We start from the raw sequence: 288,358 nt of genomic DNA on the forward strand, positions 1-288,358 counted from the left end.
TCACGCCTTTGATTGTCGGTATCCTGCGCAGAATATTGACCTCTGTTCATAGTATAATATCCCTGGTAGGCTACATGGTAATCTTTCTTATTCGCGAATTTATTATTTCTCGGGTCGTGAGATTATTTCTTCGCGCATGTTTGCTGTGTTTTTTGAACAGTAGAAGAAAAAGTGATAAGTGTTGTTGAAACATTTATTTAGTCTAATAACAAAAAGCATAAGCAACAAACTTGTGCTAATGATTCTAATTGGAGAAGTCTTTCGGCACAAGGTGAAAAACAATTTATAATGCAGGAAAGGTGTTCTACCTTAGAAAACAAGACCGTAGGAAATGGGAAATCCCGCGAAGCAGACTGGTTACGGCCGCTCATACAGTAGATGTAACGAACACACAAGAGAATTCAATGATCAGGCTTACAATTTTCTTGTTGTTGTTGTATAAGTTACGCCGGCGATGAAGCGGCAACAACCTATCCGGAGCTTCTTCCTTAGTTTGAAAACGTCGAATTAAGACCAAAGTGTAAAACCGTGCGACGCTTCCACTAGTGCATCTGAGTGTAGTTTCCCGCCAGAAGGCCCGGCACCAACCACCGAAAAGTGCTCTCAGCCGAAAGAACATTTCCGGTGTTCATCGGTCACGAGATTCTCCTTCATTGAGGCTACCAGGGACGGCTACTGGTGCAAAATTTGCAAAATGGCATATAATGAAGGGAACCTTCTTGTTGACGGAAAAACGGGCGGTGCATGGATCATCACGCTAGTCAGCAAGTCCAAGGCATCCAAGCTTGGTGAAAAGGCCGCGAAGCAAGACGCATCCAGGACACCACAAACTTACTGTAAATATTTTGAGCCAGTCGCAGACAATTTCAGAGGTCATAAATGAGGCTGCAAAAAGTGCTGACGATCAAACTAAGGTTATGAGAAAGAGCAGGGCCTGCGGGGGCCGTATAGTGGTATAGTCTCCTGCCTATCGTTTCCGATGGCATTTGATTTTCTTTAGATCATGAGAAGGAAATTTACAGAAGATTAAAATTGGGTTCGAGTGCATATGGCAGGCATTGCCAAATCCTGACTTGGAGCTTACCGCTGTTGTTGAAAAGAAAAGTGTACAATCATTGCACTCTACCGGTGCTAACATATGGGGTGGAAACTTGTAGGTTAACAAAGAAGCTCGAGAACAAGTTAAGGACCGCACAAAGAGCGATGGAACGAAAAATGTTAGGCCTAACGTTAAGAGACAGGAAAAGAGAGGCGTGGATCAGAGAACAAACGGGGATAGCCAATATTCTAACTGACATTAAGAGAAAAAAATGGAGCTGGGCAGGCAATGTAATGCGTAGGATGGATAACTGGTGGACCGTTAACGTTACAGAATGGGCACCAAGAGAAGGGAAGTGCAGTCGAGGACGGCAGAAAACTAGGCGGGGTGATGAAGCTAGGAAATTTGCAGGCGCAAGTTGGAATCACGTAGCGCAAGACAGGGGTAATTGGAGATCGCAGGGAGAGGCCTTCGTCCTGCAGTGGACATAAATATAGGCTGATGGTGATGATGATGAATGCCACGTCACACGATGCAGCACATCTCGTCTCTCCTATATCCTCAGCACAGCTGTGCAGTGATGCCAACCGCCTATATTCAGCATCTGAAGATTATCGCAGCATACCATTTCCCTTTCTTTTGAACGACTGCATGCCTTCGTCTTCACGTAGGTTTCTTTGCCATCTGTGATTATCTCGTAGACCGCGAGGTACAGACGTAAGTGCCTAATGACCTTATTTGCTCTCGTCCTTTCTTCAAGTCGTGAAGGCGCAGGCTGTTGGAACGACAAATTCCGGTTATGAATTGACCGGTTATGAAACGGTTAAGGTGGTTATTTTCACGTCATTCATGGTATTTTGATACGACAGGTGCTAAAAGAAACTATACACCGTGAGGAGGACAACTAGGTGCCGATGGGCTTTTGGTACCAGCCGGTGTTCGTCTTGGTCTCTGGCGAGTCTGATCTAGGAAATACACTTTTACAGTCTCCATCCTTGTATTTATCTACACGCAACATTTTGGTGGAGGCATGGATAGAGGTGGAGGTCTCCACACGTACTAATATTTTTCTCTCTTACTACGACGCCGTATTACGTTGCACGGACATCATGATCATTTCGTGTTGCACCACCTACCCGAACTGTCATTCCAGCTGTGAGTTATAGGTGCTATTAATATTTGCTGGTAAAAAATATTGGATAGTGAAAAAAGAAAGAAAGAATAGAAACAGGAGGACAGTAGGCACGATGTTTGTCATATGAAACATGTTACAAACTTTCTTCCCAACAGACACAAGCACGCGTTGTCGTTGTAAAGGTGGAGTGGATGGGCCTGCCGGAGAAAATTGGCTGGTTGGGAGGCCGAACAACACCCGATATGCAAATATTCAGGTCTTTATTCGCTGATCGAAAAACTCTTTCGACATACCATCTCATAATGGATTCCCCTCATGACGTTCTTTTCATTTTGTCCCATTTGACAGACATTCAATTTTCTTAACTTGTCGCACCCAGCGACGCTCGTGGCCAGACGTGCCATACCCTTGCGCGAGTACAAAGAAAATTTGAATCGTAACACGCGCAGCAGCTTTGTTTTCAGGGTGAATCGAAACATTCGTTTTTCGCCCTGGGGCGAGAGCGCTTTTATCTAGCACGAGGGTGGGTTAAAATCGAAAGTGATATTGGAACAACTCAGGTGCAATAAAAAAGTCATATGCGGCGCAATATGTTCTAACGGAATGAACTTGCAGAAAAGAAACAGAAAAAAAAATAAAAACTGGAAAAGAAGCCGGGGCACAGCCTCCGGGGTCCGTGTAGTCGGTGTAGGCTCCTGCCCCTCGTTTTCAAGACATTCGATTTTCGTTAGCGGCAGACGCTGACGGCAATTGTCATTTCCTGCTCGAGTGACAACGAAGTGTCCCAACCTCGACCTGTCATGCAATAGCTAGATGTCGGGCCTCCGTAGATGTGCGCTGCTCTTTGGCGTTGCTTCACAGGTTTCTTCGCATTGTGCTGTTGAGGCTCATTTTGTTTCCGGTGTTATTTTTATGGCCGATCATTCTTTGTTATCAATGCAATAATGATGGTGCGCTTCTTGCTGACGGCTAAGGCGTAAATTGTCGGCATACTTTTGCCCCGCACAGAGTGCAATTTATCGGCTCGAGACCGAGTTTCTTGCGTCCTGCGGAATACTTGAAAGTGCATTGATTCACGTAATTCAAAAGAAGAATATAATCGCGCAGATAGCTACTTGCGACTGACAATTTATTCTCATGTTAGCGGAATAGATACAAGACAATTATATGTGATAAAACAAAAAAGTTGCAGTTTCGGCCGAAAGGCGAAGCATCGGTTGCGACAGCAAATTAGTAGACAGCTATACGAAGTATGGATAGTACTTTAAGGCCGTATCGACTTGTAAACATTCGTCTGCTAACTAAATTAACAAGTATAGTGTCAACGCGCACAGCAAACATTAATACATCATACTCGATGACCACGGACACTCGCTGCCAAAACACTGGCGTGAGGAAACGTGGCGGCAGCGAGCAAAGTTACCTTCGTGCTGTTGTCTATCGCTTCAACGCAAACTGAGCACCGAGAACACACAGCACGCACAAAGCTACGAGCCGCCGACGAACCTAGACGGCGCCCCCAACGCAGATCGCTCTCAAGATACGGCCGCGCGACCTCGCGCAGCCGCCACATACGCAGCTGCAGTCGGAATAAAATGCCCGGAAAGACGGCGCACTTCCTGCCCGCTTTCCTGCCTTTCGCGCGGGCGAGATTGGGCCGCCAGCGTCGGCTCCCCTCGCACGCTATCACTTGCACATACAGCGTAGGGCGCGCGGCGAAGGTGCTATCGCCCTTGGACTTTATACGGACTCTCACGGCGACGACGACGACGGCGACGGCAGAAATTCGCCTAGAGTATCTATATATTTGATACCGCAATAAAAAAATGTCGCAGTTTCACCCGAAACGCGAAGCATCAATTGCGAGAGCAAGAGAGAGAGAAACGAAGAGGGAAAGGTAGGGAGGTTAACCAAGGACGTGCCCGGTTGGCTACCCTACACTTGGGGAGGGGGAAAGGGGAAGAATAGATAAGGAGAGAAAAGAAAAAAAATAGAGTCAGTCATTCGCAGAGACAGTCACAGAAGAATCTCCGCTGTCACAGGCGTTCGTACAATCCAGTACTCTTCACGAACTGCAGAAGGGCTTTTGTGGCCTTTTGCATGCAAGAATCCATAGGCCATGGCCCAAGAATCTTTTCTTCCGAGAGCGTTCTGTTATCTACCAGGTTGAGTTTAGCTTGGAGAATAAGTCCTTGAGTGTCAAAAGATGGGCAGTGACACAGAAGGTGCTCAAGAGTCTCGTAACACTCGCACAAGTTGCACGCCGCACTGTTGGTCATCCCTATTAGGAACGAATAGGCGTTGGTAAATGTGACACCCAACCACATGCGGCACAGTAAAGTTGTTTCGCGACGGGAGAGTCCAGGTGGTAGCCGAAGTCGAAAGTTAGGGTCAAGAGAGTGCAAACGTGACTTGGTGAAACCCGGTGAATTCCATCGCAGAAATGTGATGTGGCGAGCAATCGATTGAAGTTGCCGCGCAGCATCCGTTGTTGAGAGTGGTATAGGAACCAGCTGATGCTTGTGATGAGCCGAGCATGCTGCTTCATCTGCGTTGTCGTTGCCGACAATTCCGCAATGGCTTGGCATCCATTGAAATACAATGTCATGTCCGTCTTCGAGCGCGCGATGATGAGTGTGCCTAATTTCGTGCACTAGCTGCTCGTGTAACGCTTGTCGTAGGGAAAACTGTAGAGTTTGTAGGGCTGCTTTGGAATCACTGAAGATGGCCCAACGATTTGGCGGCTGCTGAAGCACGTAATTGGGTGCACCTTGAAGACCCGCAAGTTCTGCTGTTGTAGACGTGGTATTGTGCGAGTATTTAAATTGCAAAGTGACGGCGTCCGATGGAACAACTACTGCTCCGATAGAGCTGTTGGAAATGGTGGAACCATCCGTGTAAATGTGTATGCGGTCAGAATAATACTCGTTGATGACAAGCAGAGACAATTGCTTCAGGGCTAGTGTTGAGAAGTCTGCCTTTTTGCTAATCCCAGGAATTGAGAGGCACACGTGAGTTTGCCGGAGACACCACAATGCCGATGTTGGGCGTTTCGCAGGCTTGAAGCCAGATAGTATTGAGGCATTGTGTCTTGTCACAATACTACAGAATGTAGCCTGTGGTCTTCGCACTGGTAAATCGGCTAAATGATGGGATGGTAGTCGTGAAATGTGTCGAATGTGCGCTCTTAGCGTCTCACCGACGATATGAGTGGTGATGGGGTGCTCCTGTGCAATGACAATCGTTGCAGCTGTTGATGAACATCTCGGGAGGCCAATACATGTCCGAAGTGCTTAGGGCTTGTACGTTCTGTAGGGCAAGGATATTAGCCTTACATGTGTTAGACAAGACAGCAAGACTGTATCGCAGGAATCCGAGAAAAAGAGCCGTGTATAGCTGTAACATGGAGTGCATGGATGGTCCCCACGATTTTCCAGCTACGAATTTAAACATATTCTGAATACAAATGAGTTTTTTCTTCATGTGGGAGACATGGGAGCTCCAAGTGAGGTCGCGATCCACAATAACGCCTAAGAACCTGTGAGTTTTCTTGTACTCAATTGACTGGCCCTCGATACACACCGGGTAGAAATACATCGGTTTTCGTGTAAATGCCACTAGTGCACATTTTTCTGTGGATATCGTCAGGCCTTGTCGGCGAAGGTATACCGCTGTCAAGGTTGCCGCTTTCTGTACTCTGGCGCGCACTTGCGGCCTTGTCACGCCGGACGCCCAGATGCAAATATCGTCTGCGTAGAGCAAGACATTATCCGTCTGTGGTAGCGTTTCGGCGAGCCCCACTAGAACAAGATTTAAAAGAGTAAGGCTCAACACTCCGCCTTGTGGGATACCACGACTGGAGATATATCTATTTGTCGGCCCATCTTCAGTTAGTACAAACACAGATCTCCGTGATAGATAACTCCTAATCCACCTAAAGACGTGGCCTCCAAGTTCTGCAGCCTCAAGAGCTTGGAGGATGACTTCGTGGGTTACGTTGTCGTAGGCACCTTTTACATCTAAGAAGAGTGCCGCAGAGAGGCACTTCAGAGCTTTTTGTTGTTGCACGGAGGTTACAAGATCAATGACGCTGTCAGTTGAAGACCGTCCGCGTCGAAAGCCAGCCATAGCCTCAGGGTAAATGGCATAGTACTCGAGGTACCATTCCATACGCGTTAGTAACATCCTCTCCATGACCTTACCTATGCAACTCGATCGCAAGTGCAATCGGGCGGTACGATGTAAGGTTCAGCGGAGACTTCCCAGGCTTCAGTAGAGGCACCAGTCGGCTACACTTCCAATCGTCGGGGACTATGTCGTCATGCCAAGATTGATTAAATATATCCAGAAGATAGCATTGTGCTGTTGAACCTAGGTGCCTTAAAGCAGCGTACGTCACCCCATCGGGACCGGGTGATGACGACCGCCTGCACGCATCCAAGGCCGCTTGCAGTTCCACACAGAAAGGCACTTCCATGCTTTGATCTCTCGCGACGGGAACGTCATGTTGCGAGGAGTCAGCCAGTAGAGCGAAGTTGCCAGCAACATTCGCACAAAAATCTTCCGCGACCTCAAGCTCTAGATGACCTTGATGTAGAGCCAGCGCTGTGAAGGGACGACGCTGTTGTGGAAGCGAGCGGAGGCCCTGGAGAGTTCTCCCCACCGGTGATAACGGCTTGCGAGGCTCCAGCGATTCGCAAAAGGTCTTCCATCGTTGGCTCTGAACATCATTTGACGATGAACTTTCTTCTGAATGCGTCGGGCTTCCCTCAAGTCATAAATGGACTTAGTACGTCTATATCGTCTCTCGGCCCGCGGGCGGATCGCCCGAAGTCTCTCCAATTCTTGGTCGAAATCTGTGCGTCTTGTGGATCTTGTATACGTCCGCGTAGAAGCATGTAGCGTTTGTATGATCATGTCTTCAAGGGGCTCGGGATGTTCATGTCTGCACTTGTCCTCGATCGAAATGCGGCACGCTTGCCAGTCTATCTGTCTTGAGAGCACATGGGAAATAGAGTTGTCTAGGCCTCTGATGGTCATGTACGTAGGTATATGGTCGCTGCCGTGAGTTTCAATGTCTGTGAACCATTGAACCTTTGAACTTAAACTATGCGACACTAATGTCAAGTCCAAGCAGCTGCTGTAAGTCACTACTCGGAGATAAGTCGGGCTGCCGTCGTTAAAAACTCTCAGTCCATGCTCGGCAGCGAGATCCACTAGACTCGTAACTCGTTGATTTGTCCTGAAGCTTCCCCAGAGTGGATGGTGGGCGTTAAAGTCACCCTGATTATCAAGGGCCTGGAGTGTTGTGACTATGTCGTTTAGTATTTGTTGATTAAGTCGACGTGATGGGCATATGTAGGCGCCTATGAGTGTAAATGAAACTTTCTTCTTTTTAACACGGAGACACACGTATTGATTGTCGTCGTGAGGCTGCACTATTTGGTGAACATACGTGAGCTCCTTGCGGATATGCACAGCAACTTGACTGCGTTCAATGCATGACGAAGAAACAAATGATTCGTAGCCCGACAGTCGAACTGTCTTTGAAAAATGAGGTTCACAAATTATGAGAATGGGGAACTTGTTCTCAAAAACAAATTGACGAAATTCTGACATCCGTAACTGCAGACCTCTGGCGTTCCATTGAAGTATGGAAGCGCACTTGACTTTCGCCCGGAATGTCCGCAGTGGTTGTGGATGGCAAGCCATCTTCTTACTGTAGACCCGCGAATACTGGTTCAAGGGAATCCAACACTTGCAGTGCGCATTTAGCGGATGGCATTTGCATATTATTCAGGAGTGTGCGGATAACACTCACCAACGACCTCAGTAATGCAACGACCTGCACATCTTGAGCAGCTTGTTTATCTGTGGTCGAAGTAGTGCTTGGCGGTAGTCGATGCTGTCGCTCCGCGGGGAAGTGTGCCTGTGGTAGTGCAGGCCAAGCAGCGTCAGATTCTCTTTTCTTAGCCTCGGTATTATTCTCTCCATGTAGGCGTATGGTGCTTGACGGTGGTGGCGGTGGCGGTGGCGGCGGCGTGATGGAACGCTCTGGAGGTGAAACAGCACTTTTTTCCTTCTTGGATGCGCGCCGTCGACGAGAACGTCGTGTTCTAACAGTCGTTATCGCTTCCTTCCGTGATGAGCCGTCCTTCACAATTTGTCTCAAGATTCTCTCCTCCTTCTTGATTAGTGGGCAGTTTTTTGAAGATGCATCATGATCTCCATTGCAGTTGCTGCATTTCAAGGTGGTCGCCTTGCAAGACTCTGCTGTGTGCGGTTCGGCACAGCGCGGGCAAGCTAACTTGTTGTTACATACGCCACTCACGTGGCCCATTCTCAGACACTTGTGGCATTGAAGAGGCCTGGGAATATAGGCTCGAACGACATGTCGAAACAGACCAACCTTCACATGTGAAGGAAGACAGTCGCCTTTGAAGATCACCTCGAGGCAACGGGAGTTCCCTATATTCGGCAAACTTGCAATATGTCCGTGGCGTCAATAGCTGGCTTGACCAGGATAGGAAGGTCAGCATTCGGTATACAGGCGTCGACATCATATATGACGCCCGTTATCGTGCCTCGGTCCTGCGGGATGTAAGCGTGGACTCTGATGCCGCCAAGATCCGTAACGGTTCGCAGCGTATGTAAAGCTGCCGGGTGCTCGACGTCTATGGCCAGGACGTTCATGCGTGGGTTAATTCGAATGTACTTTATCTCATTCGGCAGGAGGGATTCAAGTCGTGCCGAGATGAGTTGCCGATTCATGCTCCTCAGGATGTCCGAAGGATCAACGGGAACAAATAGTATAGTCTGGCGTGGCAGACCACAGGAAGTCTTCAATGTTGAAGTACTTCCTAGCGAAGACCCACCGAGGATCCTCCTCTTCGCCTTGCGCTTCGCCACAGGGACGAAGTCGTCGCTGTCATCGCTACTCGCCGTATACAGTTCAGTGCTGTCACTGGCGGTGTCATCATCTCGGCTGTTCCGCTTCCTTGAGGCCGACGTCGAAGGCCATGCCAGGTCGGAACTACGTACAACGGGGTCAGGATCCATCGCCGCCCGCAGGAGAGCGATGATCCCCGAAATACACAAACAAAATCGCAAACTCAGGAGACAGAACGAGCAACGTTCCACAGGAGAAACACTTCGTAGTCTTCTCGATAATTGCGATAGCAAATTTCTCTCTACTACTAAAGCTCTCTACTAAATTGCGATAGCAAACTAGTTGAGAGCTATTCGGAGTAGGGATAGTAGTTTTATCGGCTGCATAAACTTGGACACATTCACTTTCTAACTAAATTAACAAGCGTGGTGTCAGCGTGCACAAGAAAACATGAATAGATCACACTCAATGACCACAGACAACGACTGTCAGAACGTTGGCAGCAAGCGCAGCCGCCGCAGCGAGCGAAGGTTCGTGCGGCCTATCGCTTCAACGGAAACTGAGCGGCGAATGCACAGCGCATACAAAGGTCAGAGTGGTGTGGATATCGCTTTTAAGAGACGGTGCGGGCGACCGCCACAGCCGGGCAGAGTACAAGTTCAGTTGTTGGCAGAGTAGAAGCTGCTCCCCCCCCCCCCTTCCTCCCGCGCTGTCTTCCCGCTTTCTTGCTTTCCGCGTGGGAGATTGAGTGGCCAGTTCCCATTGCGCCCGGTTGCACGATACGCATTTGGTGCCACAGCATAGCGTCGCCCCGCCTCCCTCCCTCCCATACTCCCACGACCTTACGCGCGACGAAGGTCGCGTTTGCTTTCCGCCGTGCGCTCGCTCTCCGTGATAGCGCGCGGACTCGCGCATATATCGCCCTTGGACTCTACACGGAACCTCACGGCAACGGCGACGGCGACGCCGACGGCAGAAATCCAGTTGAAATGTCCATATAATTGATATCGCAATAAAAAGATTGCCTGTCGATGCAAAGCCGGCCGTGTCAAATGACCCTTCGGCTGCACGCGACACACCAGAAGAACGGAAAACGCCTCCGTAGGACGAAACTTAGCAAGGTTCGTCCTATACGGATGCGTTTTCGCGACGCGAGTGTTGGTCGTACAGCCATGGCCTCGTGGTTATCTGGATTGGCTGGCCATGGTACACTTCCAGGTACGAATACGCCGGTAGAAAATTCAAAATGAGCGCTTGTTCTTTGAAGTTTGAAGTTGATTGAATACTTAGTGCAGATACAAAAGTATAGATATTTGATTGCCGAAAAATTTTGTCTCGAGTAAAGTAAACACTGATATTTTTTTAGGAGCCGGAGATCTATGGTGTTTTTCTTGACCTTGATAAGAGCGGGATGACTTAAACTTGGTTGATTTTAAGATAACCACAATTATTGCTAGGACCGAGGGGTCTTATTATTTTCCGTACACGCCAGCGACAAATGCACTTGCGTGAACGTGGCGACTTGGAGAAATGTCCAGAAGTCTACGGCCGAAACGCCATATATACGTTGTACTGCCAATATACGGCGTCTGTCTTGCCTGGCAGACGCCGTATGCAATCGTGCGGCATCCAAGTCACCACACTCCATCGCCGATTTCATTTGAAGAGCCCAGATTATCGAGACAATCGCCGCGCAGTCCAATTAGGAGTTCCGCAGCTCCCTGAAGCGCTTACACCCGCAAAGTGTAAGTTTTTGCTGCAGTTTGCTGAATATTTTATCTACATTTCATACAGTCTGTAAACGGTATTATCGTCATTTTCACAGTCATCATATTTCCTTGGCAGAAAAATGTCGCCAGAAATGAAAACAGTTTGTTTTCACCCATGATCAAATCGCACGTCCGCGACGAGCTAGCCGCCATGCCGTCTGCATACCGCCGTTGTCGATGTTTCATTATTGTGTCATGTACGGTGGTTATCAAAAAGTTTCGAGACTGGCTGTGCTTTGCAAAAAAAAAAAAAGCAATTTATTTATGTGGATTCAAAGACTCTCATCTTCGAAATAGTCCCCTTGCAGAGCAATTCCTGCCAAATTGCGGATAGGTCCTGGAAGTTTCCTTTCCTGAACGATTCGAACACCCTTCTGCGATCTAAGCTTTATTTAAGAAATCGTGTTGAAGTAGTGATCTTTCAGCTGAGTGTTTCCTTTCTGAAAGAGATGGAAATAAGCGGAAGCGAATCCGGCCTTACGAATGACCTGTCACTGTGCGTGTGTGTTTGTGTGTGTGTGTGTGGGGGGGGGGGGAGTGTTTGAGAGAGAGAGAGAATCACAGGCGGTCAAAATGGGGCTATTGCCGGCAGCCGCGGCCGGCAATTGAACGCGCGCCCATATGCTGTATTTTCGAAAAGTGAACTCCATAATTTATCCCGGCCACGGGGGCCGCATTTAGATGGGGGCGGAATGGGAAAACACTCGTGTACTTTGATTTAGGTGGACGTTAAAGAACCCCTGGTGGTCAAAATTATTCCGGAGCCTCCCCACTACGCCCTGCCTCATAATGAGATCGTGGTTTTGGCACGCAAAACTCCGTAATTTCAACTCCATAATTTAATTCAGAAATAGAAAGTTAAATGTCACGTCACTGTCATTACCCAGCAAGGAAAGAAAAAGGCATAATCGCATAACAATAACGACCATGTTTCCTATACATAAAATCACTAAATATGCGCAGCTTCCGTGAATGGTCGTACTAGCATGCGACAGAGATATGGCCAAATCTTCCTTATTTAACAATCCATTCGGTAGTAACTACCGAGCATTCTTCAATGGCGCGTGAGCGAGGTTGGCTCTCAATATGCTTCCTTTTAGAAGTACAAGCACGCTTAGCAGAATTACTTAGAATAAGTTCTTACTTTTGTCGTCAAGGAAAGCAACCGAATTGATGTACAAGAAACAGGCTGGCCCCTATATGCACGCGTGTATAACGATGTGGCTTGCCTTTCAAAAAAAAAAAATAATAATAATAAACAGGAATGGTGTCACGTATTCATCTAGCCCGTAGAATGTTTCTATGCGTCCCACTCCGCCGTCTATTCTGATGATTCTTGCGAGCTGTGAGCGTTGACTTTTGCATTTCATAAACGGCTTGTTAAAAAGTCTCGTTACGGAGTACTTTCGTGGCCGAACGTGTCTCCTTGTTTCGACCGTCGCCGATACCCGAATGTAGAGCCCGGGGCGAAGGCTTGACAAGTGAACAGTTTTCTTTCTACGTCACGACGGGTTCCCACGTTGCTTCGAATACGAGGCCACCTCAAGTCCCACGAGTCGTGTGGTTCGCGTTCAGACCAGCGATAGTAAAGACACTTTTTAAGAAGCCTGCCCCGTAGGTGCCAAGTTTTTGGCAACTGTTTTCCCACTGTACGTATATCTGTGTGGTATTTTCTGGCGCGTGTAGGCCGGTCGGGCGCAGAGCGGACGCTCTAAGCAAACTTAAGAAGCTACAAACGGCATTTAAGATGTTGTGGTATAGCAGACAGCACGTGTTGTTTCCGCGAGAAGCCGATCCAATTGTTCGTAGAATAAGAAATACAGAGAAATACGGAGCCCTCCACTACGGCGTGCCTCATAACCAGAACTGGTTTTGGCACGTAAAGCCCCGGAAAGACGAAGAAAAACGTGCAATGAAATAAGAGTTCATTTGCCATCTGAGCGGTCACTGTAACATAGATGTTTGTTTTTCTCCGTCATTAAGTCGCGTTCGCACTTCTTGACAAACATCGCTGCTGCTCCACTAGCTGCAGCAGTCCAGTGCTAGAATTAATGGCAGCTGGCTGATTTCTGTCCAAGCTGTTTGACATGCAATGACTCCAAAAGGGCGTCGACCAGGGTTAATCAAACCCGGAACCGCGTGTGACAAGATTACTGAACTAAAGCAGGGCTGCCTTTCTGTTCGGAGTATGCCGGGGCCAGCGTATTGCTTAGAAAAGGCGGGAACCCAGAACTCGACAGAATGTAAGCATGGCAAGCTTGCTGGCGATGCAATTGTATGTTTGTTGTGGCTTTTCTAGAAGCGCCCTTATTTGGCTTTAATATACTTAGATACGTATCATGCGGCAACTGAATAAGTAATTGGAAAACCTCTTTTCCGAGGTAACGATCAAGACGGCTCATTAGCATCCTTACAGGACGCCACTATTAAGGACGCCTCGCACGCACGTTAATAAGCACTTCATTGCGAAGGAGTGCACCTCTTTTTGTACGCAATAATTCTCCATGTGAGTACTGCTCTGAAAGCCGTATGTTCTTGCAAGTCATCTTTGTTTGTTTGTTTCTTTCTTTCTTTCGTGTCAATTGCCTCATTAAACAGACCACTACGAATGAAGTTTGATTGCAGCCATCCCAAGTCATGTTCTTCGCCATTAGTTTGTGTGCATGCATTTGGGTAATAACTTAATCTTATTGAACAATAATTAAAACTCAGATCCAATACTGAAGGTGATGCAGACATCAATGCACCCTCACAGAGATACCTGCAGAAGCAACTCTGAACCGTCCAGGTGATTGATTGAGCTTTGGGGTTCTGCCTGATTTTAGAAACATTATGACATTGAAAAAATAATACCGGTGCTACACGGCTACTTTCGATCGCGATTGAGCCCGATTCGGATCAAAATTCTAGACCGTGATTGGCTTCCTCCCGTAGCTTGCGCAAAGAAGCCAATCGCTACCGAGAAATTCGATCCCGATCGTATTCGACCCTGATCGAAAGTACGCCGTAGGACACTCGCATAGCTTTCCAGAAAATAGGACTACAAATACTTGTAAAAAATTGCATAGCCGTTTTGAAACTGTCAGACATTCCGCAAAAAAAAAAGGTCCATATAACAACTTAGCCCATACCGAAATGCGCTTATAAAGGGCGCAGAAAATATACCTACATCTCGTTAACAGCGTTCTGAAGCAAGGCAAGTTTTTTTAAGACGTTACACAATCATTTTTATACTGCATGGTATAAGCGCGACGATGTCGTGAGGCTTAATCTCCTAATAGCGGTGTACTGCGCCGTATGTGCAATTATCCAGATTCATCTCGGCAGTCATGACCATGCTTGATGTATTACACAAGCGCTGAATCGCTGCTGCAGCTCAATCATTAACCTGGATTTAAGCGCTTTGAGTATACAAGATAAGCTGCCCGGCCATGGAAAGCTTTCAGCTCGAACTGTACCAAAAAGGAAGCTTTTGTAAGAGTTTTGTTATAAAATATAGACACGCCATTGAACCGAAAGTGATACGTTGCACAGGTTGCTCCAAGAAGCTTTCGCGGCAAGCGCGATTCCGAATGCCTAGTTGCCACGCCGGTAAGTCACAAACTGCCAGCGTGTATGGTTGCTTGAAAAAAAAAATAGTTCAGAGATGGTATTTAGAAAGCTCTTACGTAATTGTACTTCGTTATTGGCCCTCTTACGGGCGCCCACCAGTCATGATGGCGATCGCAGTGAGAAAGCGATAGATCGCTGACTTACGGTACTTACGCAACATATGTTGGGGAAATATGGCCCAATTATTGGGGTTAGCCACCTGGATGGCAATTGGACCATATGGCTAGTAGTATTAGTAAAATGTGAATTTTAAGTGGTGATCGTTAGGTTGATTGTATTCAGGACCGCAGAACGAGAACTGGAACGAAAAATGACAGGCTAAGATATTACAGTGTGCAATCTCCGTGCCTTATGTTTTAGTGGATTAGAAAGGTGTACAGTATTGGTTATTCTAGTTAGCCTTAATACACCGGAATGGAGTTGGAACAGGGGCTCCGGGGACGAGAGAAAATCGGGGGCACGCGCCCTCCGAGATTTTGGAGCAGGGCGGCAGTGCCCCCCCCCCCCCCCCCCTCTCCATGGGCACACACAATTTTTGTTGCGCTGCAAAAAAAAAAAAAAAAAAAAAAAATTGAATGGTGATAAAGATGGCGACGACCAAGGCCCTTTTACCGCTCGGAACTTTGCGCAGGCGTTTCAAGTGTAAGGCTGTAATTGGAATTCGTATTGCGTAACTTATTGAGAATAGGCGTAGTCGGGGTAGCTGCATTTAAAGAAAATCAGTTCTTGCAATTTTAAGAGGGTTTTATTTACACTAATCACAATATTTTCGGCAAGTTGTCTGCATATTGGAGGCGTCACCTAGCACACTAGTCATGGCCTTAATCGTGTACAAAAATGAATGTGATTGTTTTCTGAAAAAAAAAAAGCCTGTTGTCAGAACTGAAGCAACGCAGAGTAACGCTGTTTAAAGCTGTTTCACAAAGATCGTGTGTGCAGGTTTTGCTTTATGCATACGTTCTCTTCAACTAATTTCTTATGAAAGTCTTGTGCATCCATTAGCCTGCGTTATTCACCAAATTCACTTGAGGCGCGATCGGAAATCTTTGTTCTGTTCAGCTGCTGTAACGTCACAAAGTGTCAGCATTCACGATTTTTTTGAGAACGGGAGGGAGAGAGCAGCCTATCGGCAAGCGGTAAAACATTCCGTAGCCGCAGCCGCCGTTGCAATCCAATCCAATCCAATCCAATCTACGAGTGGTGCCATGCTAAGCCGGTCTCGTAGCGAGCGGATGATCGCTCAAACTTCACATCTCTCGTCGCGTTCTGCTCCTAGTAGACGACGCGCTCGTAATCAAAATGATTGACAGGAGCGTGTCGTCATGTTGAAGTCACCAAAAACGATGAACTACCCGGACATTTGACGTCCGGGAAGTTCACCGCTAGCCCATTGGCTGCTCTCTCGCTGCCATTGTCACAAAGTTTGCATTCTGCCACTTTGTGACGTTGCCGCAACTGAATAGGCCGCGAAACGAACAAAGATCTCCCATTGTGCCCTTGGTGTGTGCTTGGATCAGCAGCTGCGCAAAATATAAACACCAACAATTAAAGTACTATAAAGAGAAGCAAAGCTCCAAGCAAAATTTATTTTAAAGAGCCTAGGCTTCGTAGCCCGAACGCCTCCTTCTTCAGGGGTGAGATGGTGTGAGGCTTATAGGCGTTTTTGGCGCTTTGACAGGTGCGCAGACAATTTTCGTAGCCCTTGAGAGCAAAGGCCTACGAGGTGTACATTAAAAAAAAAAAAAGATTCGGTGGAGTTGTCATAATCTTTAATTCAGTTGTCCGCAAAGAGGCAGATATCTGCCTGGTTGCGGACAACTGAATTGTTTACATGAAATGAAATGAAATGAAATGAAATGTTTGTCCTTTTACACGAAATGTTTATCTTTAACATTTAAAGTACTTTCTCAAAATTCTAAAGCATAATGCGGATAATGAACGTAACACAGCAGAGATTAAAAACGTTTTGCAGTACAATATGGAACGTTGAAAAACAACTTGTAAGTTGATGTTGAACATTTAAGGCGAACGTTCCCAAAGGGGACGACGAATACTTCACTTCGGTTACATCTGCTTATTAGGAAGAAAAAAAAAGAAAAAAAAAAACATACGTTCTCCAACACTTGCTCAGGACACACTGGTCGCCACATACTGACATGAAGCAACACATTCACTCGGTGATGCAGATATGTACAAAATGTTTCGAGCATTCAACGGCGAAGGCTGGGAGTAGTAGGTGTTGCGAAGTCGTCCATATATGAGGTTCCTAGTTTGCTCATTTAGCTTTATAGACGCTGACTTGCAGTAGGCAAGTTGTGATTATTCCGAACCAGTGTAGATCCTATATTTAACCGTTACCAATACCGAGTTAACTTCTTTCACCACCCTCTCCAACATACTTGTTTGCTAAGGAAGGCAAGCGAAGACGAAAAAAGTATTTATTTTCTTATTTTTATTAAAATCGCATCGCATGAAAGTATCTCGCTTCTGTGCGCAGAGAGTTATAGCACAAAGAAAAAAAGAGAGAACAAAACAGGATAGAAGGAGGATCTCTGGGAAGCAAGGAAGCGATCGCTAACATTAAACATGCCGTAAGTGTGCAACTTGTTAAAGAACAGTCCCGTGGGTGATTTATCCAGAGAGTGCGGAGCGGGATTAGGACAGCGTTGTTTCCAATGAACGTAACCTCCATCGTCTTGCGGGAAGCAAGACCAGACTTCGGCTATATATAAGTGCTTGTGCAAAGGCTCAACCAGTAATCTCTTGCACGCCTTGGAGGCCTTTCGTGATTTCGATGTCTACCAACTGCACTGGGGTTTGACTCGGCCGTGCCTGTACTGACGAGGGTGCGCCGTCGCCTTAATATAGTGGTTTAATCCTCGTGTAGCAAGAACTTTTCTCCTTTCTAAATAACTAGATCTTCAATGAAGTTTAACACTGTAAGAAAAGCTTACACTCTTTGACGCTTATCCTGTTCCCAAACAATAATCGTCATCGGACTTGCGTGCTTTGATACTAACAAAATTGTACCCTTAAGGGTGTTAATTCTTCTTGTGTCTGCAACTTATTCTCTTATACCGACATGAAAACGTGATTTTTTGGGATTCGACCCTTCCCTCAATGTTTGCGTTGCCGAAATCCTCACTACGTTTTATTTGTGCGGCGATATCCTTTATTACCCTCATATTTCGGATGTGCGCCAAAGTAATCTCGAAGGGCTTACCGAGGCTTTCATAAAAAATAACCGCGACAAAAGCCGCGCAGCCTGGATTCGAACTGCGGACCTGTATTTTGCCAGCCTGAAGTGTTACCTCTCGTCCACTGCAACTTTTTCACGCCGCTGAGCAAACTCGAGACATCGAACGCAAGCGACAATTGCGGACTGCGGTCGAACGACGTCACCATCAGTGACGTCGTTCTCTCCATCGCGGCTGAACGTGTGTGTAACCTCATAATTGAGAAATACTTTAATGAACCCTAGAGATTAACCCAGTGATAAAAAGCGGGGCCCCGCACGTTTCAGCTCCGCTGGTTAACCATCTTCACAGAGTGGAAGGGCCGACAATTTTTTTTTTTTCATTTGACGTGAAACATCTTTCGTTCGACCACTCCGCCGAAACAACTACCGGGAACAATACAGCACTTTAAGAGCGCAATAGTGCCTCTAGCTGCTTGATAGGCTGACGCCACATTTTTCAGTGTTTCAGTTTATTAAGGCGAAAGCCTTCAATAGCTCATACCACCCGGTGGCCTTGACGAAAAAAAAAAAAAAACGCGTCGTCTGGTCCAGTGGTTGTAAAAAATTGCCATTATCAGCAATGGCTAATACCCCCCTAAGCAAGCAAGAATGCATGGCTCATCCCTCTGGTAATGCAGCGGCTACACGCCATAAGCAAAGTGAAGCGTGCAGTGCATACAATTATTGGAATCACGCATACAATGTACAGAAACACGGCGTCTAGTCGAGTGGTAAAAAAAAAAAACAAAACACGTAACCTCAATTGCTCATACCCCCGTAAGCAAGCAAAAAATGCCATGGCACATAGACCCGTAAGCCTGAAGCTACAAGCGCTTAGCAAAGTGAAGCGAACAGTGCATATATACTTTCATTGAAGTCACCCATACAACACACAGTACAGCCTACGTTTCAATCTCCTGCTGAGAGGATGTAATTTAAAGTCGAAGAGAAATGTCGTTGGCGCGAGTCTGACCTCGCTACACGAGCGCGCGAAGCCGCAGCTAAGCGTCGAAAACGAGCCGAAGATGCCGAACTGCGAAAGCAGCAACGCGACGATGCGAGACGGCGCATTACCAAGTGTGCAGCTGGCTTTCGGCTTCACATGTTACAGGAGTGTAATATACTGCCGAACGTGTTTATAAATCAGCACCACGGTGAAATAATTTAGGTGACGCTAGCACTAAGATGGGAAAAGCTGGAAGGCGAGACGAGGACTTTACGACTGGAGCGCGTCACTTCCACAATAAATGCTGTGGTATAATTGGTAGAATACTTCTCCGCATGCACCTGCGAATGTTTATTCCAACCGATACTTTATGGAACTGTGCATAATATTTCGCCGGCCCAGATGCTACGCTAGAAAGAACATGTGCTTGAAGAACTATGATTGACTGACGCGCTATGATTCACTGACGATTGGCAGCTGATCGATAAAACAACTTCGAGTTGAAACAACTTAAACGAAGCCAGTGGTAAAAAGTGATAGACCGGGTAGGAAATCACAGAAAAAGCTATGTCTTTCTACTATACTACCGATGACGCCATGCGCATGTATATATATCCACAGTCCTGCCATGTGACGTGCTCGAACACTGACTTGGCGCAAACCGCTGGGAAATGAACACTAATGACTTTTCACTTTGAAGTGCCTGAGCACCCTTAAATTCTGCAAAATGTATGTTTTGCTAGCGAATGCACCCCTTCTCGAGAATTTCAGAGAAATTAAGGGTGTAATAGAGGTGTTTCGACGTCCAATCGACCCTCGAGATTGCTATTTTCCTTGAGTGGGTTCCTTTTTTTTTTTTTTACTCTACGCGCCAAGAACTTAAAGGTCGCGCACAGAACGCGCCTTATCAGGGTGACACATAGTATTCTTCAAAGGAAAATAGCGAGCGCAGTGTTTCCGAGAGAGAAAACGCAAGCAAGACAGGTGACTATTATTGTTCGGGGACAAGATACGCCACAATTAGTGCGGAAACATTTTTTCAGAGGGAAGGGTACCAACAGACAACTGGTATATTTTTATAACTTTCGTTGCAAGAGTGTATGCAGGATTCACAATGAACCCTGACAATGCGCCGCTGACGTCTCCTAAGCACAGAACTCCTGTGGTTCTTTCGCTCGTATACTGCCTTCCTTCGACAGAGTTCGAATGTATCTTTTACATGCAAGAAGCTTATAGCCCGCTCACGCATGCTCTGTAGTGCTGGTGCAGCAGCGATAACCCACTTTTGTCAGCGATGCGGCGAACGTGGCCATCAGGGCTTGTAAGGCCAGAATTTCCTCACTGATAGTGCTTCCGCGAGTTACAAGACGAGAGTTCGCACCACTCGCATACCGCTCACGCGGTCACTCTCTCGTATTTCGCGTGCGTTCTTAACCTTCCTGCTCATTCCCATTCACTTGTTGGGGTAAGATATGCAGTCCTGCCAAAGGAATGCGACTTTGTGCAATGGGAACAGGCTATCTGAGGGAGGGCCACTCTGCTTTAAGTAAATGTACATACGATACATTCGGCCTGCTTTTATTTGGGATCTGTCTGTCAGCGCACTGGACAGCTAAGCTGTGGACTATCGAAAAGAATGCAGGGTTGTGCATTCATTTTCATACTGCGTACGCGGCCCACAATGTTATCTAGACAACCTTTGTGCGCCGACTGCGTGCACTATCAACATGGCGTGATGCGACTGTCCTTCAGTGCCAGACGTATCAGACCATGGCTTTCGGGGACGTGGTATTTCTATAGAGTGACTGGAGGACGTCAAGTGCCGTAACTCGGTTTGACGAGGACCAACGCACTTAAAAAAAAATCAGAGCAATGATGACCTAACGACATTTCGACCAACTTCAGCATTCTCATATAGCTTTCGAGTACTGCTCAACGAATAATCGGGACGAAAATAAAGTTTGAAGACCTATGCAGCGATGCCTGTCGTGTTCAGCTGTCAGTCGACTGTAATGGAGCGTATGAACAAAGTATGACACTGTTGTGTGTGCCACTACCTACTGGCTTGTAAGAATGGCACTAGCTTGCTCGTATAGTACAGGAATAAAAACATGTACAAGAGCCGGCACTTATTTGTCACCTTTCGTGTACACTAAACTATCTTACGAGAATGGAAGCCTTAGCACGAAGCTGTCTAACGGACTGGCTTTCACCGGATGAAGAACTTCAATGCAGTTTCTAAAAATGGAACTGTTTGGCGTTTTTTACTTGAGATCCTGATCCTGGAGTTTGTCTGGTATTTCTTGTGCACCACGTTGCTTGGCAAAACCAAGGAGTAAAACAGAGTGCTGGAGTTTGCGAAGGAGCATTTCTTCTCATTAACTGACTTGCATGAGTTTGCTTTGCAGGGATTAAAAGTGAGCAGCCACGTGAAGGCACGGGCAGAAAAACGAAATACTAGGCGTCGCGCTTCTCGCATTAATTGGGAATGCCTCCTCGAATGAGCAAAGCCGGATTTATTCTTGCTTGGTTTTCCTGTCCGAATTAAGTCAGTTTCTGTTTTTTTTATTAAGGAATGTAAGATTAGAAAACCAATCTTCACCCTGCTGGCCGGGGAATGAAAATTCAACGAGTTCGATCCTCAGCCGTGGAAGGCTGCAAGGAATCATGACAGAACATGAAGTATATCAGTGGAGTCTTGAAACACTTATTCGTGACTTTCGAACTTCAGAAAATAATTTTGTGTTCCTGAAGCCGTTGCAGAATTGTAATCTTACAGTGATCTTGATTTTTACCCCACCGCGATTTTGTTAATAAGATTTCGCGCTGACTAAAGACACCGCTGAAACTAGAAATAAACAGAAATAAATATGGTAGATCGCAGTTCTAGGTTTAGAGAAAGTATTTTACTAAGCTTTGAAAATATTAGAAATCCGGATTAAACAATCGAAAAAATGCACACTATATGCCAGGACATCTACGAAGAAACTTTCAAGTACGTGCAGTAATTGCGGCGGAACACACGAAATTAAGAAATTTCTGAATGGTGCACTTATACGCCCGGTAAAATAGTGATTAAAAATTACTGCCCCTCTAAATAAGCGAGTGAAGATATCATGTTAGAAGTCTGCACATAGTATATAGCTGAATCTCTCTGCGAAGCAATGTAGACATAAAACATTGTTTGACAAAATTGTAAATATTTAATAAAACGCATCATTGAGAGCGGTGTATCTTAAGCCGTGGCAGGGGCAAGGAGGAACAGTCCCGTGAGTAGCGTGCCTCGCGGGAACAAAAATGCGCTGTGCGTCATTGGTGGTGTGTGTGGGAAAACTTTTTATTTACAGAAGTCCCGAGGCTCGACTTTTTCAAGCCGATGCGGGCCGCACCCACGATGGCACCGTTAGGCCCAGCCCTTCAGCGACATCGCGGGCCCTCTGGACACCCGATAGCTGATCTTGAAACGATGAACTCGATAGCATCTTCTTCTAATGGTAGCATCTTCTTTCAAGCAAAGGAGCCATTCTTCTGCATGGTTGGTGAGAGTCGCGGGGCATCCCGCAAGCATGCAATGATGTCATGCATGCATTGATGGCATGCAAAGACGTCATGCGGGCAATGATGCCATTGCACGCATGACAATCTTTCTTAATTTCCCTTTCTGGATGAATTTTATCAAGGTGGTACGGCGTGGGATAAGTTCCTGTTTGCAATAGTCGCAGAGAAACTGCCTGAGCCCTGTTCAGTTTTGAATGTGGCAATGGATATTGTCTGCATCCTAGATAGTAGTGTTTAGTAATCTTGTTATAGGTTAATAAATTATCTCTAAATTCGCCGGCCTGGTGGTGGACGGCTGGACGGACCCGGGTGGACGGACCCGGGTCCGTCCACCCGGGTCCCAGAAGTGGACGGACCCGGGTCTCGTCCACTTCTTCCATATGCGCAAATTTTTTTTTACCAATCAATACCGATTAAAATTATTTACTTTCTGAGGTTATGCGTGCCAGAAACACGATCTGATTATGAGGCACAACGTAGTGGGGAGGGGGGGGGGGGGGCTCTAGACTAATTTTGACCACCTGGGGGTCTGTAACGTGTACCAAATACACAGTACACGAGCGTTGTTTCATTCCGCTTCCATTGGTATGCGGTAGCCGCGGCCGGAATTGAACCCACGGCCTCGAGGTTAGCAGGTAACGTCAGAGCCCCTGGAATAACACGGTGGGTACGAATACGCATTGTCGCCGTTGAATCTTTATAGACAATTGCTACGATATTCATATATGCTTCCTGTTAAAACGAGATCGCGGGAACGAATCCCGGCCGCAGGCGGCCGCATTTCGATGGGGGCCGAACTGCAAAAACGCCAGTGTACCAGTGCATTGGGTGCATTTTAATGTACCCCAGGTGGTAAAAATTAATTCGGAGTCTCCCACTACGGCGTGCCTCATAACAAGATCGTGGTTTTGGCACGTAAAAGTCCAGAAGTTAATTTTCATTTTCCTTGTTTGCATTGGCTACGCAGTATCAAGGAGTACAGGAAGCGTACGTTAATATGTTTGCAAATGGCTGTAAGAAAAAACTGGAGGAGAACTTAGGAAGAGCGCAACGAGCAGTGAAAAAAAAAGAATATATATATATATATATATATATATATATATATATATATATATATATACGCGTAACGTCGAGACACATGAAGAAGGAAGTGTAGATAGAGAGGAGACGGGGGTAGTCGATATTATAAGCACAATAAATGGAGCTGGACAGGCCGTGTAATGCGTAGGACAGATAACCGGTGTATCATTATAGTCATACAATGAGTGCAAAGGCAAGAAAATCGTAGTCGAGAACGGCAGAAAATGCAGTGATGTGATGAAAATACGAAATACGTAGGCATGAGATGGGCTCAACAGGCGCAAAACAGAGAGAATTGGAGATCACTGCGAGATACCTTCGTCCTGCAGTGGACATAAGTAGGCAGAAGATGATGAAGACGATGACGACGTAATGCCGCATATATTTGTGCTGGGTGTACTGGGTAAGGCGCACCGCAGTGAGTTTAGGAGATTAAGTATTTCATATATCTCGATGACTTCTTCTTTTTCTTCTTCTTCTTCTTATTATCCTTGGAACAGTCTTTGACGCTCAAAAATTTTGTGGATGCTTTTATCGAGCTCAAGCTTTTATCGAGCTGTTACACTGGGCAAATAATCGAGTATTGAAAGCTATCCTAGAGAAAGACGAACTTGGGAAGAAACGATGTTGAAAGCATCTAGAAGACGAAGCTTTGAAGAGTCTTTACCGAAACGCACGAAACAATGCTACAGCAATGATGCGCTGTTCCAAGAGAAGCTATTTTAGCGGTGAATTTCCTTTTTCACGTAATAAACCAGCAAAGGTGTGGCCTCTACTGAATGAGATTAGGGAACAAGTCCTACTTAGATCCGGTACTAAAATATTTCGGTACTCCACCGCAAGCGGTGGCTAATTGTTTCAACGACTGATTTTCTTCAGTGGCGACAGATATGGGAACGGTCTTTAATCTAACGAGCCTTATCGCAGCTAGCAGTTCAGCATCCGATTCGGCGCTTCTGCCCACGATGGTGGAAGACGGCTTGTTTAGATTATATCAAAACAAGCCGTTGTATAACAAACTGTTGTACAAACAAACGTTGTATAACAAACTGTACGTTGTATGCGGTATCACGCATACAACGTTAACCGTTGTATGCATTTGTTGCAGCACAGCATTCGTTGCAATAAAGAACAAGCAGAAAGCGAGCATCCAAACCACATCATTGATAGTATGGCGCTCCTGATAACAATGTGAAGCATTTAGCTCTCCCCGCATACGTTTCCCGGTAAAGAATACTGTGGCGCAAGCTGCCGCGGAGACGGCAACTTGCGACGTGGGGAGTGACGTCACTAGCCTGTCATATGTGAAAGAACCAGTCTAGCAACTAATTTAGCTATTGTTGCAGCACCGCTATGGGTAGGCAATGTATAGGTAGGACTTCCGCGGAGCAGCGTGAATACGAGGAGCTGCAAACGGTAAGAAAACTGCAATACGACCAGCGGTGGCGTGCTGCCAAAGTTGCCATTAATCCAATTACTACCATTACTCTAAATTACCCCTAGTAGCATTTCTCTAAAGCAATATAGCATTGTCTACCCCCTTCAGCAGTTGTAGCCGTGATTTTCAACAACTTAGCTGGACATACACTTTTGCAGGGCCTGGATGGCGAGTCACTTTTTTTTTATGCCTATTCGCGTGGTTTAACATCCAACAGCAACACTGAGAAGCGCCCCGTTTTGGGTTCCAGATTAATTTTTACCTGACGTTCTTTTACATGCAACGGAGGAGGAGGAGGGATACACGCTTATTAAAGCTCAGGAATTTCGGGTGGTGGGCGGTGTCCTGAGTCCAGGATCCCGGTGGATTTTGCTGCCGTCGTCGCCCGGTGGCTGGTCCTCAGGACGAGAGCTGGTCAGCTCTCTCTATCTCTCGCACTGCTCGTCAGAGGGATTAAGAAATACATCTAGGTTGGGGGTTACGCTGGAAGACCAGTCTCATGGGGTGGAGCGCGGTGGGCTCTCCACAGATGAGGGCACAGGAAAGTGTAGAGAGTACGGAATATGATGTAGCCAGGTTGGAAGTGGACAAGTGTTAGTCTGAAGCTGCTTCGTGATCGTCTCTTGCGCTTTGATGAGGGAACTGTGTCCCGAGAGGTATGTTTTACGAGATTGTCTGTGGTGCTGGGCGATTTGGTAAGTGACTATCAGTTGGTCAAACCTCTGCAGGTCGCCCCACGGTACCCGGCCGCGGCTAACTCTCGGGCACTCCTGCAAACTACGAGGTGACGTTCTTTCTTTCTTGTCCTTTCTTCCTTTTCCTTTCGTTCTTTTCCTTTCGTTCTCTTTCTTTTTCTTCTATCTATCTATCTATCTATCTATCTATCTATCTATCTATCTATCTATCTATCTATCTATCTATCTATCTATCTATCTATCTATCTATCTATCTATCTATCTATCTATCTATCTATCTATCTATCTATCTATCTATCTATCTATCTATCTATCTATCTATCTATCTATCTATCTATCTATCTCTATCTAGCCGCCTACGTCTTGGTGCTCTCATGGTCGTGTTGTTAACTTAGTAGGTACCAAAATTGGCATAGTATGACAGGAGTGTATGGCGAACATAAATGATAGGTCATGACATAAATGTCATGACATGCATGTCATGTAGGTCATGACAATGACAGCGAATAAGATTAACACTCAAAAGCCATTGAAATAGGTTCGGACATGGGTACTAAGTGAAGGAAACACTAAAGGATGCTTGTAGAAGTCATAGTCATGAGCATGACTCAGCAAAAATGACAATGTCCCAGCGGAAAAAGATTAACACTCAAAAACCACTGAAATAAGTTCGGACGTGGGCACTAAGTAAAGGAAACACTAAAGGATGATGGTAGAGGTCATAATCATGACCATGACTCAGAAAAAATGAGAATAACTCAGCGAAAAAAAGATTAGGACTCAAAAAACCAATGCAGTGGGTTCGGACGTGGGCACTAAGTGAAGCAAACACAAAGTAATTGTGGTAGAAGTCATAGTCATGAGCATGACTAAGGCTTTCGCCTTAAGGTCTCTTAGGTGTAGCTAAAGGGACATCTGAGGACTGAATGTCATGACATGCGCGTCATGTAGGTCATGAAAGAGCCGCCTACGTCTTGGTGCTCTCATGCTCGTTTCGTTAACTTGGTAGGCTCCCCCCGCACACTGCTTCGCAAAACATTGATTCCCACAGGGCGTGGGATCTGCCGGCTTTTTTAAACAGTGTTACCACTGTACAGTTGCCGCCCCCGCCAGGTACTATTGCCGCCCCCGCCATTGCTAATCCATGCGCGTGCTTCATACGGCGTCTGATCGGGGCTTTACCAGTAATGGCACAACAATAATGAGACGTTAAAGCGTCCTATACTGCGCATGCACCGAATGAATTAGATAGCATGCACACACTGGCAACCGCTGGTTGCTGGACACCAAGGAAAAAGTGTGCGATGCAGACAGGCCATGCATTGTTTAGCTAATAGGGCGATTGTCATGGTAAAATAAAGGTTATCATTGGCTTCTTCTTATTGCTTATCGCAAATGTCTCGAAGGTTTTCTTTAAGACAACCCGGGAACTAGCACAGGGCAAAATGCTAACTTCTGAAAGTCGTCGTCCATTACATTCCGACAGACGACCAGCAAAGCGTTGTACTAAAACCAGCGCTTTCTTTTTTTTTATCCATGCGGGAGGAAAATAGAGGCAATTTAAAATCTCGAGTAGTCTATACAACTTGGATAAATGAAACCGTGCAAGCAGCAACTCTAGGAGTCTTCATAACATACGTCGCAGGTGATGCCCACTGACACATGCGCCACCACGAACACATCGATCATCGTATACAATACTATGCTATATTTGTTCGTCTCTTTTGACCTCACCATCTCAGGCACACACTCGAATCACTTCGACTTTACGATGCACGCGAATTGTTTGTTTGTCATCTACTGCACCTTCTGTCGCGCGCCACTTGTTTAACCCCAAGTCTTGCCCGGCTCTTCCGTGTAGTTTGGCCAGGCGTCATCGTCATCGCCAATGTTTTCTTCATAAGCTCCACGTCTTGTTTGGTATTAGGGGTTGCTGTGTTAGAGCTCACGGTCGTCTTGGCGCACTCGACCGTCGTGGTACGCGGAAGGCTACACATCGCCAGCAATGAGCCGAAGAGCAACAACGCCGGTAGAGCGAATGCGATATCATAACGTCCCTCGAGGTTGAGCAGAAGAACCATGGCGGCACTGGCGGCACCGAATACACCGCAGCCGAAGCCGCAGCACGTGGTCAAGCCGCGCACGGCGGTCGGGAAGAGTTCCAGGGAGTAGCAAGGAACAATGATGGCGGTGACTACGTATAAAACCTTTGTCACCACCAACAGAACCTTGCTGACGATCACCGGCGCACCTACGATTGCGATGCTTAGTAGGCAATGGAGTCCAAATAGCAGCCCGAACAGTCCGGCGATTGTTGATAGCATGGTTACCTTCCTGATCAGAACATTTGTAGCGGCGTACGCCAACACAGCCGCCCCGAATGCGAACCAGTGAAGCGCCGGATCGTCTTCCCAGATCGGTGAAATAATTGTGCTGTAGTAACCGAAGAGCGTTGTAAAAGTGCAGGTAAATATAATCACCGCGTGCTTTCGGATGGCCGATTTGCCCAGCATGGCTGCCTCGGCCGACGTAGGCTCCCCAAAGGGGCCGTCGATGTCTGCCTTCAGTCTCTCCAGCAGGCACATCGTGTTCGAGAGAGGAAAGTGGTTGACCTCGGCGGCTGCCAGCATGATGTTTTTCGCTTCGGGGAGCTTGGACTTCGCCACAAGCCAGCGCGGTGACTCATCAATGAAGCAGAACGCTGGCAGCACCAACAGCGCTGGCAGGAGGAAGAGCGCTAATCTGAGCTGCCAGTCTAGCTCGGCTCGCTCCAGGATTGCCATCGACAGATCGGAAGAGAGGACACCGAACGTTGAGGCAAAGACGTTCAACAGAGGCCTGTTTGCGTGAGTGGATACCTCGAAGAGGATCAAGGAGGCGACGGTCATAGCGACGGCATTGGAGCCCGCTGCGAAGAATAACGTCGCTGCGAACACGGGGTAAGCAGTGGAAACGCACAAAATGACAGTCGACAGCAGCATGACCACCAGCGACGGCATCACTACAGACTTCCGACCAATGCGGTCTGCAAGGTATCCGGCTACAGTCACACACAAAGCGGTTCCAAAGTTCTGTACCACGATCATCACGGCGATGAGCGACTGCCTCGAGCAGACCATGTTCCACGTGGTCACGGCACTCTCCCTGGGCCAGCGCTCTTCGTACTCCCAGTCCAGGCAAAGCACAGTCGTCGCGTTGTCGGGCTGCTCGGGATTTTCGTACATGCTACATTGGCTTGGCTTTCCAGACGCGTCCAAAGGAATAGCCGCATTCCTCCAGTCAGCCTGGGACACGTTGGAATGCGGCGGCCTCTTGCACCAGTGTCCGACGTCGGTCGAGATTAACGGCACGATGTGTATGTTGACCGCCGCGATGTACACACAAATGGCGGCGATGAACAACATCCGCTTCTGCACCATGCCATTTCCAATCGCGTCGAAACAATCAAAAGACTCGCTCACGTATAAATACTTGGTTGTGAGGTTCTGCGGGAAAAGAATACCCATGCTTCTTCTTTCCTCCTGGTTCTCTTCTTCTTCACCCACTCCTCGTGGATCGTCCCGCAAGAGGCCGAATTTGTCAAGCAAATACATCGCGAACAAAAATGAAACCTTCTTTTTATTACTACCGTGGGCTGGAGAAAAAGGAAGTTCGCATCAACAAAACTGACGCTACCGCTGTACCATTGAAAAGAGGGCACGTTATAGGGTCAGCCGAGCGTATGCGCAATGATATTTTAAGGGTGGAGCACTTTAGGGGCCCGAGCTGTCAGCGTCATCGTCTACCGCGTGATCACGCTCAAAAGAAGTGCTCAAAACAGGGTCAAAACATATACAGAATTTATCAAAACCGGTTCAAACTAACATGATTCAGAATAATTTAGAAGACGGGAATAATCAAGCATTATGCGCATTAACTAACAGAAATTCGTTAAGATCACTTCTATCATCGTCAAAGCTTTGGCTCCATGTGCGTGGCGGTTACCCACCTCCTCCGTCTCTACACCAACACGGTATTGTGCCCGGTCATACTCAGACACTTTAACCCGGCATTCTCCGGGGCCTGCCCACACTGTGACCATCCGTTCGCGGACCCATTCCACATGGTGTGGGCCTGCCCATCAAACCCGGCGGTCCCGCCACACCGCTTCCCATTCCCTCCTACCCGAGAGAGCTGGGAGGCTGCCCTGCTCGGCTGCTCGCCCCTGGAGGATCACCGCGCCCTAGTGGCCCGAGCGCGTGCTGCAGCAGAAGCCACAGGGGTTCCGGATTAGGGACCCCTCCTAGATTTTGTGAGAGGCCGGCCCTTAAGGCCGTCCCAAACTCTCTCCTGTCATCACTCAATAAAGTTTTTCACCACCACCACCCCCACTATCCACCAGTTGTACCTTAGCACAGGTGTCGAAACGGATGATGGATTGCTGAACACAAGATAAACAGGATAAAACAAGATAAATACAACGAAAATACAAAGAAAACAGCGGCGAATCACTGCTCCGGCTCCGCACTTCCCCAGCTTTCACGTTGAGTGGAACTGCATTACCGCCGAGTTTACCATTTATAACAGTTCCGCTTCAGCAATATATATAAAATTTGTAAAAATATTTTATTACGATAGCAATTATATGGACACTTCAAGCAGATTTCTGCCATCGGCGTCGCCGTCACCGTGAGGTTTCGCATAAAGTCCAAGGGCGATAAAATCGTCGCCGCGCGCCGTATGTGCGAGTGAAAGCGCGCGTGGTGCGCGAGCTATCACGGAGAGCGAACGTACGGCGGAAAGCAAACGCGACTTACGTCACGCGAAAGGCCGTGAGGGTATGGGAGGGAGGGAGGGGGGGGGGCTGATGCTGTGCTGCGGCATGAAATGCGTATCTTGGAACCGGGCGCAAGGGGAACTGTCGACTCAGTCTCGCACTCGAAAGGAGGAAAGCGGGAAAGCAGCGCGGGAGGGAGGGGGAGGCAGATCTACTCTGCCAAGAAATGTGCTTGTACTTTGCCCGGCTGCGGCAGTTGCCCACACCGTATCTTGTAAGCGATCTGCACACGGCTCTGACCTTTGTATGTGCTGTGCATTCGCCGCTCGGTCTCCGTTGAAGTGATAGACCGCACGAACCTTCGCTCGCTGCGGCGGCTGCGCTTGCTTCCAGCGTTTTCACAGTGGTTGTCTGCGGTAATCGAGTGTGATCTATTCCGTTTGCTTGTGCGCGCTGACACCACGCTTGTTAATTCAGGTAGTAAGCCAATGTGTGCAAGTTTATGCAGTCGGTAAAACTACTATCCCTACTCCGAATAGCTCTCTACTAATTTGCTATCGCAATTGATGCTTTGCCTTTCGGGTGAAACTGCGACATTTTTTAACAGTATTCTAGACACGTTTGTTGTATCCGATGAAATGATGAAGAGAGAACGTGTTATTCCGATATTTAAAGTAGGAGTTGCGTGAAAACCATTAACCTACCGCCCTATATCCATATTTCGTTTCTTAGCACACGTGCTGGAAAGGAATGTTCTTGACGTTAAGGACAGCTTTGTTCTTAAGCGCAACATTTGATCACTTTCCAGTACGGCCTTGTTCTAGGCATACGGAAGAACTTTTTAAAGCTTTGTGACATTTCTTCCACGAAACATACGAACGATACCAAGAGGCCTGTGGACTCTTTTTGGATGTATCAAAGGCATTTTATTTAGTTAACCATCGTATTCTATGCGGTAAACTGTACAAGTACGGTTTTCGGGAAATTTTCTAGATTTTTGCAGCATAGCTGTTAGAACGTCGTTATAATGATCATTCCGTCGTCCGCAGCTTCGCCGAGATGGGGGAGAGCGAAGCTTAGCGAATGCGAGGTGGAGAGGAGGAGTCAATCAGGTGGTATTGGAATTTGGACTGTTTAAATCTTGACTGTTCCCCAATAGAAAATGTAGACAGTGGTGAATATCTAGGCGTTCACTCTGACAATGATTTAACATGGAACATACATGGCTTCCATTTATGCAAAAATTTGACGAGCTGCGTGTTTACTTTATCCCGTTCGGAGCTATGCTCCTATTAAAATAAAGAAAATGATCTTGCGTGCACTAGCTTATTCCCTTTAAAGATATGGTATCTGCTGTTTTTTTAATTGTAGCAGCTTTTAAAAAGTCAAAGTAAACATTTTCATTACCGAATATTATTAAAATTCAGAGCCCTTCCCCTGTCGAGGAAATGGGGGTAAGCGATGCTTCTGGCAAGACGACGCTGTCGCAGGCGTTCCGCTTCGTTTGCCCTAAACTCAGTGTGGACGGCTCTTCGCTGACGTTTGGCCTCAACATCGTGCTCTCGCCACTCGGGGTCCACGGCTCTTCGTTGACGTTTCGCCTGGGCTTCGGAAGCCCTCAATCTAGAATCGGCACGTCGATGACGAGCCCTTTCCCGAGCGGGTTCGCGGCGCCGTTGATCACACGCAGCGTGCTCCTCGGCGGAACGCACTACGCGCGGCCTTCCCATCTGGACGCCGAAACTGATTTGAGGCAGGGGTTGGGCGAAGAGGGCGCGAACCCTCTCTCTTTCCCTTTGCCTCCCCGCGACACACAAACGACCCTGATTGGTCACGCGCGTCACGTGATACGGCGCCGGGCAGCTTCCCCGCACCTGCTGTTTCTTTCCTTCTTTTTTTGTTTCTTTATTTATTTCTTGTCCATGGCTCATATACACGCTTATCCCTGGCTCATACACGCATATCCAATGCGGGTTTGCACCACACGTGACTTTTTGCATGACTACGCCGCCACCGAAATCTGTAGCGCAATACAAGTTTCGCTTGAAAAGTGTAGCCTACAATACAAACATTGATATGGATAACCCATTCAGGTCTCTGAAAATGCCAAACTTTGATTCAGTGCTTCTTTCTGCTGTTGTGCCGCGATATTTCTGGAATGAAAATTTTCAGGTACCCGCTATAAAGCATATGAATCTACGCAATCTCCCCAGATATGTTGGTACTACCACAAGAATTATTTATGGCAAAGGGCAGAGACAATATTATATTCCGAATTTGTTTTAATGAACTCCCCACTTCAGTACTGGATCAACGAAGTTTATCCGGGTTAAAGAACGCCTTAAAAGAAGGGATATACAAAAAAATATAACTCGTATTAAGGTGACCTTTATTTTGGTTGCGGTTGGTTTTAACATTCTACCTATGTCTATTTCACTTGTTTTCTTTAGTACAATTGTTAATTAGGGCGCTTATTCATGTACTAGTGGGACGCGTTTTGTTTGACGATTACGTGTAGCACCTTTGCTGCTCTTTTCTGTGCGTTATGTCTAGTGGTTCAGTCCACCTTCAAGGTCGTTGAGCGAAAACCGTGTCGTCGAAGCAAAATCGTACACGATGGCGACTCGGAGTAGTAATTCACTTACTCCACCTACCCGGCATCATCATGTCTTACCTATGAGCAAACGCCCACGCAACCATTCTGATGGTGTGCGGGTCAAGCACGCAAAGCTACCGCAACAATTTTGATGGTGCGTATAGTTCACCGTCGTCATCGTGTTAATTAAGATAGAGTTAATTCAGGCACTAGAACCCACCATCTTCGGTGGGAGTCGAACGCTCGAGCTTATGTGAGAGTCGAACCCACCGTCTTTGGCATTACAGCGAAGTTAATTAAGGCACAGTTAATTAATATAGAGTTAATTAACGCACTCTAACCGGTGAGATTTTATGTTAATTAGGGCAAGAATAATTAAGGCACAGTTAATTAAGGCACTCGAAAACGTCACCTTTGATCGGAAAAAAGTAATAAAAAAAAAGCCGGCAGATCCCACGCCCTGTGGGAATCGATGTTATGCGAAGCAGAGTGTGGGCAGCCTACCAAGTTAACGAAATGACCTTGAGAGCACCAAGACGTAGGCGGATGTTTCATGTCCTACATGACACGCATATCATGACATTCATGTCATGACCTATCATTTATGTTCGAATCCATTACGGTGGTTTTTGAGTGTTATAACCTTCTTTCGCTGATTCATTGTCATTTTGCGTAGTCATGCTCATGACTATGACTTCTCTGCATCCTTTAGTGTTTCCTTCACTTAATGCCCACGTCCGAACCCATTCCAGTGGTTTTTCAGTGTTAATCATTTTTCGCTGAGTCATTGTCAATTTTGCTGAGTGATGCTCATGACTATGACTTCTACCATCATCCTCTAGTGTTTCCTTCCCTCAGTGCCCACGTCCGAACCCATTCCAGTAGTTTTTGAGTGGTTTTGAGTGTTCGCTGAGTCATTGTCATTTTTGCTGAGTCATGATCATGAACATGACTTCCAATATCATCCTTTAGTGTTTGCTTCACTTAGTGCCCACGTCCGAACCCATTCCAGGGGTTTTTGAGTGGGCCTCTTCCATTATCTGTCCCTGACAGTCCCGGACTGCCGGAAGCGGTGCTTTCAGCCAATGAGTGTTGCGCGTGCAGCTTCTCGGACAGCCCGGGACTGTCACAGACGGATAATCGAAGAGGCCCGGTGTTAATCTTTTTTCGCTGAGTCATTGCAATTTTTGCTGAGTCATGCTCATGAGTGTGACTTCTTACATCATGCTTTAGTGCTTCCTTCACTTAGTACCCACGTTCGAACCCATTTCAGTGGTTTTTGAGTGTTATACTTTTTTTCGCAGGGTCATTGTCACTTTAGGCGGCTGTTTCATAACCTACATGACACGCATGTGATGACATTTATATCATGACATCATTCATATTCGTCATACACTCTTGGCACACTATGCCAATTTTGGTACCTACCTATTTGAGGAAACGACTATGAGAAGACCAAGACGTAGGCGGCTGTTTCATGACCTACATGACACGCATGTCATAACATTCATGTCATGACCTATGATTTATGTTCGCCATACACTCTTGTCATACTACGCCAATTTCGGTACATATCAAGTTAACGAAACGACCATGAGAGCACCAAAACGTAGGCGGCTAGATAGATAGATACACATAGAGATAGATAGATAGATAGATAGATAGATAGATAGATAGATAGATAGATAGATAGATAGATAGATAGATAGATAGATAGATACTGTCAAAGTAACAAATGTTCGCCGCATTTCTTCGCGAAGTAATTTAATGAATGTCTCGAGCGCGCAGGCTTTCACCTTCATCCTCTTTGGCGTATGCTAAAGTGACTGTCAATTTTTGTACGTGTTATTGAAAATGTTGAAGAGGTTTAGTTAATATTTTGGAGCATTAGTTATGCTCGAGAACCTGTCCATGATTTTGCCGCGACTGTCGGGTCTCTGCCATACAAGTTCTCCGAAGGCTTCGACAAATCTGGCAAGAAATGCATGTACCTAAGAACTCGCAATAACAGCTATTATTATTATTATTATTATTATTATTATTATTATTATTATTATTATTATTATTATTATTATTATTATTATTATTATTATTATTGTTATTAACGTGATAGTGTTAAGGGCCCCGTGTCGCCGAAAATCCGGCGTAGGTGTCGGCATGCGGCGTCGGCGGCCAAGACAATCATCCCGAACCACCCCTACCTCGCAGGCCCTCCGCGTGGCGCAGAGGCGCTGGCTAAATAATTAAATTTCTCAATAAAAATTATTATTATTATTATTATTATTATTATAATTATTATTATTATTATTATTATTATTATTATTATTATTATTATTATTATTATTATTATTATTATTATTATTATTATTTTGCTAAAAGATGCTTGGTTGCAACAATCGTTAAATTTGAATCGGCCCTGCAACCAACTGTGTTTAGAAGGACGTCGCTCTCGTGGCACGAATTACTTTGGTTGTGTGGCCTCTGTTTTATTTTACAACGATACTTTAATTGCAGTTAGAAGCGGCGTAGAAGTTCCCGCTCCAAATTTACATCGACGAATATTTATTGACAGACCCATAAAATCTAACGGAATCATATTTCTAGGGGATTTTGGTCACGTGAGGTTTAATATATGGGTAATATACCTCAAAGGTCCCAAGTACTGGGACTATATATATGAGAGGTGGTCACAGAGAGAATTGGTGCGTCTGGTTAGTTGGCGTGACTTGACAGACGGTCTTCTTCATAGCAGTCTTGAACCGAGAAATGATGGTAGATAAAAGAGATCCGACGATCAAGGAATGTTATTCCATTCTCGGGCTGAGTGTACACACACACACAAAAAAAAGGAAGAAGAAGAACGTTGGTATGTATATGACATGTTACGATATGTTGATATATGTAATTGAGATTTGGCACGCGGCATTCAACAGGGCGTCGTTTCAGAGCTATCAGCCACAGCAAGATTAAAATTGGGCGGCGTAAAGTTTTTCTTGAGTAAAGAAAAAAAAAAAAAGAGAAAACAGGCGATTTGGAGGCGCCATAGGTTATTATCAAACGTGTGCTGATAGGAGTTTATTCTACTGAAACGCTTTCTGTTGCAGGGTACATGTGTGTCAAAAAATTTATATCAGTAAAATGCAAGTTAAGGGAATCATTCTGGAGAAATTTCAAATTTGTTTAGGTGTATTGATGGCACCGTAGAAAGTTTACGAAATGCCATTGAAGTCGTTATCGCGAAATGCCCGAGGTGTAAACAAAGGATTGCACAATATTTTATTCTACGTCTTGTCGGAGTTCTTTCTTCCTTTCCGTTCACGGTCTCGGTCTCTGTTTATCGGTAATCCGAATCAGCAGTATACTTATGATGCCTTCTCCGGGGAGTGAAATAATTGTTTGAATTTTCGCCTGTAAGCAAAGAGGCAAAATACGTCTGAATGCAAAATTTTACACGTATACCCGAGACTCTGTACGCTTTGAATTAGCGTACCTTTCCTTGTTCAGAAGGGTAAACGTAAGAACGGTAGTCATGAGCGGTTGTGCGTTGAACGCCTACAGCACTGGCGCAACAGCTGCAGTTCAGGGCAACACCCGATGTCTGTGACGACGATACGTTACCATGGTCTTTATTTTAATTTTACGCACCCGTGTGATCTTAATTCTTCCCTGTGTCACCGTGGGATATACCGATTCTGGGGCGTTGGCCAAGAATGAGCACATACGCAGCGGCGGCTCATACGCACTGACCCGAGAATGGGGTGGGCCAAAATAAGAAATTTGAAGGAAACGGTCGAGTATCGTGAGCTAGTCTATTAAAGGGTATGCGTGCTTTAGATATACCTATGACGCGGCATTATATGTACAGCTTTTATGTCGTTTTGAATTGTTTGGTGACATTGGCACTATTTTGGAGGTCAACATGCAGTGCTGATATAGGCCGGTGCGCATATAACCTTGACGTACGCACCACGTCCCTGCACGGCACGCACACGCCCACGCACGTACAATATATATATATATATATATATATATATATATATACAGCGTCTGTGCACGTAAATTACGTGACCACAATATACCGCGAGGCGCGTTCTGAAGCTCGAAACTAACAGCAAAAGGAAATAGGAAGCTGGTAGTGTATATATATATATATATATATATATATATATATATATATATATATATGGCGCACGCAATACCTGCAGACGCGAAACCATGGTGAGCTAGGGGCAAAGAAACTATCGCTTAAAACACAATTATTATTTCACGTGTGCTACCTTTAAACGAACGTTTCCGGGAGCCCCAACTAACATTTTCTGCTCGCACGTTGATTTTTTTTTCATGTTTCTATAGAGTCTGCGCGTTAAAATTACTATGTTATTCGGTAAATGAAGTCCTACGGACACGTAATGGCTGCTTTTGTTACTGCATACTTTCGATCATCGTATACTGACTGCACCATACCAATGGAATTCAAGTCAGGCAGCTCATTCATTTCTAGACGCGGGACACGAAGTGCGCCCAAAACGTGACTGCAATACGGGGGACAAATCCTTTCGTAGATTTGAGGCTGCTGTGGATTCCGCTACACTTTATTTGCTCCTGTCGTGGCAGTCTCAGAGTCCTCCTGCCAGATATTGAATTTTGAATGATTCCACGGGGTGTTCTCTTGTCGCTAACAGTATCTGATTTAGAGCAGATAAAGGATCCCCCTCCAAGACTGCCGCTATGTCGCCTTTCTTGGGCGAGCGGCCCATAAAATCAGGACATGGCGATTGATGTCGCAGTTTTTCCAATGACAAAATGTTGCGGCCTTTCCGGGAAAATCGTGAGTTGCATGCGTAGCGACGCGCCGCAGGGCTATGACGTTGAGCTGCAGAGCACGGGCTCGCGGGCTTAGTTCGCGGCCGTGCGGGGCGCATTCCGATAGTGTATCGTACTTAGGCTTAGGCTCACGTTATACAACTACAAGGTCCACACCGGCCAATCTATGAACTTTAGAATTCGTAAAAATCCCGCGGACGCGACGAAGAGGGTATGGAGCGAGGATAGCATGCATTTAAATTTGATGTGAGCACGTACTTTGATTGGTAGCCGCATGTTCCGTCAGAGGTGAAAATTTGACTTTCTCGTGGTTTCCGCGTTCTGCAATCTTACGTCACGTCGGCGTGTGCATCGGTATTGTACACAGCGAATTCAGGTATAATGAGGCCGCAGCTGAGGTGAAGCAGTGGACTACCATCGTCTAATAAAGACAGCCATTTTACGAATCACATACGGGAATTCGCGTAGTGCCTTCTTTCAGTTGGCGGATCGGAAAGCCTGTTATATATATAAAAAAGAAAAAAAAATGTCGTGTGCGCCGCGCCAGCTACAATATAACGCCCCAGTATACGATGTTGTTGACCGTGCAAGTTGGCGACACTTTTTGCAGCACACGGAGTTTTTTTCCTTCTCATGCTGCACATTGCATTTTCCCCTTTCCTTAGCTCCTGTAATAAGAAAAATTGAATGATACAATTGTTACAAAAAATTGGCAGCTTGGCCCAAAGGCGAGCATTGAAAGCGATCGCAATGTTCAGCGTCACGGTGAAGGCGTCTGGGAACCGCTGACGTAATAAGGATCACCGCCAACGGCGTTGCAGGCGTCGCATTTCGATGGTGCACGGGATCAGACCGAAGGTTCGTTCTAAAAAAAATGGCGCTCGATTCTGATTAAATAGTTCACCAAGGTGCGGAAAATTGAACTAGCGCAATTTAATGCGCATGCATGCCAAGCTTTGTAACAACCTGCCCCACGCCTGCTTTCTACTGCAATTAAGCGGTATAAGCTAGAAAATGGGCTGAGAAAGCCTGTCTCTGGCTGAGCAGAATTTTTGGGTTGCGCAGGTTGATGCGCAGTTGGAAGGAAAGAGCTTGGGCACGGCGGGGGTCAAGGTTTACCTTGGCGGGGGTGATGCTATACATAAGTATAAACGCTTTGCGTCACGCCTCGCTATCAGTGATGTCTGCCGGCACGGGAAAAGTAGAGACGCTTGCATCTTAACGTAGGACGGAGAGCCTTAGGCAGGCCTTTTGCATCGACTGAAGAAGAACCGGAAAGGCAGTAGCCCGAAAAAAATTAGCCCTGGATCAGGTGCGTGCTCTTCGATAACGTCAGGCAGACTATTGTATAAAAGCTCGAAAATAAGTGGCCCAGTAAAGGAAAATATCCACAAGCGAACGACAAGCAGAACAAACCACCACCAGCAGCAACACAGATCGAAGGTTGTCCGCAGCGGACGCCTACTTCAAGGGGCGCTTCACAAACAACTTTGGAACCACCTGCCATGTGTGCCACGCTTGTGGTTTCGAAACAGTTCGAGGTCTTCGCCTGCGGCGTGTATGAACATTTACTCGTGCAACTGTTTCCCAATGAGGACTTAAGCGCTTTCCGCGTGTGTATACCTCATGCCGGATGCCACTGCGGAGAACAAGGCACCAAAGTTATCCTGGACCTTTGGATACGTGTACCTTCCAAGGCCGGAGCAGTTTGCCGCAGCTCAACATGGTAAGTGAAAGGCCAATTGCCCTTCGATTACCCCCCCTTGTACCCCTTATACCCTTGCGGAGACTAATGCACAGAAGCGTTGGCCAGTATATGAGCGTATACGCCGCGGACGCTATATAAGACGACGTGGGCACTTATGTGCAGCTCAAGAGAAGCGTGGTTGCAAAGTATAGTTACCTGGATGCCGCGTTGCAAAAGTGACCACTCTCAGCTTTTCTGAACAAATCCACGCTTTACCGCTTGTACCACATCAAAGTGACCAGAATCCGAGGTGGGCAGCGGTAAGTACGTACTTCGGGAAACGTTGTCACCACTAACCAGCCGGGGACCGTGTGTGATCTATGTGGTGGCACGTAGTTACATAACAGCGTGGGGACCGGTTCCAACAATGTGTTCTCAAAGTTACTTAGGATGCTCTGAACGTATTAACAAGTAAGAGGTCATAACTTTTCTCTGTGGTTAAGGAAATCAGATCTACTGTATTCTGCAGGTGTTTTTTTTTCTACGGATCCTTAATCCAATCTCCCAGATACAATCGCGGTGACGGCGTGAATTCTAGAACAGGCCATAAGCAAGCACCAGTGTGCGCGTCAACAGTCAGATATGAAGCTGTGAATTACAGCGCACACCGGGACAAGAACAGGAAACCACGAAAACAGGCGCTGTTCTTTTCTTTTGGGTAGGGCCCGATAAACTACAGATGAACTGCTACAAGGTTTGAGACCGGGCTAGTTGGTGTTAGAATAGTGCAAGGGAAAGCAACTTCTCTCTCAGCAGAAGTGATATCAGTCATTGCGCGAAAACGTCGCAGTTTCGCCCGAAAGGCGAAGCATCAATTGCGATAGCAAATTAGTAGAGAGCTATACGGAGTAGGGATAGTAGATTTATCGGCTGCGTAACTCAGACACATTCGCTTACTACGTGAATTCAGAAAGCATGGTGTCAGCGCGCACAAGCAAACATTAATAGATCACACTTGATGACAGCAGACAACAGCTGTCAAAACGCTGAAGTTAGCAAGCGCGGCAGCAGCACCGAGCGAAGGTTCGTGCGGTCGGTCTATTGGTTCAACGGAAACTGAGCGGCGAAAGCACAGGGCGTACAAAGCTCGGAGCCGTGTGCAGATCGCTTTCAAGATACGGTGCGCGCGACCGCCCGCAGCCGCGCAAAGTACAAGTACGCAGTTGCTGGCAGAGTAGAAGGCGCCCCCCTCCTTTCCGCGCTGCCTTCCCGCTTTCCTCCTTTCGCGCGAGATTGAGTCGCTAGTATCTCTTGCGCCCAGTCGCAAGATACGCAGTTAGTGCCGCAGCACAAAGTCGCCTCCCCTTCCTCCCATCCCCCCACATCCTTTCGCAAGACGGAAGACGTCGCGTTTGCTCTCCGCCGTACGTTCGCTCTCCGTGAAAGCGCGCGTCCCTCGCGCGCTTTCCCTCGCACATGCATCATAGGGCACGCGGCCACGATTTTATCGCCCTTGGACGCGGAATGGAACCTTACAGCGACAGCGATGAAGACGCGAGCGGCAGAAATCAGCTTGGAATGTCCATATAATTGCTATCGCAATAAAAGAGAAGCGCGTGGGCATACTTATTACATAACAGAATATGGGCGTGTTCTCAAAATTCTGCGAGAAATTCCGGCCATATAAGCTGCTGGAGGGTCCTGCCGCCTTTTCACTGCAATAACAGAAAATACAGAACGATACAGAGACGAATGTATGTACCAAAATACATTTATTCGGAAACCGTGTTGAGTTCAGTGGGTGTGACGTTTCTGGTGGGGGTGTGCTTGGATGATTTGGTTTCCCAGCTCAACATTTCTGTTTTAGAGATGAGGGTGAAGAACACAGTGAACACTAACTTGCCACACCAGTAAAACTCTTTTCAGTTGCTGTCATTGTTCTTTAGAGAAAGGACTAAGAACGCCAAATGTGAAGCGAGGTGTTGTTTCTTGCATTAATGTAACGGGAAGGAGGGGGGGGGGGGGTGTTAAAACCGTACACTTGCAATGTTTGTGCGAAAGTCATTACCACGCTCCACACAGTGACTAGAAAATACAGAGAAGGTGTATCAGTTCATGTGGAAGAAGATTTCAACTACGTGCACTCAGTCGAACAAAGCAAAAAAACCAAACATTAGCAACACTGTGTGCCGCTTATATGTACTTCTCCTGTGCGATGGTTGGTACACTCTACGAAATAGCTAATTCTTTCTTTGAGTTTGGTACTGCTCACACGCGCAGCTTTCTAAAATTGCTTGTAGAGCGCGTGGCAGTGGTTTCAGACCGCACGCTCAGGTGTTCGCATTTCTCTTCCCCAACACAATTGAGTATTGTTAACATGAATAATAAACCAGTATGTCAGTAATTTCACAGTCATGAATTGAATAAATTAAGCGGCACAGCTGAAGATGTATGGAGGATTCGAGTTTAACTTAACATTGTCACAAATTATGGAGGCTTGAGCAGATTGAGTAGACTACTACGCCCAAGCCGAACACACGGAGAAAGGGCGTTTGTTTTCCCTTTGCCGCGTACACTTGTACAGGTATTTAGTAACTGAAAAGGGCTATGAAATGTTTCAATGAAGGTGTTACTCTCTCAATCAATAACACATGAAGAACCGCCTTTCTCAAAAGAACACTTTCGCTGAGTTACTCGAGCACAAACAAGACAGAAAAAAGAAACTGACATAGTACACACCGACAAAACAGCGATGTACAACATCCGCTTCTTTAATAGTGTCACGTACTTTCGATTTGCTTCGAACACATAGGAGCACAATGAAAACAGTTGTCAAACTCTCGCCAGGAGGAGGAAACGGTGGCCTTTCCGTGGGCAGAAAATGATTCATCCTCAGTACTAAAGTGCCGATGATCCCGTGCGGAGAAAAAGGAATTTGTTCAGGTAACTCACTCACTCACTCACTTTCTTTTTTTTTTTGCCATCAACAACTCCTAAAACATCTATGACCAACGACAGACCATCTAGGGCCGATGAATTTATCTACACTGCGCTATTTATAAAACAGTCTTCTATATAAAATCTCTGCCTCTCCGAGACATCTGCTCCGGTAAGTATCTTTTTTTTTTCTTCTTCTGGAACTACAACAGCTGGCGACGACAACAGTTCGACAGAAAAATACTCTGACATATAGCGCTACATACAACGTATGCATATACAACTTTCTGCATATAATTTACACAAGTCTGTCAAACAAGTTTTTTTTTTTTTGTTGCTTTCACATTTTGCTGGCTACCGGTGCACGCAGCGCAGAACACCGAAAACACTCGCACAAAAAGAAAGGTGTGGTAGCTTGATGTTCTTTTTTCCCTTTTTCGCAGCTATAGTCAGGCGAATTTCTGTGCCTGACAGGTCCTTTCACGCCAACCAGGGCTGCTGCTGATCCTTCGTCAGGCAGGCGCGGTGCGCTATTGCTGAAACTTCGACGTGTTACTTTGCGTAGGCTTGTGTGTTTGGCACACGTAACATCGGTCAAAGAAAGCAAGGCGGAAGATGTAACCTTACGTAGCACTCTCGACATCAAAAAAAAAAAAAACAGTTTTTCACAAAGTATGCCACTTTCGCGATTTTTTTTATGCCACGCAACAACAGGAAGATGAATACGCGCACTAAGAATGTAAGGTTTGCACGGAAATTCGGAGGAAGTTTGCGATTCTTGATTGAGTAATTTATTTTATGATATTGTAAATGATTGCGACTACTCACTAACACAAAGCACCTTTACGCTTGTATGTCCAATAAGTAATTTTCGAATGGTTATGTCTGCATCAGTATGAATTTCAGTAGAAGGCTTTCACGGTGATAAAAAAATCGATACGGTTATAATACACTAGAGCAGATGCTGAACTGGATTAGCTGATGTTTGTGTTTCGAAAGTTCTAGCCTGGCGTGCTCACATCACCACTGCAGTATTGGTGAGATGCAGAAGATAGGGATAGCATCGTTGGCGACGCTTGGAAAAGCTGTTTCCTTAAGGATTGTGGGCAGAAACCTTACTAAAATGTGGGCCTGTCTTTTACATTTATTAGCCAGCTACAGTGATTTAACAATAGAAATTTGTCCTTGAAAAAAATTACTACGCTTCCTTGCATCACAACGATTGTTAGGAAGTTTTTTTTTGTGTGTGTTTTTCTGTACATTTTCTAGGCATATTTTTCCGTACCTGCGCAAAATAATTCAGAAAGAGACGCAACTTCCTATGGAGATTGCAATTTGTATGATAATAATTTTGAAAGATCTGAACGCCAAGTATTGCCTGCTTCTATCGCACCATGATAAAAAAGGAGAGCGCTGAGTACTGTCGGTAAGGGTCAGGTGCGGTAACCAAGGGCGGCTATAAAAGTAGACGTAGCAGGCACAAGAAAAATACGCCGTGTTCTTCTACTTCGCGTTCATGTACTACATCATTCATTGCGCAGGCTGCCAATATGATATATATATATATATATATATATATATATATATATATATATATATATAAACATTTCAGACTGCGTTACGTGCATTAAATTTAGAGCTTAAAATAAATAGGCTTTGACTTTTCTCATACACTGTACATATAGCCCTGCTTCCACTGTGTGTTGATTTTTCAATTTCTCATTTTGTGTGCCATACTGTGAAAACGAGCACGAATTATTGCATATGCGACACTTATACACCTACGTTCATTTACAATTAGTAAGTACTGCACCGTGCCTGCATTTCGTGTTATTACAGAAACTGTTAGTTGAATTTGAGCCTTTCGCCGATGGAGCCGTTAAAAAAAATCAATTTTCGACAAGATCACATTTCTGTTACATTCAGTGTTCTGTGCTGCGGCACTTATTTGCGGGAGGGAAATGTAGGGTTTCGTGCATCATAACATGTGTATATTTCTTTTTTTTTCTCTTGAGCTTGTGGCAGTAGTGTAGGAAAAAAAAAAAACCAAAACCACACATTTGCTCTGTTTCTGCGACCTTGATAGGCACGTGTAACATACGACATGAAAGTGCAGTGCTCGGTGGATGTCAACGCATCAGCCTTGGTAAAGTCTGTTCAACCTTTTCGGTTATGCTTTTACTGGAGGACATCACAATAATCTAGGCAGCACAGAGAGGCATCACCATATAGGCTGCTGCAGTATCATCTCTTGCTCCAGATTATGCGGCTTATCGGAGGAGGATACCTGTGGCAACCGTGTATTACTTTTTTTTTTACTGCACAATGCATCAGTGAAAAAAAAATTGCATAAGCACGTTCGAGCACGACAACCAGTGCGTCAAATGGTGCCAGCAGGAAGTTCCCCAAATTGTTCACTGCAGCGCTTGTAAATCTGAGCAACCAATAATATGATACAAGTTCTATAGGAGAAGCGGCTTCAAGGTAAGATGCGATTTCTCGCTGACTTTAAACGATAAGCGCCTCCTGAAAGTGGGCGTGATGTACGCTCGGCTTACGCACATCCAATGCACGCGTGAGAATGAGTGGAAACAGAGGGGTTCGAAATTTGTTAGCTACGGCGACGTGACGCCATCAGACAACGAAGTCAGGGTGTGCATAGAGGAACTCAATTGCTGCCTTTCTTTTTTTTTAAACGAGCTGTAGAAATAATAAGGCAAACAGAAGTGGACGATAAGACCACTTCTAGCAGGTGGGAACCAAACCCACGCCTTTCGGATCACGCGTGCGATGCGCTACCGTCGAGCTACCACGGCGGGCATGCTCCTGTCCACATTATCGTACTATAGATCTAGCCTTGGGAGTGTTAGCCAGCTACACTCACAGCCCCATGCTTTAAACATTAGTGCTTGAAAGCTGCACCGTCGAAGCCGCGCCGCGAGAGCGCGGGTGCGATCGTCTGCTGTGGTGGCCGGAGTTTGGACCGGGGCTGAGCGCAAGAACACTCTAGGTCCGTGCTTTGGGTGTGCGTTTGGAGAACGCCAGGTGGTCGAGATTTATCCGGAGCCCTCCAATACGGCTTCCCTCAATGCCCACGCGCAGCTTCGGAAACCTGAGAAATTAATTCGTATGTTAGTGCCCGGGAACATTACTAGTGAAGTGCCGGCGTTCGGGTTCAGCAGGAAAAGAGGTGTCGGGAACAAAAAACTGCGCCCTAAGACGCCGTCAAATAATGCCGTAAGTGCGCCGAGAGGCGGAACCAGCATTGATGATGATGATGATTTATTGGCATCCCAGTTGAAACGGGGCGGCGACAAATAGTCACCTAGCCTGCTTGATTTAATCAGGTATACTATACATGTTTTTTTTTTTTATCATGTGTCCTGCCTGCGGCGCTATCTGGTGGTTGAAAATGCACAATTCGCTAGTGCGCTGCAAGCTTGCTTTCTGCGGTACAAAACGTCAACCACAGTTGCTTCCGCGGTATTTTCCCATGCTTTTATTCGTGTAATTGTATCGATTTCCCGATGCGTGATTTTCAGAATTCGTCCTGTCGTCCTTGCTCTGAGAAAATACTCTCAACTCTTGAAGATTTTTGATCGGTGGTTTGCAACTATACCAACTGTCTGCTGGAATATCTCGCTGGTCACGTGAACTGCTGCCATCTATTTGGTCATATATGCCTCAAGCATGATAGCTGTTTAGAATGAGTCACCAAATTCCTGAACCAGCGGCCACTGTCCGTCCTTGACCATTTTTTTATACTTTCGGAAAGAGGAGGTAGAGCGCCATGAATTTTCTGAAAAGTCGCATCAAGCTCTCATGCGCATGCTCCTGACCGTCAGCTCGTCGCCTACCTCTATAAGATTTCCCAAGTGCTGTCTCGTCGCTATACCAGAAAATGCTTTGGTTGGTACAAAGATAATAGCGTGCAGATTCAGACCTTTCTGGCAGTAGAAAATGCTTTGTTCAGTCTAAGCAAATTACACTTGTGTTACTGTATCACTGCTCCGATTGAGCTAAGACCTTATGTTCAGGATCTTGCCACCACTAAACGATGCTAGAAATCCTTACCATTAAATCGCGCACGGTTGCCTTGAGTGTACTCCTCCGAATTCAATGTTTACTTAAGTGAATTTTCACCAGCTATCGTTACAGAAACAGCAATTCTAGTTTTCGTTTGACCTTCAAACAGGAACACCAAGCTTCCTACTAGCTAGGAGGGCTGTTTTGTTCATATTCGGGGCGTAAGCCCATTCGCCGCATCTTAGAAACCAACAAATTGGCGTCAAAGGCAGCTTAATAAGGTACCCAATTGTCGAATGCACTGGAGAAAAAGGAGATTCTCTTCAACGCCAAACACAACATGCTACGACGCATGGGCTGATTTTCGTGAACAAGCGAGTAACAAGCTGACGATGTCTGACTTGCCCGGAAACAGTGATGACTCGCCGTGCGTGTGTACATCCACCAAGGCACGAATGATCCGTGTGAGGCACGTTCGGTGGAGCAAACAACACTAACGTGTCCGCTTCTTCACTATTTCCAGTATCGCCGCTAAGACAACTTTTGTTCGTTCTTTTTTTTATCGAACCGGCATGCAGGAGCGAACAGTTATACAATGAATAGGGTAACATTTAGTGCCTAGAAACATGTGCACAAAACACAGCAGCCCCGAGGCGTTCACTAGTTTGACACAGTGTCTACAAGTGTGTGCGGAAGAACTTGCATACGACACAACACTGCAATTATCGTATGAGGTCACACTTGTGCTTATGTTTAAGGGTACTCTCCCATTTCGCTTCGGCGCCGGTCAAAGCGAAGGTCATTGGCGAAACTTGCGCAGTCGTCGTCGCCAGATACAAAATATGTTGCCTTGTGCTCTAGAAGTATATATCTCGTAATACTTTAACATTTTCTTAGGGGGCAAGTAACTGACTAAAGGAGCTCCCTTGAGGCTTCGCGTGTCCTATATTATAAAAGCAAGGAGAATGGCAACAAACTAGTTCATAAGCAAAACAAGGCCTGTGCTTTGCTTCTGTTCAGTCTTCAGGAAAACGACATATAGGTCCTTTTCATTGGTCGCCAGGGTGACTGAGACGGCCTTATAATTGTAATTAAGGGGGATATATACAAGTAGCACAGATGTCTTATTCTGTTCAACAATACAAAAATGCCTTTAATGCGTTTAATGCTAATGATTCAACGGGTCTCATCTGCCCAAAAAATATTATTCTGCAAGATTACACTAGCTTTAGCGAAGCCAGTGGTCTCGGCTCACTAGTCGACGCACGATTTGATCTCAGTGACGCGTTCTGGCCTTTACTAAGTTCAAAGCGGTTAAAATAAGTGATGTAATACAAAAGTGATGTTTTTTTCTTGCTTTATGGTATTTGGTCCATGAAGTGCTTGTCGGCGCACTTAAGTCAGTTTTTGTTTCTATTTTTAACCACAACCTTACGTTTACACCCACTCTAACTGCCTGAATTTATTCTTAAGGTAAGCCCAGAAGTATGCTAGAATCTGTAACTTGGAATGGCCAGATTATAAAATAAACTAAATTGCTCTTGCACTTGCGCTGGCATGCTCGTCGACGTTAAGATCTTAACTGCACAACGCCTGCACATCAACGTGAGCCATGCAAATATAGTACGTCAGTATGCCATTCGGGAACTCTTGAGAGTGCACTTCGGTATTCGCTACGCTATGTGTGCCCAACAATACTTTCGTATACGTTCCTCATGGCATGCACATCTATACACTTATGAACAACTTGTATTACACACTCAGTGTCTTCTGAACAATACATGTTAATATCATGCTGACGTCGAACGGTCTATATACATGACGTTTTTACATGTCACAATCAAGAAACATGTCACCAGAAAGTGAGCACGGACACTCCTCCTGCAATTGTTATTGTTCCCGCTCTTGCTTGCACTGTTGATGGTACTATAAAGCGTACGCAGATCTACCTCCGCTCTTAAATGCCAGAATGCGGCTTTCGCACAAAATAAGGCGATCAAGGAAATGACAGAGACGTCAGCTTCTATGACGTAACCGCCGAGAAAACACATTTAGAGCATCAGTGCAGGCTTCAATGCTTAGCATAGACTACCGAACAGATGTCGTAATACAGTACGAAAATACAAGGAGCGCATAAACATAGACTTCATCTGGATCTGGAACAGGTGTATCGAAGCAACGAAAAAACAGCGTTTCGAGAAGGCTACCATCCTTAAAATTTAAGCGTGTCTGTCCCGAATCATGTTTTTGGAAATGCGTTGGTTTGTTGGGGCGAATTTAGGACGGGGGCCAACAAGAGGCAAAGAGGCCAACTAAGAGCTGAAGCCGGCGTCAGCCAGTTGGCGCTTCTGTGGCGCTTTATTGTCAATAGATCGGCCAGAATAAGCCTGGACACGCCAAATACGCACGCGTACTCTAAGGTGCAGAATTGGTGAGCGATGCTAGACTAGTTACCTGTAAATTTAGATACTACTGAGTCAACTTTACGTGCTTGGTGTAACAAGTTCGAATGGGCAGAAATCTACTGTTGCTTATCTCCTGCCAGGCGAAAGAAATACAAAAAAAAAAAGAAATCTTGATTTGCACCTGAAGTAAACATGCCAGCTGCAGTCCTTCTAACATTATCGGGCTCTTACACATGCGTGTCGGGCATGTACTTCGATAGCCTTTTACCCACATGCCTCAGAAATGGAATTAGATTTTAGTACACATAAGTATGTATTTCGTGGTTACTTTGGTGACCACGCTGCTTTTCACTATTGTACACGCCTACCCTACTGCTGTTCAAAGAACGTTAGTGTGAATTATCCCTCCCGACGCATGTCGTTTGCCATTAAAATATCGTCGAAGTTGTGCCCTTTGTTTAATGTAGCGTGAGCGGTTTAAATCGAAGGAGAACTCATCTTTCAGAAATATTGGCAAAAGAAAGAATGTACATAGATGAAGGTGGTTTCCTCTTACAATCGACAAGAAAAAAAAAAAAAGGAGGCAAATTTTCTAATTTTGTCAACCTTACACGGGCAACAAAGGCAGGGAGCATTGTTTCAGACTTTTCTTTTCTCGCGGAGACAATTTCGCCGGTCGAAAATTCGGACACCACATCAGGATCCGGCGCTTCACGACGAACATCGCACGTGCGTCGTCTCCGGAGCGGTCGAGCACTGGCAGTCTCCGCAGGACCGGTGCTATCGGTGAGTGGTTTACGGCGGCGTTATCTCCGGTACCCGGTGAGCTTCTGGCTGAGCAGGTACCGGTCTCTGCGGCCGTCGACAGCCTCTATGTATGACCGGCGCACGCGAAACATGCCGGTGTCGGCCTGGTAGAGCAGGGTGTCCAGGATCTCCTCATGGCTGATTGTCTTTGTTGGGAGGACCACCTAAACACATAAGTCGAGGAAAGAAAAGCGTTGGAGAACGATGAATACAAACTCGAAGATGCATGTTCAAAGGGCTCTCACTGCGAATGCAAGTCCTTCTTTGCTCTCAATCTCTCCCGCTGACAACTAAGTAATCGCATCTCTTTCGCAATGGCTGAACTATTTGTTTTTCTGGGGTAGGGGGTAACACTAATGGCACTTTACAGTTGGCTAGCAAAAAAAAAAAAAAAAAAAAAAAAAAACTCTCAGGCGCTTATTTTGGTCTCGGCAGCACACGAGAGCTGCCGAGACCAAAGGTACCAAGGTACCAAACCTACAAAGGTACCAAATCTACAAAGGTACGAAACTAGAAACTTGAAGTTAGAATCTTATTTTTAACAGCCTGGCTAATGTTTGCTGGGACACACGGCATACGTTGGCGCAGCTCCAGAGCTCAGCGTGCGAGCATGGACCGTTTCCAAACCACACTGTGTAGAAAATGGAAACACAGCGATAAACTTCTGTTGATCATAATTTTCGCGCGATTTAATTTCCGGCGACGCTACCAAAAGAGTCAAGTTACAAGGCTATTAACTAAACAAGAAAACAAAGCTTGGTGAGTTGGAATATGTTCACGATGTAGCAGCGCAAAAAGGACGAAAAAGAATGGATTATTAACCAAAACAATACGAACAACACACACCTGCGGCACAAGACGGTACAATTATGTGCAATTTTGGACAGTGCACGCAGCACGCACACATCCTCAGAGCCACAACTACCTTAGCTCTGCACATGTGTCATAAACTGTGTACAGTGTAAGCATTTTGTAACTGCCTCACTAAAAACCAACAAACAAATACTTCTGTTTTTACTTTTTTGACTTTGTTGCCGACATTGCCAGATCTGATAATATATATGATATAAAAATAAATGATATCTCATCATCAAGTTTTTTAGCACGTAGTTTTTGCTGTGCCTGAGCTTTAGGTTGAGTTTAAACTGGCTTTTCGGGCACACCGAGGCTCATGTATGTAAATTCTAACTTCGCAAGTTTTCAAACGACAAAATAACTCAACATTGTGCTTCTTAGAGGCCCGTGCAATCATGCATAGCAAGTCCTAATTATTACTGGCAAGCTTTTTTGTTCTTCTTGTATTTCATTGAAATTGTAATTTCCAATTCTTTCTTCATTAATGAAATAAACTAGTGGAAACATTTGATACTTACATTTAATACTTACTTTTATCAACTCTTGTGGTGGTATGAGGTAAAGCTTCAAGTCTCGAGTTAACCGGTTCATGGTGCACTGAAGTTCTCTGGGGTCTGGAAAAAAAATGAATAAATATTTATTAATTTAGGTCACCTGGACTTCATCAAGGTGCGCTCAGAGCATGGTACATGAGCGTTTTTGTATCTCACTCTCATGGGAATGGGGTCAACGCGGCTGAGAATTGAACCAGTGACCTGATTCTCGGAAACAGAAAATCATGTCCACTGAGCCACCGCCGTATATATGTAATAATTGCCCATGAAGATAACGGTGGGTACAGCATTTTGTGGGACAAACTTACACATTGTAGGTTTCGCAGTAGAGAGTTCGACGGAATGGTCAGGTAAAATTATTGTTAGGAAAGAAAGCTCTTCTTTCTGGAGTTTTACGTGCCAAAACCAGTTCTGATTATGGGGTAGGTCGTAGTGGAGGGCTCCGGATTAATTTTGACCACCTGGGCTTCTTGAACGTGCACTACAACGCAAGCACACGGGCATTCTTGCATTTCGCCTCCATCGAAATGCGGCCGCCGTGGCCGGGATTCCATCTCGTGACCTCGTGCTCGGCAGCGCAGCGCCTTAGCCACTGAACCACCGCGGCAAGAAGGTTACTGACCACAGTCGGAAAGAAGGTTCGAAAAGTGACCACAGTCGAAACAAGTCGAAACGTCATTTTGTATAAGCTGTGGTGAGTGAGAGAGCTTCGTTCACAACATTAAAGGCATGTCGCACAGTCAAGAGTGCTATGACTCTCTTACTTCTGGCGTGCGTACCTGGTCGGTTGATGGTCTTTACGTGGTGCGTGGCCCAACGAAGCATGACTTCGAACTTTGTGACTTCGGGTATGTTGAGCTCGCGACCGATGATGGTCTGGAACATGGACTCGGACAGCTCGAGGAAGTCCTGGCCCGCGAACAGTGCCGATGCGCGCGTGTCGACGAACTGCAGTATCATGTTGACCAGCTCGGTGGCCGACGTGTAGCGCCAGTAGTAGTTCTCCAGCACGTTCAGCATGCCGCAGACCACCGATAGTCTCAGGTGCTGCTTGGCGTGGTGGAAGCAGGCCTGCATCAACTCCGGCAGGTCGTAGTGCTCGGCGGCGCAGATCAGGCCGGGAATGGACTCGCAGCTGAGCGGACACGAGCCGCAGTGCAGGTAGTCCACCAGCAGCTGGAACGTGTCGCTGTCGAACTCGATGATGTTGAACTGCGCTCACGGCGGAAGCAAGAAATCCCAGAAAACGAACAGGCCCGTAAGAACACGCCCGGTGGGAGCAAAAAAAGTAACAGAAAACGAACACGCCCGCAAGAACTCTCGTCGTGCGTTTGTTCTTTTGCTTTGATTTCTAGTCCATCACTTGAAGCGTACTTTATTTCGAAAGGAAAGCACTGTGTTCACACTCGGCGAGGCGCGGGCCGTCACTTGACGCTTTGTGCATATATGCCCTAACGTTGTTAGAAAAGCTCTGTGATGCACATAGCGATGGGGATGACGACAAAAAAAAAGAAAAAAAAAAGAGAGAGGCTTTGGCTGGACGTAATCATCGCGAAATGCTTTGGTTACACTTTAGTCAGCGGAAAAAAAAATTGAAACGCCCACGTCATGTTTCGACAGCGACAGAGCAAACGGAGCATAAGCTCAGCCGCGTAAAAGCTGGCGGAAAGCAAACAGAGGGAGGGGTTCTTACCTCGTGTTGACACAGCTTCGTCCTGTCCACCTTGTGAGCATCCGCGCAAACGCTCAGCGTTACTGTGGTCCCCGCCATCGCAGTGTTTTTCTCTTTCTCCTTCTCTTTGCCTGGAATAAGAAGAGCAGCTCTCAAAGGGACACGCCCGGTCGCGCCGTCGAACAACCGCGTGCTGCGTCGTCACAATGTATACACGAGGCAGTTAGTTTTCCCACCCGCAAGCATGCACTGGAGAGCAGGTGAGGCTTTCTATAGCAGAGCAAACTGAGTGAACTCGTTATGCGACGCAGCTAGCAGTCTTTCGTAGCGATATCGTTAGAACTTGGGCATATGTAAGCTTCTACGTGCCATAATTATAACTAGGAAATCTCGCAATAAATTCGATACTTTTGTCTCATTCTTCACTCGAGATTTGCAACGTCAAGAATTCTTAGGTGCTTACGTGGTGTCAGATTATGTGTGATTCCACCACATCGTCGACCGATGATGTATTCGAATAATTACTCTTACGTGCGGCCTCATAGTCTTTATCTGAAACTTTAATGGGACACAGACACCGCAGCAATATAAACGAACCACAATTAACTAATATTTCATTATTCTACATTTCTGAAGAAATGTACATTGCCTTTGAAGGCTCTCGCAGGAACCATTTAGTTGTGATCTCGCGTGCACAACTGGCAAGAGAAACAAACAAAAAAATACGTTAGCTGTCTAGCGCGCCAGCAAAAAGATGTCTGAAGCAAGAAGCGCTTCCTAAACCTGATATAATCAGACAAGACTCGCTCGTATATTGCCATTGAAGGTACGTTTACTAATCTACAACGGATCCAGAAGCAATAGCACATGCAGCACGTCGAGGATAATTGGCCGCTAGTTGGGTTAAATTACCAGTTCTTCACCACGAAGCAAGCAGTGCCAAGAGTACGGTTTCGATGACCTACGCTATCCGCTTCTCTATTTCTCCATACGATGACAGGACGATAAAAAATTAACCATGACTCCGGTATCCCACAGCGGGCGTCGAGAGACGATGTCGTGGGCCGTGCTTAAACAACTGTCCCGACTAGCGCCTTAATTCGCAGCATGATGAGCCGTTTGCTCAAAGTAAGTAGTCTGTGCATACGAGTGTCCAACCTTGCCCAGATCTTTGCCACCATATGGTCTGAAAGAAAGCCATCCCTTTCGCTCCCATATTCAGTTAAATTGCAGTTTTGTAGTTCTTGGAAAAGCTTTTTTTCCCCCGAGGACACCGAAGAATGCAACAACAAATTTCGACCCTTACATTTAACAGAGTGGGCGGATAATCAGGGTGCGCTTTGGCGCCGAGTAGTGATTCCAGCGAAATAGGGCAATTTTGCTTTGTATTTCAAATGCACGGCTCCATGTTTCGACGTGAGGAGGCATGGAAGGGCCTTTCATGCTTCAAGTAGAGAAGGTGCAGATGTGTCTGGTGAGGCTACGGAACTACGCAGGCAACTACGTCTCAGTGCCCAGTGGGTCATTCATACATGAAAGGTAGGAGAGGTTGAAGTGCAGGAGCGTGCTCCACCGAGACCATCGACAGCGCACCGATGTACTTATGGCGTCTCGAAGACGTTGTTGCAGCAGAGAGGTTTCCCTGCCATTTACGCAGGCGTAGTAGCAGAATGAATTTTGCATGCATCGCACCGTGTCAGCTCTCATCGTGGGATCTGTCCTGCCCTAGTAGTTTTTGATGTTTGTCGCTTGGGAGGCATTGACCTGCCGTAGTCATCATAGTGATCGCTTGTAAGAGCACCATTGAGTTGCACCGACACGGAGTTGCCCCGCCATTAGATCCAGGTCTGCCGATCAGCTGTGCATCAAATAATTGATTCTGATCAAGTTCTTATCTATGCCGTGGGTCGCTATAATTGGGTTCCACTGTGTGACATTCGCAGACTTGAACCGGACTCGTGCGTTTGTATTGCGTACTTTGGTATTCCGCGAAGTACAAATGATAGGCGCTGAAATTTTATCTGCACATACTAGCATTGAATTGCCTTGGGTGCAAACAGGTGCTACACTTCTGCTAACTTACCCTTTGTTTTGTGTGTGTGAACGTGGTATTTGACAAAGCAGAGACCTGTGCTCAAGATAAAACTCTTCCTAAGGACCTCAGTAAGAGTATGAAGAATCGTCGGAAATCGCTAACTATAAATCGTAACGTTAAAAAGTGAACATTCCTCTAACCGATGTAACTGGTAAATTTGGACCGGATAGAAAAGTTCTAAGCTATATCTTGATGAAAGTGAGTTGATTTGGTTCTGTACTCCAGTATGTTGTCAAGACGAAGCGTTCACGAGGACTGTATTCTTGATGAATACTCAACCGCGAATACTACGTACGTTTCTTGCATACGCAGCGGGACGTAACGCGTTTTGAACAAACACTTTTCAATAAGTACGACAACTTCTTGCCATAGATATAGAATATATAGGCTTTTCGATACGGTTGTTCTTCAAGACAACAACTTTATCATCACACAAGAAAAAAAATTCAATGGGCGGTGAACTACATTGCAGCATAGGTGATATTGCTGGTCAAATGCAAACCTGTTTCTTATACCTAATCTATGCTACACATCATGGCGCACTCGCAATCGCAGAACTCCCACAAGTAAAGAGACCATGCTTTATACGTTGACTTGGCCACTATAACGCTCTGTTTTTAGAATTGGGCATTATTTTTTCCTGGTAAAGAAATACGAGACGAAAGGGCAATTATTTCCTGGCACAGCTTCTTGAGTACTTGCATAATATTACTGTTGTACGGTCAACCGCACGTATAGTACACGTTACGAAAAGAACTACATAACCGCTCTTCACACGCTGTACTTTGGCGCTCTTAGAAATTTTTATAAACGCCAACGTATGTTTGCGAGGCTATGCTGCGATGTATTTTACTGCTCAGCAAATATGTTCGCGTGTGTGATTCTAAAGTTGTTGCCGTGAAGAACATCCTTATCGAAAAAGCCCATATATACGATATCCAATAATACTATATGTACATATGGGGATTCCAGATAAGAAACCTGTACGTTTCCATACATTATATAGGCCATGTCCCATATGACATATGGGAACATACGGGGTTTTATGAGATCCCTATATGTTCCTGTATTTCATATTAGGCCCATGTTATTTTTTAAAATACGGTATCCCAAATGATATATGGGAACGTACGGCTTTCTATAGACCATTTCATCGGCGAGGAGGAAATTAGCTTCAAACCAGCGTGCCTCACCGTTATCCTTCTCGGATTGGTATCTGCGGATCGCCGTTTCTCCTCGCGCCAGCTTGGAACTGTAGCGGTGTCATTGCGAATTAGTGCGATTTCAACGCGTTCCGTCAGTGATTGCTGCGATGTCAAATGACTCAAGGTCAACCGGCTACCACTGCACTGTATTTGGCTGCAAAACGTAACTTTCGGAAGCGTATATGTGATGTGCATCCTCAGCCGCGGCGACTCCATGGACTCCGTCGCTGCGGTTGCGGACAAGCAACGGCTTCGGATTGCCAGCATAAATAAAGGAATTGACGCCATCAGCTTCGTCGCGTGTATTCTCCGAAAATTTGTTTTCCAGTGACCGCACCTGCGACGAACTCAGCACCCATGATCAACCTGGGCTTAAGCGCCCATGTGCTCCCACGGGATTTTTGCATATGCGACATACGCTTTTCTTTGTTGGAATAAGAAGGCCTTTTCACGCAATCGAGACGTGTAGCAGAGCAAAAAGAAGAAAAAGTGCCTAAACTGGAACATTATTGGTTCTCAGCCTAATTTCACTTACACATACGAAATAAGTATCCGTAAATAATAATTCCTGGAAGTCAAACATGACTCATCGGCCGGTTCAAGCTTACAGCACTACGCCATGTGTTCCTCCGTCCAAACAAACAGCCGAATGGCAACCCCATTCGAACCTTTTAAGCAGATGAGAAGGGTTGGTCATCGACGGCGCCATATTTTACGACATAGCCTCACCTTTAGCAACTAACCAGCATCGTACCGATGTGCATAAGGTCGTCAGGCAACATGTTGCGCAATCAGCTTGGTGGCAGGAAGTCTACTCCTCCCACCATCATGTCACCGAAACAGCCGCGTCGTTATGAAAACCGCGCCGTTGCCGAATGCCAAGATTGAACGACGCCTCGACGTCAAGGCATGATCGAACGCTGAACCACCAGCCACGCCCGGTTGTCGAGGCTTTTTATTGCCGAGCCACACCTGTTCCACCGTCCCAGTGTCCATAGTTTGCGTCTGCGTGACTCGCTATTGACGTGCCTCGCTACAAGTTTGTGCATCATATGAAGCACCACATAACAACGCTGTAAGCGTGCGTCCAATTCATTTTACCTGCGTTGGTTGATGCATCTGATTTGTTGCCGAGTATTTCGTCGCTGTCCTACCGACGACGCACGTTGCTATGTTACAATGAGATCAACAAAGTGAATTTAATACAATCTATCGTTAAAAAGATTCAACAGATGTTCATCACGTAAGGAATGCCGAGAGTTAAAGAAAAAAATTCGTCGGCCCTTCCACTCCGTGAAGATGGTTCACCAGCAAAGCTGAAACGTGCGGCCCCGGTGTTTATCACTGGGTTAATCACGAGGGTTCATTAAAGTATTTCTCAATTATGAGGTTACACACACGTTCGGCTGCGACGGAGAGAACGACGTCACTGATGGTATGCCCGCAGTCCGCCGTTGTCGCTTTCGTTCCATGTCTCGAGTTTGCTCGGCGGCGTGGTTAGCAGAATTCGCCCGCCATTGCCGCTTGCGATTCCTCGAAATTAAATTGCTTCAAAATTAAATCTGTCTGCTACGCAAGACAATGAATGGCTCATACCCCCTTAAGCAATGGCTCATACCCCCGTAAACGCGGCGTCCCCATTACGACGACAGAAGAGAAGTAAAATTGTACGCTGAAATGATTAGCGGCAACGCAGCCAGCTGTGGAAGCAGACGACGACGATGAACGCGGGAGCAGTGGCACGAGCGCATGGCGAACACGAGCACGAGCCAACGGGCCAGCTGCGGAAGAAGGCGACGCTCGAGCCAATGCTGCTGATGATAGTTTCCTGTGCCCAGGCGATTTCGCCTAGACATATAAAGCTTCACTTAAAAAAATAACTTGAACAGAGTAAATCAAAAGTAGGCCTCACGCAGTTTTTGGAATTTTTTAATGAGCAGTCTCTGGACGTCCCGAATGGTCCTTTTATCGGCTGTCTGCATACAGGAGCTCTTATAGCTTGCTTTCATTCACTGTACGTGCGCACGTGGACACGAAGTTTCACATGCTTAGCGTTCACAGGAACAGCGTTAAGCCCTGTAGTTAGGCAAACAAAAGAAAACAATCGTAGCATTTGTTATCATGATCACCCACTTTACTAGAGGCATTTTTGATCAATAGAACTTCTTAGGCTTGTGCGCAGTGCGTACAGTGTGGCTCACTATAAAGGAAACACATGAGTGTATAGCGCATGCGATTTTTTCCATCTGACAAGTGCGGAAGTTCCTGGCTTTGCATCAGCCGACTTGTTGATAATGGCGCTGGCATCTTTTTAACTCCCATACAACGCGTTGACATGGCCTCAGCCAGCACTTGCAGTGGACTCGCACATTGGCACGTTTAAAAGTAGACAGTACTGTACATTGACCCTGCTGTAAACTGATAACGTCGCCAGTTTTTCGCCCACCAATTGACTTAGCTCCAAGAAATCAACCGCACGGATACTGCGTATTTGTGCCCATCGTGCCATACGTATAAACATGCACCCATATTTGCGCTGTCTCCCTGTTTACTCACGCAGTCTCAACTGCGGCGATTGCGCGTGGGATATCTAGTTTTGTCCCTTAACTCTATGACTGATGTATACGTTCCATCACAGTTGCTTTCTAATGTACTTGATCCTTAGCCTAACTCTACGTGGATGACATGTCAGAGTTTGCAGACATAACAATCTCGTAGCCGTCAAGCCTGCGAGACGCTCTACAGAATGTCTAAAGTTTCGAGTGTGTGGGAAAGGGCTGGTAAAAGCCTAGAGAGCGACGTTGGTGCGGAGGCTGAGGAGAACGATGGGGTGCAGTAAAAGGCCTTGGGTCGGAAAGAGCTCGGAACCAAAAAGAAGGGAAGCAGAAATTTAAGGAAAGAAATGGAGAAGGGTCGCGAGGTGAGAGAGAAAGAGAGCGAGTGTCTACAGAAGAGCGCCGTGTGCGGGTGTATGGAGACAGAGAATGAGAGAGTAATTGGGCCTTGGCACTTACAATTGCACTCACTCTGCCAGCGCTTGAGGCCCCCGATATCATCAGGTATTAAAGAGTCCTTACTGCTGCTGCGGGAACTCCAGCCCGTCCAGTTTCCGAGGCGGGAGAAGGCGCGAATCACCATCGGGCTGGACGGAGCGCTCTTGTTGCGCGGGCTCTCGTGGATGTCAGGCACCTGCGGCGGACGAAGCACGTGCACGTCACTTTGACGCATGCGTGGTGGTGCGTCTCCCGTCCGGGCACACTACACGGGACTGAACTTCCAGGTGCGTAAAACTGGCTCAGTTTGATGCATCATTAAACGGAAGGACATCCAGCAGTAAACACAGTACGGTGACGTAGCGGGAGACGACAGGGCTGTTGGAATTATCGATTGAAGCGAAACGTTTTACCCTTCCATGTAAACAAGAAATTCGTGCAGAGGAAAGGTGGAGGCACACTTCGTGAGTGGTGTTGTATAGGTCTCACATGCACTGTTTGTGGAGAGGTTACAGTGACAGTGACAAGAACTTTTATTGGTCCCGAGAAACTGGCCAGGGGGAGCCGAAGGCTCCCTCAGGTCAAGTCGGTGGCTCCGCCCACGATGGCACCGGGAGGCGAAATCCCGTTGCGATGTCGTGGGCCCTCTGGACTGCCTGGAGTTGGATGTGGTGGTGGTCGCTTCTTAGGAACTCCTCCCACTGTTCCTTTGTGGCAAGTATAGAGTTTTCTATGGCTGGGCACAGCCAGAGATGTGATCGAAAGAGCATGAATCGGCTCCGCATTTTGGGCCCGACTGCGGGAAGTGTGGGTCTATCCTGCTAAGGGACCGCGGAGTGGGGTACGTGCGGGTTTTTAACATTCTGAGCGTGCTAGCTTGTGTTTTATTTAGTTTTAGGTGAGGAGGAGAGAACCACCTCCTTTCCAAGCGGTAGTGTGAGACGATCTCGTGAAAGGTGCACAATGGGTCTTTCTGGATGCTAGCCTCGTTACGAGGAGGGCCGTTGACGGCTGCGCGGGTCGTGAAATCGCGCGCCAGCTGGTGAGCCCGTTCGTTGGGGTTGCAGCCGTGCGGTTGGATTGAGTCTCCCAGGTGGGCCGGGAACCATGAAATGTGGAAATATGCTTCCGTGCCAATTTGACCAAAATTAGTGAGCTTGTTGATCGCAATTCTATTCGCCCGTTTCGATACGCGCGCCGCCGAAAAGGACCTAACGGCTGTACGGGAATCTAAGAAGACAAAGAGGGGAGAATGTGCGCTGTCTATGGCCAGGGCGATAGCCGCGTCCTCCGCCTCGTGAGCAGAATTGGTGCGCACAGAGGCCGCATTCACCAGATTGCCTTTCGCATCCACTACCGATAGGGCGAACGCGTCTTCACTGTCGTATCTAGCGGCGTCTACGAATAGAGCGTGTCGTCCCTGTCGAGTGATCTGTTTGAGGATTGCCTGAGCTCTCGCGCGTCTTCTACCCTCATTGTGTACTGGGTGAATATTGCGCGGAATCGGTTACACGCCCTGGTATTTTACTTTTATTTTTTTGAACTGGCGGTTTACGTGCGCATGTGTGTGCGCGTGTTTGGGTATACGAAAACGCCTGGAGGCCTTGCTCGTTCTATATTTGTCCCGTAGCCTCACGCTTTGCTTGCAATATTTGGCATAAGGCGCCAGTGCGGACACAATGCGGACTGAGGTTAACACACGCAAGCTGCATTGCCCAAACGAGAGGAAGTTCATTCTGCCATTGTAAGTAAGGTTCCAGAGAGACAGCGTTTTTCGATTCTTTGGCTTTATTCTCGCGTTTGCAACAAGTGTGCGCAGCGTTTGCTTGTTCAAGTGGAAAGATGGGGAAACGTGCCTTCTGAGGAAGGGATAGTGAAAAGATGGCGAAACGTGCCTTCTGAGGAAGGGATAGTGCGAATAGTTTTGACTCACCTGAAGATAGTTGCTCGACTTTGGGCCCGATGGACTGACCACCTTGGAAGGGGTGTCAGCCGTTCCGGTCACGCCAAGGCCAAAGCCCGTACTGAATCCGTACAGCATCTCCAGAAATACGCTGTAAAATTTATGAGCGGCGTTGTACAGCCACACACCCTTTTGAAAAAAATGAGGGAGAACAACTGAATTGCTTTCAAGAGGCCATAGTGGCTGAACAAACATGCCCAGCATAAGTGTTCAGTGAGGCTAAAATATCAATCAATCAATCAATCAATCAATCAATCAATCAATCAATCAATCAATCAATCAATCAATCAATCAACCAGCCAATCAATCAAAATGAAAGCAGCGTTCTGACCGAGAAGAACAGAAGATAGTATGAAGGTTATTTTGGTATGGTTAGGCCTAGTTCAAGGGCAAAAAAAAAGACCCACAAACTACAAAAAAAGAGAACAGTGGCTTAGCTCGGCTATGCCAGGATATACGTAGCGTTAGCAAAGGTTCAGCTGATTGACGCCGCTTTGCTAGACGTTCGTCCCTTTGCTCCAGTGTCTCCGCAGCACGTTTAGCCTTCTTCTGTTCATTCCTCCTACGCTCAACCGCTAATTGCCAGGCAATTACTTATGGATCCAATGAGTCAAGCTTCTCCGTTCTTCTGCGCTGTTGAGCAGCATTTGCGCTCTCCTTCTCCATGGCTATACCACACTGGCAAACGCCAGTCAGAAGCGCAGCGGCTCCAGCGCAGTGTCAGACGGCGACTGCACAGCAAGCGCGCGCCGGCGCCAGTGCGTCTACCACGGCTACGACGTCACTCCTCTGGAATGCGCAGACCGGCGGCGGTGAGTCGCGCGCGGCGGCGGTGGAGTGCGTGAGAGGTGCCGGCTCCGGTGGCTCCGGTGCGCAAGCCGTGTGACATCACTGATCCTTGCGCATGCGCAGCACGGCTCTTGATGTGCCGCGCGAAACGGACTTGGCTAGGCCAGTGTAGCTGACGCTACAAAAGGAAACACTCCTGAGAGACTTTGACATAAAACAATTCGGTTCAGGTTACAACCTCTGCTTCGTTTTGGGCGACGATTACCACATAAGTGCCCTTATAAGTAGCTAATCAACCAGTATTTTCACTTTTCTAATTACATTCTACAACGAATGATCCGACATCGACAGCGCGACTCGTTAATGTTGTAGGACTCGTTTTCACAAAATTATTCGAGGGCAAAACCACGGCACATCCTCATACCGATAAGTAGTAGTGGTTTATTAAGGAAAAATGACAGACAATTACCAACTCGTCGGGCAGTAACCAATTGTTCCTACGAACACAGAAAAAAAAAGAACTTTGCTTTTTCCTACATAATCTTGAGCACATATGTATCGAGTAACGCCACACCAAATATAGTACAGGAGCGCAAATAAATATGTGGTCTCATCAGAGCACTGTTACTCATGACGCGTCGCAAATGTGATCAGCAGCTCTGACGAATAATGTTCTCGCGAATTGCGCGAACCTCTGAGCTTTTGGCGTGGCAGCGCATGTGGGTTGTAGGTTGTACTAATGCATTCTAGTGATAATGGGCTTACTTACCGACTGCGGACTCCCAAGATGGCTCTGACGGCGTACACCTTCGTCTTGTCTTTACCTGCGAGGCATTGTGTGACGAGACTTGAATTAGCATTGAGCAATTTGAGGGCTTTCGTGGACTAATGTAATGCAAAAGCTAAAATACAGGCAAACTTTTTTTTTTCAACGATCACTTATTCAGCACGAGTTGAGAACATCAAATGTTGTATTTTATCGCCGTCAATGCGTTCCCGCGTTTTCCTCTGCTTGATGACCACCGTATCAGAGAAAGGGCGAAATGTCGGCGCAGAACATTGTGCAACTCCGCCTCTATGATTCACGCGGCATAAAAAAATTGCGGTGGCAGAGGTTTACGCATTGGAAGGCTTAGGTGGTATGCTTCAGGAAAGCACTGATGTTTGGCTGAAGATTTGAATCACTTGGATGTGTCGTGACATCAGGATGAGGCTGACGGGACTTGTAGAGCAATTATACCGCAGCGTGTTAGAAACGCTTCATACAGAATGGAGATAGCTTTAGCTAGGGGATCAGTTGGAGAGCTTAAAAGCTGCAAAAGTCAAATTTTTTCCACACTTGCGAAAGCACAATATTGTCACAAAATATTGTCATATTGTAGAGATAATGACAGCGTGTAGAGTTGTATATTTACCCCAGTGTCATGGCACAATAGGTCACGTCAATAGAAGCTGAAGTAAAATAACTAAATCTAGCTTTGGGAGTGAAGTACATTCATCATGAAATACATAGAGAGAAACAATGGGATGAACAGTTCTATTCAGAAGGCGATGATCTGGTCGCAAGGAAGTTTGACATCTTCCGCTGGCCCTGCACCTAATCCTTTGAAGGTGACATTAGATAGATTGTGCACTTCCTTCAAACGCCGTCTCCCAAAAATGGAGCCCACTCTAGGCTCCCCGAAGGCCGGGACATGAACAGTATAGTGACCAGAGGTGCGCGACATGACTGATGAGAGAAAGAAAACCTCAATTTCCAAAACTGCCCATCTCGGCAAACCACGTTAGAGACGCAAACAGGAATTGGGCGCTACATCCAGGGGGAAAAGAATTGTCAACGGTGTTCGAGAATGCTGGTGGACAGCGCTGCTAGTATGAGTTAAATAGAGCGCTTGGAAACGCTGTAAGCGGGCGTTCGGAATGCCGAAGCGATGCCGTCGGCGAAAGCGTATAAGAAATGAGTACCTGAGTAGAAATGTTGAGAGTAGCAAACAGCAAACGCGGCTACTTCGACGTGTTCGTGTGCACTTTCGTATACAATTGCGCGCTCAACTCGTGTTCGGAACACGCGTAGCCCTGGAGCTCCAGTGTTTTGTCGCCATGAAGGCTGCGTCGACAACGTGTTAAATGAAGCGAACGTGACATTTTTAAATGCGACTACTCACTATTCGGAAAAGAATTCACTTTCGGAGGTGGCGGTTGCAAAAACGCGAAGCGGCTGCGATTCCGCAAGAAAAGTCAACTTAGCATATTCCTCGGCTCCCGTGGCAGGAGCGGAGCGGATAATTGGAGGAGCGCGAGCACCTTTGTCGGCAGCCTATTATTATCTCTGCAAACGTTAAGCGCGGCTGATATTCTTGATATTGATACCTGATTTATTTTCTTGGCAGACACGTGTTCAACAAGATCTCACAGGCGCTATACATAGGTTAAGTGTTCTGGCGAAGAGACAATGTAGGTGTCTACTATAATAACGTAAGCCTTTTCTCTCTGTCCTTTCTTTAAGACATTTGCGTCGTTTGGTGCACATCTGTCAATTAGGAGGAGTAGCCGGCGCCTTCAAGGCATCTACATCTCTTTGAACACACACAATAATATTAATGAAAAAAAAAAACATGCGGAATCATGTAAAACAAGGCAGATGGTGAAATTTCGGTGCATTTGCGGCCGTCGGTAACGTTTCCAGGAACGCAAGCATAGAAGTGACCAAGGAGCTTATTCAGAATGTGTGAACAAGCTCCTTCCTTAGGAAAAAAAAATTCAGAGCCCTTCTACTACTGTGAAGATGGAAGCCAGCGAAGCTGTGACTGTGGTGGGTCTGCTATAGTGAATATTGTTATAGTCAGTTTATGTATTATCATTATTGACTATATGGAGCGTCTTCGGCATGTCCGCCAAAGAGCAAGGACACCGGCGTCTTGTCTTCGCTAGGCCAACGCCTCGGCACGATGGCCAAGTAGTGCGTTTGCGGCGTCAAGTGCGCCCCATCGTTATAGACTAGCGTATGAGCCACAGCGTTCATAGTCGCAGCGCACATCAAGGTATCATCAGGATCCTGACGTCAGGATCCTGAAAGATATGGTTTTGACACAAGATATGGATATATATGGTTTTGACACATGTGCACAACTGGCGGGAAACCGCCACGCACATGAAGCCAAAGCAAATGCTGATGATGACAGTTTTTTTTCTACACGCGGACATGATCCTGGGGAACCTAGTCTTTAACATCTTCACTGTAAAAAGAAAACGTAATTTATCACAAGGACACTTGCGTTTTACAGGCGCTACGAAGAACAAAATTGCTTTACTCGAAATAAACTGCTGTGAAGTCGGCCCATGGTGGTGTTTCTTCTGCCTTGAATCTTCTTCCGGCATCGTTGAATATGGCTCGTCCGAAAAGGAGCGTCACGTGATACTCTCCGGCCCATTTCCCTACGAAGTTGTAACACGCGGTGCTCCTTCCCGAATTGAACCGAAGGCTTGCTGAGGCGGCAAATCCGCGTTCGCTCCAGGCGCATTATAGGCACACTTGATCAGAGCCTGGCACCAATTTCACCTAATGGGCTTGATGTTCTTGCCTCAGGGGAGGCCTTTATTCCAAGGCAGCGTGGGCAGATGTTTGCAGCAAACGATACACAGTGAGAAGAAGATTGCGAGGTATATATATAGCGCATCAATACAGACAACGCACGCGCACGCATGTATGCACGCATGCACGCACACTGCTTTCCCTTTTGGCAACGAGTAACAGCGAAGCGCATGCGTAGCACGGACAAAAGGAGCCAGCCGGTCTCTAAGCCCATCCCTCTTGCGGAGCTCATTCTGGGCGAATAAAAGCGCCGTGTTTTCTCTTTGGCCGAGCCTCGCCCACCTCGCTCTGCGCCTCGCGTTTCTGTCGTCTTCCTTCGCTCCCTTGTCCTGCGGCCATCGTTAGGGAATGAATAATGAGTGATTAATTAAGGGGGCCCCCTTCCTCCCGACTTGCAGCCTGTTTTATACGCGTGTGGGCCGTACACATCGCTGCTGCCGGCGGCGGGTAAGCTTTGCCCCAACTGTCGGGCATCACGCATGGGCGTATGTACGCGAGGGCGTCGATCGAAGAGCGTTCCGCGTAAGCGACTTGCGCTGCTGCAGCCTTGATAAACTAACGAAAGTAGCTTAACATCTTGCTGTTATCAAGATTGGATAATGAAAAATTTATGCGGGTACCAGTCGCCGGTTTCGCTTTATCCTCTTGCGATGCAGCTCGTTTATTGCGTTAAGACGCCCAGCTGTATACAGCCAAAAGCTGCTTGAAAGGTGTCCTCGTTGAAGGATGAAGGATTAGCACGCATATGTATCCACCCAATTTGGAGCCACTGATGAAAAGAAAGGCTCAGCCGCGAAGAGTCGCATGCTCGTGACTTTCGCTTAAGTGGCACAGTCCACGCAGTATCTCGTATGGCTTTTTTCGCGACGATTGAAGAAATAATGCCGAGTACAGTAGTTTTCCAGTCTACGTTCTGCACTAAATGAAGGGAGTTCTGGATTGTAATAAACGCGATGTAACAGATACAGTTCATCTTTGATTGGGGAGAAGATTGGGGAGATTGCTGAGAAAGCATCGACTTGGTGTGCCGTTTAAGAGCGGACCGTACTGTGCATATAGGACTTGAGAAAGTGCTAAACAGGGTGTTTCACTTAACTTGGGCCGAACTTTAAAAATATGCAAATGCTACGTAGCTGGACAGAACCAAGGTAATGTGGTTTGCCGTCGCTTGGCGATACTCAGAGTATTTATTGCATTTCGCCTAATTACATAGTTAGTCTTAATTACTCAATCAACTTCGCAATTATAATAATTAGATGAAAAGTAGCAATGATAAAATTGTAGAGCAACATGAGAAGCTTCCGATACGCTTTCTGTTGCTCAGTACGTGCTGCATAAAAGTGTTTTCCGAACGTCAAAGATTCCCGCGAAATCACCCAAGGTGTCTCGAGCGGCCAGCCGCGCGTCAATTTTGCGTGTATTCAAAGGCTTCTTTCACGCTCAAAAAAAAAAAAAATCTAACACATATTGAGCAACAGAAAGCTGTATCGGCAGTTTTTCATGTTTCTCTACAATTTTCTCATTAACACTTTTCATCTAACTATAATAACTTAGAAGTTGATTAAGTAAATAAAACTAAGCATCTAATTAGGCACAATGGAAACAATAACCTGAGCATCTCCAAGCGACGGCAAACATCACCACCTTGGTTGTTCTGTCCAGCTACATAGCATTTGCATATTGTTAAAGTTTGGCCCAAGTTAAGTGAAACACCTTGTATATGCAGTGCGAGCATAAACACTAGCACTATTTTTGAGGTGCCGAAAATTCAAAAAAATCATTAATACGTATCGAACGCGATCATGCAATAAATAAAGTGTCTAAATGCAAAGTAAAACACGCAATAATTCAGGAATACCTTCATGTCGTACCAATAACCATCTTCATAGACGAGAGAGAGAGCGAAGAAAGAAGAACGGGTCGTTAATCAGACTCGGGCAGGATTTGCTTCCCTGCGCTGGGTAATTGAAGAAGTGAATGAAGGAGGAAGAGAACTAGTTTCGTGGAAGCGCCGAAATGCACAGGAGTTGTGATCGTGTTATTTCGTATCTTAATGAATATTTTTCTTGTAATACTACCCGGTTCTTGGATTTTGGCCATTTTGAAGAAATCATCATCATTATCATACATGATTCTCTGTATGGTCACAGATGCCTGTCGTGTAAGAAAAAAAGTGCGGTAATGCTCGCGTATTGTGCGACATTGCCGCAGACGGGAAGGCATAATATAGAAGAAGACGGTGGGCAGGCTGCGTACAATGATGTCAAGCTTACACACACATTTCTCTTTAGTGGCTGCGTGCTTTAATGGATGCGTCCCTTCATGAAGTTCATACTTTCTTTTCCTTTCGAAATGCTATGTGGGTACATGGAATATTCACATCCTAAAGGAGCACTTTGATTGGGAAAATTTTAATATTGAGAGGGTTATGCAAAACTGTTCTGTAATAAGCTTATTATGAAAATCCGGTTTATGCGCCTTACAGGGACGAAAGCGGCTATAATTCCCTCACTGCACTATCTAGTTAGCACTCACGCAGAGAAAAAAACCCTAACTGCATTTAACTAACACCAAAGTATGCGTCATTGTCTGAACTCCACTTTTCGGCTAGCAGAATTTTTTTGTATTCGCGACGGCTAAGCCGGAAGCTTAATGCGGGATGAACAAAACATTATGCCTTTCGAATAACAAACAAATATCAGAATTACAAGATTAAAAGGAAGGGACACACAGAAGACAGCAAGGAAAATCGGACGAACGAAAGGGAAGCAAGAAATGAAAAAAAACAAAAAAACAAATTAAAAATAAAATGTCGCAGTTTGGCCCAAAATGTGAGGAATTCATAGAGATAGCGAAGTATTAGACAACTACATGAAGAAAAGTGAGTAGTTTTATCGGCTGTATAAATTGCAATAAACATTCACTTACTGATTAAGTTAACAAGCATGATGTCAGGCGCGCAGAGACAAACGTGAACAGGTCTCGCTCGATGATCCACGAACGCTCGCTGACGCTGGTATAATGTAGACCGCCGGCAGCGGGGAGTCAACGCTTCGTGTTGCCTCTTGCTTCACTCAGTCTCGGAAGCTATGGATTACGTGACATCCAACACTAGGCATGCAAGAAGACAGCGCGCATGAGGTGACTAGCTATCTCGGCTCGCCTTTTTACGATTTGCACCCGCCGCAGATATAACCTCTAAGGTACGTCTCGTGGGCCGCGTATGCGTTCAGCCGCGCGTACAGCCATGCGCAGCCACGGCCGGCGTAGAATAGGAGACGCGCACTCTTCTCCCCTAGAGTGACCTTGGTCACGTGACTTCCAACACTGCGCAGGCATCAAGCCGCCATCCCTCACGGCGCACCCTAGCTCGCTTTCCCTCCCACCTACAGCACATAGCGCTCGGGGCGCGGTAGGATGTTATCACACTTGGACTTTATACGGAACATCATGGCGACGGCGAAGACGACGGCGAAAATTCGCTTGGAGTGTCCCCGCAACGGCTATCGCAACAAAATGAAAACAAGAACGAATGAAGGAACACGCACACGAACCGAGAAAGGAGCGGAATGAACGTTTCGATGCTGTAGCTCTGTCTTAAGCATTTGGCCGGAAAATACAAAGAAAACTCTCTAAAGTAGAACCCCCCCCCCCCCCCCCCCCATAATGCACCACCTCCCTTTACAAACCTGCGCACAGACACAAACACAGCGCAATGAAGAAAGCGAGAGAAACACCCATTGAAACTTCATTCAGAACCATTACCCTGCACTATACAATATGTCGCCATGCATGTGCAGGCAAAAGGTTTGCGCACCCTGTCCTACGTTGAAGACGACGTCGCATAGCTGGCGCGTTCCCTGAAACATCTTGGCGAAGTCCCTAGCGAGCTGGTCGTATCCTTCGAACGGGTCGCGCACACTGTCCAGCAGCGGAGACGAGGGTCGCATGTGGCCGATGGGGCGCCACGATCCGCGCCGGTAAGGCTTCGGGATCTGGCCCGTTTCGGCGTGGTTCTGTAGGTTGGTCACCATGTCCTCCAACATCTGGCTGCGTGTCCGGTCCTGCGACGACAGTGGAAGGCACGACATATATTTATATATAGTGCAATAGCGCCTAGCTACCTCGAGGCATTACTTAGGCGTCTCTGGGGCATCATAGCTTCTAGAATTTAAGCATACCCCATATTCAGTCGATGTCTCCCATTTTCAGGATGGATGAATCCAGGCAAATGCCATTAAGGCATGGAGTAATGTAATGATTCTATTCCAATTCTAATCATTGGCGAGTTCTCGCCTGTGGTCCGAGTGGCGCTTTTTCTACGTTATCAGTATCCACCAGTCGTGAGCGATGGTTGACCATAGAGGAAGAAAATCGTGCGAAAATAATTGTTACGTCATGTCTGTAGAACCACGCAAACATTTCTTATGAATTTCAGCGTCTTGTCCTTAATTTGTCATAGCAGGTGATGCTAATTTGTCTTAAGCCACGGTGACAGTTACACTGCGGGGCTTTTCGCTACGCGTGGATACGGTGCGTTGCTGTCATACCAATGTGTAGTCCGCAAAAAGTCGTCTACAAAGCTTTAAGCGAACAGGCGTAGCTTCTGTCAGAAATGACTTGTCAGCTTCTCGCCGGTTTTGCCTCCTTAGTTTTATTTCACGTAGGTAACCTAAAACTAATATTACATGGTCCTAAAAGTTCGTGAACAAAGAAAGTAACTCAACAAATGGCGCTATACACACTTCATATACCACTCGACTTACGCTGGCGTTTCACATGACCATCATATGAAGCAGTTCGGCTAACAAGTCAGAAAGGGCATATGGAATGATTCGCAATTAATAAACGGCAGTTTCATAAGTACATATCCAGATTAAAGAGTATCCCCTTCAGCTTCGTGCAGCATTTTCCAAGAAAATATTAAAAAATGAGCAGCTTCTCATAAAGAGGCAAAATCATAGAACTTCGGGAGCAATTAATTTTTTAAATGTTATCATTTTTTGTTACCATTATAGGGATGATTAAAAAAAAGAAGAAAATGAAGAAGTGCAGTAGCAACTGCTCGGTTCGCGATTCTATAATTACCGTTCACGGAGGCGGATGCGATTCAACCGAAAGACTTACGCCATGTTAAACAGGGCGAGAACACACAAACCGAAACGAACGCAATTACAGTGTGCAGCCAGCCACCCTGCTTTTCGGCCATGACAACACCCCCCCCCCCCCCCTCCCACTCTTCCCTTCTCCGCACCCATGACAACGTGCGCCGTTCTTGCTTTCTTAGCAAAATTTCAATTTTCCGCGACGCATTCCATCGGCTGCTCCTGGGTGCATCGCATTATCCGCACAAGACACCGGCACACGACAGGGTGGCAACAGCAACGGCAGCTGCAGCTGACGACGAGATTCCTTTTGACTCAGTACACGCCCGACGTGGAGGCGCACGGACCAAAGGACCTGCTGCATGCTGGACACAGTTGAGCGTAAAGTAATCATGACGGGGTACCTGTAGAGGGTACGAGGGATGACGGGGTGTTTCTTACCTGCATTCTTGCAAACTTGGGCGCCGAGTAGCTTGTACGTTCCCCGTTAACGATTTTGGTGAGCAGCCACTCTCGAAACTGTACTCCCTGCGAGTGAGACGGAGATGCAGAGAGGGGAACGGAACAGAAAGAGTTGTAAGCAAGAAATGCCAGATGCCCGGTGAGCGCGGGGCATTTCCTTCATTAAGCCCCCCCATTCGAGTAGCAGTCCAATCCTGCTGAACATCAACTTGTAAGCTCAAGAGAAAGAATTAAAAAAAAAGAAGTAAGCAGTCGCTGCTGATAATAAGGTATTCACGAGCGCGAAGACAGAATAGTGACCCAAAGGTTTCGCATAGTTTCTCATCCGAGGTTGCTGGGTGCTGACGACGGAAGATTCAGTCGATTCCGACGACAGAAGGTATTTCGGCAACTGCTATGACTGCGGGACTTCAAAGTAAATTAAACTTTCGGCTCAGGATCGGATGTGTTTAATAGAAGCTGAACTTCGGCCTTGTCACGGCAGCCCACGGCGTAACACAGCTTTGGCGTCACGGTCAAGAGCGAAATAAGCGTGCATGTAGGGCCTGGAGTAGTCGGAATTTTCAGCTTCGATGTTTTTGGATCTCGGAGAGAGTGATAGAGATGTCTCTAATGAAAGTTGGAGATTTTTGCCTGGCTGGCGGCCTGATATGGATTGATTTACTTTTAGCGAATGGGTAAGATGAAGTGAAACCTGCACGTACAGCCCCCGTCATACTAAACTAGAACACGCCTAGACCGCATTTATTCTTCTGCGAAGGCTGCTGGCGATTTCTGGTTTGGGTGAATTGAATGTGCTGGCGTAACGCGCTTTCCTTCCCAAGCATTCTATGTTTGCTCCTTACAGTCTTATTTTATTAAAGATAAGTCGCTAGGTATATGTTCACCATTCAGGTTAAGTCTGGTGGTTAAGTGACTCATTACAATAGCAATCCATCACTGGGTGGCTGTCGTGCAGTGCTTAATGCAATAATGCTTTTTTTCTTTTATAGATCCATAATCTTGATTCTTAGAAACTACAAGCGACTAGTCAAAAAAGCAGAGCTTAATTTTTTGCCTACTGGTGATGCTCCGTTGATTTAATTTGAAAATTCTTTGGACTAAGACAATCCTAGGAAATGGATCTTCTCAAGCATCGTGATTTTAGAACTGTAGGTATAAAAAATAAAAGAACTCACTTTGGGAAATAGTGATCGATGCCACAGGTACGGCTTGAAGGCGCCCACCTCATCTCTGGACACTACGGACACCTTAAGCGCAGGAAAAAAACAACAACACAATTTTGTAACATTTCAACAAGGATTGCATGCGCGTGTAGTAATCCGCCTTTACCGTACCAAAGAAATTGTATGCTGCTTTCTAGACAGTGTATGAAATGGCCGAACTGCTACGCATGCGCAGATTCTGCAACAGCAATTACGTGAAAAATTCCATGCAAGTTGTTCTAGAGCTAAAAAAATCCGTAGAGCTTAAAAAGAACAACGGAGACATCGATGTGTATTTAGCCGGCTTTCAGTTTTGCAGTCATCAGTGTTTTCCTAAAGATTAGCTCCTTAATCACTTATTACTACTTGGTCACCTCAATTATTCCGGAGTCCCCCACTACGGCGTGCCTCATATTCAGATCGTGGTTTTGGCATGTAAAACCCCATAATTCTTACCCATCTCTACCATCTCTACCAATCTTACCCATCTTACCCATCTCTACCATCTCTACCAATCTTACCCCGTAATGAAGACCTGCCATTAAGCAATCTAATGATGCTTGAGACCACGGTCCCAAGATCATCTTCAGTGATAAAGGTTACCAGTCTATCTAGAGCCGTGCGGAAGGGAATCATTTTATCTTCAAGGACGCGCAGTATGATAGAAGGTATCCTTCAGTTTCTTCACAGACATTTCAACCGGCGCCATCAGTCATTCATATCAAGGATGAGTAGGCATTGGTGAACGCGACGCCCAGGTGTCCCTTTAAAGTTTCTAAGCTACTAATCACGTGGCCGAATCTGCCGTATAAGAGCCGCGTATCAGGGCCACTGTGGTATTTTCGTTACTTCAAAGCGCCGAAGAATGAGGGAGTTGGTGCACTTCCATCTGCTGCTCGTTGTGAAAACGTCAGGCTTGCGCGAGCGCCCTTGACTGCGTGGTGTTGTCCACGTGCGTGCACACGTTCATCACCTTGCTCCCTTTCTCTTCTTTTTATTCCTTTTTCCCATTCCCCAGCGTAGGGTAGCCAACCGGACGCCTTGCTGGTTAACATCTCTACCTCATCTTTCTTTTCTCTCTCTCTCCCCTCTGCTGAATTTTGGAGGGCCAGACATGCTACTTGGAGTCATGTTGCGTTGCCTGGCGACAAATCCTTTCCCTGACTGGCTCCGAAACTTTTGGCAAAAACTCCGCGTCTTCGATCGCGCAGCAGCCACTCGCAGTTCGGCATCGCCAAGGCGTGGTTCGTTAAGTGGAGCGTGTTTCGTCTCAACTCTTCGACGAGGGGCGATCGACGTGGGCAACGGTCTGCCGCAGCGCCTTCGTAGTCCCACTGGGCCCTGCGTCCTACTTTCATGTCGGCGGAGCCTCGAGTTCTCCTTGCATCGCCAAAGGTCTGGTGTCCGCGTCCGTTCAATACAGTATGTACACGGGCAGCGTGCGGACGAATGCACTGTCAACAAACGCTGAAGGCCCTATTTAATCAAAGCGGCGTTGTTTCGACACCGTTGAGGGAGCGAGTTTCTTCTTCGTCTCACGGAGGCACTTCGTCTCATGCCGCTCAAGCCGTGAGCCAATATGCAGAAAAAGATGAGAAAGACTGCTTCTGAAAAACTTACAAGTTATTATTTAAGGCCACAAGACTAAAAATACGAATGCTCGGTGGGCCGCGTTTCCTGCTCTGGCAGCCGATAAGAGAAAGGTGATGACGAGCTAACAGTGAGTACTGAACAATTCGAAAAGAGGCCGAGTAAGCCTGGGCGCTACTACATTTTTCCGTTTTTATGTTTGCTTGTAGTACTATGCATATTGATTGCGCGTCTGCGCAATAAAAATTTAGTTACGCGTCGGCGCTTGTGTCGTCTGGTCAATATGTTGCCGTGTACAGTCAACCACAAAATTTTACGGACCACGGAAATCTGAGAAAAATCTGGGTATCTCCGCAGCCTAACAACGCAGCCTGGTATTTGCATTTCGGGTCTCGACTAGAATAGGCTAACAACATTTTCGTATACATTTTTACTGGCTACTGCTACAGGCGGCTCGGGAAGTGAACATTTTCTGAGATGCCGTGGTCCGTAAACATTTCTGGTTGACTGTACTTTTCTCATTCTGCCTTTAACCATGAACATGGACCAACTCGCCAAATTTTCCGTCTCTGTGGTCCAGTAGGCAAGGACCATGTTCTTAGTATTGACGCGTATACATGTTTATCTTTCACCGGTGGCCGCTTTCCACCGGGTAACAAATGTTAAACGTTATCGCTCGGCGCAGGACGCGCCTGTATCGGAAGTTTCTAGAACGTTATCGGATGCTTCTTTCCGTTGCCTGTTTTCACCGACGCTTATGTTATCTGATTGTGTGACCGACGCGAATTGTCAGAACTTTCTGGAAGACCCGCGGGCATCAGGGATTAATCTGGAACCTTCGATGACTCAGATATAAAAGCCGACGCGTTTTGCCGCTGATCAGATTTTCGACAGTCGCCGGCTGTGTTCGCCGCTTTCGTTGTGCTTTGAGTGTAGCTTGCTTTTGTGGGCACAGGTTCGCCCAATAAACAACCAGTTTCGTCATACAGTTTTGCGACTGTTTTCTTTACCGTCACTACTACGTGACAGTATCATTGTTATTTCTATCTGAAATACAAAGCAGACGTAAAAATGAAATAGTCTAGGCATGAATGAGGGCGCGGAGTTTTGGTGACTCCAGGGATGAATACGGACACAGGATCAAAATCTTCATCTAAGAAAATATTGTACAGTCCAGCTGGTTCAACGAGGTCTGGAGAGAGAGAATCTGGACGTCATTTAGAGGACGGTAGCGCAATATTTATTTCAGTGCAACGAACCTTGGTAAATGAAAAAAAGATATTATTACTTTATTTCATCATTATCATCATATTCAGCCTATATTTATGTCCACTGCAGGAAGAAGGCCTCTCCCTGCGGTCTTCAATTACCCCTGTCTTGCGCTAACTGATTCCAACTTGCGCCTGAAAATTTCCTAACTTCATCCCCCCACCTAGTTTTCTGCCGCCTTACTTTAATGTACTACGTATTACTTTATTTACATAGCACCAAGCCAACGGAATGGATGGGTTTGTCATCGCGTTTGTTTAACACGCCCAACATCGCGACTCCACAAGCGTGACGTGCAGCTATATAGCGGAGTCGTACAATAGAGACTGATACTGATGTTCTGAAGCCTTTATTTTTGAAAGTTATTCACCGGCACTTTTATCCATTTCCATACGCTTCGCAGTAAGTGGGGAGTTCCAGCATTGGCGTTCCAGTTACTTTCTTAGCAAAACGTCGTTTTATGCATTGAAGCACAAAAGTAGCTGGAACGCCAATGCATTTCTCCGCAAACTTCGGCAATTAATATCTCGAAACTGTCGTCCTCCTGAGAATTCGTTCCAAGTGGAACGGCCTTGCGAACTCCACGGATAAAATTCGTAAATTGCGATATGGGCCATAAGGTAATTAGTTAAAAACTTAAGTAATTTTTTGTTAATTAGTCGATTATGCATTTCACTTTGTTTGTGAAAGTAATGTCCGCCTCTGCGAGTAGACCAGCCCACGAACTAGAATTCTGCTATCTGCCACAGGCCACAGGCATGCCTTTAAAATGTTCTGAAAGTGTTCGCTGAAACACCCGGTATTATATATATATATATATATATATATATATATATATATATATATATATTATATATATATATATATATATATATATATATATATATATACCTACACCACGTGAGCGGCTTCCCACTCTCCAGATGCGAACGCGTTGAAATACAAACAAGAAATGAAAGGGTCAGTATTAAGTGTGTAGTTGTGTCAGTGTGTTTCTAAGTTTTTAAAGAACTGGCTCCGTAAGTCTGCATAAGCCCTCGCGTACGGTGCTTGCGAGTCTGGCGAAGGCGCGACACACACCGCCGCTCCTTTCCTACAGCCGTGACATCTTCTCGGTCGGGTGAGCAAACACCGGCCGGAGCCCGCCTTTCTACGCAAAAGGTAGCTCCGAAATGCGCATGCGTCGACCTTGTTTGCTTGCGCAGAGCGCGCCGCCGCGACGAGCCGCAAATACTGCACTCGGCGGAACTGAAAGGCAGCCTCTTTCACGTCCTTTTGCGCTTCGTTTCTGCCTCTTTTCTACGCCTTGTTTGCTTACGTTCGCAGGGAGGCTTTCAATACAGCCACTACTGGATAGAAGCGGTTGCCTCGTGGTGTTCTGTTGTGGAAACGGCCAGCCTGTTTGGCCTTGCTGGCCCAGACACAATGCCTCAGCGGGAAGAAGTATGGAGGAATGGCTTAGCGGGCATCATGAACGGGTACTTTTAGTATGTCATTGACTCTGCAGCCGAATGTACCGTACGGTCATCCGTTAGAAAGAACGCGCCACTATGTGGCTTGCAGTAGAAGGCGCTGCAGCAGCCAGTGACGGCTGAAGCCACTGCACATGAATGCAGAAAGGGGTGAGCGCGACCACCCATAAGTCGCCTTCTTCTAATGCCGGGCCCTTCCACAATTAACAGAGGGGAGAATTCGCGCATGCTCTCATGCTCATGTGTTCCCTTTAAGAGTGAACCATACTGGATATTTGTTTTTGTTTTTATGCCACCAGTCGAGGTAACTTATAAAAAAACAGAAAAAAAAACAGCGCGTCGCACTAATGTATACAACAAATGATTGATTATTTCCGATAGCTGCAGGAAATACGCCGCTGTGAATCCGCTGTCTGTCTCTATATTCTTTCCTGCTCTCGTTTTTTCCCTTCTTTCTCCAACCCCCCCTCTTTCTTTTTGCCAACATTGTTTGGGACAGCAGGATAGTAGAAAATATATGTGGTACAGAACCTTTGAAAAAATTATTTAATGATTCTCGGAGTACTGAGGTTGTTGTCCGATGCTTTTAGTGATAACTCACGCGGACCGTCTTGTCTCTGGTTGTCTCTGTGTCTCTTCTGTGGTTACTTTGTGGACGCACTGCCAATCGTACGCGCTCACTAAATCACAATTGTATCACGCAAAACTTAAGCATCTGCTCTGATGAATATGACGTTATTTAATGGGCTTAGTTCATTTCGATGCGTAAGTTATCACTTATAATGACGGTTCTCTCGTAGCCATTACAGCATACAATATCCGATGCCGCGTGCCGATACGAAGCCAGCAATACGAGGTGAAGTTGAGGCGCACCTTGACAAACCTACGCAGCCGTACAACATAATCAGCAATTCTAAAATTGCTACTAGCTGTTCGACAGTGATTCGTGGCGGCCACATTTAGATCGGGTCAGAATGGAGAAAAACGTTCGTTTACAAAGATTTGGGTGCAGTTGAACAAAACCCAGATGCAAAATTAATCCAGACCTCTCCATTGCAGAATCCCTCATAGACCACATGTTGCTTTGCGAAGTCGAATGAGCGAGCGAGAGTGTAACTTGCGATCGTAAAATTTCTTCATCAATCATGTACCAGTAAACACTTTGCAATATTATTTAAATATACAAAATACACATTTAAGCTCACAAAGGCAGACACTGGGCAGAGCAACCTCCGCATAACAGAACCGAGAACCGAATACACTGGCCAAAACGTACAGCCTCCCGCATTTTTAGCTATATCGCGCGAGAACGCTGTAATATGGTCGTACGTCGTCCTGAAGGGAACATCGCATTAGACTACTCTTGCACAGGAGAGTGCTTAGTGCACTTGAGAGTGCTTCTGCCGGTCTGGCTGATTATATCGCCGCTTAAAGGCGCTAAAATGACGCATGATGGACGCTCGCGCGATATAGCTAAAAATGCGGGAGGCTGTACATGAACGCTGTACACACGCATAAGCTCACAAGCAGACACGCAAGGCAGTGATTGTTTGTTGAAGCAAGCTACCACCACAACAACACAACATTGTCGCTTTTCCTTACACGAACACCATCTCCGGATCGGTCCTTAACAATTGCACTTCAAGAGGTGAAATGATTAAAATTTAGAATAGCAAAGTACGTTCTGCAAAAGAAAACAGAATAAGTAACTTGGCGATTTTCTTTCTAGTTTCGTAAGTAATTGTTGCATCTTGTCGCAAAACACTACGAGCGCCCTATTACGCTGCTGTAAAGTCAACACAGGGGGGGGGGGGGGGGGGGGGGTTAAAATACCTCTGTCGACGTACGTAGTATAGCGCCATGAATGTGCAGTCGCATTCAATATAAGTCGCAACACGGTGGCCATTATAGAAAGCGCTCCAATACTGCACGGTGACTGCTGCACACTAAAAATGAGTTTCATAAATATCAGCTATTAGAATCGTGTTCAGTTCTCCAGTTTTGAGTATGTCAGCGTCGTGCTGTCTTGGGGCCTCTTCGACCACGGATACATTGTTTCAGCTCATATTTAACGCGACTCCAAGTTCGAACTTTTAGCTGCAGTGACAGTGTAGAAGCAAAAAGAGCAGCTTACGTAGACTCTTTTGAAAAAGTACCCAGCTGCCTTTCTCAATTGACACTTATGATAGAAATGTGGCGGTCAGCACGTCGTAAATTATAGTAATCGCAGTGTGGTTTGTGCTTTGGTATTGCCTTCGTGCACCAATAATTATGACACGGAAAGCGAGAACAAACCATTATCTGCCCAGTATATAATGACCATATTCCACAAGGTCTTTTTTTTTTTTCGTTTTTATCGCCATAGTTTGGCAACTGTGTATAGTGGGGAAACCCAACTTGGTGTTCTGGGGCTCACTGTAATGAATTACTACAGTGGCTACAACAGTACTATAGCAGTAACACTCGTAATAATGATTGTGGCCGGCAATATAGTTGTAGTTGCCCTAGGAAATGTCGGTGGAAAGTATAATGCATGTCACTCACTTCGTAGACGGTGTGCGCTCCGGGCGGTTTGTTTGGCGATGCTCGCACGATTATGAAGACGTGCAGGAAGTGCGACTTGATGCAGGCCGGTGAGAAAAGCGTGTTGTCCGCCTCCAGGAACACCACGCAGACGATGTCGTTGCCAATGTGCCGCTTCTTCTGAAGCTGCGAATGAGCACGGACAAGCAGGGGAGCGCGTCGGCGCTTATGCTGAAGACAGAACGCGTTAAAAGGCAATATACATCAGCGTGATGCTCGATAGAATTTGATCTGATTGATTTGATTGAAAGTTACTTAACCGCAATATGGCCCAGTACGAGCTTAAGAGTTACTCCAATCGAGGTAGAGGAGCAGCTGCGCGCTACGAGACAACGGAAATCAGCACATGAAACTTACGATGCCGGTTACGTCATTTACGTGGTTCTTGTATGCGTTGTTTGCTCGCGCGGTCTGCTCAAATCTGTAAAATAGCGTCCACTGGCTGGCTAGTTGGTTTCATTAATTTATTCATTCATAAAAGGAAGCACAGCAGAGGACGTTTTATGAAAAACAAAAAAAAATGCAATTTCATTTTTCATCGTTTTAATCTGGAGTAGCATGTTCAGAGAATTTTCCAGCTTTTTTTTTTAATGAGCCTTTACTCTCATCCTTCTACCATTCTTAATTATACGCATGGTAATGCAGATCTAAAAAGCAGCCTATATAATAAAAATTACGCGGTGGCCATGATTCTGCGCTCTTGCATACACAAGCAAATAAAGGCAAACAAGTCTCGACCTAATGGCTGGCAGAGCTTTGCAGTTGTTCTTGCTAGCGGCTGAGCTTCAGAAACAGCTTTATTGCTATTGGCTTGCGCAGCTGACAAAATAGTAGGCGGATTCTGTTTACTCGTTAATTCCTCCGTTGTTTCCTCATTTTGCTCTATAACACCTCTCGAAGAATAAGGCATACTTTGGGTTGGGACGAATAGCGTATAAACATACACACACACACACAGACACCATTCCATTCTTTGCTTCCACACAACCTATTTCCAGGAGGCCAGTAAACACGGGGAAAAAAGAAGCACGGTTTATTGATCGTCCTTTTCGTTGATTCGGCCACTTATCTATTCTTTCCGCCCTTTATTACTTCCACTGTGGCGGTCACGGGGATGCCGGAAATGTTCAGGCGCCTCGCTGAGTATCCAGGTCACGTTCCAACCATCTTTGCCTCCAGTCATGTTTTGCTCTTCCGCGCTGTTCTAACCTGCTACTTTTTGCTTCTATATACTCCAAACTTAACCAAGCAAGAACCACTTCTGAGAACACTGACGGTAAACCTAGGGATGCGTGGTTATAGTTCGACGAAAATAACCAATTGGGAGTGGGGGGGGGGGGGGGGGATGGGAAAGAAGCACGAGGAAGAGCTACCGAGTAAAACTCTCGTGCCGGGGTTCTAGCCAAACAGCCACAGCAACAACACGAACGGAAGCACTCGGCGACGCAACACGCACACAGCTTCAGCGTAAGGGTAACACAAAGGAAGGCCCTATATAGAGCAGCACCCAGCAACGCAAAAAGCACGTCATTCCCTCGGGGACATTTGTTTTCAATTTACGAGCACGGAAACTGGAAACTCGTCAGAATGCGCGTAAAAAATTCACCGCCCCCGATAAGTGCACCCTTGGTCTAAGGCGCGTGGCGTTGCTGGTCCTTTCTGCGGGAACGCAGGCGCCGCTTATGTGAAGCGATAACAAATAGCAAAAAACTTGGATGGGGTGCACGGTCCTCCCTTTTGGGCCTCTCTGGAAGCATGCTCCGCTTGCTTTTAAGATGCGAGCGGAGATCAATTTCCAGGCTGCTCTGTTTCACTCGCGGGGCGCTCGGTTTTCAACGTTTTACTTTAGATGAACATCGTGGCGTACGACTCTTCGGAAACGGTTTATATTTGCATCTTTATAAGCAGTTTGATACATTTTCCTCTATTTCACAAAAAATGTCAGGCTCTTGCTATTCTGTAATCGAGAGTTCGATGGAAGCCCGTCGTTATTCTACACCGGCAGCTTGAAAAAAAAAAGCTTATTTTGTTCCCTTCAGTCACTTCAGTAAATGTTTCGAAATGAGGTGAGAAAGAACGCATGCACGCATGCATATGCTACACACATTTTAGTACAACTGGTGAAACAAGACTAAGCGCTGTGCTAGTTGGTAAATGATTAACTAAGACAAAAAGAACCACCAAAAAAAAAAGACGCATAGGAAAGCTACAGAAAGTACCAACGACGAAAACGTTCATGTTGTTTACTTGCTGTATCTCGTGTACGAGTCTTTTTCGTTGCTTGTTTGTTTTAGTAGATCTGGTTGAACACGCGTAGCAAGCAGTTTAGAAGCGGTTTCTGGTGACGCCTCATACGGGTCAGCCCACTGTCTGCCTGCGCGAGGCAGTCCCTTCATGTGATTCGGGATACGTGTTTGTGATGTTGCAAGACCCTGCTTCGGTCGAACAATGTAACGCTACGTGTAGAATCTTTACGACGACATCATACGTCTCAGTATTATGTCGAAAAGCGGTGGCGGAGGCTACATTCGGTTGTGTGCTGCTCCCGCATCATCGCAAACGATGGTCCTTTCTTATTATAGCTATCACGATGTCCCCCCCCCCCCTTCCCCCAAGAAAGAGAGAAAAAAAAGCCACGTATCTCGTGGAAATGCGTTGATTTCTGCCTCGAGTACCGCGTCATTTCGTTTTTTTTTAATATCGGTACGAAGCAGTAGATGTCACGGTCGTTGCGGGGACACCTATACATATATATATATATATATATATATATATATATATATATATATATATATATATATATATATATATATATATATATATATATACGGAGCTTCACTACGCTTTGGTCGTGGATTGCATCTCAGTCACCAGTATAGGCCTGTTCATGTAAATATCGAGTACACAATTCCTTATGAATGTGTCTCTGTATAGGTAACGTTACGCATACGCAAGGCTTAATGCAGCCAGAAATCAATACATTGCTCGACTAGGTTCAAGATGGCGGCAGTGACTGCAATTAGCTACGGCTAAATTCAGAAATCGCTCAAGTCAGCTACGCAGCTACACGCCCTTGGCCTCATGCGCTATTTGACGTTTAAAACTTTCACAGTTCGCGCTGGTCGAAGTGTTAAGCTTAGTTTTCATGGCTCGGCGTACAGGAATCGTTCACTCAAAGAAACAAGAAAGCCATGAGGCTATTTCTGCCAAAGAAATTAGTGCTTTCGTCCGACGACTGTCAGCGTCGGTTTCTCGCTGGCCTGTCTTGGATTCATCTCCAATTCGCAGCCGATCAGTGTGTTATTTCTTGGTACGGCATTAAGATCGTTGAACCTCTTTATCTTAGGTGTTTCATTCTCCGCGATTCTGGACATTGCCAGCCTAGTGTCGGCTTCTTTCGCTATAGAGTATTGGGCACATAAGATCCCGCCTTAGGATATTGGTTTGCCTCCACATAAAACGCCAGAGAAAAATACCGTCACGTGCTTACTTTCCCCTCCCTCCATGTTCCCTATTGTCGCTGCTGGACTAACGTGCTCGTAACGTTTTTTTTTTTTTTTTTTTTTTGAACGAGCCCTTCTGCTCTCACTGCTGCGAGCAGCTACTACATTTAGCCCCCGAGAGTTGCCGACCCTTCTGCACTGACAAAATTGAGCTTGCAGTGAAGCCTCGTTTAATGTGCTCTCTGTTTATCAAGATACCACCAAGGGCACCCCAATTCATGCTACCCTAGATTCTGCGCTGCTTGGATAAGCGGCTGTAGCCCGGACAGATGTTTATAGTGCTGCAAGTGCTACTGTTCTGTGACCGATTGTGATTGTGTATCTGTGCTCCTTTCTTTCTCTATCTCTACTTTCCTGTCACTTTACCTCCCCCTCCCCTCTCTCCCCAGCGTAGGGTAGCAAGCCGGATCTTACCATCTGGTTAACCTGCCTGCCATTCCCCTTTCTTGTGTCTCTCTCTCTCTCTGCGCTGCTTGTCTCTTGCGACTGCGTCAGCCCGAACGTGTGTTCGAGGCATAAAAACATTAAAATCAAGCCAATCAAGCCTTATTCATGGTTTAGTAATTTCACGACGTTTTTTTTTTTGTTTTTGTTTTTCGTAGTTCCTCTTAGCTACGCTTCCGGGATAGAGGGCCATTTCCGTGGCCAAACTTACCCTATTTCACAGCAAATAAAGAAAAAGAAGTAATATATATGGGAAACTTGTCTGAGCTAGGGGGCATATCACTGCGCTTGACACGCACTATACCTTTATTAGCACATGAAAAGAAACCAAAAAAAAAAAGCTAATTGCTACCTTGTATAAGAGAGATGATCTTTGTTGACCCACCGGCTCATCATCCGTGCCGTCGTCGCTTGTAACTTCATTCATGAAGGATGAGGTTACAAGCGACGCATTTTCTCCTGATCCTCCCCCCCCCCCCCCCCCCCCTTGTTGGTGATTAGGTCCCGCTCACACGCTATTTCTGCATGATGGAGCGCGAATTCTCGCAGAAGATGGAGTGAATGAACTACAATAACGATACACGAAATTCGTACCCCGCGTTTCTCACGCACCTAACTTTCCCTAACTAATATGGCTGACCTGCCACCAATAGGCGCACTTGAAGCCAAGAGGTGGGTTTTCAAAGGTTGGATGCTGTGAGAAACGAAAGACATCATGGAATTGTAATGTAACGCATATAAAAACGAGGACACAAGAAGACACATGAACACACTAATACAGCGCGTGTTCATGTGCCTTTTTGTGTCTTCGTCTGTATGCGTGTCATTAAAATTACAAGATGCCATACCAACAAGCCCATAATGCAGCACTAGGAGAGCAAGAACGACGGCACCAATGCGCACGCTGACGCGTGGCGTCCGCCATCTTGGTAAGGGCATGCGAAGACCCACCTTCTGCGGGTCGTGCTCCTCGTGCGGAAGCATGGTAGAGACGTGAAACATGATCTCGATGCTCTTCCAGGCAGTGTACACGGACTCAGTGCCGGTCAGGTCGTGGACGGTGTCCAGGCCTCCTTTGTACTTGTCGAAACCTGCAAGAAAGCGGATGGTGCATCGCCGACATTTTGAGATAGCTTTTTCTCCCTCACCCGTAATTCAACGCGATAGCAATTGTACGGATACCCCGGGCACGTTCGCGTGGTGACACTGATAAGAAGTCAAAATCGGTACACTCTGTGAAATAAGTCAGACATTGAAACGACGCACTTATAGCTAAATCCACTGTTTTAAACTATTATGTTAATAATTCCAGAAATCAGAGAATTTTCGCGCCCGTGTTGAAGTCGCACAGCCGAATGTTCCTATTGTAATTTTTCCAGTACGAAGTACAAACTGCTATACATATTCACTCTGTTACGCTTCATTTTGAAGGGAGACGCGGCTAAGCGCTGCAATTTATTTCGTCTTTTTTTCATCTCCCTCGCTTTTTTTTTCTCGCACTTCGATCGATATCCCTCGGGAGTGGAAGCAGGCGCTGACATATTCGGCAGAGTGCGGATGCATTGTGTGCCATCGATCCCTGCAGCATTGTCATTCGTTCGCGTCGAAAAGCACCCGATTCCTTTGTGTCGGTTCGTGGCTGAGGCTTAGCGAACTTCACCAGCCTCAGGGTAACTAGAATAAAGCACGACTTCAAGCTATTGGTGTGCGATGAAGCGCGCGCTGCCTTTCGAGCTGCGGCGGATGTTTTTATGTGCAGCACGCCATTGTGCAGCGATGAGAACTAGAAGGAAGCAACGGTAGATCGTGGGGCCACGTGCCCATCAGAGTTGCACGAAGAAGTTTCCGTGGAAAATTTTACGCTTCTGCATGCGTGCCTTGGCGTTGCGGTGGTTTAAAGCACGCGAGAATACTGTCGAGGGCGTGGTGCTTGACAGAGCTTTCGTGAAGAGTCCTTACGGCCTGTTACAAACCAGGGGGAAAATGTGGCGGTGTCTAAAGAAAAGCTTATATGCGAAGTGAAAGCGTAAGGTAATGAAAGGTAATGGTATACAATGAAAGAAAACAGAGAGAAAGGAAGTGTTTGACGGTAAACCATATGCGTGTCTGGTTCGTTACCACCACAGCCGGCAAGGGCTAAGAGCTAAAAAAAAAAAAAAAGCGAGAATAAAAAGTTGGCAGAGTGACGGATCGATATTTCTCAGCTCATATTTCAGATATTTTTATTAATATGCATTGAGAATGAGTTTCCAAGAAATGATCTCTCATAGTTGACTTTTATTTGTTGGTCGTAATTACGTACTTCTAAATTCATACGGCTAATACATTTATGAAATCTGCCGACATTGGCCACTCCCACTGTGTGGGTAGGTGCCTAGTGCCTTTAAGGTCAACATCATCATCATCACATCCGCCTCCACTACCATCATCATCATCATCATCATCATCATCATCATCATCATCATCATCATCATCATCATCATCATCATCATCATCATCATGTACTAGAAAGAGAAGAGAGGGACCCGCCGTGGTGGTTGGCGTAGCGCGCGCTGCTCAGCCCTAGGGCGCGAAATCAAATCCCGGCTGCGGAGGCCGCACTTTGAAGGGGGCGAAATGCAAGAACGTCAGTGTACTGTGCATTGGGGGCACGTTAAAGAACCCCTTGTGGTCAAAATTATTCTGGAGTCGCCCACTGCGGCGTGCCTCATATTCATATCTTGGTTTTGGCACGTAGAAAGCCAGAATTTGTCTTTATTTTTAGAGAGGAAAGAATAAATGAAAGGCAGGGATGTTAAATCTAGAGTGAGCCCCACTGGCTACCCTGCACAGGAGAAGGGAAACGGGAGAAAAATATTAAGCAATAGAGTGGCTTACGTATTGCAATTCAGAGCTGTGCCACAAATTGTCTCTCAGTCATGTTGACTTCAGGAACTGATGTAATATAGCAGTACAAACTTATGATAAGCTTGGCAACTGAAAAGCCAGCTATCCCAAAATTAAGCTAAAATAAAACCGCTGCACAAGAGAACGATATAGATAAAGCACGAACAATGAAAACATTTCACGAGAATCACACGTTAGATGTCAAAGCATGCTACGAGCGTAAAGTAGCAGATATGCACATATGATACGCAATGTAGAGTCTGCACATGACTTGTTATTATGGGCGACTCATCCAGAAATGATGATTTGAGAGCGCAGCTATTCCATGTTGCCAGCCACTTAGGACATTCGGCATAACTCTAATGTGTCAACGATGGCACCAAATTTACTGAACTAAGTAAAAAATGTTCGTGCTATGTTTTCATTGCGTTTATAGCCGTGGCCATTCTGTGCGCCGAGTTCAAGAACTATGATCAGCAAATACATATATGCGCGGCACATTTCAGAGCGCTGTGATCTCGACGCGCAAACAGGTAGTCACGTGTACGTTTTTTTTTTACATTACGTGGGCTTTTTTTAAGAAGACGCAAAAGCTACTGCGCAGCGAGTAGTAAGTTAGAAATCGCTGAATCAGACGTATCCTATGGTAGGTTCGACGTCTTTTCGCTCCCGGGTTTTCCATAAACTTAAGCCTTGTGAAGGTGAATAATCAATTTTGACTACAAGGGGATATACAGAATTCTGCAAGGGTGCTTCCCCACCTATACAGTTGATCCACACACGATGGCAGACGTCGCCCTATATAAGAATGAAACTAAAGCAGGAGCGCAGAAGCTATAGTCCCACACATGATGGCGTACGTCGCCCTATATAGAAGTGAAACTAAAGTAGGAGCGCACGAGCTAGTGTTCGCTGTTTCCGAGCCTATCCTCAGCTCCTGTGCCGTGAGCGAGAGGTCGGCCATCTTGCGTAGGGCAACCCAACAGTGTTGAAAAGCATACTTCCAGCATTTCGAATTTACCTTATTATGCAGTTATACAAAATATAATATACCCGCCGCGGTGGCTTAGTCAGCTAAGGCGTTGCGCTGCTGAGCACGAGAACGCGGGATCGAATCCCGGCCACGGCGGCCGCATTTCGATGGAGGCGAAATGCAAAAACGCCCGTGTACTTGCGTTGTAGCGCACGTTAAAGAACCCCAGGTGGTCAAAATTAATCCGGAGCCCTCCACTACGGCGTGCCTCATAATCAGAACTGGTTTTGGCACGTAAAACTCCAGAAAGAAAGAAAAGAAAAAGATACGAAATATAATAGAACAGTATAACTTGCACCATGGAGGGATCACCAACCTGCTCTTAGCAGCGTCCTCTTACAGCGGAATGACATATCTTTAAAGCCTTGACTAAAGTTAGCTAGGGCGTTGTGCACGTAGGGTGCTTGGTTTCATTTACGCTTATTCAACACGATCAATCTGTGAAGAGTTAAGCTGAAGGAGGTGGCATCAAATACGCAACGCGTTTTTTTTTTTTTGTTGCTGTCTCATCCAGCGCGTCGTAAAGTAAATGGTACATTTAGCGTGTGCGGACCAGAAAGCTTCTAGTTAAGTTGCACGCTCTAGAACAAAAAAAGGCAATAAAAATGCACCTTTTGGGTATCTTGGAGTGATTATTTTTATTTCACACGCGGCGATAAGTAAATTTTGCATATTTAGCACCACTGGTGCGTCGTCGAGGTAAATCCGATGGCTTCCACTGAGTAGGCACCCGAAATTAGCTTTAAGGTGACTGAAAACGCTGAATAAACATAGATTGAGAGTTTTATATTTCTGCCAGTGTTTTTTTTTTTTTTTCATCGTGCGGGATACTAACTCGAAAACAGAACAGATTGCTTTTTAGGAAAGTAGAAAAAAAATTCTTTTCAGCTTATTTAAGCCCCACTAGTGGATTTTGCACTTTGGTCTCTTCATATACTTCTTCATCATCTTTTAATTTTTATTACTTCTGTCAGAACCTTCTAGGAAGAGGTTGCTCTCGTTGAAAAAAAAAATAAACAAAAAAACCCCCGAGGGGCTGTTCCATTTTCTCGTTTCCCTCACACGTGTTTGCGAGGGTAATCTTACATACCCACAAAATTTTAAGTATGCATCTGACCTACTTTTTGTTTGAACGTTTTACTTGAACATATTCTCGCTAAAAATTCTGATCTTTTTCGCTATTTCTGATGCTTATCTTTTCTTGTTTCTTTTTTTTTTATTTTTCTTAAGGAAGTCCTCGCGTGTGAAGTCTTCAAGGTATAACGTCGATGGTAAAATAAAATGCACGGTTGACCGTAAGCGTTCCCAGATTGGATGGGATTAGCTCACAGGGCTGCCGCATGCAAAGTATATTTTGAAATCGCTGTGCGCTTGAGAGTCTTATTAAAGCTCGCAAGCAAAAGCGGACCCGAGTTGAGAGAACCGTACTAATGCGGACGCGCGCCCCAATTTGCATGGCGGCGCTGACACAATTATAGGTTTAGTGGCATTAACGTTTTACGAAGCATACAAAGAAGGACTCTGCTGGTCACATAGCATTTATCGACCGCAATGTGGCCTGCGACTTGTTTCTTGAAGCTTTCATTAACTGCGTGAATTTGCGTGCGTGACGCTATTGTGACGACAGGAGACGGTTGAGTACCTGATGCTATCGCGAGGACTGGAGTATGTTACCGCTCGTTGCATACGTCACCAGAAGAGAGCACCATATCAACGATGACCAGCAACATATTACAAATACCAAGGTAGTGGTGACGCTGCACCAGCGTTACTCAGTTAGGCGGTCCACTGGAAACTGACACAGGCTGTGAAAGGGTGCGTTGTAGCTGGTTTGAAATTCTTGGAAAACATGGACTCGGTAAGGAGCGCCAATCCAGATGAACGCACAGATGAAGCGCACAGATTAACTCACAGAGCGAAACAAAGCACAGCTGGAATCAGCTCCCTCAAAAAAATAAAAAATAAATAAAAACAAAATTGAAAGAGCTGGTAGACGTCACCAGAGCCGGGCCATTCGGGTGCTTAAATTTCTTGTCGGTATTGAAGCCAGCGCAGTTTCTATTTACACATATTCCCAAATTATTGCTTTTCCAATGTTTACTGCGCTGTATAATGAACGGAAAGAAAGAAAGAAATATAGAAAGAAGGGAACAACGAAAGAAATAAGCAAAGAAAGATAGAAAGAAAGAAAGGAAGAAAGAAAGAAAAGACTTTGGGAGGGGGTGTCAGGAGTCTGGGCATGGCAGCGTAAACTTGATTGTGCCCATCCCACGTGTTAACATGAACTGCTAAAATTTGAAGGTTTTACTAAGTCAGTGCTTTGCTTTCGTGCCACGGACCCAAGTATATGGAATGGCCAAAGTCGATCCAAGTGGGTCGCGAAGCGCCCCATCGCGAAGGCCTAAAAGCGGCCCAGAACCAATAGTCATCGACATCAGCGGGGGCGGTTATGGGAACAGCGACTGAAGCACGACTGTGTGATGAGGGATCAAACATTAAGAAAGAAAAATGTTTTGTTAATTAAAACAAGGCACAGTTTGATACTATTCAATAAAAATAACATTCCTGATCAATGTTATATACGTGTGCCGACGACAGAAAAGACAACTCTCTTTTAGTTTATCATTACCAATAAATACCTCTTTTTCAGAGCGCACTATACAAGGGGGCGTTCATGTCCCCTCATGCCATTATCCTGCCATGCTCTCATGCCACTATCATGTTCATGCCACTATCAATTGCAGTACAATACAGCTCTTGAAATGTGCAGAAAGGCGTGCTCGTAAAGTTCACTTGCTGCTGTACGCCCCCCTCACATGTTGTGTTTAGGTCAAACGCTTTGCTCGTCAAGGTTTGTCTGACTTTTGGTGGCGCGGTGTTTGCCAGGTGTGTTTCATTGTTGTCTTACATGTTCACTCAAAAGTAATGAGTTACGACCTCTAGGTAAGTGTTCACTTTCACTGCCTTCGTGCGGCTGCTCGGCAAGGTGGGCGTGGCGTCACACAATGCGACCAGCATTCAACACCCAAAGCTTTCTTCGGCGTGCAAAGAAATATATGTTGTGTGCACGGGTGCGATTTTGACCCCCGTACGACTGACGTTTAGCCTGCGTCGTTTCAAGCGCTAAAAACTCAAAACGCCTATCGAGTCGAATTGCGGGGCATTTGAAAAATCAGCTCTAATGTCAGGCCACGTAAAATTTCGCACTTTTGACAATGAAAATGACGCCACTTATGTTTTTAACGTATATGACGTCACATTTTTTTTGTTCCCCTGGAAGTGTTCCCTCGTCACACAGATGGTGCTAAGCCCCGTGAAACACCGACAAACCGCCATATTTTGAACGTATGAGCTTCTATGGAAGCTTCGCTACCAGGCGTACTCACGTTCGAATGTATCTGTCAACAGATGCCAGTCACATGCCTCATAGATAATAATAACTGCTCTTTTAAGAAGGCCCCTAGGTTCTCAGATTTAAGGATCACCAAGATATAACAACGGGCTAGTTGGTAATCCAACTACCGGGCATGCCGTGCCACATACTCGTGACAGCTGCAGCAGCCAAAATATAAGTCAGCGTGCTGCATATCTGCTGTGTTCTCAGCTACGCTCATGCTATCGCGATTATGTGAAATAAAAGGGTACGTGCACCGGCAATCCCTAAAAACGGTTCGTTGACTGCTCTGAGGGAGCTGTGTATATGATATTCCATCATTCCTGAGAACGGGGATACATGGGGCAAATCAGAAGATGCGTGAACGTATGGCTGGGAGAACTTAATCTCAAGGTAAAGAAAGGCAGAATAGGTCTACTTGCCCTGCCTTGCACTCAATGTGGTTACGTTCCACAGTTTCAAGATATGAGTGTTATAGGCAAACATAACAATGATTGCACAAGATTGATTATAGAAGCAGTAGCCATAGCCAAAGATGGCGGCGTGAGCGAACCTTCGATTGCCGTTTACGAAAAAGAATTGTCATACCTGCGTAGTGCGCAATGTAATGCTCCTTTCTAGATATTCAGCTGGTGTATATTGCCTTTTGTGTATTACGATTCCCGATATTGCTTTTTTTTTTAGTTTGACCACGTGGTTTCTATTGGTTGTCATGTGTTCAATTATTTGCGTATATTCATTTCTGAAACTGAAAATAATCCTTCAGTTAGAAGTCAGCGATTCTGTCTGTCTCTGTTATTCGTCCTTCGTCTATTTAGGAGTCGTAGCCGCTTCAATTAAGTCGTGCAAACTCCTGCAGCACAACTAAATCTCATAGGTACTAAAGTATAAGCGCTCGGAGCAGAGTTATTTTTTTTTGTTTCTGCATTAATTCTTCAGCTCAGGTAAAAAAAAAAAATCGCCACTTGCTGAATGACATCATGGCCCGGTCCTCCACTAATGACTGCGCAAGAAGAAATATACATTTCTCAATCTAATTTCATCGTAAGATTGTGCCGTTTTAGTGGCGCTGAAGAATAAGACAGTGACACAGCTGCGAGTCACGAAACTCTTTTTTGGGTATACATTCGCCCCATAAGCAACTGACACTCAAGCACTATGATAGAGGCGAGTGCAGGCGGTGATCGTCGAAATCTGAGCTGCGGATCAAGCGCGTCGGCTTCTATACAAGACCCGTCGAAGGTTACAACGTAATCACTGGTGCCCGCGTACCTTCCAAAAAGTACTACACCGTTCGTGTTGTGCATTAAATCTCATTACTCTTTGGCCACATCTGGCCCTTGCGCCAATAAACCACAATAATCATCATCATCATTAAATCTCATTACACAAGGATCGGTGTAACGAGGGATAGAACCAGCAATACCACTCAAGAGACTCCATATATATATATATATATATATATATATATACTGCGTTCGTCCTCGTTATGGATCCTAAATTGAAACAAAAATCGATAGTGCCGGCACTGATTGGGTCTGTGATAGCGGACGCTTCACCAATGAAATGCAGTCTGCGGAGGGCCGTTATAATGGAGGGCTTAGGAACTCCAAAATCCTTAGTTCTACAGATAACTTCGATGTTAAGAACGCGCACGGCACCGCTCACAATAGAGCAGATTAAACAAGTTCAACTACAAAAAAGCACTTTATTTAACATTAATGCAACAGAATGTACGTGAAATAAGTTGCACATTTTTGTGCATATTTCGCCTAACGGAATATGCGATAGCAGCCTACCTCACTGCCACCTAGGTTTACGGTATGCGCCGCGACGAAGCGCGGGATTTACCCAACATAAAGCTGGAGGCCATCGAATGCCGCTATCGTTTCCCTTGCCGTCAAAATTCTTGGTTCATCTGCAGGCTCTTCATCACTACTGCCTTCACTGATATTTGCTTCCTTTGCACCCTAGATGGCCTTGAAGTCATCGTCGGTCGTCACTTACGATTACATCTTGCCATTGCAACCGCTGGTGTGTTATAACAAGTTGCGCACGAATTGAGTGATTCCTACAACAGTGCAGCCGGACAGTAGTAGCATTCGCTGGCATCGGCACGCTCGTCAAGTGCGTCGCTAGCGCTGGCGTAAGCACTAGCGCAGATGCAGCCTTTAGTGGCATCTGCGGAGGGCGCTTACGGCACTGTTACACTGCGTTCATTGTAAGGCAACAGAGCAGCCGTCGAGGACGCCTATGTTCCTTGGCTGTACAGGCAAGTTCGTTGTAGTGGTCTCCGTTGTACAAGCGTTCACAATACGTCTGGAAGATGGGAATTCCGCCGGGACATATAGTCAATCGCTTATTATACAGACCAGTTCCTTGTAGAGGCGTTCGTTTTAGCGGCGTTCGCCTGAATTCGGAAAGCTTCAGGGGTTGCGTTTCGTGCTAAAGTTTGTTTATTCCGGAAAGTCTTGGTTGAGGCCCTTTAGAGTAGAGGCGCTCCACAGGCTATAGTGTGGAGGAAATGCATGTCCACTTTCCTCGCAGAAACACCGTGGTGTTTCCGCGAGGAAAGTGGACATTTAGGAGTGAGGACACCTCTCGCCTGACTCTAGACTGACAAGAGGGAGTTGGTAACGCTTAAAAGACTAATTTCAGGGCGTTGTGTCACGGAGTCGGCTGGCCAACACGACCTCGTACACTGGATGGTTTTCAAGCCGTGGGCTTGCTTCCTATTCCACCTGGCTGTGCACGCAGCTTTGTTCCCCTGTCTCACGCTGCGCTTCCGGATGATGATGAAGTGGACGACGTGACTTCAGATTTTATTTTTCTTGAACTACGCCTAAACGTTGCACTCGGGTGACGTAATTGGGTTTCGCTGTTGCCGGCAAGTTCCGCAAGGATAAATCCGACTGCGGCCATCCTCCTTTCCTCCTCTTCGGGGGAAAAGGCAGACTTCACTGGCTTCCATAACTAAAAAGTTTATAGCTGTCCTTCTCAAACACTTTGAAGTAGAGTTCGACGATGCTTCCACCCAATAATTAAAAGAGACATAGTGCGATTTGCTGCTTTTCATAATCTGCGGCGCATTCTCTTCACCGAACTATAGTAAACTATGGCAAAAAAGAAACGGCTGTGACTGTGAATGCTGAGCGCCCCCCTCCCCTCCCCCTCGAAAAAGAAGAGACGTAAAGACACGGACCCTTATCGGGGCTTCGTGCCCATGCCGTCAGGGCAGAGACACAGGGCATGCCGGCATGCCGGCATGCCGCCATGGGCATGCCGCCATGCACCGACGAAAGAATACAAACAGAGGCGAATGCGCCCGAGATCTTTCTTACTTTCTGTTCTGTCTTTTTCGTTTGTTTTCTATTTATGAAAACAACAAAAACGCAAACCAGGAACTTGCTCCCGCCGTTCTTCCACGGCCGCCTGAAGCAAAAGCCTAGCGAACCTGCTATTTATTGGCGACGCAATTGTGCCCTGTCTGACGTTTCTCCTCAGACCAGAAAAGCGGCGAGCTCTGTTTTAGATTCAGGCATCGGGCAGGTCGAAACGGAGACAGGGTAGGCGAGAAGGCGAGCCTTAGCCGTTAGCGAATCCAAGAGGAGGCGGCCATCTGACCAGCCGGAAATTCGCTTGTGTGTTGTCACGACCATAGCCTCTGTCTACCACTCACCTTTTCTTATTTTTTTTTCTCCTATAAGCTTCATTTCCTTTATCCAGAGGATGGCTCGTGTGCAAAGCAGTTTACCAGAAATTACAATGTGGTCTACCGGTATAGTGCTTCGGCCGGTGCAGCTGAAGTACAAGACAAGACAAGATAGGGCAGAAAATCGGCAAGAAGATCGAAAGTTATTCTTTCTTCGCTGTATTCACGACATACTCTTCTTCCTGTGTATAGCTTCCTCTCAGAAACCATTGACGTCTGGTCGCCATGGAAACTAGTGCTCGATCTTCTCTGTTTTTCTTAGGTTTTGCGTTTCCTGCGTCCCCCTCCTTGTTTCTTATGTCCATCTGTCGGTTTTCCACGCCGCTAGCACCGAGACAGCTGTGCCATTGCTGCTTGCAAGTCCTGTTTTTCCGGCTCATTTCCTTCCTGGAATTTTTTTCAGCTGTTATTCAAGCTTCATTTCGCGTTATATCATCGCTCCGCATGTGCGTGCGTGTGTGTGTGTGTGTGTTATTTTTGTGCACATTGGACGGAAAGCGTCCTTTTCGTACTTTAGCGAATATTTATTTTAATATCTTGCGGCAAGCTAGTCGAGCCTTTGTAAACCTTCGAGGTTCCAGTGCCTTCCAACGTATTTCTACGATGACCCTGCAAAAGAAAATGGTCTAGAATAGAGTACTTTGTACCTTTCATTTAGCAACGCCGCGTGCACCGGTCTTATCTTGTCGTCCTAGCTTGGGCGGTCCTTTAGAAACGCAAACGCAATATCCGGCATTCCATCATTCTTACACGCCGCACTTTATATCGATGTACACAAGTTTAACAAGCGAATAACTTTCACGCTCGGGTTATATCATAAACGGAGCTTCTATGGCCTCCCAGTTTTGATGCGCCTTCGTCGCTCTAGATGCCGCTGACGACAGCTGGAACGTTTAGTGTCGTCATCGCTTTTCGACATTGATACCGTATAAGCTTGTTTACTTCGAACCATTTTAATAAATTCTGCGTTTTCTTTTTTTTTTTGTTCTCGTTTCCACATGATACCGCAACTGATACCTTGAGAGAAAAACGATTATTGTGTGAAGCAGAACAAACTACTTTTTTATATCAAACACAAGAGTCGTTTAGAATGAAGCAATAACTCCCACCATCCGTTTCGTAGATACTGACGTAGATTTAACTGCACAGAAAAAGAAAAAGAAAAAGCTCGTATCCGGCAGCGATTTTCACAACAAACATTTCTCTACTTTCATTCTTTTCGAATGCTTGAACTGTTGTTCGGCGTTGCTGAAGTTTGATGGCATTTTTTTAAAGGCTATTCCAATTCTACCTAGCGCGTTCGAAATCGGCGTGGTTGTTGCTACACTTAGAACTGAACGTATCACGACGTTGAGTTAATCGGCGAATACGAGAAATTCGAGTAGTAGTCATGGAAGAGTCTCCAGTTCTTGTCATAACGAAAGTAGAGCGGACCAATGTTTGCACTGAACCATTTCCTTGGAAACCCAGAAATACCCATTGCGACAGCCTTTTCCAAGAGAGTCATGAACTGAAGACACCCCCTCTGAGAACATCATCCAACCCCTTGTGCAGTTTACGAAGAATACTGTGACGAAATAGTTTCCAGGCATACACAGCACTTTCTTTCGGCTATAATTTTATGGAATATGCAAATGAACATGTTCGTGCCGCATCACCTTTTCGGAATGCTCAAGTATGACGGCATCGCCAGCTGACCCGCTGTTGTTCGTAGAATTAAAGTTTGAATAGTAGTTTACTTTCTTTTCTCGAGGAATTGACGCATCCATTGATTCTGTGGTGAATTAGAACGTAGAATCGGCACAAGAAAATCAAGATAGAGCCAATAATTTCACTATAGGGGCACCGCGAAGCACATTACTGGCAACACTAAGTTGTAAATGCGCGCATTTACCATTTTATAATACAGTGTGAAAATACCTATGGAAAGCTGGGATGAATATGCGTTTAACCGAGGTTATACTGATATTTTGAACTACTCTAACTTCTACATTCATTTCACTCACCAAACATAATATTTGGTTGAGAAATCTCTGCCCTTTTGCATTTCACTTAAGTTTAGATACTTTTTGCAGAGCGGCCGCGGTGCTATATCTTGCCCTCGTCTGAAAATAACTAATTCGGTACTCGGTGGCTGTGATAGTCTATTTATGCGCCTTGACGTCATCCTCGCCCCGTTTGGGACTTTTCATACGACCATAATAGCGAAATTGTAACTCGGCTCAATCCGAAACACTCGTGGCTATAGAGTGCAAATAACAACGTCGCGCCACGATCTTCTTTTTTTTATTTTAAACTTAATTTTCAAAATGGCAGCCCTGTGATTCAACACGAGAGCCTATGCTTCTTGGTTCTTCAAATGTGTACGTACCCTTTGTTTTTGTTCGTTCTTTTTGGTGAGAATTCAGCCGCTAAGCCTTTACATCTCCTAACTTAGTTGTCTTTAAAATTATTCTCTTAAATGTCCTGCCACTTACATTGTGTAAGTTGTTGTAGCTTGCTCCGATAGACTACATCCTACACGCACTGTCTCTACCGCAGGTATACGCAACGAAGACTGCACCTGCGACCCCGCACTGAGAGTCGCGCTCTCTCTGCCGCCATTTCAGTAATCGCACGAGTGCGCTAAGCAAACAGAGAGCTCAGGAGAAAAAACCGCTTTGTTGTTCCGAGACCCAGGTTCAAATGCAGCCGAGGAAAAGCTCAACCAGTGCGGGATCCGAAGGTGAGACGACGCCCCCCCCCCCCCCCCCCCCCCCCCCGCCGCCTCCTCCTGTTGTGCAGATGTGTATTCGGAGGACAGAGGGGGGCGTAAAAAGCGCGATGACGCAGGAGAGAAAGTGGGAACCACAGACACGGTAATGGCTCGACACCGCGTGGCTGCGCCTTTTGGGTCCTTCCTTTAAACAAGAGGGAACGGGCTGCCAAATGGCGTGTCGCTGAGGGGCACGCTTCTCACCTTTGTCTGAATACGGGAGAGTGTGCCGCCGAGCCGCCGGCATAGAGCGCTGTCGCCGCTATTGTTCCGCGATATATATCTCGTTCTTTGGTGCACACGCTCTCTCTGTGTTGTCTGGCACCGTGCCACGCTGCACCGTTCATTGTCTTACGCGCCAGTGGGAAGCCAGTTTTTCACGGGCCGAGTGAAGCTGCAGTGAAAGCTCGCTCGCTTGGTTTCTCGTGGGTGTTACGGTTCCAAGAGACGCCGACGCACGCTCGCCGGTGAAATAACAAAACGATAAAAGGCCCTTTGGGTTGCGTAAAATAAGGGGAATAATAATAATAGTAAAAAAAAAAGCTACGATGAAAGGTGTCGAAAAGCACGACCTCCCAGTTCCAGCGTAAGTCGAGGTAACGATCGTATGCCACGCTGCAGCTGGCAATGCGGCAGCTTGAGTAACCTAAGCCTTTCCTCTCATGCTTTTCGAAAGACGCCGCACAAGCTGCTGCGCACCTTTTGCCTCCACGCCCGTCCCTTCTTTCAAACGTCTTTTGTTGCTTGAATAGACAGTGGGGAAGTGGTTGTGGCGGAGGTCACACCGCTGTTTTCAGCTGGGGGTCGGGCCGAAGTATATGATCCCTGGTTTCCTTATTTTCCTGTTTTTTTTTTGTCTCATGGAGTTCGCGTTTTTCTTTCCTGACTTCTTTTTTTCTGGTTTTTTAGCGATGCATATGCGTTGGATGATGAAGTTAAGAAATTTTCCGGCGCAAGTTGGAATCAGCTAGCGCACGACAGGGGAAGATCACAGGGAGAGGCCTTCGTCCTGCAGTGGACATAAATATAGGCTGATGATGATGATGCGTTGGATGATAGACTTCGTGAATGGCAAGCAGCCTATACCGTCGCAAGTGGGGCTTTAATAGAGAAGAGGTCACATCCCAGCACCTTCTCCCTCTTCTTCCATTAGTAGTAATATTCTTTTTTTTTTTTCGGGCCACTATACCGCATTGTGAACTGGATTACACTGCTTGTTGAAAGTACATAGTGTCGTTTCTTCTGCTTTGTTCAATGTATGAGAGTGTAGCTGCATATAATTACATAATGAACGGAACGGTCAATGCTAACACCTCCAGATACAAACGCTTTGATAACACAGACAAAACATGTACGTAGTATTATGAAAAGAGAATTAGGAGCTTCTTCTCTATATATGGCTGCCGCGCCCCGAACAAAACTTTCTTACTCAATCTTGTTACTACAACAACAAACACTCAGTTGAAAGTTAGCGCTCGTCCTGTTCTCTCGTTCTTGTCCGTGTCTTCTAGCGCTATGACCACCTCTGATGTTGTTACTACAGATACCTTGGAGTCGAGAAGAATAGCAGATCCTTTAGCGCACTGTACATGAAGTGTCTCTCAATGAAGCAGCGACTTTCTGTTTTTCTGTTTCGTTTTTGGTTTTGAAAAGGGAAAGTGTTTTAGAGTCATGCAGCTTCTCCGTCTTTATTTTCCTCACGAGTTTCACTTCTATTATGGTATGGTATGAAGAACTTTATTGAGTCCTGAAGGTCAACACTGGGTTGACGCGGGCCACTCCCACGTTGGGACTGTCAGGCCGAGCCCTTCAGCCACAACGCGGGCCTTCTGGACTGCCCGTAATTGGTCAGAGAGTGATTCACTGTGTAGCATTTGCCGCCACCATTATTGTTCCTTGTCACAGTCTGTGTAGACCGCGGGGCACTGCCAAAGCATGTGGTCAAGAGTAATGATGCCATTGCACTTATTACAATTGGTTTGAATTTCCCTCTCGGGATAGATCCTGTTAATGAAATCTGGACTTGGGTATGTCCTTGTCTGTAGCAAACGTAATGTGACCGCTTGGGCTATGCAAAGCTTACCGTGTGGCAATGGGTATTCCCGTCTGCTTAAATAATAATGCTTCGTGATTTCGTCATATGTTAATAATCGATCCCTGTGTTCCCCGGGTGAAGTGCAAGTTGCTCGGTCTTGAAGAGCACGGCTAGAAAGTCCTCGTGCTGCTTCATTTGCCACCTCACTGAGGTTTCTCCGAGTTCCGTCCACCACCCGCAGATGTGCAGGAAACCAGCGGATTTCGATCCTCTCACTGTCGACCTTGTCTAGTAACCTGGTTGCTATCCGTGTCACATATCCGTTAGTAAAGTTGCGTATGGCTGTTCTAGAGTCACTGTAAGTATGTGTCTTTCACTTCTATTTCGAGAATAATATAGGCTCCACGACAAGTATTTGCAATAAGATGGCTTCCTTGCCTGTCCGACACGTACTTTAAGAAGTGAAGGCGCAACGCTGTGTTATAATAATGGGGAAAAAAAGAAAGAAAAAATATGTTGTATGTGCGAGTGAAAGCGCGCGAGGACGAGGGACGCGTGCTTTCACGGAGAGCGAACGCACGGCGGAGAGCAAACGCGACTTCCTAATGGAAGGGGAGCGGTGGACGAGGAGGTAATCGAGACACCCTAGACTGTGCGTGTACGTATCCGCTCTCTCACTGCGGCGCATGCGCGCAGCCCTGCCAGCCTCTGCCGCAGACTCTCTCTCTGGGCTCTCGCCCGCCTCTCTCTTAACAGCGTAGACAACGGCGTGGAGCCGTTCCGTCACGTAGACATCGCGCTAGCGCTCTTAAAAGTTGCCCTTACGACTCGCCATGGCCCGGCCACGTGCGGTTCGTTCGGAGGAACAACGCAACGAGCGACGAGGAGCTGGCGACTTAATCTCCCACGCGAAAGGAGGACAGCGGGAAGGCAGCGCGGAAGGGAGGGGTTGCAGCTTCTGCCCTGCGAGCAACTTGTACTTTGCGCGGCGCCGGGCGGTCGCGCGCACCGTATCTTGAAAGCGATCAGCAACACGGCTCCTACCTTTGTATGCGCTGTGCTTTCGCCGCTCAGTTTACGTTGAAGCGATAGACCGCATGAACCTTCGCCCACTGCTGCTGACGCGCTTGCTCGCGCCAGCGTTTTGACAGCGGTTGTGTGCGGTCACACAAACAAAGAGCAGAACTGTTGTCGACGGCGGCGGTGTTTTTCCCACGTTCGCACCGAACTCGCGCGGCGTTGGTGACGTGTTTATGAAGAACGTGACAACCTTTGCCGTACACCCTATGGTGGTGTACCGTAGCGACCATAATGCCATGGTCTCTGTGGTCACTAAATAAATGAAAACCACCAGATCATATACATTTCTCATTCTTTAAGAGTTCAAATAACCAATTACACCATCCCATCTTAATGGTCGTGATTGGAAATACATAATTCCGACCATAGTACAGCTTCGCTGGTCTTCCATCTCCACCCCAGTGACTGACAGTTTTTTGTTACGTGTTTCGGCAGTAACTAGCTTATGTAATGCGGTCCTGTACAAGGGGTTGAGGGCCAGAGACCGCATTTTCTTAAGTTTTGACTGTTTTGCCCGGATGATACCGTTTTGCTGTCGCAATGATGCCCCGATGTTCTCGCAAGTTTAGTTTCGTTCTCACGCCTTTTCTTGTCTTCAGTGCCCGCATAACGGCTCTGGATTTTTGATCAAGTTCTCTTGAAGGTCGCCGACAACGGGAGCTCAAAGCAATTTATTCTTAAAAGGACGCGTGGGGGTGACTAACACGTGGGGCGACTAACACGTTTGTTCGAGTACGAAAACGGCGAATGAACCAAAGAGAGTAATTCACTTTATAACGGTTGAAAAGACAAAGAAGTAAATTTTGAAAGAAATGGACAAAAATAGTGCAGTTGGCTGTACGCATATGCCGACTCAATATAAGTTTGCTGTCTTGCGTTGAGCCATGTCGGGTGATGATCTAGGTTCTGTGAAACGGAAGTCTGCGGGAGACCTCGAGAAAAGGCGCTTCTGAAAAAAAAAAAAATCGTGAGCCATTCCATTCTGTGAAGATGGATGACCAGTGAAGCTGTTTAGCACACGACTTGAGCCGTCTTGCATGGCGACCCAGTTGCGGCTGGCCTCTCAGGACGGATCTTCATCGGTGTTTGCCGCCCGCCGCCGCCGCTTGCCTTCTCGCATCTGTTCTCGCCGTCGATCATCGTAGGCGCGCTGCTCCTCGGGAATGCGCACTGTACGCGGCTTCCCCATTACCACTAGAGAAGTGATATTCAAAATGGAGAACGGCAGCTTGTCTTGCCGACAACGCACGACAGTGCCGCCGCGCCCCGGGTGAGCGGAATGAAACTAGGCACGCACGAGCTTGGAACGACGAAGGAGCGGTGTAGACACGGCCGACGCGGGCCGCACAGCAGCAAACATTTGAGAAACGTTTATTATCTACCAGAGAGTCTACTGATCATGAAAATGGCACCTACTGATAATTAATTTACTCGAAATACATAACCAAGTGATGAGACGTATAAGGTATTGCTTAGAATGAAGCGATTTTCCATCGAATTCGGAACCTGAGTTCTTACTTATGGAGTTGAAAAATGCATATAAGCCTAGCCATATATAAAGCTTCGATATATATATATATATATATATATATATATATATATATATATATATATATAAGAAGACGCTGAACCTTGCACTCGGCCGCGCAACCCTTGAAACAGCGAAGCTGGGCGATCATAGCCCAGCATTTTCCTGAAGCGCGCGCGAACTTTTCATCTTATTAGTCATGATGATGATAATTTATTTTCGTGCGTCTCGGAATTACGGCCGTCACTGCGCGTTGCACAGCGCAGCTTGCAACACCGACAACGCGTTGCAATGCCGACAACGCGTTCCAGCACACCCGCTCCGTGAATGCGTCTCTCATAGCGCGCAAAACCTCTTTACCTCGCAGAGCACACAAAAAAAAAAAAAAGCCTAGTGGGTACGACGCTCGCCTTGGGACCGAGGGTACGCAAGTTCAAGTTCCTCCTCGACAAGAAAGTTTACTTTGTTTTCTTGGCTCTTTGGTTTTTCATATTTCTTCATAGTTTCTTGGTACGAACCACAAATTACCCGGAAGGGTTTGGGTCCGAGCTACTTGGTACTGATCATACATATTTAAAACAGCGCCAAAAACACGGACAATAAAGGTGTTGTTGGCAGTCATGCGCTCGTCCTGTGTTCTTTCTTGTCCGTGTTTTTTGGCGCTGTTTTAAATATGTATTACAAATTACCGCTGGTTTAAACAGCTTCGCTGTTAAAACGCTTCCCAGCACGTTGCGCCTGAGAAAAACCTTTTGCCAGTTTTTATTACGCTTATTTTTAATTTTTTTTCTGACTGGTTTCAGGTGCGGCCTTTCGTATGAACCATGCCCACATTAAGAAGGCCTAAATTTTTAACTCGATTGCATCACGACAACTGTTTTCAAGAGGATAAATGTTTCTCTGGGAACAATGTATGACATCTTCACGGGCCAACATTACAGCCCAAAGTGGCTGCATGAAACAATAGTCGTGCACAGATTACACTTAAGAAATCAATGGACAAAGATGCTCAATATTCGTCATCTAAACAAAACCCTGTTACTTCTTGTCCTCATGACAAAGCCCACACTGAAGATATATTCAAATAATGCTCCTTGCAATGTTCTGCGCCTTGTCTGGCGTTTATGACCGTTTTATCCATGTACTTCTTAATTTCTTGTGGTAGCTTACGATATATATTGAAAGACGGACGACGACCAGGACAGGCAGCACTGGCAGCACTGGCAGACCCGTTCATTCCGCAGGCACGGCCCAGGCTCGAACACGAATAAAACGACAAACAGGGAGGATGGTGGCTATGTAGAAATGAGAACGATGAAGTATGTTAAATGTGCTTACAATATATATAAAATTTATGTCGCGATCACTAAATTAAATAAAGGTATTGGGGCCTTACGTGCAAGGAAAATAACAAATAAACACGATCTGAATATCCAGCACGCCGTAATGGGGGACTCTGGATCAATTTTGACCACATGGAGCTTTTTAACGACCCCCTAAATTTAAGTACGCGAGCGTTCTTGCATTCCGCCTCCATAGAAATATGGCCGTCGTGGCCGTGATCACACCCGTGCCCTCGATTTCACCAGCGCCATGCCACAAATACTGCGCCACCGCAGAGGGGGTCACGAGGAGCGGCTGGCCGTCGTAATTCTGGTGCCATAATCTCTTAACGTAATTATATCAATAGAAAAAGAACGAACATAACGGTGATTGATGAATGACTTATTGAATTTACTGACTATAGGAGGAACGTATGTATGACACTTAGGCACACGAAACGGAAGTTGTAGCACGGGGTGCCCGTACAGACTTCGAACATTGTATTACGCAATAAGCTACGTACCGAGAAAGTTGCAAAAATCCATTTTAATACGACATTCATTTTTATTTCTTGGTAATGCGAACGCGGAACGGTGGTGTACGTGGCTTTTTTGATCGTGTAAGAATCTAGGAACTGAAAATGGCTGTCCTTTCAGTCGCGATTATATGCAAAGAGACTTTATTTATTTTTTTAATAATGAAAAGCACAATTTATTCACGGATACAACGTCGCGCCGTGGGTAAATATTGTTTAGGTGGAGTAACAAGACAGTATTTAACTTACAGTAAGTAAGAAGCGCATATATTAGCAGATTCACAAGCGCACACAAAAATCCAAATTGGAAAGAAATTGCTTTTTTATTCTCTTTCTACACTTCAACAAATCCAGCAGCTCGTATTTTTACTTCTCTGAACGGTCTCAGGATGTCGCAATGTCTCCGAGTATACCAGCTGGTGCCTTCTACCCCGCATAAACATTTACTCAAACTACACCATTCCTTCTCACGCGCCTTTAATTATTCACAGAAACGTAGCCAAATGTTCTACAAGCCCGCCGAGAAATCTGGATCCCCGCACATGTTTGTCCTTATTTCAGTACAGATCGTTCTTCTCAGTCCCAGCGAAGAGATGTGCACTGCTTTGTTTCTTCGTTCCAAATTCAAAAGCACAATGAATGTGCGTCATGTCAGTAGCAAGCTTGGTCCTATAATCGAAGCGAACGTTAGGACTTCGCTAAAAGGTCTTCGATTGACTGGGGCAAAAAAGCATTGATTCAGAAGCGGAACGTAAATTAAATCCCAGCAATTTCATTCGTCTTCGAAGTCTCGTGCGCATCAGTTATTCCATTAAGCGCCCAGTCGCTGTGTTCCCCTTGGGAGTGCGCCTCGACGTTCTTGGAAGGTGGAGTCGCTCTTCGCTCGATATATTACTCAGTCGCATCTCGCAGACCTTGTGCAGAGGAAAAAATGAAAAAAAAAGAATAAAAGGAAGAAAAGATACAGTCATAGTTCTGTCTCCGCGTCAGTGGTCAGAAAAATCCGCTTCTTTTCTGGTAGCGCGCCTACCCGGAGTTTCAATTACATCTTCGATCCTCGTTACTACGGTCAGTTTTCATTTCAGCCGATTCCTTTTAAAGCCGGAACTCTATTGATGGCGTCGTCCTATATTCACTCCTGGGTTCCCGCCTTGTGGGCGCTAATATACGCTTCATTGCTCTTAATCTTCTCGTATAATTATATCTGAAGATATCATCCGGAATGTTGTGACAGACTCAAGGACTTCTACGCAAACTTTGTCCATCCATCCATGCATCCATTCGTCCTTCAGCCAAATCTCAGTGAGCTGCCGTTGAGTTTTCACACCTCTTTGGATTCATAGCGTCAGATGTGAAAAACGCTTCCACGGCCGTTCACGTCATCCGTTCTCCGAGTCTGTCACAACTCAAATGTGCGTCGGTGATTTTCGACAATCACCAATAACTGATGAGAAGACCTGTGGTGAAATTCGTCGGGGACCTTGTAGGCTGTGAATGATTACCAGAAGCTAGCAGTGCGTCTGGTGAAATACTGAAACCAGGGATTGCCAAAGTTGCAAGGAACTTTGGTAAAAAGTGGACGGGCGCAGCGTTAGGCCGTAGAGAGCCTTCTGAAAGTTGCCAGAGCCAGCTGTTCATGTTAACCTTCCCTGACTTGAATGATCCCTTTGAAGATTCTAGCATCTTCTAAAGATTGCATTTCGATATTCTCGCGGGTGTCTAGTAGTTCTTCCTCAGCCGGAACCATTCTTGATGTATACTTACGAAAAGTTTGCGCAGGTCTGCTAAAAGATTTTGCTCATCTCGTTTTTCGGCAATTGGAAGAGCCCAGACTTCTCCACCTGAGACACGTTCTCTCATCGCACGTTCTCCAATCGTACAGTTTCCGCTTTCATGCATGACTCTTCATTTTCCATTACACTGTGAAATAGGAACTTTCTTAATACATTATTTATTTCATCTGTCGACCAACGCTTTGAGAGCTTAACAGTGAACAAGAAAGAAAACGCATGCGCGGCACGCGAATCATGTCACGACGCATGCACACTCGGAGAAACACAGGAAGCAAGATGACGTTACTCAGCAGTATTAGCGTAGCTGGCAGCTACAAGTACTCAAGTGCAAAAGCATTCAATTACGTACCTTTAAGGCGTACGCGGTCTCCCAGAAGACAAAGAAACTCCTCGAATAAGGCGCTGTGGGTTCTGTTGTTCAGGATCTGTTCCTCGGTGTTTTGGCCCTCTTTGACGTAGACGACGCCCACTTTAAGCTCCGACTTCACAAAAACCTGCAAAGCAGCGAAAGAGGGGAAATTGCAATACTCGAAAACTGGTGCTTGGGGCAAACAACATAGTTGGGCTGGTTATTGCTCATACAACGACTGAGGCGTCGTGACTGGTACAAACAGACGCAAAGCCAGAGCATAAGGGACACTGGACGCAAAGGTAGACTTTCCTCATTCCTTAAATCCTAGAAAAGACGTACTAGAATGGCATGTGCAGACTTTAGATTGCGGTCCTCTCCCGAGAAAAAAAAATTCTATGAAGTGGCGTCTGGTCGATCGTATTTGTACACGAGTTACATCGAAGGTACCTGTGAGTGGTAAACAGTTCTTACAAAAAAAAAAAAAAAAAAAAAAACTCTAAGCAGGACACATCCCTGATGTCTGTCAGTGTAAGCGAAGCTTTCTTAGTTTCGGAGACGGTGCATTGAAGCACAACAGATGGAATCGCGTCCTTCTTTATTTGCAGATTGTGATGTTTCCATGGCTCTTGATCGTCTCTTTTCTTCTTGCTCCCCAGCTGTCTGGATTTTCCGAGGGGGCACCATTCACAACTGAGAGAAAGGGTCTTCTGTAGCCTCGATTATATACGTCTAACGACGTCAGTTGCCTTCACTGATTGGTTTGCAGTTCAGAGCACATATTTCCAGTTATTCGCTAAACGCAATTGCTCTTGCTACTACCGAAGGACCCTGCTAACGATTTCCGCGCTTTTAAATCGCTTGCTATTATGCGCATGGGCAACAAATCACGCGAGTGAACTAAGAACACATGTAGCGCACAACCTTTAGTAAAACGACACAGTCGACCGGTGCTCATTAATCATTCGTGAGTGTTAAGGGTGCAGAAAGGGCGCATTATGTGTGATCCGAATTGGGCACTATTTAAGCCAATACAAGAGTATATGACACCAGTGTGCACCTGCGCAGTCGCATAGACGTTAGGAAAACGGACAGCTTTGTTTTAAAACTTTGCTTACTGCCCGATGTATATAACCCTGCGTTAAAAAATATATTCCGGGATTTTACGTGCCAAAACCACGCACCATTTCTGAGGTATGTCTTAGTGGGGGACTCTGGAAAACGTTTTGACCACTTGGACAACTTCAATGTGCACCTAAATTTAAGTACACGAACACTTTTGCATTTCGGTCTCATGAAAAGGCAGCTATCGCAGCCGATATCGAATGCGCGACCTTGAGCTCGCCAGGGTAATGCTGTAGCCATTGGGCTACCATGTCGGGTAGTGAGCCTCCGTGAAGTACTTCGCGACCAAGAAGGCTTTTGTTCACCCTGCAGTTGATTTGAATCCTACAGAAACAGTAATGAAAAAAAGAAAACTTAAATTGGGGGTTACTTGAATTTTTCAAGTAAACGTTATTGGTGAATTTATTATCTTCTGACAAAAAAACGTATACATTTATTGGATCCAATTAGTAGAAAGTATTGATGCCTGACTCATTGTTTGGATGAAATCGGAAATGCTGGTCTCCCTTATGTATCCGGATTCTTCGCAAAGTAATAAACTGTCCAATAAATAAAGATTCTCAACGTAAGGTGATATCAGATCATTTTGGCAAATAATGCGCTTTTGGCAAACGTTCGTGAACAGTCAATATGGAAAAACAAGACTCTAACAAAACGGTATGTTCAGCAGTTTCTGTGATTAGACTGCAAGTGGTCAGATCGCGATTCTGTTCGAAAATTTGGCGATAAATGTACTTTGTATTTTCAGCTACATCATCGCACAGATCACAACGCCAAATGCCGTTGAGATACGCATATTTGCAATTTTGAGTTAAGACCATTACGGTGGTTGGAAGCAACAAAGGGCTAAACGTTGTGTATTGGTCACTTAATGCATACACAGGGGATCTTTGATATTTTACGATTTCTATTGTAATCTTCGAACATTCTCTACTCAGTATAGATAGCATTTTTTGCCAGATTCATCGTTGGGATTATTTATTAAACAGGACTGCGAAATGCGTTCATAAGTGCGCTGTAAAAAATAGCAAGAATATAAAAGAATACAAAACATGGTGGCCCACGAATCGCCCAGCACCGTGGACATTTCTAGTGCTTTGACTGAGCACCAGTAAGAGAAATCCAGTGACAATGACAGCAGTAGCAAGACCGCCGCGAGAAACGAACCACAACTTCCAGTTCGGTATCTGTATTAGACGGCTGGGCTTCTCTTGCTAAGGTCTGTTTGTGTTCGCTAGGCTGAAAATATTGATTATTGTTAACGAAAATGAAGTCCGCAATTCCCGTCTTTGAATTTCGCTATCCGGCCACGACGTTATGGATGTCATTTTTTGTAAATTGTAAAAACGCAGGAATGAAAATAACGAACAAATGACACGAACTAGACAGACAACAGCGCAGGTGTCTATATTTTACTCTGTCTTGTAAGTGTTTCTTTTTTTTTGCATGCTTTTAATTTATACACTGTTATAGACCAACTTACAGAACAACAAGCCTTGTCAAGGATGTCAGTTTTACATCGCCGATTTTCAAGTTCTGGCATATCTGGGTAATCTTTGCGCAGAAAAAGTTGAGAGAGAGAGAAAGAAACGTTTATTGCTGAAACAGTGTCCCGAGCGAGGCCCGGTATCACCCAGAGGTGGGAAGGTTCCTTAGTCCAGGAACCCTCTGGCTTCGACTACCCTCTTGGCCCTGGCGACGAGTTGTCGTTGGTCTTCCAGGTCCCCGAGGGCGAGCTTCGCTTCCCACGTTTCGAATAGGTGGTTTTCGTTTGCTTGTGGTGCTCGGTTAGCGTACATTTCCGGCTGCATTTCGCTGTCTTCGTGCCACGGGCATTCAAGAAGCAAGTGTGCCAGGGTGTCGGGAACGTTGCAGAGAGGGCAGAGGTAGCCGTGGAGCGTCGGGTAGAGGCGGTGCATTATATAGTTCCGTGAGTGTACGTATTGCTTTGTAGGCGTCTGAGGACCACGCTTTCTTCTTTGCCGAGGTTTGGGTGCGGTGGAGGGCACACGCGGCGCTCGAGCCTGTAGTGTTGCAATGTCGCCGAATAGTTGTTGGGTACGGCTTCCGCCTCTTCTGCCGCGGGTCAGAGAGCGTGTGGGGCGAGGGGAGCCCGGCCTGACGTGCTAGCGGGCAGCGGTGTGGGCCGCTTCGTTCCCCTCTAGTCCCTCGTGTCCGGGTACCCACGTTACGCAGGTTTACGGGATCGGAGTGCTACGTCGTTTTAAAGGGAAACAGAGACATCCACCCAAATGTAGCAATTTGCTACAATGGAAACCCAACCGGGTTCCTCGAAAGAAAGCCTCGCAGTTGAAGAAAAATTCGTCCTGGTCCGGGACTCGAACCCGGGACCACCGCCTTTCCGGGGCAGCCGCTCTACCATCTGAGCTAATCTTTCGAGGAACCCGGTTGGGTTTCCATTGTAGCAAATTGCTACATTTGGGTGGATGTCTCAGTTTTCCTTTAATTACTTATCTCCACCTAGCGGATTTCCGCTGAACTATTACGTCATAGGTCGTTTTAGTACCTTGCATCAGCCGAGAAGCGGCCCTTCGAGAAATTTCTACAGGCGGCCTGAGAGTCGGTGAAAATGACTGCTGCGTCTGTGCATGTGGTGGTTGAAACATAAGTATTTGCTTACTTCCGCATTAAATGCATTCATTCTTCAGTAATATGCCGCTAACTGGCACCAAAGCAGACGCATACACAAATAATGAATTCCCCAGGAAGTGGCGGAGAAAAGTGAAGGTGGCGTCGTTCTCCGTCTTCCGTTCCCGCCTCCACTCTTACTTATGATGCCTCTGTCCGCCCACCTACCAAGCTAGGCTCTGTACAAGTTATGAGCGAGAATGTGGTTTAGCGCTCAACGCAAACAAGAACGCATTCATAGCTGCAAACGCCCTCGCGGAATGTGCTAATGCTGATGGTCGGCGACAGACCGAAACAATCGTCTCGCTTCGATCCTGTTCTATGCTATCCTATTCCAGTCCCTATCGCCGGCCGTCCGGTAGCGCGCGACTTAGTCGGGTCACCTTCATTCCTCACTGTCGCCATCTGTAAGTCGCGAATATAGCCGTGCCTGATGCTCGTAGGATTCGGCAAAGCCGACAGAAAGCCTCCAGGCTGGCGGGCGGGTGGGTGGGGAGGAGGAGGAGGCGAGTTAAGCGGCCTTAACGTGGCGCCCCCTGCAGGCGCGAGTCGGTATCGGGGTGTTGACCGAACCCTCGGCTTACGGCCCAAAAGAACACCGGAAGCGAACTCGGGTGCAATCCATCAAGGAAACGCGAAAGGGATTGCCGGGGCACACCCGAGGGAAACGGCGTGCGACTGTATACGCGGGGTGCGCGAGATATACGCCAGCGTGACTGACCCAGAGAACCACTAGGAAGTCACGTAGGTATACTGTTCGCACTACTATAGGGAGCAGCAAGGACGCAGAAGCCAAGGAATAGATTTTTGGCCCAGCGACGGGGCGACATGAGCGATGGGGTGTCGATCACGTGGTATTTTCTCTAAAAGAAAATGGGCATCTGTTTGATATCCTTCCGCGTCCTTCAAGCGCGCGTCGTCTTTCGATCGTTTAGCATTCTGCTTTTCTCGTGGGAACGTTTGCGAGTCGTTGAAGAATTATTCTCGGTAATACATTTGTATGGTGGCGATGTTTCGGTTGTGCATTGCTACTTGCATAAATGAGCAGCTAGGGCGTATATGCCGATGTTAAAGGGGCCTTGAAACATTTTTCGAACATAGCGAGAAAACATTGCCGATCTTTTCGTAGAGGCTGCTGTGAACACGTGAGCCAAATATTACTGTACTGCACGCGGCCGGGAATTTCCGGTCTGAAATATTGCTGGCTCTCGCTTCCGCAATGTCTTCATGCAGCTTCATTGAAAGCAGCTGGACCCACCTACGATATAGGCGGATTTCGGGCATTTTCGGTAATGCATAATTGCTAACTTTTAGGTAAATAAGTGAAAAAAAAATATCTGCGATGTCAAAAGGCAAAAAATTTGGCTGAGACACTTAAGAATACTTAGGTGTGGAAGCCTTATACCGTTTGTAGACGTCGGAACGTCATGAACGCGCTCATTTTGTACACTCATGCCGTCACGTGCCAAATGACGCACGCATTAGGCCACATCTTTAGTAGGCCACGTGGCTGCAACGTGACGTGCGCAATCACGCACGCACTAGGCACACATTTCGTACGCCAGAACCGTGCAGCCACCGCGGCTTCGGAGAAACGTGCTCATCTTGCACCCCGGAGGCCCGCGTTCGATTCCTACGCAAATCGAAATGTACCAAATTTTCTCTTCAAAGCCAATTAACTTCCTTTGTTTGCAGGAACCTCCCTCAGAAATGTGACGTGAATCCGGGCATTATTTAACGTGTTTTTACTCTTTGAGCCATCAGCCATTTTTGGTACCATCTTTCGGTCTCGCCGACTATGACTGGATTTCCGAGTAATAGGGCATATAACGCTTTCGCGTTAATAATTGTTTCGTCCAGCTGCGGCTGCCCCAGCGTGGTGGACAAAAACAGGCTCTTATTTCACGTAGCGTCAGCTCGCGCCGTGCTCAATTCATCGCGTGTTCCGGCGGTGCGAAATGTAACTTTCTCCGGCTCTGAGGAACGGGGCAACGCACATTTACGCAAACGCGCGTCGCGGCGAATGCTAACTAATTGCGGGCACTGTTCGCTTCGCTGGCGCGTTTAAACTGGAGGCCATTACGCGAGGGAGTCGTCACTGGCCCTATAAGCCACGCTTAATTCCAGGAGCGTGGGCTAGGCACCAGGATGACCGTAATTCATCTCAGATGCACCGGCGTTGAGGCCACGCGTACGAAACGGGCCTGAGGCTTCCATTGTACGCATCCGTCGCAGTCATTGTCACGCAGTTTGTTCCAGGGGTGCAAGAAAAATAACGACCTGACTCGAGCGCATACAACTTTAAATGTCCTATTGTCAATGGCAAATAAATTTAGCCGAATTTGTAAAACGAGTTAGAGATCTGCTGCACCGTCTTTAACAGCGGAGCTGGTTAAGCCGGGCGTAATGTGTCTGCCTAATCCAAAAATGTGGGCCGATCCGGGTGGTTGTGCAGATAGGGTCCAAGCGCAATGGCAGATACCCGTGCGAACTAGCGAAGCTGAGCCTGGCCAGCTAAGTCTAGCTAAGCATGGTTAGGACTACTTAAGCTTAGCCAGTCATCGATAACCAATCGATAGCCAATCAATAGCTAATCCGGAAAATGCTGGGGATGACTTGGTAGTGCTTAGCCTAGCCCAAATACGTGGCCAATACCTTGCGATAGCCACTCGATAGCCAATCAATAGCTAATCGATAATTGATCAATATTCAATTTATTCCGGAAAATACTGGGGTTGACTTCGTAGTACTTAGCCTAGCCCAAAAACCAGGACTAGCTAGGTGCCCATCAGCTGCGCTGACTCTTTAGCATTGCGCCTCTAGTGCAAGCTACGCTAATTTTTTTCTGTCTATATTTTTCTGCTAACACTTTTCGTTGGGTTTGCTTGGTTTAGCGCGACAGCTGTCGCAGAAGACCCGGCATCGGCGTCGATGTCGGCCTGGGCACGGGCACGCCGGCGTCGTTGGTGGAAATATTCATCTCGAACCACCAAGATCGCACAGGCTCTGCGCGTGGCGCAAGGTGTTAGCGAACAAAATTGAATTTCTCAAAGTAAAATCCGTCAAAAGAATCGTAAAGTACGACTGAACCACAACGTACAGACGTGATAGCGTCAGATTGTAATTTAAATGCACGAGAAAACAATTCTCTTACGCTGAAACTCAAACACAGACCCCCTTTCCAGCATTTATTCAATTCATACAGCGGCGTGCCGCGGTTTCTTCCTTACAAAAACACCATTCAGATGGCGCTCGCCAGCAGCGCGCGGAGGCGAAGTTGAAAAAAAAAAAAAAGCTGCTATTGCCGGGAAGCCTGACAAACAGCCAGGGATAATTGAATGATATCACCTTCCACTTTTAACGGCGAAGCTTAAGCGTCTTCCAGATTTTTACATGATCCTGTACCAGCACTATAGGGGACAGGGACGAGAGATGACGGCGAAACAACACGGCCCTTTTCTTGGTCACATATTTATTTTTAGCCGAATAGTGTCACAAGATTGGGACTGTGCGGGCACCTATTTGCGAAGTTTGGCAACTATACTTACCGCAGTCATGCCGACATTTTTTTATTTACTTTTAACGGGATAACGTTTAGGGCCCCGTGTCGCAGAAAATCCGGCGTCGGCAACCGGCATGTGATCGCGGGTGGCGGAAAAAATCATCCAACCACATCGACCGCGCAGGACCCTCCACGTAGTGCAAGGTTTTCGTCCACAAAAATTGAATTTCTCACAGTGAAATCCGTCACAAAAATGGTAAGGTACGACTTTACCATTCGGCATCGGATTCGCCATCGGATTGTTTACCAATCGGCGTCGGATTGTACTTTGAATGTACGAGAAAACCTAATTCTGCTACGAGGAAACTCAAATATTTCTACGAGACCAGCGCTCATCGGGGCAATAGTAAAGAATTAATAAAATAATAAAAACAAGGTGCTAGGGCCTTCATATTTTAATATAAGACCACTTATATTGCCCCTGGAAAAACGTATTTCCAGCAATGCGTTTCAGTTTAAAAGTGAAGCCGACTTTAAGGGAATCGGTGTAAGCTTGGTCTTTGTAAGCTGGCTTTTCCCACGTTCAGTCTTGCAGTGAATGAAGCCTACTTGCCGTATGCGAACGATGCGATGCGAACGGGTCCCGATAACGCTATCGCGTTCTACTCTTAAAGGCGAAGCTTAAGCGTCCTCCAAGTTTTTTTCTCTTGTTTTGGATCGTGACGGGGTCTCTTTTATGAATTTTAGAATTGTTAATTTTGTGCACAATTAGAGCACTTATAAGTGTCGGGACCCATAGCCACAAGCTAGGGTCCATGGCAAAATAGGCGCAATAACAGCAACAGTACGGGAATACAAATCACATTGGCATCAAATATTTTGACAGCCCGTAAAGATAACACTAACGGAGGCTTCCCATCCGAACTGAAATATTCATGACGCACTAAATAACTAAACATTTCCAATGTCATCGGAATAAATCACTCAAGTGAAAGTCCTTATTTTTATTCTAATGAAACAATTTGTAGTGTTCTTTCTGTTGTTTTATTGCGATAGCAATTATATGGACACTCAAAAGCAGATTTCTGCCGTCGCCGTCGCCGTGAGGTTCCGTATGACGTCAATGGAGATGAAATCGTCGAGGGGCGCGCGCTTTCACGGGGAGTGAACGCACGGCGGAGAACAAACGCGCGTTCTGCGCCGTGCTCGCTTAAGGGCTGCAGAAGTAGGCGTCTCTTTCCTCCTTTACAATCACCATATATGTAGAGCAAACGCGCCTTCTTCCGACGCGCGAGAGGGCGTGGGGGAGGGGGCGGAAAGGGAGGCGACATTTAGCTGCGGCACCAAGTGCCTATTTATATCAGAGGCTCCGGCAACAGTCACCAACGCCGCACGCATTTTGAGCGAACGCGGGCAAAACGCCGACGGCGTCGACAACAGTTCTGCGTGTTGCCGGTGCTGCTGCATGTCCAAGTTTATACAGCTGATTAAGCTACTATCATTACTCCGTATAGCTCTCTACAAATTTGCTATCGCAATTGATGCTTCACCTTTCAGGTGAAAATGCGAGAACTTTTTCACTCACGAAAATAAAACGCATACTACAGAAGCCCAATCCCTGTTCTAAATAAAAAGAAGAAAACAATTTTGGTTAGAGCAAATGCAGCAAAGATGTAATAAAGCTGTCTACACACATCAGCGAAAGAATTGCAGCAGAAGAAACAACGTTACGATTCTGAAGCAGGTTCTGATTAGCCACAATCGCAATTACTTTTTTTTCTTTTCTTTTTTTGCCTTAACGGAAACCTTTCTTTGGCACCTTACCACCTGTTATAAATGAACTTGTAAATTTGGAGTTTCCGTATTTATTTTTCAGAGCGCCGCTCTCAGGCGCCCGTTCCGGCGTCGAGCGTCGGCGTCGGTGTAACCGAGCGAACGAGCACAGCGAAAGATGAAAGCGAACGCGAAGCGCAGCGTGAAAAGAAAAGCGTTGTGCCGTGCAAGACGGGCGGCGACGACTGCGAGATGGCGCCAGAGGAGCGCGCCGTCTACGTATCCGCGAAGAAAAAAACAAAAAACAAACAAGGACTAGAAAGCTCGCCTCGTCGCATAGCGTTCGCTGCAAGCGTTTCCCGGTAAAGATTACGATTGCATAAGCTGTCATTTCCTGGAAGCGGCAAATGTGTGGCCGGTCTATACGGTATAGCGCCGCTGTCGCGGCTCTCAAGTGAAAACACGCACAGAGCTGCGCACAAATTTCGCGTTAGGGAGTATCGTAATCGTCGGTGATTGTTTCTTTTATTGCGATAGTAATTGTATGGACACTTCAACCGGATTTCTGCCGTCGGCGTCGCCGTCGCCGTGAGGTTCCGTATAGATAAAATCTTCGCCGCGCGCCGTATGCCCGAGCGGAAGCGTGCTGGGACGCGCGCTATCACGGAGAGCGAACGCACTCAATCTCCCACGCGCAAGCAAGAAAGCGGGAAGCCAGCGCCGGAGGGAGCGGGGGAGGGGGGGGGGGGGCACACTTCTACTCTGCCAAGAACTGCGCTCATCGCTCGCCCGCACCGTCTCTTATCTCCACACGGCTCTGACCTTTGTATGCGCTGTGCATTCGCCGCTCAGTTTCCGTTGAAGCGATAGACCGCACGTACCTTCGCCCGCTGCGGCGTATGCGCGTGCTGCCAGCGTTTTGACAGTCGTCTGCAGTCATTCAGTGTGATCTATTCATGTTTGTTTGTGCGCGCTAACACCACGCTTGTTCATTCAGTTAGTAATAGCCAGGCCACATTTTCCAACGCACGCTACACATGCAATGCTGCCCACATCGGCAGTGCAGCGCTACAGGTGTGTCCCTTCGCACGAGCTGCCCACGGGAAGCGCTTCTCATCAACATCACCGTTTCACACGCGCCTTCTCGTGGTCATCCAGTCTCTCTTCATGGGCCGTATTCTGAAACGTTCGCCTAGGCGAAAATTCTTTTTTCGCTTTCAGGCGTGCGCCGATTGGCTGTTTTAGCAAAATTGGATGAGCTGATTGGGTGGTTGAGCCCGACGCCATTCAATTTGCTCAACCAGCCAATCAGCGCGCATGCTGATTTCGCCTAGGCGAACGTTTCAGAATACAGCCCCATGTCGGTCTACTTGCGCCACAGCACACCTGCTTACTTAATCAGCTCATGTTTACTACAATTCATATTGCTACCAAGGCCGCTCACCTTACTTCGTATGACATTGCTGTGTTGCTATCGCAGTCATTGCTTCGCCCTTAGGGCGAAACTGTGAGATTTTTTTTAATTGTTTAGAGGTCTAACAAATTACGCTTAAATGATCGCTCAATATCCTTACAGCCGAGAGCACCACAAAATTCAAGTATCCTTTCACGATAAGTATTTCGGCATATAGGTAACTCAAGCTTAATAGCTGTTGCAGCCATTGCGTTACTTTTGGGCGTTATGAAAGCACTATTAGATACAGGGTAATTAAACTACCATGTATGATTAAATACAGGAGGGACACCTAGTGTGTAGATAGATTAATTATGTGAAATTTGGGAAGACTGAAACGGAGGTCTGTTCGGGTCCATGTACTTCGAATGCGTAATAATTGAAAGAGCTCTTTTCTGTAATCGTACTAATGGTTCTACTTATGTCGGATAGTTATTACCGCAGGACTCGATACAGTATCGTACTATGACTGTGAACAAATGCAAAATATAGCATACGAATAACATCAGAACTAAAGCAATCTCGCGTGCTAAATAATATGTAGCAACCACAAGCTACACGCGAACACGTGTTTCTAAATTGATTTTTCGAATGCATGTCAAAATGAAAAGACACGCCGATATATTTATAAGTCTTAGAATGTTACAGATATTGATCACGAATACATATCCCTAGTTGGTCGCGATCTTCCTCCATGGATTCTTCTGCCGGCAACCTTGTGGCAACGCATGAGACTTTACGTGAGAGTAGGAATTTGACTAATTCCTCAACTCCAGCAGCATTGATATTTCCTTTTTTTTTTTGAACGCTTCCATGCGAAGTTCAGTTTTGAAAGACATTTATTCTCGATTATTCACCTCCCCTATCCTGTCCTTCTTTCTTGCATTTATGCTTGATTACTCCCCTTCCCCGTCCTCTCATTAAACATTTTTTTTTGCATTTGCGCCTGTTTTGCATATTATGACTATCAATAGGAAAACAAAAACAAAATAGGAACGGTAGCAATATGAACTAGGAGAACGTTGTCTTGGCTACTACTCTACACTGGGCGAGGGAAACAGAGTTATGGAAGGATGACAGCGAGCCAGGGACAAAAAAAAAAAAAAGGGAGCAAACACGCGATCCGCACGTGTACTCGCACGAACCACCTGTCCCAGTCAAAGGCGTTCACGCAAGCCTGTCGTTCCCAAGAAACACTGAAGTGCCTTCACTGCCTCGACGACCATTGGTGGGTGAGGCAAACAAAAGAGCCAAAAACTAATCTGGAAGGTTTCGAAAGGTTCTTAGGGCTGTCGTCATTTGACATGAGTGACCCTTTGGTCACTTGAGTGCTTACAGCTAATGTTACGTTCCGCTGGCTGCCTTACGTGTGCATGTGACAAGGACACTTTGCCGCGTATGAAAGTGTAAGGTAGAAGATGCGGGCCACAAACTGTCGTATTTACTAACTGGTCAAGCTGCTTTTACCCTACCGGTCCCCCTCTCGCTCGTGCCTGTTGATGTAGGCGAGAGTTTAAAGCCGAGATTACGGCCTTTACGACTGCCTTTCGATAACCTTTTGAGAGTGCCGAGTAACAGCCCAGTCTCGAACGAGTGCACGTACCTGGTCTAGCTTGAGCAGCTCGTCGGGTGTGGAGGGCAGCTGCCCGAGCGTGAGGCACGGCTTGAGTCCCGCCTCGTCGCCCAAGCAGCGCACGATGGCTTCGCGGTCATAACGGTTGGCGCACACGCACGAGGCCGGGATGAGGCCGTGCAGGTTGTACGTCACCGTGCGAAGCATCACCCTGCGTCCAGAGGAAAGAACGGTGCGGAGATGAGCACAGGCTTGTTATACGTTGCCGGCTAAACAGGCACAAATCACGTCAGAAAGTCATAACGCAAATTGACAACCGATTCTGTACAGGACACATGTAATTGAAGAGAGCTAACGGTCAAGACAGACAGAGACGACATAGTGTACGCTGCAGCGCAAACAAGCAAAAATAAATTATGAAACTTCCACCGGCTCTGAACTTATTTACTGCGGCAGTATACAGTAAGCTCTCAGTGCGGAACTACCATGTTTTCAAAAACTTGTCGTTGTAGTTGTCGTGGTTGTTGTTTGTTGTCGGTGGGGTTGTTGGTATTGCTGTTGGCTTCCTTGCGATGCGCGCAATGTCGTCTTCGTCCACTTCAGTATTGCCTCCTGTGACCTCCGAAACACATCCGCAAAACGCCACCACTCTCAGAGTAGGCGTGCTGCGAAAGCCCCCGTAGAAATTGCCAAGCGTAAACGTTGCTCAAGAGATCAGCGGTGAACGCTTCCGGCTTGAGAGCGCACACTGCCGCAGGGCGCATGAGTTTCATTCCCCAATGACGAGAATTGACAAAGCTTTATCTTTTCTTTGCCAGGATGACGAGGGTGAAGGTGAGGAGTCGACCTGGGTACAACGACAGGATAACGACAGCACTTCGACGCCAGGGTAACGGAAAGGGCGGGCGGAATCCGCAAACAGTTTCGAAGTTTTAATTGCTGTTACATTAAAAAATAAGAAAAAGAAAAGAAAAGATTGCACCCTGGTCGTGGGCAGGAAGGCGGCTTCTCTGCTGTGCATGTCTGTCTCGGACGGCATTGTGCCTATAAACAGTTTTATTTGCAAACATTTCGCGGAACAGTAAAAAAAAAAAAGTATTATGTGTTCTTTTAATTGTTCTTTTTTGGACACGGCACAAGCTGGGTCGCCTATTAGGAAAAGCGTGAAAGAAGAACGTCGATGTTAATGACGAACGAATACAAAAAAAAAAAAGAGAGGAAGACGCAATTTAATCGAGAAAATAGCCATCTGGCCCAAATACTTCCGCGAACTTTCGCTTGAAGAATAGGAAAAGATATGTGCAAAGTCTCGCGCACGAGCTCGTCTTCAGCATGCCTGCACACCGGAATATTTGTTGAGCAATCAAAATGCTTACAGAAGGGTTTCTATCTTCTTGTTTCAAGGCTGACGGCTGCGCAACGTGTTCTATTATTCTTCACACATTCTACACCGGTCTCACAATGTCCACGCTTAGAAAAGTGGAGTGCTATGTAGATTAAATGCGCTAATATACAACATTGAACCTTTCCTCCAACACTGAATATTTTTTTTCGCTGCAGCACAAATAAAGAAAGATGTCCAAATCCACCCATAACTTAGTGGCTATGACGTTATGTCCCTGCGGACACTAACGCCGCCGAGGCATATAATGGCGGACGAATAACGAGTAGTTGGTTTAGTGACACATTGATTACAGCCAAACAACTACGTAAACAAGAGCAGAGTGGGACTGACGCCTGTCCTGTGTCCTTATTTGCGTGTGTTTTTGTCTCTTTCTTTGCGCTGTAATCAATGAGCGGCTATTCCGCCCCTCAGAACATCTACGGAGCCCTTTCGAAGCTCTCAGATGCACCAAATAAAATGGATGTGGGTGTTAATGTGGGTGCACTGATACCCAAGAGCTTCATTCGAAGGAACGATATAGCATGCGAAGTGCAACGAAGTGCATGCTGCTGGCATAGCCGTTTCATACGAGGCAAACAAAGAGCGCCAGCTCTACGTCAACCGTAGCGCTGGTTCAGCGGCTAAGGCATTACGCTGATGAACACGAGGTTACGGGTTCGATCCCGTAACCTCGGGATCCACCGGAGTGCGGCTGCACTCCGATGGGGGAAGAATGCAGAAACGCTCGTGTATACCAGGATTTGAGCGCACGTCAATGAAACCCAGGTGGTCAAAGTTATTCCGACTTTAGCCCTGCTGCTACAGCTTCCCGCAGAACCCATTGTCCCGTTTTGGGACGTCACATCCTAGAATTAAATTCCATTATTGCGACGACAACTATATGGACACTCCATTGGAATAGCCGTCGTCATTGGCGTCACCGTTGCCGTGATGTTCCGCGTACATATTTACGCATATGCATGCTTTATGTTTAAGGCATTGAATCAGCTAGCGCAAGACAGGGGTAATTGGAGATCGCAGGCAGAGGCCTTCGTCCTGCCGTGGACATAAATACAGGCTGATGATGATGATGATGATGCTTCATGTTTACCAGTGCCACATATGCAAGGTAGATGCTACACCACTAAACTGCCGTAGTTGCTCATACCAAATCTTCTTGACTGAAATTATTCCTTAGAGTTTTTTTAGAGTTGCAGCGCGCAAACAAAAGTTGTGAAACATTTCATTCACAGCGCATGCCTTTTATTTTAAGGCTTCTGAGACTATTTAAAGATACAGAACAATGTTAGTGCTCAAAATGTCTAAGTGATCTAATTTCGTGGCGAGTGCGCGGTGATATTGCAGACCCTACATGGCGTGTAAAATGTTTTAAGGGTACCATAAAATTTGGCGCACCAGCCTGTGTAGCATCCACGTATAGTGACACCCGTGCATACTTAGAACACCGCCCGAGGAGTTCAAGCTGAACGCTAGACGTTACTATCTCTTTCAGTGTTTCACCCTTCGGGCAGGACTGACACTTTTTTTTTAACTTCTACGTTAACGAGAGAAAGAGCAACTTCTCCGACTTGCCTGCCTTCGCGACGTCATCAGAGGTGTATTTGCAAAGGCTGATAAAAATTAAGTTTCACTAGTCCCCAATTATCCCTATTGCACATCGTAAAACGACGCATTGAGGCATGTATTAAGTGCTTGCTCGTATAAACTCCCAGGGTAAATTAGGTTGGGAGCTTAAAAGCAGCGAGGGCAGGCGATCGGGCATGCACCAGGCCCGGGCTGACAACGGGATTTTCATAAGAGGATCTGTCTTGTCTTGGAACACGTAATTTAAACTTGCATAATGAATGGGTTCTCTCGTGCAAAGCCTCGTGAGGCCCTTTCATGGAACCAAGCAACCAAGCGTCTCAGGTAACCCTAAATTAGCGAAGGCTAGTTACAAGAGCTTCGGTGTACGCATATCTCACAATTCGTTGTCATTCGCATATATAAGACAAATTAATTTACTTAGATTATCAATAAGACTGCCTTGCGTTTTTTAGATTGTTCTTTTGTTTACAGAAGGTATATACACGCTCTCTACAGACGTTCACTAATGAGTATAATTTCTTTTCATGTATTGCGGTACATAGACTTCAAAGTCTACGTAGGTCGGCAAATTAAAACTGTGAGGACGTAACTGCACAAGTTTCTACAGACACGGTGTAGATTTCTCAATAAGATATCCGTCCAAAATCAGTAGACTGTCATGTATGTCTTAGCTTGAAAAGTTGGCGGCACTCTTCTTTCATTAGCCTTCAAGGGAATATTAAATTTTATCGCTACACATAATACGTACACATTTTTTTCCAATAACGCTCAGCACTCAATAATCTTAACATTCATTTTGGTAAGGCCGAACAGGCCTTACCATAATTGTAAAACAAACACACAAACACACTCACACTGACGCGCACATACACACATAAATTATGCAGATCAAGTGCACATGTTGGAGTCTGTGATGCAAAGCTACGTACAATGTTTGTGCATACGTTTTTTCGAGGTTCGCGCTTACATTTGTGCACATCCTTATGAAAGGATGGCACGACTTAATTCGTTTGTTTCTCAGTAATGAGAAACAAGCGAAGAAGTAATTCGCTTTTTTCTCATTGATGAGGAACAAGGAACGTCGTGTAGATCCGATGCGCATCCGTTATTAAACCCTCACTCAATGCGCGCGCAGACGCAGATGTCCTTAGAGATCACGTGACCTACAAGGCGAGCGCAAGACGACGGACGCCAAACCCCGGGAAGGAGGGAAATATAGCTTTGCTTTAATACATTTAGGTTTTCGTGCCCCTTCCCCTGTGTCCCAATGACACGTTCATTTTGGGTGATTGGCGAGAATAGGCACACGCCCAGTCCAACATAGCCAGTGGCGAAGTTGTCATTTGAGAGAGAGAGAGAGAGAGAGAAAGTAAAGGGAAGACAGGGAGGTTAAGCAGAGGTTATCTCCGGTTGGCTATACCCTGTACCAAGGGAGGGGTAAAGGGATGCGAAAGGAGAGGGAGAAAAAAATAGGTAAAAATAAAGAATAAAAAAAAAAAAGGATGGAAAGAAAAGAAAATCACACACGCACACGAAACAGAACTGTTTCTGCGGGCACTGTCACGCAGTCTGCGAAGAAGTTCTCGTGTTGCTTAGTGTGAACGTTCCATCCTACGTAACAGAGTGCAGAGTCACAATTTGTCACTGAGTCCGGTGTCTTTTAAATAACGCAGCAGTGCCTTCAGGGCGGCTCGCGCCGTTGTTTGTGTAGGCCAGTTTCCAAGGATGTTCTTTTCTGTTACTGGGCGTTTGTCCAGTTGATCTATTGTCGCTGAGAGAGCTGCTCTCTGCGGGTTGAAGTGAGGGCACTCACAAAGAATGTGTGCGATTGTTTCATTACACCCGCAGAATTCACAAAGTGGGCTATTGGTCATTCCGATAAGAAAGGAGTACGCATTTGAAAATGCTACTCCAAGCCATAGACGGACTAGAAGTGTGCAGTCCCGTCGTGGAAGGTTGAACGGAATACGGAGCTGTAAATTATGGTCCAGGGCATGAAGGCGTGCACTTGTGAAATCGGATGAATTCCATTGTAACAATGTTATCTCACGCGCAAGCGCCGAAAGTTTTTTTCGCTGCGTCGGCTCTTGAAAGACGAATGGCAACGCAGTTGACACCGTCATGGGCAGATCGGGCCGCTGCGTCCGCTCGATCATTGCCATGTATGCCACAGTGACTAGGCAACCACTGATATATTATATCGTGCCCTTCGTCAGGCTTCATACTACTGCTTTAATTGTGCCAAAACAGCATATCCATTCTGCAGGACTAACCAAGAATGGGCATCCAGTGGCGCACCTACCCAGTTGAACATACCCTGTGGCCCAAGCTTTCTTACATTCATATAGATATATCCGGCGAGGAGGATATATATATATATATATATATATATATATATCAGCCAGGGGAAGACTCCAAGAAGTTTCATTTTGTAAAGAAGTCGAGCACAAGTGTCAGTAGTGATTTAGCAATTCTCTGCAACCTTCTGGTATAGACGCTTACCTTCAATTTCTAGGCGACATCAGATCTACATTAATTTTAGCATACTCCTTCCACCTCCTCCCGCTTAAAAAAAAAAAAAGTTGCAAGAAAGAAAGCAATTGGTAATCAACAAGGCATGTCTAACACCTGACGACCTGTTTCGTATTGAGACGCCCATATAACCGGGCGTTCAAATCACCAAACGCACACTTAACGCCACTGCAATAGGTCTTCACGGTCCTGCGCTGGGAGAAATTGCCAGCGCCGTTATCGGTGTGTACTCGGGCAGCAATAGCAGCGCAGCCAGCCATTGCATCTTCTATTTATATGTACATATCGGCGCGTTAACGTGGCAGCCAGCTATCACGGGCCTAGCCGTCCATTTGCAGGGATCGCATTTCGAGCTTGCTCGGACTGCGCAAGATTCATTTACATGCAGTCCCGTCTCAACAGTGGACGGCTCTCCCGAGGCCAGGGCGGTTTCATCCTTCTTAATCAAACTGAGGCCTTCCGCTCATCGATCGTCGTTGCCGGCGGCTATGCCGAGGAGGTATTCGATTTTTCACCACGCAAAACTGCGCGTGCTTACCTCTGCGACGAGCCCAGTCAATCGCATTTGCGATCTCCAGGCTTCTTTTCTCTTTAGTCTTTTTTCAATTCTTTCCTTGTTCTGCCGGAGTCTTCCTCGCCTTAGCGGACGTTTATAAGGGAAAACCTGCTTGGTCGTCTCGGGCAGCGACATTTTACCTTCGCCGCTTCATTACAGGCTTGGCTTGTTATATTAATTGCTTTGCGACCGGGCATACTGCAACGATGCACTCCTCTCAGGACGAATCAGATGTCAACGGCGTGATCTCCTGTGAAATATCAAGCGGCGGCATTTTGAGCGACTGCAAAATGTTTGGCGATTTTGACCCATTCGTTAAAATGCCGTGTAATTTAGATATTCCCACGGACGCTGCTTCTATTTGTAGTGTCGGCTGTCATTTTGCTCACGACTTTCCTGTTACAAATAATAATAATAATAATAATAATAATAATAATAATAATAATAATAATAATAATAATAATAATAATAATAATAATAATAATAATAATAATAATAATAATAATAATAATTACCAGGAACAAGAACAACGTCGAAAATGATGACGACGACGGAACCGACCTCATACCGGCTAATTCTCTGATTGAATCGCCTAGCTACTTTTCTTTAGTCACATTTACCGAACATACTGAAAGGCTCCAGGTGTTCGCTATTAGATGAGGGATGCAGCCGCCCTCTGCTGCACTCTCGTCTGCGTTTTTCGTCCCTCAGCGCTCACTCTCTAAGACAGCACCTGTTCTGCTTATTACACGACCTACGCATAGCATGACCTATGCATTACACGACCTACACGACCTCTTATATATATATCAGTGCTTCTACGACGGGTACGTACTCAATTCTGGTAAAAAAATCAGCAGGCTTCCATAATTCATTAGAACTTTGATGTCGTAATTGCAAAGGACTATAGATATCACCGTGCTTCTTCTGCCCTAGATGAAAACGTATTGTTGCAATCTGCTTTAAACTTTCGCACGTGACAGTGGCCGCAGTAGACAGCGCTCTGCTCTAGGAATCTAGGGGTAGTGACTGCGAGTTGCTCATAAGCCAACAACTACAAAAATCCAGATTTATGGGGTAAGATTTCCATTTGAAGCCAATGGTGCAGAATTTTCTCCGATTTGTCTGTCTCACCTTTTGGCTGACTAGGAGGTTAAAGGTTTAAAGGTTAAAGGTTTAACCTCCTACTCAGCCGAAAGGTGTTCTCCGAGACCAGCGAGAATTTACGAGGTCGATTAAACAGCTGAGTAATGCAGAGGTAGACGTGGCTTCTACATGACAGCGGCAGTTCGCCAATTGATAAATTGTTCTGCCTGACGATTTGCAGACATTTCGTAGACTCAACATCAGGCAAATGGCGGCACTTGCAAGACAACCGCCCTAGACGTGGTGCACGAGTGGGTCGTTCGCTAAAGATTGAAGCAACTGACTATCGGAGAAGCGAAGTGTAACGGAAAACGAATGTGCAATTCTACTTGTTAATGTATTAAGGCTGGTTGCTTAACCAGATTCACTTGCAGAGTTCCCCACCTGCTTGTCATGGTTTCTTGGGCTCCATCTTGGCTTTCGGCCTTTCATAATTGTATAAAAGGTGATGTTATGTATATTTCAAATTGAAGGTGTGCTCATGCGGCCATACGTGAGAGAATGTAGAACACGTTCTCGTAACAACATGTCATAAGTTTAAACAGCAAATATGTGCTTCTAGGACAACAATGATAATTCTTGATGATCGTCTCCTTTCATCATAGAAAGTTGCTTGGGCCTTGGGATATTGCATCATTACAGCAATCAGCTCTGAAAGATTAGTAATCTTCTCTTCTCTACTGAAAGGGACATTGCATCTCTGTGCTAACACCTTGTAAGTCCTTGCGGGTTTATTTAGTTTTATTTATTTATTTATTTATTTATTTTGTATTTTTCAATTGAAGTGATTGATTGATTTGTATTTAACTGGCCGTAAAATGCAGAATGTGCCATCTTGTTGCTATCTTTTAACCCCGATATTGACTGTTTAGGCATGTTTACAAAATGTGCGTGTATTGCCAGAACGTCATTTTCATATCACCTCGTGTTATCATCTTTTGATCATTAGACAATTAATTCTTTCCACAGAAGTCGGTGATACAAAAAATTACACCATCTTCCCGTAGGGGAACCCTGAGTAGTATGCGAAGCAGCCATGGGGTCGACTCAAGGTAGTTTTATCAGCTGTATAAACTTGGACATGCAGCAGCACCAGCAACGCGCAGAACTGTTGTCGACGCCGTCGGCGTTTTGCCTGCGTTCGCACCGAACGCGCGCGGCGTTAATGACTGTTGCCGGTGCCTCTGGGGCGCCTACCGTCGCGCCTCTAACTTAAGCAGCTTCGCATTATCGCGCGCGGAGCCGCAGGTGTTGCCATTCGTTGCGCAATGGAGGAGAGGAGCGTCGGAGAGGAGAGGGGTGATGCCGAGAGGAGAGGAGATGAGAGAAGGAGAGGAGGATGCGCATGCGCAGTAGGGGTGCGGACGCCGCACGGCGGATGGATGGATGGATGGAGGGAGGGAGGGAGGGAGGGAGGGAGGGAGGGAGTGACATAGCCCCGACCATAAGATGCTTCGCATCTAATAATTTCCAACATTCCCAGATTGATGCAAATAAATCACTCATTCGCACACTACGTTAACAGTACGGCCCACGGTGCCATTTCTGTACGACCCATGACTGGACTCAAGACTGCAAAACAATCACCAGAGAAGGTCAGTATTGTCCAAATAATATCTCGACAAGAGTGTCGCGACGTAGTTATCCGTTAGGTCAGGAACGATGTGGTGCTTTACGTGCCCCTACCTTAACCACAGCGTATGGCGTAAAAACGAAGAAGCTATAAAAGCGTTTGCCTTCCGCCACCACTCGGGGTGAAAGTCAAGCCACCGCGCTATTAGAAAATTAGGAGGCAGATGAGCTAAAGACACGGCTATTGCGAAAACTTTCGTGCTTCAAAGCTTCAAACCCGCCGTGGTTGCTTAGTGGCTTCGGCGTTGCTTTGCTAAGCACGAGGTCACGGGATGAAATCCCGGCTGTGGCGGCCGCATTTTGATGGGGGCGGAATGAAAAAAAAAAAGAACTCCAGTGTACTGTGAAATGGGTGCACGTTGAAAAACTCCAGGTGGTCAAAATTAATCCGGAGTTCTCCACCATGGCGCTCCTCATAATCCGATTATCGTTTTGGCACGATATTGGTTTTAGTTGTTTCGGTGGAGCGCACGGTGAAAGAACGGATCGACGTTGTGCCTGTGCATGTATTTCGTACACAACAGCAGGTAGTACATTCTCGCCCTGCACAGGTGGCGCGCAGTGCAGCAGTTTTTCTCAGCGTTTTCCTCGCAAATACGGTCGTTTTGTTTTCAACACATCCGAAGCTGTACGTGGCTGCTGCATTTCGATGTTACGAACCCTCATAGAGTCTTCCTCATAACGGGGCGTCGTTCTAGACGTAACGCAGGAGCGCAAACGCCAAGGAACGCTAATGATCACAATTTAGCGTACTGCAACAAGCACGAGTGCCCCGAAAGTCTGAACAATATTTATCGATCGAGTCAGATGCTACTGGTCTTGTACCTCTGGTCCAGTACAGTGGGTTCCTATAGTCGACAACCGTATCCCCGTGAAGTGATTTTGTGCATGAAAGAGTGAGCAGGCACATTGATAACTTTGTTGCAATACAGGCAAACTCAGTAGGTCAAGGAATAAATTAACTTCTCGTTCTCATTTTGAGAGAATTCATAAAGTATAAAGGAAGCGGTTATGTTAAAAAAAATAAAGAAAGAGCGAGGATACAGTTAGATGCAATACCTTTCATTTTTAAAGCAGAAATAGAAACGGCTGATTTGAGCGCTCTCCTTACAGCCCCCTATCCCAGAACAATACCGCTTCTGCAGAAGTTCCACAGCTAAATGGCGAAATATTTTGCGGTCCTCTTATCGTCGGATCAGAATACTTGCGTTATCCTCCTATAATACTTTCAAAGGGAATCACATATGTTCCAAGACAGCCCTGTAACTCGCCATCGATCATTGTCTCTCTTGTTATCTTGTCTTATCCGACCGCGGCAACTTCTTTCGACACTTCGAAGGCGCGAATTTGATGGAACCGCGGCGATGTTGGGAAAGGCTTGGCAAGTGAAAAGCGATCTATCATCACAAGTTGAAGAGCTGGTTATATTTGTTATATTCTAAAACTCGTGTTGAAAGGTTGCGAATATTTCTCTGATCTTGAATTTTTATTTTTTCTTCCCTTTAATACACATCCATACATCGCCCCGAGTTCTCGTGAACACAACCGCACGAACTCACCGATGAGCTGAATATATAAATGGCCACGTCGCACTATCGGCAAAAGATGGATTACGCATTGTCTGACGTTTACGTCGTACTCAACCGTGCATCAAACAGCACAAGGATTTCGATCTTATAACCTCCTAAACGTGACCAGAAGTTTTCTTTTTGTGAGATCAAGTACTTTAGGAACCGCTGGCGTTCTTCAAGTGATTTCAACATTTTTCAGCAATCACCTTCCTGGACCAATGTGTTTGGCTGTCGACGCTCGAAAGCACGCTGCGATGTACTTCGTATAAATGCCACGCGAGTTGCATTCGCTGTCGCTACGTGGCTATCTTATCGCATTTTCGTTCTCGCATGAGAGTAGAAACGTGACAATAAAGCCACGTAGCGAGAACAAATTAAACTCTAGTGTTAATAGGAATAGTGATATAGCATTGAACCACGTGCTCACGCTTCCTCATGTATCTTATGTGCTGCAAACCAAGATGTGAAGAACGTTGTGGTAAAGTAGATTTATTATCTGATAAGACCATTCAAGACTGACACCTCTATTCCTGGTCCGACCAGATTACCAGCTCGGATTAACTGTTGTATCACCTGTTGCAGGGGGGCCGCTTCATAGAGTTACCCGCCTGAAAAACAAAACAAAACAAAACAAAAAAACTGCACCATACATTGTATGAACAAAGGGACTGCCGGCAACTCCTATTGTTGTAGTAAGATGGTGTCCATAGCACTCTTTTCTTTTTGTTAGTATAGACACTTCCACTCCACAGCCCGTTTCGTGTTTTGCTGTCAGGAAATGTTGCAGATACAGCGCACGTGCTGGCATATGTGTGAAGGGAAGCTTTATTGAAGCGGTTCATTAAAATCGTTCACAACTAACAGCCGATGCGTACAATTTTGGTTACTTTCATCCTACGCAACGAGTAATCTCATGGAACGTTTATGCTTACCCAGCACAAAGGCCACAACTTTACTGTCGTGCAACGCTTATGTTAATGCGCTACATCGCTCACAAGCCATCCCAGAATACAAACCCCAAATCAGACGCATGCACTGTGTGAGACATATACGCAGTGACATCACAAGGACAAAAGCTATGTGTGGTGCTTGTCGAGGGATGAATGGTGACGATAGTTGTATACAGAGAAAAGTACGACACGCGTGAAGTAACATTTTAGGGATTCTGTACCTTTTTGGTCACAGTGGGACATATGCCCATTCCAGAGGATTGGCCAAGAACGGCCACAACCCCAGTTGCACATGCTGAATGGCTAAATAAAGGAAAATATAGAGAAAATCAAGGAAACCGTGAAACCGTGAAATCACCATTCTATTGACAGAACGGTTGGCTTTAGATATACGTATATGTGAGCCAACATTATACGTTGAGTTTGTATGTGGGAATGATAATAGGACATGGCCATTCTGGAGGATTGGCCAAGAACGGGAACATACCAAGTGGCACATACTGAATGGCTAAATCAAAGAAAGTACTGTAAATCAAACTATCAGTTCAATATATTGCACCGATTCCATTACCAGATCGGTGCGCTATAGAGATGCCTGTGATCCGACATTATATGTTCTCGTTTTATGTTGGCAGTTATTTTCTGTTACGCAGAACAGAGGTGGCGCATACTTGATCAGCATACAAGGGTTATATCAGCCCGTTCACTGGAACTTTCACTAGGTGCTCATATAACCTTCGGTTATATATCAAGAAATATATCCGCCGAAATAGCGATTTACCCAAGAGCACCCAGCAGCCAGACAGTCAAGCAAAACACGGGAAAGTAGCCATTGAAAGTTTCGCTTTTACATGAAGAGAGAAACACCAGAAAAAAGAACAGTAGAAAGGTGATCCGGACCCGTGCCTGATTTGCTACCCTACATAGGGCATAACGAAATAGGAAAGTTCTGTGTAAAAGTGCTGGTGATATTTCATGAACGACACGTGAGGCTAACGCGACTCCCTTCATGTTGCGACATGTCTGCAATAGCGGTTGAAAGGGACCAACTTGACACCGGGTGGAAGGAAGTCGGCAGCGTGTTTTCTGTCTGATCCCAAAGTTGAGCCCATCAGCTTAGGGCAGAGTACCATAACGCATCTTCTGATTTTATTTTCACGCCAACACATGCACTGGCAAACTCGGTAGACGAGACGACGCTACGAAGTTTCAAAATCATTCTAAAATCCAGACGAAGCAATGGTTCCCTTCTATTGTGAAGTTTACTTTCCCCCTGAACTGGTGACAGCTTAAAGGCTCAGCGGCGTGGCGAATTCTCCGAAACAATCGTAGGAGCACACTGCAGATTTGAAATCGCGACTTGCTGCAACCTGGGACTTGCGAAGTGGGCGGAAAGTACTCTAAAACAGAAGCCGGCTTGTGTTGACGCAATGAAACACCGCGGATTTTCTTACTCAAACCTCCGAGGCCGTTTATTTTGAGCGGATAGAGTTCAGGAAAGCAAGAAGATTTAGCTACAGGAAAACTGTGGAAAAGAAGGCACTACACGTATACGTGGGCGAGACTTCAAACAGACGTCGTCGGTCAATGTACTAGAACTCTTTCCAAAAAAATATCTGAGATTTGCTGAGCACAATGTATATTTTAAGGTAAATGCGCTTGCTCCCGCTTACCTGCTTAGTTAGGTAGAGTTCTTTTCAAATTTAGTTATTAGATCGCCAGATTCGGTCTCCTAAATGACATTCATTATTTGTTCTTCCTCCTCTTAGACATCAGACGCTGCCGTGCGACGGTGAAGCTGCCTGTTTACGCGAGCGTGTATGAGCTGTACGACGTTTTCTCGATTTCTAAACTCGGGAGTAATTATTAAACTTCCATTAGTACACTGATCAGCCTTGATCTGCACATTCGTTGCCGCAACAAACTGCAGCTTCAGAAGAAGCTATGCTATGGTACTAATTGCATATGTTTTGCGGTTGTTTAATATGATCGAGATTTTTTGGCCCTCGTTCGCGATAGGCCTTGAAAAAAAAAAGCGTTTATTCATTCTATCTACATGTAACGGTACTAACATACGAGGTAGAAACTTGGAGGCTAATAAAGTAACTTGAGAAGAAGCTAGGGACCACGCAACGAGTGAAGGAATAAAAATGGTAAGCGCAGTGTGAAAAGATAGGAAGACAACGATACGGATTAGAGAGCGAACGGCGGTAGTCAATATTCTAGTTAAGGTTAAGGGGAAAAAATGGAGCTGGGCTGGTCACGTAATGCGTAGGGCTGATAATTGGTGATCTACATAAAGTTACAGAATGGGTGCCAAAGAACGGAAAGCGAAGTCGATGATGGCAGGGAACTAGCTAGCTGTTGTGATGGAATCAAGAAATTTGCAGGCATAACAAGGGGTCAGCTGGCGCAAGACAGAGGTAATTGGAGATCTCTGGGAGAGCCCTTCTACCGGCAGTGGGCATACATATGATGATGATGATGATGATAAGCCCTGTAGTAAAAACAAGACCACAGAACGAGTACCGCTCTTGTTCGCGAAAAAGTCAAATTAAACGGAGTCATGCAGAAAAGGCGAAGGATCTCCTTTGAAAGAGCCGAGACAAATCCCATTTTAAACTACAGCTTTTGGTATATTATATATCGTATAGACCCTCCTGCTCCGCGCGGTGGCAGCATAAAATGCGCCCGGGGCGGGAAGCGGTACCCAGTAGACCTGCTGTTTAGCTGCGCGGTCCCCGCGTATTTTGCGCCGTCTAGTCAGGCGATTTTTAGCTTCGATGCCACTCCAAACGAACCTTGCGCTCCGAAAGAGGCTGTTATTGTCGGGAATCGAACCAACGACCTCGTACTCGGTGGCAGATCACAGAATACTATTGACCTATTTATTTCAGAAATGATTAGATACGCACAATGTTCTCAGTTGCATAAAAGGAAAAGTTGTCATCCATACGAATGTAGCACGAATCTGCAAAGGAAAACTTTGCAGGTTTCATATGAGAAACCCGTATGGTTTTTATTTGTAGCTCCGCGTTACATTCAGGTGGATGACAATTGTCCCTTTCATGAGCCATCGTCCATCTTGCAGGATTCCGCAGAACTGATTTGCCATTCCCAGTTATAGAAGCGTCACATTGGTGTTAAGCAATGATCGACGTCCGCCAAGACTCTTTCGTGCTTACGCCGACCATTTCGAAGAACTAAGCTGTAGTAGAGTAAACAAGTTTCTGGTTTAGTCGACCCGTTCGCTTAAATTTGCAATTTAGGTGTAATCGACTGCATCATGTAAAGCACAGACACGATCAGCTCTTTGCTTGAGTAGCAGGTGCGCAGTGATTCCTCGTATTTTCTGTAGTCAGTACCAATAGGGTGTACAATTGCACACCTAATTGAGTGACATACAACCTGTTTGCCCTGCCATATTACACGACTATACCAAACTTACCTGCACGCATCGTATTTTATGCTGTTCACTTGTCTGCTCGTCCGGCCCGCCTCACTTCTGCATTAAGAAGCCTGCATATTTAGCAAAGATTGTTGCCGCTGGCTGTATCCAAATTTATTTTAGTTTTCGAGAGGTCTCTGTACTTCATCCCCTTCTCCAGTGTATCGCGCGCAGATGGTCTACCGAAACAAATTGTAAACCAGCTCAACGTCATATGGTTTTCAATTTCGACTTCTAAACGTAATGCTCAAGAGCAGCCCTAAAAATAGTCTGAAACAAACTACTGATGCATTAGTAAAATTATACTTGCTGTCACCGACATGAAGAACTAACAAAAATGCTTTAATAAAAGTCACGAAACCTGCGCCAACTTCCAGTACGTTCCTGAGAGTTTCTAAACGGAACCATGTGGCCTGAGAGACTGTTAAAAGGGTCATGACTGTTGAGGGTGCCTTCATGAAGTCGCACGTTTACTTGATTATAGTCAATTTCATTGCTTCACGTTATCTCACATCTGCCAGACAGGTTCACGAACAAATGACACACTGGTAACCTTGGAACTCATTATTCAGAGAATTAAAACCTCATCCTCATTTCAAGACGCAAGAGAGTAAAATAGACAACCTGTCACATTATGACAATGCCTGATTTCACTAGCTCCTCTTCATCACCGCGACAACAACGAAAGCATACGGGGTCAGCCTGACCTCGTCACTTTTGCATTATATGATAGAAGGGAAAGAGGAGAATGATGAAGGGAGACAATTTAACTAGGAAAAACAAAGACACATGTGCTACATATGAATGTACAGGTCACTAGTGCTTCGCACTCACTCACTCACTCACTCACTCAATAAATAAATAAATAAATAAATAAATAAATAAATAAATAAATAAATAAATAAATAAATAAATAAATAAATAAATAAATAAATAAATAAATAAATAAATAAATAAATAAATAAATAAATAAATAAATAAATAAATAAATAAATAAATGTGCTCATTTTCGACACTTTTAGGTTTTAAAATTTTATTTCAGGACGTAATAGTTACAGCGTATACTTCGATACATAAAATTACAGCCTGATGATCCCTGGTGATTTGAATGGATGTTTAGCAGTAATATTTGCTTTGTCTAGTTATGAAAATTCTTATGTGAAACTTCAAAGAGCAGCTCAAGGAACACGAATGAAAGCAATAATTTGCTATTTTTAATATAGTGAGTGTAAAAAAAGATCTGAGATAGACAAGGTCAGGTAGCATGCAGAAGCTTCCCCGCTTAATTATTGCGTTCGATCAGCTTTTCTGTGCAAGCAAAGTGGTCGAGTGTGGGCTAAACTGGTGCTGGAGCCTCTACACGCTTTGTTCAATTCATGTACAGGGCTGTAATGTAATGTGGAGTGTTGCACGATATTTTACAGTAATGAATAAGGGCACTTGAACAGGTGGTGTTCAAAATGTAAGAGATTAGACAGCTAACCAAGCTTCAGTCGAAGATTGGTCTGAAATCTACAGCGTGCTCTTCTGCGAGTGAAAATACCGAACGACGGGAAGGATTGCTCGTAATAATTTGCACATAAGCTGTCGAAAGCGCTGATAGATAAAGGCAACCCACGGCGGGGAAAATAAAGCTGCACTTGGTATTAGGCGAACCCAATTATCAAAATACGACACACTCATGGGCATCTACCATAGTTTGCGACATCGTTACGACATCGCCAATACGTCGGATCGGAAAATTGACAACCCGAGAGAAGCTTCTGCGCCTGCCCTGCTGCTTTCATTTAATAATTATGTTGTCGAGTCGCCGAAAGAGCAAATTTTGAGTCTTCTTTATTAAATGAGTGCTAGGAGCACTAAAGGCTAGCTTCAACGATACCTCCAGTGGAAGTTTTATTTTTCCAGACTCACCAATCTGCCAAAAATTGACAAATCTGACCAATAGTTAAAGTTTACTCGTCGTTTCAGGCGGTGCAATAATGTTGCTAGTAGAAAAATTCCAAAGGAAATGTTCAACACGTAGAATAATTCCCGATCAAATTGATTGATTTCTGTAGGCGCGGTAACGAAAGAGTTAAACGGTGACATGCTCACAGTAGTTTTTAACAGCGGAGCTGTTTATGCCGAGCGTAATCTGTCTGTCGGAAACAGAAAATGTGGGCCGATCCTGGCGGCAGTGCAGAAAGGGTCCAAGCGCAATGCAACATACCTCTGTGAACTAGCGAAGCTGAGCCTGGCTAACTCTAGATAAGCATGGTTGGGACTACCTAAGCTTAGTCAGTCATCGATATCCAATCAATAGCTAATCAATGATCGATAAATAATCAATAAATTCCGGGAAATGCTGGGGATGAATTGGTAATGCTGAGCCTAGCACAGAGAGCAGGATAGCTAGATGCCCATCAGCTCCGCTGTCTTTAGCATTGCGCCTCCAGTGCCAGCTACGCTATTTTTTATGGAAGTAAAAAAAAACAAAACAAAAACATTCAGTGCCATTCCACTCTGTGAAGGTGGATGACCAGCGAACTGTGTATGTGGTCATTGACGTTGTTCCGGTGAAACGTTCCACGTTTGCGGGATTGTGGACACATAGACGGTTCGCATTTCTTTCCGCCGTGCGGTCCTGGTGGGCAGCACGCTTACGCTTGGCGTCCGCGGCCCGCTCATCGTCGGTGGTCTCCTTCCGCCGCCGCCGCGCCCATTCCCTTTTCTGTTCACGCCGTCGTTCTTGTTAGGCACGCTGCTCTTCAGACCACACAACACGCGGCCTACCCATTTCACGGTTAGAGCAGAACTGAGGAAAGGAGCCTACGTAGAGCATGACGTCAGGAGACCGAACACACTCAGATTGGTAGGTACTAGTTTGAATACGCGGGATGGCGTGCACGTGTATGGTGCGAACGTCGACATGGCCGACGCGGGTCAAAGGGTAGTATCTGTTATTATCAGCTTAATATCTGTTACAGGTTGTATTTGGACCCAAGATATTGCAAGACCCAAGAGTTTTTGCAAGTTGGCGGAGTGCTTGAAGCCTGCTTCACCTCCGTCGCAGCTCGGCCCGGTTTTGCACTATCTTTGGGATCGGCCCACGGGGAAAGTTTCTCTGTCGATCCGACTCGATAGACGGATGCAAAATTTTTCATAACCTAGCCATATACAGTCTCGCTGTAAAAAAAAATTAAAAATAAATCACTTACTGATTCTCATCCGATGACAAAGTACTGCAAAAGTATTGATCTGGACGCAGTGGTTTCGAGTAAATATTTCTTGTCCAGATATAGGCTAAACAGACGCCCCAGGAAACGGACAGACATATATTCACGCCTCACACATACGAAAGAGCCGGTGCGAGCTACCCGTCGACGGATGCATGCGCTCCTATAGAAAGTGGGCGTCTCGCGTGGGCTGGCGCCTCCACCCTCCAACGCCTCACCGGCCGCAGCCGTTCGCTGCGCCGGCTCTTAGCAGCCCAGCTGCCGCCGCTTGCAGCCAGCACACGCCCAGATCCACCGATTGGGCATGCACGGTGCAAATGGACCGGCGCGAGCTGCTTTCCATAAAACCCTCGCCGCGTGACGGCCGCGCCTCTCATGGAAGCCTGCGGACGGCCTGCAAAGTTCCCTGAATGATGCGCTTTTTTCTTTTTTTTTTCGGAATCCTCCGTCCATTGCTTGACGGCCCGACGACGAAATTTATCGACGCTGCTATAGCCAGTTCTTTTTATTCTGCATATGAAAATGCAAACAGACTGTGCGTGCCCACCTTCTGTGACAGGCCAAACATATTTCTCCTATTCCCTCCTGACAAAAAAAACAAACGAAAAAAAGAAACGATAAGGGGCACGTCGACAGTGCGTGAGCAGCATTCGGAGGTAGCAAGAAACACAGTTTCTGTATCAAAACATTTATTCTTAAACTCCAAGGTCGTATTAAGGCACATTGACAAGGACAATCATGATGATTGTTACTGGGATGCGTTGACGGTGTTCAGCTTCAGTTGCTATATTTTACAAGGGATGTATCTTACAAGTCCCTATCCCTGTTCAAAATGATCCGCTTCAAAAGGCCAGCGATGACAGCTGTAGTTTGCAGAATGTGTTCCTAAAAGTGGCTTCTCCACAACAATGGTTTATGAAGGGTCAAGCCTTGTTCTGTGGTTCCATTTTTTAAAATAAAAGATAGCCAGTTTTAGAGCGCAGCTCTTAGGCGACCGTTGCTGCGGCGAGCGTCGGCGTCGTCCCTCGGCGTACCTCGTAACCGAGCGAACGAGCACAGCGAAGGATGAAAAAGCAAACGCGGAGCGCGGATGTAACACGGCGATAGCGAAGAGAGCGCGAGGAGGGTGCAGCGAAACCATGAGGCTTAAAGCGAAGGAGGAGGGTATGGCGAAGGCGTGAGAAGAAAAGCGTAGTACCGCGCAAGACGGGCTCTGTGGCGACGATGGCTACGAGATGGCGCCAGAGTAGCGCACGTCATCTGTTCACCGACTGCATGGGCGCATGGTCTGCCTGCGGCGGCTGCTGTGAATCGCACCCGTGCGTCATCCACGCGCTGCCTCTCGCGATCTTCCGATCAGCGAGGCAGTCGCGCCTCACTTCGCTCCGTTTGCAACGTGCCGCACGAAAAATATATACTGGGGTTTTACGTGCCAAAACGAGGATATGATTATGAGGCACGCTGTAGTGGGGTGGGGGACTGCGGGTTAATTTTGACCACCTAGTTTTTTTTAACGTGCATCGAATGCGCGGTACACGGGTGTTTTTGCATTTCGCTCCCATCGAAATGCGGCCGGCGCGGCTGGGATTCGATCCTGCGGTCTCGTGCTTAGCAGCGCAGCACCAAAGCCACTACGCCACCACAGCGGGTACTTGCTCAAAATAATTATGTGCAGTGTAAATATGTAGTAAACGACTTATTGATATTATATTTGTTTTGTATAATAGCTAGCACTATAAATGTGGTAATGGCTTCACGATGGTTTGTTTTGTCACCGCGTATCCGGGTGCAAGGTTATTAGCCGACTAGCGTACAAAAGACACAGGGACCGTACAATAGACGTTGACAAAGCGATTACGACAAGCATCACTTATATACCATAGCAGACTGTGCTTATACGTTTGTGCGCTAGTCGGCTTATATATAATACCAAACAGCTTGCACTTACACTCCGTCATGGCACAAGATGATGAGGAGAGAAAAAGATGAGATGAGAACGAATTGACACTGGCACGTACTTGCCCGATCCATATTACTGGAGAGCGCTCCTATCTTTACATTTCTGCAGTCAAATAGAGATACAGAGCCCACGCTTTTAACAGCTGAAGGATTGATTGGTCTATTTTGTTTGGCCACTGCTGTTAGCCATTGCGAATTCCCGGTGCAGGCTTTATTTACTTTATTACGGTGCACTCTGCGCCGTGGGAGGTGTGCTGCGTCATTTGAGCGTGCAGATGCGAGAACAGTGGAAGAAAACAATTGATGTTACCTCCCCCGATCCAAATTTTGCAGCCGGGGAGCTGATGTTGCCCACCCACCTTTTTTCACCCCTAGCTGTTATGGGCTTCGTTGGTGGTTTGTTTGGCTGGTGTCCGCAAAAATCACAGCGCATAGAGTAAAGGAAAAATTTCTTTATCGGTGGAAGTGGGACTCGAACCCACATCTCCGGACTACGGTGTAACTGGGCTACGAATGTGCTATTCACTGTGCATGGTAATTTTTATTCACTAACAAAGTTTGCTTTGCATCTCGGGTGAAACGTTCAAAACCGCAATATTGTGCGACCCAACCGGGAGCTCACTGCTCACTCTGACTTCGAGATTGTTAACAGATTTTAACTAATTCTAACTGCCTTTCTCGGCAGCTACCTTAACGTGCCGCTGTTCTGCTAACAGAGAAACAAAGTGTTAAACTCGCTTCACGCTAAAATCTCAAACGCAGGAGCAAACAAGAATATTGCCAGAGAAAGAGAAAACGAAGTACGTCGCGAAATTACCGCGGTTCCGAGGCAAGCGGGGAAGACGACGTCGCGTAGTTTTCGCGGAGAACGACACCCTAAGCAGGAATGCAAAAAAATTACAGCGCTCATTGCAACGGAGCATCACACTTTCATTCGCGGGACAGTAATCTGTAATGGGGACTGTAATCTCGCCAAGCGCTGGCAGCGGCTTGGAGCGCGTACACAAACTGGACTAACAAAACATGCGTCATCCGGACGTCGTCGCATCGCTTTCACTGCTGCTGCTAGCACAACGTGAGGCAGCGCGCCTACTACGCGACGCCCTGAAAACGTCCGCGCAGCCTTTTTAGGCCCACAAGCGTCCTCAGGGGTTGCAGGAACAGCAACGTTTCTGCTGAAATGCGAGAGAAAAGAAGAGCTAAACACTCGGTCGTTTCCGAGCGTCTCTCCTACAGCCTACATTCCGCTAGGTGTAGCGGACCCTTAGGGACGACTCGCGTTATAGTAAACAGGCGCGAAAAGGCTGTTTACCATAACGTCTTCCCTCACGAAGAGTGCATGCCACTTTTTTATATTATATATACATACACTGTATCCCTACATACTAGGCCGTAGTCATTCTGAGGCGTGCCTGAACAGAGGAACGTGACGTGCTTTCTTCCCAGAGGAGAGATAACGCATGTAGCGAGGTGACCCAAACTGCCTCGAGGAGATTATGTGGGGCACCAAGGATCCAGGGCTGCGACACTTCATCGGACAGTTCGTGCCACGCGAAATAATAATTTAAGATAATTTTAGGGACGAGCGTGGGGCCTGAAATGATCGTCCCGGCAACGGCCACGATCATCCGGCCAAGATAATACTAGGGGCTCTGGAACTTCTTCGATAAAGAAAACCAACTAAATGATCGAGTCGCAGCCGCTCCACTTTTTCACATGGCCTCAGCTTAATTCCCACTTTTGTTCCTTTTTTTTGTATTTGCAGATCTTTTTTTTTTTTGTTCCTCTCAAGATTCCCGGCTTCGCTCTGAATGTTCTATATTTGGAAGCTAGGGAAGGGAAAAGGGAACAGGGAAGTGCTGAAGGCCCACGCGCAATCGATATGGACAATCACCGTGGGCTCCGGAGGAATGGCAACTACATCTCTGGCCGCCGGTGGAGTTCGAGATCTTACTACACGAACACAGCAAAATCTCCTTAGAACTTTGTGTACACTATGGCTGATCACTAGAATATATAAAAGGAACACTGTTTTGCTTGCCTTCATTCGGCGTTTCGCGTTGGCATTGTCATGTCGGCTCAAGTACGAATGCTACGTTACCAACGCTTTTTACCCTGTGTCATTTTCTACCGCTGCTGTGTCAGTCACGAGCGCAGGCGTCATAGAGTGCTAGCAGGGTTGTCTGCGCGAAGGAACACACAACCACAGAAGGACAAAATGACAGGACCAGTGCAGACTACCAACTGAGTTTATTGTATGCTTCGTGTAAGACAATGAACTATTGGAAAGACAAGAACTAACCCATCAAGATGGTCCTGTATGCCTAAAAAAAAATGAATTCGGCTGGGAGCGAACCCACAACGTAGTGATCAGCAGCGCAACGCCGTAGACACTGAGCTACCGTGGCTCAGTTCCTGTGAACTTTTGAAAGCAGACTTACTCCACCCAAGAAAGTTGCCTTACACAGAATGGCCGACCTCACGATTGCAACAGTGTTGATGCTCAGGGTCGTGCGCGAAGAGTGGAGGAGAGGTTTGGGAAAGGAGGACAGCCTGAGCGCACGTCCGCCACATATACTCAATCGATGTAACTGCGTGGAGATGCGCCCTTGCTGAATTCTGCATATCCCCTCCCCTATTTCTTAAACCACATCCAGTGTTTGCCGTAGGTCGCGGTATCAGTCGCAGCCATTGCTGAGTCGTCTATCGGTACTGCACTCTATTTTATCTTAGTAGACATTACAACATAAACAGCCTAAAACTACAAAATTTAATTTTAACGTAATTGTTTACTTGTTGTTTACCTGGTAATAGCCGCTTATATTAGATTACTGATTTGGCTCGGTCGATTCTTTTTATGCGATCGTACTGCAGGGTCACTTGTCTTCATGCGGCGTGGCCAGTACTAGCTTAGAGTCCATATTTAAACGTGGACTGCTAAAACTTGATTGATACGTTGTGTTCTGCCTCTGTATTACTTTCTTTCTCAACCCATTTTGTTTCTCTCAACCACTTTAAGACGATGACGCCATCCTCTCAGATAAAAAAAAAACGTGTGTGTGTGTGTGTGTGTGTGTGTGTGTGTGTGTGTGTGTGTGTGTGTGTGTGTGTGTGTGTGTGTGTGTGTGTGTGTGTGTGTGTGTGTGTGTGTGTGTGTGTGTGTGTGTGTGTGTGTGCGCGTGCGCGTGCGTGTGTGCGTGCGTGTGTGTGTGTGTAACCGCTTTCCCGCCTACCAGGAGGTCCTTGTTTCGCCCATGGTCGAATGGGTAGCGCATCGGGCTGCTTTGCTGACGGAACAGGGTTCAAAACCAACCGTCGGACCAACTTTAGTCACTGAGCATACGGCAATGTGTATATATGTGCCGTTCTTCAACGAACCTCTTTCAAGCCGACGTGAGTGACTGTAGTTGCGGGACTGGATAGGCACCGCTGTTCAGTGAAACTCTTTGACGCCGACTTGGAGCCCTGGGTATGTCCCACTCGGTCTGTGCTGACCGTCAACGAATATCTTTCACGCCAACGCTTTAGCGAGCTGCGCCACGAATGCATTGGATATGTGCCGCTTATTCAATGAGCCTCTCGCCACTTGGCCAGTCACCGAGTACGCGCCACCGAGTGTGCGGCAAGCGAGGGAGCCATTCTCAACGTTCGCAGGCCCTGGCGCGCCACGCTTCTCGTCTCGGAGGCTGCGCACGCACTTCTCGGCAGCGCCACTAGATGACGCAGCGTGTATAGAAACAAGAGAGAGAGAGAAGCCCGGTTGCTGCATGACGCGTTTCTAAGCGTTCGCTTGCACCGGTACGCCATACATTTCGCAGGCCAAGCGCAGGCTTCGCGATCGAGACGCTAGATGGTGCCGAGTGTTCTTAGGGAATAGAATTACTAGTACACTGTAAGAGTTGGGCATAGGTCCGCCATCTTGCGATCCAAATTTGTGCAGTGAAGCCACCTCTCGTTCATGCAGGGGTTGCGTTCAAGAGCGAACGCGGAGCCGGAGTTAAAAGACGCGGCCCGCGAACGGCGGAGACCAATGAGAGCGCCGGCTTCAGTGACGTGCGCGAAGGAAACTGGCGTTACGCTGACCCGCCCGACCGCTCGATTCGTACTCGTACGTGGTGTCAGCCGGACCACTAGTTTCGTTCTGTCGTCTGCTCGCGTAGGCTCTCGCACGCTCTTCTTTTGGTCTGCTTCGCGCTTGTTTCGATTGTCATGGTTCGATTGCGGTGTTGCACCGCAAACACCGCAACAAAAATGCAGAGCTGTTGCGAACGTTTTCTTAAAACAGTAAAGTCGTAGGCGCGAAATGCAGGCTAGCAGGTCACACTTGGGTGCTTGCGTTTACGCGTTTTACCAGAACCTTTAAAATATAGAACCAAATGACATACTCCAACAAGCAGAAATAAAGTCGCCATTCTTCTACCGTAAGCTTACATCGCAAATTCTAGCATTTCTGGGAGCTGGCTTGCGGCGTCCCTTTCGCAAAAGCCACCGCAGTCGGCGTCGGATGGCTTATCGGGCGCACGGTATGTAAAAAACAGACTTTTCACACTCACAGCGATTCCTGCAGTAGGGTGCACTGCAACCTGTCATGCCGATAACGCAAGTGAGGGGCACAGAACAGGAAGATATAACGCGATTCGCCCAGAGAGTTAATGCACTCGCGCGAAAGCTGCCGCGTCTGTCAGACAAAAATCAAACACGCCGCGCAGGTGGCGATGACGCTGGAATTCACGAGGCCAAAAGGAGGAACGGCGTCGCCGTAGGTCGGCTTCTCTGCAGGAATTCGGAGTTCCACGTGACCGCGCTTGGCGAATGGCAATGGAGCGGCACGTGGAAAACGGAGGCCCAACTCTGGCTCCCTGCGGGAGCCATATAGTATAGTAACTCTATTTGGGAAGTGCGAAAGAGGACTCTCGCGCAGTACACGCCTCATATATAAATCGTTTCGACGGTGGCAATACGTTGTGCCACTGTAGGGATTAAATGCTAACGCATTACCATCGACGGCCATCGTGAGATGGCTTCTGCGAAATTTTTTTTAAATATTAATAATAATGCTATTGTTATCATTCTTTTTTACGAAAGTACCTACTTACAAAGGCATCTTGAATGCTGCTGTGTAGCATTACAAAGCCAAGTATGCTTAGCTGCGGTTTTCTTTTTTTATGCTCTCTTATGTTATTCGATAAAAACAGCCTACAGCTTTGTGTACGATACAAAAACATTATGTGACAACCTGCAGTGGCCATCTTCGCTTGCGGCAAGTTAATGAGGTCACAAAAGTTATGTACTCGTATATATGCGGCATTTGACGTTTTCGTCTGCGCCGTTCTTTTGCGGCACATCATTGTCGCATTGTCGTTGCTGCTGCTTCTCGAATTTCTAGGTTCTCGAACCAGCCGTTCGCCTCGTTCGATGCTCTCAAGAAGTGAAACTAAATGGGTTTGCGCTTACCTTGGGCGGTGCGGTGTGCGAGCGCTTAGATTTCGGAGCATCCGTTCGATAGCCTCCTTTCCACTTAAAACTAAAGAGAGCCGCTGAGCTCGCTACCTTTCCCACAAAAGAAAACTAAATTTGAACAAACACACAAAGAAAAAGAACAACAAAAGTGCAACGTCATATCAGACAAAGAGGAGAAAAGCAAGGGCCTGCATTCCGTTTCTTTAAAGGACTTCTGACTCAGATGTGAGACATTTTTTTTTTGTAGAATGAGTTGGAAAAACTAACAGGACAGCACACAGGCGTGTCGCAAAATGAATGTTGATGCCTTGCCGGTATACAGTTTTGTGTCTCTCTCCTGGCTCATTTGCTTCCTTCGATTATCTTTTCGCGTATGTCTAGTTTTTTCTAATGGCGCCACCGAGGCAAGCTTTTTCGGATAGCGAAGAAAACACAGCCATGACAAATATACAGTATATCCCCAATTTTACGCTTTCACCTCTTTTCTCGGCACATTCTTTCCGTAGAGAAATCTAGAGACAAGGACGTCGGACCGTTCCTTGCCGTTCTTATTCGTGCTTTTTTTTTCTTTTTGCTTCTGACGTTATCATTTTGTTTGGCGATTCGTCGACGGTGCGGGTTTTGATATGACGTTACTGGATCCCCTCCCGCGGTGCGGACTTTTATACCACGTTACGCGATGTGCGGTTGCTTCGCTTTTAAACCTTCGCGCGATAGACTTGTGCTGGTACCTTCATGCGATTTGCTCTACTTTCTGCTTTTCGCTTTGGCGCTTTCATACGTGCTCGAATGAAATTAAACCCGCTCGAAGTTGGTGCATGGTTCTCTTCATTTTTTTTATCGCACTTGTTGTGCAGAAATGATCCGGATCGAAAAGAAATCGAAAAAAAGGCGTAGGAGCTTACGCACAGTCTTTCTCTCGAGAGACAGTCCGATATTCACTACTGGTCCGCGTCAAGAAAATATTACTTAACTTTCACTTTTTCTCTTTCTTTTTTTCTGGTAGGCCTTCTCACTATGAGAGTGGCGGGATGATCTCAGTATGCTTATTCGTTCGCGACACGTTCACTAACAGAGTGGCTCCTGAGAAATTGATCCGTCGAATTTCTTTTTTTTTTCTTTTTTTTTGTTAGCCAGGACGAAGTTACAACATTTGCTCTTTTTGAAATGCTCGCGCTTTATCGACAGAAGAGTGACGTGTTCTGAAAAACGTTGTACGCTGCCGGCGTTTTGATCAAGAGGGAAAAAATAGGGACTTTCGAGTTAGAGCTTTGTGGTCTAGTGCGTATTGCGACCGGTTCTCATCGCAGTATTGCGAGCCTGCGCTTCACGATTCAAGCGCCTACCTTCTTTTCAGCGCCATTTCGTTGCAGCCCGGCACTGCCAATACAGTTATCATAGCAAACGCAGGTACCAGTGCTGTGAAAGGAAACATTTTCTGCTTCTATAGGAATGTATCAACTCTAATAGTGGTAATACACGCGCATAAAGTAACGAAATATTACATTACAACAAAGCCACTGCAACTTGCCATGGCATAAAGTCACTGTAACAGTAACGAAGGGCATCGCTACCGGCTGCCATATAATATAACTCTTATTCTTTTCCTGTAGCCTGGTGCGCGCTTTTAGGTGACGATACCTGAAATTTCACCGCCTCAGTCATATGTGCGGGTATCAGTGAACTTATGATAAACGTGATAGCCAGGAGGCCAGTATTTTCAATCTTTACGCCACGTTTAGTGTAATTGACTCTTGAAGATTTCATCGAATGAGCGGTGGCATGACATATTACGGCAAAATTTCGTAACGTGAACTGTGGGGAAAGAAGAACTCTATGCATTTAGATGCCGTAGTCGAATTAATTAGAAGTCTAGAGAGGGCCGCTAAGCTGAGAAACCTTAATTGAAGTTCACAAAGACGCGCGGGCGATGTGTGGGCAGGATTGGACTAAAAAAAAAAAAAATCTCCGGGCAACCAACGAAAATGACCTGCATCACCGAGTACGGTGAGAGCGAGGTCTATCGGCAACACATGGGGCCCAAACACTTGAACGCTAATGCCTTTATCATGACAAGAAAAGCAAAGCCGTTTCTACGCCAGTAATCTCAGCAGACAGAAATCTCGGCGCCCTGAGGATCGCACATCTTCGCCGCCACTTAAGCGTTCGCCTTTCACCAAACTCGCAGCAATTTTCTTCCAGCTGTGCTGCAAAGCTGCACACTTTCTCTCTCTCTCTCTTTGTCGCAACACATTGCGCACCTTTCGCGTGTTCCATACCGGAGCTCTAGCCCCGTGATCTCGCGGAGTTGCTGACACTGAATCGCGGCGAACCATGTTCTAAGGGCCCCTTGCTTAAGAGCCCTGAGGGGCAGACTTGAGACCCGACTTGTATTACGGAGTGCCAACGCCAAGAAAAAAAAAAAAAAAACGAGTGAGAAGCAGAAAAACAAAGCCGAAACTAAGTCGGAGCCTATCGAAGGTTATAAAGACACAACAAGCAAGAGAGAGCGAAACCGAGACCCTACAGGGGAGATCGAGCAAATTGTGCGGTGTTTTCGCTTTCCGAGTGTGGCTCTCCGGTCTATTGGCTCCATGTGATTTTCCCCGGTGACTTTTAATGGGCTGCAAGGGCGTGCTGAGACAACCCGAAAACAACTGCGGGTGTTTTAGGGTAGGCCGTACGGCAGGAAGGCGAGGGAAGAAAGAAGAGAGAGGGAGGGGGGGGGGTGGAGGGGGCTTCTAGGCAATAAAAGCATCTGTGCCGAGCGAAGAACGTTAGCGCAGAGAAAATTGAGAAAGGGGAGGCCACGGGTGGGAGGCTGGACGGCCAGCCTTTATTGCGACGCGGTCGTTTTATTGCGGCAGCGCGAGGACCCTCAACCCCAGTTCTGCGGCCAGCTCTGATGGCTCGCTAAGGCTGGCTCGTGATGGCTGCCGTCGTACACGGCCTATTCAACGTTAGGAGAAAGCACCGGGTGCAGTTGCGGGGATAACGAGAGCGGAGCGAGTAAGCAAAAAATAGAGAGCCGGACGTGACAACGGAAGTGAAGGAACAAATTAGCGCTCACTGATTTCGAAGCGGACAGCTCTTGCAGATTAGTTGATTGTCTTGTGAAACTAAATGTACTGCGCAGCTATAATACCGATTTACAAGGGGATCAAGTTCGTATTTGGTTTATTAACGTTCCAAACGGTAGATCCGATACAGTTTTGCACCATTAGGTGCCGCCTTGAAGATAGCAGCGTCTGAGCAGTAGTCCGAAAATGAAAACTTCTCGATTAACTGGTTGCCGTGCTTATAATCCTAAAGCTTCACCGTTTTAAAGCACTGCGCACATAGTATTATCACTTGAGTAGCGTCATTGCTTTTAGTACTTGTGATAACTATGCATTTTATTGTCAGGCTGCTTTATCTTTTCATCCCTAAAATCGTTACTCATATAAATAAACCAGTGGCAATGGAACATATTTTTTTTATTTTCGCATTGCTTTTGTGACTTAAGGAGTTTGCTCTATGCCTACATTTATCGACTTTGCAGCGGCACATTTCATCACAAAATAAAAAAATCAAAATAAAAACAATTACTAAAAACTTGAGAACAAGCAACAAATATTATCGAGCTCGGATCGAATTCTCCTAGCTCGCATTGTCGTGAAGTCCCGTACGGGTAACTCCAGTATGTGAACAAGGAGCCTTTTCGTACTCAGTCTATTCATGGCAACAAAGAAAGAGCAATGGGTTTTGCTACACGCCTTTTAGCGACCAAGCATACAAAGATGTCTGATTATTTTTTTTCAGAGCTTACGTATGTTGGGGCCGTTTTTTCCCTTGCGTATAGGAGGCCCTCAAAGAGCTATTCAGCGGTTTCCTGCAGGCATTCAGTCAATGGTCTAACCTGAACTGCGGTTCCCTTGCGTGGTATTCCCCTACACACCCACCACACATATGGGCTTTTCTTGCTCCTAACAAGTAGCAGTGGATGCTCAGGTATATGGCATCGACATGAGCCCAATTTATCTAAAAAACATCGGCGCAGCACGAGTGACTCCGCAAACAACCACTGTATTAAAAAAGAAAGAAAATAAAGTCGAATTTCGACAGAATTTTGCCCCCAAGTGGTTGTAATGGAAAAATTGATCGCGCTTGTGTCTTTATAGAGCGACGCTTTCCTTGCTTCTTCGCCCCACATTGTTGGTACTGGCTGCTGGCTCTTGCTGTCTCGCTGTATAGCCTAACATACCACGTGTCCCGGCTAAAGTTATAACCGCGCTGTTTAAAGAAAAAAAAAAAAACTGCCAGCCCTTCTACTGGGGTGGAGGTGGAAGACCAGCGAAGGCTGTACTATGGTGGGAATTATGTATTTCCAATTATTAAGAATGTGATGGTGTAATTGGTTATTTGAACTATTAAAGAATGAGAAATATATATGATCCGGTGGTTTTCATTTATTTAGTGACCACAGGGACCATGGCCTTATGGTCGGTACGGTACACCACCATAGGGTGTACGGCAAAGGTTGGCACGTTCTTCATAAACACGTCACCAACGCCGCGCACGTTTGGTGAGAACGCGGGCAAAACGCCGCCGCCATGGACAACAGTTCTGCGCGTTGTTTGTGTGACCGCACACAATCGCTGTCAAAACGCTGGCGTGAGCAAGCGCGCCAGCAGCAGCGAGCGAATGTTCATGTGGTCTATCGCTTCAATGGAAACTGAGCGGCGAAAGCACAGCGCATACAAAGGTAGGATCCGTGTTACAGATTGCTTTCAAGATACGGTGCGCGCGAGCGCCCGGCGCCGCGCAAAGTACAAGTTGCTCGCAGAGCAGAAGCTGCAGCCCCTCCCTCCCGCGCTGCCTTCCCGCTGTCCTTCATTCACGTGGGAGATTGACTCGCCAGTTCCCCTTGTGCCCGGTCGTAAGATACCATTTGGTGCCGCAGCTACGTCTCTCCTCCCTCCCCCTCGTCCCCCCCCCCCCCCCACGGCCTGTCGCGCGACGGAAGAAGTGGCGTTTGCTCTCCGCCGTGCGTTCGCTGCCCGTGAAAGAGCGCGACCCTCGCACGGTTTCACTCGCACATACAGCATACGGCCAATGAGAGTTTTTTTTTCTGCATCCGGACGCGACCATCGTAGACTGAGCCCTTAACAGCTTCACTGTAAAAGCATTATTAAAAACATCACGGTGCAAACTACAATTATAAGACTTACGATGTTCTGTCGCCAGAGGTCTGACGACCGAACACCGTAGGTGATGAAGTTGTATCTGGCACCGTCTTTTCCACATCGTTTTTTTTTTCAACAGCTTGGCTAACGTTAGCTTGGACACCTTATAGAACAACTTTGGCCGCTGTTTATGTGTCACTGTGCATGTGCCCGAATAGACAAGCAGCAGAAGAGGCAAGGGAATGAACAATTCGTAAACTGAAAATTGCAGAAGTCGGCTAAAGAGAAGTGAGTAAGTCGGCAACAGAAACAGCCGAATGCGAATAAAGAAATTAGGTGAACAAAATGCGACCAGATCATGCATTAAGAAGCGAATAAGAAGTAAAGTGAGGACATTTCAGTAAACATCAATGGAAGCTTCACTTATCACCATTTCCCACATATACGTGGAAGTCCCGCCAATTTTTTTGTTCTTCAGATGCATTTCTTCTATCAATGCAAATCTTCGAGATCATTCATGTGTTTCCAACGCTTTTTGCTTGGGGTTCCGTAGCGATGAGTATGCCGCCCACATATGCCGCCCACATGTCGTCCGCCAACATATGAAAGTTTGTGAATGAGCAAAAATTATGAACGCCTTGGAATGAAGTCGCTGAATTTAGTTGCGTGTGCTCGCTTTACCTCGAGGAGGGCTCGCTTAGCGGGTGTACCTTGTATGTATACTTCTGGCTAATGAATGATGCTGCGGCAAGTGCGATGATGCATACCACTCTCCTTGTTTTGTTTATTAGTTTACTTTTTTGATGGCATTTGAAATGTTGAACACTTACGTCGCTGGCTTTTAGAAAACATTTTATTGTCTCATAATCAGCTTGGAGGAAACTGACTCGAAGGAAATGACGTGACTCGAAGAAAAAAAATTAACAACAAACAAATAATTTCAAATATTGCTGTTGACGCACTTGGATCGATCATAAACATTCTTAAAGTATGAAGACAGCTGCTACAGTGAAGAGGAAATATTACAGCTACGGGCGGAAGAACGAAGTGAAGAGGCGGCAGGATCAACAAAATGAACAGATTGACCACAGTCGAAGAGAATTCCGTTGTCCACCAAGAGAATAACAAAGCTTTCAACGCCTTATTTTTTTTCTTTTTTGCGATGGTAAACCACTTCAGGGCGCGAGCACTTTTCCCGCAGTTAAAAGGGCTGTTCCAAGATGAGTTCCTTTAGGAAAGGTGGAGAAGAAAAGAAATTCCAGCCACACCAGAAATGTCACTTATCAGTCGGCGCGACATTTCCGGCTAGAACTTGCTTCCGTTCGCCATCCTCCTTCTAATGTTGTCCGGCCTGTTGTCCTTTCTCGAAAGAAGGCCGCAAAATTGGCACAATCCTCCACGTCATCCGGTTTGTTCCTTAATTCGCTCGATTCCGGCCTTACTGAAAGTATGGACTTCAGAAATGTTCCCGCGGAGGCTGTTGACAAACCACCGTTATCTACGTGTCACGTGGACTGGGCGTATGAAGAAAAAAAAAAGATCGCGAGAGAGGATTCGTCGCTTCCTGCGTGGTAAAAAAAAATAAAGAAAAAAAAAAGAGAAGTATCTGCCACTACTCAGCAATATCAATCGCGGGACTTCCTGTCGCTAGAAACACAGGCGCACTTACCTTTAACACGAAAATAATGCAGCTACTTACGAACGCTGTCACAAGTATCCTAGCTGGAAGTTCGAATCAATAACTTAATTTGCCTAACAAGAAGCAAACTCGCTTTATACTATTGTATGTACGTACAGCTACTTGCGGCCATTGACATCGAATACAGCATACACTACCGTTGAACGAGATGAGTGGAAACAGCGGATTGAAATTGATTATAAATTTTTGAGAAATGAGTCACCGTAATCTGTTTCTCCCTTTACTGGGCACAGGTAGTAGAAACAAACTTCTACTACCGGCCCATGGATGGTGCTCATGCAATTACACCAAATTCATTGGCACGGTTCGCCTGGAGAATCCACCGAGTGTGGGCCGTTCCACACATAGCTTGTAGATGTGGCAGGTACGATACAATCAAAATGCAGTGCAGGCAAAGCGCGAGAGACGTGGCAGTACCCTGTGTGGCATGTTACGCGTAGTTCTTTGTGGTTTGGTTTCAGTGAAGAGACATTGTTAAGAGTATAAGAGACAGGGAACGACGTTTTTTTTTTTCGTTTTCATTTATGGGGAAAACAATAAGTAAAATGTAACTGAAAGTACGCTATTCAACGTAATTATGTGGTTGCAGTATCTTTCAACGCGGCGTCACAGAATTTGACCGACCTTCTCTGTGGTCAACATTACGTGGATAGTTTTCTTTATCATATTCTGGGCTGGAGTGCACGTCTTACTCCTGTTTGACTTGATGGTAGAATTGGAAAGCCAATATAACAATTTTTGACTCGACACATAAATTAAAGGTATTCTAGGTATACACTTAGTATTTGCAGCGCCTACAACAGCTGAGAATGTTTCTGGGGTTGTCCACCCTCAGGCGCCAGCACCGCGAAAGGCAGGCAACACAACTTCAAGCGCAGACTAGCAGCGTGACCGACTTGCGGCAACACGCTATAATAGACAAAAAGGTAAACCACAAAATAAAGCCTGCACCAGCTGGAGTGAACGTGGCGAGCCCATTCCACGAAGCACCACCGCCCTGAAAGCCAGAGCCGGATCTGTCCCAAACACGTCGACCAACAATGGCGCGGGAAAAGGATAATTGATTTCCGTTAGTGGGTCACGACGTACCGCTAACGAAGGATTCCGTCACAGATGCGGAGGAAATGGGGGGGCCCGTAGGCACCACAACCCCCCCACCTCCCCTTCTGCCTCCCGAGTGAATCTGCCCACAATAGCAGGCCGGCAAAGGAGGACGTGACTCCAGCCTGAACGCGTGGCTACTCTTTGGTCGCCACTTCAATCTAAACTGACGACGACGAAAAGGCGGCGTTCCAAGACACAGTTCATCTGGAAGGAGGAGCTGTCGAGTTGCTTCGCCAAGGGTGTCTCATCGGGCAGCTAAACAGAGCGGAAGCCACCAAGTTGTCTCAGTGGCTATGGCATTCTGCTGCTGCTGAGCACGAGGTCGCGTGTTCGATTCCCGGTGACGATTTGTCCAACTGGGTCGCGTGGTCGCTACTTACTTGTTTTCGCTAAGCAGGAACAGTGTTCTTCACTAACACTGGCGAAAGCATGGCTTAAACCGATTGTGGGAGCTACAGATTTTTAGATTTTTATTTTTAAGCGAAGCTTTATATGTCTAGACGAAATCGCGTACAGCTAGGTGAAATCGCCTGTGTACAGAAGACTATCATCATCAGCATTGGCTCGAGCGTCGTCGTCTTCTTTCGCAGCTGGCTCATTGGCGCCCCTCGGCGCGCGCTCGTGCCACTGCTCCCGCGTTCGTCCTCGTCTTCCACAGCTGGCTGCGTAGCCGCTCTTCATTTCAGCGTAGAATTTCACTTCTCTTCTGTCGTCGTAATGGGGAGGCCGCGTTTACGAGGGTATGAGCCATTGCTTAAGGGGGTATGAGCCATTCATTGTCTTACGTAGCGGAAAAATTAAATTTTGAAGCAATTTAATTTCGAAGAATAGCAAGCGGCAATGGCGGGCGAATGCTGTTAACCACGCCGCCGAGCAAACTCGAAACATCGAACGCAGGCGACAATGGCGGACTGCGGGCATACCGTCAGTGTCGTCGTTGTCTCCGTCGCAGCCGAACGTGTGTGTGACTTCATAACTGAGAAATACTTTAATGAACCCTCGGGATTAACCTAGTGATAAACGCCGGGGCCACACGTTTCAGCTTCGCTGGTTAACCACCTTCACGGAGTGGGAGGGCAGACGAAGTTTTCTTTTTTTCGAATTAGAGCGTTTTCGAAGACTCCTGAATGCTCAAGTACTGAACGTACTCTCGGTCAGCTGTAAAATGCTGACGCGTAGGGACGCTTGGCTCGTCGTTGATGGTATTGTTTTGAAACTAATGTAGCCCTGAATTCAACCAACCAGGAATATGATCGTGCCAATGCACGTGTTGTGCCCCACCTACAGTGATCTTCCCTATCATTTGGAGCCAACACCGTGAACCGTATAGCTACCACCCAAGTGCCAAGTTATTGGGAGAGAGAACCACAGGCTTTGCTTAGAAAACACATAGCTGTTAATTTCATCCAATTATACTCCATTTTCATCCTTAATTGCTCAGGAACGACCACATCTGGGGGACAACGCCGCCCGTTCACCACTCTGCACAATTTATAGTAAGCTTGAAAATATAGAATTTATGTATAACCCGGCCGTTATTCCGGGACTTACGCCATTTGTACTTTGAAAGCAGCCTAATGCTGTCACAGACAGGGGCAATATATACGTCGGAGCTGTCGGCGAAGCCTTAGGCCTGGTAGCTTTCGCGACACATAGTATCGCGCATTCTCGCGAAGCGAAGATGTCTTCTTATCGCTGAACCACAAAACAAATCTGACCTCTCTTTGCGCGAGGTCTGACGGACAATATTTCAATACCATGCCGTAAGTTTCTTTCTCTTGCTGCGAACCGCAGTTATGATCTTGAAAATGGGCCGATCATGGTCGTTCGTTGGTTTGGTCGTAGGTTTGTTACGCTTTGGTTCAGGTACGGCAGGACGTGACGTAACCAGGAATCGAATCAACATTCGCGTCGTTTCGAATCGAGCATTGAAGCATACTGCACCACACATCTTTGCGCGAGCGGATAGACAATACCGGCGTTGGGGATGTGCACAGCATGACCGTGCACATCGTTGATCGACACGCCATTCTTGTGACGTTGGTAGACGTACACAGCGTCGAGCTGGTAAATATCCTTTATTGTCGCACTGAACTACACGAGCACTATTTGTGACGTATAAACCAGAGCCACTTCGCTAGCGCTTCCTCTCCAAGCTTCTGCTATAGCTCGGTTAATCGGGACAGGCCGAACGTGACATTTCGTGAACTGAACGCTTGAGAAGGCATTCTTAAGTTCCCATTTGGGACTCTTTTCAACTAATGCGGTCTCGTGACGTTCTGCGCAGCATTACCAGCGTGTGCTGTCTGTTGGTGAAATTAAGCGTTAATTAACATCACTTGCGTCTCTCGACGTCCATCGCGCGCGCAGGTTAAAGCGTCATTTCTTAGAACTAGTGTAGTCAGCTATCAACGACAACATATTGGACGTTCAAACGTTGTGTGGCGCTTCCAGAATGTCAGGACGTGTTGCTTGCCGTGCCAGCCTGGCTGACTTCGCCGAGTATGTCCCTTGGTTCTGAACTTAATGAGCGCTGGATGGCGTCGTTAATGGGGCTCAGAGGGCGCGAGTTTGGCTGACAGCGAGGTCCCCCAGCTCCAAAGCATCCATTCAATGTTTGACAGTCCTATTGTGGATTTAGGTTAAGGTTCAGACACGACCCGTAATAGATTATGAATGACATGGACACAGTGAAAGATGCTTAGGGCTTATTGATCAACGCTTTCCTTTCGATATTTTGGCAAATGACCCCGCTTAAAGCCTCTAAACTATTTTGTGGGCTACGAACTACACCGTATAGGGGAAGCCTTCGGGTTCATTTCCGGAAGCCTTCGGGTTGTTTTACGATCCACTTACTATCCATTAAATATAATGTAATCCTAAGTAGCGGATTGCTATACCGCGGCAGTTATCAATACAATCTATACTTCAACGAAACCACTGCAATTCTTCCGCCTCCGTTCCCGCAATGTTATACGTATTGTAAGTGTAAGAACAACAGCTACACATTCATGTATGTTTGACTGAAATAACGAGCATCTTCCTTGCGTCTATGACCTACAGCCGTGAGCCCGAATAACTTCCCGCAGCAGCGAACAAACGAACAAACACAAACAAACAAACAAACAAACAAACAAACAAACAAACAAACAAACAAACAAACAAACAAACAAACAACAAACAACAAACAAAACAAACAAACAAACAACAACAAACAAACAACAAACAAACAAACAAACAAACAAACAAACAAACAAACAAACAAACAAACAAACAAAAAACAAGTACGACAACCACTTGGACATTTGAAACCACCGGTTGTTATTCTAAAGCCCAGAACACCACGTATTATGACTTGTTTTACTCATGAAGAACTGTCTTCCCCATTCGTTTATCGCTGTCACCTGTACCATGCAATGTGTGCGTGTGTGGATCATTTCAGTATATAAAGCACGCGAGCGGCAACTAACATTTGTAGTTGCAACCTAAAGAGGATGCTCAGGGGTTAAGTTTTGCGGTCGACGTACTCTCCACTGTGACCACCTACACAGTAATACGAATACAACTATCACGCGTACTTTGAGATTGCACCACTATAATGTTCCTCAACAAGGTCTAGAGTCAAAAAGCTTTGTTGACTTGTGTCCATTGGCAGACACTACGAAACGTATCGTGTTCTTGCGTTGTTTCATTTTGTTTTCTGTATTTATTGTCAACTCACGTTGGCGCAAACTACTCTATTGCCATACTGTTCTTAAATCACCTCGTTCTACCAATCTATAATCGTTTAACAATTTATATTTTGCGGAGAAGTCGGTTGCGAGGGAGTTTCCAACATAAAATAATAATTAAAAAAAATGCACGCATTTAAGGCTTTTGCGCACAACTGGAGTTCGAGCATAATCCCATTTGAACATGATTGATTTCGACAGACACCGCTGTGTATCTATAACAAAACGTACCGGTAGCGCTAAAAGAAGGCACTGATGGGAATTTACATCATCAATAAAAACCAACCATATCAAAAACAGTGAAGATTGTATGACATCTAACCCCCGCATTCAGAAAGGCATCATAACTCGAAACTGATGCTTGACTTGATCTAAATGACGTCTGCTGCGAACGCGCCCAAGAAAACGCAATGAGGGTCGTGGGCACGTTCACGCCAGGCGGCAATTAGGTCAAGTCAAGCATGAGCTTCAAGTTATAGGATGCATTTCTGAATACGGGGTAAGACTCATAAAAGAAGTGCGTGGGCAAGCGTTGATGGTCGAAAGCTGGCATAATGAAAAAAAAAAAAAAGTGGGAGGGGGTCAAGTTTGCACTTGGTCATGCAACGCTTAGGCACAGCGAAGCTGTCGACCCTCAAGTCTTACTCGCTGCTAGCCTGCTACTGCTAGGTATTAACTTGGTTGCTTCTAGGTCTTGGTTTAACTTAACTACGCATGTAGGGAAGGTATTATTGAGCGATTATATTCGGAGGTACCTTACCTTTCGCGACATTTCGCGTGACTAGCGCTGAACGCGCCGGCGCCTACGAGCGACAGCATGCCTGGCATGCCACAAACACAGGCAGGCAGGCATGCAGGAGCCGTGTCTGTGTCGGGTGAAGCGAGATCGCACCTGCGCCGGCGGTTACTAGGCAACTCGAGGTGACGTCATCGCTACTGCTTCGGTGCATGCGCGGCTAGGCAACGCGGGCGGCGTCAGTTGCAGCTGTGCACGTTGCCTCGTTGGTGCTACTACAATTTCTTTCTCTATCTCGCTCTCATTTTCTCTTTCCCTGTCCCGAGCATGCTCTCCTTTCCTCTCCTTAACGTCCCATGTCAAGGCAACATGTGCACAGCACTGGAGAGGAGTTGAGGCACACGCCTCTCCACGAGGTGGTTGCTAGGCAACGCAGTGACGTCATAGCTCGGCGAGGTTTTGCGGCAGCAGGCGGCACATTTTACGGTTAGCTAGAACAGCTTCGCTGTTAAAAGGAATTCGCTTACGTATGCACCTACTCTTGCTCATGATCATACTCGTAAGCTCCTCATCTGAACCATTCAGCTATCTTCAAACATTGATGGCTGGAACGCAGCACACATATCGTGTTCTTTGTATGCGAGATGTAAGCGGTCCGTAGAGTTTGTTTACTCCAATCAAGGTGGCGAAAAGTAACTACAATAATAAAACCTCGAGGCTAGCTGAACCTACGAGAAGGTAGCAAAAACCTCAGGCACAAAGCTTTAAATGCCACCAGTGGTATAACGATCGATTTTCTTGATTTTTTTATTTGTTTAAATGTTTTTTTTTCTTTCATGGCGCGCATGGAGGTGTTAGCTCCATGCATGTAAAATAAAAATAACTAACAAAATAAAGTAAAGGCCCCTTTTCGCGCTTTTATTCATACAACTTTGTTACGAATAATTGCAACTGCGTCGGATAATTGCAATTCACAAGCGTGAAGAATATTCAGTTAAAAGGCCCATCAGGCAGTGAGAAGTTTCAATCTGTTATTCTCGGAGATTTAAATCAGGTTAGGCTTTTTACTTTCACTCAAATTCTTCTTTCTAAACAGCTCGAGACGGTTCAAGTAAGCTCATCAAAAAAGGATCACGGCCTAAAGAATTCCATCAAGTAAAAGAAGGGCGTTCCTTTCACTTTTTTTTGTTCGCAATTTCCTCGCAGGCCTTTGCCTGTATAGCCCAGAAAATAAGAGGACAAAATGGCATGCAACGCTAATCAATCACGCGCCGTTCGCTAAGGCCTTAGCCAAGTGCGTACGTATTGACACGTGTAATTAGGCCAATCTCTTCTAGATACCCGTCCGCGGTTGTACGCCTAAGGCGGATGCATTCGTTTTTTTTTTTTTTTTTCGCCGCGGTCGATCTCGTCGACCACTGTTACCAAACCCCCTCGAGGGTCGATTTCACCCATGACTGGGGGGGGGGGGGGGGGGGGCAAGTTCTTCCTATACCAAAATAGAACATATCCCCCTCTTTCTATATTGCGTGTTTTAAACACGCGCGCAGCAGAAATATATCGACAGGCGAAGATGCGCGTGCGAGGACGTTGTAGTGAAAGCATCGGCGGTGTTATTGCGTGCCTACGGGACCACCGAACCGGCCCTTGGCGCACATTAGGAAGAGCGAACGTCTACCGCGCCTGCGGCGGTGACGCCGAAACTCAATTTTCGGCTCGGGCTGGAATTAGAAGACTCGCTCTCTGCTGCCGCGCCGTCTAGTGAACGAACGGCGCGAAATGTGGGACGAAGTGCCGTTGCGAGAAGGAACGTCCACGCTCCGCCTAAACGAATCGATTGCTGGAGAAGCGCGCGCTTCGCGCACCAAGTGCAAGCGGAAGCGGCGCTTTAATTAGCACCGGGGCGCCTCCATATCGTGAGCCTCGCGCGCCCGTGCAGTGCCAGCGCACCTGTCGTTGCAGGTCGCCGCAGTATAACGTAGAAAATGGCGGACAAGAGACAACGGACGTCTGTCACGTGCTCTTATCGGGATGTATACCGATGCAAGCCGTATTAAATGTCCGTAGTGTCACCTGTGCTTGCGCACGCCAAGGTTACGAGCAAGAGGAACACTTTTGCTCGGTGCAGCCTTTATTATACAACATAGCCCTTATGCAACCTCTAATTCTGTATTGTTTTCATCAATACCTGTTGTGACGTTTGAGCGAAGGCTCTCTGTATTTTTTTCTCTTACTTCTTTTTTTTTCGCACCATGGCAACAGACCTGTAGCATAATTAAAACTGTTGCGCGAAGCGACGAAGGGACAGGACTTCAGCCAGAAAACAAAACAGTTTGCTTGTCGCTTTACGCTTGGCTGTTCGTCAATTTGTCGCTTTGGGCAACAGTTTTAATTATGTCTAACCATCTAGCGCACTGCGGAACTTTCCTTAAATACCTGCAATGTTTACCATCAAGTTCACAAACTGGCCACTAGTTTCGACTCTTTGTGCGCACCCGTCAGTGTAGGACAGCGCCACCCCACGAGTGGAATACGCGCTGTGTTCCAGCAACGATTTCTCGACTATTTCATCGATTAGAGTTTGGTTTGGTAATTACGTAATGCTCGGAATTTGGTTTACAAACACGTAACAGTGCATTCGAATAAGTGCTGAGAATGCCTGGAAGGGAAACAACAGCTCCCAGTCGTACCATATCACAAACTTTATTGAAAAGCATTAACGATTTGAATGTAGCGGGACTGCGCTGCACTTCGTCTTTTGTAGCCGAGTTGGACCGTCGAGCTGAGTAACGATTGGAAATATAGGAAGCCCGATCAAAAAATTGTGACACAAAAGCGTCAAATCTGAGCGTTTATATATACTTTACTTAGATGTATATCGCTATTAATTTTGTCTTAAATGTTCAGTGGAAAACATATGAGTTTGCTACCACGCCGAAAAAAAAAACTGCACGGACATGAAAAAATATATATATAATAAAGGGACCTTAAGGCCATAAAACACAGCGCTGCCATACGTCCTTAAGCTGTCCAACTATCTGACATATGGCCCTTGCTTCAGTATAATACGTTCACCTCCGCAAATATAACCTCGGTAGCGGCGTTACGGAACTGAAATCGCTTAAAAATTAAATTCTGGGGTCTCCCGTGCCATAACCACGATCTGACTGTGACGGCCGCCGTAGAGACCCCTTCTACCGGACTCTGATTTTGACTACCTCGGGGTTCCTTAACGTGCACCTAGATGTGCACACGAGCGTTTTTGCAATTTCGCGCCCATCGAAATGCGGCCGCCACGGCCAGGATCAAAGCCTCGACCTCGAGCTCAGCAACGCAACGTCACAACCACTCGGCTACAGGGGTGGCTATCACAAAACTCAGTCACACAGAGATAAAGAAGTGAGAAGCAGCCAGGCATGCGCTCGAACAAAAGAAAAGAAAAGAGCGTGACCGCATTGCACTCGAACACTTATGGGGACAAGGGTCGGCAAAGTGGCTAAGGTGAAGAGGGATATAGCACCGCCTGGAGCGGAACGGAGCGCCTGCTCCTGACAGCCAGGGACTCGAGATGGGCGATGCACTTGTTCGCGGCCTCCCCGGCGACGCTCGCCGATGCTGACGGATGATGAGGAGTCGTCTCGCGAATGGATAGGAGGCCGCCGGCCACGCGACAGCTGCGGCTGACCCCGCTCTTTAGCCACCGACCATTCTCGCCTGTACGCATAAAAGCGTGCAGTACGGCGGGAGGAGCAGCTAGAGCATTTAGCGGAACGACGAATTGCGCCGGTTGGTCGGGCTTCCATTGACCTTGCACCGTGCGCGGAACACGCTCACAGGACGCGCTTACGTCCATGAGCAATTAAGTATACTGACCAGGGACATGAAAAAAAAAAAGAAAAGAAAAGAAAGAAAGCTGGTTTGCCTGCAGTGCAAGCTTGTGATTGCAACCTATTAGGGGCGTGTGAATGTTCGGAAGTTTGGAATAACGAATCGAGTAGTGTCCTATTCGATTCGGCCTTCCAGTCGAATAGATACTATTCGTAAATGCGAATATTTTTCGAATACTTTTAGAATATTTCTAAGCCTCAAGTGCGCCGAAATAAACTTAAAATTGGAGCAGAAGTATGGTACATTTTCGCCCCCGCGGGCATACTATAGACATAAATCATGAGAGCTTGCGTAGTGGACCAGGCTACGTCACTTTGGTAGCCATACTTTACAGGCTGTACAGCGATCATTTCGCCCTCTCTGAAAAGCCCTGTGCATGCGAAGAAATGTTCTTCGTACTAGCTTGCTTACTTGTTCGCTCCTAATGCTCGATTTGTGCTTTTAGTAAACAACGCTTCATAACGTATTGTGTATTGACAGAAACTTGCTAACTTTAAGAATACTGGTATGTGAACATCGTTCTATATTAATTGCGATAACGCGGCTATTTATTATTCGAAAATATTCGAAAAGTATTTGATATTCGATTCGATTTGCTTTTGGCACTATTCGATTCGTATTCAATTCTGTCTCAAAAATCACTATTCGCACACCCATACAACCCATTATTAAGAATGACACTGGTTCGTATTTGCCGTTCCACTGTGGATCGTGGGGCTGTGTGCCACAGTTTGAGCACATGTGCATTCATGGAATAAGCCGTGATATTAGAGCGCGAGAGCTAGTGGAAACGTATTATATATTAAGAAGGTGACTTAGATATTAGCGTGCCTTCCGTTTATCTTTGCCAGAACAAGTTTCAGTTGCTCGATATGGCTGTGCGATAGCGTATTGGGTCGCGTACATGCATTTCATATTTTTTTCTTGCACTCTTTGGATATACGCATCGAAGCATTATAGACATATGCACGCGTTTTCATGAAGTAATATTATTTGAGAATTTAGCGCTCTTTCAGTCCGTATATCTTTCTCTTTCCTAAACTTCCGCCCGGCTAACATTCAAAGCCATGCACTAACTAGTCCAACATCGTACTTTGCTAAGGACAGCCCTCCTCTTTTCTCGCCCTTCTCTCCCCTGTGGTGATTGCGGTAGAGGAGGATGGCATTCGCTTATCCCTCCGGCGTTCGCAGCGCTATATGACGAACTGTTTTATACATGTAGCCACCTATGCTACCGCTACAGTTATTCTGGTTAACGGCTCTGGTCTCCACGGAATGACGCAATGAAATAACGAACGCTACTTAAAAATCCTCACTGCGGCAAACATACGCCTTCGAGCGCATCATTGCTTCCGATGGCTGATTAGCGTAAGTGGTGAAGGGAATAGCAGGAGTTTTACCAAGTACTATCGCGATGGAAAGAAACGCGAACAGCGGAGCGCGTGGCCGAAGCATAACTGAAGGTATAGTGCGCGCCGTCCAGTCATCACCATTGACAGGCGCGCATTTCCGGTTTGATTGCGCTGTGCGATGATGTACCCCCTATATTGCGATATTCTTGTTTCTGTTAGTACAGTTTGCGCTGTCACCATTACTGCGCCATCACCTTTTCTCGTTTTCAAATAAAAGAGAGGTAGAATAGAACCAAAAATATCGCAGTATAGGGAGTACATCATCGCACAGCGCAATTAAACCGGAAATGCGCACCAGTGAATGGTGATGACTGGACGGCGCGCACTATAGCTTCAGTTATGCTTCGGCCACGCGCTCCGCTGTTCGCGTTTCTTTCCATCGCGATAGTACATAAATAACCGAAACAGAAGCGGTTGGCAAATAAGGTGGGAAGGGGAACCGGCCTTGTGCTGTCAAATTATAGACAAGCTTCATTTTTGTAAACAAGTCTCTGACGTTGGTAGTGCGCAGGCGCATGGGCAAAAAAAAAAAAAAAAAAAAAAATACGCTTTTAGCTATTTATCGTCGAGCCACTTCAATTCATGGCCGCATTAATCTGCAGCTTAGGTTGTTTTTCTGTGAGGCGATAAAAAGCTCCGGGCCAATAGAAACACGCGCACGTCACAATCAGTAGGTTCGCGGTAGGCAAACCGTATAGGCAGCTGTATGACGTCTCGGCCTGGAAAATGACGATAAGCATTATTCCTGTCTCTCTTGGGAAGATGTTGAGAAGACATTCCCGGGTTTTATTAGCGGTGTGGTCCCCTCGTCCAGCATCGGTATTGTCCCCGTGCTCTTTTGACTGCTACTGTAAAATGTACGGATTTCGCATAGTAAATGACCTATGTTTGGCCTCGCTGTTGTCTTGCGCGCAGGGTAGCCAAGTAGAATCTCGGCAATCGGACTATTATTGCCGTCTTTCGGTTGCTATTCGTTTGTTTGTGGGCCTGTCAGCGTGCAATAACGTCTGGTGTGTGGGGGAAACCAGTGCGAATTATGTGAACTGGACTTGGGAACCCCTCGGCAAGCCTGAAGTCAGAGATGGACGTGTCTAGGTAGGCTTTGCTTCGTGTGATTTTTTTTTCTCTGAGGAATAACCCTAATCTTGTGACGCTGATGGACCCGGTGTGGAAGGAACAAATAATTGCCTGGTTTGCGTATAAGTACTAGTGTACATGATTTTCAAAGGTACGGTCACCTACGCTGTCGTTACTAGTATACCAATATATATCGCTTTGTGGATCTCATAAAAATCATTCGCCAATGTCTGAGAAAGCACATTCGTGTCGGGACGAGCTTGGATTTAATCGGGCATTTCGCGACTGCGAGGCTGGTCGCGCACTGACAGTTGTAGTCGTAGCAGGAAAAAAAGAAGTCATTCCGTAACCGATAAAACTAACTTAAAAAAAACTGTGGTTGTGAATCGTACTCAACCAAGATTTAACAAGCAACTGAAACAGAAAATGTGAAGTTTCGTACATTATTTCAGCAGCGCGCTCAAAATGACTGCTGCATATCACACTTGCTGCTAGAAAGACATTGCCACACCTGGGCATGCAAGAGCCGACAATTTGGACCCATATTGAAGAAGCCGACCGTGTACGCATTGCGGTTGTGGAAAGATCTGACACCCTATAATCGCGACAGTGCCGTTGACCGAACAATGACGAACAGTACCCTTGCGAACAAAACGCTTTGCGAATCTGCCCCAAGCAAACGCGCAATTTTGCTTTTCGTACCCGGTGTCGCGAAAACGCGCGACCCTTAGGCGTCAAGAGCTTATTGTCACGCTTACAGCGCAAACGATTGCCGTGGTAAAGACGTTCCACGCGGTGAAGACCTTACACGTGGTGAAGACCTTATGCCGAACGAAAAAAAAAAAGAAAGAATGAAAAAAAAAAAAACAGTATTCTTCCGTAAGGTATTTTGCCATTGGCTGCCCGCATTTGCTAATCCTATGTTCAGTATTAGGAGGGGCTAGAATTGGCTCTTACGACCAATTATTCCATAAGAGCTTTTTTTTTATGTTCTTGCGAATACGGGCTCTCATTTAAGGAATTGCAGCTGGCTAATCCCCCCGTTGTGTTTCAGCTCAATGCGTAAATTTGTGGCCGCATCAGAACGACGGCCGGCGGTTTTGAGAAAAGGAGAGGGCTGGCCTCCGTCTGCAGTACCTATACGCTCTCGCTTAGTTTCTGCGTGCGCGGCCGCACGCTGGCCACCACGCGGCTTTACCGGCCCGAGACACCGGCCGTCCATCGATTCGCCCACCTCGCTGCTGCAGCGAGTCTCCCAACGTCTGCCATCTCTGCGCAGACGAAGTGCAAACGATAGCGACGGCTGGCGGACATGCCCCGTTAAGAATCGTTTTTCCCTCTCGGTTTTGTCAACTACCCTCCGTGGCGTGCCTGCTTTACTAAAGGACGCGACACTCTTGCTCAACGCCGCGCGTCCCTTCGTCTCCCGTGAGTGACGAAAGCGGTCGACCGCGATTGTTTCCTTCCCCTTTGTCCCTTCGCTGTATAGCTCTCCGTGTCACAAGCACCAAAAGGTACACGCTCGCGAAACGCCTCCCACCCCACCTCTTCTCTTTTTTTTTCTCCATACCTGGCGCAAGGAGATCGATGTCACTCGCGAACCCCCCCACAATCTCGACGTTGTCGATGCGATGGGTGGAGCAAGTTTACCTTGCGCGGACGCCCTCAAGTAGGCCGGTTAATCAATGTCGCCTCCGTCCAACGCTTGCGATGCCTTCTTTCTCACTTCCTTTCACCCCAGCTCATTACAATTCTACCGGAACCCGTTTCTCCTTCGATTTCCCTTTCCACAATGCCTCTCCAGACCGCAGCTCCTGTCGCTTTTCTCCGCTATCGCGGCAGGGATAAAAAAAATATAAAAAAAAAAACAAGACAAGTGAATACGGAGAAACCGAGCGCTCGTCACAGTGCCGTTTGGAATCGAGGACGATCAATAAACCGTTTACGGCCAGCGTCTGAAAACACGCGCCTCTGGGGAACCACGCGTGGTGGAGACGTCGGGAGATATAGGCGCGCGATCGCGAGCGCGGGTGCGGAAATAGAAAGTTGCGGCCGGCGACATATATACGACTCCGCGCGCTGGCTACCCCCCCCTCCACCTCCACGCATTGTGTGTGTGTGTGCTGCGCCACGAGCCCCGTCTCTGAATGGACCCGTCATTTGCGGGATTGCTACAAAGTGCGCGGGAAGGTTAAAGAGCGCGCTCAATCCCGTAATGGGCCCGCGACGCCGCCGTTATCTCTTGTTTTCCTTCCTCGGGAATCCGCTCGTTCACCTGCAAATTTTTTGTCCATTTCTTTCTTTCTTTCTTTCTTAATCTTACTCGTTTTATGATTACATGAAGCAGGAAACGGATAAACGCACTAGGCTTATCGTTAGAGAGGGAGAGAAAGAGAATCGCTGTCGTGCGAGTAATTTCGCACCTCATAGGTTCCGAACCGATAGCGGCCCCCGGCTCACGATTCTTCTGGCACATTGTTTAGCGAAGGCCTCGACTTCGGCCGCCTGGATGCCACGAGGTAACATACGAGGGTTTAATGTCTAGTTGCCTGCTCCTAAGCTCACGTACCACGCGGCGCCTGCGGTTAATAGGATGTTCCACATTTGCCGCGAGCCGCGCTGGCTAATATACTGCCACGGCTAATCTCGCACGCATACGCGTGCATTCGAGAAAGTGGACGGCAGGATAGCAACCGCGGTAGCTTAATTTTGGAATTAAATTATCAGATTTTAGGGGTCATAACTACGATTTGGTTAATGTTAATGCCTTAGTGGAGGACTACGGACTAATTATGACCAGCAGGGGTTCTCTGAGATCACGAGCGTTTTTTTTTGTTTTTTTTTTATTGCGATAGCAATGATATGGTCACTCCAAGCGTATTTCTGCCGTCACCGTCGCCATTGCCGTCACCCTGAGGTTCCATATGAAGTCCAACGGCGATGAAATCGTCGCCGCACGTATGCTGTATGTGCGAGTGAAAGCGCGCGAGGGACGCGCGCTTTCACGGGGAGCGACCGCACGGCGGAGAGCAAACTCGGCTTGCTCCGTTGCGCGAAAGGCCGTGGGAAGGGGGGGGGGGGGGGACGGGAGGGAGGAAGGGAAGGCGACGTTTAGCTGCGGCACCAAATGCGTATTTATATAAAAGCGTTGCGAGGCGAGAAGGTGGTAACGACTTCGGACGCTGCTCGACGAGTGTCCCGTTCTGATCTCGTTGAAAACCTGTGATTCGCCCCCAGAGGCACCAGCAACAGTCCCCAACGCCGCGCGCGTTCGGTGCGAACGCGGGCAGAACGCCGACGGCATCGACAACATTTCTGCGCGTTGCTGCTGCTACACGTCCCAATTTATAGAGCTGATAAAACTACTATCCATACTCCGCATAGCTATTTACTAATTTGCTATCGTAATTGATGCTTCGTCTTTCGGGTGAAGCTGCGACGTTTGTTAAGTTACGCCTACATCGAAATGCGGTCGCCGCCACCGGGACCGAACCCGTGACCTTGAGCTCAGCAGCCCAGCACCACTGCAACTGAGCTACCACGGCGGGTTGCTTGCTAGTAAAACACTGCACGCGTAATGTGAAAGATGTGGGCTCGGCTTCCACCTGTGACAAGTTATTTTTTCGTCCAATTTTATTCTCCTGTTCCTTATTTTTTTCTACATTTCATTAAACACCCAAAAATTATTTCCTTTACGTGTTTTCTCAAGTCGTCATCTATTTTCTTCAGATGGTTGTGACTAACAAAAGATGAACTCCTAGGATGCTGTTATTCTTCTCGCTCGCATCATGTTAGTACGTTTAGACTAAACTCTGTGACACAATCTCTTGTGACTGATGATTACGCTCCTTTCTATTCGAACGAAAGCCGTGTTGGAAATTGTGGTGGGTTTTTCAAGGTTAAGCTGGCCGTAACATTGAAGTGCTGCAATCAGCAGCTGCATTGGAGGAGTAAGGACGGCCAGGTAAGAGAGCACGCGGTGCAACCAACGCACCATATAAAAAAAAGAAAAAAAAAGGTGCAATGCATTTCGCGTGCGTAATTGAAATATGCGTCAAATCAGTTCGTTTCTACAGCGTCACCCAAATATTCCGGCACCACAGCGAGACCACTCTACGTTACTCGAACAGCGTCGTAAAGCACATTTTAGGTTATGTCAAAAAAAAAAGAAAAAAAAAGAAAAGAAAAAGACGAAAGAAGAATGATGGTTGGCGTTTAGTAGACCATTCATGAAACCAGCTATAAGTAGCCAGAACGTGTATTCTCGCTTTGAAGTCGTTGTATTGATTTCCAGCATGATTGCGTTTGAGTAGAAAGCAGTGCCCACATTCACAAGAACGTTTCTACGCTGGATGTGTTCTTAAGAGCATTTGCGAACCAAGCGTCGTGTTGGACGTATTATCGGCGAAAGCGGCTTGCCAATGGGGCACAGCCCTTACAAAAGAAAAAAAAAACTTCGCGTATTTGGTCCCTAATTAAGCAGAAAGGCGCACCGATGCGAACCGTTCTTGCGGGAGATACGTATTTTACTTTATGACGCTTGTATTTAGTCTATTATTTCCCCTTTGACTATCTTTGCGGAGTTCAAACAACGGGAGTATTTAAATAGATGGACCGTTATGCGGTGTCCAAGCAGTTCTTGTGGTTCTGAGACAGAGCGCTCCGTTCATTTTCAAAGATTGCTCGAATGGAATTGATAGGGAAAAAAAAAAAACATACACACACACAAGAAAAACTCCGATTTTCCTGGTTTCTTTGCGAGCGACGCCGGTCATAACCGGCAATTAAAGCCACCAGGAAGAGCCTGCAATCGTTATCAATGAAAATACCGGTTGAGTCACTTATAATCACGGAGTGACAATATAAGCATTGAAGCATGAACGCGAAGCTCTGCGCTTCGGTTGCTTCCTGCGCCATCCCATCGACAAAACTCGATGCGGACGAAACTTCGAGAATAGGAAAGAAACTGGGAACGGGTCTAAGGACCATGTATGTTATAAGCCTAGCGTGAAGAAATAACAGAGGAGGCACAATAAATCATAAAAAGGGCGAATATATTATATTCCATTTGAGACTATAAGCGCAAGAATAGCGTTAGGTTAGGTTAGGTTAGGTCAGCAGGAATGAAGCTGGTGTCCTGCACGCAGTAATGCGCTGCAGTGGTAACCTTTAGTTATATATATAGCATGGGAACGAACGCGAAAGGAAGGGACAAACTCAATCGGTGGCGGGAGGAGTAAGATTACATAAAGTGGTGAGGTTAGGAAACATGCAGTTGTGGGTTGGCTTCGGCTGCCACAGGGCGGATGTAATAGGAGATGTCTGGGTGAGGCCTTTGTTCTGGAGCGGGTTGTAAAGACTTACGATGACGGCAGTGGCGACGACATTGGTAATAACGCTGGCGATGACGAGCAGTTTTGTGTGCGGGCTGGAGAAAATTGGCGCGAGGCGTGAAACATCGGCGGGAGCAGGAGAGAGTGTACGCGCCCGCGCTAAGACGAGACTAAGCTGTTTAGGATGCTGCAATTTGGTGCGTACCTGAACTGGTCCCTGTTGTTGATGTTCTCCTGCCTGAGGCTCATGATGACGGGGCCCAGGGCCTCGTCGTTGGTGAAGTAGTTCCAGTGCTCCTTGCCGTAGAAGTGCCTCTCGTAAGTGTCCTCGTCGCGGGACACCAGCTCCAGGCCGCCGGACACGTTGGATGGCAAGCCGCAGCTGTCCGCGCCGTCCACTGGATCCAGCAGGGCGTCCGACTCCTTCTTGGGCCCCGCGCACTCGATCCAGTAGCCCGGCGTTGACTTGATGCAGTGCGGGTACTGCTCGCACGGAGTGCCTGGGCATGCCTGCAAAAGGGCGATTGACACGCTCGCGTGAGTCTTGCCCTTCCCTATCGAATAATAATAATAATAATAATAATAATAATAATAATAATAATAATAATAATAATAATAATAATAATAATAATAATAATAATAATAATAATAATAATAATAATAATAATAATAATAATTTTAAAGACATTTCACCACTCATGTACTCCGTACGGATGGTAAACCAGCGAAGCTGAAATGTGCGGCCCCGGCCATACGTGATTTTATTATCGCTAATCCTGACGTAACTGACGAGCATATGATGTTATTGATGTCATGTCTTATCAGTCACGTTAGTCACGCATTCGAACCTTACCATGCCAATTTTGGTATGCACCAAGTGAACGAGGCGCGCGTTTTCGATAGGTTTTCATGGATATCGATATCCGTACAGCTTTTACAGACTGTAGGGGCTGACAGCGATCCTGAATTCTTGTTCCCTTGCGAGGATATTGAACATTATCTTTGTGTTCTGCATATTAATCTTCAACCTTACTCTTACACTTTCTTGGTTAAGGTCCTCAATCATTTGTTATAATTCGTCCTCATTGTTGCTTAATAGAACAATGTTATCTGCAAACCGAAGGTTGCTGAGATATTCGCCGTTGATCCTCACTCCTAAGCCTTCCCAGTCTAAGAGTTTGAATACTTCTTCTAAGCATGCAGTGAATAGCATTGGAGAGATTGTGTCTCCTTGCCTGACCCCTTTCTTGATAGGTATCTTTCTACTTTTCTTGTGGAGAACCAAGGTAGCTGTGGAATCCTTGTCTAAGATATTTGCCACGATTTTCAAGTATGCCTCCTGTACTCCTTGATTACGCAATGTCTCTATGACTGCTGGTATCTCTACTGAATCAAATGCATTTTCACAATGTATGAAACCCATATAGAGAGGTTGATTGTACTCCGCCGATTTCTCGATTACCTGATTGATGACATGAATATGAGCCATCGTAGAATGTCCCTTCCTGAAGCCAGCCTGTTATCTTGGTTGCCTGAAGTCAAGTGTTGCTCAGATTCTATTGGAAATTATCTCGTTGAATATTTTATACAATACTGAAAGCAAGCTATATAATGGGTCTATAATTCTTTAACGTCTCCCTTCTTGTGGATTAGCATAACGTTGGCGTTCTTCCAGCTCTCTGGTACACTTGAAGTTGTGAGGCATTGCGTATAAAGGGCCGCAAGCTTTTCAAGCATGATATCTCCTCCATCTATTAACACATATTAACATATGGGGACCCATATGAAACTCCGTCTGGTCCCATATTTGTTATGTGGGGACACAGTGGATTTTATGTGGAACCTCTATATGTTAATGTGCATACGTTGAAGGCCCACATCGGAACTCTGCTGCTAAACTTGCGACATCATAAGTAGCTGCCAATAACGTTCTGCCTTTTTAACATCTTCAGAAGTATTTGCGTTATGAACACTTTAATGGTACCTGTAACACGGCATTCGTGAATGATTGAGATGTTCTGGAGATGGTGTTTTTTCTCCAGCTTTGGCTTGTTAAATGCTTGTTTTACTTCTGTACTCACGTAATTGCCTCAGTGCTTACCTTGTGTTAGTGCAGTCATTTGTATACGTTCCCGCTCATTCTGCTCCAAACTCTAGGAAGCGACTTTTTTCTTTTGAGTGCAAGAGATATTACTCATAAGCGTTGAGCAGTTGCTGACAGAGAAAAGTTCTGAGCTTCACGTATGTTTGACTAGCGCGAACAAACGCAAAACTTCGCTCCTTTAGACCGCGTAAGAGTCGGTTATGCTGGAAGAAGAGACATTCATTTTCGACTGCTTCCACCTCGTCAACTATATATCGACATATTTACGCGTACGATAAGGCAAAAAGTGTGCAAGAACAGACCTGCGATGATGCTTCTACTTCGCCCGACGTGTCGACATATCCCCCCACACGGCTAGACAATACGTATGCGGAAGCAGACACCCACGACGTTATAAATTGGCGTTTCATGCATGCACATGCTTTCGGAATGAGGAAGGTGTTCTCGTTATTATTAGATTTTGAGTGCGTACCGACTAAATCAGGAAAAGTAAGCAGGGTGTTACAGCCTTGCAGATAAAAGAAAATGCCTCCTTGCGTCTCAAAAAGCAACAGGGAGGGTTGAGTGACTACATACTCGCGGGACCGTGTTATATATGACGGACCCTTTCCTTTCACCCATGTTCGCTAATGTCATTACTTTTCGTACCGGGCGGGACGGTTTCCGTAGCGGCTGTGAGATAAGCCTTTGCGAGCTCAGAATTATGAATGCGTTCGTTTTCCGGCAAGCATCGCGGAGTGGCCCGGTTTCCGTCGTTAGGCCGCAGAGTGTCGCTCCCCACCAGTTTACGCAAGCAGATAGCTCAGGTTCACTTATTAATGAACTCATTAGAATAATCCAGTGGCGCAGCTAGTCGCCTTGGGCGAAACCGAAGCGCTTCTCGAAGGATGTTTAGCCACGCGCATGCCTCGCCAACACTGATTTTGTGTAGGTTTTAGGCGAAACTGCAGCTGTCGCTGATTGTTCCTTCGTAAATAACAGACAGCCTCAGGAGACCCGAGCCAATGAGTGCGCTGAGTAGCTCTAGATCAACCTACCCCTTCAAGTGACCTAGTCACAGAGGATAACCATAATGGTAGCTTAATTGTTAAATTACCGCGCGCGTTTTTTGGAAGATGTGGGTTCGGTTCCCGACAGTGACAAATTATCTTTTCGTCAACTTACTTTATTTCTACATTAGAAATAAACATAACAATTATTTTCCCCGGCGCTTTCTTTAGTTTTCACTTACATCTTGAAGCAACCAGTGAGTTCCTGGGTCATCTCTACAGACTCAAGCGCGGCCTTGTTATCGCTTAAATGAACACGCGCCAGCGACCAGATCATATACGCCACCGAAGCCTGTGGCATGCAGCACAGCGTTGCTCTGCAGTGGCTGCCATTTCTCCGCGGAGTCACGGGCAATGAACATACAGACTGCACTGCTTGTTCAGCACACCACTCTGCAGAGCTACTCCCAATACCTTTCTCTAGCAGTGATGGGTCAGCTCTTGTGTCTTGCCTTGCAGGGCGCGCGCAGCGCATGCAAGCTATCTAGACTGACTCGGAACAGCAGTAAGGACTTATTTACACTTACAATCCTGTGTGCGAATTTCGCACGTCGTGTGGCCTTAATAGGCACGATCAGCCATGTCTACTCCAAATTCGTCTAAACGTCGGAAACACTAAACATTCATTATTTAAAATAAAACGGATACAGTCGCCATTGTGCCCTATATATATGCAAACTGCAGAAAGCGCTAATCTACGCTTGCAGGCTAATTACACTACTAAGAACGGTCTTAATGTCCGCACTTAACACTTCAACAAAGATGGTCACCCCTTGAGCTTAGACACGTTCTCGGTCCATTTCGCGTAACGAAGGCACTTTTCTGTTTTCTTAGGGTAACTGGTCTCAATGAGACACTTAAGTCGAGTGTTGTGTTTGTTGATGCGTGTTATTTGTGTATGTTGTGTCTCTGTGTTGTTCAATGTGCACATAATTTGATTTTTCATCGTACCCATCTCGAGTAGCATGCTAGTGATGCCTCCAGGCAAACCTCTCCAGTATCCATTACAGAGCCTCTCTCTCTCTCTCTCGGGCTTCAATGTCTGCTTTTTAAAGCTGTGTCCCAAAAAGAAAATTGCGTAGCTTGCACTGGACGCGCATCGCTAAAGAGACAGCGGAGCTGATGGGCAGCTAGCTAGTCCTAGCTTTTGGGCTAGGCTAAGTACAAACAAGTCATCCCCAGCATTTTCCTGAATTTATTGATAATTGATTGATTATCGATTATCTATTGACTGGCTATCGATTAGCTATCGCAAGGTATTGGCGACGTATTTGGGCTAGGCTAAGCACTACCAAGTCATCCTCAGCACTTTCCGGAATTTATCAATCATTGATCGATTATCGATTAGCTATTGATTGGCTATCGATTGGATATCCATGACTGCCTAAGCTTAAGTAGTCCCAACCATGCTTAGCTAGACTTAGCCAAGCTCAGCTTCGCTAGTTCACAGGGGTATGCGCTTGGACCCTTTCTGCTCTACCGCCAGGATCGGCCCACATTTTTTGGCTACGGTAGAGAGATTATGCTCGCCATAAACAGCTCCGCTGTTAATAATCGGTCCACGCGGATCCCTTTAATATTGCCACGAGACAGTAAATGGGCTGCTACTGTCGGTCGGACGAAGACGACGGCGACGAAGTGGCCAGAGGCGCGCGACAGCCTTGCATCCGTCGCTGCTGCTTGTCCAAACCTTGTACATGCCGCTTATGTATCTAGCTACCTCTAGTCATCTACAACCAACCGATTGACTAATTAAGCAATGTTCAAGATAGGCCTTCTCTTGAACGCCACAGGGCACTGCTGAGTAACAGTTGCCGGTTTGCATCCCTGCAAACGGAGAAAATCATCCTAAGTGCTTTGGTGCAGGTTAACGGTGATATGGCGTAATTTCTAGTATTGCGGCCTGCAAGCTGCGTGCAATCTTAAATATTTGAAATATGTGTACCTCTCCAACAACACAAACGGGACAGATTGTGACGGCTCAGTAGTTTTGAGCAGGAACTTTGCTTCGAAGGCAAAATACAACAACGAAACGGGTCGCAGACGAGCCAGCCATATACGAATTGAACTGTTCACGAATTCGCACTCCGGGTACAGTGATTCTCACGAAGATCAATATTGCGAAACTGCGGTTAGGGTCGGGCTAAGTTGCACACCTGCACGGGCACGGGAAAGGTGAGCGTGGTGGAGCTCTTGCGTCTCGCCTCGGCACAGCCCAGTGACTGACGCTTGTATTCGCGTAGCTTGGCCAGGAACTCCTCGCCGCTGGACAGGCCCGTCACATCGGCGTAGTGCAGGCCACAGTAGATCTTGTTCTGGAAGCGGTGCGCCGCCTGCCAGCTGGAGCCCGCCAGGCGCAGGCCACACGTCTCGCACACGAGGCAGTCCTCGTGGAAGGTGTCGCCGCCGCCCTCCCAGTCCGGCAGAGGACCGCCCGTGGCTGTGGCGGCACTGCTCCGCCGGCGCTGAGGAGTCACCACGGGCTGACTGGGACGGCGGCTCCGGCAGCCCCTGTCCTGTGAGGCAGAAGGTTGAAGCCCGCGTTAAGTATCCCCATCATTCCAAACACGTTAACTTGGCGCAAAGTGGCAGACAGACACAAACGCAAGACAGAGGAGGACGGAGGACGTTCGCTTAACATCAGCTTGAGCAGCTCTGGACACTTTCCGCAAGCAACCATAGTTACAGGGGGAAGAAAAAAAGAAAAGACAGGCGTAACACCAACCTTACCAATGGTCCGCACAGAATACGTTGCGCGCCCTTCGAACGGTCGGCCTATATATATATATATATATATATATATATATATATATATATATATATATATATATATATTAATCATCTCACAAGAAGACAACAACCAATGTCAGCAAGGAATAAATAGGGGAAATTACTTGTACTTACTAATTGAATTAAATAAATGATAAAAGTGGTGGCGCTTGCTAACACTCCCAGGGTTCTAGTTGTAAAAACATAAATACCCCAGAAAGTGGGTGGGAAAACGGCACCGCGGTAGCTCATTGGTAAGAGCATCGCTCTGCGGCCAGTTGGATTCGTTCCATCCAGTTTTCATTTCCATTAATTCCATTAATTTATCATTTATTTATGTCAATTAGTAAAGTAATTTCCCCTATGTTGTCCTTGGTCTCATTGTTTGCTGGCTTCTTATTATATATATATATATATATATATATATATATATATATAATATCAGATTGTGAAATCTGATGCAACAGCGGAGCTCTGCTAGCGTGGGTGTATAGCGTACTGGGTATGACGCTCGCCTTCGGACCGTGAGTACCCGGGTTGAAATCCCGCCGCGCCAAGAAAGTTTATATTGTTTGTTTTTCTATCTGTCTTTCTCTCTCATTCTTGCTCTCTTTCTCTCTGTCAGTCTTTCTTTCTTTCTTTCTTTCTCTCTTCTCTCTCTCTTTCTCGTGCGCGTGCTCTCCCGCCCATAGCAAGTTGTGTTGCAATCGTGGGTAAATGCAACCATATGGTTCCCATAAATGCATGTTCTGCAAGCGTGGGTGTGTAGCGCAGTGGTAATGACACTCGCCTTCGGACCGTGGGTACTTGGGCTCGAGTCCCGCCTCGCCAAGAAAGTTCATTTTGTTTGATTTATTTCTATATTTTTCTCGCTCTCTGTGTGTCTCTCTTTCTTTCTCTCTCTGCACCTTCTCCTATGCTCTGCTTTATCTACTGATCAACGCTCGGCACGGTTCAACCTCTACCTTAAACAGCTCCGCTGTTAAACCTTCAGCTTTTACGGGAAGGGTGTGTTTCGTTTGCATGTATATCATCATCAGCCTATATTTATGTCTACTGCAGGACGAAGGCCTCTCCCTGCGATCTCCAATTACCCCTGTCTAGCGCTAGCTGATTCCAAGTTGCGCTTGCAAATTTCCTAAGTTCATCACCCCACCTAGTTTGTTGCCGTCCTTGACTGCGATTCCTCCTCTTGGCATCCATTCCGTAACTCTAATGGTCCACCGGCTATCCATCCTACGCATTACGTGGCCTGCCCAGCTCCATTACTTTCTCTTAAAGTCAATTAGAATATCGGCTATCCCCGTTTGCTCTCGGATCCGCACCGCACTCTGCCTGTCTCGTAACGTTAGGCCTAACATTTTTCGTTCCATCGCTCTTTGTGCTGTCCTTAATTTGTTCTCGAGCTTCTTCGTTAACCTCCAAGTTTGTGCCCCATATGTTAGCACCGGTAGAATGCAATGATTGTACACTTTTCTTTTCAACTACAGTGGTAAGCTTCCAGTATAACCTAGCTCTTTCCTCTATTCTAGGGCAAAGAGAGGTGCACTGTGCCAACCGTCAAATGAATGCTAAGTGAGGTGGGTTGGTTCATGTTGCTAAGTAGAGTAACAACGCATAGGACAGGGCAAACGGAAGGAACGGAGATTCCTATTGTTTGCCCTGTCCTATGGTTTGTTACTCAAAGTGCCAACCTTGGTTAGTTCGCAACCAATATGGAAGTCCTCCAGTTTCTCTTCTTCAAGAAGAGATGACTATAAAGGAAGAATGTTTCATAGGGAGAAAAGGTCGACTTCACTGCCTTCGATTTTGCTTGTTTGCGAGCGACATTTGATCTGTTTGTATCAAAGAGATGACTTAACACCTACTTCCTGAACTTGCTTCAGTCACAAACACGATGCTAATAATTTATTAGGTTGGCTTGTATGGCAGCCGATTTACGTGAATTGAAGACAAAATTGAAGTCAAAATTGAAGTCAAAATTGAAGTCAAAATTGAAGTCAAAATTGAAGTCAAAATTGAAGTCAAAATTAAAGTCAAAATTGAAGTCAAAAGATGCCACGAGAACTAAAGACGATAGGGAGACGACGAACAATTTGAAACTCGGGGTCCGTGCCCTAAGCGTTTGCTTATAAGTCGTAAAAGCTTTTAGAGTCAACAACGTATGAGTCATTCGCCATATACATCAGTACTTTTCACAAGGAACTATAGTATAATATAGGGCGCCATATGTCGCCACTTAGGTATTGCACAAAGGTTTTAGTACGCCACCAAACAAGCCTTCGCCCCCATTGTGACACACTCAAAACACAGAGCAGGGACTGGCGTGTCGTGCCGTCTGGTAGCGGGTACGTCCTTTATGACACTGCAAAAAAGACGAAAAAAAAAGGATGCACAATGCAGCCAAATAAGACGACAGGCTAAAGAAACAGAAGGGAAATAGAATAGAAACAAAAGTATTTGAAGCGGGCAAGCTTCTCTTACAATTTTAGAACACCTCCGACATACCGCACGAACAGCAAACACAGATATCTGAACTGGAGAGGCCTAATGGGCTTGGCTCAGTCCTGTGTTGCGCAAAAAAATCTAAAATGTCCGATTTGTGTTCAACACAGCATCAGCGCTTCCCGTTAATTAAGGAAACTTTTGCGGACGAAGTACATATGCTACTACGATGCTCTGAGTGAGGAATGCAACAGAGAAGGAAAAGAGGAAGAGGTGGGAAAACGCAGACTTGTAAAAACAGAAGAAAACAAAGTTGGAGTAATGGATCCCCGATCGCCCGAACTCAGCGTGTACTATGACAAGCGCTACAAACAGTTCTTCTTCGCGGGTGCGCACCATCCCAACCGCGGTCCCGCCACCACGCCGACCGTGCACGTGGTCAGCCAGGCGTCTCCGACGGACCGGCAACCCATCCTTTTATCTCCCGATGAAAAACGTCAGCGGCGTCCCAAAGCCGCGCGTGTCAACTGGGCAGAAGACGTCCAGAGCCAAAGCGGACGGAGTCGGCATTGCGACACCTGCACCTCCGTCGCGGTCTGCATAGCGTTGTTCCTGGCCACAGGCATCGGGCTAATAATCGCTATCCCGCTGATGCTGTTCACCAAGGACCCGACTCCAGTGGGCGACGACGACGCGACAACTGCCACAGTAGAGGAATCTATGTCTGGGTACATTCCGCCATCGTATCGCGAACGATGGACTACGGTCGGCACCGACCCCGTGAGCACCCCGGAACCGTTTGGGATAAGCATGCCAGCTGGCAACCAAAGTTATAACAAAGTTCCCGCGCAGCACGCCGCGGCGCTCGGTTGGCATGGGACTGGAAAGAAGACCATCGTCAACGTTTGCTTGCTTGACAATGCGATCATGCTGTCTGGAACAGCGCCGGAGGCATCCCTCTGGAATCACTCACGAGCCTCCTCATGCAACCTCGTCGTGGAATGTCGTTACTACGTCGACAAAGAAGAAATGCGTTTGCGCACAAATTTTCGTTCGATTATAGGCACCCATCGACATCGATTCACGCGAGTGGAGCGAGGAGCAGTCAACGAAAGTCGCGTCTCCGTGCTTCTATGCGTTTCCATCGATGACGAAGTACTCCAGAACGTGGCGGCGGACAATGCGCGACACCTTACCACATTGGTACAAGACGTCGCGATGGAATTGCGCGTAGCAGAGTACGACGGTATCTGCCTCCGATTCTCCGCAGCGCCTACTGAGGGAAGGGGCAACTTCTTAAGCGTGATTCATGCTATGGCGGACAGGCTGTCTGGGAGTGATTACTCTCTATCGGTCCTTTTACCATACGGACTTGCAGGCCGAATGCATTCCCACGAGATCACGCGACTGGTTGCAGCTCTGGGCAGGCCGCACGCCGTACTGTTCTACCCGACACCTGCGCTGTTTAGGAACAAGACTAAGTGGCCTTCACCGAAGGAAATAGCCTTTCTACCATTGAAAGCCAGCGCAAATGTCTGTTACCTGCTTCCGGCCGTCGCACACGCTGTCGCTCTTCAAGGGACCTGTGACGTGCACACAGTACAGCGAATCAAGCACATATATGTGTTGAAAACGGCGTTAGAGGGGTGCCGCTTGTGGAATCGCTCGTGGACGGCGCTGAGTGACGCTTACAACACGTACGCGTGCAATGCGAACGCGGGAATTCTTTTCCAAACATCTAAACAGGCAACGAGATTCCGGGAAGACGTTGTGCGTTACGCTCACGCTACATGCATCGGAGACAGTGACACCGAATTTGACTCATTTCCTGCTATGTGCGGGTAAATGGGAGACAACGATGACACCATTCTAATTTAACCGTTGCTGCAGCTATGACCAAGTGCGTGCCGTTCTGACATATTTGTGGCTTGGCCTCTTATATCAAGTATATTTCACGATCAGAACTTTCCATTCTCTCAACGGTAATTTACTTCCGCTTCTTATTTTAAAACTTGCGAGTTGTGAAATATGACCTACGTCGGTGCGCGACCAGTGCGAATATTGTGCAAACGTTCTACTTTTTGACTCACCACAGCCCCGTTCTTCGGTTACCAGCATGAACTCAGCGGATATGTCGATTGAGTTCAAAAAGCTCAGTTTATATATCACGTACTTACCGTTTGAAATAAAGAAAGGCAAATATACCTATCTTTTAGCTGCGAAACCTTTGCAAGCACATATAATTTGTTTGAATTGAATTCTGGGGTTTTACGTGCCAAAACCACGATTTGATTACGAGGCACGCCGTAGTGGGGGACTCCGGATTAATTTTGACCACCTGGGGTACTTTAACGTGCCATAATTTGTTTGACCCTCCATACTCAAGCGTAATCTGGTACTGCGGAAGTTAGAATACGATGAAGCGCAATAACCTCATGAACTTATATACGTTTTCTACGATTGAAAGTTTTTTACCTAAAATACTACTTGATATGCATTTTGAAATCCCAGCCCAATATTTGCAGAACTCTTCTTACGTGAAAGCGTTACCTCATCGGGTGGCGTTCGGGTACCCTTCTATAGGACCAGTGTCGGTGGGATAAGGAGACGACCGACTCAGCGATTGAAAAATCCGACGACACCTAAGACCATCTTATCATTTGTGAATGCGAAAGCATTAATGCCCACTTGAACGCTGCTGAGTGATCCTTCGATTTATGAACTCCTCGCGGGCAAGGGAGCGCGTTCAGACACTTGACTTACCGAGGCGCAGTTAGAACGCAAGCGAGAGTTTGCGCGGACAAGGAACGCGTGGATAACACAGGCACGGCCGCTGGATAAAAAAAGTTGTCGCAGTTTCACCTGAAAGGCGAAGCATCAATTGCGATAGCAAATTTGTAGAGAGCTATACGGAGTAAATGATATTAGCTTTATCAGCTGTATAAACTTGGACATGCAGCACCACCGGCAACACGCAGAACTGTTGTCGACGCCGTCGGCGTTTTGCCCGCGTTCGCTCAAAATGCGTGCGGCGTTGGTGACTGTTGCCGGAGCCTCTGATATAAATAGGCACTTGGTGCCGCAGCTAAACGTCGCCTCCCTTTCCTCCCCCTCCCGCCCCTCCCCCACGGCCTCTCGCGCGTCGGAATTAGGCGCGTTTGCTCTACATATATGGTGATTGTAAAGGAGGAAAGAGACGCCTACTTCTGCAGCCCTTAAGCGAGCACGGCGCAGAACGCGCGTTTGTTCTCCGCCGCCGTGCGTTCACTCCCCGTGAAAGCGCGCGCCCCTCGCGCCCTTTCCCTCGCACATACAGCGTTCGGCGGCGCGCGGCTGGCGCTGAGCCGTGCTCCCTCAAGGGCTGCAGAAGATAGCGCCAACCTTTCCCTTTCCCTCAAGAACCACTTATCATCGCGCGGCGACGATTTCATCTCCATTGACGTCATACGGAACCTCACGGCGACGGCGACGGCAGAAATCTGCTTTTGAGTGTCCTTATAATTGCTATCGCAATAAAAAAAGGACTTTTTTTTTATTCAGCGGCCGTGACACAGGCTTCCGGGAGCGAGAACGAGAGAGAGAGAGAGAGAAGTCATAGGGGAAAGGCAGGGAGGTTAACCAGGCTGAGCCTGGTAGGCTACCCTGCACTGGGGAAGGGGGAGAAGGGATTGAAAGAGGACAAGGAAGAGAGAAGTTCACAGTTCACACCTTGCACATGTACAGTCAAGCGTTCATAGCTGATTTTCATCACAGGCGGTCATACAGGCTTGTGCACTTCAAAAAACGCAGCAGCGCCTTTGTAGCCCTGTACATAGAAGACGCACGAGGCCACGGGCCCAAGATCTTCTCCTCCGTAAAAGGCCTGTCGTCTAAGTGCCCCAAAGCAGTCCGAAGGGCAATCCTCTCTTCTTCGTATCTAGGACAGTCACATAAGATATGTCTGGTGGTTTCCTCAATACCACATGTGCTGCAGTTGGCACTGTCCGCCATTCCAATTAGGAATGAATAGGAGTTTGTAAAAGAAACTCCTAATCGCAGGCGGCACAGTAAGGAACGAGGGTAACCAACACGGGTAACGTGGCGTTACGGCGATGCCTTCTCCCCTCACGCAATAGCGCGGCAGCAGGTGTACTCTTTCGCCCGCTCTGCTCCGTCAAGGCCCGAGTCAGCAAGCGTGAGCAAGCGTGGCATCACAGCTAATGGGAAGTTTTGATGCTACAAATGCCGCCGGCTTTTATATGCGAAACATTTCTTGGCGAACATTTGCCACTTTGACAATGTCTATCTATCTATCTATCTATCTATCTATCTATCTATCTATCTATCTATCTATCTATCTATCTATCTATCTATCTATCTATCTATCTATCTATCTATCTATCTATCTATCTATCTATCTATCTATCTATCTATCTATCTATCTATCTATCTATCTATCTATCTATCTATCTATGTCTTGGTGCTCTCATGGTCATTTCGTTCACTTGGTATGTACCAAAATTGGCATAGTATGACACGGGTGCATGACGAACACATTATAATAGATCATGACATGGATGTCATGACATGTGTGTCATGCAGGTCATGAAACAGCCGCATAAAGTGACAATGACCCAGCTAAAAAGATTAACACTAAAAAACCACTGAAACGGGTTCGAACGGGGGTACTGAGTGAAGGAAACACTAAATGATGATGGTAGAAGTCATAGTCGTGAGCATGACTCAGCAAAAAAGGCAATGACTCAGCGAAAAATATTAACACTAAAGACCAGTGGAATGGGTTCGGACGTAGCCATTCAGTGAAGGAAACACTAAAAGATGATGGTAGACGTCATAGTCATGAGCATGACTCAGCAAAAATGACAATGACATAGCGAAAAAAGATTAACACTCAAAAACCACTGAAATGGGGTCTGACGTGGGTACTAAGTGAAGGAAAAGATTAAAGGTTGATGGTCGAAGTCATAGTCATGAGCATGACTAGGGCATTTGCCTTAAGGTCATGCGTGTCATGTAGGTCACAAACAGCCGCCTGCGTCTTGGTGCTCTCATTGTCGTTCGTTTCGTTAGCTTGGTAGGCCCCCCGCACACTGCTTCGCTTAACATCGATTCCCACAGGGCGTGGGATCTGCCGGCTTTTTTCAAAAGCTCAAGGGACAATTTGACGCCTTCGCATCAAACTTGTGGACCACACTTAGGAGATGTTCTGTAATTATGTCCCTCTTTTTGCTTAGGAACTGGCACTAAAGATTTGCTACACATGAATGGTGCTCTCTGAAGCAGCAAAGACTGCACACGTTTGTGACGCACTTGCGGCGTGGCTCGACATCGCAGCGTTCACTAAGATCATGCGATGGCCGCGTTCTTATGGTAGCTCAGGTGCGGGTGACAGGGTGCTCCCCATCCCCCGTGACTACGTGAAACATATTTCGACCGCACTTACAGCGGCACCTGCACGTAGAGCAAATTAAGCGCTGAGAATTCGAGTGACCCCGGTTTCAGAGCGTTCTTCTTGCGTATAAAACGTATGCGACGAACGTTGAAAATTTTATTAAATTTGCTATCGTTTAAATGTTGAACTCTCCTCCATCCCTATACTTCCTTTACGAGCGTCGTCCACGGTATCTAGTGCACCCCGAAGATGGCATTGTCGATGTAATTGCATTGATTATTGATCATAAGTGGTATAAGCATTCTGCCGTTCCCATTGCAATTGAACGCCCATTTCAAGTTGGAATGCTCACTCGGTCCTGGGAGCGAGTGCAGTACATGAATACAGGCTTAAAAACACACATCCATACTATTTCCTACAAACATTACTTGAAAAACAAAAGGTATCCTGGATATAAGTATTTTTGTGATATCCTAAAGAACCGCTGAAAGAGAACGCTTAAATCATAAACATGTATATTTTCAGACTTGCAGTTCCCAGAAAAAACGCTTGATATTGTGCTGCATTATAGATATCAGCGCCCTATTTTGGTGCCAATGCCTCCTTGCGTACTCGCTCAACACACAAAGAAAAGGAAAGAAAATGTGTGTTTTTCCTCCTGGATATTCAGGACACCACTAAAAGGCATAAATATTGCAATGGTATAATGTAGGTTATGACGACTAAATACACACACACAAAAAAAAAAACAGAAAAAGTAAGGGCCCCCTTTTTCGTATCTTCAGTAACTGAAGGGTCAGTAGTAACGAGATTAAGGAGGTTTTTCTTTATTGTGACACGTTTCAGTTTTTAAAGCTCCAAATTTCAGAATTCGAGCAAAGGTTCGGTGAATTGACGCTGGCGACGAGCACGGAATTCTTTTTGCGTTGAGACGCGCATATTTAATGAGCTTTCCGCTCGTACCGACGCCTTAAGCAGCTGTGCCCAACAAAGGCTTCGCGCGCAAATACTTTTGATACTATCGCGGTGCCCATCGATCACCGCTTGCAGCAGCGAAATCCTTCCCATGCGCAGTGCTCGTACCAGAGCTGCAGGCCGTAGCGTTCCTTGCACGTCGGTTTATGATCTTTATACATCCGGGCGCTTCTTCTTCTTCTTCGTCTCTTAGTCCTTCGCTTTAGGTGCAGCGTCGAGAACGTTAAGGAATCATTGCCGGCTCTTTTGCTCGAGGTTTTGTGCGACACGCAGCCGCTAAGAGTTCGCCCGTAAATAATCGCATTGAGCGTCCCGACGGTCGGAAGACAGCCTCAAATAGAAGTAACAAGTCACGAGGTACATAATATACGTGGCCGCGGCTCTAGGGATGGTGGCTGTTCCGAGAGCAGCGCCAAGGATGAGAGCTTTTGAGGATCGATGCCCGATGCGGGGTGGCTGGCGACGTTGCGAGATCCGAAGGAAACCATAAAGGGATCTCTCTTTGGTCGATCCTTCTCTGGCAGCAGAGCACGGAGCGCAACTTTTTTTATGACTCGCAATGAAAGACGAGGCGATAAGCCGACGGCGCTACCACGAAAAGACAGTGCGAAGAGAAACACGACGTGTAAAACAAACAAACAAAAAAAGAAAAAAAGAAAAATAAGGAAAGAGGAAGAAACGCGCCGACGTCTTGGTTCTCGCAATGTAACTCTAGTATTTCCGGACTTTTTTTTTGTGGCTTTGGGAACGTAATTTTTGCTTCCCGCCCAACGTTCGAGGTCATTGACAAAGATTGAGCAAAAAAAAAAAAAGAGAGAGAATATTGTAAATTTCATGCATGGAAATATACATGTCTCTGAGTGGTTTGATCTGCCAACACGCACTGAGTCTTCGGTCAGTGCAGATTGTCGAACCAAAAGATCACTTCAGTACAGATATGGTGAAAAAGGTGACAAGTAACTACATGAAAGGAACGAGAAGAAAGGTAACCGAGGGGCCCCATTTTTATTAATCATATCATAAGAAGCCCACAAACAATGACACCAAGAACAACATAGGGGAAATTACTTGCATTTACTAGTTGAATTAAAGAAATGATAAATGAAAGGAGTATTATAAAGCTAGTAAGAAACGACGTGTTTTGTTATTTGCGTTCGTAAGCGATGTTTGCTATTGGCAGGTCGCCTTTGCTTATGTGTCCGTCGTCACGATTCACTGGCATCATGATCTTACGAAGAGTTCTAGATTAAACTTTTTTTGTGTGTGAATGTGCGCCCTGAAGTCGAAAAGAATGCATGCTGCTCTCCAAACGCAGATATGATCAATATAGCATAGTGTTTATAGAAATCAGTATAGAACATTTTGGCTGTGCAAATAAAGGTAATAGGATAAAATAGTAAACTAAAGCAGTTTTACCACGGAAAAAAAGACGACCCACAGTTTTGTTTTAGAGTATACGGTCCACTGGTAGTCTTTCCGCTGGCATGTTGTGAAAGAGGTTTGCTGGCCATCACAATACGAAAATTACTTCTTATGGTGACGCTTTAGGTGGCTTAATTTCATCAGTAAGCAGTTGCGGCTTCGCAATACTTTATAAAAACGTTTATGCCCTTTTCCCGGCCTGGCAAACTGTTTCTTTAGTGAAACCGTGATTTTAGAACGACGCATCACATTGTACTTTTCTTAAATTTATTCGTACGGGTTAACATCGAGGAAGATTTTCATCAAGTTTGTGCTGCGCTCGTCGAAAGGCGAGTTCGGCAAGGTAATTTTTATGTTTTTTTTTACCCTAGAGAACCACTGCGTACACAGTATTTTGAAGCGAAAGCTGTGGTACCTTATGGTATGCGGGGGTCTTGTACGCCTTCCAGATCGATTGGCGCAAGTTGCGCGTACCTAAATTGGCCCACCTAGTTCATGTGATCCGGCAGAAAGGAAATAATTTGGAACAAGTTAGCTCTGCGCAGAGCAGCGTGTCATTAAATGCGTGGCAAGCGATAGCCTTTTACTTACCGCATTTTTCTTATGCTTCCATTGATCGGGGACATCTTTATCACCTGCAGAACCCGCCGTATTTTCGGAGGTCGCAATAACTCTTTTGCACTTCTGTGCAGCAAAGCACAAGCTGAGAATGTGTGAGCAGGAACTGCCCTTTTCACTTGGATAAAAGGTTTTAGCATTTCTGAACATTTTACTCAACTTATCGTTCTAGTAGTTGATAATTATTCCAACACACCACCAAATTAATAGTGCAGATGAAGGGTTTGGTACGATTCGGGTCCAGTAGAACATGACGAAAAAATAACAATAGCTCAAACAGTCTTGGAAATATAGGGTTTGTTTGGCAGCCGTATTGATGTATATCATATATCGTGGTGTGTATATGGTGTATATAGGTATCCTCTATAATAGCCAACAGGTAAAGTACAAACTGGGAGGTGAGTTCCTTTCTGATTTCCGTAAACAAAATCGTCAGTCGACTGTCAGACACATCAGTCCACTGATTGTGTCTGCTGCGTTGACGTCGTTCCTTAGACGCCGCTTCGCATGGTTGTAAAGTGTTTAATAAAATAGAGTGTTGATTTCTCCGAGAAAATATTGAACTTATAGAATATGCAGTACGTACGCAATTAATGCCACCTCTTTATAGTTACATTAAACAGCACTTACGAGCAATGACCTTTGAGAACTCGACCCCAGAGACCTTCTGCGGCTTCATTTATCTCATCAACAATTTTTAGCCTACCTTCGATGAAATGCTCCGTAGCACTGCACGGAAATAGCCAGACCTGCGTATACAAAAGTTCCGCGGCAGGAGCAAGGCAATCGTCATGCTTATGGCGTGCATTCCTCTTGTTGAGTCCCGAGCAAAGACCGGCACGCTCATCTGTTGGCCCGACCTCTTTCCCAGGCACAATACGGCACTTAGGACTCGCGGGAGAGCAGGCAATGAAACGAGCAAGACGATCTATCTGGCGGGCGGGATCTCTTACCGGTTATGGAGAATCGGCCCTAGCTCAGCCGGAGGGGTAACTGATAAAGGAACCAGTGGTTTGGAGAGAAATATTGGGCGTTTCTGACAGTTACGGCCAAAGTACGTCGTATGTGGCCCTCGAACTTATTGAGCAATAATAGCAGTTCGTCGCTTAGGGCTGTAATTAGTGCTGAAGCGAGTGTGTTCGTCAATTTCGATCCATGGTGTCACACGTGCGCAGCAATCAGGACGATTCTGAATGTGTGTGAAATGCATTGCAGCTTCGAAGAAATACTCGCGTCTTTGCTTTTCGCTTTTTCTGCGTGTTCTTACTGGCGTCACTGGCAGACTATTGCAGATGAGCTCTCAGTGAAAACGACCGTGAAAGCTGATTGATTTGATTAATGGTATTTAAGTTCCCAAAGCAACTCTAGGGCAAAGGGAGGCACCGGAGTGGAGGGCTCCGGTCTAAGTCTGACCACCTCGCGTTCTTTAACGTGCGCCAAAATCGTGCGCCAAAATCGTCAAAATGTGACCGCCGTGGCCGAAAATCGGACCCGCGACCTCGTGCTCAGCAGCGCCACCTGCGGATGGCCGACTTCGTTAAGTTCCTGTTACTCAGAAAGTTCCTACTGCATTAGATAAGTGCCGTTTCCGACATAATTGACTAGCGTTTTTCAACTTCAGACATATAATGTGAAATCCTTACTGAAGATCGATTGCGTGAAATATTTAGGTGCGGGTTATTAATAGAAACGTAATGCATTGGACAGTATGAAAAAATAAGCTCTTACTGCTACGTTTCTATACGTTCAATCCCAATTTCTCACCTATTCGTAGACAACGCGCCAAGTTGCACAAGTACCGAAATGCTGGAGGCGGCTCGAGTTAACGCTATAAGATGGCTTAATTAAAGACGAATGCTCACGAGTGGACACAGCGTACCTTGAAATTTCCAGGTATCAATTATTCTGCAACAGGTGAGAAAGCGCCGCGAAGTGGGGCACCCACACGCTGGTTATCAACGAGTCTTACTGACTAAGGAGGAAAACGATACAAAAGTTGGAAACTAGAACATGTTACTCATAGTGTACTCATATTAACGAGCCTGCAAGCACGAATATTCTAGTTGAATATTCAGTGGCGTCATAAACACAAAACGGCGCAACATGCCCATAAACCGTAAGGGTGTGCCTTAAGTTTTAAGGATGGCTCACCCGCATTAGTGTTCTTTATGCGGCAGAGCACGCTTTACAGGTATTAAAGGTGCTTTTATTGCTTTTGTACGGTCAGTAGCCAGGCCATGTACTCGTACACGAATGGCAGTCCACATTCCACATAACGGCCCCCCACTTACATGTCAACACTTGCTATCCAAATGGTAATGGGAATTAAAAGTCGTTTAGTGACACGCCATAACTGCGTTTACTCAGAGCGGACTACCTAGGAGAGCTTTAGACTATTATTTCTTTCTAATGAAGTGGGACGTCGTTGTGAGGCGCATTCCTTCAAGAAAATTAATTGTGTAGCTCTTCCGCAAACACGCATGCACGCACATAGAAAACAAAAAAAAGTGAGGAAAAAGCGGTCTCTGAGATATTAGAGCTGATTAACATGTAATGACGATATATGTAGTCAGTCATACCGACTCGCCGAGCTATATTTAATTATTGCATTGCATCTCTTGTGTACAGAGCTCCACATTTGTTAAACCGCACTTCTGAATTAATTATTTACGGCACATATTGCGATTTACGAATGGGGCCCAAGTCAGACCATAAGTGCACGTTAGCGTCCTGCTGCTTTTATTTTGCCACATGGTCTTCAGCATTGCTTAAAATTTTTTTCTCAACTTCATATCGCCCAGTTGTATTCCGTTATATATCAAGGGCAGAAAGAATGTCCGCACAAGCACTAGCCACCAGTTGGCGTTCGAAAGTGGAAAGAGAAAGCTCGATTAAGAACATGTTTCGCGTCTGCACCGGAAGTAGCGGTGGTGCCTGAGGTTATGTTGTCCGCTCGTTTCGCCTCCACGAACACGACATCGGTTGATCGGATGCGTCTCGTCGCTTCTGCCGCATTCTATCCGAAGACCGAGGCGGCGTCCTTCACATCAGCAAATTTTCCGCGCGATGATCTCGGCGGTGGCGGCGGGAATCCCCGTTGCTAGTCGAGGACTCACGTCGTCCGCACATGACGCATCATCGTCCTCTGTGTGCGCTGAAGTGTGTGTGGGGAGATCAGTTTCTCTTTTCGCCGGCTGCTTGGTGGAATGCCTCCGCGTCTGACATGGCTCCGCGGATGATACGGCAGCTTCGAGCGTGGCCTGCGGCTGCTTGTGTATCTGGTGCGCTCGTGCGGTCTCTGCGCAAACACGCCTATCTGGCTTCCACTCGGCCGCCGTTGTTATGATAGCATAAAGTTACTTGGCGTTCATCTTAGCCACGAATATTGTTTGTTTACCTCGCTTTCTTCTTTATCGTTGGCCGCTACCGAAAAAGCTAGAGAGATAATTTGTTTACGACAACGTCACATAGTTAATTCCAAGAAGGTACTACACTATAGGTTATTATACTCTAGTAGAGAAGAGGGGGAGGAAATAGAGTAGCGAAAGATAATGATGTGGAGGCAAAGAAGGGATGCGCATGCACAAATTACAAAGACTCTAATGAAGCCACGTGTCAACGATAATGATCATCTCTATCGAGTGCGCTTGCCTGCACTTGTGATTCTTTAAAAAATTGTTTTTCACACCAATGGCATTTATTACTCGAAATGTCACCATTGCCCCAGACATTTCCTGTTTTCATCGAATGTGCCTTATTTTGCGACACTGCATAAAGTTGCATCGACGGATAGACAAAGCTTCTATTTACTCTTCGTCGTGCCCTCTACATTGTCCTGATGCCTATTGCGCTAATTTGATTTCTTATTTCTGAGGCTACCGCTTGGGACAACTACGTTTTTTTACGCCTAGCACTGCGAAGGCGTGAAGCTCCTCGAGGCTGGCATCACTGACGGCGCCAGCATTCCTAATGTGCTCAACCCGGCAAAGTATACTTATTTTCAGCACAAACGCTCCTACAGGTGTTATGTAGTGGCGTACAGTTTACGCCAGATATTAAAGACAGCGGAAACAAACATGGCAAAAGGAATTCACACTTTCCTTGAGGCCTACATGCACGCCACTTCCTTTTCCTGTGCCCCAACAAGAGGTGGGCAAGGTGGATCTTAACGTCGACGAATAAGTGTCGCTACAATGAGGCACCACATTCGGCGGTTCAACCTCACGGAAACAAACGCGCAACTAAGATTTTGATGCATAGAGAAAAAAATGCAACACGCATTGAGAAAAAATATCCATTGCAGCACCAGGAGCTTCAAAGCGATTGAAAGTCAAGGTACGAGGACTGATTGGGCAACAGTTCATCGACAAAGGAGATAAATTAGGATGACTTCAAAAAAAAAAAAAAAAAAAAAAAAGCGCACACAAGCACACACACACACACAAACACATACTGGATTACACTTGGTACAGAACAAGAGTACAAGGCTACATAAGAAATTTGCTCAAGAATCTAGAGACAGAACTAAAATGAACAGAGGCCTAGTCTGAGTGTCAAGCAAAGCGTGACGCATAACAATTGTAAAGAAACCTGATGCCGCAAGACTAAGTGAGAAAAAATGTACAGATCCCACTCTACATTACGCGAAGGATTTCGCAGGCAGCAGGCTATGCAGCACTGTTTGGGGTTCCGCAAAGCGTTACCAGGATGACCAATGTGTTTGTGTAAGTTCAGCATTTGTGTATGTGACGCGGGCACATTGAACTAAAATTAACGCGAGAGTGCGTGTGTTTGACGACAGCCGCAAGACGACGAAGACGGTAATGATGATTGCATGACTTCTACGAACGATATAATTCATAAGCAGAAACTAAATGCTCACTGACGGCAACACGTGGTATCATTTGGAGAACATAACGAGTCCCTTGACAGCGAAATAGTAGCACAACCTGATGACCGCGTCCTTTTATAGCCATTCGGATGAGTTACGTGGTGCACTGCCCGACTTGGTCGAGCCGTGATGACGCTGCCATAGTGGAATTCGGTGCAGCGTTCTCTTACTCGGACACTATGTGCACCAGGAAAGAGCAGGCCTCCACGCTTGATTAAACGACCTCGTAACGATGAGAAAGGCCGTGAAAGTTCAGTACGCGCTTCGGGAGGTACGAGGAGGCGGTGCGTTGCTGTCTGGTGTTCGAAAATCAACGTTCGTGGGACACCTGTTTTTCAATCGCTGTTTGAATGGATGCAACCACCAACCCGGTGTTCTGCTGCTGAGACGCCGGGACCTTCTTACGCGTGCCACCTCGCTCGAGCGCAGGTAGCGCGCGAGAATCAGAGGCGAAAGACGGAACACGAAACTGAAATAACGATGCAACGACCATCACGACATCACAAATACGAGCATTAGCCATCGGCCCAAGTTGGTAGACAACTTGGTCCTCTGGGCCGGCATAAGTTCTTCTCATGGTAATAATGTCATGCCGTGCATGCATGCATGTCATGAATTTATGTAATTCTGGTCATGCATGTCATGACATTCGTGGGAATAATTTCACGGCTTGACATACAGACATGCCCCAGTCCCTACGTCCCTACGTGGGACTAGCCTGGTGGCGCAGGGTCTCCCTTGCGTCTTCTCTGGACCGAAATAAAGTTATTTCACTCACTTATTCGTGCCAATCATGTCATGACATGCATGTCATGATACGCATATAGAACATTTATCCAGGTAAAGAAGTATATGTCATGTCATTCAATCCATCAATGTCAGGTCATTTCCTTTATGACATTCATGTCATGCATGCCATGCCATCCATGTCATGATATGACTGTCATTTATGTCAGGTCCATTTTTTAACACGTTGTGTATCAGGAGATCCATAACTTGAATGAAATGACACGATATGCATCAGATGAATGACATGACATGCACATCATGACGTGATTGTCATGAATTACATAATGACATGAGGTGATTACGTCGTGGTCGTTTCTTTAACTGTACATGTATCGGGGTATGTGTAACGACAGATGCGTGCATGGCATGATAAGAATGGCATGGCATGATATGCTCATGCATGCCAAGGATTGCATTCATATCATGGAATCCATGTCATTCATATCATGACATTTATGAAGTCATTTATATCCTGATATATATCGAGGTTAAAGAAACAACCACGACGACATGATGCCATTCATATCATTTATGTCATGAAATACATGCCATGATAAATATGTCATGTCGTTGATCTCATGACATGTTATTAATGTTACGTATACATGCATCATCCCTTCCCCAATGTATATTCTGATTTATACCCAGGTGAAGAAACGACCTCGACGGCATCAGGACGCAGGAGGCTGGATAGATAGATAGATACACTCAAAGCGCCTGAAGTTCGCAAAGAATGCTTCACATTGAAAGAGAGAGAGAGAAGAGAGATGACACTTACGGCTGACGCGCCATCGCCGGGCGACCTTGCCTCCTGGGGTGAACGGCAGTTCCTGGTGATCGCCGATGCGAGGGAGGACGAGACCGATGTAAGGCATGCCGCCGAGTCCGACTTCGAGGAAGTGTTGTCTCCCGTTGAGGCGAGCAGCGCCACGCGGTCTTCCTCGTCCTCCTCCTCTTCGTCCTCTTCCGGCGGCTCGTCGTCTTGCGGCTCGGTGTCGCTGTCCGGCTGTTGTGGCCAGGTGCCCCATGTCTGGTGGCTGAGGATGGGCAGCTGGCACACGAAGCACAGGGAAGACATGCACCGCGCGCCGCCGTCACCGGCGCCCCGCGCCGCGCCCGCGCCACGCGCGCCACCACGTGGTCATCGCCGCTGGCTTCAATTTCGTTTTGCGCGGCCTCGCTTCACTTTGCCAGCACTGTGGGAGGCAGATGGACGACGGGCGGCTGAGGCGCGCGGTTGGTTCCTCTCGGTATGTCGATTCAGCTGGGGCTCTCTGAAGGCTCCTTAGGAACCCTCTCTTTAGGACTTCTCTGTCCAACCGAAGTCGCTCGAAGTTGCTTCTCGAGCCCGGTCAGCCTGCGAGAACGCGGTAAAAATTGAGATTGAATTTATAAGTGAATCGGTAGAGTCCACTAATACAAGGGAAAGAACACTGATGATAAGGCAGAGCTGGGCAAGAGACAGAGGGCGAGAAAAGGAAACGCAGGGAGGTTAACTTGGTTGCACCTGGTTCGTAACCGTACCCTGATGAAGGGGCATAAATAAGAAGGCATCGCCAGGTATCCTTGCTGCATAAAAAGTAATATGCGATGTCCGGTGAAGTAGACATTGGAAGAATAATAGTAACTCTCCATTATTGTACGGTTTGAGATGGATGAATGGAAACAACTTTATTAAAAATCCGGCGAAGTTTAACGACCCAGGCTCAGGTCTCCCATGAGGGGACTTCCAGGCCTTGCCTGGTCGCCGCCTCCCGGGCCCGCTGGACTGCTCACTCTTGTGTCTTCAGGTTGGAGCTGCGCAGAACGGCGGCCCACTTCGACGCAAGAGCCTCCGGAGTTACTACCATTTTCGCTGCTATAACAGGAAACTCCCGCAACATGTGCGAGAGTGTCGCTCTAGTTGCCTGACATATTAACTTGTAAAGAGCACTCGGGTATTGCGCGGGGGAAATGAGCCGCAATCGCACCGGACTGGGGAAGGTGTGTGTCTGCATTTGTCGCCAGACGACTGCCTGGCGATGTTTTAGTTTTGGCTGAGGTGGGAGAAATATCCTCCTGCCTAACTGGTAGTGCTTGGTGATGTCGTTATATCTGAATAAGCGTTCTCGCGTGTTTCGCACCAGGAGGTCCGAAATCGAAGAGGGTGTCTCTGACTCTGCGCGGCGGGTCAGTTTTCGCGCAGAGCGGTGTGCCACCTCATTCAAGTTAGGGGGGCCCTCGTCGGTGGGGGTGGCGACGTGCGCTGGAAACCACATGGTTGCGGTGCTATCGAAGTGCTGTCGACCAGCTTTCCTTAGGATCTGAATAGCTTCGGAGGAAATGCCCGCCCGCGCGTAGTTATGAACTGCGAATTGTGAGTCGCTAAGAACTACCTCGCAGAGGGGGTCGGTAAGCGCAAGCCCAATCGCAACCTCTTCCGCTGTTTCTGGGTGTTCCGAGCTGACACTATAGACACGCGTGCGTAACCCGGGAGTTAACGTCTACGACTACCGCGGTGAACCGGAGTTCTTGTGTGTATTCTGCCACGTCTACGAAGCGCGTAGTCGTCTTCCCACCAATGGAGCGCAGCAGTGCCTTGGCACGGGCCTGGCGTCGGCCCCCGTTATGTATCGGGGTGCATGTTTCGAGGGATAGGGGCGACGATCAGCGTGTCGCTGATGTTGGGTGGAATGGCCTGTCTCTGACCGTGTTGGATGAACTGATTCACTTGCATCAGACGAGAAAAAGCCACGTAGTAACCATGTCAAAGGTGTGGTATAAGGCTACGTCAAGGATACGTCAGTGAGATCAAGCTCTAGAGAGCCACTGCTGTAATCAAAACTATAAGAAAATGTACTGGTCACTCAAGCTTCCGTTGCATGATAACGGCAGAAGTCTACTGCAGAGACATATTTTTTTTGTGCGTTTGGAGGTCTACAAAACAGACTGGTGGGCTAGTTGGTATTGCATGTTAATAGTCTTTAGCGCAAAGAAACGATTAACTTGAAGGTCTGTTGGCGAGAAAACACTTTTAAATCTGATGTAACGAAGCAGACAGTGACCGTCCTACAGAACACCGTGCTCCAGAACGCCTGTTTTACTCTTCTTTATATTTCCCACTCCACCGCCCTGGGCAGTTAATTCTTACACATAGGTTTGCTGCTAGCGTAATGGGATGGTGAGTCGCGGCAACGGTCATGTTTTTATTAGCATAATCTTCCCGCTACCTAACCGTCTACGACACTAGCGTAATGACTATAGTCTAAAGAGCCAGTGTTCCCATCACCTTGTTTAAGCTCACGTTCATGAGTACGTAAGTTATCTTAAAAAAAAAAAACACTTGAGCTTCTGAAATTCGGTCATAGGCAGCCATTTTCAAACCGCGGCACCCTACTTCTTTTGAATTATCGGCCATTTTTCTTTCTCTATTTCTTGCCCTACAAGTGACTGCAATGAATCAATTACCTCTCATCCGCCGCGGTGGTTTAGCCGCTATGGTGTTGCGCTGCTAAGTACGAGGTCGCGGGTTCGAATGCCGGCCGCGGCTGACATATTTCTGTGGGGGGCGAAATGCAAAAACGCCCGTGTCCTGTGCTTTGGGGTCTCCTTAAATTCCCCTGGTGGTCAAAATTAATCCAGAGTCCTCCACTACGGCGTGCCTCATAATCAAAGCGTGATTCACGTAAAATGCCATAATTCAATTCAATTACTTCCTGAAAAAAAAAAGACAATGTGAGCATGTGCATTGTCTGTTAACATGTTTTCGTTATGTGGGAAGCTTCTTTTCAAAAATCAAGGCTGTTTTTACTAGGACATACAAGCAGCGACGTCTACAATGATGCTTTATGACAAAGCATGTATCTGTGTGGGACGAAAGCCTGGTTTGTAGGTATGTTCATTTAAGCACAAGAAATGCACTGTTTTTCTCAGGAATGGCTTTTATATGATAAGACAATACAAGACGCCCGGCAGCAGAGAAAACTAAGACACCTTATTTGTCGGCTGGCATATTCATGGAACATATTATAGAACATGGCATATTCGGTACTAAAAATGAATGCTCAGAAATGCCAGCATAGATGAGAAGCATGTGCCCTTAGCAGATCAATGATCCCGACGTCCAAAACACTGAAAATGAAACATACGGTTGCTATTCTAAAGAAATCTTTCATAAATGATTGCGCGACACAAGAAAGGTGAAACTCCAAGCAATACTTTCAAATGCGTGTAAAACCTTTGCATGAGCAGTGAGCGTATTTTGCAATAATAAGCAATTACTCACACTGAATCTGAAAACAACTATATACCTTTAAGAATTCTATTGCCGAGTCAAGCTGGAGATTTTACCGAGAATGCAATGCTCCGCTTGAACAATATTCTTAAAATAGCCTCGCTGTTGCCTGAGAAAAGCGTGCCTGTATTGCAAAGAATTTCAAAACAAAGAAAGATTTTTTCTTTTCACTGGGCATGACGCAACCCCATATTTCATGCGAAGTTTTCCTCGCATCTGCATCGGCGGTTTTCTGAGGAAAGCCCAACTGATTTTCTCTTACTCCGGGTAGCACTGAAAAACACACGCGACGATACGAGGCCAGAGCACGAAGCGTTTAAAAGGGCGAGCAGCTTCTTTCTTTCCCTCATTGCCTTCTTCCTTATCATTTTCCCGAATCAGCTCGCCGGTTTCTCCATTACTTTCCTTACACTCATTCCCGCAGGTTCAGAGAGAACGCCTAAAACATTTTTCATGTCTCAAAAAGGCAAAAGGAAACGAGCCAAACAAACAAAGAAGGGCGTGCGAGGCAGAGAAATAACACCTATGGTGTTTCTCTCTCGTCGCTCGCATCGCCAGAATTCTACAGCACAACTACTCCTCTCATCTTGTCGAGTTCCTCGCTTTCGCGCGCTATTCCCAGCGCGCGCGAGCGCGCGAAACCAGGAGAGAAATACAGGAAGTAAAATAAGAAAGTGGGACACAGCTAGTGCAACGCGGCCAACGCGATCCTTCGGTAGGCCGCACGCTTTGTTTACCCAAGGGTAGCGCCTATAGCGGATGAGCACGCGAAAGAAGGCCAACGCGCAAGGTTTCGGCGATGCTGTCTTCGTTCGCTTCCCCAACTCAATCACCACAGGCGAGTTTTTCTCTTTGTGTCTGGCGAACAGCGAACGAGCGAACAAAAAAAGATGAGTCGCGAACTTGGCGGACGCAGCTTATACCGTCTCGCTTATGGAATACAGGTGAGCGGGATGCTGGCACGGATATAAGGATCGAGGCCGAGAGTTTAGTGCGGGTGGCGCCACTTGGGACAAAGCGTGGCCTCGCGTAGTCGGCTAAGTACAGTACAGAAGGGCGGCAAGTGGGCTGTCCAAACTGATTCCAAACGGCCCCGATGCACCTCAGCCCCGCGAGGTTTGAAGACGCAGGCGAGCGAAACACTGTCCGGACCGTCCTATCAGTGCATACGAGGGGCGCCGAAAAGAACTGCCAGTATTGGTGCTGGAATGTTCGTTTAGCATCGTCGGAGACAGCTATGAGCCCGACATGTTTGGGAGAAGGCCGGCGTGAGCATATACGAGCAGCGTCAGTGTTGTTAGCTTGTGTGAAATACTACGAACCATGCTAGCGAGAGTACGCCTAATTATATATTACAGAACATTACAGTAATGAAATTCGAACAATATATACGGGTCAAAGTAAGACGGAGACCTTAAAGGGACGCCATAGGAAAACGTTAAGTCACGGTATATTGACAAATTGTTCGTCTAGAAATTGATTATCGTTTTATATGTGCCAATATACTTATGATATTGTAGAATAGGAAATTGTCAACGAAGGCGCCGCTACTCTAAAATGCACAAGATTGAATCCAGAGAGGCAGAGATATTCAGAGTCAATTTTTGTACCAATTAGCAGACTATGGTAATCATTCCGCAAAAATAAACTTCACTTAACCGATAAAAATGAGCGCTAATGTGCGAAATATTAAACCTAAGCTATTTCACTCACAAGTCCGAGCTAGATGTCATTTTTTGGTTAAATATCGAAACTAATACTCAGGCAGCGATAAACATTGAGTGAGAGGTAAAGGCCACGGGCATAGCGTCAAGGATACAGATCCTGTACGTCCTGCCGTTATACACCGCCCTTGAACCACGTCTGCCGCTCTAGACGGGTATGGCGTGAGCTATCAAGAACTCTTCAAGAGTTCCGGACACTATGTCCACCAGTTCACAAATTGAGGGAAATCGATCCTTTTCATTAGGACCCGACAACACTGAAAACTAGGAGCCTACACTAGGAGCAAACTAGGCATTGGGAGAGATGGGGGAAAAGGGGGAGGCGACATCAGTAGCGGCTCTATAGAGCTCATCAGAGAAGCGTGGAAATGTGTCCTCGAGGTCACCGGTGGAGAGGATGACAAGCATTCACAAGTCCCATAAGGGCAAGGTGTAAGCTTTGGTGCGAGCAAGGAAAAGCGTGACAGGGACGACGCGAGGCTGGCGTATACAGATTGCCCCTCCCCTGGTGACGAGCATTGGACGCCTGTGAAGGCTGTGATGGAGGTGGAAGGCCCCAGGCGCCTACACAAGAATGGACCGTCCGCTGAGGAAGATAAATTGCGCGAGAGGCCGTTATAGAATCCGGGCCACGCCACGAGTGAGTTCCCGCGGCTGGACAATGGCGGTCCGGTGCGAGACGCTCCCAAGTGCGAGCCACAAAGAGAGCTTCGAGGGAAAGTGATGAAATGGACGCGAAGCGCTCGCTGGGGAGCGGGTGGGGGTGAAAGCCAAGAGGGAGGGAGGGAGGGACTGCGTGTAGGACGATGTTGTGTGTGTTAGATGAGGGAATAACTGCCACCGATAGACTCTGATCGTGCAAGGTCCGAAATGAGATTTCCCCCCTTTCGCCTGACAGCCTTTTGTAAAGGGTCCACCTCCACGGTGGTGCTTGCTGAATAGAAAAGTGGACGGGTGAATCCTATAGGCAGGGCGGGGGGAGGGGGGGGGGGATGGCGGATGACGGGAAGGGAGAGTGAAGCGAGATATTTTGAGAAAGTTACCTTTCTCTTCGCTACTTGAAATCTACAGTATTTGAGATATGCAACCTGTGGAGCTAGGAAAAGCGAAGAATCCGTCGAGCAGGAAAACTGAACATAATGCTGGTGCCGAATTGTGTTGCGTCTGTTCAGTTGACTAGAGGGGTGCCGAAATTATACGGAGTGCCAACCGTTTCTATCTTTTTATTTTCTTACAGACCACTAGTATTTTTTCTTTTCATTTTCACACTTCTCGTTTTTCTTTCAGTGGAATATGAGCTGAGTTCGTGGATGTGCGCCTATAAGGAAAACAAGCAGGTGTTGAACGCGTTTCTCCACACGCTTGAACAAGACTAAATCCCCTATAGTCATGTCCAAATTGCCGCTACAGTGTCTCAGTGCGAAGTTTACTTAATAGTGCTTGAGCGAGAAAAGTCATGTCTTGCGAGAATTATGAGGATTTCAGCCCCTTGGCATTGCCTATGGTTGATTTCGATTGTAAACAAATCGATTGTTGTCTGTTTGGTTCAGATCAACTTGGAAGTTAGTCGATAATGAGAAACATAACTGCAGGAACCACCAGCTTTAAAGACGGTAATGCATTTCATGAAGTGCTCGACTCCTCCTAAGTTATGTTTATTTGCGTTGCAGATACATCTCAAACAAGAAAATTGCTGCTCAAAGCGCCAGCGCAGGGGCGTAAGCTCTCACTACTGAGTGTTTCCGTGGATATAAAGGAACCGAAGTACGTTCTGCAAACTGAGAGGTTAAATATACATGGACAATCTGTTATGATAAAACTGCAAGGCGAAAACCTCGAAATAATTTCTCCAGATTTTAAGATCAGCGTTCTCAGCACGGCATAAATACTACTGATGGCGGGAAAGCAAGCTCACAGAAAAGCAACTTCGGTGTACACGCTATGAGGCGGCGGTTAGGGAGGCAGTTGGCTACAGTTTATACATGTCAACTTTGGGTAAACACTCACTTCAAAGACTCAGCAATTTGTTTCCATGACGTTTTGCGTGGTGGCTAATTCCATTCGCACAAAATATCTCGTTTAACGTGAGTCATGTGCCCGAGCCCTTGCTTTAAACTACTTTAAACTACTTTAAACGCAACGTGGCCTTGTTTTCCTCGAAAAATATTATACATGGGTGATCGGTGCTCCGAATAGCATTAGGCCGTCTACATGCACACAGTTTCTATTATAGGAAATGTCATCCTTCTTCACTTTCTCATAATATATCCTACGCAGGCGCAAACAGAGACAAATTCCGAGTGGGCTAATTCGTACATTAGGAATCCGTAAGTGTCTCTATGGTGGTTTTTCCTTATATTAAAAAAAGACTCTGTAGCTTTCTTTATGTATCAGTGCCTAGTAAATGGACGCTGTGGACAAGAGCACACATAACGGAGGAGTTTTGTGTACTTACGAAACTGCTACGTTTCCTACGAAGTAGACATGCGGAGATGGCGTGCTCCAACAGCGCCGTACATCACCAGTATTTCATTTTAATTCGTTCCCAAGCATGCGCAAGCAACCGAATTGGCTTTATGTGCACGTGTGCTCCTGCGTTTTATTAGGATCATAGTTTATGGTTAAGCACATGTTTTTATTTCTTTTTACAAATATTACTGAACGCTTGATGAAGACAAACAAGCTATGCGTGAGAAATTTGTCATTCGCTGGCATAAAAAAAAATATTTTCTTTGTGTCCTTGTTTTGCTTCATAACGTTGATTTACTGTTTCGCTTAAGCGCAGTGCTTCACTGCGAACAGTATTGCAAACACAAGGACACGTAAATTTGGTTTTGCTAGCAGAATTCTTATTTTATGAACTATTTTCTGAACACCTAGTGCATATTTTATAACGTGGTGTAAAAAATAAGCTATTGTTTCGCAAGAACTGAAATATTTCGTTGAAACAGTACATACGCTGGTTATCGGTCATGTTATGGTGTTCTGGTATGCGACAGAACATTTATAATCGGGACAATAACTCCCGACTGCAATCAAACATGGCACTTTCTTTGTAAATTCAAAATTGTTTCCTACCATTCTGAGCATATGAGCATTTCTGAGCGTATGACACGTGAGATATCACCAACATTTTTTATAAGACATACTTCCGTTAAGACGGAACTGTTTCCCACACTACCCGCGATTCTGGACGAACATCAAAATATTTAGACTTCATTACTGCACCACCGTATGCCGCCAACAATGTGTTAACTCTCTCGAAGGTTAATGTGAAAGTGCAGAATGATCCATAACTTTTGTGGACATCGCACCCCATAAAGTTTAACTGTCTGTGTCACCAGGCTTCAAAGCGTTTTTTTTTTCGTTTTTCCCCCCTTTCTTTTTGCGTGTGGTCGTGGCTGTTTTAGAACAACCTCGTTAACCTTGCGCACAACTAGTGACACTCTCAAAACATACAAATAGAGAAGACGATATCTTACTTCTTAAGTATTTGTAGCGTTACCCTGCTACAAGGGGTCCACTGAAGTCTTCATATACAGCCACGATAATTGAAGAATTGCCTCTCAACATATACTTGCCGCCATCTCTCTCCCTCACACACACAGACAGACACGCACACACACGCTACACGCGTACTCAGGTTCAAAACAAACTCGCACGCACGCGCACGTGCGGCCGGAAGGCCGAGTGGTAAGCAAAGCCGCCGTGATTTATGAAGCAAGGCTACAGTCTATCGGTAAAAAAAGAAAAAAAAAACACGATATGATGCAGATGCACCACGTCGCAGAGCTCGGAAGAAAACGATATGGCTGGCAGGCCGCCCCGCGCGCTGCAAGAAAAGAGACGGAGCGGCACGCTTTCAAAGCACGGGAGCTCTTTCTGAAAGAGCCCCCGTTTCGTCTCCCGTACCCATCTCACACAGAGGAGGCAACGCATGGCGCCTGGCACGCCGGCGCACGTCGAGACGTGCTATATTTCAAGTTGGTAGCCCGAGGGTGCAAATCCCGGCTAGAGGAAGAAAGAAGCGAAATTTTTTCTCGGCTCACCGCTTTGTTCTCCTATTCCGCGGGTTTTCTTGTGTCAAACCGGAAAACAGGAGTGTTTACACAGCGCGCGGAATACGCAAATGATAATAATAAGAAAGGCAGAAGTCGTGAGACGGTGCATGTAGAGCCAAGAGGCTCACGGTATATATAGCGTCGAGCCTTGTGGCTCGACATACACTCGCCGAGGCTCAGCTGTATACCAGATTTTGTTTTTCTAAGTCTGGAGATGGAGGGTTGCTGATGATTCCGAGAGAGAAAAAAAAGAGTGTTTCGGAACACTAGAGAGGCAAGATGCGATAAGGAAACACACTAAAGCGCGCAAGAGGAAACGGTGTGTCCAAGCCCACACCTCCTTCGTCTATGGCCTACGTTCTTGTTCGCGGGAAAACAAGCGTAAGCGATGGATGTACATCAAGTTCACGTGACCGACCAATAATGCGAGAACAGCCGCAAGCAAATAAAATAAAAGCAATGCACGAGAAGACATTTTGAAAATTGTGCCGTCTATGCGTTGACTTTCAAAAGGTGTGGCTTCGTCCACAGTATAATGTATATCTATATGCGTCTCTTATTTTTCTTCTATGATCGAAACAAGAACTTCTCAAGTTGCTTCATCGTACCTACAGTAGTGGTAACTTTCGAACCTACGCTTCTTCGGAGTCAATATAAGCTTCATCTCACGGCTTGAATCTACCCGAGTGCTTTATCGCTTTGTAACTCGTAATACAAACAAAAAAGTTCCCGGCGCTTGTTCACGCTACCGTTTGACAGAATTTACAGGTAAGAGTATACATGATCGGAGGGTTTTTAATAATGCTGCTAGAAGTGGAATTCGGTGCTGGAGTCGTTTAAATGACGTGGGCATCGTGGGTAATACACACAGGCGGTCCCATGTAACTTTCACGATGGCGTACAATTCTTTGATTGACAATTTTATTCTGATTATATTATTTGAGAAGTGAATTAATCATTACTAATTATGTAATTAACGCAAAGTCAGACTTTTTTTTTGTTTTTTGCCTAAGCGACGGCAAACATCATTACTTGGTTCTGTCCAGCTACGTGGCACTCACATTTTCTTTTTTAATTTTGGCACGAGTTATGTGGGACGCCCTATATACACTTCTGATTCAGGCGCTGCATCTTTATGGAAGTGCATTGCAGATTATTTACAGCGACGCTGTTATCCTCTAGTTGGTCGGGATTTTTCGCGGTATCATCTTCACAGGAAACAAAAAAGAAAGGCCGTCAATTTCGAAGCAAAACGTGCATGCATTCTTTGGTATCACGCATATAACATACACAACCGCATACGTTTCGATAAAGAACAAGCTCAAAACTAGCATCCGAGCCACATAAGTGACGATAAGGCTCGTCTGCTAACGATTCAAATACGATTCAAAGCATTTAGCGTTTCCCGCATACGTTTCCCGGCAAAGATTACTGTTGGGCAAGATGCCACGGCGACGGCAGCTTGCGACGTGGGGAGTGACGTCACTAGTCTTTCATATGTGAAAAAACCAGGCCTGGCAACTGATTTATTATTGTTGCAGAACCGCTATCCATGGGTAGGCGACGCATAGTTAGGACTCCTGAGGAGCAGCGTGAATACGACGAGCGGCAAAGGAAAAAAAGAAACGGCAATACGACGAGCGGCTGTGTACGTGCTGCAGCTGGGTAATTAGCAGTGCATTCGCCCCCCCTTCTCAGCCTTTGTAGTTGTGGTTTTCAACAGCTTCGCTGGACATCGACGTTCGCGGGACCGGGATGGCGAGTCAACTTTCTTTTCTTGTCTTCTTCTTTTCTTTTTCTCCATTGTAGTTTAGCGATGTTGCGTGCTAGTCAGGCACAATTTTCTTCTTTTTTTTGAGCAGTTGAATGCTGAACATGCACGGTTTATTAATTTTATCCTAAAATTTACGTAGGATTTAATAACCTTGCCGATCTCGAGCATGTAAAACAGTCGGCGCTTGAGGATTTTAACTCACTGCTTCAACCATCAACCATTTCACTTCAAGCAAGAAGCATTATTTTCCTACTAGCCCAACGAAAAAAAAAAAAACGCACTGATGTATTAGTCGCCAGATTTGGCAATAGCGTTTTTGGTATCAAATGCTACGAACAGTGCTACCGAGAAGAAATCGGTAAATAAAATATGTCGATGCCGGCCGTGTGCTCACGGCCCCTCTATTAAAGACACGTACAAAGTGCGGGTGGTCGCTCATGAACACAGGCGTGCGCACAATGAATCTTTGTCACAGACGGAGCCGCACGTGAAAAACCGAACAGCCACTTAACACACAGCCTACGAACCCCCTCACTTTTCGGCTCCGGACAATATCTGGCTTGTAATAGGGAAGGGACGTGCCACGGGATACCTCAGGTTGGGCAGCGAGCTCGGCCAAAGCGTATCGTGTAGGAAAAGTTCCAGGAAAGAGAGAGAGAGAGAGAAATAAAAAAGAGACCTTACAATGAATTGAAGGAGTTACTTAGGTTACAGTCAGACAAATCAAAGCGTGTTCGACTCGACAATAGCCGCAGCACTCTATACACGGGAAGGAGTTGTAACTGACTTCTTCCCGAACAATATTCTCGGCGGGCGACGCTGCGCAGTCTCGATTAATGACAGACGTCTTGGGCTTGAGACTCCTTCGCAAATGGGTTAACAGTCGGACATGAAACAATTCAGGGAAGGAATAACGTTGCGATTATATTCCACATAATTTCTTTGTCACGCTTCTTCAGGAGTCCAAGCAGCTCTCCATTATCACCATGAACGGCCGGTCGTGAGTGGTTGACGGTAAAAAAGGCATAGAATCGAGCGATAGAAATTGTTGCGTTATATAGCAGCCCAATTTGTGAAGCTCGTAAACCAACTCGCCTGCACGGCTTGGTTTGTCTGAAAGCCGATGGGGATTTTGCAGCGTTTCCTTCTATGTGCGCTAGCTGTTATAATACTTTTCTCGGGCGTATTCACCGGTGCGGACATAATCTCCGAATAGCTTGTCCTTGTCGTTGCTTTAACTTTCGTCTTTGTGTCCTGTCATCTTGCTGTTTCGTTCTTCTTCACTTCCCTTCTTCTTATCTTCGACTTTCTTTTCTATCCCCTCCTTCCTAAAGAGTAGGCAGGCTTCGTGCCCCTCTCGGTTTCCAGCCTTCTCTTTCCCTATTTCCCTCTCTCTGTGTGTATGTCTGTGCGTACGTATGTTGAAATAATTAGCCTACGTTCAACTGCAAGGCCTTTATGAAAAAAGTTGGAGCACTTCTAAGCGTTTCAACGAGAGCCGTAATCTAGACGCAAGAGAAGTGGCTAGGTTATACACAGTCAGGTTATCGCAACTTGCTCTATACACTGTAAACAACCCTGCTTTGCCGACGCCTGACACGCCTCCTAATGTTACTTTATCTTTGTTTTCGACTTTCCCATGAAGTTTCTGCGCTCTTATAAGCGGATTACATGGTGCAGATTGCCAAACGCATCGCCCCAGCTTGTCTCGCTTTAACTTTTCCGTAAGTAGTTCTGTAATACCCCCCATTAAGTAAAGGTTGAGTCGACCTTTCAAAGACTTAAGAGCAGTCCGAGGGGAACAAATCTTGTTAGCGTTTTAATGCTGAGTTTGGAGATGGTCTGTTGCTCTTGAACGGCGATTGTATACGGAACGCTTCGATGTGGTGGAAGGCTAAGCTGCCTCGGAACAGAGTACTTCGACGTGTTTCTTTATAATGGCACCTGTAGAAGTAACTTTCTTGTAGCCACGATAGTAGCCAACAAAGAGCAACCAGTAACAAACAATATTGCTACGTGCTACTCAAAGAAGATGATGTCGACCCTTGGATTTAGTGGGACGTACTCATAAGCGGCCACTGCCTGATCTAATGGCGATGACGTGCCTAGCTAGATGTTGGCTGGCTTTCATGTTAGCCAGTGCTTGCTATACCCTTGTAAATGCACCCTCTAAATAGTTTCCCTATACTGTGCTTCCACGTAACAATAATTTTAACGCAGGAATTTTGTTTGCGAGCAGAATATTCATCGTTCCGGTTGAAAATCAACATTCAATTTAGAATCGAAATGCAGGTCGGCTATTTTTGTAAGGCTTTGGCAATTAAACAACTTTTTTTAATGAGTATATGTGTTTTGGGCATCCCGTACTCGTCTCCGGTTTTCAGGAAAGTGATGATTGCGTCGAAGTAAGCGGGGTTTGCTCGATAATGTGAAGTTTTTGCCCTACGTTTGTTTGCGCTATATTTATGGTGCTCCAGCTATAGAACTATAGCAAATGCGCTACGCGCTTGCGAATAGCTTTTCTCTCAAAAGTTGTATCGCAGACATTAGGGAGCTCATTTGTTTTACCCGCCATGCGCCCGTGTAAACAAGGGGCAACGACGAGGCAACGTGAATAAATCATATTGCATATTTGGTTTATTTATGTTATCTTTGCAAAAGGCACAGAACAGATTCTGTGATGACGAATAGGCAATTTTTTTCCGGGGCGTTCCGTAAAGTATTCCTCCAGAGTTTCTGACCCTAATGTGACATAGACAGATGACCGGACGGGCAAACTGTTTAATAGACAAATGGCATGAGAAAGGCAGGAAGGTTAACCGGAAGAACTTCTGGTTTGCTACCCTGCACTGGGGGATGGGTAAGGGAAAAAGACTAAAGAGTAGCGGAAAGATAAAGCGAAGGTGCCAAAAACTGTTTAATGTGCCAAAGCTACACAGTAGTCTGTGATAAAAGACGACACACAAGGTAAACATTACTGAAAGCCTGGAATTCTTTAACGTGCCCCCAAATCTAACTACCGCGCTCTCGTCATCTCGGTCTCACTCGGCGGCTCACTGGCGTGATTGAGGGAGTGACACAGAATGTTGGTATTAAGTATATTTGGCAGTCAGCGTTCAACGTTCTCTGTTTTTATTTTCCAGAAATCTAGGCTTAAAGGTTTGATTTCCACGCGAAAAGTCCCTTTTTTTTTAGTTTTTCGTGTGAATGTACTTTTCTAGATCAACTTTCACCGGAGAGTTTTTTTTTTCCTCAGAGGATAATTTTTTCGCTTCTGCCTTACTAAGTGTTCTTTTTTCTCGGCGAATATCTGGTTTACGGTTCACTAATGTTGTTGACGCTGAAACTTGCTGTGAGACTATACATCTGGGGCCAGATTCACAAGAACGTTCTTAGGCTAGAACTGTTCGTAGAAGCAGGTGTCGGTCAATCGTGCTGTTGGACATATCATTAGCGAATGCGGCTGGCCAATGGCGAGCAACACTTACGAATGACAAGCTTTGTGAACTCTGCCCCTGATCTTCCACTCTGCAGTTGCATGCATTATAGAAGAGCCAAGTTCACACCTTTTGGTTCGTAAGTGCTGTTTGTTAATAGCTGACTGCCTTTGCTAATGATATGTCCAACGTCACGTATGGCTGGCCTCGGCTCTCACGAACAATTCTAACGTAATAAATTTTTAGCGAATACGGGCCCGTAGCAAAGTCTTTTAAAACTCCATAACAGGGGGGACACAACGCAATACGGCGATGTGACTGCGCAGTAATTACGAAAAAGCATTTGACATTCGAGCACAAATCGGATGACACTTTATTTGTAACGTTATACGAAAGCACGGAGCGCCAACGAATAATACAGAGGGAAGGAATAAGTAGATGTGACCACCCGTTACCGTCAGTGGCCTTGCGTAGTTCATCCACCGCAATATCCCCATCCCCACGAAGGATACAAGGGTCCTGACCAGGGTTTTCATGACCCTTCTCGCCAACCAACTCTTAGTTTTTTTTTGTCTTTTTTTCTGTCACAACCACAAGCAGAACAGACGCAAATAAGAAGAGAGCAAAATATTGCGCGGGTGGAAGGTGACCTTGACCTCCCGAGGCTCCTTGCATTGCAGTAGACGTAAGCTCGTCAGCTGCTAGCCTATCACCCCTTTAGTAAATTTGTTTTCACTGACGTTTCGCAGCTAAATTGAATTCCTGAAAAAAAAGAAAGAAAAAGAAAAAAGTAAGTGCGGTATAGCTTCGCAGATTTTTTTTCTTTTTTTTTCTTTTTCGGCTTAAACAGAAAACGCTGAACTTTCAGCATTTAAAATCACGCTACGCAGCGATTGGCATCGCACACTGCACTAACCACCCGTAGGAGGCACTGTCCTATAGGCATTTTTACGCTGATTGATTGGTGGGGTTTGAAGCCTTAAAATCACCACTGGGGATATGAGCGACGCCGTTGTAGAGGGGCTTCACATGAATTTAGGCCTGAGAAGGATGGCGGAATGGGCTAGTCGGTATTCGGCTTTTGTTGCAAGGGCGCACAGCACAAAGCAATAAACGAGACAACTGGCAAACACGAGCGCTTACTTGCAGACATTTTTGGAAATAAAATAATTTCATTCAATCTAGATCGAAAAGAAAGACGCTGCAGCGCGCTGCGGCGGTATTTTTTAAGCTATCGCGATTTCTCCTTTGAGCACGGCACTAAGACCTTCGCAAACGGTACCGTGCCGCGAACAACTGAAAGTGATGTTTTCAAATGGGCCCTACAAACAGTGTATCGACATTGTGGCCGTACACTTAAGAATTAAAAAAAATGCTAGCTAGGTAATTGCTGCTAATTAATGAATTACTGATAACGCAAGTATATTGCGAGATTTTTTAGTAGGTTTCTCATAACGTATAGGGGGTTTTCACAGCCCAGTGGCTATGGCGCCGCACTGTTGAGATTGAGGTCGCGGGTTCGAATCCAGCTGCGGTTGCCGAATTTCTATAACGGCGCAATGAAAAATAAAAGATTAAAAACGTCCGTGTACTTGGATTTATGTGTGCGTTAAGGAACCCTGTGTGATCGAGATGATTCCTGAGTCTCCCACTACGGTGTGCCTCGAATCAGATTGTGCTTTTACACGTAAAACCAGAGATGATAATTTAATTTCATTTTTAGTAGGTTTCGTTTTAGCCGTGTTTGGTGGGTCACCCGGTATGACAATCGTTATTTGTATAGTAACCACTATAATTTAAAAAAAAGGTACCACAGGATAATAGTAGCCGTAATTATTATTATTTGGTACGTACACATACACAAGGGCACGAATGAAATAGGAAGGGAGCAAGCTGACAACTGCCACCGAGAGGGGCAAAACACCTGCCTACTCTTTCAGGGGGAGGGAAAAGAGGAAATGAAAATAGGAGGAAAGAAAAGAGGAAATAAAGAAATGTCGGAGACACAGTCAGAACAAAACAAAACATAATATCTATAAACGGGGGGCCAACTCAGTATCCTTCAGAAATGTTAGAAGGTTTCGATGGGCCTGGTCACGTCGAGCAGCGTGCACCCCCTTGGAAATAAGCAATCGTCAAAGTATAGTCGTAAAAGAATAACAATTTCACGCACACAAACGAAGTCGGTATTTGAACGCCTACAAAGCATCCGGTGTCGGCTCTCTCAAGAGGCCGACGTTGTAAGACAGGCAGGCTAGATTACGGGCTTTCCGTTGTGGAGATTTCGGCGGCACGGCGTGACATTTGGCGATCTCGAAGAGGCACGGCTGCGTCTCCCCGCAAGCAGCCGCCAGATTCTCGGCCGATTGTCGCCTTCGTCGCTGATAAGTTCGACGACCAGGCGCCGCTGCTTTACCACTCGGAATCCGTCGCGCGTCCTTTTTCAGATTTCCTTTTGGCTTGCACGACGAGTCCCGCTTCGTCGGATTTGTTTACCGCCCAGCGACAGGACGAAAATCGGCTTATGAGACTAATTCTCGAGCGCCCCCGATGCCAAGGGCACGACGAAGATGTGACCCGGCCTCGATAAAGTTTTTTTCTTCTTCCTTTTGTTGCCCGATGGCGGCGACTCTTTTCGCCGCATCGTATGACAGTATTGGAGAGGCGATAAGCCGAGCGGATCTTATAAACAGGATGGCGGATTGGGTGAGTTGGAAGGCATTCAGGATGATTAGCGCGCCGTCAAACAAATACAAGAACAGGGATACAGGGGACAAGCGCTGCCTTACAACAGAACGTTTATTCGAAATATAGGGAAGATATACAGGGTGTACCAAATATCATACACAAATATTTAATAATATGCAAATATTGCATATTTTTAAATTTCTCAATTGCTAAATTGCACAAAACGCAAAATTGTCGCGCGACTGGCTGCTCGAGGCGCTTTGCATGTATTCGCGGGCTTCTTTCACGCTCGGAAAAGCGCTTTTGTGTAGCACGTATTGAGCAACAGAAAGCTGCATCGGGAGTTTTAACAGCGAAGCTGTGTAAGCCGGTCGTTAGTCCGTGGCACGTCGGAGAAAATGTGGGCCGATCCTGGCGGTATTGCAGAAAGGGTCCAAGCGCAATGGCACATACCCCTGTGATCTATTCCTCCTGTGAACTCCTACTACTCCTCCTACGAACTCTCCTACGTACTCCTCCTGTGAACTAGCGAAGCTGAGCCTGGCTAAGTCTAGGTAAACATGGTTGGGACTACTTAAGCTTAGTCAGTCATCGATAGCCAATCAATAGCTAATCGATAATCGATAAATAATCAATAAATTCCGGAAGATGCTGGGGATGACTTGGTAGTGCTTAGCCTATATCCTAAATACGTGGCCAATACCTTGCGATAGCCAATCGATAGTCAATGGCTAATCGATAATCGATCAATAATTAATAAATTCCGTAAAATTCTGGGGATGACTTGATAGTGCTTAGCCTAGCCCAAAAGCCAGGACTAGCTAGGCGACCATCAGCTCCGCTGTCTCTTTAGCATTGCGCCTCCAGTACAAGCTACGCAAGTTTCTTTCATCTTGCTCTACAATTTTCTTATTGACACTTTTCATCTAACTAATGTATTTGAGAAGTTGAATTGTTACGACTAATTATGTAATTAGGCGGAATGCAAAATATAACCTGAGTATCTCCAAGCCACGGCAAACAACATTACCATGGGTCTGTCCAGCTACATGGCATTTGCGAATATTTTTACCTCTTGGTGCATGATAGGTGGGACACCATGTATACGTGGTGATAAACATGATCTTCACGTATACAGTTGAGGACCGAAGTTTGTGAGCAACGCCAACAGAGAAAACGGTGAACTTCCGACTGAGACGGGCCAACTAAATTTCCTGGATCGAGATATAGTAGCGCGTCACACAGTACATGATCGTGCACGCTGAACTGACGAAATTCAGCGTATTCTTTGTGGAAGCGGTTCACAAACTTTTGTTTTCGCCTCTGTATGTATTCCCGGTGTTTCCAACAGACGCTCAATTATTAGACAGCACCTGTTCCCTGTTTTCTTTTTCTTTCTTTTTTTTTGTCCTTGTATTCGCCTTCATGCTCAATGATCACCATGAGAGGGCCTTAATTGGAAGTTACATTTTGCGGCGCAGCAGTAAACTTCTATTCAGATTATATTTCGCTTGTGAATTAAAAAAAAAAATCTGTAGCCCCTCCCCTGTTGTGGAAATGGGGGTAAACGAAGCTTGTCGTGTGTTTCTTCGGTGTTCCTCCGAACGAATTGCACTGACGAGTACCACGTCGTGCTCGAATAACAACCGGTCACACGCACTGCAGCTGGCTCTGAAGTTCCGGTTGAGAAACTCGCGTTGAAACCTGGCCGTCGCACCGGGGAAGTTGGCGCTAGCGTTGCCGAGGCGTGCACCACCGTTGTCGGGTTACTATGGAGGGCTAGACGACGCTCACGTTTGGCCTCAACATCGGTGCTCCCGCAACTCGGGGTCGGCGGCTCTTCGCTGACGTTTGGCCTGGGCTTCGAAGCCCTCAGACTAGAATCGCCACGTTGACAACGAGCCCTTTCCCAAGCGCATTCATTCTGAATGGATTTCCATGAAATTGCTTCAATATTAAATCTGTCCGTTACGCAAGACAATGAATGGCTCATACCCCCTTAAGCAATGGCTCATACCCCCGTAAACGCGGCCTCCCCGTTACAACGACAGAAGAGAAGTGAAATTCTATGCTGGAATGATGAGCGGCAACGCAGCCAGCTGTGGAAGCCGACGACAACGACGAACGCGGGAGCAGTGGCACGAGCGCGTGCCGAGCACGAGCGCGAGCGTAAACCGAGGGGCGCCAACGAGCCGACTGCGGAAGAAGACGACGACGCTCGAGCCAATGCTGATGATGATAGTTTTTTGTTTACATGGACGCCACTGAAATCTGTACGTTATAACAAGCTTCGCTTGAAAAAAACGAAAAAAAAAAAAAACACGAAACACTGTTCCTGCATTTCAATTAGTGAAGAGGTCGGCCAGATGTGCGTACTTTGTACTTGACTCAGTGGCCCAACCCCAGGGCCACTGATTCACAACGGAGGAGAAAAAGAACTTACGTTTTATGCAGTAGATATTATTTCTCGTCGAAGGGTCTTTCCGTGGACACTCAATGGATTCATAAAAAAATTTAGCTGATGCTAACGCACTTCGAACCTTCGTATTAGCAAAATATTGGCAAGAGAAAGTTGACAAGAGGTCGCATACACGGCCTCTGGTTGTAGCAGCCAAGTACCCCGGGATTTCTAGCTCGGTATATGGTACACTTCTGATGCTGGGAGAGCATTCAATATATGACTCACGTGTCGGTTGCCCCAAGCACTGGCCAGGCGGCATTACGAAATGAGTGGCTCGATCAGTCGTTCCGCGACGGCACATGACATTCCCGAGAACAAAGAGTGGGCCCAATAAGATAACGGAAAGAATAAAACATCGTCATGACATCTACCGTATGTACCATGTCCATATTGTACCCGATGTGTTATATATTCGTGTAAAAAAAAAGAGAGATGATGTGCAAAATACACAATTTCCAAACATATAATTATTGGAATAGTATCATTATTGGCTTTGTGTGTCTAAAATATATTTCAGCATTTAATAGATAACCTTCGTCGGCAAGATTGGGAACCTAGACATTTGTAGACCTGTGCTGATTGATTGTAAAAGCTCAGCTTTCGTGTATTAGTAGTTCGTAAATAAGCCAGCATAGGATGGCTGCCGCAGTTTCAATGTACGGCGAAAGAACCCCGGTCTTTCAGAAAGGCGAAGAGCCTCAGTGCCGTTAATGCATTTCGGATGTCCCCTAGTGAGGCCTTGTATATAAATCTTCAAAAGCATTGAATCAGTTTAACGAAAAGGCCCTCCTCTTTGTAGTTAAGAATAAACACCGGTAAGTGGAATCCTTGGCCAGTAGAAAGAAACGGAGTAGCCGCTATCTTACAAACTTTCGTCATCGAAAGTAACGAAATGAGTTGTTTAGAAATTTTTTCATGCAATACCTTATTAATACATAGTCGTCAAAAATATATAGATATTTATTTACAAAACAAATAAAGAAAGGAACAAGCTTCACAACCGTCCCTTATTGCGTGAGGAACAGCGGCCTGTTTTTCTGTGGTTGAAAGGGGCCATTGGTAAAAGTAATGTACATGTCCACTTAGACCTCTCTACGCTGATAAAGATAGCAGACAGAACCTGAGATCCTTTGTAACGCTGATATTTACTAGGGGGGCAGGTTTGTATAGAAAAAAAAAAGAACAGGCATTTGCCTTGCCCTTTGTGAATGCTTTTAAAGATATATGACCTGATTAAACTAAAATGTTTTCTTCAAAAGTACCACATGTTCGCGTTTAATACATAAAAAAATATCTTCAAGTATCTGCATGAAAGTGGTAATTTTTTTTTGTAAACTGCCACAATGACTAAATTTTTATGTTTGAGAACGATGGTGTCCAGTTCTACTAGCAATTTCCGATGCCTCTTGAAGACATACCGCATATTTCTGGACCCACAGTTTCAGATTAATAAAGATGGGGTATTTGAGATAAAGTGATATCGTACCCCCACGTTTCACAACAGCGGTGGACATAATACTTTGTACGATAATTGCTAAGACGATTATTAAATGGCAGAGCTACAGTAATTAACAGCTCAAATAATGAATTTAAGGCGTGGTATAATTACCGAATTGAAGACAGCCAGCTGTTACTTCAACCATAACCTCTTGCTAGAAACTCAGTATCTGCAGCCACAATTTCCCGAAATATACGGACTCAAGTGCCCCAAACATTGCAGTTGCAGTTAACAGTTTTCGTACGGCATTTTTTTGCACATTGCGGAAACACGAACTCGAGCACCAATGCATTTCGCTGCAGATTTGGAGCCCGCATTCCTTGAAGCTTATGCATGGCAAAGCGGTTCGAGCAAAAGATTATGTTTTGGGTACTGTCTGTTATCAATTTTGTAATTACAACATGACTTCTAGTGCCAATAGTGAAAAGGGTAATGAGGGACATATTCACAATTATAATCCGTTTGGCGATTATCGCGCCAATTCTAATGTCCGCCGTTGCTGTGAAGCTTAATTATGAGTAAGTAAATTATCACTTTAGCTCGATTTCCTTACTTTAATAACCTGTGACAGCAGTCGTAGAAACCCACTGCACATCTTGATCAAAGCTCGTGAGCTTCTCCAGTAAGGTTGCAGACTACCTCGAACGAAACCGGCGAAAAAAATTATACTAAGAACAGCAGCAACTCGCGAAGATATGCAGCATTATGACTACTCTCCTGAGAGGTTGCTTTTGCTTGCCACAGCGGTTTAATGTCACATGTCACCAAAAGCAATGCTTGAAGTGTTCAAAGAAAAGGTCGCATTTCGGATGTCGCATCAGATGGAACTCCCGCTGACAGCAACAGAAAGAAATGACTGAAATGCCATCCTACAAGGCAGCGTCCTCCTATATGTCAGAAAGTTCGCAAGTGCGCGTTTTTCTTCTCTAGCGAACTGTCTTTGTGTTCCTCCGTATATAGTTCCGTCCTCTATAGAGTTGTTCTTGCAGCACATCTTCACAGAAACTTTCATTTCCTTTTCCAATTCGCTGGAGGTAAGAAGAATACTTTATTAACTCCGACCACGCATGCACTGTCAAGAGTCTTTCGTCACCACAAAATTTCATTAAAAAGAATGAAAGGATGATAATCGTGTTCTGCTGACATGCCCCGATACCATCAATTCAATAAACGCAATGTACATGCGCCTTCAGCAGAAATATTTCCGACCTTAAAGAGGGCCAATACGCGGGCGGAACGATTGCGCCAGCGGGAGTTCAACGAAACTTTATCGGCATTCGAGCTGCCATTTGAGTCGGCTGAGCTGGAAAGTTCAGCTTTTCACAAAGAGGCAGTTTTACGAAATCCTAAGCACACGCTAGAGTCTCTCTCTAAGTGGCATTATGCGCACCTAACACGACGGCTTCTTTCTTTCGAAGTCCACACTCGTGAATTATGGAATACGCGAAAGCCCAACCGCGCCTCGCGCGAATCGATTAACTTGCGACGCGACAACGCTGCACCGCCCACGCAAGTGACAAGGGAACCACTCAATTTTCTTAGTGTTCTGGCTGCCGTTTGCACATCCTCCTTTGGGAGCATTGTATCGAGTTTCACAACTTGCGTATAGACGTACGGAAGAGCATTTGGTGCGTGCGTTTTATTGCGATAGCAATTATATGGATACTCCAAGCGGATTTTTGTCGCCGTCGCCGTGCGGTTCTGTATAAAGTCCAAGGGCGGTAAAATCGTCGCCGCGCGCCGTATGTGCGAGTGAAAGCGCGCGAGGGACGCGTGCTTTCACAGGGAGCGAACGCACGGCGGAGAGCAAACGCGACGTCTCCCGTTGCGCGAAAGGCCATGGGCAGATAGAGAGAGGGAGGGGTGGGGGCGACGTTGTGCTGCGGCACCAAATGCGTATCTTGCGACCGGGCGCAAGGGGAATTGGAATCTCTCAGACGAAAGGAGGAAAGCGGGAAGGCAGCGCGGGAGGGAGGCGGTGTGACTTCTGCTCTGCGAGCAACTGCGTACTTTTACTTTGCACGGCGGCGGGCGGTCGCGCGGACCGTATCTTGAAAGCGATCTGCTACACGGCTCCTACCTTTGTATGCGGTGTGCTTTCGTCGCTCAGTTTTCATCGAAGCTATAGACCGCACGAACCTTCGCTCGTGCTGCTGGCACGCTTGCTCACGCCAGCGTTTTGTCAGCGGTTGTATGTGGTCATCGAGTGTGATGTGTTCATGTTTGATTGTGCGCGCTGACACCATGCTTGTTAATTCACTTATTAAGTGAACGTGTTCAAGTTTATACAGCCGATAAAGCTACTATCCTTACTCCTACTAATTTGCTCTCGCAATTGATGCTTCGCCTCACGGGCGAAACTGCGACTTTTTCACTTCACAGCGTATCACCAGCGGTATCCAGGGGAATAAGCGATTACTCACCGCTTACACAGATAGCATTATCACCCCGCAGCTCGTATTGCAATGACGCAGATTCTATTCGTTGTGGCGCAATGCATTGACAGCTATACGGCTGCTGGCTTTTTCAAGCATCATTACCTGCGATCGCGACGTGTGGACAAAATTCCTGTGAAGCTCTCGATTTGAAATGCCTGCAGCTGAGCATTTAGAATGACGCTGTAGCTAGTCAGAACCCCCACTTTCAAAGAATCTGTGCAAATGTGTGCAAGGACTTCGGTAAAACACGTGAGCTGGCACAATCTTTATGTGGGCTTCACAAAATTGGCCTGTCAATCACCTACCGCAATAAAACGAAGCAATGGGATGACAAACCAGCGTCATTATAGCTCTACGCCAGTAAGAGATAGAGATACTTAAGGTTAAGTACATCAGTGCCAGCATAATGATTCATTTCGTTAAATTTGATTTTTGTCTTATCAAGCGCGATAAAGAATGCTACTGGAATAGAATCGTTACATTATCGCGGCCACAGAAGCACATGAGTGGGGAACCGTTATAGGTGCCAGAACATTGACATATGTGTTGCGCATTGGGCGTGTAGTGGGTAGTGAGAACGTTTTGTTGTTAATATTGGCACGCGCACTTGTTTATCATTTTTCCGGGGACAGCATTACATCCGCTAGCAACTTAACGTTGTCCTTCAGCGCAAGACGCTCCTGTATGATTTAGAACTTACTCGAATGTTATCGTTGATTACATCTGTTTATGTTCTCACCGAGCCTTGAGTAACCAGTCTGTATACAAGACGCGAATAGTGTTGTACTTTCTGGAAGGTATGCGAGCACCATCGATTATGCTGGAACCTTCGATGAGTCGTGTTTAAAAGCCGACGCGCCTGACCCGCAGATCAGATTTCGACGATCGCCGACTGTGCGCTCGCCGCTATCGCTGTGCTTTGAGCGCCACGTGTTTTGCTGGGCGCAGCTTCGCCCAATAAAACATTAGTTTCGTGATTCACAGTTCTTGCTCCTGTGCTGTTCACCGTCACTACAACGTGACAATATGCACTGTCTTAATCCATGGTTAGCTTTCACGGTGGACAGAAGCAAGCAAAAAATAAACTGTCTGTATTGCGGTGTCACTCAATGAGACATTTAGAGCTGTGCTTGTTTCCCTAACCGAAATAAATAGTAATATTTCTACTCAAACGATTGATCAGTACCCTAATATAAACAATATGAAACAAACTGTCACGTTAAAAGGTAACGCGTTGTTTGGAGAGAACGGCGGGCGCATTGACGAGAAAAGTAAGTTCAAGTAGGCAGCGTGCCCTAGTCGCGTGGAAGGTGGCAGCAGTGTTACTCGGTAAAATGACAACACCGGACAAATAATGCAAACGTTGGCCCGTGCTTAATAGTGAGGTATGATAGGCGAAAGACAGAAACGGTACCGAACAGCGAGAAGACAACAAACAAACGAGCTGGAGGAGGCGCAATAAAATGAAAGGTAACTGTATTCTACAACGACGTGGAGATCAGTAGAAATAAACAAAATAATAAACGCAGGTTTTATTGGTAGTGAACTCAATGAAGCCAGTACAAAAAGAAGACAAAAGGAGTTTTTCTTGACAAAACACAATAGAGCAAACATACCCCTACCTTCGAAACTAAGAACACGTCCCGCCTTAGTTGCGTGAAAGTAACAAGCCTTTTATTAAATTGAAGGATATTTTCTGCAATACTCTCCTTCATTTGTTCAAGTGTATAAAAGAGGTACGCAAGAACTCTCTATTAACAAATTTAGCTTTCTGGTTAACTACCTCCTGAATATTGATGCGCTCCACCTTGGAAGCGTGAAGCTTTTTTTTTTTTTTTTTTTCACGCTCTATTCGTACAGGCTAGCCATATATCAGAGGCGGCCTGTAACGGTCTAGTTTAATAACCTCACAGTAACGGTCTCGTTTAATAACCTCAAAACTTAGCTAGATAATTCTTTTTGTGCATTCTGTAAATCCCTATTCTTCACTTTTGTCTGCCTTACGTTATCTCCCTGTAGAGGTGGTGGCTGAATTGTGTTGATTAAGCTGCCGATCGCGCGAACATTGCCTCGGCGCTTCGCAATAAATCTGTCGCGATTCGTTCTTGCACGTCACAGAACGCGCGACAGTCGATTTGTACTAACCTCATAGTCTATAGGAACCGTGCCCCGCGAATCGCAGCTAGCGTTCCCGGCATACTTAGGTGCACAAAGCCGCTTGCTTTTGTTTGAACCTGCAAAGAAATGGTGCTTTTCTTGTTCTATATAGTAAGTGTTCCCTTTGGCGACAATTCTCGTGGGTACTAGTTAGAACAGCAGAATAAAACAAATAAGTGTATTTCAATGATTTTCCCACTGTCAACAGCGAGGGGAACGCAAGCACTGCGTTCTTATCAATAACAACTTATTCAAAGAGATAACAGATTCTGAGATTGTTGGCGTTAATGCATGTATATTGCTGTAGCAACAGCAGGTAATAGCGTAGCAAACGAAGATGATGTGCTGCCTTGCCAAGGAAGAGGTTAAAATTAAAGAGTTTTAACTGTTATTCTGTAAACGAATTTGCACTCTTCCGGGCTCTTAAAAAATTATATTATGGGGTTTTACCTGCCGAAACCACTATCTGATTATGAGGCACGCCGTAGTGGGGGACTCCGGATTAATTCGGACCACCTGGGCGTTATTTTTTTTTTTTTTTTTGCATTTCGCTCTCATCGAAATGCGGGCGCCTTAAAAGTGCATATTGGTTTACAACTGACAACGTTACACCCCGGAATGGTGTAGAGGAGTGAGTTATAGACAAAAAATCACTTTTAAGGCTGCAAATTGGTTTACAGTGTGGGCTAGTTGGTCTTGCGTGAAGGTTGAGAATTAGCGCTAAAGAACACGCACGCACAGGAAGGCGGGGACGAACAAAATCACTTGTGTTCATACCCCTTCCTGAGTGGGCGTATTTTCTTGTGTGCTAATTCTCCTTAATTGTTATTAACAAGATGATGACGTTTGCTGCAAGAGCATGCTGCTGTTGTAGTGAGTCAGTTCTGAGTTGGAGGACTCGTTGATCCATTTCAATAATATCTGTAAATGGTTGATTGTATTGGCTATAGTTTGTCTTAGTGTGCATGCTTGCGTGATCAATTTCGCCGTGTGTCTTTCGGATTGGCTGAGTGCCGAATCTGTGGGAGGGCAAATATTTTGATATTTAATAGGGGTGCACGAATAGTGATTTTGGAGACCGAATCAAATCAGAATCGATATTGCCAGAAGCGAACGGAATCAAACATAAAATACTTTTCGAATAGTTTTCGAATGATGAACAGCTATTTTGATAACTGATTTAAAATATACATTCATATAAAATTGATAATTGATATGTTCGCACTGTAGTATTCGTAACGTTAGCAAGTTCCTTCGTTACATTGCAAGTTGTGAAGCCGTAAATGGTCCACTAAAAACACATAAATAGTTTGTTCGCATACGCAACTCTCTTCGGTGAGTGCGATCGATCGATGTATAGCCGGTAATGTCTGGCTCTCATTGGATTTGGATACCGAATCAAATAAGACATTGTTCGAATAATTATTAAAAAAGATTCAAATTATCGCAAACCCTTAATGTTTTATTATAGGCGCGTGTTTTAAGCACTATTTTTTTCGAAAATCCTTCGCGCTTTGGGCTTTTTATTATGATTGAATATTTCGTCAAGGCACGCAGGAAGGCGCAGCGCAAACGATAGTTTAATGTTAACTTACATATAGAGCACTGCGCCTTCTGCTCCCCGTACGTGCTTTTACACGTTTGTCTGAGGCGGAGGAGCTGTGGTGGAACATCTTTTCTATCTTTACTGTGATTTATATTTGAACCTTGTCTGCTGTTTAACAAGGGCTTGAGTTAACGGTTGATGCTTCTTTTGCATTGCTATTTGTTACATCGTTTACACCGTTACCTCGATCTGCCGATGAAAATAACGTTTTGATTCAACGCCGTTCTGTAAAACACCTTGACGAGCAGTGTTTCTCCAGCAAAGAAAGGTGCCGGCACGGAATAACATAATGAACTGTTGGCACGACAGTTACAAGGACACAGTCCACTTTGTGTAATTTAAGTACCAGCACTTTTTGCGACACCATAAAAAATACTCTAAAAGCCTGAAAGCAATTTTTGCGCCCACAATGCAGAATATCTAGCAAAAGGCAGTAACGAAGAGACAGTCCTGGTAATTTGATAAATGCATAAATAATATTATTTTTCTTTAATCCTTAGATGCACTCGATCTTCGTACGAAAAACTCCATTAAGCGCCGTTTTTTCAGTATACTCTTTCTTTTGGGTCGAGGAAGCAGCTTCGTTTGCATAGGAATTAGAAGACTAGCGCAAACTGTGTTTTTAGTCTACGCGCGCCACCCGTTCTTATTACTTTGACTATGGCACCTGCGATGAGTCTTAAGCGTTGATGGGTTGGTAGTTAGTTTTTTTTTTTTTGGTTCGCATGTCCTCCCATACCAAAAAGTTAATTTCGACTGACAAGCTCACTTTCGCGTACTTGTTAGAGGGTATATTAAGGGCTAACATGAGCTGGTCAATCTTTCGTCGCAATCTACGAAGAAGGGAAGTTTGTTTATGTTCTCTGAAGTGTCCTTCCTCCGAGGAACGCTTTCTGCTGCTTTTTATTTGAAAACAAGCACAAGACAGACACTATAAAAGTGACGTCTAACCAATGTACCCGAAGACGGCAGCGTGTTCGCAACAGCGGTATGTAGGCCTGTGCACTGGAAGTCTGGTGGATATAATTACAGCTTTTCACCGCCCTTTCACCACCGCCTTTTCACCACCTTTAAAGCTATTGTCACCGTTATAGGATACTCGTCAGGCTTTCAAACCAAAATAGGGCAACGGGGAAAATTAGCAAATGCGACAGGCTAAACATCACTCTGGAATTTTCGGACTTCATGAGTGATTGGCAACTGTTGTGCACCTAACAAATGCAAAGAGGCATGGGTTTAATATTTTTACTCATGAAATACGTTGCAATCGCTGAAATTTCATTTCTCCGACCCTTGTCTCGCTGTATCGCTCTTTAAGTTGGTTTAAGCAGTGCTTCACCATATAAGATAAAACATTATGTCATTTCAATTAAAGATTTTTCACGCCAGGCTTAACGTAAGCCCAACGACGCGACGTTAATCTACGTCGTAGTTAGGCAGTTGTGACTGTCACCAACGAAAGCCATGTTAAGGTAATGATGTAGGGGCAATAAAATAATATCACGCTTTCTGTGAGATCAAACCTGTAAGCAAACAACCTCAGCTTCGCCTGAATAGCATTTCGACTCCCATGTGCAACTTTCGCTTTGCATCCGTATGATATGCGATTTCTTTCTGGCTAAAATCTATAAGTTCATGTTTTCATTGTCTAAATCAAGTGTTAATTACAGTAATATATCGTAACAACTACTCCCTGGCTATTTTCATTTGCTAGAATTTTTTAATTCGTCAGACGTTGTTTTCATAACAAAATACACGTTCGCGGTACGCATAGCCTGCCGCGAACTACTAGCAAAGCTACTACTAGCAAAGCTGCTACTAGCAAAGGGTACTTAATCAATTTGAGCTGCATGCGGAGCAACGAGAATTGTTTAGTTAAAAAAACATAAAAGAACTGAATGGCTTTAAAACCAAAGGTACAAAATACAGAAATACTTCCTAACGCAAAAAAAAGAAAATTCCGGCATTTACATCTGAACAAGGACGCCGGTGAAATAGCTGGCAGAACTAAGCAAATAAATACCGAAAAATATTATGGAAAAGCATAAATGCGATCAATAGCAACCGCCAGAGCTATCGACCTCAGGCCCTTCGAAAGACGAGTTTGTCTTCGAATGGGAGCGGAAAACAAACGGACGAAACACGCTTCGCTGAGGCTGTTGAAAGCTTCTAGAAAACACGGCCAAGGCTCCTTGCTTCTTATGTTACTCAGGACCATCCCTTCTATCCCCGGCAAAACTTTCACTTCAGCTGACGACAGAGAACAGCGTACGAGAAATCCTCTTTGGGTACAAGCTTCGTGCATCTGCTCCGGATTCGCGGGCGTTGCATCCACATCGCGCTCAGCTTCAAGGCAGCCCTTTGCATTAGGCACATTTTCCGCGCGAACCCTGTTTACAAATTCAAGCGGCTTGCAGCGCGTGCTGACGGAAAAGACGGTAAAAATATAAAATGAAAAAAAAAATGTAGCAGTTGCGAGTGAAAATATAGTATACCGCTGCGTAAGATCTAGAACCTCTCGTTTTACTCTGTTTCTGTCTGTTCCGAAATAGTTCACTCACCAAGAAAACGAAAAGCAAATGTTAAACGCCGGAATGAATAGGTTTTATTCCATACAAAATATCGCTGCTTGCAGGCGTACGCCGTAAGCAGAAAAGTGTCAACGACGTAGCTAGCAAGGCCACAGCTATACTCGTACATTGGTTTTCCTTTCTATTATGCATGCAGTTTATCGGTTCTTTGCTCCGACTCAAGTTTCTCAATATGATCCCATTTTTTCGTCCTAATGGTGCAATAAAGCACTTGGTGTATTTGCATGCCTGCTCCAGAATCTCTCTCTCTCTCTCTCTCTCTCTATATATATATATATATATATATATATATATATATATATATATATATATATATATTAATAAAATGAGACGAGGTTTATGGACGATGAGGTACAAATGATTAGATCTTGTTGCAAAATTTGAGGGCGAACAAAGCACCGGTTACGTGTAGTTACCTCCATAAAATTGTGTAAATAAAAATGCAGACCACTGTGTATTAGAGCACTGCACGGGCTCGAGCTTACCCGAAAGCCCGGGCCCGGCCCGGCCCGTGGGCCGGGCCGGGCCGGGTAGAGCAGTTTTCTCACAGGCTCGGGCCGGGCTCGGGCACGGCGTGTGCTTTTTGACCCGGGCCCGGGCCGGGCTCGGGCTTTCTGCGAGTTATTCTCGGGCTTCTCAACTCTGAAAAACATGTATTTTTCGGTCTCGGGCCGTGTTCGGGCCGGTTTCGAGCCGGGCTCGGGCCGGGCTCGGGCTTAAGGTAATGGGGTGGCGGGCCGGGCCGGGCGGGTAACGTAGATTATTTCCGGGCCCGGGCCGGGCCCGGGTCTCGCCATAAAGGTTTTGATCGGGCTCGGGCGGGCCGCCCAATGTAAAAACGGGCCCGGGCCGGGCCCGGGCCGCAAAAATCGGCCCGTGCAGGGCTCTACTGTGTATTCTGTGCATGCCTGCACCGCAAGGCATGCACTGACAATAATAACGCCAATTTTCTTCTTATTTTTTTGTTTTTGTTTTGTTTTGTCAGCTCATTGGCCTAATGAAAACTCCACCGTTGTAATCCCCCGTACGTGGTCGATCTATCGGAGCTCCCAAGACCGCTCTCCCGAGTTGGCTTTGCAACCTCGGGGAGAGCCCCGCGGCCCTGTTATCCCACGGCGGTGACTGCTGTGTTGCCGTCTCGCTCTAGAGAGCTGACGCTGCGAAAAAACTTCGCGCGCTTTGCGTCACCTAGCGTTACATTGATAGGAGTTATCCGAGTTTACGAACACCCGCCTCCATATCCCCGGATTCCAGAGCTTCGGCTTCCGCTCACCCTCGTACGATATGACTGCACCCTTCTGGCCCATATGTGGCTCGTAGTAGCATTTTCAAACGCGCACTCCTATCTCAACGGAATGCCGGACAACCCGCTGTGTGAGTTTTTCAGCAACCACGAAACAGATCGCACGCCTTCTTTGTGAGGTATACCGCGTTTGAACCACCAAACAGCAGCGGTCTCCTCCCAACTAGACGAGTTGGATAATCTCTCCTCTTTCTATTCCCCATGTCCCTTCCGGCAGCGTAGGTTAGCCAACCAGATGCTTTTCCGGTTAACATCCCAGCCTTCTCCCTTTGTTTTCTCCTCTTCCTCTTCCTGCCAATCAGAGATGACAACGTTTTTGACACTGGCTTACGCAGATATCAGCGGGAGTGGCTACAAAGGCACTGCCTTTGTAAATAACTATGTTATTATAACAAACTATGACTATGCGCCACTATACACTGTGTGACATATACCTGTGTGTCCGACAATGTCACTGCGTGTGACGACGTGACGCGACATTGTGACAGCACCCACGCAGCCTATATATATATAGTGCTGGAGTTTTACAACCTGATTATGAGGCCCGCTGTAGTGGGGGATTCCGGATTCTTTTTTTTAATGACCACCTGGGGTTCTTTAACGCACACACAGTGCACTGTAAGCTAGTTTTTTTTTTTATTCTTGCATTTCGGCCCACATAGGAATACGATTGCCGCGGCAAGGACTAAAAATTATGGGATTTTACGTGCCAAAACCACGATCTGATTATTCGGCACGCCGTAGTGGGGGACTCCGAAATAATTTGGACCACCTGGGGTTCTTTAACGTGCACCTAAATCTAAGTACACGGGTGGCGGCAAGGACTGAACCCGTGATTTCATGTTCAGCAGAGCCACCTCGTAGCCAATGAGCTACCGTGGTGAGTCGCCCACACAGTCTTGTTTTGTTCGTCCGCACTTTCTGTACTTCTTCCTTTTCTATCAAGTTTCATAGACCTTTTCTTTTTCCCCAAATCAGGTTAGCGAACGCGAGATATTCACTGGTTGTAATCTCCCCGTCTTTCCTCTACAAGTGCACTGGCCTGAGAGACTGCTTAAAGTGATCGTGTGCCTCCTCCCACGTGCACTCAATTCGCCCTCTCTTCATCTCTTCCTCTTTCCATTCCCCCTCTCTTTCACCCCCAATGTATGGTAGCAAACCGAACGCTCGTCAGGTTGACCTGCCTGTCTTTCCTCCTCCTTGCTCTCTCTCTACCTCTCTCTCTCTGTTAACACTCTCACTATTTCGAGAGCTGTAATTAAACCGTTTCTATGTCCCAAAATGCCAGTTTCCAAGCATTCGCTCTTGGAGAATGAAAAACTAAGCTAAGAGTATGGAAATCGAATCAAATTTCACTTTACGGTGGAACACCCCCCAAAATCGCATCATACATAACTTATATATAAAGATAACGTTTTGAAAGAAAAAGAAAAAGGAGAAAGAAACAGGCGCTTGGTAAAACTCCATGTCACCCAGTGCCTGATATGCTCAAAACTTACGATCAAACATAACTTCTCGAGCTTCGTTTCTTTAACACACCGTTTCTCTGCACCACGCTGTGTTTTTAACAACAGCGAGGAATGTATCTGTAATTCTGCGAGGTCATTAGTGGGTATATAAATAGTATTAAGTTTAGCTGAGAAGTCCGCTGGAGAGGTTAGATTATATTCATCAACAAGGACTAAATATCTCTTGTTTAGCACGACGCATTCTTCACGAAGGAACTTCCCGACCAGGAGTTAGTTTTCAAGAAGGTGCTCCGCTTTCGAAGAGACCGCTTAGCTGCTTTGCAAGAAACTAAAAACAAACAACTCACCACAACCCTGAAAAAACGTGCTCGTGCCAAACTATGCGGTTGCCCTCTCGAAACTGCACATACAAGGGGCTATCAGGGACGCCTTAGTGGATCACTCCAGAATAATGTTTACCACTTGCGTTTATTTAACCTGCAAGCACGGCACAGTACACGAGTGTTCTTGCATTCCGTTCTTGTCGGAACGCGGACGCCGCGGCAGGGAAACGAACCCGCAACCTTCTCAGCAACACAACGCCATAACCATCTTTGGCTAGTAAAACATGCTCTTGTGCTCTTGTCACACGTCCAATTCTCTCGAGAATACCATCTCTCCCTCCTTTTTTTTTTTTTTCTTGCGTGCGCTTACATGGATTGCCAAGGTTCCAACGGACACATGTCTAGTTTGCGAACACGCGAATCAAGCACTGAAACGCAGCAGTGAACGCGAAGTGGTACCCATATTTTTTATTTCTTGTCACGGTATATATATATCTGGAAATGCCCTTGAGCTATTTCTGGAGAGCCTTTATCTTACTTGCATATGTACTAGTCAATACACACTTCTATTTGTGACAAACAAGTGAGCTAACTGATCCCGTGTCCTCCGGCCTTTCTTATAAGGTGGAAAGTATGCCAACTAGTGGTCCATTCCACAAATTCTCGCTTCAAAAGGCCAAACTTTTGGGCTGACGAAGTATCAAGGCTCATGAGGTGCCTCACTGCGAACATGAAAAGCGAAAATACTTAATTTCTCCTAAATGAGACAAGGGCTACTTACAGCTATTTATTGATAGTTGAAGTAAAAAGCTCAGCAAACGTAAAAACGAGGGGTGCCAACGGAGGTTATTTATTAAAAACTCATTAACTTATAGCTGGGACTTCATAAAAGATGTTGTCTGGTGTGAAAATTCCGGGACTCGTTTGTAGGGAGTGCCAGCTTATGTCTAAAAGCTCTCGCGTATTCATTCATGCCGGCAACCTTGCCTTGCGTTTGTTTCATTCAAGCATTTATGCTTTTTTGATTCACAAGCTCATTTCTTTTTTTTTCCGAGACATTCATTTTGGGAGCAGCTAATGAGAGACAAAGGCCGTAGCGATGAGATAAATAAAAATAATCAAAAATACATGAATTAGGATTCCTCTCTTCTGCAGCCAAAAACGAGATGGAGCAATTATACGAATCTGAAAAATGAGGGTTTATACGGCTTCCTTATGGGTCGAAGGCCTGGTATGGCGAAGCATCTTGGCACGTGAGAATGACGTTATTTCTTTATTTTTAAATGTTTTAATTTTTATCTTTATTTTTCAGCTACGAGGTTGCCCCTGAGCGCTCCCTTGGATTCGCTCCCGTTATGTTTACCGTCTCAACGCTTATATTTCGGTGAGGCTTACATTTGTTCGGCTCTCAGGAAACAGCCTAAGCTTTGCCGACTCGTAAGTCAGGACTATTCTTATCTTTCGTCCCAAGCCTTCTTTATTATCTTTTTTTCTTATTCGGTGGTTGAATCCCGAGAGACGCGTCTACATCTGCTGAATCGCAAGGGTAATTTTACAACCCGCAATCAGCCATAGCACGAAACGGGAAAAGCAGGTTTTGCAAATATGTGTTTTTTTCCCGGCTCTGTCTTTTTTTTTCTTGTTCTTCTTGAGATCAAACGGGATCTGAAATATGCAAGCTAACATATTTTTTTGTACAACAGCAGTATACGAGCTTTTTTGAGCTCCGAACCCCAACAAAATTCGGCTACCGCAGCTGGGATCGAAACCGTAACCTTGAGCTCAGCAGCGCAGCGCCGTAGCAACTGGGCTAACGCGAATAGTAGGTCGTGAAACAGCCGGGTCACTGGCAAACTAAGCCAATATAGTATATAGCCAACAAAATATAGCCTATCAAATGCTTTATAAAGTGTTCAGTGAACGCTTACAATTAATTTTCAAACGCGAGAGCTATAATACAGTAACATGCTATCAAAGCCTGCCTAATACCCGATAAAGTCATTCAAATTTAAGATGGCAAGCACAAGAACGACGGTTTTCTTTAGTAGTTTACTCACACAAGAGTTATCTTGTGTGGAGTGGTACTCTAAGTCAATCACTTTCAGGGATAGCATTTTTCAGCGGACGCTGAGTAGCCGAGCTGGCGGGCAGAACTTCCCGTTGCGTCAGATGCCACGCGACACAAAGTTGAAAGTATCCCCGAAAGTGTTCGACAAAAAATACGGTGTCTGCCACCACGTCGTTACTGATTCCTTTAATGTGCTCAAGACTCCCTCGGTGTTCCACGTGGAGCCGTGCTTCGTTTCGCGCGCTGGAGAGGTTTACAATGCAAATTTGAATCGCTACGAGACAAGGAATTATCAAATGCAGACGTATTCTCAAACAAGATATGCCAACATTGGAAAAGTGGCCCTACTTTCAGTTCCACCCTGCCGTGGAAAAGCTGCAGATAGTCATAGGTAGGTAGCAAACTTCATTGAGGTCCTGAAGAAGTCACCCCCCTTCGTTTTTATGGAGGGAGGACCGCGGGCCGCTCCGACGTCATAAGAAGAAAAAAAAATCATAGGCTATGCAGCGCGTACGTTGCTTACGGTTGCGCTATAGACGAAGGCACGGTATCACACCGTGTACAGTATGTCATGTAATCAATAACGGCCGCACCCACGAGATAATGTGCATATGTGATACGTTTTGTAGATAGGACATTGTGCGAGAATGGGAGAACCAGCTACTCTAGCACACTCGCCGCGGTGCCTCAGTGTATATGGCGTTCAGCTGCCGAGCACGATGTCGGGGGTTCGATTTCCGGGCGCGGAGACCGCATTCCGATAGTTGCGTACCCGCAAAACAGCTCGTGTACTGAGCTCACAGTATCGCGTCAAAGAACTCCGTGAGGCGACCCAAATCGAGCCATGGACCCTCGCTTCGTCATCTCCCACAACCCCAGATTTGTTTTGATCCGATAAACCCAATAAATGCAAATGTGCACTGAGCATCGAGAGAATCACTATGCTCAAGCGAAAAAAAAAAGAAATGTTAGTTAGTCATGCAGGGTTTAATGGCGTAAAAGCGACTACGGCTATGATGCGCCAGCCACAAGGTAGTGCTCAATCAGTGGTTTTGTTAAACGGTTAAAAGGAACAAGACCTTCTATTACAGTTTATTTACATGACTCGTGGCCTCCAAAAACCTAAACACGCCATCGATGGGTATTAGTGCATGCTCTGATCGTAATAAATGTGGATGAAGTGGTGTTAGTGTTTTGTATAGTTCGTGAAAACAATCATGTATTTTTTTTCTCGAACCCCGGACATGTGATTAAAATGTGATTCACCGCGAGAGCATAATGTGGAGAGCTTAATTAGCCACACGGCGAACTAGCCCTGGACGTCATAAAAGAAATGTTAGTGTTTTTAATTTGGAGGAAGTAAATTTCGCCTGCACTTAGTAACACTAGCGTATTCGAACTCTCGTCAGGCCGTATATATAGGCGCAGCTGGTTGATGTATGTGTCTTCTTCTTTCTGGGGTTTTACGTGCCAAAACCAGTTCTGATTATGAGGCACGCCGTAGTGGAGAGCTTTGGATTAGTTTTTGCCACCCGGGGTTCTTTAACGTGCACTACAACGCAAGCACGCGGGCGTATTTGCATTTCGCCTCCATCGAAACGCGGCCGCCGCGGCCGGGATTCGATCCCGCGACCTCGTGCTCAGCAGCGCAACGCCTTAGCTAACTGAGCCACCGCGGCGGGTAATGTATGCCCTCGATTATAACGCGCACCTTGTTTTTATGGCCAGAAACGAATAACGCAAAATATCAACATTTCATCTCGACGCAGCATGTCATCTTTCGTGCCGTTCATGGCATTGATATACCGGATTTCTTAAAGTTCGGGTGCACCATGGCACCCTGACAATTTTACAAAATGAGTACAAACAACGTCGCAGCTCCTTAAGCTACAGCCGACTTGTGGATTGGCTTGTATTATGGTGATCTTGAATGCCAATCATCATAACTTGTCACTACTGAAGTTTTGGTTTCATACTTGATTCTAACACGTCGGTCATTTTTCGAGTGAATGTTTCATGAAAAGAAAAAGTGCACGTTAGAATCGAGTAATTGCGGTAATCAAATTTCTGGTTCTGTTCTGATGTCGATCAATTGGCTACAGAAGAGCGTCCTGGTGTAATCAACGCATGACTGTAAGTGAGATGGTAATCAAATTTCAGGTTATGTTCTGATGTCGATCAATTGGCTACAGAAGAGCGTCCTGGTGTAATCAACGCATGACTGTAAGTGAGATGGCAATCAAATTTCTGGTTATGTTCTGATGTCGATCAATTGGCTACAGAAGAGCGTCCTGGTGTAATCAACGCATGACTGTAAGTGAGATCTTATATCTCCCCCGCCCCTTCCCCTTTCTGTGCAAAAATCTGTGCTTGTGTTGTTTACTCTGTGAGCTGTCTTCGACTAAGCGGAGTCATTTAGAAAATTCTATTCTTTACTCCCCACACTTGACGATCGTGGCTGTTCGGGCATGTGGCGCGTGACAGCGGCATGCTGATGTTGGGCACTATACGTGCCTAAGTGATAAAAGGGAGCTATTTTCTGGGAACTTAGATGAACGGAGAGCAAGTTAAGTGCACTTTTGTGGGAAGAGCTTCTCTTACATTCTTGCCCTTGTCATGGTAAATAGCTTTTGATTCCTCACACTACGCTCATCTAGTAGTTTAAGAGGAGATATTCAAGAAGGTAATTCTTTACCGCACTACAGAAGAGATAGAACTGAAATTGGAAAAGCAAGAAGGTTAACCGGGGAAGAGAGGCATGTGTTTTGGTGCCCTACAATGGGAGAGGAGTAAGGAAGGAAAGAAAGACGGAAAGAATAGCGGAGAAAGAAAGCAAGCGCGCGAGAAAGAAGGAGAGGGGATGGTTACTGGCATGTACTGGCATGAGCACTACGGTTGAGTTCCTCCAACTTTTTTCTCTCTCCCTTAATCCAACACGCACACCTTTTTGCGAAAAGACAGAAGGCCACCGGCTGTAAAGTATGAAGCGTAAGGTTGTTACGTGGTGACAGGGCGACATTTAGTTGATGCACGACGTTTCTGCACATTCCAACCAAAGTAGTTAGAAAATCATACGCGTGCGATGTCACTTAATGTGTTGTGTTTGAGTCACTTTGCCAAGGCGGCGGGACTAGGCTGCGAGCTTTCACTCGTTTCCTTCACGCCGTAAATGTGAGTAAATACGGTAGTATGTGCATGACGAGCTGAAGAAGCAAGAGCAATGCATCTCAACAACAACGATGACAAAATAAGTAAATAAATAAACACACACACACGCACGCACACGCTCACAAAACTGACAAGGTTGTCGCGAACTTCATCCTTTCTATCTGTAACGTCAGATTGAAATGGGCTTCCAGTTCGAAGCGTGATTGCAAGAAGCCGTGAAGAATTTTTCCCGATGGACGCGGCACGTACGCCGGGGACGCCTGAGGCAAGCGTGATATCAAAATTCTGCTTTCCCTTTGGAAGCAGCTACAGCTAGCCTAAATTGCATTTTCGTTTGCACCGATGCGAATGCTAGGTGGGGACCGTCAACAAGGCTGATTTATCGTTTGTGTGTGTGTGTGTGTGTTTTTTTTTTTTTTTTGATGCGTTACTACTGTTGCCGTCAAGCGCTTATGCGAATAACCTTTACGGAATAGACTTTGCGGTTGTAAGTTATACATAGCAGTGTATCGCTGAAAAGCACATCCATTCGAGATTGATACGGCGTGTCACATGCTTCGCCATCAGTTCATTTCGGGCCTGCAACCAGAGACCAATTGTTTACCGCATTGTATTACAGTGTTCACAAAATTTACGAGACCGTTATTATTTCGTGGCCTGGCGTAATACAAGCACACTGAAAATTGAGTCTTGTAAGGAAGAAGTATTGAGGTAACTGCCACTCATCGTTGAAAATTACAACTATCCGAGTATGCTCATTGAGGTTACATTCTTCAACTGTTCTTTATTTTCTACTCGCTAATGCAGCCCAGCTGTGTTATTGCCAGCTTATACCCTGATACATTCCATTATCTAATGTTACTGACATAAGACTGGTGATGCCCTATTAGGCGACCCAATAGTCTTGCCTAAGCGGAGTTGAGACATGTAAGAAGAATTAGTTACATAGAAGGAAGCATATCAGGCTTCTGAGAAAAAAACTTCTTTAATAAATAAAGCTTCGAATTATGTCTGGTGTTTCATGCTTTAAGGTTTCGCATACTTCACACTCCACAGCTAACTTTTAGCGGGAATTCCAATAGGGATCATACGTTAATATTCACGAGCAATCAACCACGAATAAAGTAGCCTCAGGAACGAGCGACCAGAAGGTAGGACCTAAAGAAACATCTCGCAGCTACACCCGCCACATGTCAAACGCAAAAGTTGAGCGGCGCGCGCCGCAGCTCCTCGTCCTACCCGGCGCTGTCAGTAGCGATCCAATTCTCGGAAGAGAAACTCCGGAGTTTTCAAAGCCACGACGGCCTTGACCCAGAAGTGGGATACAAAAAGCGCGTGTTGGGAGCAGAGCGAGGCGAACGTCGGAGAGAGCGGTCGACCAACCGCGCCGGTGACACACACACCGAACCGTGTCGGATGAAAAGGCAAGCTCTCCATCGGGGGAGAGAATAAAACCGAAACAAGCCCGAAACTCTTAGAGCAAGAGTGAGAAAGGGAGAAAGGAGGAAAAGCTGAGGTGTACGAACGGCGCTATCGCCAGCGGGTCTTTCAACATCTGGCACTCTGGCGGGCGTTACAGATCTAGTCCAACTTGGCGAACCATTTCCAAGTCCATGAACACGAAGAGGGACAGGCGACATCAGGTGCCAAGTCAGGGGCCGGCGCCGCTTACCTGTTACGGGCGCCGAGGAGGAAGCCTGGCAAGCGCGGACCGGGCCAGCGGCTTCGGCGAGGAGCGCCGACCGCGTCGCCTGTTGCATCTGTGTTATCCCCCCTTCGAAGCTGGCTTCATGGCACGACGCCGCCGGGGCCAGACACCGAAGCGCGCGCGCACGATTAGCGGGCTACCGTTGCCCAGGAGACGGCGCAGGCCGCCGCCGCGGCGAGGCGCTGGCGTCGCTCTCTGATCAATACTGGAAGCACTCGGCGTGCGCCTCGAAGTTGCGTGCAGCACGATGAAACCTCGCTGTCGAGAGGATCGACCAATCGCGAGAGAGGGAAAAAAAAAGAATGTTGAAACCGAGATCCGTCCTCAAGCTAGTTCAACTGGTACGCTTTCACGTCTTGCCAAATAGGTGCAAGAAAGGTTGCGAGTACCCTAGTATCCCGAGCATGTTCCGCAGCACGGCGCAAGTGGAGGTGCAAAGTGAGCAAAAGTGGTGCGGGGACTACGTTGTCTCGCGGAAGAGTCCGCGAGCTCCTCTGTGCAGTTTCTCACGATTCGTGGTGCTGTGCAGAATTGATGAGTGAGAAGGAGAGTCGGCGCGCGACTGGCACCGCCGCCGCCGTCGCTGCTGCTGGCACCCATGTTGGGCTTTGGGCCAGCAGTCGGTTCACACGGCGAACAACCAAAAGGCGCGAGGCGCAACTGTACCGGCATGCACCGTTTGCTTTGTTTCGTAATCTTTTTTTTCTTGTGGACCAAAATCACGGGTGCAATGCCGCTCATACGGACACGCGTTGTGTATCTTTAGTTTTAGTCTTTTTCTCAGACCAGGAGCAATTATCGGCAACTAATTAATATAGTCGCACAAAAAACTAATGCAACCGAAAAAAACAACAACTTAATTCTGGGGTTATACGTGCCAAAACCACGATTTCATTATGAGGCGCGCCGAGCAGGTAACTCCGGAAATTTCGACCACCTGGGTATCTTTACCGTGCCCCCAGTGTACGGGACACGCGCGTTTATGCATTTCGCCCCCATCGAAATGCTGCCGCCGCGGCCGGGATTTTATCCCGCTACCGGGTGCTTAGCAGCGCACCACCATAGCCGCTAAGCCACCACGACGACTAGATACAAAGGAAGAACACGCATACATAGGATGAAGCACTCTCTCTTCAATTCGTTTTCTTTTCGTGAAATGCAGCACCAGTTAGTCCAAAATAACCATTTTTGAAAGGCTGCCACATAAAACATAAGGAAAGAACAATAAGTAAAGAACACCAAACGTCATATACTTATCGCATAATTAATTACTAAGCCTATTTCGTTGGCAAAATCATGTGCCTAAATAAAAGCTGAATGCTTCAGTTGTAACTTTCTACTTCATGCTACGTTTATGCTAGGTCATGGTTCTCCATGCCCACTTTTATAAACATACTTTATTCAAAGCGTTACCGTTTTGTTACAAATCACTGCAATAATTCCATTAAACGTGGCACTGCATTGAAAAGTACGAGGCGTGCCTTGGCACTTCAACCAAGCCTGAGAGTGAAAATACGACGCTGCAGCACGGAGGGACACGTGACATAGGAAACACGCGCATTTAAAATTGTTTGACAGCTGTATTTTTCATTAGAGCGCCACACTATACCGTGAAACAAGAAACGGATATCTCAAGAACAAGAACACAGTGGCGCCGCTAAAGAATTCTACCTCCGCATTCTTGAATGTTCGTTCCTCTTGAATGTAGACTCAAGGAACTGGATGGCAGGTCTGCCTCTCGGCTGAAGTGAACACTTCGCTTCGCGCTACCCGGCGATTCCGGAGCGAAAACTTTGTAGCCATGGTGCTCTCCGACCATACTCGAATGCAGTGAAGTGAAGGTGTGTTTCTCAAGCAACTACTTTTTGCAAGAATCACCGAGGAGCGTTAGTGAAGCTACAGGCTGTTTTCAGCCAAGTGGCGGAGATGTGCTCCCCTAGATATATATACGAGGAAGAACTTAAGAGTCGAGGCAAGTCTCGGAATACTTTCGGTAAGGCGCATCAGGCTGCCCAACACGAATTACGTCGTCCTGAGCAATGAAGTCGAGAAATCTCGTAGCGAAGAAAAAGAAGAAGAAAAAAAAAAAAAAACGCAGCCTCTGCCAAAGTATGTTCCCCTGGCTTATCCAACGGTAGCATCTAACGATACCATTGTTTTATACGGGTATGATACCTCGATACTAGCGATCTTTTGCTTTTGTTTACCTGCTTATAAAGCCTTGTTTCATTTGTGTGACAGTGCATTTTGTGTTTACATCTACAAATAGGTAAATATGTGTATATCCCCCCCCCCCCTCCCGCTGTAATGCTCATGGAGCGACTGTGGGTTCATGTAATAAAAAATTATGTAATAAATAGATAGTTACGAGCATGCTCTGGCGCTCGAAACTGTGCTCAAGACGGATGTGAAGGTGTGTTTCTCAAGGGGCTCCTCGTCGCAGGAATCGCCGAGGAATGTTATTGAAGCTCGGTGTCATTTTCAGTCGTATCTCTAAGCTGTGCTCCACTATAGGTGCAGGGAGGTCATTATAGTCGATCCGGTCTGGCGGTATCACCTCTATGCTAAATTTGTAGTAAGCTGTAATTGAATGATCCTCGCTTTTTTTAATGTCCTTCCAGTGGTTTTACACTAAACGGCAAACGTCTTTTGGAGATTTTGAGTTTATGTAGTAATGTTGTATTCTCACTTGGAGCATCGCTGCTGGTCCTCAGTCATCGGAACGTTTTCCGAGCCGTTTGTGAGTACCTCTGCGACGGAAAAATGTTACCTTGTCAATGTTTCTTGATTTTAATCATTCACTACTACATGCCGACAATTTATTTCTCCTTTATGAAAATATAAAATTCAAATGCCAAGAACACAGGTCTCTCAAAATTGACTTCGAAACATTTGAGATACCCTTTGTCTCAATCCATTGCTTAACGTTGGCTATAATTATCATGAAAGTTAAACTTCTTTTTATTCCTTCTTGGTGATGCAAGGCTTACTACTGCATCACGCATTATTTCATTTGATTTATAATAAGTTTTATTCGTACTTATGTTTGTATTTTTGTTATCATAATGCCACCCAGTTCTTTGCCTATCCTCACGGTGGGTTTGGGACGTTCTTTAAATCATCATCATCATAATAATTTCGGAATGCCTTTCACAATTCCCATCACACTATTTCACACAAATGATATCGTAACATCTATTAAAGTCAAGAAAGTGCGAAGTAAAGAACGACGCGTAGCCTCTTGAAAAGTATGTGTTACTGGCCCATGAAACTGTAAAAATATATAAACAGTACGAGAAGAGGGGAGAGTTTCGATTTGTGTAGGTGACATTTCGAGGTTCGACTGCGCGGGCGTAAGTCTCCAAGTAAATAACGCTTACGTATCGAAAATTCAAGTGCCACTATACGTCGCCTTTGGCGTGAACGTTCTCAACCTACGTGTTTCGCTTAATGACACAGGCTGTTTGATTTTAAGTGTCATTGACACATACCGCGCTCAATGTGTGGCATCCTGTTTCCTCCCAACAAACCAATGTTGTCATCTGCAGAACAGGATTAGTGCGCCGCGTGTTTTTGCGCTATACATTCGGCTCTTAATTAAAGGAAAGAACCACGCAGGTGCCCAGCTCGACCACTCCACGCTTTCCATTTTGCTGCTGAAAGCGGTGACATATTGCTCGGTTAAAATATAAAACAAAAACAAAAAAACGACATTAGCAGGAATATTTTTCCAGTGGACGCGTGTGTGGGCGAGCTATGCAAGCGAGTGTGGAAACGGGAATGAACGTGAGAAAAAAAAATATCAAGTATACTACGGATCACCACCACGACAGCGTTGTGACTTATGCGGATAATCAAATTGCAGACAGTAGAGGGTGCGGCGTGAAAGCAATTAAACTGAGCAAAAGGGACGCAACCCACACACTTTAGTGTGGGTACAAGCATACACGAAACTAGTCGGCTATTTCTCTGTTCTGTAACTTGAACGAACGTATTCCGAGAGTCGTCCTCGGCGGCGTTGCTTCGAGGAACTGTGTGGGTGTTAATGCGGCGCTCTTTGAAGCTATGTCGCACGGCTACGCCAACGCGCTATGCCGATGCGCAACCACTTAATAGCCGAGAAAAATCTTAGTAAAGGCACTTCGCTTCCGCTCTCGGATATATGTTTGTAAGAAAGCGCGCGCAATCAACTGTCGATTCCACTCACGCTTTCGCGAGTTAAGCAGGCTGCGTTGGCGCTACTGTTTTCCACGTTCCGTCGCTCGCCTGTCTTTGGTGCGCTTGTTCGACACTGCAACATAGAACAAAGCCGCGGGGTTAGTTGGGGTCATGGCTCTTTACCCGGCGTGCGCGATTAGCCTGGCTTTTCGGCTGAAGTATAAGGTGATACAAAGCACCACGGCCGTACGAAAGAGAACATCGTGAGAAGCAGCATGCCTGCCGTGCCTGAGGGTGTTACGATGAGTGTGAGAAAAAAGAAAAGCAGCGAAAGAACTGAAAGAAATAGAAGAAGTATAAGAACCCGTTAATTTGATGACAAAACCACCGCTAGAGGGGAAAAAAGAAAATGCAGGATGAGTAAATGTCAACGGGGGGCCCATGTGTGTAGCTGTCCCTTGATGCTGTTCTTGCGTGGTCGCGCTTTAATAATAGGATGACACTGTATCAGAGTTATGGCGGCCGTTAAGAGACTCTTTTACTGCGGCTTTGCGCCGAAGAAATGATGAGCCCCAGAAAAAGGCAACACCTAGGGAGGGTCCTTCCCTGCTATGTTCCCTCTTTCTTTTATTTTATTTTATGATTCAGATCTGTCTTTCTTTTTTCTTTTTTAAATGAAAATGCTTACGTATAAATAGCCTTACCGCTTATTTTTGTTCAGCTTATGAGGCGGGCTTTCTGGGAAACGAGAGACAGGAGGAGAAGAAAAATCAGGGAAGTTAACTGAACCTTGTACATTTTGCTACCCTACACGTGGGAAGACGGTTTGGAGAGTGAAATAGAGAGTGAGAGCGTCTCGGTAGAGGATAAGATGTCTGCAAAAATGCGTTAGCGCAGTGCGTAAAAGGTTCTCATACGAGCACGTGACGTGACATTAGCTCTTTCTCGCCCCCCTTTCTGGTCCGCATAAGTGCGGTTTGGCACGCGGGAAGGTTTTATACAAGCAACTTGAAAACAGCTTTTTTGAACAACACTACGATTATAGATAAAGAACTCGGAAGGCAGAAAAAATTCGGTGCCTTTGTCGTGACAGGAAATGAAATTAATTGTTATGTTACATATTTCCTGCAAGATTACATATACACTGCATAAAATTGTCCGGTCCCATTCAGGCATTCGCGAAGGCAACTTCATAAAGAACTCGTTGAAGAAGCGCAACACGATAGGTTGCTCCTAGTATCATGATCGCCGAAGTGCCGACGAGAAACGTGCTTCGAGTACAGTTGCGCATGTAGCAGCTGGCCGCATTCAGCCTTCCACATGAGTCTCTTTCGGAGTCATTCTCAATTCGATTAGGGAATGAAAAAGTGAGGGACGACGATGGTGGCAAAGAATTCTGAGTGGGTTTCCTACACAGCCTGGTTGTTCGCGCTCAAACGACTGCTGCGCGTAAGGAGGCACACAGTGTAACAACAAATGCAGCTTGTTCTTCCTGACTCTACGCTTGGAAGTTAGATCCTCTGCACTATTTCATTATTCCATCATGTGAAATGATGAAAGACACGAAAGCACATTTGTTGATGAACAAAACCTCTAGCCATGCTTCAACACGTCGCTCAAGGGCTTTCTTGCTCAAGTTACGCGTTGGCTGTACTAATGTGACACATCAGCTGCACTTGCAAGGACCTACATGGGTCAACTGCCTGCAAGCCTCCAAGGATGTTCCAACTCTTGCAGTAGCGCACCCAGGATCTCTGGCGGGGGTGGGGGCGGTGTTGAAGTTTTGTGGAGGGGGGGGGGGGGAGCAAGCAGTTTGCATAATGTGCAATTCAATTTCCTTGCTTTATCCAGAGGAATACAGCAGCACATAAAATGCCCAATAATTATATCAATATAATGACACTAAGTATGATGACGGAGAACCCCCGAAACCCCCTCCTGTCGGTGCGCCACTGATCCCTTGTCGTTTCTTGATATCGTTTCGCGTCTTCCACACCATGATACTTGTGAACCATCTAGCCCAACAACAAGTAGTGAAACCTGCAATTGCATGCGCCTAACCATTCGCGCACGGCTTGTGGGTGCTGCCGCGAAATGCTTGACCACTTGCTCTTACAATGCTCAACTTTCAGCAGTCGCGTCCTTGTGCTGTCGAGCAAGTTTCAGCAGCTTGATGTTTCTCAACCTTCGCTCACTCGCTTTTTGCGTCTGAAAGATGAAGCTTCAAGTAGATGCGAGGTCCACAGAGCTGCTCTAGAGTTTTTTTTTTTTTCAGCTACAGGGACTCTACTCTCGCTTCAGATTTGTGTAATGTGATATATTGTATTGTGCTGTGGCTTCCTTTTCTCTCTCTCTTTGTATCCCTCTTCAAGGGGACGGGCGTGGTATTTCCTTCAGGGTACAGTTGCTAGCCTGCTTGTTTCATTGAACCAGTAACAACAGCAATGATGACGACAATGCTAACGATAATAATAATAATAATAATAATAATAATAATAATAATAATAATAATAATAATAATAATAATAATAATAATAATAATAATAATAATAATAATAATAATAAAACTTTTCATATCTATATGTTTTATCCCTGAAAACCTTCCTGAGTGAGACATGCACCTTCTTGTTTTCAATTCCTGCGTACTGTATACGCTCACGGTTAACTCCAAATAATTCTGATATTAAGATCAGTCTAATGGCTAATACAGTCATTTTACCAGCCGAGTATTCCCGTCACAAAAATAATAGCATACAGATTCTCATATCAAAGGAAGTCATGTTAGTGGGACCAGACACTTCTTGGCCCACCTTCGTGTGACGCAGATGGGGAATAAAAGCTTCTGGACCTCATAATACATTTACGCTTAAGCTCCCTTCTGAGGATCTCAACTTGAAGCTTTCTCAAGAATCGGCATACTGCTCAAGGCTCTCGGCGCACTCTTCAGATTAAACTCAAAGATGTAATCGGAATCTCTAACGGCAACCGTAACCCAGGCACTCCGTTTTCAGATTCACATAGCAATGCATTTGTTATTATAATATCCTTTTCAATACGACCGGTTCCTACAAATAGCTCCCGTGACTTTGATGTAAAGCTCAGCTATCATCAAAGCGGACTAGTCGCTAAGGTATTGAAAGGTTTTCGTCGTGGAAGCCATTACTGAGCTGCACCTCGCTCCGCAGGGGCCTGTCATTGAAGTTTGCGATGGATTAAGGGAGGCTTTTACGATTATACATTCTGCATGATGACATTCCAGTGCAAAAGCCATCCCATTGCCTAATCGAAAACAAACCTTGATACGTGTGACCAGTGAATATGATGCTTCGTTACGAACTCGTGCTTGTGCGTCGATGTCGACATCCCCGCCTCTCTGTAGTGTAGAATCTCACTGCCTCGCAACTGCTTTAGTGTCCTTGAGTTGAGGGTAACCCCGTATGAATGTTACATAGAACAACGCATCATTCTCATGAAAGCGACGATTTCTTTCTATGTTCACAGATGACCGAATCTGTTGTGAAACACACTGTGGACACACGCAAATAACTGGCTGATGTGACGTACACCACAGGCGCAAATGTCTTGGCACCGAGGCTGACATGAACGAAGACGAAGCCTACACAGATGTAGACATGGTGCATGCAGTACGCACAGTGCAGTGCACACTTCACGTGCGGTATTTCAGATTCACTGATGTGGCTTCCGAACATTACCATGCACATCCGCTGAGTTCCTGATCTGCGATACTATTTTGATGACCGTTATGATCGAGGAAGAGATAGCGTTTGGGCTTGGAAACAGCATCGGGGCTATTTGTGAGCCATGATATAGCCTCCCATGATTGCTATGAAAGCTAGGAGTTTCCATTCTTATGGTAGATACAGTGAGTGCGCCAGTACGGGAGCTTGGCTTTCAATTTGACTGCAGCTGTACTTTCGTCTGCATCTGTGGCACGTCTTCAACCTCGTTTATGACGCCTTCGTGGATTTCCACAGCACCCCCCCCCCCCCCCCCCCAAAAAAAAAAAAAAAAAAAAAAAACGTCGCTGATTGTGGTGTAAATGTATTCGCCAATGGATTCTTATTCAACCACTTCTGGATTTTCCGCCCGTATAGCACACAGTTATTTAGGTTTCCCTTACATTAACGTACGTGTAACAGCGAAACACAATCGCCTTCGTGTTGTTTTCTGTGAGCAAAATGACCGCCGCAGTTTCCGCATCGATGACAGTATGTACATATGAGTAGACGTCGGCCTAGTGGTTCTGAAGAATGAAGGATTGCATGTTGCGTTATTCTCTCTGCATAAAAGAGGGCAAGGTATACTTCTTTTCCATGCATTTGATGTCTGCAATATTGTTTTTTTTTTGTGGGAATCTTTGCAACGGTTAGAGCAGATTTTGTTTTGACGTTCAACTAGCGTCTCCCGCGCCACTTATATAAAAGGCACGCTTGCACATGTTGTGCTTAAATAGGTTTATGCTCCCGCTCAAACATGTTATTGCTATTATTTTTCTACGCCATCGCTGTTTAATGACTACTCCAGAAACATTGTAACGATAACCTATACTGGGTGATTCGGCTGATATCCTTATCTATTTCGGGCGCCGATACAGCTCTATTATACTTCCTTCTAAAACGCCTGCAAAACAGTAGTTTGACTAAGTATATGCCCGATTTTGTAGAGGCCTTTAGGTTGTTAGGCATAGAACATAGGCTACTAAGTACTGTTGCAGTAATGTTGGCCACGCGATGAAATGCGATGAATTTCCTCACTAAAAGTGCATCTCTTTGAAGGCTTCTTTCCTCCTAAGGTAAATTTCGCTTGTAGTTAAGAATGGTTCAGCACTAACGCAATCAAGTTACTAGTACAATTATTAATAACTAAGGAACACGGTATTCCTATTTCCTACAGACAACTTATATTTCAGTGTCACGGCTTAGCAAAGGCCTACAGTTTGTCCTTGACGTGCTGCTCTATGGCGCGCTCAACGAACCTTTTCTACGAGCTTATGCACAAGGCCTCCCCAGAAAGGGAGACCAGAACAATGGCCCAGTGGTCTCCTTTGTACGCCAGTAGGAAGGGCGGGTAACCCTACGGAGAAAGGTCCTCGCGGCGCTATTCATTTGCAGCCGCACCTTCTCTTGCACGTCTTGATTTCATCCCCAGAGGTTCTCTCAAGGAGTCCTATGAATGGGGAAGCAAAAGCTGGTGGCGAGCAGACAGCGTAGTTCAACACCAGTCACGAGTCAGCCGAAGCTAATTTCCATGGTAATGGGCTGGCCGCAGGGGTACGGCGAATTCTTTCGGGAACAATAGAGAAAAGAAACGCATTTCACTTTCTTGTTAAGAGCCCCACTTGGAGTACCGCCACAAAGGCATCGGAAGGCGAAACAGCTCGGAAAGATGTATGGCCGCAGGAATGCAGGCTGGACTTGTAAGGATAAACAATTAGACAGGAAAGTGCATTGTCGATGACAAAGAGAGGCACTCTTCTCACAAGTAGTGGTCATCGCCTGTTATCGCATGTGTACCTCGAAACACCAGGCAATTAGCGGTGACATAATTGGGTGAAAAGGCGCCCTGAGCAAGTTTTGCCCAAGGTGTTCTTGTTTTGTTTCTATTAACGGAACGTAGTTCTTGCTTGGAGCTTAAAAGAGCGACAGGGTCTCGAAAGCCGTGCGCCGGCCTCCGCTTAACACATACATTTCGTCATTTCTATACAAACAAATGCAGGACACTGTACTGGGCTATTTGGTGAATGACAACTTATGGCGGCCAAAATAATAAGGTTCCGATATAGTAGGGGCATTGTGAAGGGCATTGTGAACCCTATTATTACTTCCTCACTGGCTTAGAACTTTTCATTAGATATGAACCTCACGTCATACTTGCTTGGGATGTATAAAATCAGTATGCAATATAACAATATATAAAAAGTATGCTTCATAACACTTTTAATATATCTGAAGCTCCCATAGATGTTCTTCGTAAAGTCAGAGAGGAAGACATTCTTCAAATCATTTCACAACGGAGCGGGTGTTTTGGCAACGCTGAGCAGAATTAGTAAGCGCACCAACGCGGGGAAAAAAGGAACAATTTTTTTTTCAGCAACGCTAAAGTTGCAGCGGTGGACATCTTGATTTTGTATGGTACGTGCACTTTGTCGTGAAGCTCGGATCTTCGGCCATGCCTATTCTCGGGATACTGTCCCCTTTCATATTGAAAAAAGTGATATAGGAACAAGCCAGAGAAGGATGGGAGTGTAGTGTCTTGCAGAAACTGAAATAGGTACGCCCGTGGTCTCCATTTTCATCAATTGCTGAATGCTTAATTTATTTATGACATTGGAAATGTTGGCAACAAATATCTTGACGGCCTCTCCACAGCGGCGTTGGATTGCTGCATGAATAAAAGCATTGCACACAGTGCATTGAGTTCATGTAGCAAATACGTAGTTCGCTACTACACGCGGAGCCGTTATTTGGGTGAAAAATAGAAGTAAAGACAGAAAAATCAACCGATTTCCTCACGAATAACAGTCTTCCAGCATGCGCATAGCACATACTTTTCAAAAGAGGCAGGCAATTAAAAAAATCAAATAAGGGGGGGGGGGGGGTGCTCCCGAAGCTTATTGTGGAAAGTCCACAAGCCTTAATCGTACTTTGTACAAATCTCCATAGTGTATATATGTGCGTGTGTGCTACTGTAAGTGCTGTTACGTGTTTATCACTGTATACCGGTATATCATAATCATCAACCAGCACCTGGAATAGCATGTCAGGCGAACAGCTAGGCTAACATCTCCAGCATGTCATTAAAGATTGTATCTCTCTCTCTCTCTCTCTCTCTGCTTTCTCCCCTTCATACGCACGCAAGCATTAGCACTTGTGACGCAAAAAACAACGACCTGCAATGCTACAAAAAACGACCGAAAACTGGAATATAAAGTAAACACTCGAAGAAATACAAATAAAATGTTTACGCTGATTTCCTATTACTATTTCCACACTAGATCACTGTCGCCTAACAACGCTGTCAGAGCCAGCAGAGTATATACCGTGCAGACACGTTAAGGGCTGCATTTTTTTATTGCGATAGCAATTATATTGACCCTCCAGGTGAAATTCCGCTGTCATCGCCGCCGTCGTCTTCGCCGTGAGGATCCGTGTAAAAGCATCGCTGGGCGCCATACGTTGCATCCGTGAGTGAAAGCAAGCGACGGTGCGCCGACGGCAACCGCGGGAAGCGGGAAGGAAGCGCAGTCTTCCAGTCGCACACAACGCTCCAGATGGAGAGTAAGGAAGTGGTGGGGCCGCGCCTTACTGCGGCCACGCCCTCTCGCCGCGCCGAAAGTCTCCGGGGGGAGGGGGGGGGGGGAGCGTTCTGCGCTGCGAGCAACCGTCCGCGCGGCTGTATCTTGAAAGCCATCTTCGGCGGGTGCAGAGTGCGCCCTCCCTGTGTTTTCGCGACTTAGATCGCGTTGATGCGAGCGCCGGCACAAAGCGCAATAGACGAGGCAACCTTAAGTTTGCCCGCGCGGCACCAGCGCCGCCCACTCCCCTGGCGGAAGGATGGAAGTGTCGAAGGTCGCCGCCGGGCCAGCGCGCGCCCGCGTTCTCTACGGCGCGAGCGACCGCGTGCGTTGTTTTCGTGACGGCGAGCGCGACCTCATCAACCAGGAAAGGTGGCACGCAATACTGCTGTGTTGTTGATTGCCACAAGAGCCTCGAAAAGTCGAAAGCCGCCCGTGAAGTTCTACAGAATTCTGGAGAGGTGGTACGAGGAGGACAGACGACAAGCGTGGATAACTGCAGTGCGCCGAGTCAAGTAAGTCACGTACTTTCGCATTCGCGTGCAATATCACGGCCGCTCGATAAAAACGCAATAGTAATGTGCCTGTATTTAGCGCATGGCCGTTTGTTAAGACGTGTCGCGTAGTTGAATCGTACAGTGAAATTCGCCGTGTTAGCTTAGCGGTAAATGCATACGTGTAGCGCCGCTAAGCTCGACGACGCGAGCTCGATTCCCGGCCACGGCGGCCGCATTTCGATGGGGGCGAAATGCAAGAATACAGTTCTTGCCATGTACTTTGATTTTTGTGCACGTTAAAGAACCCCCGGTGGTCAAATTTATCCCTGAGACCCTCCATTACAGCGTGCCTCATAATGATATTGTGCTTTTGGCACGTAAAACCTATGAATTTATTTGATTGTACTGTTTGTTCACTCGCGATCGGCAAAGACTGGCTCAAGATAATTATATCCTTTTTCCAAACGCTGCAACTTAAATTCCTAGTTATACAGGCAACAAATAGGGCCGCACGTTACTTTTCTTTTGTGTGGTGGCAATCCGTATTTAATGCAAGCTGCGGTCATCGCATACGTCGGTGAGCGGCAGATCGCAAAGCAGCTGCCCGAGAAGCGCGCGTTATGTTTGTTGCTTGGCCATGCTTTCTGGGTTCAGAATATCCAAGCATGTTTTAAAGTAATTGCCACCTTGCATATTCTTCCTGCTTCACTCTTCCCGCCAAGAATCTTCGTTTCGTGTAGTAGCCGGTCATCAGTGTGAGCTTATACTTTTGCTGCGGCGGGGCATTCGCCCGACGAGAAACTAGATTTGCTTTGGTGAGGCATGTATCGCTAATTCTTGCGCTCGTGCTGCTGGTCCCAAGGTAATCGCTGGTTACCGTGACCTGGGTTCATTTCGTGGAGCAGTTTGTACTAGTGATTTCTCATGACCAGTGAAAAGATACCTTGCTTAACAATGCAATGAGTTTCCATGACTCTAGCATTGAATAAGGCATGATATGCATTAAATATTTATACAGCATGATATAAGGCATAGCGCATATGTAGTACTTACATCGTTAATTAATTTTGTTGGCTTATTGGTGCCTAATGCATGTGTTCTTTCTGTTCCGACAGTGCTGATGCCACTCCCTGGGAGCCAAATTGAGAGCAGCCGTGTGTGCGCGCCCAGCGACCAACAAAACGAACCGCAATCGTCACCGTCTCTGCACATCTCTGCAAGCATGCATGACCGCTTTGTGACTGCACCATAGAGAAATAAATGTGACTAAATGACTGAACTCGGTGTGTACCTCTAACTCGATGTCGTATACAATCTTGTTGGACACCTCCGACACGCACTTGGCTTTCACTGTCACATCACCGCCCACAATTTTTCAACGCCCCACACGTGTGGAAGCAGACGCTCCCCTTTCTTGAGGTTGCCGCCACGAAAAAAACTGTTGGCGTCGGCAACCGTCTTGAAATCGCACTGCAGTATTTGCATCGCTGTTCAGCAAGCAGGCGATCTGCCGCCTTCGAAAACGAAGCGCCGTGAGCACGAGCAGCGAAGGAAAGTGCGGGCGAAGCAATGTAAACAAAGCGGAGACTGCACCGCGGAGCGACCGCGCTGCTTGAAGTTTCCACATTGGGGGCGCTGTCAGGAGGCGCAGCAGTGCCTTCAGGCGATCGTTTTCTCGTCTATTCGGTCGCTGCTGCTGCTGCTCTGACTCACTCCGGCGTTTTGAGAGCCTGTTTCCGCGGTCATCGAGTAAGGTGCGTTCATGTTTGCTTGTGCGCGCGTGACACCGTGCTTGTTAATTTAGTTAGTATGCCTGTGTTTACACGGTTATACGGCCGATAAAACTACTATCCTTACTTTGTATAGCTGTCCATCAATTTGCTATCGCAATCGATGATTCGCCTTTCTGGTGAAACTGCGACTATTTTTAACGGGGTGCGGCGCTCACGCGGGACCGGGCAATCTGGTATAATTTTTTCCGTCAAGGAGTTGCGGGAGCTTGCACGCTTTCCCACGGAACGCTTGTCTCGATTTGTTCGTTGCGTCAAGCTCCTCTTCCTGCTTCAGCCACCGACATGCCCATACTAGTAGAACTAGTACATACTAGTTGCAACCAGCTGTTCGCTTGCCGTTGTCTGAGGCGTACGCGACAACCTTAAACTTAAATGCAGCGTCGCACGTCTTCTAAAGCTACCTCGCCATTGCGGGCTCCCGGCATCTGACAGATCCATCTGAACCATCCGGCATCTGAACGACCCGTCAATGTGGCCAATGGGTTGCTTGTTCAAGCCTTTCCGTGGTGTGCTACACGATGACATGATTCATGCTACTGAAATAACAACCCCCAAGGATCAAAGTGGCGTGTAATTTGGAAATTTTTTACCAAAACGCTCGCGGACTTCGCACCAAAGCACGCGAATTTTTTTGCAATGTAATCTCATCTTCTTTTCCTATTTTTGTTATTTCTGAAACTTGGCTGTGTGGTGACATTTCGTCTTCAGACTTCTTTCCACCGCACTACAACGTCTTCCGCAGTGACCGGGACTTCAGTGGATCTCAACAAAAAGGTGGTGGCGTGCTGATTGCAGTTGACAATTCACTGAGATGTGTACGGCGCATCGATATAGAAAGTGTACGGGAGTCGATATGGCTAGAAGTTAGCTTAGCCCGATGTGAAAAATTGTTGATTGGATCGTTCTATGTACAGCCGAATATTTCCCCTGTTTTGTATGATGAGGTCATCTCTTCCATTGAAAGTGTAATATCCTCCCATAGTAAGCACAAAGTAATTCTTCTTGGTGATTTTAATACACAAGGTATTGATTGGAACACACTTAGATATTCTCATTACAATCATTACACAGAGAAGAAATGCAGCCTGTTGTTGGACTTTCTGTCTTTCTGTTCCCTTCAACAGCATAACTTCTTAGATCTTTGCATCTCGAATGCTCAGGTTTTAGATGTCTCTCGTTCCGAAATTTTCCTTGTGCGTACCGATAAGTTTCATCCGCCACTAAAGATAACTGCCTCTGTGTCAGCACTGAGGCAGAGCTCCTCCAGTGGCGTAAATGAATCCCCACGCTTTGCTTTCAAGCGTGGTGATTATGTTGGTTTATATAATTCCTTGTCCACCACCGACTGGTCACTGGTTACCGACAAAAGCAATGCTAATGACCAAGTAGATTAGTTTACAGAGCTTGTTTTGAGCAGTATGCGCAAATACATTCCCCAGTACAGGCCTAGACGCTCTAGATATCCCCACTGGTTTTCGTCTGAACTCATAATTGCCCTAAAGCATAAAGATCGCGCACACCGAAAATCCAGAATTACGTTGCCTAATAAGTACAGAGAAGAATTCCGCTTTTTTCGGGCTCTCTGTAAACGTCTCTATAAGCGGGATCAAGATTCATATATGGCATTCTTGGAAAAAAGCGCCTCCGACCGGCCGGCAGAATTTTGGCAGTATATCCGTAAGCGCTCCAATAAACATGGAGAGGGTTTTCGCTTACTTGACTCTAGAGGGGCAGAAGTCCAAGCAGTCGCGGATTGTTTTGCAGCCCATTTCTCTTCCTTATATAAAGATGCAGGTTTCAACGCTGATGTCAGTCAGCAGCACACGACGGTTCCTACATCTAGTGCGGTGCTGTTTGATGAAGAGCTTGTCCACGAATGCCTTAGGCGCTTGAAGCCTTCCCTATCCTGCGGCCCTGACGGCATCCCTTCCGCAATTCTAAAAGCTTACGGCAGTATATTTGCTCCTGTATTGACATCTATATTTAATAACTCTTTGACTACTTCCACTTTCCCTCACATGTGGAAAACTGCTCGTGTTTTTCCTGTATTTAAGTCTGGATGTAAATCAGATGTGTCGAATTATCGCCCAATTTCTCTTCTCTGTGCTACGTCCAAGATTTTTGAGCTTGCTCTTCACAACATATTGTCTTTTACTGTGAAGAACTCGCTCCTTCCGAATCAGCATGGATTTCTCACCGGCCGCTCCACTATCACAAATCTCGCAAGTTTCATGACACAGATCTCCACGCCGGTACTTCAAAGGGGGCAAGTTGACACCATTTACTGTGATCTCAGCAAGGCTTTTGATGTAGTCAGCCACTCGCTGCTTCTGATCAAGCTTACGCACCTTGATGTTAACTCGTCAGTTGTGAATCTCTTGCGCAGTTATCTTCTTGATAGATCGTGTTATATTAACGTCAATGGCCAAACATCTTCTTCTTACTTGGCAACTAGCGGCGTCCCTCAAGGGTCAGTATTAGGACCACTCCTTTTTTTAATTTTTAATAATGACGTTCTTTCTGTTATTCGGAACTCTTCTTTCCTTCTATATGCCGATGACATCAAGATTTTAAGAAAATTCACACTGTTGATGACTGTCACGCCCTGCAGTCTGACCTGTTTTCCTTTTCTAAATGGTGCAAGGATAATAACCTTACCTTGAATGCTGCTAAGACCAAAGTCATGACTTTCACACGCAAAACAGCAAGTATTTCTTTTTCTTATTCTATAGATTCTGTGCCGTTGTGTAAGGTCTGCGAGATCAATGATCTTGGTGTACTTTTTGATGCAACCTTACACTTTTCGGCTCACACTAAACGTGTTGCAATGCGGGGTATGCGCTCTCTTGGTTCTGTATGCAGACTATCGAGGGAATTCAAGTCTCCTACACCGTTCCGCAAATTATACACAACCATCTGCCTTCCTCAACTCGAATATGCGTCGGTCGTCTGGAATGGCTCTTCTAGATCCAACAGTGACATTATAGATCGTGTCCAGAAAAAGTTTCTAAGCATATATAATCACCGCTTTGCAAACCTGGACATTGCACCCTGTACTAGCACTGTTGGATTGTCATTGCCTTCGCTTCGCGACCGACGTAATCGCGCTGACCTTCTGTTTCTCTTTAAACTCCTTCACGGTAGCCTCACGTGTCCCGAACTTCTCAGCTGTGTCATGTTCCGCATCCCACGCAAGATCACCAGAGAACATAGACCTTTCCATGTGCCTGCCTGTCATCACGAACACTCAACTGTCCACAGAATACAGAATCTTTATAACGCTTACTTTCGTGAACGTGATATCTTTCATAACTCCTTGTCATCGTTCTTGTCCGAGCTTTGCCTTGTATTATAATATCATGTATTGTTCAAGTGTCCTTCTCCTCCTTTTTCTTTTGTACTTACTTTGCGCTTTGTTGTCCGTACTCTCTTCTTTTCACAATTTTTATTTTTATTCATTTATTTTTTAATGATTTTTCCCTGAGTGTCTTGCTTTTGGTTTGTAATGTATGCGTGCGCCAGCACTGAGACCTTAGGGTTGTTCCTGGGCACGTTAAATAAACATGATTGATTAATTGATTGATTATAACTTTTCAAACTCCTTCACGGTATCCTCATGTGCCCCGAACTCCTCAGTTGTATCACATTTCGTATTCCGCGCAAGATCACGAGAGAACACATACCTTTCCATGTTGCCGCCTGTCACCACCAACACTCAACCGTCCATAGAATACAGAGTCTTTATAACGCCCACTTTCATGACCTTGATATTTTTCACAACTCTCTGTCTTTGTTCTGCTCTCAGCTTTCCGTTGTTGTGTCTTAGTTTCACATATTGTTCAACTTCCCTTCTCCTTTTTATTATGTATGCATTTTCCGCCTTCGGTGATCTATGTGCACTTTTCTTTTCGAGATTGTTATTTTTTATTCATTTTTTTTTCACTGATACTCCCCTGCTGTATTTATTGTTCTATGTATACGTGCGCCAGCACCTAGACCTCACGATTATTCCTGGGCACGATAAATAAATGATTGATTGATTGATTATTATTATTATTATTATTATTATTATTATTATTATTATTATTATTATTATTACTAAGTGTTACAACTATGTAAGCACAAAACATGCATTCGACTCATTGCAGTCCCCCCCCCCCCCAAAAAAAAAAAAAATGTTACTCGCATTAAGATAACAACGTATGAGAAATTGTTCTACATTTTACGATAACTTCAAGGGTATAGTAAAATATTACCGAGATCAGCCTTTCTAGCAATACCCACATGTGCAAATCGCGCATACCCATATGCGCGGTGATATATGTTATACGGTATACAGCCGGTCGAACAATGGACGATGGACATTCACCTTCGAGCGTTGTTCGTAAGCGCTGTACCACATATGTGTTCATAATCAGCTAGCCTGCCGACATATTCTGCAGCATTTATACGCGTTGTACATTTGTGAAAGGGTGGTGTTTACCTTAGATAAATTGATAGAACCAAACTTGACCAGATGAAAGCCGATGCTCTTCACTTCAGCTACAAATTTCATTGCCTTTATTCAGGGCCTTTTCGTAATTTCAAACCGGTATTCAAATTCTCAAAAGCACTGCAGTATTTTTGTTTTCCTTTGTTATCTGATGAAAACACTTCTTATTGCGATAGCAATTATATGGACACTCAAAGAGAATTTCTGCCGTCGGCGTCGCCGTCTCTGTGAGGTTCCGTATGACGTCAACGGTGATGAAATCGTCGCCGCGCACCGGACGCTGTATGCGCGAGTGAAAGGGCGCGAGGGACGCGCGCTTTCACGGGGAGCGAACGCACGGCGGAGAACTATAACGCGCGTTCTGCGCCGTGCTCCTGATGATGATGATAAGTGGTTCTTGAGGGAAAGGGAAAGGTTGGCGCTATCTTCTGCAGCCCTTGAGGGAGCACGGCTCAGCGCCAATGCGCCGTGCTCCTGAAGGGCTGCAGAATTAAGCGTCTCTTTCCTCCTTTACAATCACCATATATATAGAGCAAGACTTCTTCCGTCACGCGAAAGACCGTGGGGGGACGGGAGGGAGGGAGGGGAGGCGACGTTTGGCTGCGGCACCAAATGCGTATTTGTATAAAAGCATTGTGAGGCGAGATTGTGGTAAAGACTTCCGACGCTGGTCGACGAGTTTCCCGTTCTCTGATCTCGAAAACCTCCGAGCCGCCCCCAGAGGCCCTGGCAACAGTCACCAACGCCGCGCGCGTTCGGTGCGAACGCGGGCAAAACGGCTTCGGCATCGACAACAGTTCTGCGCGTTGCTGGTGCTGCTGCATGTCCAAATTTATACAGCTGATAAAACTACTATCCTTATTCCGTATAGCTCTCTACTAAGTTGCTATCGCAATTGATGCTTTGCCTTTCGGGTGAAACTGCGACATTTTTTTATATTTGTCGGGCGGGAACCTGATAACTTAAACATAGTCACGTTCAGCGGTGTAGGTTAAAGCGTTGACAGATTGAGATTTTCTATCTAGACTCCCATCTAATGCATAGTAACAGTTTTGCGCCGAAGTGCATTTAAGCCGCAATGAAAATGCTATAGAGTTTTGGTGGATACAGAACACAAACTTTCTATCATTAGTCTTGCCCATACTATAACTCTAAGAAAATGGCATACACCAGAGTTCACCAACTGGCGCCTATATGCCATGGACCCACAGATGCAATTACGACTTTTAGTCGGTTTTAAACGACATGAAGAAACCTTACTGTGCCGCCTGCGATTAGGAGTTTCTTTTACGAACTCCTATTCATTCCTAATTGGAATGGCGGACAGTGCCAACTGCAGCACATGTGGTGTTGAGGAAACCACCAGACATCTCTTATGTGACTGCCCTAGATACGAAGAAGAGAAATTGCCCTTCGTGTCTGTCGTCTTCCGTCTTTCTGTGCTCACGTAGGTTTCGACGGGAATTCAGGGCGCAGGCTCCTTTCCCAAGCGTATCACCCCTGAAGGAAGCCGAACGCCAGGCCGGGGTACGCTTGTACCCTTTTGAACCAGTGGGTGCCCGGCGGCGGTGGGAATCGAACCCACAGCCTCCCGCAGCCGAGGCGGGCGTTCTACTACTAGGCCTCGGCTGCGGCCTGTCGTCTAAGTGCTTTGGGGCACTTAGACGACAGGCCTTTTACGGAGGAGAAGATCTTGGGCCCGTGGCCTCGTGCGTCTTCTGTGTACAGGGCTACAAAGGCGCTGCTGCGCTTTTTGAAGTGCACAAGCCTGCATGACCGCCTGTGACGAAACTTAGCGATGAACGCTTGACTGTAAATGTGCAAGGTGTGAACTGTGAACTTCTCTCTTCCTTCTCCTCTTTCAATCCCTTCTCCCCCTTCCGCAGTGCAGGGTAGCCTACCGGGCTCAGCCTGGTTAACCTCCCTGCCTTTCCGTTATGACTTTTCTCTCTCTCTCTCTTCTATCATGTAAAAAAGCGACAACAAAAAAGTTTTATCGTAGCCATGAGCGCAGTACAACACACACATTGAGCGAGTTCAATATCAGTAGTGTTGAATCTAAGTTTATCCCTAACGGCAATCGATAGCACAGTTTCGCTTTATATTTCATTGCTTTCGCCTGACAAAACCAAGCTAGGCAGAGTCTGGACGAGCGAACGGTGTGCTGTAAACTGGTATCAGTATAAGAAAGCTCTTTCGAAAGAGGCAATCACGTTTATTTGTTTCAACGAAATTAAAGCCCCATTTCTGCAGTGGCGAAAGCTGGTTAAATCTATGGAGTATATCCGAATTTATTGCAGCATCATTGGTTAGCGTTGTCGCTGTAATGCACGTCTGACTTTTACTGATAATGTTTTTGTGATATTCGCGTTTGATTAAGCAGTTATAAGCCGCAGGTTCGCAGGGAGAGGCCTTCGTCCTGTAGTGGACGTAAAATAGAGGCTGATGATGAAGCCGCAGGTCATTTCGAAGTGTTTGTGTTGTTCTTAAAATTACTTACATCAAAAATAAAACAAAAAAGATAACGCATAGGGGTGTCACTGAGTCGTATACAAGAACGGCGACTATACCGCGGCACGTGTGATGTTGACAGAAAGAACGAAACAAAACGAGCCTTAAAGTGGGTGATCAGTGTGATTAGTGAATATGAACATGAAATTAGAAGGCCATGTTTTGGGAGCCTTGCAGAGCCATTAACGAAAACGACACAAAAAAAAGGCACAAGACGACACCGGGCATACGCAATAACAATGACATATAACAGAAAGGAAATGTCAGAAGTGCTTTGTGTATGAATCCATAAAGCATCTGTTATGTGACTGCCCTGTGTTCATAATTCACTAACGTTGACAGATCCTCTTGACCATTTCGACAGCCAACCTTCGCTACAGGACGTTATATTGAGTCTTTGGCATGACTGTACATTCAGCTTACAGGTAACCCAGGCCTTACTTTACTTTAAAAAAAAGTATGCGCATAGACTCTAGACTATGTACAGACTTGCTAGTTGGGTGTTTTGCCTCTTCCCTCTGTCGTCTTCGTCACGCATCTCGTTCCTTATTTCCTCTCTTTCTCCTTCCCAGCTAGCCTGCTCCTCGCGCAGTGTAGCTGGTTATAATGCAGTGTACCCCAGGTTTTGTGCCTGGCGTATAATAAAGCTTTTCTCTCTCTCATCTCTGGAAGCAGGGCTCAACTGCGCGATGCGGACAGAAGATTTTGGCTGAACTTTTATTAAATCGCGTGGAACGCACACCGCGTGACACTTCGCATGTGCATGGCGGATTCATTTGCTATAAAATGTGGCTCTCGAAAGCAGGCTCTGCCACAGGTCTTGAATGCACCACCGTTGCCGCTCATGTTTCTTTTCACATTTCATAGCTACAAAGTTGTGCACTTTTTGTCATGCATGTTATCTGGCATATAATCATGTTGTTGTTTTTTTTTTGCTTTTTTATCGTTCTCACCATGGTCTTTGGACGGTCTTGTCCTCGAGCAAACACGTGTTTGAAAGCACCCAACTTATGTTCTACAGTATGTGTTGTTGTTAGTCGATCGCGAAAGCCGGGGCCAGCGTGCCCACGTTTGTGATCCCTATCTCAGAAATTTAGTACGAGACTTTATGGTACTTCTTCAACTGCTAAGAATGACAATCTGGCTACGTGGGAGCTTTGGCTGTAAAAAAAAAGAGAGAGAGACATATAAGTGCAAGACAAACTGCTCTGGTGTTTTAGAGAGTTATTGCTATGAAACTGTGCAAGTTGGTGTGTAAAGAAAGGGAGCTGATAAGCGTGCTTCCTCTGTCATGGGTAGTATGACATTTTCGTCTTCATGATATATGTTGCGCATATACGCGGTTGTCTCACGTAACTTGAGGCAAACGTTAAATATGTGAGTGTCACCTAGCTGGACCGAACCAAGGTAATAATGTTGGCCGCCGCTTCTAGATACTCAGACAATTTTTTTTTGCATTTCGACAGTTACGCAATTAGTGTTCATTAACTAATCAACTTCTCAAATATATTTAGATGAAAAGTGTCAATTAGGCAATAGTAGACCAACATGAAAAACTTCCAATCCAGCTTTTTTCTGCTCAATACGTGCTAGATAAAAGTGGTTTTCCAAACGTGAGATAAGCGCGCGATTACGAGCAAAGTGCTGCGAGCGTCCAGTCGCGCGGCAGTTTTTTCGTGTATTCGCGGGCTTCGTTCATGCTTGGAAAAAGACTTTTATGTAGCACGCATTGAGCAGCAGAAAGCTGGATAGTGAATTTTTCTTGTTGCTCTACAAATTTCTTCCTGACACAAACACCTTGTTTTTTTCCAGCTACGCGGCCATTTGCATATTCTTAACGTTTGGCTCAAGTTACTTGGGGCAACCGGTACAAAATGAGCTGAATTCTTTTGTGATCAAGTGAATGTTGTTTCGGCTGGTTACTTTACAACATTCGACTTCCTGTTTCTTCTTACTCCTTCGTGGTCATCAAAGACATTTGACTGCTAGGCGATCAGTTCCTCACTCTGACATTTTGGCCTTCAGCGTCATCTTAACATGGCAGCCGTAGCCACGAAATCAAAGTGAGGACTTGACGGCGCAGCTGGCATATAACACTTTCAGACACCGCAGCGACCCACCAAAGCGCCGAGGCTTTGCTTAAATATGCAACCGCGTTTCACGACACCAACCATCCTTTTTTTTCTAACACCTGTGACCTCATTTCTTTTCTTGCTCCCGGGCTGCTCTCGCGTCGAACCAGGACACGTGAGCGAGATAAAGAAGCACGGAGCGTGCCGCACGTCTTCAAGGCTCAGCATGGTGTCCATTAGCGTGCGGCGTGCGACCCTCCTGCGTGTCTATCCAAGCGTGCGCTGTCCACGGGCCCTCGGACGTAATGACCTCGACATCAAAGAAGACGTGAGCAGCATTGGGGCCGCGCCCTTAGGCAAAAACCCGCCAAATCTTGCGTGATGCTGTCGAGTCTTGACCGCATGGCAAGAAAAGGAACCCCGGCCTTTGGCAACATTGTATTGTACATTTCTTGGCCTTCTTTTCTCACTTTCGAACACCGCTAGTGAGCATTTCTCTTTCTCATCTTGCTGCCTCAGCCTTTTCGTCCATTTTGTACCTTTTCATTTTAGACCTAACTTTATTCTTGTTTATTTACATGAATTTATAGGAGAACTTCGTGCCTTTAGAGGCACCGGTTAGGACTCGGTGCAAGCCAAACGAAAAACGAAAGCAGAAACGGCATTGAAAAACACTGAAGGCAGTCTAAGAGCGCGAAAATTTGGGAAATCTCCACAACACAACAGTAAAGACAAGCACAGGAAAAGAGAGTACAAGAACAGACACGGACATACACAGTACACTAAACAAGTGAGAGTACAGAAAATAGGCCCAGAATATAAACAGCAGTTCAGCTTTGCACATAGCACATGCAAAGGGATAAAAATCAGAACAAATGAAACATAAAAGGTAAACGAGGCCTAACTTTTTTTTTCTTCATTTCGATTTCTTTCATTGAACATTCCTTTGCCCCCTGTATACATCACCCACGGTAGCCAATGAGGTCCATTCTGAGTTAAACTCTCCACTGCGTCTATCCGTACGTCTATTCTGAATGCGTTGATTCTACGCAAGCGAATCATTGCGAAGAAACGAGCAGTAAGAATAAAACTCAAGGTAGTACGAGTAATGTCTCGTCGTTGGCGGTTGTGTTTTCTATAATTTTATAGGAGACAGATCACAAGAATACCATCAAGTGGATACCAGGCCATGCTGGAAGCTCCAACAACGGGTGGGCCCACGGGCTAGCAAGCGAGTCTCGACTACCACCACTTCGAACCCATTGGCTCACCCCAAAATGTTTTAACGCATGGCTCTGTAGGGGAACAGTGATGACTCCAGAAATGGGGCAGACGTAAACCTCCTGGCTGTGGTTCCTCAGCAAGATCATACCCTTATATATGGCGTATCGCGAGAGGCACTAGTCCTTTGGACAAGGCCGCAGCAGGATACGCCAGGACGGACGAAATCGTTCGTCCTACGGCAGCGGTGAAGATAGTGCAATGACCCCGTACTGACCTCAATAACATCCACAAAGGAAATGTTATGCGTACACAAGACAGGTATCTCGGAATGTTCATCACCTCGTGTGGGAATGCGAAGGACTACCGGCATTCCGGGAAATTCGCCCGCCTAAGGAAGTGACATCGTTAAAGGACTGGGTGTGGGCCACGGGTCAACGTTAAAGAGACACTTAACTCACTCACTTAACAGACTCAAATTTTTCGTCTGGAGTGACGCAAGGTATATTATCCTAGCACCATACATGTTCAATATATACATACATTGTGTAGTTAATATGGACCCAAATGGTAAATATATTATTCACGCCGACGACACGAGCCTGTTTATAGCCGACGATGACTGTGACACGTTATTCCAGCGCGGAAACCAGGTTCTGCTTGAGCTAACCGAATGGGCCATCGTGCAATGGGTTAGTAATTATTGTTTCCAAAATGCGTGCGGTTGTATTTCGGGCAAAAAGCAAGCACTTTGTACAACATAATCCACTCCTACTAAACGGAAGCCCCATTGAAGTTGTTAATAACTTCAAAACTGTTGGTGTTGTATATACTGAACATATGTCATGGGACTCGTATACTGATTTTGTATAGCTAATAAGGCAGTTCGTGCATTAAGACTTATCTAACGCCACCATGAATTATTACTAACAAAGACTAAGCTTTTTGTTTATCATTATTTATGTCTTACATTGAAGACTGTTTTCTTGTGTGGGGAACCACCACTTCCTCTAATATATTTTTAAACTCAAGACATTTCAAAACAAAATGATAAAAGAAATTTCAAATACCACTCCCGATCATCTGGCTCGGCCGTTACTTAAGAAGTATGGCTTAATTAGTTTGCACCATCTCTATAACTTTAAGCTATGTTCAGTGCTAGGAAACGAAATGAAGGAAAATACAGATTATTTATGCACTCTGGGTAACTTAAACGTAAACACACATGCCTATAACACTAGTTTCGAATATTGGGAAGTACGTCCCAGCAGAACTACTTATGGTGAAGATCGGTTATGTTGCATCATTCCTAGAATATAAATAATTTGTATGAACAAAATTTAAATATAGAGTATTTCACAGTCGACCAACTTAGGCAGTATTATATGTAGCGCTGATTTTATACTGTGTTCTATTTTCTTTGTATACTCCTTGTGTGTGCATATTTTATGCTTAGATAAACTGAAAAAATTTTTATTCATGTACTATGAAATAAATCCTCTGAAATTATATGCCAGATATTTATTGTAACTTTTTTGTACTTCTGTGCAATGTGATTATAGCTTGCACATTTGTCCATTTCAATGAATTGTATGTAGTTCACTACGTGATGTGTAAATCAATAGGTCTGTGACCTAATGCTGACCCATGTCCAAGATACAGGAAGTGAGAGTGTGGTCGAGCTGCCTAAAGCCAGCTTTTTATCTCACTCCTCATGTTCTGTATTGCACATGAAATAAATTTCTACTTATACTACAAACTTCACATGTGAGGCTTCCATAGTCAGCCATACTTAGCCGATCTCCCTTGAACTTACCCATTGTTCCAAATGGCCGCGAGCCATAATTTAAATATATTATTATCGCTTTCTTTCTTTTATACACAAAATATTACGCATGTTTTAAATATATTTAACCGAAAGGTTTTTCATGTAGAAAATAGAAAATAATGAAAAACAAAAGCTGCGAAGGCCGGGGAAGCCGGAGAGTCGGAGAGTGTGTTTGTGATGTTAGGGCGGGAAAACCGCAGACAACAAACAACAAACAAGAAACAACAAACAACAACAACAACAAACAACAACAACAACAACAACAACAACAACAACAACAACAACAACAACAACAACAGCAACAACAACAACAACAACAACAACAACAACAACAACAACAACAACAACAACAACAACAACAACAACAACAACAACAACAACAACAACAACAACAACAACAACAACAACAACAACAACAACAACAACAACAACAACAACAACAACAACAACAACAACAACAACAACAACCGTCCTCCTCATTATAAAAAGAACACGAGTAGTCTTACGCAATACGGCGTCTTTCCCATTTTCGACATTGTAATACCTCAAAAGCAGGTCTTGGGTTTAATGTACTCTGCTTCCTTCTAAAAAAAAAAGAAGAGAAAAACACGCTGCAAGAACTCTGGACGTACTCAACGCTCAGGTTTTTACTTCATAGGTTTGACTTCAATAAAAGAAAAGGAACTGTTGGCAGAAAGATAATCGCTTAGCGCCAAATACATGTTCATAATATTAAAGAGTAGGAAAAAATGAAAAAAGACACATTCAAGAACTTGCGCAATACACTAATAATTAGCACTGTTTTGACAAAAACAAATGTTTCGGGTCACAGAGCAAGTAAGCGTTAGGAGTAAGCATACGCCAATTTCTGACTTCTTCCTGCCTACCCCAAAGCTATATACGACAGTTTGCTGCTATACCTACCAAGGAGCAAAACAATTCACCTAATCTAGGCCCCTTGCCGGAAAAGCCACTGGGGTTGCCTTTTAATATGTGTACATAAATAGTTTTTCAATTAATAAACGTTTCTTTCTCTCTCTCTCTCCCAAACAAAAAATTATTTTCAAAAATGCGGTCAAGTAAGGAACAAGCTTTGTTAAAATCTGGTGAATTCCTGTTGCTCCTACCTGAACCGAATTTGTGGAGCGCTGTTAACGACATAGCCAGAATTCATTAAAAGACGATACCGAAGCCGACAGCGCAGTATATTAGTTTTCGAGGCCTGCTTGAACTTAACCTGGAAGAAGAAAAAATTTCAATTTGCATACTGAAGAAAGCCCCATTAACAAAGAGTTCACCTTTATACAATCAAGTAGACGTTTACAATAAGGCGCCTGCAGCAATATCGTCTGAAATTTCTCTTGCGTCTCTGACCAGCTCTTTACACTTCGTTAGTTCTTAATCTTCCCGAAGAAGCTTCACTCGTAGAAATTAACGAAGAAAAAAAAGTAATTCAACACAGTGCAGTAATTAATTTTGTGTTGCTGTTTCTGGGACCAAGCTACACCATAGAGGAAAGAACAAGTGCCGTACCTGAAGGCAAAAGATAGAGCTCAGTCTCCAGAGACACCACATAGTTCACAATGGGACACTAGATTACATCTTTTGCCGCCTACAGCGCGTCCGGCCAATGACATTATTAAGACAGAAAGCCCCGCATTTTACATACTACCTTACCCGCCGGGGTGGCTCAGTCAGCTAAGGCGTTGCGCTGCTGAGCATGAGATCGCGGGATCGAATCCCGGCTGCGGCGGCCGCATCTCGATGGAGGCGAAATGCGAAAACGCCCGTGTACTTGCGTTGTAGTGCACGTTAAAGAATCCCAGGTGGTCAAAATTAATCCGGAGCCCTCCACTACGGCGTGCCTCATAATCAGAACTGGTTTCGGCACGTAAAACCACAGAAAGAAGAAGAAGTACATATTACCTTCGTTAGAACACATGTGAATGTATAGTAAACATATATTTTTGTTCTTAAGTTTCGTTATTATACCACGAAGTCTATGTCCCATTGAACAGCACAGAACAGTCGAAATACGTTCAATGAAGCACGCTGCGAAGATGTAGTATTGCATTTTCTGGCTATTCGAGTACAAAATGACCATCTAGTCTTCTTTATCAGCTATGTACTGTAATCATTTCCTCATTATATCTGTCCGGGCAAAGTGTCTACAGCTTGTATAGCAAAGCAAACTACACTGAACAATGTAAAGGGAACGCTACCGATTCCTTCTTGCTTTCAGAAGGGGCTTTCGACAGGAACTCGTCCTCGACAGAAACTGGATACCAAACGGCAGCCAATATTCTCGGTGAGTCAGCAGTGCAATTCTCCCCACAACCTATAGCGCTCTCGGAGCTTGTTCAGACATTGTGCCACTGACAAGCAGACACTGTTTCTCGTGCATGCAGCCGCACAAAACATTCGCGCTATCGTCGACCGCGATCAGACAGTGTAAACGGAAGCACGACCCTCGATTCTTTTTAATAAGTTACGGCTAGTCTGGCTTTATCGTCAACACGCGTCCCAGAAATGGGCACGTGAATACATGCAGGAACGGCGAGGTTCACCGTCGCTCTAGCTCAAACCCCGGTCCCGACCTATCCGTGTTATATAGGCTACCACTCAGGCAGCGTATACACATCTCTCCACGGATAGAAAAAAAAAGAAGTAAGAACAAAGAAGACAGAAGCACTGACAAGCGGACGGAAGGAACAACCCGGGAGGTCGCTCGTGGGATATGCAAAGAAGATTGGTGCTCGTCTTGTATCGCGCGAGTCCTTTGTCAGAGGGAATGGCCCGACCTTATTGACAGTGCTGCCCACATTCACCCGCGTCGGTGTCAGTACCAGACAGTGGCCCTACGCCGACCTTTGCTGACGGATCGGCATAGGAGAAGGTACGGAATTGGAGTGCGAATGTTTTCCTATGGGAAAGAAAATACTCGAATTATTTTCATGGAAAGGAAAATGGTGCAACAGAAGGGAGCACGGCGAAATGTAACTGCACGATTCTGTGCGTTACAGGCTTGTAGGGATATCATATATATAATTATTGGGAAATCTGATGGTGGGGAAATTTCGTGCGACGAGATGTGTGGACATCCTTTTGGAAGCATGTCTAAGCCGGTTAAATTTCTGCCTGAATTTCACACGGAGAGAAGTTGCTTTAAGCCCCAACCACAGGCATGCGTCAGCACGCTTCAGCGCGCGCCGACAGACGAACGCGTCGCTTTGCGTCGGCTGGAGGAAAAGGGCGCGCAACCACAGGATACTAGCTCCGACGCGCGCCGACGCTCGCTCCTCGGCTGCGGTGCACTGTTGCTTGACCATTTTGTCTTCAACTGTCCAAGTGCGGCCTAAAACAGCCTTCTGTAAACTGAGCTTGAAACAATAAATTAGTGATCTGTATGCTATTTTAGATATAAAAAACACGTTTTATTAATGAATGTATGCCTGCCGCAATGGTTTCCTTGAAGTAACATAACTGCACAAGCTATCGACATCAGCGATTGCGTTCGCATTGTCGTCTGCTGGATCGCTTTGCAAACACCTGCACGAGCATGGCATGTCACATCAATAGCTCTCGTACGGTCTCATTTTTTCTTTGTAGTTTGTTGCACAGCCAACTACGTAAGAAAACGTAAGAACTACGTAAGAACTACGCAAAGTATCATTGAAAAATGTGTATTACAAATATAATCATGCTTGTTGGTGCATGAAAGAAACGCGTAAGTGGGTTCTGAGAAAATCATCGAAAAAAAAAAGAATTGGAAGACTTGTGGCGCTCACAAAGAGACATTTAGAACAGCCAAACTTTACCAATTTCGTAGCTTGTCTCCTGATTCTTGTTTGTCTAATCTCTCCCATGGAACATTTAAATTTTCTAGGTTGTTTTGAAGCATCAATACTGCATCGGGAGGCGTTCACATTGAGCGGCATTGAGTGTATTGCTGGAAATGTTTTCACTGGCCATGTTCTATTGTAACTGGTTTCAACACGTGAAAGTCTGTCTTTCTCGACATTAACGAAATAACATACCGTCAAATACTATTAACAGAGAATCGCAGGGTTCTGATAGGTGTCTTTTGTTTCCCTTGGGCAATTCGTACTCTTGAAGCACTTATTCAAATGTATGGGGCAGCTCATTTGCATATTATGAAAAAAAATCTAAACAGGTTATTTTTTAAATTTATACACTTCAAGTCACCACACACACAAAAAAAGAAATACCAGTTTGTTTATTGTTTTCAGCCTACAATGATGTTTTGATTGAGAAAGACATTCAATTTGTTCTGTGAGGCATGTAAGAATTGCTGTGCCATATTATTTTATTGCAGAACACGGGACATGAAAGCCAACCATTATTAAACACCAGAAGAAATTAATGACACAATGCACATGATCAAGCAAACAACATTTTATTGCACTTAATTGATGCTTTAAAGAACTGTCACACTATAACAATATTGCACAAAAGCTACTGAACTAAACTAATATGCTAGTACATATTTAAAGATAATTTTCATACTACAATAACAATAACCAATCAATGAAATGTTTATTATAGGCCCAGAAACAGCTAGAGGGCCTCTCTGACTGATGCACTTTGTCACAGACCCCGGTGAACGAGGCGCAGACGCCGGACTAAATTCCAAAGCCGAATTATCAGCTTCCGAAAATAATCCCACGAAAGCAAGGACAATTAAGAGTGGGCCCTCTGGTGCGCCAGCGAACGCCAGTTGCTGTCCAAAGACCGAGTCAGAGCCCAGAGTTGTCAAAACTCAACAAAATATATTCTTCACACAAGGCAGTTACACACAAACTTGCACACTTAGGCTAGACACAACACAATACAAATCAGATGGGTATTAACAATCACAGAAAATAACGACAAGCACAAGAGTCCAACACGTAAAGTACAAAATAAATAGGAACACTAAGTGTCCAATCGTATTCACCGTGCTGGTTGGTCTTGGAGTCAGACGATCTCGGCGTAACTTGGGAGCAAATCTCGAAGAAGGAACTTCTTCCGGAAATGCAGACGCTCGATGAACTCGTTGACTAGCTTGCCGGGGAATCCCCTTCTTCCGCAGACGCTTGGTCTTCACGTTACATCACTTCACGGTGCGGACTCAACTCTTGAATTCCTCACTGGACTCCTGGATTCCTAACTGACAATGCTCGCACGGCGTTTATATAGCCGTCGACGGTCCTTCTCGAACATTCGATCGGAGTTGTGATTCCGTAGCACGGCCAAAGCTTGGGAAGCTTCTACTCTTTTCTCGTACCTTCGACCGCTGCTTTCGGAACATTCTCGAGGGGGGGTGATGATGACTCATGCTGTTCACGCACGCTCACGCTGTTGTTATCTCTCTCGGCTCGCCGGGTGAGAAGGAGTCTCGGCGCGCGCGTGTGCTCTCTCTCTCTCTCTCCGGTTAACGTCGCTTCGTCGAACCTCGTTCCAGACGTTTCGGCGCCGTTGTTAGCGTGGTTGCTTGAGGCGTATGCGCTCTCCCCCTGTGTTGAAGTTGCCGCGGCACCGGCGTGTTCTTTCGCTGGCTTGCGCGACACTCGGCGCGCGCTTTGATTACGCGCTCTTTTGTGACACTGCCCCCCACTTTAAGAATATTATGCAATAATATTCAAAGAAACACAAAAGAAGCGCGCACAAAAGTCCACTACACACGAGTCCGTAAGTCCATAAATCAGTCCACCACAATTCACACATCACTCGCGATACATCGAGTACAAACACAAGTCACACAAGTACGCTTGGACTACACAATAACACATCGCTAGTGTAACTAGTACACTTATATTATACAATAATACATCTCTCACGTAACAGTTACACTTGTACTATACAAAAATACATATCTCGCGTAACAAGGCAAACATTTGAAGTATAACATGTGCAACAAGTATACAAAACTATGACAGGGTAATTTACAGAACACAAACAAGCACAATGTCCATGATACATAAATAAACACTCGGTGCACTCAATCAAATCGCTTTGCACCACACTCTAATCGTTAACGGTTCTTGAATTTGAACTTCCTGTCCTTGGTCTTTCGATAGTAGTGTTTCGCGTGGTTATGGGTCCCGGTCGGTTTATTTTCGGAATTGGGTCTGGAAGGGAGCTGGGAAGGTTTTGCCTGAGCCTTTGCTTGAGCTCGGGTGACAGCTGCCGCGGTGTTCTCGTCAGATGTTGATGGTTTTCCGCGTGGCTCTTCAATCGTCGGTGTTTCGATCTTCAACTCTTCTTCCAAAGGTTTCGGATCGTCTGGGGCGCGAACTCCCTCGACGTTTCCTATGATTAGGTCGTACAGTGGGTTGTCCATGCAAAGCGCAGTGACTTTCCCACTGTAATAGGGGGTATCGACCTCAATTTTGGCTTCGGCAAGCTTCCTAACCGTACCGTCGATCAGGTAAACTAAAGTGGTTTCGCCCGTGAGCTCCTGGTCTTTGACTAAGTCCCTTCGCACTATCACTGTGCTGGTGCCGGAATCTCGTAACACCGTGATTTGTTTGTCTGCCAATTTTCCGGCAAGGACAGGCATTCCCTTATCGGGAAATTCTGGGCGTTGTGTCATCACCGCATTAACAACCGGAATTCTTTTTCCGTCTCGAAGTTCTACAAAGCCGTCGTTTATGTCCTCTTGATGTTTTGGCGGGGCATACACACAGGATGCTTGGGGAGCTTCCTTCACTCCGTTGCGACATGAATCGGCTTTGTGCCCCGTTCGCCCACATTTAAAACATTTAACCTCGTTGGTGCGCGTAAAGTTGGTACGACAACTGCTAGCATGATGGCCCAGTCGGTTACAAAGATAACACCTCGGAACAGGCTTCGGAAGGTTTCTCCTTTCATCGGATGCCGGTTTCTTTGCATCCTCTGGCTCCTCTTTTTTGATCTTAGAGAGATTGGTGCCTCCCTGTGCTTCCAAAAATTGGTCTGCCAATTCCAACATATCTTGAAGCGTTTTAGCTTTCCTTTCTTTCAGATAGAGTGACAGGCTCGAGTGGCAACTGATGAGGAATTGCTCCTTGATCAGAAGCTCTCTAAGCGCACCGTACTCCTGTGCAGTCTCTGAAAGTTCGGTCCACCTATCAAAATAGTGACTGAGCCGCGCGGCAAATTGCGTGGCAGTCTCGCCATCGGCTGGCTTTCCAGTCCTAAACTTATCTCGGAAGCCTTCTACGGTGAACCTAAATCTTTTCAGTAAAGCAGCTTTCACCCTTCCATAATTAGAGGCATCGGTTGGCGTCAGCCTACCGTACACACTAAGTGCTTCACCGCCCAAACACGTACTCAATGCAGTGGCCCATTGATCCTCTGGCCAATTCTGGCTTTTAGCAACTGTCTCAAATCTATGCAAATAAGCATCCAGATCATCTTTTCTTTCATCGAATGCCACAAGCAGTTTGCTTGGGTTCAGACGGAAACTAGTTTCTTCCCTTTCAGTGCTATCGACTCTTGCCTGGGCGGGAGCGTCTGTACGCTGCTGCAATCGAAGTCGTTCGAGTTCTAACTCATGCTGTCTCTGTCTTTCTCTCTCAGCTAATTCAGCTTCTCTTTGTTCTTTTCGCTCCATTGCCTCTCTTTCTTCTTTTATCTGTCGCTCTTTCGCTTCTCTTTCTTCTCTTATCTGTCGCTCCTTTGCTTCTCTTTCCTCTCTTATCTGTCGCTCATTTGCTTCTCTTTCCTCTCTTATCTGTCGCTCCTTTGCTTCTCTTTCCTCTTTGGCCCTTTCGGCCGCTAGCCTTTCTCTCTCTCTTTCTAGAGCTTCTTTTTCCTTCTGGCTAACCCACTTCCGTAGTTCCGCTCCGGAAAGACCCATCTTCTCACCAAGGGCAACTAATTTCTCGAGATCCATAATGCCCTTCAAAAATCTAGCCGCGTGCAAAAACTATCTGCCTAGATTTCAACAATCGAACTGCTCTCTGCACACAAGTTAGCGAAACGTGGTGCAACACTCAAAATCGTTTACAATAGTAATGTAAACGACCCTAGGCTCTTTCTCCCTACTATGGACACACAATTTGCACCAGAAAGGTCCTGTCGCGGACGCCAGAAATATTGTCACAGACCCCGGTGAACGAGGCGCAGACGCCGGACTAAATTCCAAAGCCGAATTATCAGCTTCCGAAAATAATCCCACGAAAGCAAGGACAATTAAGAGTGGGCCCTCTGGTGCGCCAGCGAACGCCGGTTGCTGTCCAAAGACCGAGTCAGAGCCCAGAGTTGTCAAAACTCAACAAAATATATTCTTCACACAAGGCAGTTACACACAAACTTGCACACTTAGGCTAGACACAACACAATACAAATCAGATGGGTATTAACAATCACAGAAAATAACGACAAGCACAAGAGTCCAACACGTAAAGTACAAAATAAATAGGAACACTAAGTGTCCAATCGTATTCACCGTGCTGGTTGGTCTTGGAGTCAGACGATCTCGGCGTAACTTGGGAGCAAATCTCGAAGAAGGAACTTCTTCCGGAAATGCAGACGCTCGATGAACTCGTTGACTAGCTTGCCGGGGAATCCCCTTCTTCCGCAGACGCTTGGTCTTCACGTTACATCACTTCACGGTGCGGACTCAACTCTTGAATTCCTCACTGGACTCCTGGATTCCTAACTGACAATGCTCGCACGGCGTTTATATAGCCGTCGACGGTCCTTCTCGAACATTCGATCGGAGTTGTGATTCCGTAGCACGGCCAAAGCTTGGGAAGCTTCTACTCTTTTCTCGTACCTTCGACCGCTGCTTTCGGAACATTCTCGAGGGGGGGTGATGATGACTCATGCTGTTCACGCACGCTCACGCTGTTGTTATCTCTCTCGGCTCGCCGGGTGAGAAGGAGTCTCGGCGCGCGCGTGTGCTCTCTCTCTCTCTCTCCGGTTAACGTCGCTTCGTCGAACCTCGTTCCAGACGTTTCGGCGCCGTTGTTAGCGTGGTTGCTTGAGGCGTATGCGCTCTCCCCCTCTGTTGAAGTTGCCGCGGCACCGGCGTGTTCTTTCGCTGGCTTGCGCGACACTCGGCGCGCGCTTTGATTACGCGCTCTTTTGTGACACACTTAAAAAGCAATATGCGAGACAAAATGTACAGAGAACACAAATGTGGAAGACAAAAGAATGCGAGATGGAGAAACAAATAAGGAAAAATAAAACAAGGAAGCGTAAACTGCAGTTAATCATAGAACATGATTATCTACATGTATACAATACATATGAAATGAACTCTGAAATATGTCAATGCAGGCACAATTCTTATTATGTTTTTCGAAGTCGAGCCATATATAGGACAGTCTTTATTGGAACAAGGACAGGCAGAGAATGCGGAATGTTACCTGGTATACTGTTGCAGCACGAAAAATTGCGCAGCTTTGGAAGAGTATAATGCCATGGACCACCTTATACAGGAACGAAAAGGCATGATTTAAGAAGTCTTGAATGAGTGACTAACAATTTTATTATTCGAAGGGGTGATGTTTAAGGGAGTCTAGAGGTGCGAGTTGAGGTACGTTTGAGAGTGCTGGACTATGGTCGCTAGAATGGCAAAAGTGGTGCTTGAAGACAGATATCAATTTATTCTGGACGCATTCAGTGAGGTAAGAATTAGATTTCTAAGTTGCACCTCAATCTACAGAGACATACTCTAGTAGTGGAAGGCACACAGCAGCATACGATTTCAGAAACAGAACAGGTGAGTGGTCATCATGCAATATACGACATACAATTCCAAGAGCGTGAAGGTCACGTTGTGCATATTCAATGTGTGAACAGAAGCTTAGTGTTTTGTCGAAGTACACACCAAGATCTTTGATTTCATCGACCCTGGGCAGTGGAGCATCCCGAAGGGCTTATGAAAATTGTACATGGTGTGTTTTGCGCGTGTAACTTAATACTATAGTTTTGGAAGCATTTAAGAGTACCATTATTTTTTCTGCACCAGCTTGAGAATGAGAAAATGTCTTTTTGGAGGTCAATGCTGTCGTGAACACTGTTGACAGTCTTAAATATCATTGAGTCAGCTGAATACAAAGTCACGCTGTCCATCTATTAAAATATTCTTAGCCCTAACAGAAACCAGGGAATGCAATACCGATTCAAACACTTTTGGCTCAATGCAGCAGATAGATATAGGCCGGTAGTTAGTAACTGCAGTCGCAGCACCCGATTTGTGCACGGGCAATATCCATGCTACCTTCCAAGTGCTAGAAAATCTACTAGACTTTAGGGAGCTATGGAAGATTCTTGGGACAACAGGGACGCTTCTATACATCTTAAGCAGTGTGGGAGGAATACCATCAACACCACAAGAAAGGGAAGGTTTGAGGCACTTCATACACTTGAAAACAAGGTCTTCATTGACTAATAGCATAAACACTGTGCCAGGCTGAGAAGGAAGGTTACTTGAATCATCCTTTACACTATAGACACAACAGAAATGTTCTGCAAAGGCATCAACAGTGTTCAAGACATCACCATTTTCATCAAGAAGACACCTCTTTGGCGCTCGTTTTAGAAGAATGACAGCGCACGAAGCTCCAGAAATATTTTGAATTATGTGTCATGCTGGCTTCAACACCATCAATATGGTTGTAGGGATCATTATAATTATAATAATAATAACAACAACAACAATAATAATAATAATAATCTTAGCAGTAACATCACTTTCTACACACACACACACACACACCGCTCGCGCAAACACCACACACACACACACCACACACACACACACACACCACACACACACACACACACACACACACACACACACACACACACACACACACACACACACACACACACACACACGCACGCACGCACGCACGCACGCACGCACGCACGCACGCACGCACGCACGCACGCACGCACGCACGCACGCACGCACGCACGCACGCACGCACGCACGCACGCACGCACGCACGCACGCACGCACGCACGCACGCACGCACGCACGCACGCACGCACGCACGCACGCACGCACGCACGCACGCACGCACGCACGCACGCTTGCTCACTCACTTGCAGAGCACGTTACATGCAAATACAGGGCAACAACTGGGAAGTCGACGGTGCACAATGCACAGGAGTGCCGGTTCACCACGGCGGCAAGGAAGGGGAGTTCTAATGGAGAGAAAGCTCTGTATAAGCATGGAGTTGCGGTGTTGGACCGTACAGGTGTGATGGGGCTCAGGTTGTCCTGATGGCTTGTTCAGACGGACAGAAGAAGAAATATAAATTGTTTCCAGAGAGCCATACAGCGCCCTGCAGAATAGACGGCCAAATGCACTGTTGCGCTGGTATTGCAGGGTGCGCCACTTAAGGGCTTTGAGGTGATCCTTGTAGGCTGGCATGAGCTGGTACGACAGAAGTGTAGAGTGCTCTGAAAACCTCAGGTCCCCAGGGAAGGGAGAGACAGGTCACAAATCACAGAATGCGACGAGCCTAGTGACTTGTGCGGAAAAGTCAAGAGAAGGGCTGAATATTACACCCGGGGTGGGAAGGGCCCGAACGGTCTTCATGGGGATGCCACCGAGGAAGTAGGTTGGGTGCACAGAGGTTTTGGTGTGGCTGATATGCATGGCAGCACTTTTTTCAGTGCTAACACAAAGTTTGTTATTGTAGGCCCAGTCGTCCACCTTTACAAAATGTATTTATTTCAAGCGTATTTATTTATGCTGCGCTGTGGATTGGCATAATGTTGCAGTGCAAGTGTTAACTGGTTAATTAAACACATTCTGCGAAGATGCATTAGGAACTTGGTTTTGAGTTATTTTTCCTGACTACAGTTTATGGTATCACAGCAAGATGCATTTTAGTGCAAGCTGAAGAGATTTGGGCAGCCTAAGCATACCGACTGCGCAAAGCACTGATGACACCTTTACCCCTTCCCTGCAATGCACTCACACCATCTGCTCTTTCCATAAACAAAAAAAAAATATCGCAAGCCAATTACAGTTTCACTGACTTAGTACGTGCTGCTTGTCAAGCAGGCATCGAAGCAATCCTGGTATACGCAGCAGCATGCATAAGTCTTGTATGACGCAGGTCCTCCTATGCATTGCACACGGTGTACATAGTGCAAACAGATTTTTTTCCAAGTGCTTAAGTACAAGAACACAAAGACTCAAACATGACAATGCTGTATCACGTTTCCTTCAGTGTGTCAGAGTTCTTGAGCGCTGCATGAGCGATTTATCCCCAACTAGCCCATAAGACACCTGCACTTGAAAGAAGTCAGTGAAGGAGTACTGTGAACTTGTACTGAACTAGATTTCACATGCCGAATCGAAGAGTGCACTTTCAGCTAAACGGATGGCATGGCTGAAGATGTAGGCATACTTCCCATTGTTCGGCTACTAGTGTCTTTCGCTTTCGCAAGTTATCTCTGCCGCTGGAAAGAGCGCAGACCTCGCCCGTTAAACACGAGTCCCGAGACCACATAATTCACACACGAAACGCGCCGCGGTTCACCACCTGACGTTCCACACGGTTCATTTACACCACTCCACAAACAGCACGAAGCCAGGATTGCCATATCTCAAATCACAGCAGCGAAAAACGTAACTGAAATTTTATTTCCTTCGGCAGATTTTCTCAGCTGGGCTCGTTCACCACCGGTCGAACTCGACGGACGCGCTAGGCCAACGCGTAATGTAAACAACATCGGCGGTAGACGAGTACTGATTATCCAGACTTCGCACTTCGAAAACAAGTTTCCATTCGTTTCGAGCACAAGAAGATATACATACAGCAAGCACAGGCGTTGCCGCAATCGTCTGCAATCGTGATTCGGTTGGATGCTTTAGCAGACGGATCGCACTGAGATCGGCGGAATTCAGGGGGTCGGCAGGTTGGGCTCGGCGGCGTCGTTCGAACGAGGCACGAATTGTCGTTGCACTTCCACCATCCATGGTCGTGTCGTTGTCGGCCTAGTATCAGAACACTGTCTTTAAGAAACACTGTCGCGCGCGTCGTGCGTCCGCAGCGCTCGGATGATCGTTGATGTCGGCGCCTTCGCATCGGCGGCCATCATCAGGCGTAGCAGCCAGAAGCTTCCCGGCCTCTGATTGGTAGACGCCAGCGACGGTTTGCAGCCTCTGATTGGTGGACGCCGGCGTCGCGTCGGCTCGCGTCGCTCATCTTCTAGCATCGGTAGGTGGCGAAATCTCCGCGCGTCGGCACGCGTCACCCCGGTCGCGACTGGCGCTTTTGACGCATTGGCGCGTGCCGACGCGTGGCGAAGCGTGCCTGTGGTTGGGCCTTTAGGGCAACGTGTTTAACCGTAAAAATCAGATGATGTCGAAGAGCGCGCACGCACACACGCACACACGCACGCTACACACACACACACACACACACACACACACACACACACACACACACACACACACACACACACACACACACACACACACACACACACACACACACACACACACACCACACACACACACACACACACACACACACACACACACACACACACACACACACACACACACACACACACACACACACACCACACACACACACACACACACACACACACACACACACACACACACACACACACACACCACACACACACACACACACACACACACACCACACACACACACACACACCACACACACACACACACACACACACACCACACACACACACACACACACACACACACACACACACACACACACACACACACACACACACACACACACACACACGCACGCACACCCACACACACGTGCGCGCGCACACACACACACACACACACACACAACACACAGACACACACATGCATGCATGCATACATACATACATACATACATACATACATACATACATACATACATACATACATACATACATACATACATACATACATACATACATACATACATACATACATACATACATACGTGTATTGCGAACATAGAACGCAGATACTGAATATAAGGTATTTCAGCGTTTTCTTTTTGTTTACCAGGCTACATTTCTTTGCATGGCGTGAAACATGGCGATATTCTGAAAAGGATGGCTCGTATTTTACGCATCCCGGAGAACGGGAACCTGAAAGCACCCGCCGTGGTTGCTCAGTGGCTATGGTGGTGGGCTGCTGAGCACGCGAGGTCGCGGGATTGAATCCTTGCCAAGGCAGCCGCATTTCAAAGGGGGCGAAATGCGAAAACACCCGTGTACTTAAATTTAGGTGCACGTTAAAGAACTCCAGGTGGTCCAAATTTCCGGAGTGCCCCACTACGGCGTGCCTCATAATCAGATCCTGGTTTTGCATGTAAAACACCATAATGTTTTTTTTTTTTTTAAGTCTGAAAGCGCAAGATCTCTTTAACGACGAACAGCGACGCATGCCAGACGGTAGCATCCTTAAAGTGAGATACATGCTCCAGCACGAATGTTCCCCGCAAGAATTCGCTAGCCAAAGAAACAATAATAGCTGGCTTAATGGGCAAAATACGGCCCACGTGCTCTAGTAAAGTTCAGCCACTCAGCTTAGCAGCAACCTTTTGGACTCAGGGGAGCTAAAGGTAGGAATGAAAGCCTTTTGTGCTAAAAACAACTAATAAAATTTAATTCCCGTTAACTACATATAAAACTTACAAGATCTCATTATTGTACTTTTGATCATGTCAAAACCATGTGTTCCTGGACTAATTCATTTTTTCTTTGTGCGCATTTTGCAGATAATCGTGTTTCAGTGTTTCTTTATGTTACCGCGTTCGCGTGGCTTTTATGTGCGTGTTTGCTATCTGTTGTTTTTGGAACGCGGCTCTAATGAGGGACGTCATTTGTAATTCCACAAGAAGAGCATTTGTTTTTGTGTATTAAGCGTTGGGCGTGTTAGATGTTCTGTCAGTGTATTCTTTTCTCTAATAATTTTCTTTTTCGACACTCTTGCATCATTTCGTGAATAGAAGTAGCTGAATAGAGGATATAAATAGCTGGCGCCCCCTACAGGCCCCGACGTCTCCTTGAACACAGGTCACTGAAAAATGAAATAAAAAGGACAGCGTATGGTAGAGATAGAGATCTGATCACAAGTAGTTATGCCGACATACCCAGATTCACTTGCTTGCCGTTGTTGAGAATCTACACACTCGTAAGAAATCTGTGCGTAGCGAAATACAGTAGGGGAAGTAAAGTACGTGCATCTATATTTATATAACGGCTTCATAACGATATAGTTGGTAACGCTACCTTCTTTTATCGGCCCACGCAAGCTAGAGCTCACTGCATATACATCTTCCATGCCAGACAGTGTCGCAAGTTATCCAATTTGTTTTATACGTGCAGTGGTGCGACGGCGTAATCGAGTAATCCGCGGAGAATTCATTTGAAACTGCATTGCGTGCTTCAAAAGCTCGGACGAGTCGTGTTTGGAAGGGCGCCTGTACGAAAGAAACCCCCACGGGACTGCGTTATTTTTGTGCTAACGGCTTGCACGTTGACATCAATGAGCGGAGTACAGTGGGAGCATCGGATATATAAAATTAAAATGTCTAAAAGGTTAATCTTGGCTCTTTTTCTTTTGCTCTAGAATTGCAGGAGGAACGAGATCGATTTTCGGGATTCTCTGAACGCCATATCAGGAGAAATCGTTGGATCCTATTTTCCAAGCTGGCTCCTTCATCGAATGCGCAAGCTTTGGAAAGCACACTTGTCAACAGACAAAGTGGTATATACTTGATGAGTTCCTACTTGAATTTTCATATAGAAAAACGCGTTTCACCTGAGGTGATCGATTTATTCATTCAGTGAATAAATGATGAGAAAAGACCGGCGACAATGTTGTTGCCGACAGGCTACGTTCCCAATATGGCAAAAATACAAAATAAATAGCGTAATTAAATAAATAACTCGTCGTAGCTGGTGCGTTTACGAGCATATATGCATCAATGCTCATATGTTTAAATTTCAGAGGACTACCGTTAGTTAAAAGGGTCCTGAACAACCCCTCAGGCTTGGTAAAAGAACACAGTTCGCGGATAGCATACGCTGCTGTGGACATCTCAGCCAAACTTTGCAGTCTTGCGCGGTGCGCGGAGAGCGCAAGTGGAATGCGAAGTCAGCTTTTTTTCAAACGCCCTCTTTTAAACAGAAGCCTGCTCCTCATTCTTTTCTGGACGCTGTATTTCGTAATGAAGCAATACCCGTACCCAGCTGCTGTTGCAAAGCAGGTGACATTGATTAAGAACGGTGTGCTAGACCGGTGATCTTCCTTCTACTGCTACTGTGCATATTAACGCGATGCGTTAAAGGCGCCGTGTCGCAGAAAATCCGGCGTCGGTGTCGGTCTCGGCATCGGCGTCCGCGGCCAAGAAAATCATCCTGAACCACCCCGACCACGCAGACCATCCGCGTGGCACAGAGGCGCTAGTGAACTAATCGAATTTCTCAAAGTAAAATGCGTCAGAAAAATCGTAAAGTACGACGTAACCACAATCTACAGACGTGATATACTGGGAATTGAATTTGAATATACGAGAAAACGGAATCCTCTAACGCGTAAACTGAAACACAAGCTCATTTTTCCAGCATTCCTAGCACTCATAGAGCGGCGAGCCGCGGTTTGCTCCTTGCAAAAAGAATATCCAGATGGCGCTCGCCTCCTCGGCAGCCTTTACGGCCGCCGCATGCGGAGGCGAAGTTAGAGAAAAAAGAAAGCTGCAGTTGCCGGGAATCCTGATAAGCAGCCAGGGATCTTTGAATGCTATATTGTTCCACTCAGTAAGCGAAAATCTGCTTTCGACTTTCGATAATAATTTGGTACTTCCAGAAGAAGCCGACTATCGTCTGCTCACGCTCGGCCGCCGCCGCCCGCGTGGGAGTTAAACTTTGGCCATCCTGCTTATCGGTGTCATAGCCGTCGGGTCTCGCTAATTTCGACAAGTTTTGAGCGCTCAACTAGCCTCGAACCAGGCAAAACTTCTCAGAGCACACGCACGCTCTCCAGCACACGCTCACCACTGGCCGCTCCGATTAGGCGCCTTGGCACACTTCGCTATGTAATGAGTTATTGATAGCGCTTCAAAATGTGCAGGTTGGATGTGGCTACTATCATTCGCGCGCACTCAAGCCCTGTCGTGCAAAAAAAAAAAAAAAATGCTGCGCATACCCACTACAGTTGCATGCATAGCTGCCATGTGTTACGTAGCGTAGATACAGCGACCGCCATGGGGTGCCGCGACGAGTCTGCTGGCTGAGAGCACTGCGGATCGCTGAAGGCAACCGCGTTTGGCGCGTCGTATACGTGCCAAAAGCGGTAGTGGCGTGTGCGTGAACATCCAAAATCAAATTAAATTTTAATTTTTAACTAATTTTTTATATTAAATTAAACAGGCGGACACAATCCTGGGGGAACTAGCCCTTACCAGCTTTGCTGTAAAATGATTTTAATTATTACAGACCAATCTCATTATTGCCTGCATTGTTTTAATTATTTGAGTAGGTTATAAACTACGAATTTCTAATTATGTACTGCAGTAAAAAGTGCCAATAAAGCAAAAATTTGGTTTCCAAACAAAAAAGACCTACTGAAATGGAATTACTAGATAATAAAGAAAAAGATTGGACAATTTTGAGCATAAATCACTTACTCTATGGGTCTTTCTAGACCCGAGAAGGCTTTCGATTCCGTTAAACACCAAATTTTATTACTGAAACTGCCTAAATAGCCATTAGGGAAATGGTTTCAGAACTAATAAATAGCTATTTAACTATTCGTCAGCAATACAGTGTGTTTGGTGAGACTAAATTTAAATGGCTAAAATCACATGTGGCTTTCCACAAGGGTAAATCCTAGCCCATTTGCTTTTTATGATTTACGTTAACGATATTCCTAACATGCCACTCACACCAGACATAGTTCTATATGCTGATGGCACCAATGTGTACTTCTCTGGTAACGAGCCTAATCTTCTTGAACAACAAGTAAATCTTTGGCTGAGAGTGGCTTAAATAGACTAGAATTAAGCACTAACAAAACGATATATGTTTTCTTCCGCCCCCGTAATAAGGCTATCACCAGAGAAGCTAACATAAATTTCTTGGGGAACCTTTTCAAGAGACCTTAGGCTGGTCATTGCACACCAACTGCGTCCGCTCCAATATTTCAAGGTCTACGGGTACTATTTGTAGATTACGACAACTGCTTCCACAATCGTTAAAAGAAGAACTACATTACACAATAGTTCATACGCATCTCCACAACTTTATTCTTGTGTGGGAGATTACGACTAAAGCAAACACACGTATAATTCATTTCTTGCAAAAAAATAGCTATACTACAAATAGAAGGAGTATCACACAGGTTTCATACGGCGCATCTTAAAAGAAAAAAAAACATGAAGTACCAACCATTATAAACGTCATGCAAAAATTTAGCGAAGGTTATTTACAACCATGTAAAATCTAATACTACAGGTTTTTTTCAGAGGCATCTTGCGAAATACCACTGCCACAACTTATGCCACAGGATTTAAAGAAAGCAAGAACCGCGCACCAAATACGGTACTGAAAAACGAAGCTATCAGATTCCACATTTTTAGACAACCTTTTGTAGCTACCTTAATCGAGGAGCGTGGCTCATACTGTGGTTTTAAAAGAAAGGTAAATTCATATTTATGCAGTATGTATCCCGTATTGATAATACGTAATTCATATACACTACATATTCATATTATGAAGCATGACTTACGTATTATTATATTGTATCATAGGATAGTATGATTGAATTAGTTATTACAATGTTCTCTTGCCCCCTCCTCCATGTAACACCCTGAATGCGGCCTTTATTGCAAAGAAATAAAAGAAAGTTTTATTTTTTTTTTTTTTAGAAGCGAATGGTGAAAAATTTGACTGCCTCACTGCGTTAAAGTTCACGGTCGCTGAGCTGCTAAATATTACCTCATTCATTTTACGAAAAGACGACTTTCCTCCAAACGACCAGCAACCCTGAGAAAAAAACAACATGATTGCTTTAAACATTGACGACGCGAGAAACCTGAAGTAATGAAAACATATGCAAGAAGTGGGTGCCATACGTAAGGCTTTATATGACGTTCCGGGGCTTGTAAGGTCCAATTACCAACCGTTCCCGCGATAGTCGTTCGCTGCTCGAGACCTTACCTCGATGCAGCCCTGCAATTGTTGTTCTTTTTTTCTGTGCAGTTGCTCGGGCGGTACGTCTCTTTTCTTTCAGCGCCACCGGCGCTTGTCATAACCCCTTCCCGACTAATTTCGCCCACGCCTCTCGACGTTGGAATGCGGGCCTAAATTAGCCAGCGAGAGAGTAAAGCAAATAACTTGGTTTACGCTCCCTCCTTTTATTCCCTTCTCTGATAAGTTGTAGAAGTGTGTGGGCTAAACACTGAACAAAGCCCAGCGTCTGAAAGTGGGCTGCTTATGTTTTTTTTTTTACTTGCCGCCGTGGCTCACTGGCTGCGGCATTTTTGCTGCTGAGCGCGAGGTCTCGGGTTCGGCTCCTGGGCACTCTGGCTGCATTCCGATGGAGATGGAAAGCACAAGCGCTCATGTGCCCCGCTTTGGATTTGGATTTGGATTTGGATTTGGCCACAGGTGGTGAAATAATTCTCGGGTCCTAACCTACGGCTTCTCTCATAACCCGTGTCCTACTTTCAGATGTTGATCTTTGTCGACGGGATCAAGTAGGGTCGGGTTAAGTCGGGTTAGGTCGCACCGAACTTATTCGGGTCGGGTGGGTCGAGTGGGTTGGTTGCTTTGTGGTTATAAGTGGCAATATAGAAGTAATACCATAGCTTTTGTTTTGTTCTATATACATTCCACGCTGCCGCAGTGCACCGGTAACTGAATATACCTCATATAAACATGTATGAGCAATTATTATTAAGTGTCTGTCTTTGGCAACCATATAGAGGGTGTTTGCACGTGAACAACATGAGAACTCGCTTTCCTTAGTCGCTGGCAGAAAAGATGTCTAATCATATAAATCTCTTTGCAATATAAAACGTTTGTTCTCGTGAGACATGCGTGCACTAGGGCGATATGGGCTCCTCTGAGGCAAACAAAATTTAGAAACGGTTGAAATGCACGCAGTTCATTTTGTTCTTAATAAGCACTGATAGAATAAATCTAAATCGGAGGTTATGCGTGACAACAAAATACCAGTTTCAGAAATCCGAAAGTAACGTCGCACATCCAAATGGTTTATATCCTGCTAATAATAATTCGTTTAGGATTAGGGCAGGAAATTACGTGACACCTTTCCTATCTCGCATATCCAGGCATAGTCATATTAACATAAAAAAATATATGTTGCACGTGCGGACATTGTTAAAAAAAATCGCCCCAGCAGTCCATACAGATGGTTAACCAGCGAACCTGAAACGTGCAGTCCCGGTGTTTTATAATCAGCCTATATTTATGTCCACCGCAGGACAAAGGCCTCTCCCTCCCTGCTATCTCCAATTACCCTGTGTAGCGCTAGGTGATTCCAACATGCGCCTGCGAATTTCCTAACTTCATCAGTCCACCTAGTTTTCTGCCGTCCCCGACTGCCCTTCCTTTCTCTTGGTATCCATTCTGTAACTATAACGGTCCACCGGTTATCCATCCTACGCATTACGTGGCCTGCCGAGCTCCACTTTTTCCTCTTAATGTCAACTAGAATATCAGCTATCCCAGTTTGCTCTCTGATCCACACCGCTCTCTTCCTGTCTCTTAACATTAGGCCTTACATTTTTTCGTTCCATCGCTCTTTGTGCGGTCCTTAACTTGTTCTCGAGCTTCTTTGTTAACCTCCAAGTTTCTGTCCTATATGTTAGCACCGGTAGGATGCAATGATTGTACACTTTTCTTTTCAACGACAGTGGTAATCTCCCAGTCAGGATTTGGTAATGCCTACCGTATGCACCCCAGCCCAATTTTATTCTTCTATAAATTTCTTTCTCATGATCAGGGTCCCCTGTGATTAATTGACCTAGATAAATGTACTCCTTTGCAGACTCTAGAGGCTGACTGGCGATCCTGAATTCTTGTTCCCTTGCCAGGCTATTGAACATTATCTTTGTCTTCTGCATACTAATCTTCAACCCCACTCTTACACTTCCTCGGTGAAGGTCCTCAATCATTTGCTGTAATTCATCCCCGTTGTTGCTGAATAGGGCAATGTCATCTGCAAACCGAAGGTTGCTCAGATATTCGCCATTGATTCTCACCCCGGTGCTTAACAGTGGGTTAATCCCGACGCTGTATTGAAGCGTTTCTCAATTATTGGTTACATGTTTTTGTTTCTAGTGGAACGAAAGCGCCAATGGCGGGCTGATGCTGCTAACCACGACGCCGAGTTAACTCGAGATATCGAACGCATGCGACAACGGCGAGCCGAGGAGGTGGCGTTGCGGGCAGAGGCAGGTACGACGCAGAGAACGACGTCACTAACGGCGCTGCCAATGGCGCGCGCGCTTGGGTGCGGCGTAGAGAACGACGTAACTGATGGCGCAGCCAATGGAGACCTTTAGAGAAACATTAGACGAACGGTTTTTCGTTTCGCCTAGCCATATGCAGCTTTCGCTGTAAAACGCTGTTCTTCCTTTTACCGGCTGATGTATTTCCGTTTTACTGTGGTGTTAAACTTGAAGACGATCCTTTTCGAATCATTATATGATGCCATTTTCGTTGTCATGCGTTTTTTGTACTTTCCTTTCATTTTTTTAAATGAGGAGATGAATATTTAAAGTGTAACAATGCAGGTACTCCTTGGGAGGGGGACAAATAGCAAAATGCCTGACGGGGTTCATCCCGTTAAAGTTATAACATTTTACAGTCAGCAGCGATGCCACTTCACAACAGAGTGAACATCATCCAATGAGATCATCTGGAACACATTCCAAAAAAAAAAAAGATTCAGTATACATTCCACCAGTAATACGTTTAGTATTTTCTGCTAAATGGGCCCTGAAACACTTTTCGAACATAGTAAAAAAAAAAGAATGTAGCGGATCTGTAGAAGATGCTCCTGCCAACATGTTTGCCAAATATTGTTGCATTGCATGAAACAGGGATTTCACAGCCTCATTTCAAAAAACAGTGAAAAGTTGCTCGCTCTCTACTTCCCCCATGCAGTCATCGGAAGCAGCGAAGTCCACCGCGAGCTATTGGCTGACATTGAGAACAGTTTCAGTAATACCGTTATGGCCAATTTTGAGGTAATTAGAATGAAAAAAAAATATGTATGTTTGCCAGCTCAAAAAGACAGAAAAAGCATTTCACATTTGCAATGCTGGTCTACACGCGGCAGTTGCACGTGGGTGAGTGGGCTCCGAGTTAGCTGTGGCGTGCTGCGCGCATTGTCATGGCCGCCACGAGCCCTCTCGCAGTAAAGCCTTGCCTCCTTGCCACCTCCCTCCCCTGCGTAGCTTCGAGCCAGGTGGCTTTGTTCCAGTGCGCTAGCGAAGACGAAGGGAGAGAGAAAGCCGCTCATTGGTGCGATAACTACGTCTAACTCCGCCTATACTTGAGGAATGTGAAATATTTTTGTGGCAGGAGAAGTGTAAGGCGACGTCCTTTAAAATTGAGGCCAGCCTATGATTATTTAGAAAATTGCTTCAGGGCCCCTTTAAGCCGCAACCACTGCGTAACACTCTTTTTGTATGAGGTATAAGAAGTGCACTCGTAGGCAACATACCTTCACTGTTCTTTTGGTAATTTCAAGAAAATGTGTTATCCGAAATCCTAATGTTTGCGCACCATAATTTGTCCTTATCTGTGGTGCTCTATGAGAGACGAGCGTCTACTCATAACTAGTTTTTGGATGCGACTTAAGTTTGAAATAATCTCACGTTTATTATTGGCTGCATGATACAACTCTATTGCATACGATTAGGCTAATAATTGCTTGATATTCACTATATTAATTCAACTGAAATACTGTGTGTTGACGACAGCTTTTATTGCCTTCATTGGGAGGTGAACGAGTCAATTGAGGTTTTTATTACTCGTGTAAGCGCAGGCAGACAAACAGTAATGCAAATGCGATTTACCTAGCTCAAAGTAAAGCACTTTCTTTACCCGTGGAGGCGGGAGACACTGAATTTTTTTAGTTATACCCCAACAGATCCAGAAATCAGTGAGCGGATATTTTTACCATGTTTTTAATAATATGTGGTTTTTATTGGAGCGAAGGGCCAGATATGGCCAAAGAGCGCCATGACAAATGGTGATTTGACCATGTTCTGTCCATAAAACTTCTTCATTGAAAGTAACCCCAAGGTAACGTGCAGATTAGACACGTTTACCGACATGGCCAGAAAAAGTAACCTCGAGGTTATTGCTTTTTTTTTTCATTTTCGGGCTTGAACATATATTTTATTGGTTTAAACACTTCGTTATAGCGTATTCGCACTGAGCCATGTTGCCAATTCATTTAGCTATGCGTTTGCATTTTAGTTGTTGAATATGCACTGCATCTGCTATAAAATATATTTGCGTCGGCGACATATAAAACAATTTTCGGCGTCTTTGAAAAGTGAACTATATTAATGATGTGTAGCAGAAACAGTGTGGGACCTGCAGTGCACAAAGCTCAACAGCTTTGTAACTTGAAGAAAAGCCATTTATTTCGGTGAATTTCAATCTCGAGGCTAAGCAACTAGCGAATAGTGAGGGCGGTGTTCTTCAAGGTGATTTAGCTTCGTATTGAGCTATTGCGTAAAGTGAGCAATTTGGATGCGTTTAACTTTCCCTCGCTCAAGTTGGTGCAGGACAAAGCTTGTCCGCACCACGTAGCAGGGCCGGGCTGGCGCATATGAGCGCGAGCGCGCACTCTAGCTGCGTACTCTAGCCCTGTAGCGCACATAGTTAGCCACTACAGTTGCATGCAGGTGCGTCACCGGCGTAGCGTAGATACCGCGGCCGCCGCGGGGTGTCGCGACGAGTCCACTCGCTGAGAATAACCACGTGCTCTGATTAGTATCTGTGGGGGACGTGACTCAAGGCCCGAGTGCCAACATCTGACGAACAGGTCATCTGCTTCTCGAGTTGCACACCCTCGATGTGTATCGCCATCATGGTCGCAGCTCGCTACGTTGGGAATCCTTTGGACGCGAGTCCAGAGCGCCGCATTCGTCGCTTAGCCGATGTGGGCGCTGCCGACGTACTTGAGCGCACAAGCGAACATTGGCGCCTATGTGATCATTCGAAATCACATTTGAACTGCGCGCCATGGTGCCGTTAAGTTGGTGGAGCATTGTGGGCACCACCCCGCTACGCCGTAGCCTTCGCAGTGCAAGGCATTGAAGAAGGAGCGGGAGCACCGCAAAGTGGATCAAAGGCGATCTTTGATTTTCAATAACCCTGCTTCTACTTGACGCATTGAAGTACTTATCGCTGCAAATTATTTCTGAAATAGCGTATTTTAACGTCCAATGCATTTCTTGTGGTCGATCAAAAAGCTGGTCAGGACCCGTTTGACGTAGCAAATGTTTTTGGAGCAACTATTATTTAGAACTGCAATATGCTCCTCAGTTTCTTTTGCGATTGCAGGTGCAAAAATATTGGCGTTGATGTATTACATGTTATAAATATGCTGCGAGCAATACAGATAGTATTTAGAACAGTTTTTCAACATGTAAAAACTATTAATAAACTTGTTCGTCGACATTTGAGCTGTGTATGTTGTATCATCTAGGATAATGTCGTTTGTTATTGTTTGTTTTCTATAGAATTATATTGAAGAGCTTTCCATATTTGTTGAGGACTACATTTGTGCATAGATTATGGCATATCCGTCTTCCTTTGTAATTTTTATGTCTGCAGCTAACTTATTTCTGGTTTAAATGACTAATATGAGGGTACTTAAATCTATATTTTTCGAAACAAAACCGAATAACTTATTCTTATGCCCTATCTTTTTATATGATTCTAGATTCACCCAGTGTTTCTTCACCTTTGTATATTTTAATGGCATATTACATGAAAAGGCGCCCATGAAATGAGGCTAAGGTTTTCTTTAAAGAAATACAAGAATGAAGTGAGGGTCTTTCTCATTAACGACTACGGACCAATCTACCTCGAATACGAAATTTAAAAAAAAGATTGAGAGCGTAACTTTTCGTTACACTCTTGCTACTTTTATGCCTTTACCCCGGCGAATGCTTGTTACGTACTTGTAGTTCTTTAAACTACTTGATGCGACTCCTATACCAACATGAATATCACACCTTTTTTTAAACAGTGTTTTATTGAAATCAAAGTGTCTCAATTTTATTATCTCAAGGTGCATTGCCTAGATTGCGAAACGAGTACATAAATAAATAGATGACATAAATATTCATGTAAGGACTTGCTGTAAGTTAAAGATACAGACGCGGCTTGATAAGCTAAACAGCGTTTAGGTTATTTCACTGCTCTAGCACACACGAAAGGAAATTAACGTTCACAATTATTGCGCAACGAGGAGATTGCACGATAATCTCTTGAAGATTAAAGCAATTGCACAAGTCTGCATACGTCATGATTTATTCGTCAGCATTTCAGGGGACGGTTGCGCCAGCAACTTTTCCTCAACATAAATCGTTACCGACGCTTCTTATGGTGATTGCAATCAAAAAGAAAATACCTGTCGAGAACTTTACTGGGAATATTGAAGTACAAGCATTGAAATTAATGTATCAAGGCTATTATAAACGAAATGTAATTTATTTCTGTATAAAATAGCAGCACTTTATAGTACTATTGTTCAGCCTCATTCGGTAAGCATGGAACCGAAGCACTTCGCGCAGTGATGTCTCGTCGCGAGAAGGTTTTCTTCGCGCTCGTTGTGACGTCAGGTGATCTAAATGTTCTCAGGATGGCGCTGACATAATAAATTATGCCGTTTTCTTTTCTAGTGTTTTGTGCGCCACTAACGAACATCCGTGCTAAACCATATAGCAAGAGCCTGTAGAATGCCGTCTGCAGCTGCCATCGACGGCGGAGTTTGGAGCGTGCTATGTTCTCTACCCGAAGTGTTGCGCAAGCGTTATTAATAAGCCCGTTTGGATTTGAAAGCATTGAGTTTGTGTGCATTGAGCTACACCCACACACGCACACACACGTTCAGATACACGCGCGCCCACGCCCACGCCCACGCAAGCACGCACGCACGCACACGCACACACACACGCACTTCTTGCGCTTGTAAGCAGCACATGGTCGGCCAAACGAGTGTCATCACTGATGAGCGGTTAGCTATAATGTATAGTGCACGATGCCTCCGCGTTAGAATCCGTGGGTCCCTAATTCAGTTAACGCCTAAGTAGTAGATAATAATCGGGGATCAATGGTTGCTTGCAAGAAAGCGTTCAATCGGTAAAACTGACGGCCTCAGCGAGTTCCATCGATGATTTAAGAGACACTCAGGAGTTGTCCACGAGCTATAGGTTGGTGGGACCCAGACACGACTGCACTGATGGGAGACTCTACAGTTTGCCGTTTGACACCACGCCTACTAGTATTTCATGCTTAGGAAGAGAATCCGTAGACAACCACTCAAAGCAACAGCAATAACAAAAAGAAAACGCATGAAACACGAAGCTCGCGGAAGTTAGCAAGAGAGATAGAAACAACAGAAAGCATTGAGAAGATAAACAAGTATAGGATAGACAAAGAGAGAAAGAAAGAAAACCGCGCTGAACGAAGCTAGCCGCAGTTTTTCTCGACAGCCAGCGCGCAGAATGCGCGGCTAAAAATAGCCGCGCAGCCACTCGCCCATCTTCCAGCTTCCGAGGCTGGCGAAGCTTAGAGCAGCGCGCTCTTGGACTCTCGACCTGGTTTCTCCTCCTCGCCGTTCGCTCTCTCCTACGTTCTCCATCGCTCCTCCCACTTTTCCGCTGCGCACCGAAAAGGACGAGGATCTACACGCCACTGCACAGCATGGAGCGGCAGTGCGGCGGTGCAAGGAGTTGAAATGCGGCATCGGAATTTGAAACTGCCAGCTGCTTGCAGTCTCCTGGCACGCAATCGACATTGCATGTGCACTCGTTGTGGGAAGCTTTGACACACCAACCGCTACCAAATTGGAGAGCGGACGCTCTTTACTTGCGATGGGGAGTTATATACATAGTGAACAAGAATGGAGTACTGGGGAACTGGACCAGATACATGATTTACAGCGCAAGACCGAGAAAAGGTAAAAGTAGGTGGTGGCACTAGCGCTGCCTTTCAACTGAAGGTTTGTCAGAAACATGTGCCGAAGGAACATTCAGTCACAAGAAAAGGAAAACGCAAAACAAGATGACGCTGTCAAAACATCTTGACAATATCATCTTATTTGCTATCTATTTTGTTACCTTGCATATTTAATTGGCCCATGTTTTCAACAAACCTTCATTGTGTCATGCCTACTTTTTTGTTACCTCCATGTTTTCTTGCGCTGTAAGTCATGAATATATACTAGTTTTCAGTGGTTCATGAAGCCTTTGTATGAAGCCTCTAACGTGTCATATGTGCCTCCGACAAGTGTAATTACGCAACAGTGTTACTTGCAGTAGCTGGTTATTGTTATTGTTTTGCGTTGGTTTCTGTAACCTTGTGTAAAGACTCTTAATTGTGTGTCATACGTCAAATAATCCAATGAATAATAAAAAAGGAGGCCAAAGCTACGAAGATTTGCACTGAAATCTCGGAGCAAACAGCCGTTATTGACTAAGCGCATGCTAGATGGCGCCACAATGGTGCGCAATTGCAAACTAAGCGGCTTCACCAAGGCGCAGGCTAGCAGAGCCTTGTTCTTCGTAACTTGCTCAACCTGCACCTGAAGCGGCGATTGATGAGCAAGCAGCACCATGTGCAGGTGTGACCTGAACTTGGTGTCGCTAGGCTTTTTAGTTGCACTTTTATGTGAACTGCCTTTAGTTTTCTTTGAAACGCGAATCACCAAAACGCCTGCTTTGGATTATTGTACCATTACAGAAATCACGTTAAGCTGAGAATGACGAGGGTATATATATATATATATATATATATATATATAGATATATATATAGTTGTTAGGACACCTTATTAGTGTGCGTAAGCTAGCATTATTAATACTGCACCGATTCACTTCGCTACTTGGTGTTGTCTTTTGTGCCGGTAAAGCATGGTAACAAAGAAAATAGATTTGGCATAATGTTAGCCTCCCATTCTACGGCGGTGCGCGGCGCAATGTTCTTGAGCAAACGCCGTATCTTATCTGGTATAGAGTGTAGTAGGGGAAGCGTGGTGTTTGTGCGTTAGGTGTCTCACGGTCGGCGTAATGTGTTTTCATCTATTTTTGATCTAACATGAACAACTTCATTTAACAAAATCAATATTTCTTACAGTGAGAACACTGTGGAGGAGGAGAATAATTATACAAGGTTACTGTATAGTGGCTCTTTTGTGCTTTCATTCGCTTTACGTTTTCTGGTAGTCCCGTCCCGATATGCGTACAACCTCTCGTTTCCCCTAATTCTCCAGAACAAGAAGTATACATATATAGAGGTTGTCGTTACCTTTGAAGCTTCTCCGTAACTTTTTTCTGTTTTAAATATGTTATAAGGTGAATTGATCTTTAAGTATAGCATGGGCTATATCAGATATAAAGAAGCCTCGTCGCAAGCTATGTGGCCTAAAATTATAGCGGCTCAAAATGTTCGATAGGCTTAGGGTCATCTGTCAACATCATCAACATCATCATCATCATCGTCAGCCTATTTTTATGTGCAGTGCAGGACGAAGGCCTCTCCCTGTGATCTCCAATTACCACTGTCTTGCACTAGCTGATTACAACTTGCGCATGCAAATTTTCTAATTTCATCACCCCACCTAATTTTCTGCCGTCCTCGACAGAAAGAATAAACATCTTTATTAGGTAAACGAAGCTTTTGAGAGGCGTCCTCATTACATGAATGCCTTGAGCTCGGGCCGCATCCTGGGCCCTCGCAATCAGCCGTTGCTGATCCTCGAGGTCGGAGCTGGCCAAGGCTTTCTCCCAAAGCTCGTTGGTTTGATAAAGATTCGGAGGATATAATGATGCCTATCTGCAACGCCCTACTATGTGCCTGAGGGACCAGAGCTCTGCGCAGAAGCGGCATTGCGGAGCGAATGGCGTAGGGCTATGAGGTGATTTCTGGTTGGGTGGGGGAACGTATTAACCTGTAGAGCTTGGAGGAATCGCTCCTGCTCTCTAGCACTTACTTTTTTTGGCACCCTTACTGTAACTCTAATGGTCCACCGGTTATCTACCATACGCATTACGTGGCCTGCACAGCTTCATTTTTTCTATTAATGTGAACTAGAATACCAGCTATTCCCGTTTGCTCTCTGATCCACGCCGCTCTGCTCCTGTCTCTTAACGTTACGCCTAATGTTTTTCGATCCATCGCTCTTCGCGCGTACCTTGACTTGTTCTCGAGCTGCTTTGTTAGCCTCCAAATTTCTGCCCTATACGTTAGTACCGGTAGAATGCAATGATTGTACACTTTTCTATTTGGCAATGCCGGCCATATGCACTCCAACCTAAGTTCGTTCTTCTGTAAATTTCCGTCTCATGATCAGGGTCCCCTGTGAGTAAATGACCTAGATAAACGTACTCCTGTACAGACTCCAGAGGCTGATTGGAGATCCTGAGTTCTTGCTGCCTTGCCAGGCTATTGAACATTATCTTTGTCTTCTGCATATTAATCTTCAACCCCACTCCAATACTTTCCCGGTTAAAGTCCTCAACCATTTGTTGTTATTCGTCCCCAATGTTGCTGAACAAGACAGCGTCATCTACCCTCCGAAGGTTGCTGAGAGAGAGAGAGAGAGAAAGAAAGGGAAAGAAATACAAGGAGGTTAGCCAGTGTAAATACCGGTTTGCGACCCTGTACGGGGGAAAGGGGTAAAGGGAATAAAAGGTGATAGAAGAAACAAATAAAAAAAATTAAGTAAGACAATTCGCGCAATAACGCGACCCTACGCGCTACAACCTTCAATGCCGGTCGCACAATTCACAAGCCCTTAAGAACTTCAGCAGAGCCCTTAAGGCCTTGAGTGCCGAAGCCCGTCTAGACCAGTGTCCTAAAACGTTTTCCTCTGTGAGGGGGCGATTGTCCAGTTTTTCAAGCGCAGTCGCGAGCACTTTTCTTGCCACATTGTAGCGGGTACAGTCACAGAGGAGGTGCTTGATTGTCTCCTCGCAGCCACAAATGTCGCAAGCAGGGCTGTCAGCCATTCGAATGCGGAAGGAATAGGCGTTCGTGAACGCCACGACGGGCCACAGGCGGCACAGAAGTGTTGCTTCCGCTCGTGGGAACCCTGGTGGAAGACGGAGTTGCAGACGTGGATCCAATTTGTGGAGGCGTGCGTTGTTGAAAACACTGGTGTTCCACAGAGTCTGCGTAAGCTCGCGTGCGAGGGAACGAAGTTTTGTGGCTGCCTCTATTCTCGACAGTGGTATCGATAAAATAGGGGCACCATCGTGGGCCGATCGGGCAGCGTCATTCGCACGGTGATTTCCCGAATTTCCGCAGTGACCCGGTATCCACTGTTAGATGATGTGGTGCCCCTTGTCGGTTGCGTGATGGTGAAGTAGTCGGATGTCTGCGACTAATTGTGCGTTAGGTCCGTGGTTGAAAGGGGACAACAGGCACTGGAGAGCTACCTTCGAGTGACAAAAGATGGACCATGACTGTGATGATTTGGGACCAATAAATTCCAGAGCAACATGGATAGCTGCGAGTTCTGCAGCCGTCGATTATGTAATGTGAGACCTCTTGAATTGGATAGTGACAGATTTCACAGGAATTACCACTGCTCCAGCTGAACTTTTGGAGGAGACAGAACCGTCCGTGTAAACGTGGGTGTGTTCTTTGCGCTTTTCATGCATGAATGAAAGCACGGTTTGTTTGAGGGCGAATGACGACATCTCCGTTTTCTTGTTGATACCGGGAATTACGAGAAGGGCTTGGATTGGATGCAGGCACCACAGTGGTAGAGATGATCGTGCTGCAGGGGTGAAGTTAGACGGTAAAGTTCTATGATTGGCGGCAATAATCCTGCTAAACTCTGAACGAGGTCGAGCGGCAGGAAGGGAGGCGAGATTATGCGATGGAAGTCGGGCGAAGTGCCTGATGTGCATCCTTAAAGCGTCGACTTGAATGTATGTATTGATCGGGTGGTCATGCGCGATGGCTATTGTTGCTGCCGTGGATGCACACCTGGGAAGGCCAAGACATATTCGCAGAGCTTGAGCTTGCGCAGACTGGAGGGCACGGAGGTTGGTCTTACCGGTCCCACTCAGTACAGGTAAGCTATACGTAAGGATGGTGCGTGGTCTTCAAACATCGCCGCAACAACGCCACCCCTCAAATGCCTGGCTCTCTACCAAGGTCGCCGAGAGATCGACGTAGCGGAGGACTTCTGTTTGAAGGTTGCCGGTCAACCGTCCTCGTTCACCGCGCAGGATCCCTATGACGTTCCCATCTCGAGGGTTTCTCGTATGGACAATCTGTTTTCCATCGAGGAGTTGCAAGCGGCATTGGCAGCATGCAGACGTTCCTCATCGCCTGGGCCTGACGGGGTGACGTACGCAGCTCTTGCCAACCTCGGTCAAACAGCCCGGCATGCTCTTCTGGATGTGTACAATAATTCGTGGCGTGAAGGAGTGGTTCCTGCTGCATGGAAGTCCAGCCGCCTTGTGCCTCTGCTGAAACCAGGCAATTCACCTCTAGACGTGGCGTCTTATCGTCCCATTTCTCTGGCCAGTTGTCTAGGAAAGGCGATGGAGAAGATGTGCTGACACGTCTGGAGTGGTACCGAGAACGGTATGAGATATACCCTGACGCTATGGCAGGCTTCCGACGCGGATGTTCTTCTATAGACAAAGTCATAGATCTTGTCGGTTCAGCACGAAAAAACCCTAAAGAGACTGTCAGCGGTGACGTTCCTGGACGTTAAAAGCGCTTATGCATGCCGTATCTTGCAGCGCCTGCACATTACCCTCACTATGCCCCTTACCTGCCGACGTATTCGCGCAGACCTTCTGTTTTGTATAAGCTGCTTCGTGGAAACCTGAATGGCGCGCAGCTACCTAATTATGTCACGCTTCAGATTCCGCAAGAAGTCGCAAGGGAGCCCCGGCCATTCTTCGTTCCAACTTGTCGCAGCAAACATTCTGCTGTGTACGGAATTCCAAATCTGTATGATACCTATTTCGCTGATCGGCACTTTTTTTCATCAGTATTTTTCATCAGTAGCTTTCTTCGTTCTGTTCACAGATTCGTATTGTCGTGTGCTTGTTTTCCTCGGTATATGTACGTGCTCCCTCTTGCCGTGTAATTTAGTACATTTTCAGCTTGCTTGGC

At 46.0% G+C, this 288,358-nt stretch overlaps 2 protein-coding genes and 1 non-coding gene across 3 annotated transcripts; 1 reads left to right on the forward strand and 2 right to left on the reverse strand.

Annotated features, from left to right (window-relative positions):
* Positions 1-21,253: 21,253 nt before the first annotated feature.
* Positions 21,254-28,992, reverse strand: LOC119456755 (solute carrier family 22 member 13). The gene is made up of 2 exons (XM_037718578.1): positions 27,349-28,992; positions 21,254-21,283 (listed from the first exon to the last, which is right to left on the reverse strand). The coding sequence occupies exons 1-2, from the start codon at positions 28,990-28,992 to the stop codon at positions 21,254-21,256; spliced, it is 1,674 nt and encodes a 557-aa protein (XP_037574506.1).
* Positions 28,993-49,251: 20,259 nt separating this feature from the next.
* LOC119455668 (uncharacterized) lies at positions 49,252-190,603 on the reverse strand. The gene is made up of 17 exons (XM_037717088.2): positions 190,128-190,603; positions 172,205-172,564; positions 167,101-167,405; positions 117,317-117,497; positions 105,212-105,356; positions 83,740-83,879; positions 78,803-78,967; positions 71,901-71,972; positions 70,702-70,788; positions 68,973-69,219; positions 62,333-62,387; positions 60,745-60,865; positions 58,833-59,007; positions 52,540-52,649; positions 51,626-52,058; positions 50,824-50,906; positions 49,252-49,601 (listed from the first exon to the last, which is right to left on the reverse strand). The coding sequence occupies exons 1-17, from the start codon at positions 190,425-190,427 to the stop codon at positions 49,437-49,439; spliced, it is 3,144 nt and encodes a 1,047-aa protein (XP_037573016.1). The 5' UTR covers positions 190,428-190,603; the 3' UTR covers positions 49,252-49,436.
* LOC119457121 (U2 spliceosomal RNA) lies at positions 135,025-135,211 on the forward strand. The gene has a single exon (XR_005193152.1). It is a non-coding gene; the product is annotated as a U2 spliceosomal RNA (small nuclear RNA).
* Positions 190,604-288,358: the final 97,755 nt, after the last annotated feature.

Source organism: Dermacentor silvarum, chromosome 6, assembly GCF_013339745.2.
Source record: "Dermacentor silvarum isolate Dsil-2018 chromosome 6, BIME_Dsil_1.4, whole genome shotgun sequence".
NCBI classification, from domain to species: Eukaryota; Metazoa; Arthropoda; class Arachnida; order Ixodida; family Ixodidae; genus Dermacentor; species Dermacentor silvarum.

Bases quoted from the DNA above. Each gene is read 5' to 3' on its own strand.
- LOC119456755 (XM_037718578.1), bottom strand. From the start codon at position 28,992: ATGTATTTGCTTGACAAATTCGGCCTCTTGCGGGACGATCCACGAGGA. The intron at 21,284-27,348 runs GTGAGCTCTAAC...GATTCCTTGCAG, and splicing joins TCGAGTGCGCCAAGACGACC to CCTTCCACGGCTGAGGATCG.
- LOC119455668 (XM_037717088.2), bottom strand. From the start codon at position 190,427: ATGTCTTCCCTGTGCTTCGTGTGCCAGCTGCCCATCCTCAGCCACCAG. The intron at 117,498-167,100 runs GTACGCACCAAA...CTCTGGACGCAG, and splicing joins AACAACAGGGACCAGTTCAG to GGTGATGCTTCGCACGGTGA. The intron at 59,008-60,744 runs GTGAGTCAAAAC...CGTCCGCCGCAG, and splicing joins AGTCGAGCAACTATCTTCAG to GTGCCTGACATCCACGAGAG.